The sequence below is a fragment of the Bufo gargarizans genome, chromosome 3 (assembly GCF_014858855.1).
Source record: "Bufo gargarizans isolate SCDJY-AF-19 chromosome 3, ASM1485885v1, whole genome shotgun sequence".
Taxonomy (NCBI): Eukaryota; Metazoa; Chordata; class Amphibia; order Anura; family Bufonidae; genus Bufo; species Bufo gargarizans.
The window spans coordinates 385,327,689-385,560,993 of NC_058082.1; the positions used below are offsets into that span (position 1 = coordinate 385,327,689).

The 233,305-nt window shown below is 45.1% G+C and overlaps 1 protein-coding gene across 1 annotated transcript; it reads right to left on the bottom strand.

Annotated features, from left to right (window-relative positions):
* Positions 1-772: 772 nt before the first annotated feature.
* LOC122931612 (kinesin-like protein KIF21B) lies at positions 773-207,003 on the bottom strand. Its single transcript, XM_044285686.1, has 3 exons — positions 206,956-207,003; positions 100,053-100,252; positions 773-848 (listed from the first exon to the last, which is right to left on the bottom strand). Exons 1-3 carry the CDS (start codon positions 206,992-206,994, stop codon positions 773-775), a joined length of 315 nt encoding a protein of 104 aa, XP_044141621.1. The 5' UTR covers positions 206,995-207,003.
* Between the last annotated feature and the right edge of the window lie 26,302 nt (positions 207,004-233,305).

The window sequence follows — 233,305 nt, forward strand, 5'->3', positions numbered from 1 at the left end:
CAGTGTGAACCAAAAAGATTCTCTGCTGTGTGCATGAGGCATAAGGTATGGAAATATTGTGATCATTTGCTATAATATTATTCTTAGGGCTCATGCACACAATGTTGCCTGTTTTGAGGTCTGCAAATTGTGGCCAGCCATGTAAACTCTGCATTTTGCAGAATGGAAAATCTGGGCCACAATAGAACAGTTTATCCTTGTCCATAATGCAGACAAGAATAGGACATGTTCAATATTTTTGTGGGTGCCACAGAACGAACATACGGTTGTGGACAGCACACAAGTGTGCTTTCCACATCTTTTGCGGCCTCATTGAAGTGAATGGGTCTGCATCCAACCTGAAACAAATTTGGATTGGATGCAGATAAAAATATGTTTGTGTGCTTGAGCCCTTAAAGGGAATGTCTCACCTTGCTATTTTCAAGCTCCATTCTGGCTTTCAGGGCCTCGATTTCCTTCCTAGGTGGCCATTGCTAGGAGTGACTGCACATGCACAAGAATATGTGAGCACTTTCTTCTGTGAAACCCGGCCACCAGAGCAGCCAGCCGAGCTGCCCATAGTGTTTCTGGGCACCTGCTCAACCACCGCTAATAATAGAAAGTAATAATTGAAAAATGAACTACTTGTACATGGAAGAAAGAATCCTAGACTACGAGGAACTGAATAAATATTGATTACTGAGGTGAGCTAACCCCTTTAAGGTGCTGAATCCACACTCCAGTGTAAACCTTTAAACAGTTTACTCCCACTTTTATTTTTGTTTAGTAACAATTACCTGAGCTGTACTCTGTCGTAAGATTTTCTGCGCGTCAAAGGCGATGTGTTAGAGCCCCGATTCTGCCTTGGACTGAGGGAATAAAATAAAGAATCTTACATGTCAAATTCTTAAAATAAAGACAATTATTTGATTAAGAAACCATATTTTCTAACACTTCCATTAATCAAAAAACTGACACAAAACAGTTCAGCCAGTGCACTGCAAAATCCGGTGTAGATGAGAAGCGGTTACTGATAGAGTTGTTTAGGTCAGATTTACATATGCTGTTAAAGTGTACTTTGAAAGTGTCAAAGAAATCAGGGACAGAAAATTATAAAGGTTATACTCTCTAATATTGTAGAAGGCATAGCTAATGTATTGATCTCAAAACAATGATACAAAAACTGCATAAAAAAAAAAACATGTGTAAATCCAGGTATCATTATGGAAAATACTGCTCTATTCACATTACTATTAAAATATCAATAAAACATCTCATACTCCAGGGAGGACAATGATGAATCATTTCCACAGTTGCTACAAGGGTTATAGGGAAGAAGCAAGTAATTTGATTTGAGTATGGTATCCATGCACACTGGCTGACTACCACTTATAAAAGGAATGATAGGTCTGTATGGAACTAGAAACAACATGGTTAATTTTTAGACATCTGTTCAATGAATGCAAAGACAATTCTCTATTCAATTGTCATGGTCCTTCTCCCTATTACTTAAATGTCCTTTTAACATTGATGCTCCAGTGAGTTCACCATCTCTGAATTCAGTAAAATACTCCAGAGCTTCTGAAAAGGAAGCAGCACTATAAGCCCAGGCCACCAGTCCAAGGTAGTCTGTAGAGTCAGATGGCTATTTTTTAAATAAATATAAAGCCCACACTCCTTTCAATTCCCTGCAATTTTAACTCTTTCAACCCGGGCCAGTTTTCACCAATTTTTAAAATGACAGTTTATTTGTTTGGGATGTTAGAAGGCTTAGAAGTTTAGAAGTAAATATTAATATTTTTGAGAACATTTCCAAAACCCAATTTTTTCAGGAACAGTTCAGTTATGAAGTCACTTTCTGGGGCTTACATATTAGAAACCATTTTAGAAACTACACTACTCAAGCTATTCAAAACTGATTTTACAATTTCACATTTTAAATTGTAATCTATTTTTTCTGCACCACATCAAGGGTTAACAGCTAAACAAAACTCAAAATCTATTACCCTGAATCAGGAGTTTACAGAAACACCCCATGTGTGCTCAAAAGCTGAGGTATGGACGCACAGCAGGCTTCAGAGTGGAAGGAGCACTATATGGCTTTTGGATAGTGGATTTAGCTGGAATGGTAATTAAGAGCTATGTTGCATACAGTACAGACCAAAAGTTTGGACACCCCTTCTCATTCAAAGAGTTTTCTTTATTTTCATGACTATGAAAATTGAAGATTCACACTGAAGGCATCAAAACTATGAATTAAAACATGTGGAATTATATACATAACAAAAAAGTGTGAAACAACTGAAAATATGTCATATTCTAGGTTCTTAAGTAGCCACATTTTGCTTTGATTACTGCTTTGCACACTCTTGCCATTCTCTTGATGAGTTTCAAGAGGTAGTCACCTGAAATGGTTTTGACTTCACAGGTGTGCCCTGTCAGGTTTAATAAGTGGGATTTCTTGCCTTATAAATGGGCTTGGGACCATCAGTTGCGTTGTGGAGAAGTCAGGTGGATACACAACTGATAGTCCTACTGAATAGACTGTTAGAATTTGTATTATGGTAAGAAAAAAGCAGCTAAGTACAGAAAAATGAGTGGCCATCTTTATTTTAAGAAATGAAGGTCAGTCAGTCCGAAAAATTGGGAAAACTTTGAAAGTGTCCCCAAGTGCAGTCACAAAAACAATCAAGCGCTACAAAGAAACTGGCTCACATGCGGACCACCCCAGGAAAGGAAGACCAAGAGTCACCTCTGCTGCGGAGGATAAGTTCATCCGAGTCACCAGCCTCAGAAATCGTAGGTTAACAGCAGCTCAGATTAGAGACCAGGTCAATGCCACACAGAGTTCTAGCAGCAGACACATCTCTAGAACAACTGTTAAGAGGAGACTGTGTGAATCAGGCCTTCATGGTAGAATATCTTCTAGGAAACCACTGCTAAGGACAGGCAACAAGCAGAAGAGACTTGTTTGGGCTAAAGAACACAAGGAATGGACATTAGACCAGTGGAAATCTGTGCTTTGGTCTGATGAGTCCAAATTTGAGATCTTTAGTTCCAACCGTGTCTTTGTGCGACGCAGAAAAGGTGAACAGATGGACTCTACATGCCTGGTTCCCACCGTGAAGCATGGAGGAGGAGGTGTGATGGTGTGGCTGTGCTTTGCTGGTGACACTGTTGGGGATTTATTCAAAATTGAAGGCATACTGAACCAGCATGGCTACCACAGCATCTTGCAGTGGCATGCTATTCCATCCGGTTTGCGTTTAGTTGGACCATCATTTATTTTTCAACAGGACAATGACCCCAAACACACCTCCAGGCTGTGTAAGGGCTATTTGACCATGAAGGAGAGTGATGGGGTGCTGCGCCAGATGACCTGGCCTCCACAGTCACCGGACCTGAACCCAATCGAGATGGTTTGGGGGTGAGCTGGACCACACAGAGTGAAGGCAAAAGGGCCAACAAGAGCTAAGCATCTCTGGGAACTCCTTCAAGACTGTTGGAAGACCATTTCAGGTGACTACCTCTTGAAGCTCATCAAGAGAATGCCAAGAGTGTGCAAAGCAGTAATCAAAGAAAAAGGTGACACTTTTTTGTTATGTATATAATTTCACATGTGTTAATTCATAGTTTTGATGCCTTCAGTGTGAATCTACAATTTTCATAGTCATGAAAATAAAGAAAACTCTTTGAATGAGAAGGTGTGTCCAAACTTTTGGTCTGTATTGTATGAAGACTACACCCCATCCGGAAACTACACCCCTTCAAGGAATATTTCAAAGTGTGTAGTGCACTTTGACCCATCACAGATTGATTCACAGAATTAGGAAACGGTTGGCTGTGAAAAGGAAAAATAAAACATTTTCCCAGAAAAAGTTGCTTTACACCAACACTTTCACAAAGGATAAGAGAACAAATAGCACCCCAAATTTTGCTCCCCATTTCCCACCAAATATGCCAACACCCCAAATGTGCTTAAAAAATGATGTATGGGTGCATGGCAGGGTTTAAAAGGGAAGTAGCGCCATAGGGCTTTTGGAGGACAGATTTTGCAGGATTGGCTTTTGGGAACTATGTTGCATATAAAAACACCCTGAGGTTCCCCTAGAGTGGAAACCCCCAAAAAGTGACCCTATTCTGGCAACTACACCTCTCAAGGAATATTTCAAGATGTGTAGTGAGAACTTTGTCCTCCAAGGTGATTGATGGAATTGGCTCTAAATATGAAAAACAATTTTTTTTTCCAGAAAAACTGACTTTAGGCCCACATTTTTTACTTTCACAGGGGAGAACTGGAAAAAATGCACCCCCTAATTTATTTCCCATTTTCTGCTGATTACAGCAATACCCCATATGTGCTTGTATACTGCCATATGGGTGTACCAGAGGGGTCAGAAGGAAAGAAGTACCAAATGGCTTCTGGAAGGCAGATTTTAACAGAGTAATTGACAGCGCCATCTTGCAATTGAACACACCCTGAGGTACCCCTAGAGTGCAAACCCCCAAAAAGTGACCCCCATTCCGGAAACTACACCCTTCAAGCGTTTCACAGAATTAGGAAACGCTTGGCTGCGAAAAATAAAAATTATTTATTTTTTCCAGAAAAAGTTGCTTTATACCCACACTTTTCACTTTCACAAGGGGTAATAGGACAAAATACACCCCACATTTTGTTTCCCTTTTCCCCTCGAATACGCCAACACCTGATATGTGCTCAAAAACTGATGTATGGGCGCACAGCAGGCTTCAGAGTGGAAGGAGCACCATATGTCGTTAGGAGAGAGTATTTAGCTAGAATGGTAATTGGGAGCTATGTCGCATATGAAGACACCCTGAGGTGGCCCTACAGTGGAAACCCCCAAAAAGTTACCCCATTACGGAAACTACACCCCTCAAGGAATATTTCAAAGTGTGTAGTGAGCACTTTGATGCATCAGGCATTTCACAGAATTAAGAAACGCTTGGCTGTGAAAATGAAAAATTATTATTTTTTCCAGAAAGAGTAGATTTACACCCACAGTTTTCACTTTCACAAGGGATAACAGGACAAAATGCACCCCACATTTTATTCCCCATTTCCCCCCGAATACGCAAACACCCCATATGTGCAGAAAAAATTATGTATGGGCGCATCGCAGGGCTCTAGAATCAAACAGCTAAATATGGATTTTGTTGACCTGAATTGTGTCGAATTAAATAAATTCCTGCTGTTCCCAGAAATGAAAAATCTTGACAGGTGACCCCATTTTGGAAAGTACTCCCATACAAACATTTTAAGTGATAGAAAAGGTACTTTTCAGCAAACAGGTGTCTCATGGAAGACAGAAATACTTGTGAAAGCATTTCAAAGCAAACATTTGTGGGGGGAAAAAAATACTAGCAGACCCCAATTTTTATTTCACAAGGGTTAAAGGAGAAAATGCACCCCAGGTTGTGTTCCCTATTTTCTCCCCATATGTGCTTGTAGCCTGCTGTATGGGTGCACAGAAGGCAAACTGCTAAATATGAATTTTACTGACAGGCCTGAATTGGCAGACATGGATTTTAGGTGCAATGTCGCATTAAGTAAATTCCTGAGGTCCCCAGAAATTAAAAACCCCAACAAGTGACCCCATTTCAGAAAGAGCACCCCGGCACAAACAATTTAAGTGGTGGAAAGGGTACTTTTCAGCAAACAAGTGTCTCACAGAAGACAGAAATACTTGTGAAAGCATTTCAAAGCACACTTTTGTAAAAATGAAAAATTTTGTAAAAATGTTTTTTGCGGGCCTTAATAAACAGACATGAATTTTAGCTGCCATGTCACATTAAATAAATTCCTGAGGTCCCCAGAAATGAAAAACCTTAAAAAGTGACCTATTTTCTCCCCTTTTTGAAAACACCCGATGTGTGCTTGTAGCCAGCTGTATGGGCGCACAACAGGTAAACAGCTAAATGTGAATTTGGCAGGCTTGAATTGGCAGACATGGATTTTAGGTGACATGTTGCCTTAAAAAAATTCCTGAGGTCCCCAGAAAAAAAAGAAGTGACCCTTTCTGGGAAGTGCACCTCCGTACAAACATTTTAAGAGGTGGAAAGGGCACGGTTGTGTCACAGAAAGAAATATGTAGTGGTTGTTGGAAAGTGGATATGCAGGCGAGGTGGACTAAATCAGATATATAAAGTGGAAATATTACAGGAAGCATAAAGTAAGAAATTAAATTAATACTCCAGAGATATGTGGTATATTTTAAAACACTCCTTTATGCACAGGCCAGGTTTTTCAGGGCAGGTTACGCAGTGGTAAATGGTGTCCTTCCAAATACACCTTTTTGAACACATTCTGCATCTTTTTGGGGTCCTTCCCTTTCTTGCTGTCTGGGGGACTTCAGCTGGGAAATGTTGTCCTGGTACAACACGACCACTGTGACTTACAGAAGTACTGGGGCCCTCTTCTGCTTGGTTTGGAAGAATTAGAACCTTTTTTATTTTTATGTTTTAAAATATTTATTGAGTTGAAAGTCAATATACAATTTGGAGGATCAAGTTCCTCCTGAAAGTAACATGTGATAAACATATTAACAGAAAGGTACTAGTAATTTTGGATCTCTGTTGTGGCTCTTAGTGTAGCTTAGTCTAGGAAGAATCACCATAGTGAACAAGAGCAACTACCTTAGCATGGCTAAAGGGTCATGAAAGGTTATCTCTAGAGAGTTAAGCTAATGGAGGAAGAACTGGGGAAGAATGATCTGGTGCAGGATGATCTAGTGGTGAATAATCTAAAGCGTGGTGATCTGGAGCAAGAACGGCGCAGGGCCAGAGAGTGGCTAAGTAAATAGATATATAGGTTGATAAAAAGTCCAGGTTCTAAGAGACTGAATATTCTCTGAAGACATTCCATTTAAGCCAAATATTGTTAAACTTATGGATTGAGCGCATTTCCCAAGCAGATATATCTTCCATTCTGTAAAGCTGGTCAACTTTAAGAGACCATTGCTCAACTGATGGAAGTTCCTCAGAGAGCCAATACCTAGGAACCAAAAACTTGGCTGCCATGATCATATGTTTAAAAAGCTGTAGTTCCAGGCTGTGAGTAGAAGTGTAAAGGTTTAGAAGGGCGGACTCAGAGGAAGGTCTATTTGAGGTCTGGCATATTTGATTGTATATTTGGAAGATCTGCTCCCACAATTTTTTGATGCTTGGGCATGTCCACCAGATATGGAGGAAAGTGCCCCTGTCTTTCATGCACCTCCAACAAATGTCAGAGGCGGACGTTGAGAACATGTAAGTCTTGTCTGGGGTTTTATATCTTGTGATGATCTTGTACCCATTTTCTTGAATTCTCACGTATCTTGATGAGGTTAGGATATATTCAATTTCTGAATCAGTAAAAGTGGTGTCAAGATCTTTTTCCCAGAGTCTGATAAAAGCTGGGGTAACTTTGGTGGGGGGGATTCTGAGTTTTTTGTAAATTTGCGATATAAGCTTCTGAGGGCAGCTAATTAAGCTCTCAAACCAGACCTGAGGTCTATATAGATCATTGAGATCTACATTTTGGGAGAGGTATGCTTTTAAGAAGTGTAGGGAGTTTATGTAGGGATAGTGAATCCCTGTTCTTTGTCCTAGATAGTCCAGTGTAAGAGTTTGTGAATCTAAGAGGATTTCCTGGATCTTTATGGGGGAATGTCTAGTTTTAAGGGGGAGGCTATCGTATAAAGCTTTAGGGGCCAAATTTGGGACATCTCAAGTGGGGAAGGGAGAGGGATTGACTACTGTGATTTTTTTAAACCAGTCCCAAGCAGAGAAGGTGGCTTTCACTAATGGAGTGGCTTGAGTAAGGGCCAAGTGGGTAGTCTTGGAACCCAGGAGTATAGCTCTAAATGAAGTGCCTAACATGTGTTGTTCCATGTTTACCCAGGATTTATTTAGTGCTCTCAGCCAATCCACTACTCTAGCCAGGAGGATTGCTTTGTTGTAACGTTCGGGTCTGGTAGCACGATTCCACCTAGGTTTTTGGGCCGGCTTAAGGTGTCATATGAGAGTCAGGCTTTCTTCTTGTTCCATACAAAGGATCTGAAGATGCATCTAAGTGACGTATAGAAGGATTTAGGGACAGGGATGGGCAGGACCTGTTGAAGGTAAGTTAATTTTGGAAGAACTACGAATGTTATATTTTTCCTACCAAACCATGATAGGATGGGGAAATCAAGGCTGCTTAAAACCTCTGTAATATTTTTTTTAAAGGGGTGTGTAGTTAAGAGAGAAGAGTTGGTTTGGGTCGGGGCTAATTTTCACTCCCAAATATGTTAAATAGGGCGAGGACCAATTGAACGGAGAGCTTTGTTCTAATTTTTTCCTTAGGGGGGAGTACTTAGGCTAATGATCAAAGATTTGCTATGGTTAACTCTAAAGTTAGAGAGGGAACTATAAATCTCTAGATGGTGGTAAATTCTGGGAAGGGCCCTGTCTGGGTTACTTATTATGACAAGTATATTGTCTGCGAAAGCAGCGGTTTTGTAGTCCTGATCTCCCAAAGATAAACCTTTAATCTCTTTGTCCAGTCTTATTGTCTGGAGGAGCGGTTCTAGTGTTAAGACGAACAAGAGAGGGGAAAGAGGCCACCCCTGTCTAGTTTCGTTTTTTTATTAGAAAAGGGTCTGAGATTTCGGTTTTTACCATGATGGAAGCTGAGGCATTGGTATACATTGCGTCTATTGCGGACAGGAAGGTGGTTGGAAAGTTTTGGTTGGATAACACCTGTTTCATGAAGGACCATTTCACTCTGTCAAAAGCCTTCTCAGCATCGGTGCTGAGAAGAATTAGAGGGATGTTTTTGCGCTTTGCATAATAGAGGATGTTTAGTTAGTCTATTGGCCATTAATTTGGCTAGAAGTTTGAGGTCTATATTTAGAAGTGAGATAGGCCTATAATTTTGGCATAAGGTGTGGTCCTTACCCTCTTTAGGGATGAGAGTGATAGCTTTGGTCATGATGAGAGTGATAGCTTTGATCATGTCTCCCGAGAGAGAGTGGCCTTTTAACGCGGAATTGAAGACTTTGACCAGGTGCGGGATTAGAGTGTCTAAAAATGTGGAATAGTAGGGGATTGGGAGACCGTTGGGTCCTGGGCATTATCCTTTAGGGGATTGTTGTATAGCTTCTGAAAGTTCTTTAGGGGTGAAGGGAGTAGCTAAGTTTTGTTTATCAATTTCTGATAGGCTAGGGAGATTTAGCTTATTCTGAGAGGGAGACTGTGGGTTTATCCATAGTGGGGTTTGGGTTTTCTGAGTCAATGTTATAAAGTGATTCATAGAAGCTTCTAAAGTGTTTGGCTATTTGTTCAGGGTCGCAAGTGTGATATCCTGAAGGGTCTTTAAGTTTGTGGACGTAATTGTTAAGTCTTCTCTTTTTATATATTTGCATAACAAATTTGGAGGCTTTATTGCCATGAGCAAATATTTTATGTTGGGAGTGGAGGTAAAACTTCACGGATAGAGAGTTGAGAAGCTTTTTGAGAGAGGTTCTATATGCGGTAAGTTTGGTTAGGTGGAGCTGTAATAGTGATTGTTTATGTAATTTTTCAAGATGCTTTATGTTGTTATGCAGGTCTTCAATTTGTTTAGTTTTAACTTTTTTAAGATGTCCTCTTATGAAAGCTTTCTGAGCGTCCCACAAAGTTTTGGGGGAAATTTCAGGGGTATCGTTGAGAGTGAAATAGTCTGACAGTAATTGTTGTAATCAGGATTTGGTATCTAGGAGGCCTAGAAGTTGTTCGTTTAGGCGCCAGGTCTTATGTGTATGTTTTGGCTTTGGGCTATTTAGCAATAGGTATATAGGGGAATGATCTGATAGGAGGATTATTCCGAGGTCAGCCTCAGAATAAAGGTGGAGGTGGTCTTTTGAGACAAACAGGTAGTCCAAAAGTTGATACGAGCCATGGACTGGGGAGAAGAAGGTGTAGTCAATGGTATCAGGGTACAGGGTTCGCCAAGCATCAATCAGATGTGCTCTCCCTAATTTTGAGGCAAGGGAGCTTAGTGCTCTCTGAGAGTGGCAGGATTTGTGTGAAGATGAATCTATTAGAGGATTGATGACCAGATTAAGGTCTCCTCCAAAAATAGTAATGCCTTCCTGGAATGAGTCCGCCTCATCTATACTTGTTGGACTTGTTTGCTGTTAGGAGCATAAACATTAATGTGAGTGTATGTGTGATGTCCTATTTGCCCTTTTACCATTAGGAAACTCCCTTCCGGGTCACTTTTTTGTTCTAGTAATTGAAAGGGGAATCCTCTTTGAAAACCTATGCTGACTCCTTTGGAGTTAGATGAGGGGGATCCACAATGGAACCATTGGGAGTAATAGGAGTAGTCAAGGTTTGGGAAATGGTTAATTTTCAGATGTGTTTCTTGTAGAAACAATACGTTAGCTCTGTCTTTCTTTAGAACCCAAAAAATGTGGCTTCTTTTTGAGGGAGAGTTGAAACCCTTTACATTGTAAGAGGCTATCTTCATGTCAGTCATTGGGTATATTTAGAGAAGAAAGACAAGCTAAGGTAGCTATGTATGAGGGATAAATGTTTGAAGGTGAAAAAGTGGTACTCATCGTTTTGAAAATGTGAGAAGAGAGTTCTAGATCTTCCTTTGGTGCGACCGGCCTGCTCCAGATAGTGCAAGTGTGTCCTAGGATGGCAAAAATGACTTTTCTTCTGTGCGTCAGGGGACTTGATAGGAGAAGTCCTCTGGTTTAGGAAGGAGCATGGAAAGTTCACTTCAAAAGGCAAGACGTCTCGGGGCTAATGGAGTGTTCTTCTTCTTTTGTCGCTGGGACTTTGGAGTTAGGAAAGACTCAAAGGGGGTAATTTTCAGGATATCGGGAAGGGAGTCCAGATCCTGGATGAGATCACAGTTTTCGATTTCCAATGGTGAGATCTCCAAATGGTCATAAAGTTGATCCAGGTCAGAGTGTGATCTGATGGTGAAACGGCGACCATTGTGGAAGAAAGAGAGCCCAAATGGGTCCAGCTGTAAGGTACGTTGTGAGACCTGAGCCACTCTGTTAGGGGTTTGACCACCTTGCGTTTACTCAGGGTCACGGGAGCCAGATCTTGGTATATGAAGATCTTGTTGTTAGCAAAAAGCACCTCCGAGATCTCTCGAGCTTTAGAGAGCACAGCCTCTTTCTCCTGGAAATTGAGAAATCTACAGATTATGTCCCTGGGTGGTTATGCTGGTTTTAGCCTGGGACGGAGAGCGCGGTGGGCTCTTTCTAAGGTGACCGGCAAGGGATGGTCCGAGCCTAGTAAGTCCCCGCATATATTTTGTATTACCTCATGTATTTCGGAGGTCAGGACTGACTCTGGGATCCCCTGGAACCTCGAGTTGTTTCTCCGCCCGCGGTTCTCCTGGTCTTCCAGGGCGGTGTAGATCTCATTCAGGTACGCTTGGAACTTGTGCAAGTTGGAGGAGGTAGCGTGCTGGAAATCGACTATGGCTGAGTGAGTCGACTCCAGGGCCTCTACTCTGGACCCTACTTGCCTGATGTCTTGGCAGAGGGAGGAGAGTTCATTAAGAACCGGTTCCATTGCTTTTGTTAGGGCCATCTTGAGGAATTTTCTGGAGATCGGCAAGCTTTGTTTGTTACCAGACTCTTCTGCTTCTCTGTCTCTCTCCCATGTATCCATCCCTTCCTCTCCGGCATCACTTGTGCCCGCGGGCGCCATCTTTGATTCTTTGGCCATGCCTGCAGCGGCAGCTTTTTTGATAAATTTATAAATTTTTCCACTACTTTGGAGCGATCTATGGTGGGAGGAATCACCGGGTTTTGAATTCCCGATTTTGACCATTTTTGGCCAGGTAAGCTAGCGTTAGCTGGGGTTATGATGAGCTTATGGCTTGGAGCTCAGAGACGCACAGCCATTCAGCTCAGGTGCTAGCTCCGCCCCCCGGAAGGATTAGAGCCTTGATCACTACTTCTTGAAAATGAAGAAATGTTCATGTGTGTCTGCTAGACTTATATAGCACGTACGCATTGTACATTGCCGTCTGTAGAATGTGAACGGCCAGCTTTTTGTACCACACTTTTGTTTTTCATGTGGCACTGTAAGGCTTCATAACTAGATCTGAAAGATCAACCCCGCCAATATGCCTGTTGTAGTCCAGAATGCAGTCTGGTTTGGGGACAGTGGTAGTGGTACCACGTACAGCGGCAGGGGAGCTGGTGTTACTGTGAATGGTGGTTAGTACAAGGACGTCTCTTGTTTTCATGGAGGAGAGTCCTGCTTTCACTCTTTCTCAGTGGTTGCCCTACCAGGGATCTAGGAAGGCCTCTCTGATTTTTGTGTACTGTACTGCAAGTTATAGTACATCTGGCTTTTAGGGACATGAATAGGGGTATGCTGGTATAATAGTTATCCACATAGAGGTGGTAACCCTTATCCAGCAGTGGGTGCAGTAAGTCCCACACTACTTTCCCACTAACTGCAAGGACAGGGGGGCATTCTCCGGGAGTCTTTCCCTTCATAAACCCGAAATCTATAGGTGTTGCAGCTTGGATGCGGACCCATTCACTTCAATGGGGCCGCAAAAGATGCGGACAGCACTTTGTGTGCTGTCCGCATCTGTTGCTCCGTTCCGCAAATTGCGAAACGCACACTGACGCAATCAGTGTTTTGTGGATGCGCAATTTGTGGATCACAAAACATGTGCATGAGGCCTAAGGGTCCATTCACACGTCCGCAAAATGGGTCCGCATCCGTTCTGCAATTTTTGTGAAACAGGTGCGGACCCATTCATTTTCAAGTGAGCCGGAATGTGCTGTCCGCATCGGCACTTCCGGATCTGCACTCCCGTTTTGCAAAAAAATAGAACATGTCCTATTCTATGAGAGTGCCGGCAATGTGCGGTCCACAAAATGTAGAACGCACATTGCTGGTGTCCGTGTTTTGTGGAACCTCTTTCACACGACCGTTAATTTTTCCGTTTACGGGCCGTTTGTTGTGGTTCATTTCAATGGTTCTGCCAGAAAAACGGAATGTACTCCATATGCAGTTCATTTCCGTATTTCTGTTTTTCCGTTCTGTTGAAAGGTAGAACATGTCCAATTATCTAAACTTTACAGGTAAACTTAAAGGCTATGTACACCTTCAGGGCAATTTTTTTTAAATTATTGCATTATACTTATTTTAAGCTAAAAATCATGTTTTCAATTGGTTTTTATTAAAAATATGGAATCCTGTTTTGTATACATAGCTGAGATGCTCTAGCAGCAGCCTGTGGATTTTCTGTCTTTTCCGCCATCTGAGGGGCAGACAGACTCCTTATCTCTGATCTCTGACATTATAAACACTCATTAAGGGTGCATTCACACGAACGGGCCGCAAAAAAATTATAGATCATGTCCTATTTTTGTCCGTTTGGCGGACAAGAATGAGCATTTCTATAATGGGCAGTCCGTTCCATTCCGCAAATTGTGGAAGGCACGCGGACGGCATCCATGTTTTGCGGATCTGCAAAACACGGCACGTTCGTATGCCATAAAGCTCAATCCTTATCTTACTGAATGTGGTTTAAATAACGTTTATGACCTCTCAGTAGTTTAGACATAAAGTTTATTAAATGACCCAAGTTAAATTTCTAATCACACAGTTACAAAAACAGTTAACGCTTTGAGACAGAATGGCTCAATATTTTTAATAAAGGCCGATTGACAATATGATGTTTAGCCAAATATTTATAAAAAGCTATTTTAGACAAAAATTGCCTTCAATTTCTCTAAACTTTGGAATGCCCATGTCCAACTGTTCAATGTTTCAATATTTTTTGTACAACTTGCTGTTCTCTAACAAGGAGCTTAACTGCAAAATTCACAAGTGGTGTTTGATTAATGAATCGCCCAATAAATGTCCTGGTTCAATAGGAATTGGTATTTAGACAGTCCTCCTCATCATGCTGTTCACATTTTGACATCATGAGACCAAGGCTAAGGCCTCTTTCACACTACAGTATGTTGAATTCAGTGTTTTGCGTTCCGTTTTTCACGGATCCGTTGTTCCGCTTTTTGCTTCCGTTGTGGTTCCGTTTCCGTTCCGTTGTTCCGTTCCGTTTTTCCATATGGCAAATACAGTATACAGTAATTTCACATAAAAAATTGGGCTGGGCATAACATTTTCGATAGATGGTTCCGCAAAAAACGGAACGGATACGGAAGACATACGGATGCATTTCCGTATGTGTTCCGTTTTTTTTGCGGACCCATTGACTTGAATGGAGCCACGGACCGTGATTTGCGGCCAAATATAGGACATGTTCTATCTTTTCAACGGAACGGAAAAACGGAAATACGGAAACGGAATGCATACGGAATACATTCCGGTTTTTTGCGGAACCATTGAAATGAATGGTTCCGTATACAGACCGTATACGGAACGCAAAAGACGGACCGCAAAATGGAAAAAAAAAACGGTAGTGTGAAAGAGGCCTAAACCTAACAAATGATCAACAGTACCTCGCCATTGCGAGGCTTAAAGGAGAATGTTCTCAGATGAAAGGTGCCTCTGAGCTTAGAGTGTTACAAAGTTTCATCAGCAGGTTGCAACAGAGATACAGAGAGACTGTAAAAGTCACAGAAAGGCATGGAAGTTGACATGCTTTGTCCACATCCCACACTGATGACTGTTTCATTGTGAATAATGCCCCGGAACTAGATGATGTATGCCACACAACTCCAGACACATTTAAGAGAGGTGAGAGGTGACCAAGTGTCACATCAGTCCATTCAAAAACATTTACATAAGTGTGGTTTGTGTGGTAGACAACATGCAAGGGTACCTGACCACACCACCATGCAGAGGTGACATTATCTTGCTTGGGCCTGGGAGCATGTACGCTGTAAGAGGGACCAGTGGGCCTCATTGCTGTTCACTGATGAAAGTTGATTCACACTGAGCAGAAATGATGGTGGCTAACGATGTTGGAGACGTCAAGGAGAGTGCTATGCATTAGCCACTGTTGTCACAAGACAAGCCTTTGGTGGTGGTGGTGTTAGTGCAGGCAGGTGTGTCTAGTCAATACAGAACTGCCCTACAATTTTGTGAATAGTACAGTGACAAGCCCATACTACTTGAATAACATCCTTAATCCAGTAATTGCACCTCTGCATAAACAACACAGGCCTAATTTTATCTTCATGGATGACAATGCAGCAGCTCATTGAGGTCGCATCATTAGGGAATGGCTGCTGTATACTGGAGTGGCCTGCACTTTCTCTAGACCTCAATCCCATTGAAAACCTATGGGATCAGCTGAGTCGCCGTGTAGAGGCTTGTAACTCTGTAACTCAATGACCTGAGTGCCTCCCTTCAAGAAGAGTGGCATGTCATGCCTCAGCAGAAAATACGCTGAACAGCATGAGATGTCGTTGTCAAGCTGTAATTTATTCTCAAGGCCACATGACAAGTTATTGAGACATTGACATTTTCTGTGGGGGTATACCCACCACTGTTGGCTTTTGTTTCATTAAATTGTTTGAGATGATGAACTCACCATGATTCTATGTAAATGCCCTACTTTCATGATATAATATTACTGTAGCATGAACTTTTTACCTTTTCCATAAATTTTACCTGAAAGCCAAATATCCCTAACTTTATTGTTAATTCATTGTTAATGGGGACAAAACGGACTGAACAGAATGAAATGCTCCAAAATGCATTCCGTTCCGTTTGGTTTCATTCTCATACTGGACAGCAAACCGCAGCATGCTGCGGTTTTCCTTCCATCATGTGATGTGGAGCAAGATGGCACCATCGTGACCCACAATGCCAGACAACGGGGACAGATCCATTTAACTCTAACACTATCTGACACAATAGAAAACGGATCCGTCCCCCAATGACTTTCAATGGAGTTCATGAGGGATCCGTCTTGGCTATGTTAAAGATAATGCAACCAAATCAGTTCTTAACAGATGCAGATGGTTGTATTATCAGTAACTGAAGTGTTTTTACTGAACTTTATAAAAATGCTAGTGTGAAAGTAGTCTAACCGCTTAGATGCCACAATCAATAGCAACTCCAGCACCTAAGTAGTTTAGAGGGAGGGGGCTCCGTCTTTCAGGCATCAGCACTGCTGCAAATGAAACTGCGGGGGTGACAATGTCCTAGTATGGCAACCGGTGGCCTAATGAAGGCCCTGAGGTCTGCAAGATAGTATCAGTCAGTATTTCACTGACAATATAATACTGTAGTTCATAAGTAGTGCAGTGTACTATAGAAGAGATCAAAGGATTGCATTTCAAAGTCCACATATTTGGTATCACAGTATTTGTAATGACCCGCACTATACAATATCACATAATTTATCCAGCACACTGAAAAAAGAAAAATGCCAGATTTACTGTCTTTGCCACCCAAAAAAAAAGTGCCCTCATACAATCTGTAGAAAGATAAAATGATGGGTCTTAGGATGCAGCAATGCAAAACATTTTTTTATTGTGCTACAGCGTGTCCTAAAAGAAAAATAAAAAATAAAATAAAAAGGCCCTCATATGGAAAAAAATCGATGGAAAAATAACAGTTATGGCTCTTGGAATGTGACAAAAAAATATTGCATGGTCAGTAAGGCCAAAAACAGGCCAGTTACTAATGGCTTAAATAATTTATGAAAAAGTTATGCGTACTATTTACCGAAAATGGCTTGGGTATGTGCCTTTGCATATAAACAGCAAAAGATCAAACAACTGCTTGAAACCTGGGAAAGATTGATAACTCTTACCCCACAAGATATTCAGATAAATATAAACAAAAGTTTCTAACTGATGGTGAGCGAAGAAAAACACATGCTTTTGGGTTAACTGCCTCTGAGGCATGCCTATTTTCAATTCTTTTTTTTCTGGATATCAGTGAAACTCATGCATTCAATTCTAGCCAGTAGATACCATGTTGAAGGCCATACTGAGTAAAGCAGTGTGGTTGGTTGGTCTACCACCTACAATAGTAATACAGAAAGACTGATGAATTGACCTAGTCTGTGGAAGTAGAAAAAATTGCCTGTTGCCATAGATAAGGCTGTTTTCACACTTGCGGCAGTGTGATCCGGCAATCAGTTCCATCGCCGGAACTGCCTGTCGGATCCGCCGATCTAAATGTGACTGAAAGCATTTGTGAGACGCAAGAATGGATCCGAATTCATTGACTCAGCAGTACCAGCAACAGTCCACTTTTTCCACTTCCTTGGACTATTTTGGCTTTCCAGGGATCTATTACAGTTGAAAAACATGGCAGCAGCACTGTATATTCATTTCATTCTCTTCAATGTTTCTCAACCTTTTCACACCAAGTACCCCCTAGTGACAAGAAGTTCGAGCCAAGTACCCCCAAGGAAGCAAACTGTGATAAATGTTAACCAAGTAAAAATATATTCTCACACTGCTATCATGGGCTCTGTTCCTTCATATTTGAGAGAAGGAATGGTGTAGAATACAGCAAGAATCTTCCCGTCAACATGACAGACGCCAGATTAGAACCCATGATGAAGGACTATTACGTTTTAAATTACATTCCACCCTAATAAACATACAGGAGAATATGCCACTATATACACTGCCTTGAAAAGGTGTTCATACCCTTGAACCTTTTTTTCACAATTTTGACACATCACACCCCCAACCTTAAGGTATTTTATTGGGATTGAATGTGATAGACCAACACAAAGTGGCAAGTATGTGTGAAGTGAAAAGAAAATGATACACGGTTTTCAAAATTTTTAATAAATAAGAATCTGAAAAGTGTAGCTTTGTACATCTAGAGGCTGAATTTTTCACCCATTTTTCTTTGCAAAATAGCTCAGGCTCATTCAGATTGGATTGAGAACATCTGTGAAAAGCAATTTTCAAGTCTTGCGACAGATTCTCAATGGGATTAAGGTCTGGACTGTTACTGGGCCATTCTAACACATGAATATGCTTTGATCCAAACCATTCCGTTGTAGCTCTGGCTGTATGTTTAGGGTCATTGTCCTGCTGGATGGTGAACCTCTGCAGCAGTGTCAAGTCTTTTGCAGCTTCTCAAAGGTTTTCCTCCAGGATTGCCTTGTATATAGTTCCATCCATCTTCACATAAACTCAGACCAGCTTCCCTGTCCTGCTGGAGAAAAACATCTCCACAGCATCATGCTGCCACCACTATGTTTTACAGTGGGGATGGTGTGTTCAGGGTGATGTATAGTATTAGTTTTCTGCCATACATAGGGCCAGATTTATCATTAGCTCAAGTCAAAATAATGGAGTGAAAAAGTCACACATTTCTGCGTAATCACCAAAACTGCACAAACTTTTTTTTACTTTTATTGGCTCTGTGCTATGCTCGACAGTTTTCTGAGACTGGGCGTTTTTTCTTATGTAAATGAAGCTCTAGAAAAGATTTACTATTGTGACAATTTGAAAAATCGCAAAGAATTGCACAATTTCACTCCAGTGAGGAATATGCTTATCTTATGCGACTTTTTGGGAGTAAGATTTAGATCTTACTCCAGTAATGATAAATCTGGCCCATAGTTTTTTGCATTTAGGACAAAAAGTTCAACTTTGGCCTCATCTGACCAGAGGACCTGCTTCCACATGTTTACTGTGTCCCCTACATGGCTTTTGGCAAACTGCAAATGGAATCGTTATGGCTTGCTTTAAAAAATGGCTCTCTTGTTGCCTTCTTGCCACTCTACCATAAAGGCCATATTAATAATTAGTAGACTAATAGTTGTACTATGCACAGATTCTTCTACCTGAGCATTGGATCTCCTCCAGAGCAATAATAGTTGTCCCATATGCAGCTCCTCCAGAGAGACCATGGGCTTCTTGACTGCTTCTTTAATTAGCGCTCTCCTTGCCTGGGCTGTCAGTTTTGGTGGACAGCCATGGCTTGGTAGGTTTGCAGTTGGGCCATACTCCTTCCATTTTTAGATGATGGATTGATCAGTGCTCCATGAGATGCTTACAGCTTGGGAAACTTTTTATAAATAACCTTACCCTGCTTTACAGTTATCCACAACTTTATCCCTGACCTGTCTGATGTGTTCCTTTGTTTTCATGATGCTGCTTGATCACTAATGTTCTCTAACAAACCTCTGAGGACTTTACAGAACAGCTGTAGTTATATTAGGAATAAATTACATACAGGCGGACTCTATTTACTAATGAAGTGACTTCTGAAGGCAATTGGTCACACTGGATTTTATTTAAGGGTATCGTAGTACAGGGGGCTGAATGCAAATGCACACCTCATTTTTCATAGTTTTATTTATTTAAAGAAATCTATGTATCATCTTCTTTTCACTTCACACATACTTGCTACATTGTGTTGGTCTATCATATAAAATCCCAATAAAATATATTTAAAAAGGTTGTCAGGGATTTTTTATATTGATGACCTATCCTTAGGACGCCCATGCCAATCAGCTGTACAGTGTGCATGTGACGTCTCCCTTCTCTCTTTCTGCTCCTGCTGCTGTTCCATAGATACACAGCAGCGAAAAGGAACAGAGAAGTGATATGGCATGTGCGCACTGCGCATGCCTTTTCCCCATACAGCTGATCGGCGGGGTGATCGGTGTCGGACCCCTGCCAATCTGATGTTGATGACCTATCCTGAGGATAGGTCATACATATTAAAAAGCCTAGACATCCCCTTAAAGTTGTAGCTGTGTAACGTGAGAAAAGTTGAAAAGTTCAAGGGGCATGAATATTCTTTCAAGGCACTGTACCTCTTACATCCAGTGATGTCTCCTCTGATATAGATGTTCTCTTTACTTATTTTCTCCATTCGGACCATACCGCGATGATTATTTTCAACCATGTCTTATCTCTGCAGAGTTTGTCTCACAGACATCTTAGGTTCCTACTTTTCCATCATCCTCCCCAACTTCTCAACGCCCCATCCTACCACCGAAAATACTGTGGCCGCTGTTCTCATCAATACTATACTGCAGAAACAAATAGTGCACCTGAAAATACTAGTATTACACAGATTCTGCCCCTTCAAGAATTATTGTCACACAGTGGATCTCCTCCTCCACCAAGCAAACAGTGCCACTGACAGTAATATTGCTATAAACATAGTGTCCCCCAAAAATAATTGTGCTAAGGTGATACTGTACCAGGGTGATCCCACAGTAATAGTGCTCCCAAAAGTCTCAACAATAGTAATTATTCTCTCTCAGAGTTCCTTTACCAGTAATAGAACCCCCAGCGTCCACAATAGTAAATGTCCCCCATTGTGCCCAAGAAGTAATTATGCCATCATAGTGCCCATACTATTATTCATGTTCCCCATAGTCCCCCAGTAGTAATAAAGCCCACCATAATGCCCTCAGTACTAATAATGCCTGCCTATAATGCTTCCAGTAGTACTAATTGCCTCCTTATCGTGCTACAAGCAGTATTAACGCACCTTATAGTGCCTCCAATAGTATTAAATACCCCTTATAGTGCCCCCAGTATTGCCAACTGCCTCTTTATAGTGCTGTCAGTAGAAAAAAAAAACTTACAGTACTCCCAGTAATACTAATTTCCTCCAGTACTCCCAGTAGTACTAATTGTCTCTTATAGTGCTGCCAGAAGAAAGCATGTCCCCTTATAGTGCCCCCAGTAGTATTAATAACCCTGTGTGTGTGCCAGTAGAAATAATGTCCCCTTATAATGCCCCAGTAGTACTTACTCCCTTTATTGTCACATATATGCCCTCTTATAGTTCCCCCATAGTACTAATTGTCCCCTTATAGAGCTGCCAGTAGATAAATGTCTCTTATAGTGCCCCCAATAGTTTTAATGACCCCTTATGTGTGCCAGTATAAGTGGCCCCTTATAGTGCCTCTAGTAGTACTTAATTTCCCCCCTATCGTGCCGCAGTAGTACTCATTGCCCGTTATAGTGCTGCCAGTAGAAGAAAAAATGCCCCCTAATAGTGCCCTCAGTAATATTAATGCCCCGTTGTGAGTACTAGTAGAAAAATGTCCCCTTATAATGTATCCAGTAATACAAAATGCCCCCTTATAATGCCTCCTGTAGTACTAATTGCTCCCTTATAGAGCTATCAGTAGAAAACAAATGCCCCTTATATTGCCCCCAGTAGTACTAATGACACCTTATGTGTGTCAGTAGAAAACATGTCTCCTTATGGTGCCCCCAATAGTACTAATTGCCCCCTTATGTTTGGCAGTACAGAAGTTCCCCCTTATATAGCCCCCAGTTATAATAATGATTGGAATTAGCTAATTCCCCCCCCCCCATTCCCCCTATAGTATCTTCAAAGCATGCTGCAAAATGATTACTATTTATTTGAAAGCATTATTAATTTCATGGCGCTGTAAATCAATAGGGGGTACACATACATAATATAAAAAATACAAATCTGATAAACATGAAACATTATTAGATATTTCTGAAAAACACTGCTATGAAATTTAGGTTTCACAATTGTCAATGAATTTACAGCTAGACGAAACGTTGTGAATAAGATAAAACTTAAATAGTTTATTAGATATACACTAAAATAGGGAGAGGTGTGTAAGTCCCTAAATCTACAAACAAACAAAAATTATATACTATATGTGGACACTAGACATTTGTGAGATGCGTTTAGATCCCACCAGTACATGTGGCTGTACAAAAGGTGTGGAACCACTACTGCATCAGCTAGTGACACAACATGCGTATGAATTCTGGGTAAAAAGTGGTAACCTAACGTGATGATAGCACCTGTGAAATAACTACTGTGGCGTGCTCTAATCACAGGCTAATGTGCTATATCAACAGAAAAAGGTTTACCAGGTCTAGGACTATATACTGCCAGGGGAAAGGGAAATATCCACCTTTGAATGGGTGACCCTCATTAATTGAACACCAGGCGAACAAATCCTCCCTACACGCCCCTCCATGCAGCAATCACTAGAAGTCCTAACTAATCAAGCAGGCGGCTGTCTGCCCTGAATAGATCACATGTGGATGCGCTATGTCCATACCCTACACCTAATATTGGAGCTCAACGTTTCGCCATATAGAGGCTCATCAGGAGCTAGGTCAAGTATAGGACAAACAAACACATAGGTGCCGTACGCCTCTGGTGGTGAGGCGACAGCTCCAGCGCTATGATGGCCGTAATACGGCCACCGCTCTCTACAGTTTAAATAGGGAGAAGACCCCTCCCATCGATGGGCAGATCAAGCGGCAGCTGACGAGTCACGTGAGGTGGGTGTGTCAGAGACCCGCCCCTCTCCATGCCACGATCTTGCACTGAGTGTCAACACACTCAAAGGTATTGTACAGGGAACAATCGGCGATTCTTTTAGATGCATTGTCCAGGAAAAATCGCAGATGGGATAGATCAGACTAGCGCTATATACATAGAATGTAACACATACCGGCGGCCATCCATCCATATACCAGAGTTCCTTGTAAGATACAGTTACCCCATGTGGGCTGTGGCAGCCATACACATGAACTCAGGGATAATGAATGACTACATCCATTTAGCACAGAAACCAGAGAGAAGGACAATTAGGTGTATTGGAACCGTGGTATATTCACATATAAATACCAAGGGTGTTGTACTGGGGACCAATGTATAGTTACAAAAAACAGACGTATGATATACAGTATGCTCATTCAGGCCTTCAGGACGCACAGTGCGCAGCCTGAACGTCCACTCTGCCTCCCTTTGTAACAATCTCCTATCATGGTCTCTACATCTTAAAGTCCTGTTGACCACTTCAATACCTTGGAACTTAATGGCCCCCACATTGCCAGCGTGTTCGATGGAGACATGACGTCTGATGGGAGTATCCACACCATTGCGGATGTCGTTAAGGTGCTCACCTATCCTCCACCTGAACTCCTGTACCGTTTTGCCCACATATTGCAGACCGCACAAGCACGTGGCTAAATAGATGACCTCGCTGGTCCTGCAATTGATAAAAGATAGAATTGTGAATTGTCTCTGTGTTACTGTGCTGATAAAGCCATGCCCCCGTTGGATCGCCTCACAGGCGACGCAACCACTACAGCGAAAGTTCCCCCTAGGTTTCCGATCAAGCAACGTTACTGGCTGTGGGGTTTGTAAAAAGCTATGGACCAGTCAAATTTCGGCCACAGCAGAATGTGATAGTGGGAGTAGTCCCCACCAGATGTCCCACATCTGGGTCTGATTTCAGAATACCCCAGAACTGAGTGAGAACATCTCAAACACTTTTATGTTCTTCATCAAACGTGGCAATGATATGGATTTGATTTGACTCATCCTCTCTGGCCCGTGGTTTCAATAGTGCATCCCGGTTAACCGCCAACGAATGCTGATATGCACTTTTAAGGACCTGTCGTGGGTATCCCCTCTTTTTAAAACGACCTTGGAGGTCCCTTGCTGCCACCTGATAGTCAGTGAGCCTAGCGCAATTTCTGCGTAACCTCAAATATTGCCCTTTTGGTATACCTTTTTTCAAGGCCCGAGGGTGGCAGCTATCCCATTGGAGGAGGCTGTTTGTGGCTGTAGTTTTACGAAACAGACGTGTGCAGAGATTCCCCTCCATATCCCTAAATATTGTGAGGTCCAGGAATGTAATCTGATTTTTATGAATCTCAGACGTAAAATACAGTCCCCGGTCATTCTTATTGAGGTAGGTGACAAAGTTCTTAAAGTCACCCTCACTCCCTGACCAGAGGATCAACACGTCATCGATATAACGTAACCACAACCCTATATGTCGAGTCCATTCGTTTGTTTCTACCGCAAAGACAACCTCCCATTCCCACCAGCCCAGGTAGAGATTGGCAAAGGTCGGTGCACAAGGGTTCCCCATTGCCACTCCCCTGAGCTGGTGGTATAGTCGGCGGTCAAACAGGAACACGTTACGTTCCAAAATGAACTGCAGCAGTTGTAATACAAATTCACTGTGTCGCCACAGATATGTACCTCGCTCCTGTAAGAAGGTCCCCACAGCACCACACCCTTTCACATGGGGTATGGAGCTATAGAGCGCCTCCACATCCAGGCTAGTGAGTAAGGTCTGATCGTCAATCTGAATACCTTCCAATTTATTGATCACATCTGTTGTGTCCCTCACATATGACGGAAGGTCCAATACAAACAGTCACAAGATTTTGCCTGCGTATATAATGATGCCCTCAGTAAGGCTACCAACTCCTGAAATGATAGGTCTCCCTTTCAAGGGAGTAATGCCTTTATGGATTTTAGGGAGGCTATAGAAACAGGGAACCACCGGGTGTTTAGAGAGCAGAAAATCTAATTCCGCTTGATTAATGAGATTCTCTGCCAGGGCTGACATAAGAACATTCCTCAGTTCCCTCCTAAAATAATCAGTAGGGTTGGTTTCCAACACTCTGTAGCAACTGCTATCATTCAGAATGTTGAGACACATAGCCCTGTATTGTTCCCATCCCATAATTGTGATGTTCCCCCCCTTGTCGGATGGCTTCATCACAATAGATAGATCATGCTCAAGGGATAATAGGGCATCCATCTCAGAACGAGAGAGATTGGACTTCCCAGTTCTGCATCCCTCTAGAGTGCTTAACTGATCGATGGTGACTTTAAGGAAAATGTCCATAGGCGTGTTGCCACTTAAGGGTGGATTTTTGGTAGATTGGGATTTAAGGTCAGTGAAAGGCCCTTGACCAGGGTGCCTCTCACCCTCTTCCAGCAATCCTGCTAGAATGCGTATGTCTTGCAACTCATCTGGGTTAATTCCAAGACCCACACATTGTACTTTGTCATGTGTGGCAAAGAATTTTCATCACTTCAACTTTCTTACAAAGAGAGTCAAATCCTTGACCCACTTGAAGAGGTTGAATTTATTGGTCGGGATTTGACTGGACTGAGTGCGTACGTTGTTGGCGATACCCCTAAAAAACCTCCCTGTTGGCGAGATCTTCTTCCTCTGCCACCCCTGCCCCTATATCTTCCCCTAGTTGTAAAGAACATGGGGAAAGTTGTGGTGGTCTGAGAAGGACCCTCTAGCTCTGTCTCCCCTTCGGAAGAGGAGGGCTCAGTTTCACCTTCTAACACATGAAACATTATTAACATTATGTGGTGTCTCACAGGGTGAAGTAATTGAGGGTATATATGTGTCTCCCAGGTTCTTGGCATATGCTGAAGAAAGTTATTTAGGAAAGGGTTAAAAAAAACTAAACCTGGGTCCTGATGAGCCTCACCTGGGGTCAGTCTTCGGTACTTAGGTCTTTAGGGGGGTGTCACACCAGACGCGTTTCGGGGTCTAGCTATAAGCCCCTTCCTCAGTGGTATGCTTCACCCCTTCCAATACCCCTCCTTGGATGCACACAAGATTGTCATCCGCGTCCTTGATCCGTGTTTGTTTTTTCCTATCATTTCAATGGCAAACTTGACTTTTTTTCAATTTTCATGTCCGTGGATCCTCCAAAAAACAAGGAAGACCTACGGATGAAAAAACGGTCACGGATCACGGACCTACGGACCCCGTTTTTGCGGACCTTAAAAAAAAACGGTCGTGTGCATGAGGCCTAAACCCTAGAAATGGTTGTGCGTGAAAATCCCAGTAACTGAGCAGATTGTGAAATACTCAGACCGGCCCGTCTGGCACCAACAACCATGCCACGCTCAAAATTGCTTAAATCACCTTTCTTTCTCATTCTGACATTCAGTTTGGAGTTCAGGAGATTGTCTTGACCAGGACCACAACCCTACATGCATTGAAGAAACTGCCATGTGATTGGTTGACTAGATAATCGCATTAATGAGAAATAGAACAGGTGTTCCTAATAATTCTTTTGTGTTTCCCCAGACATAAGAGGAGCAAATCTTCCTAAAAGAGTTATAGAAACTGCTTGGCAATTTTACCAGGAGAACTTGCATTAAATATGTGATTTTAGGGACTATTAGAGAGTTAAAAATGTTACTTCTACCTATCTAGGAAATAAAGGAGGGGGACCATGCATTTAGTGTTTCGGGTATGGATTTTAATAGAGGAGGGAAATTTGTATCATAAAGTCTATTTAAATCCGGTGTAATATTAACCCCCAGAAATTTTATGAAGGAGTGTGTCCATTCAAAGGGGGAGTTTTCTTTAAGTTTCTGTAAAAGCTTGAGTGGGAGAGAGATATTCATTGCTACCGATTTGGACAGATTTATCTTGAAGTTTGAGATAAAGCCGAAAGTGGTGAAGGTCTTAATAATGATCGGGAATGCTTGAGCAGGATTGGAGATCGTTAACAGCAGATCATCGGCATATGCTGCTTGTTTGATCTCTAAATTTCCACAGACCAAACCTTTTATCTCTTTAGTTTGTCTAATGAGTTGTAAAAGAGGTTTGATTGTGAGAATGAAGAGAAGCGGTGATAGTGGGCATCCCTGTCTTGTTCCATTATTTATCAGGACAGGTTTAGAGAGAGTATCATTTACTTTAATGCTGGCACTTGGGGAGACATTCATTGAGAATATGGCTTCAATAAAAGGGAGGGGGAAACCCAACTTAGAAAGGGTGTGTTTCATGAAGGGCTATGCCACTCTGTCAAACGCTTTTTCAGCGTCTGTTCCCAGAACCACAAAAGGGATCCCAGTCTTTTTTGCTAATGCAATAGAGTTTATAACTTTGTAAGTATTATCTTTAGCTTCGCGCCCAGGAATGAACCCTGTTTGGTCAGGATGAATGAGGTACTTTAATAAGGGTTTAATCCTGATAGCCAGTATCTTAGCATACAGTTTTAAATCAAAGTTTAACAGAGATATAGGTCTGTAGCTGGAGCATACGTTAGGGTCCTTTTGTGGTTTGGGAATCAGAGTGATATGTGCGTTAACAGTCTGTGGGAGAAAAGGTTTACCTGTAAGTGCTTCATTGAAGGATTTAAGTAGGTGGGGCATTAAAATCTCTTTGAATGAGAGATAATACAACATTGGGAGGCCATCGGGTCCAGGGGATTTACCTTAAGCCATTTTGTTAATAGCGTCTGATAGATCTTCGGATTTAATTGGCGAGCAAAGGCTGTTAGCTTGTTCTGATGACAAAGACGGAAGATGTATCTTGCTAAGAAACTCTTTAGTCAACTTTATTTTTATTTCTTTCAAGGTGGCAGAGTCAGATTTGTCTATATTATATAACTCTGAATAGAACTGTTGGAAGGCCTCTGCAATCTCTGTGTCATTTTTCACTAATACCTTACGTTCATTTAAAATAGCTGAAATCCTAGATTTCCTTTTATGTTGTTTAATTAGTGCTAGCATGAACTTAGTAGGCTTATTTCCATGGGCAAAAAACTTCTGTTGGAGGGCTAGATATAACTTAGCTGAATTGTTTATTTAGGAGTTCCTTAAGCTTGTCCCTAGTAGCGGAAAGTTTCAATAAATGTTGTTTATTTTGATATTTGTTATGAGAAGATTCCAATTCAGCAATTCTATTATATAGATCCGAAACCTTAGCGCGTCTTTGTCTATTTACGTGAGATGCAATTGTAATGAAGTCACCCCTAATCACTGATTTATGGGCTTCCCAAAGTATATGTGGAATATCGTCTCAGAATTCTTTATAGAGAAAAATTCCCTCAGTTTTGTTTCTATTTTTTCCTTTACTTGTTTGTCATCTAGTAATGTCTCATTCAGACTCCATATGTATGTCTTAGGAGGCGTGTCTAGGGCTTTCCAGGTAAGAAATGCTGGTGCGTGATCGGAGTGCACTATATAGCCAATGTAAGTTTTGGTGCAACCTTGGATTTGGGGCAAAGGAACCAAGATATAATCTAATCTGTGAAATGTATTTTAAGGATGAAAATAAAAATAAAAATCTTTTTCACTTGGATTGCTCGCTCTCCAAGCGTCTATGAGATTACTGTTGTACAGTGGGATGCGAAAGTTTGGGCAACCTTGTTAATCGTCATGATTTTCCTGTATAAATCGTTTGTTGTTATGATAAAAAATGTCAGTTAAATATATAGGAGACACACACAGTGATATTTGAGAAGTGAAATGAAGTTTATTGGATTTACAGAAAGTGTGCTATAATTGTTTAAACAAAATTAGGCATTGTTTGCAAATTTGGGCACTGTTGTCATTTTATTGATTCCAAAACCTTTAGAACTAATTATTGGAACTCAAATTGGCTTGGTAAGCTCAGTGACCCCTGACCTATATACACAGGTGAATCCAATTATGAGAAAGAGTATTTAAGGGGGTCAATTGTAAGTTTCCCTCCTCTTTTAATTTTCTCTGAAGAGTAGCAACATGGGGGTCTCAAAACAACTCTCAAATGACCTGAAGACAAAGATTGTTCACCATCATGGTTTAGGGGAAGGATACAGAAAGCTGTCTCAGAGATTTCCGCTGTCTGTTTCTACAGTTAGGAACATATTGAGGAAATGGAAGACCACGGGCTCAGTTCAAGTTAAGGCTCGAAGTGGCAGACCAAGAAACATCTCGGATAGACAGAAGCGACGAATGGTGAGAACAGTCAGAGTCAACCCACAGACCAGCACCAAAGACCTACAACATCATCTTGCTGCAGATGGAGTCACCGTGCATCGTTTAACCATTCGGTGCACTTTACACAAGGAGATGCTGTATGCGAGAGTGATGCAGAGGAAGCCTTTTCTCTGCCCACCGCACAAAAAGTGCCGCTTGAGGTGGGCTAAAGCACATTTGGACAAGCCAGCTTCATTTTGGAATAAGGTGCTGTGGACTGATGAAACTAAAATTGAGTTATTTGGCCATAACAAAGGGCGTTATGCATGGAGGAAAAAGATCACAGCATTCCAAGAAAAACACCTGCTACCTACAGTAAAATATGGTGGTGGTTCCATCATGCTGTGGGGCTATGTGGCCAGTGCAGGGACTGGGAATCTTGGCAAAGTTGAGGGACGCATGGATTCCACTGAGTATCAGCAGATTCTGGAGACCAATGTCCAGGAATCAGTGACAAAGATGAAGCTGCGCCGGGGCTGGATCTTTCAACAAGACAACGACCCTAAACACTGCTCAAAATCCACTAAGGCATTTATGCAGAGGAACAAGTACAACGTTCTGGAATGTCCATCTCAGTCCCCAGACCTGAATATAATTGAAAATCTGTGGTGTGACTTAAAGAGAGCTGTCCATGCTTGGAAGCCACCAAACCTGAATGAACTAAAGATGTTTTGTAAAGAGGAATGGTCCAAAATACCTTCAACCAAAATCCAGACTCTCATTGGAACCTACAGGAAGCGTTTAGCGGCTGTAATTTCTGCAAAAGGAGGATCTACTAAATATTGATTTAATTTCTTTTTTGTGGTGCCCAAATTTATGCACCTGCTTAATTTTGTTTAAACAATTATAGCACACTTTCTGTAAATCCAATAAACTTCATTTCACTTCTCAAATATCACTGTGTGTCTCCTATATGATATATTTAGCCAACATTTTTTATCGTAACAACCAACAATTTATACAGGAAAATCATGACGATTAACAAGGTTGCCCAAACTTTTGCATCCCACTGTATATTAGTTTTAGGGAGACTTTCCGATCGGATAAGTGCCTGAGGTCACAAGATGGCGCCGCCTCCGTTATGCGGTAAGCGTTAAAACCACATGCATTGCCTAGTTGCAGTGGATGCCGGTAGATTGGTATACCTTTGCAGGCAGGATCGTGGTCCTTGAAGAAGTGGAAACACAATTGTAGTGTTCGGGTGCTGCCGCACTCCGGATCCAATCGAGGCTGAGGTCTTTTCTTCTGCTAGGCCTCACTTGTAACTCCGGTCTCGAGCGGACTTTTTGCAGATGAAAGGTCTCAAAATGGAGCGGATGATGTTAACAAGCTCCAGAGGTCTGAGAAGAGATTTTAAACTAGTAACAGGGGTGGATGTAGTCAGATTTAACCAGCTCCACCAGAGCAGAGGGAAAGACATCTTCCTCGGTCTGCAGCTAGCCACGCCCCACATTTTCAATATTATTGAGGGAGTATGAACCGTTAGCTACCTACTACTGTCCGATTTCAGAAAATATAGTATGTAAACTTAAATCTTATTGCTCAGCCAATGTAGGCTTCAAGTATAATAAACATATGCTGTGAGTCTCCCATTTTTCTTTTTTGTATCACTTATTGAAAACTTTAATAAAACAAAGGTTTAAAAGGAAAACCAACAATTTTCCCCCCCAAAATTATTAAAAACAACTGTGGGGCCATGCAGGAAATGGTAGAAGGTCCTGAGACTTGCCCTTCATATTCAGTGTTTAAAGGGGTATTCCGGTTATTAGAAGTTAACCTTTATCCACAGTGGGATGACTATTAGATTGTGGGGGTCCTACCGCTGGGACCCCCACCAATTATCAGAATAAGGGCCCCGTACCTCGTGCAGCCCCCCTGAAATGAATAGATCGGCCGGTCGGACATGAATGTGGACTCTCTATTCATTTCCATGGGAATTCCACAGATAGCCAAGTGCTGTACTTAGCTATGTCCGGCTACATATCTTTTGATTGGTGGGGATCCCAGCAGTAGGAATCCCCACCAATCTAAAAGTTTTCCCCTATCCTGTAAAGATATTTATTTTTTAATCAGATATCTTTTTATTCACTTCAATGGGGCCGCAAAAGATGCAGACAGCACTGCGTGTGCTGTCCGCATCCATTGCTCCGTTCTGTGGCCCCGCAAAAAAAAAAAAAATAGAACATGTCCTATTCTTGTCCGTTTGGTGTACAAGAATAAGCATTTATACAATGGGCCGCCTGTTGTGGAAGGCACACGGGCGGCTTCCATTTTTTGCAGAACGGTTGTATGCATGAGGCCTTACAAGCATAGTTTAAACATAATCAAGTATCACTGTCTTTTTTCGTCCTTTTTGTTTTAACGTAACAAACTGAAGTGACCATCAAACAATAGCCGACTATAATACCTCAAGTACCGATTCCCCTCCCCCCCTACGAGACCATCACAATGACAGTTAGATTGTAGAAAAAACCTTACAAAAAGGATAGAAACCAAAATCCCACACGTGACTCCCTGAGCAAGAAGAGCTACAATCAGACAGCTGTTACTCCCCCAGGACAGCGGCACATCCCATCCCCCAAGCAACAATCCTAGTGACATCTTCTCTAACTCCCAACCTCAGAATCACACATTACTAGAGATGCATAACTCCCCTAGCAAGCGCCAGCCGTGGACTACAAAATACGGTTCTGTCAATCCAGGGTCCCCAGATAGCTTCAAATTTCGAGGCTGAATCCATTTAGCTGCCAATGTTTTATATGCTTGATAAAACATTCTATTGATTCCAGTATTTATAGGTGTCTGTATATGCTCAGAATCATAGATACATACTAAGCACATCTTTCAGTCAGGAGAGAAATACACCTTATTAACCACTTCAGCCCCCCTAGCTTAAACACCCTTAATGACCAGACCACTTTTTACAATTCTGCACTACACTACTTTCACCGTTTATTGCTCGGTCATGCAACTTACCACCCAAATTAATTTTACCTCCTTTTCTTATCACTAATAGAGCTTTCATTTGGTTGTATTTCATTGCTGCTGAAATTTTTAAATGTGAATTTCCGCTTTTTGAAGCATCTCTGACTTTCTGAGCACCTGTCATGTTTCCTGAGGTTCTACAATGCCCAGACAGTAGAAAAAACCCACAAATAACCCCAGTAGAAAGTAGACACCCTAAGGTATTCGCTGATGGGCATAGTGAGTTCATAGAACTTTTTATTTTTTGTCACAAGTTAGCGGAACATGATGACATTTTTTTTCTTTTTTTTTTCCTTACAAAGTCTCATATTCCACTAACTTGTGACAAAAAAGAAAAACTTCCATGAACTCACCCATGAAATACCTTGGGGTGTCTTCTTTCCAAAATGGGGTCACTTGTGGGGTAGTTATACTGCCCTGGCATTTTAGGGGCCCAAATGCATGCAAAGTAGTTTGAAATCAAAATCTGTAAATAATGGCCGGTGAAATCCAAAATGAAATCCATTCAGATGCCCGTATGGGGATGCAGAGCCCCAAGCAACCAGGCAAAGATTGGAATAAATGTGGATTTATTGAAAACACAGCAGTAAATTCCAAGCCAGAAATCATACAGAAATAACGTAGTCCAAAAAAAAAACCTCTGTGGGAAAACATCAGAGAAAAGCCAGACCAGGCTAAAGTTCATACTGAAGCATCCATGAAACCATTTACCTAAGGATGAGACAATTAAGTATCCAGGGTCCGATCCGAAGCCATAGACGATGCAACTGTAGAGCAAAGATGAGGTTTCTAAAGGTATTCACTAGATGAAGACACACAGAGTTGATGCATGGATCAAACTTAGTGAATATGAACCAGCATACTCCCAGGTTGTAGAGACAACAGTGAGCATTGATCCCAAATCCCTAATCAACTTTGAATTTGTGCACAGGTGCTTTACCTGCCAGTAGCCAAAGTAGCGCATAAGATGCACGCACACTCGGCCGTGCATTCCTTCGCGAATCACCCCTCAGGCATGCACACGGACACCCAACCGACTCATCACGGGCACGTGATCGCACCAGCATGGACGCAGGAACAGAACCCGCAGGAGAAACCGGAGGCAGGACCGGCCACAATGTTTTGTCATCATCCCAGCACGTCTGCCTCCGGGATCCCCACGGCCCTCCCCTCCGGCGCCCATGCAGACGCTCCACCGTATCAGACCGCAAGGGAACCGGAACTGCAGACTCCCTTACTGTAATGACCGGCAACACGCACAGGGAGGAAAACAGGGAAAGCCCTGCCCAAGGGAGAGGGAAAGGTGGTGACCCCTAACTCACCTTGCAGCTGGCACCTGCCTGCCCTGACGTCCCTAGACGGGTTCCTCACCCGTGCGGCGATCACGTGCCTAAACCCTGGCTTTCCCTAAAATGAGCCCTAGATAATGAACGGGCCGGTGGGATCGCTAGTCCTCACCACTGCACTAAGAGGGAAACACCAGGGAGAGGACAGACAAACACAGACAAACACCCAGGTGGACGGCAACAATTGTCCACAAAGGTCCAACAGGGATCCGGAGGGTAGCGTTCCAAGGCAACACTCAGAGAACGCAGCAACACAGCTCCAGTGGGTCAGAATAGATGTCCAGGCAGGAAGCTCTATATCTGGCAACCAGAGAAGTGTGAGAGGGGAATATAAGGAGGATTGGGAGTGCTGGACAAGGAACAGCTGAGAGAAGGAGCTACGGATCCCTGAGTGAGCCAAAAGGGTTTGTAAAGCAAACCCAGAAAGCTACAATAAAGAAACTTCCCTATCTGACATAGAGCGCGCAGCCAACCGCTGCGACCTCCTGACCCCGGGTACAACGGAGTCAGGCGTGGCTCTTGACACCCTCGTGACAGTACCCCCCTCTCTACGAGGGGCCTCCGGACACTCAGGACCAGGTCTCTCAGGATGAGAGGCATGAAAAATATGAACTAGCCTGTCGGCGTTTACCTCAGACGCAGGAACCCACATTCTTTCCTCGGGACCGTAACTTCTCCAGTGCACCAGATATTGGAGAGAGCGGCGGACCCGACGAGAATCAATAATTTTGGATATCTGAAATTCCAAACTACCATCCACGACAACAGGAGGGGGTGGCAGCGGTGACGGTTCTAGAGGTGGAACATATTTTTTGAGTAACGACTTATAAAAAGACATTATGGATTTTAAAAGTCTGAGGTAACTCCAGGCGAAAAGCCACGGGGTTGATGATGGCTACAATCTTGTAAGGACCAATAAACCTAGGACCCAGTTTCCAAGAGGGAACCTTCAACTTGATATTCCTAGTAGACAACCACACATAGTCATTCACTCCTAGGTCCGGACCTGGCGACCGTCTCTTATTAGCCATGCATTTGTATTTACCTCCCATATTTTTCAAGTTAGCTTGCACCTTCTGCCATACTGATGAAAGAGATGACGAAAACCGTTCCTCTTCGGGAACCCCAGAAGACCCCCCCTCTTTGAAAGTACAGAATTGGGGATGAAAACCATATGCACCAAGAAATGGTGACTTGCCAGTGGATTCCTGACGACGATTATTTATGGCAAACTCAGCTAATGGTAAATATAACGACCACAACTCTTGGTTTTCAGACACAAAACATCTTAGATATGTCTCCAGGTTTTGGTTGGTACGCTCAGTCTGTCCATTCGACTGAGGATGGAAAGCTGAGGAAAAGGACAAGTGAACCCCCAAACGGGAACAAAAGGCTTTCCAAAATTTAGAAATAAACTGGGTTCCCCGATCCGAAACAACATCGGAGGGGACCCCGTGAAGCTTCACGATCTCACTGACGAATACCCGAGCAAGAGTTTTAGCATTAGGTAGTGCGGGTAACGCAATAAAGTGTGCCATTTTGCTAAACCTGTCCACTGCTACCAAAATCACTGTTTTACCCGCAGACAAAGGTAAGTCAGTGATAAAATCCATAGACAGATGTGTCCATGGTCTATTGGGAATGACGAGTGGTAATAGAGACCCTGCAGGACGTGTATGTGAAACCTTTGCGCGCACACAGGTAGAAAAAGAAGACACAAAATCCAATACATCCTGACGCAACCTTGGCCACCAAAAACGACGAGACAATAGCTCTAAGGTTGCTTTACTACCCGGGTGCCCAGCAAGTGCCGAATTATGATGTTCCTTTAATAATTCGAGACGTAGGTTCAACGGTACAAACAATTTCTCTGAGGGGCAAGAGACCGGGGCATCCCCCTGGGCCTCTAACACCTTCCCCTCCAAAGCAGAGTGTACCGCAGAGACAACCACTCCTCTTTGTAGAATGGGTACCGGATCACTCACATTACCCCCTCCAGGGAAACAACGAGATAGTGCATCAGCCTTGGTATTCTTTACCCCAGGACGATAGGTAATCACAAAGTTAAACCTGGTAAAAAATAGCGACCACCTAGCCTGTCTAGGGGTGAGACGCTTAGCTGATTCGAGGTACAGCAGATTTTTGTGGTCCGTAAACACAGTGACGGGGTGGACTGCCCCCTCTAAAAAGTGACGCCACTCCTCAAACGCAAGTTTAATAGCTAACAGTTCCCTATTGCCAATATCGTAGTTCTGTTCTGCTGCAGATAGTTTTTTAGAAAAGAAAGCACAAGGACGCCATTTGCCAGGAGACGGACCCTGAGACAGTACAGCCCCCACTCCCACCTCTGATGCATCGACTTCAACAATAAAAGGCTGAGAGACATCAGGTTGGACTAGTACAGGTGCTGAGGTAAACCTCTTTTTTAGAGAGGAAAAAGCAACTTTTGCGGCGTCAGACCATTTAGAAAAATCTGTCCCCTTCCTAGTCATGTCAGTAAGGGGTTTTACGATCACCGAATAATTTTTAATGAATTTCCTATAGAAATTGGCGAAGCCCAAGAACCGTTGTAGTGCTTTGAGGTTCTCAGGAAGATCCCAATCCAAAATTGCCTGGACCTTCCTAGGATCCATACGGAAACCTGACGCAGATAAATAATAACCTAGGAATTGTATCTCCTGAACGGCAAAAACACATTTTTCAATTTTAGCATATAATTCATTCGTCCGTAGGACCTGTAGTACTTGTCTGACATGCTCCTCATGTGTTCTCAGATCAGACGAATAAATTAAGATATCATCTAGGTATATTACCACAAACCTGCCGATTAGATGACTAAAAATGTCATTAACGAAATGTTGAAAGACGGCAGGAGCATTGGTCAGGCCGAAAGGCATAACTAGATTTTCATAATGCCCCTCAGGGGTGTTAAAAGCTGTTTTCCACTCATCCCCCTCTTTAATACGAATCAGATTGTAGGCCCCCCTAAGATCGAGTTTGGAGAACCACCTAGCACCCGCAATCTGGTTAAACAGGTCAGGAATGAGAGGAAGAGGGTATGGGTCTCGGATGGTTATCCGATTTAATTCACGAAAATCTAGGCAAGGACGCAGGCCCCCATCTTTCTTTATAACAAAGAAAAACCCTGCAGCCACGGGTGAAGAAGAGGGTCTGATGTGTCCCTTAGCCAAACTCTCGGAGATATAATCCTTCATGGCTTGTCTCTCTGGACCTGAAAGATTATATAACCTGGTCTTGGGTAATTTTGCGCCAGGAATAAGGTTAACCGGGCAATCATAAGGACGATGAGGTGGTAACTTCTGACAACCCTTTTCAGAAAAAACGTCCTCAAAGTCTGAAACAAATGTAGGTAGGGTAGCTATGGAGGCGACTAAGCAATTGCTATTTAAGCAATTTTCTCTGCACGGCTCACTCCACTCCAATATCTCCCTGGCCTGCCAATCCACCACTGGATTGTGCGCTATCAACCAGGGAAGACCCAGCACTACCGGAGCGGGAAGCCCCTCCAGAAAAAAACATGAGAGCATCTCGTTATAGTGGTCCCCTACCCGAAGGTGTAAATTATGAACGATGTGGGTGAGGTTTCTCTGAGACAGAGGAGCAGAATCTATAGCAAATATGGGAATAGGTCTCTGTAGTGTACAGAGAGACAAACCCATAGTGCGGGCAAAATGGGCATCTATCAAATTTACCCCTGCTCCACTGTCTAGAAAGAAAGAAATAGTCTCTGTCTTATCACCAAAAACAATAACCGCTGGCAACACAAATTGCGATGTACGTATGGAGGAAACGTATACCCCCCGGCTGACATCCTCCACACAGCCTGGGGTTAGTAGTTTTCCGACGGTTTTTTGTTTCTGAGGAAAGAAGGACAGACATTAATGAAATGACCCCTCTCCCCACAAAAAAAAACAACCCCCATGCCTACGGCGAACCTCAGGAGGACGGACCTGACGAGTAGTTCCTCCTAGCTGCATAGGCTCGTCTAAGTCCGTACAGACTAACTGCTGCTTGGGAGGGGTTACCAATGGCTTCGGTTTTTTCAACCTGTCCCTAAGGCGTCTATCTATACGGATAGAAAGGGACATAACTGCATCAAGGGAAAAGGGGGTCTCATACAATGCAAGCGCATCCTTAACCCTTTCGGATAACCCAGAGCAGAACTGACTCCTGAGAGCCGGGTCGTTCCATTGGGTATCCGTAGCCCACCTACGGAAGTCAGAGCAATACTCCTCTACCGGCCGCTCTCCTTGTAGGAGTCTCCGTAATTTTGATTCAGCCAGTGCGACTCGGTCAGGGTCGTCATATATGAGACCCAAGGCCCCGAAAAACTCATCCACTGACCGAAGAGCCTGGGAATCAGTAGGTAAAGAGAACGCCCAGGACTGCGGGTCCCCCTGCAGCAGGGAAATAACAACACCCACCCGCTGTTCTTCATTACCAGAGGAGTAAGGACGCAGTTTAAAGTATAGTTTACAGGCCTCACGAAAAGTCAAAAACTTGTCCCTTCCCCCAGAAAATCTGTCAGGGAGAGGGACCTTGGGTTCCGCAACAACCTGGTTACCAGTAGCAACCGCTGGGCTTGCGGTCTGTTGTAATTGCTGCTGTTGCTGGAGGACCGACGCCTTCAATCCTGCCACCTCCAAAGACAGGCCATGAAATTGTTTGGACAGAGCAGCAATTGGATCCATACTGGATTCTAAGTAGGTAAAAAAATATTTTTTTTTTACCTACACAAAAATAAGGGACAGATATAATGTAATGGCCGGCAACACGCACAAGGAGGAAAACAGGGAAAGCCCTGCCCAAGGGAGAGGGAAAGGTGGTGACCCCTAACTCACCTTGCAGCTGGCACCTGCCTGCCCTGACGTCCCTAGACGGGTTCCTCACCCGTGCGGCGATCACGTGCCTAAACCCTGGCTTTCCCTAAAATGAGCCCTAGATAATGATCGCTAGTCCTCACCACTGCACTAAGAGGGAAACACCAGGGAGAGGACAGACAAACACAGACAAACACAAACACCCAGGTGGACGGCAACAATTGTCCACAAAGGTCCAACAGGGATCCGGAGGGTAGCGTTCCAAGGCAACACTCAGAGAACGCAGCAACACAGCTCCAGTGGGTCAGAATAGATGTCCAGGCAGCAAGCTCTATATCTGGCAACCAGAGAAGTGTGAGAGGGGAATATAAGGAGGATTGGGAGTGCTGGACAAGGAACAGCTGAGAGAAGGAGCTACGGATCCCTGAGTGAGCCAAAAGGGTTTGTAAAGCAAACCAACCGCTGCGACCTCCTGACCCCGGGTACAACGGAGTCAGGCGTGGCTCTTGACACCCTCGTGACACTTACATTACTCCCCCCCCCCCATCTAGGAGATAGCTCAGAAGACTCCAAACGGGGCTTCCCCGGATTATCATGGTGGAAAGTTGCTACCAATTCCTTAGCATGGACCTGGTAGGCAGGTACCCAACATATCTCCTCTGGACCAAATCCCTTCCAGTCCACTAAATACTGGAGAGATCTCTGGACAAAGCGGGAATCCAAAATCTTATTGACCTCAAATTCAGGCTCCCCTTGAACCTCCACCGGAGCTGACTCAGCTGCTGATTTAAGCATTGAAACATGAAAGGTGCTCACTCCTCGAATCGACGGAGGAAGAGCAACCTTGTAAGTCACCCGGTTAATTTTTTGTATACCTGGGTATGAATCAATGAATCTAGGCCCCAGTTTGGCAGATGGTTGACGCAACGGGATGTTTCGGGTGGAGACCCAGATGAAAATGACAGCCTAATCCCTAGACGGGAGCAGAAGAAACGCCAGAAATGGGAGATAAACTGAACTCCCCTATCTGAAACAATATCCTCCAATGCCCCGTGTAATCGGAAGACATGTTTCACAAACAGATCTGTCAGCTCTCCAGCCGATGGTAATCCAGGAAGTGGAATAAAATGAGCCATTTTACTAAAACCACCACTACCCAAATTACTGTACAGCTGGAAGATCTAGGCAGATCCTCTATGAAATCCATAGACATGTGGGTCCACGGGGTCGAAGGAATGGACAGAGGAAGCAAAGTATTAGAAGGGGTGGACTGAGACGATTTACAGCGAGCACAGACACTACATGCTTGGACATAGGCTTTGACATAAAAAAAACATCTTGGGCCACCAGACATGACGTTTACAAAGGGATATGGTTTTCTTTATCCCCTGGTGCCTGGCCAACTTAGAATTTTGCAGTTGTTGCAAAACCCTGAGTCTGAAATTTAAAGGCACAAACAGCCAACCTTTCGGTTTGTTAGGAGGGCTCTCAGCCTGTAAAGGTAAGAGCAGTGAAGACAGATCCTCCATTATCCCTGAGGTGTTCAAGGCGGCTATGAAATACCTTGCAGGAATAATGGGTTCTGGCTCAGTGTCATGTCCAGAAGGGGCTTCAGGGAAACAATGGTGAAAGAGCATCCACTTTGACATTCTTGGTTCCTGGTTTATAGGTTAAGCGGAAATTAAAGCGTGTAAAAAAACTATGCCCAGCGGGCTTGGCGAGAGTTTAATCTCTTAGCTCCTTCGATATACTCAAGGTTCTCGTGGTCGGTGTAAACTGTAATGGGATGTTCCACACCCTCTAGCCAATGTCTCCACTCTTGAAAGGCCAACTTAACCCCCAAAACCTCTCTATTACCGATATCATAGTTACGCTTGGCTGAAAAGAGCTTTCAAGAGAAAAAGGCACAAGGATGAAGCCTCTCAGGATTTCCAGAGTACTGAGACAGAACCACCCCCACACCGACCTCAGAGGCGTCAAACTCAAGGAAAAAAGGTTGAGAACTGTCTGGATGAGTGAGGATTGGAGCTTAGCAAAAGGCTTGCTTTACCGTCTCAAAGGCTTTGCCAGCCCTTTTCGTCCACTCAGAAGGGTCCATCCCCTTCTTAGTGAGGTTAGTGAGAGGCAGCACTACCGCAGAAAAGTTCTTAATAAATTTGCAATAGAAATTGGAGAAACCTAGGAAAAGCTGTAATCCCTTCAGATCTCTAGGCTGAGGCCAGTCCAGGACAGCTGAGAGTTTGGAGGGGTCCATTGCCAATCCTTGTTCAGAGACTATATACCCTAGAAAAGGCAATTCTTTCACTTCAAACAAGCATTTCTCGAGCTTGGCATACATGTGATTCTCTCTCAGCTTCTGGAAAACCTGACAAACATGATCCATAATCCTGGTGAGTCTGCAAGTCTAATAAGTAGATTAGTATATCATCTAAATAAACAACCAAAAATATACCCAAGAAATCCTGGAGGACATCATTGATGAACTCCTGGAAGAATGCAGGAGCATTACAGAGACCGAAAGGCATCACAAGATACTCATAATGCCCATCTCTAGTATTAAATGCGGTCTTACATTCATCACCCTTACAAATCCGTACTTAGTTGTACACACCCCTCAAATCGAGTTTGGTAAAAATTCGGGCCCCTGCCACCTGAGCAAACAAATCTTCAATAAGTGGAAAGGGGGGACTGATTCTTTTTTTTTAAGTTTTAAAATTTTATTTTCGCACTAGAGTAAAAGAAACCTTGCATTATGAACAAGATCGCCGACTCCAATCTGCATGGGGTGCTTGTGACGACACAAGACAAACTGATTCACCTTCCCAGCCCACCTCTGGCAATATAACCCATTTAGCCATACTTTGTTTTGCAGTGGGACTCACAAGGCAAAACCGAAAGTCATAAAAAGGTGGAGCTGAATAGCTTAGTACTAAAGGAACCTGTATTTTGTCCAGGGAGACCACCTTCTTAAAAATGTCGGGTGCGTTCGTGATTCCCAGGAGGCCAGCTCCTCAAAACGGTAAATTTGGTCAACCTTAAGCCTCCATTGCTCCACTGAGGGAATGCTAGTCTGTAACCAGTATTTGGGTATCAAGAGACGAGCCGCTAACAAAAGCTGTTTGAAGAGAAAGGTAGGGGGAGGGGTAGTGTTGTCATTGAAAAAGGAAAGCAGGGCCCCATAAGGGGAAATAACAACAGCTGAGGAACATATTTGATTGCAAATCTGAAATATCTCCTCCCACCATTTGTTGATAGGGGGGCACAACTACCAGATATGGAGGAAGGTACCTTTCTCCTCTTGACATCTCCAGCATTTGTTAGAGGTAGGCCTAGTGAAGTGTGAAAACTTAATTGGCGTGATATACCATTGTGACAGAATTATATAGCCATTCTCCTGAGCCCGAACACACCTTGATGACTTATGTGGGATTTCAAATAGTATGAGTAGAATTTGGAGAGGGAGATCCAATCCAGTTTCCTTTTCCCAAGAGCGGATGAAAGCCGGTTTGGTAATTAGGGTGGAGATCTCAATTTGTTGTAGATGAGGGAAATAGGTTTTTTGGGTGAAGTCACAGGGTTGTGGGTTTAGAAGGGTTTCATTCAAAGGTGATAAGCCTTGAGGCTCTAAAAGATGAGAGATTGGCACAGAAGAGGATCTAATTAATTTAGAGGAGGTGTTTCGAAGCCCAATGGAGGAAGAGCCAAGGATATCACTAGTTGTGATAAGGGGAGAAGGAAAGGGTACCGAGCAATGGGAGCAGTTCCACCACTTCCAAGCTTCCACAGTAGCTTGAATTATTGGAAATGGCTGCAAGTTGATTGGGGGAGGGGTGTAGTGGCCCAAACATAGAGCAGGAGCTGGCATTCCAATGATGCTTTGTTCCAAAGCTACCCAGGATTTGTTTCTTGTATTCCTCAGCCAATCAATGATTCTGGACATTAGAATGGCCTTCCCATAGAGTTCAGGGTCTGGCAGACCAATCCCGCCTGCCAAGCGCGAATGAGACAGGAAGGAGTAGGAGAGTCTAGCTTTCTTACCATTCCATACGAATGTTCTAAATCTTTGTTTTAGAGAGGCATAATAGGACTTTGGAATGGGAATTGGGAGGACTTTTGGAGGTAGGTGAGACGGGGAATGATAAGAGAAGAGAGAAGGTTTTTCCTACCAAACCATGAGAGAGTTGGGGCTGATTTAGTGATTTTATCTAGTGCTATGAATAATGAAGTTTTTAATGGGACATAGTTAATGGGTTTCTACCACTTCGTTGCACATATTTAGCTGTCAGACACTAGCGATCCGCTAGTGTCTGCTCTGGCCAACCATCCTAATATAATTGCTTTTGGGGCGGTGGTTTGGCTAAAAAAACTACTTTTATTAATATGCTAATGAGCCTCTAGGTGCTATGGGGGCGTCATTAGCACCTAGAGGCTCCGTCTACCTTCAGAAACTGCCACCGCCGAGCGCGTCCCTCCAGCCCGCCCATCTCCTCCTGAATGCGATCTTCGTATGTATTCTGCGCATGCGCAGTAAATGTCTGACCGCTTCCTTGCTCAGACATCTCCACTGCGCCTGCGCGATGACGCCATAGTGCTCCGAGGAACAGGCGCAGTGGAGATGTCTGAGCAGGGAAGCTGTCAGACATTTACTGCGCATGCGCAGAATACATAGGTGCTAATGACGCCCCCATAGCACCTAGAGGCTCATTAGCATATTAATAAAAGTAGTTTTTTTTAGCCAAACCACCGCCCCAAAAGCAATTATATTAGGATGGTTGGCCAGAGCAGACACTAGCGGATCGCTAGTGTCTGACAGCTAAATAAGTGACACGAAGTGGTAGAAACCCTTTAAGTACAAAGAGATCTGAAAATGTTGGGGCTAAGTTTCACTCCTAGATAAGTAATGGTTGAGGAAGACCAATTGAATGGGGAATTTTCCATTAAGGCGAGTTTAAGTTGCGGGGATAGACCAGTACTGATTATGATAGATTTACTCTCGTTAATCTTAAAGTCAGAAACAGCACTATAATTCTTTAAATGCTCCTGAATTATAGGAAGGGAAATTTTAGGATTAGATGTCATAATCATAACGTCATCAGCGAATGCCGCTAGTTTGTGACTCCGGCCCCCTAAATATAATCCTTTAATCTCAGTATCTGCCCGAAGCGTGGATTGGAGGGGTTCCATTGCCAGGATGAATAAAAGGGGGGGCAGAGGGCAACCTTGCCGGGTTCCATTGTGGATTTGGAAAGGAGAGGATAGGTCACCATTTACCATGACGCGGGCCGTGGCCTGGTTGTACATAGCAAATACAGCTTTAATATATGGATCAGGCAGGACGAAAAATTCTAAAACATGGTTTAAATAATTCCAATTTATGCGGTCAAACGCTTTTTCAGCGTCAGTGCTGAGGAGTACAAGAGGAGAGGATAACTTGCATAACAGAGCGCATTAATGACTCTGGCAGTGTTGTCTCTACCCTCCCTATTATGCACAAAGCCCACCTGATCCATATGCACCAAAAGAGGAAGAAGGTCTGCTAAACGGTTCGCCAGTAGTTTTGCTAAAAGCTTAAGGTCAATGTTTAGAAGATAGATAGGCCTATAGTTTGCGCACAGCTTAGAGTCCTTCCCCTCTTTAGGAATTAAAGCTATATGAGCAGTCGTTATGTCTCTGGATAGAGGGATGCCTTGCAAGTAGGGATGAGCGAACTCGAACTGTATAGTTCGGGTTCGTACCGAATTTTGGGGTGTCCGTGACACGGACCCGAACCCGGACATTTTCGTAAAAGTCCGGGTTCGGGTTCGGTGTTCGTCGCTTTCTTGGCGCTTTTGTGACGCTTTCTTGGCGCTTTTTGAAAGGCTGCAAAGCAGCCAATCAACAAGCGTCATACTACTTGCCCCAAGAGGCCAGTCACAGCCATGCCTACTATTGGCATGGCTGTGATTGGCCAGAGCACCATGTGACCCAGCCTCTATTTAAGCTGGAGTCACATAGCGCCGCCCGTCACTCTGCTCTGATTAGCGTAGGGAGAGGTTGCGGATGCGACAGTAGGGCGAGATTAGGCAGATTAACTCCTCCAAAGGACTTCACTTGATTAATCGATCGATCTGCAGCTGTGCATCATTGAGCTGCTGATACTCAAATGCTCACTCACTGTTTTTAGGCTGCCCAGACCGTTTGTCAGTCACTTTTTTATGGGGTGATCGGCGGCCATTTTGTGTCTTGTGCGGTGCTGCGACCAAGTGCATCCAAGCTGCGACCAAGTGCATTTAACCCTCAATGGTGTGGTTGTTTTTTGGCTAAAGCCTACATCAGGGTGAAGCTGTCACACCAAGTGCATTTAACCAGCAATAGTCTGTTCATTTTTTGGCCATATACTAAATCAGGGGCAAGCTGCGCCTGTCACCAAGTGCATTTAACCCTCAATGGTGTGGTTGTTTTTTGGCTAAAGCCTACATCAGGGTGAAGCTGTCACACCAAGTGCATTTAACCAGCAATAGTCTGTTCATTTTTTGGCCATATACTACATCAGGGGCAAGCTGCGCCCGTCACCAAGTGCATTTAACCCTCAGTAGTGTGGTTGGTCAAGCTGTGACACCAAGTGCATTTAACCAGCAATAGTCTGTTCATTTTTTGGCCATATACTACATCAGGGGCAAGCTGCGCCCGTCACCAAGTGCATTTAACCAGCAATAGTGTGGTTATTTTTTGGCCATATCCCAGTCTAATTCTGTCACTAAATCCATACCGGTCACCCAGCGCCTAAATACTAGGCCTCAAATTTATATCCCGCTAAATCTCTCGTTACCGCTGTCCTGTTGTGGCTGGGAAAGTTATTTAGTGTCCGTCAAAGCACATTTTTTGTTCTGGGTTGAAGTACAATTCCCAATTTAGCAATTTCATAATTTAGTGGTTCCTGCTATATCAGAGCTATTTGAAATCTATCCCTAAAAGGGTATATAATATTCAAGGTGCACATAGGGTCATTCAGAATAACTTCACACACACGCTACTGTGCATTTCCAAGTCTAATTCTGTCACTAAATCCATACCGGTCACCCAGCGCCTAAATACTAGGCCTCAAATTTATATCCCGCTAAATCTCTCGTTACCGCTGTCCTGTTGTGGCTGGGAAAGTTATTTAGTGTCCGTCAAAGCACATTTTTTGTTCTGGGTTGAAGTACAATTCCCAATTTAGCAATTTCATAATTTAGTGGTTCCTGCTATATCAGAGCTATTTGAAATCTATCCCAAAAAGGGTATATAATATTCAAGGTGCACATAGGGTCATTCAGAATAACTTCACACACACGCTACTGTGCATTTCCAAGTCTAATTCTGTCACTAAATCCATACCGGTCACCCAGCGCCTAAATACTAGGCCTCAAATTTATATCCTGCTAAATCTCTCGTTACCGCTGTCCTGTTGTGGCTGGGAAAGTTATTTAGTGTCCGTCAAAGCACATTTTTTGTTCTGGGTTGAAGTACAATTCCCAATTTAGCAATTTCATAATTTAGTGGTTCCTGCTATATCAGAGCTATTTGAAATCTATCCCAAAAAGGGTATATAATATTCAAGGTGCACATAGGGTCATTCAGAATAACTTCACACACACGCTACTGTGCATTTCCAAGTCTAATTCTGTCACTAAATCCATACCGGTCACCCAGCGCCTAAATACTAGGCCTCAAATTTATATCCCGCTAAATCTCTCGTTACCGCTGTCCTGTTGTAGCTGGGAAAGTTATTTAGTGTCCGTCAAAGCACATTTTTTGTTCTGGGTTGAAGTACAATTCCCAATTTAGCAATTTCATAATTTAGTGGTTCCTGCTATATCAGAGCTATTTGAAATCTATCCCAAAAAGGGTATATAATATTCAAGGTGCACATAGGGTCATTCAGAATAACTTCACACACACGCTACTGTGCATTTCCAAGTCTAATTCTGTCACTAAATCCATACCGGTCACCCAGCGCCTAAATACTAGGCCTCAAATTTATATCCCGCTAAATCTCTCGTTACCGCTGTCCTGTTGTGGCTGGGAAAGTTATTTAGTGTCCGTCAAAGCACATTTTTTGTTCTGGGTTGAAGTACAATTCCCAATTTAGCAATTTCATAATTTAGTGGTTCCTGCTATATCAGAGCTATTTGAAATCTATCCCTAACAGGGTATATAATATTCAAGGTGCACATAGGGTCATTCAGAATAACTTCACACACACGCTACTGTGCATTTCCAAGTCTAATTCTGTCACTAAATCCATACCGGTCACCCAGCGCCTAAATACTAGGCCTCAAATTTATATCCCGCTAAATCTCTCGTTACCGCTGTCCTGTTGTAGCTGGGAAAGTTATTTAGTGTCCGTCAAAGCACATTTTTTGTTCTGGGTTGAAGTACAATTCCCAATTTAGCAATTTCATAATTTAGTGGTTCCTGTTATATCAGAGCTATTTGAAATCTATCCCTAAAAGGGTATATAATATTCAAGGTGCACATAGGGTCATTCAGAATAACTTCACACACACGCTACTGTGCATTTCCAAGTCTAATTCTGTCACTAAATCCATACCGGTCACCCAGCGCCTAAATACTAGGCCTCAAATTTATATCCCGCTAAATCTCTCGTTACCGCTGTCCTGTTGTAGCTGGGAAAGTTATTTAGTGTCCGTCAAAGCACATTTTTTGTTCTGGGTTGAAGTACAATTCCCAATTTAGCAATTTCATAATTTAGTGGTTCCTGTTATATCAGAGCTATTTGAAATCTATCCCAAAAAGGGTATATAATATTCAAGGTGCACATAGGGTCATTCAGAATAACTTCACACACACGCTACTGTGCATTTCCAAGTCTAATTCTGTCACTAAATCCATACCGGTCACCCAGCGCCTAAATACTAGGCCTCAAATTTATATCCCGCTAAATCTCTCGTTACCGCTGTCCTGTTGTGGCTGGGAAAGTTATTTAGTGTCCGTCAAAGCACATTTTTTGTTCTGGGTTGAAGTACAATTCCCAATTTAGCAATTTCATAATTTAGTGGTTCCTGCTATATCAGAGCTATTTGAAATCTATCCCTAAAAGGGTATATAATATTCAAGGTGCACATAGGGTCATTCAGAATAACTTCACACACACGCTACTGTGCATTTCCAAGTCTAATTCTGTCACTAAATCCATACCGGTCACCCAGCGCCTAAATACTAGGCCTCAAATTTATATCCCGCTAAATCTCTCGTTACCGCTGTCCTGTTGTGGCTGGGAAAGTTATTTAGTGTCCGTCAAAGCACATTTTTTGTTCTGGGTTGAAGTACAATTCCCAATTTAGCAATTTCATAATTTAGTGGTTCCTGCTATATCAGAGCTATTTGAAATCTATCCCTAAAAGGGTATATAATATTCAAGGTGCACATAGGGTCATTCAGAATAACTTCACACACACGCTACTGTGCATTTCCAAGTCTAATTCTGTCACTAAATCCATACCGGTCACCCAGCGCCTAAATACTAGGCCTCAAATTTATATCCCGCTAAATCTCTCGTTACCGCTGTCCTGTTGTGGCTGGGAAAGTTATTTAGTGTCCGTCAAAGCACATTTTTTGTTCTGGGTTGAAGTACAATTCCCAATTTAGCAATTTCATAATTTAGTGGTTCCTGCTATATCAGAGCTATTTGAAATCTATCCCTAAAAGGGTATATAATATTCAAGGTGCACATAGGGTCATTCAGAATAACTTCACACACACGCTACTGTGCATTTCCAAGTCTAATTCTGTCACTAAATCCATACCGGTCACCCAGCGCCTAAATACTAGGCCTCAAATTTATATCCCGCTAAATCTCTCGTTACCGCTGTCCTGTTGTAGCTGGGAAAGTTATTTAGTGTCCGTCAAAGCACATTTTTTGTTCTGGGTTGAAGTACAATTCCCAATTTAGCAATTTCATAATTTAGTGGTTCCTGCTATATCAGAGCTATTTGAAATCTATCCCAAAAAGGGTATATAATATTCAAGGTGCACATAGGGTCATTCAGAATAACTTCACACACACGCTACTGTGCATTTCCAAGTCTAATTCTGTTAGTAAATCCATACCGGTCACCCAGCGCCTAAATACTAGGCCTCAAATTTATATCCCGCTGAATTTGAATACAATACATTGGGCCAAATAATATATTTGTTGTTGTGGTGAACCATAACAATGAGAAAAACATCTAGTAAGGGACGCGGACGTGGACATGGTCGTGGTGGTGTTAGTGGACCCTCTGGTGCTGGGAGAGGACGTGGCCGTTCTGCCACATCCACACGTCCTAGTGTACCAACTACCTCAGGTCCCAGTAGCCGCCAGAATTTACAGCGATATATGGTGGGGCCCAATGCCGTTCTAAGGATGGTAAGGCCTGAGCAGGTACAGGCATTAGTCAATTGGGTGGCCGACAGTGGATCCAGCACGTTCACATTATCTCCCACCCAGTCTTCTGCAGAAAGCGCACAGATGGCGCCTGAAAACCAACCCCATCAGTCTGTCACATCACCCCCATGCATACCAGGGAAACTGTCTCAGCCTCAAGTTATGCAGCAGTCTCTTATGCTGTTTGAAGACTCCGCTGGCAGGGTTTCCCAAGGGCATCCACCTAGCCCTTCCCCAGCGGTGAAAGACATAGAATGCACTGACGCACAACCACTTATGTTTCCTGATGATGAGGACATGGGAATACCACCTCAGCATGTCTCTGATGATGACGAAACACAGGTGCCAACTGCTGCGTCTTTCTGCAGTGTGCAGACTGAACAGGAGGTCAGGGATCAAGACTGGGTGGAAGACGATGCAGGGGACGATGAGGTCCTAGACCCCACATGGAATGAAGGTCGTGCCACTGACTTTCACAGTTCGGAGGAAGAGGCAGTGGTGAGACCGAGCCAACAGCGTAGCAAAAGAGGGAGCAGTGGGCAAAAGCAGAACACCCGCCGCCAAGAGACTCCGCCTGCTACTGACCGCCGCCATCTGGGACCGAGCACCCCAAAGGCAGCTTCAAGGAGTTCCCTGGCATGGCACTTCTTCAAACAATGTGCTGACGACAAGACCCGAGTGGTTTGCACGCTGTGCCATCAGAGCCTGAAGCGAGGCATTAACGTTCTGAACCTGAGCACAACCTGCATGACCAGGCACCTGCATGCAAAGCATGAACTGCAGTGGAGTAAACACCTTAAAACCAAGGAAGTCACTCAGGCTCCCCCTGCTACCTCTTCTGCTGCTGCCGCCTCGGCCTATTCTGCTGCTGCCGCCTCGGCCTCTTCCTCCGCCTCTGGAGGAACGTTGGCACCTGCCGCCCAGCAAACAGGGGATGTACCACCAACACCACCACCACCACCTCCGTCACCAAGCGTCTCAACCATGTCACACGCCAGCGTTCAGCTCTCCATCTCACAAACATTTGATAGAAAGCGTAAATTCCCACCTAGCCACCCTCGATCCCTGGCCCTGAATGCCAGCATTTCTAAACTACTGGCCTATGAAATGCTGTCATTTAGGCTGGTGGACACAGACAGCTTCAAACAGCTCATGTCGCTTGCTGTCCCACAGTATGTTGTTCCCAGCCGGCACTACTTCTCCAAGAGAGCCGTGCCTTCCCTGCACAACCAAGTATCCGATAAAATCAAGTGTGCACTGCGCAACGCCATCTGTAGCAAGGTCCACCTAACCACAGATACGTGGACCAGTAAGCACGGCCAGGGACGCTATATCTCCCTAACTGCACACTGGGTAAATGTAGTGGCAGCTGGGCCCCAGGCGGAGAGCTGTTTGGCGCACGTCCTTCCGCCGCCAAGGATCGCAGGGCAACATTCTTTGCCTCCTGTTGCCACCTCCTCCTACTCGGCTTCCTCCTCCTCTTCTTCCACCTGCTCATCCAGTCAGCCACACACCTTCACCACCAACTTCAGCACAGCCCGGGGTAAACGTCAGCAGGCCATTCTGAAACTCATATGTTTGGGGGACAGGCCCCACACCGCACAGGAGTTGTGGCGGGGTATTGAACAACAGACCGACGAGTGGTTGCTGCCGGTGAGCCTCAAGCCCGGCCTGGTGGTGTGTGATAATGGGCGAAATCTCGTTGCAGCTCTGGGACTAGCCAATTTGACGCACATCCCTTGCTTGGCGCATGTGCTGAATTTGGTGGTGCAGAAGTTCATTCACAACTACCCCGACATGTCAGAGCTGCTGCATAAAGTGCGGGCCGTCTGTTCGCGCTTCCGGCGTTCACATCCTGCTGCTGCTCGCCTGTCTGCGCTACAGCGTAACTTCGGCCTTCCCGCTCACCGCCTCATATGCGACGTGCCCACCAGGTGGAACTCCACCTTGCACATGCTGGACAGACTGTGCGAGCAGCAGCAGGCCATAGTGGAGTTTCAGCTGCAGCACGCACGGGTCAGTCGCACTACAGAACAGCACCACTTCACCACCAATGACTGGGCCTCCATGCGAGACCTGTGTGCCCTGTTGCGCTGTTTCGAGTACTCCACCAACATGGCCAGTGGCGATGACACCGTTATCAGCGTTACAATACCACTTCTATGTCTCCTTGAGAAAACACTTAGGGCGATGATGGAAGAGGAGGTGGCCCAGGAGGAGGAGGAGGAGGAGGAGGAGGAGGAAGAGGGGTCATTTTTAGCACTTTCAGGCCAGTCTCTTCGAAGTGACTCAGAGGGAGGTTTTTGGCAACAGCAGAGGCCAGGTACAAATGTGGCCAGCCAGGGCCCACTACTGGAGGACGAGGAGGACGAGGATGAGGAGGAGGTGGAGGAGGATGAGGATGAAGCATGGTCACAGCGGGGTGGCACCCAACGCAGCTCGGGTCCATCACTGGTGCGTGGCTGGGGGGAAAGGCAGGACGATGACGATACGCCTCCCACAGAGGACAGCTTGTCCTTACCCCTGGGCAGCCTGGCACACATGAGCGACTACATGCTGCAGTGCCTGCGCAACGACATCAGAGTTGCCCACATTTTAACCTGTGCGGACTACTGGGTTGCCACCCTGCTGGATCCACGCTACAAAGACAATGTGCCCACCTTACTTCCTGCACTGGAGCGTGATAGGAAGATGCGCGAGTACAAGCGCACGTTGGTAGACGCGCTACTGAGAGCATTCCCAAATGTCACAGGGGAACAAGTGGAAGCCCAAGGCCAAGGCAGAGGAGGAGCAAGAGGTCGCCAAGGCAGCTGTGTCACGGCCAGCTCCTCTGAGGGCAGGGTTAGCATGGCAGAGATGTGGAAAACTTTTATCAACACGCCACAGCTAACTGCACCACCACCTGATACGCAACGTGTTAGCAGGAGGCAACATTTCACTAACATGGTGGAACAGTACGTGTGCACACCCCTCCACGTACTGACTGATGGTTCGGCCCCATTCAACTTCTGGGTCTCTAAATTGTCCACGTGGCCAGAGCTAGCCTTTTATGCCTTGGAGGTGCTGGCCTGCCCGGCAGCCAGCGTTTTGTCTGAACGTGTATTCAGCACGGCAGGGGGCGTCATTACAGACAAACGCAGCCGCCTGTCTACAGCCAATGTGGACAAGCTGACGTTCATAAAAATGAACCAGGCATGGATCCCACAGGACCTGTCCGTCCCTTGTCCAGATTAAACATTAACTACCTCCCCATAACCATATATTATTGGACTCCAGGGCACTTCCTCATTCAATCCTATTTTTATTTTCATTTTACCATTATATTGCGAGGCTACCCAAAGTTGAATGAACCTCTCCTCTGTCTGGGTGCCAGGGCCTAAATATATGCCAATGGACTGTTGCAGTGGTGGCTGACGTGAAGCCTGATTCTCTGCTATGACATGCAGACTAATTCTCTGCTGACATGAAGCCAGATTGTCTGTTACGGGACCTCTCTCCTCTGCCTGGGTGCTGGGCCTAAATTTATGACAATGGACTGTTGCAGTGGTGGCTGACGTGAAGCCTGATTCTCTGCTATGACATGCAGACTAATTCTCTGCTGACATGAAGCCAGATTGTCTGTTACGGGACCTCTCTCCTCTGCCTGGGTGCTGGGCCTAAATTTATGACAATGGACTGTTGCAGTGGTGGCTGACGTGAAGCCTGATTCTCTGCTATGACATGCAGACTGATTCTCTGCTGACATGAAGCCAGATCCTCTGTTACGGGACCTCTCTCCTCTGCCTGGGTGCTGGGCCTAAATTTATGAAAATGGACTGTTGCAGTGGTGGGTGAAGTGAAGCCTCATTCTCTGCTATGACATGCAGACTGATTCTCTGCTGACATGAAGCCAGATTGTCTGTTACGGGACCTCTCTCCTCTGCCTGTGTGCTAGGCCTAAATATATGCCAATGGACTGTTGCAGTGGTGGCTGACGTGAAGCCTCATTCTCTGCTATGACATGCAGACTAATTCTCTGCTGACATGAAGCCAGATTGTCTGTTACGGGACCTCTCTCCTCTGCCTGTGTGCTAGGCCTACATATATGCCAATGGACTGTTGCAGTGGTGGCTGACGTGAAGCCTCATTCTCTGCTATGACATGCAGACTAATTCTCTGCTGACATGAAGCCAGATTGTCTGTTACGGGACCTCTCTCCTCTGCCTGGGTGCTGGGCCTAAATTTATAACAATGGACTGTTGCAGTGGTGGCTGACGTGAAGCCTGTTTCTCTGCTATGACATGCAGACTGATTCTCTGCTGACATGAAGCCAGATCCTCTGTTACGGGACCTCTCTCCTCTGCCTGGGTGCTGGGCCTAAATTTATGAAAATGGACTGTTGCAGTGGTGGGTGACGTGAAGCCTCATTCTCTGCTATGACATGCAGACTGATTCTCTGCTGACATGAAGCCAGATTGTCTGTTACGGGACCTCTCTCCTCTGCCTGTGTGCTAGGCCTAAATATATGCCAATGGACTGTTGCAGTGGTGGCTGACGTGAAGCCTCATTCTCTGCTATGACATGCAGACTAATTCTCTGCTGACATAAAGCCAGATTGTCTGTTACGGGACCTCTCTCCTCTGCCTGGGTGCTGGGCCTAAATTTATGACAATGGACTGTTGCAGTGGTGGCTGACGTGAAGCCTGATTCTCTGCTATGACATGCAGACTGATTCTCTGCTGACATGAAGCCAGATCCTCTGTTACGGGACCTCTCTCCTCTGCCTGGGTGCTGGGCCTAAATTTATGAAAATGGACTGTTGCAGTGGTGGGTGACGTGAAGCCTCATTCTCTGCTATGACATGCAGACTGATTCTCTGCTGACATGAAGCCAGATTGTCTGTTACGGTACCTCTCTCCTCTGCCTGTGTGCTAGGCCTAAATATATGCCAATGGACTGTTGCAGTGGTGGCTGACGTGAAGCCTCATTCTCTGCTATGACATGCAGACTAATTCTCTGCTGACATGAAGCCAGATTGTCTGTTACGGGACCTCTCTCCTCTGCCTGTGTGCTAGGCCTAAATATATGCCAATGGACTGTTGCAGTGGTGGCTGACGTGAAGCCTCATTCTCTGCTATGACATGCAGACTGATTCTCTGCTGACATGAAGCCAGATTGTCTGTTACGGGACCTCTCTCCTCTGCCTGTGTGCTAGGCCTAAATATATGCCAATGGACTGTTGCAGTGGTGGCTGACGTGAAGCCTCATTCTCTGCTATGACATGCAGACTAATTCTCTGCTGACATGAAGCCAGATTGTCTGTTACGGGACCTCTCTCCTCTGCCTGTGTGCTAGGCCTAAATATATGCCAATGGACTGTTGCAGTGGTGGCTGACGTGAAGCCTCATTCTCTGCTATGACATGCAGACTAATTCTCTGCTGACATGAAGCCAGATTGTCTGTTACGGGACCTCTCTCCTCTGCCTGTGTGCTAGGCCTACATATATGCCAATGGACTGTTGCAGTGGTGGCTGACGTGAAGCCTCATTCTCTGCTATGACATGCAGACTAATTCTCTGCTGACATGAAGCCAGATTGTCTGTTACGGGACCTCTCTCCTCTGCCTGGGTGCTGGGCCTAAATTTATGACAATGGACTGTTGCAGTGGTGGCTGACGTGAAGCCTGATTCTCTGCTATGACATGCAGACTGATTCTCTGCTGACATGAAGCCAGATCCTCTGTTACGGGACCTCTCTCCTCTGCCTGGGTGCTGGGCCTAAATTTATGAAAATGGACTGTTGCAGTGGTGGGTGACGTGAAGCCTCATTCTCTGCTATGACATGCAGACTGATTCTCTGCTGACATGAAGCCAGATCCTCTGTTACGGGACCTCTCTCCTCTGCCTGGGTGCTGGGCCTAAATTTATGAAAATGGACTGTTGCAGTGGTGGGTGACGTGAAGCCTCATTCTCTGCTATGACATGCAGACTGATTCTCTGCTGACATGAAGCCAGATTGTCTGTTACGGGACCTCTCTCCTCTGCCTGTGTGCTAGGCCTAAATATATGCCAATGGACTGTTGCAGTGGTGGCTGACGTGAAGCCTGATTCTCTGCTATGACATGCAGACTAATTCTCTGCTGACATGAAGCCAGATTGTCTGTTACGGGACCTCTCTCCTCTGCCTGGGTGCTGGGCCTAAATTTATGACAATGGACTGTTGCAGTGGTGGCTGACGTGAAGCCTCATTCTCTGCTATGACATGCAGACTAATTCTCTGCTGACATGAAGCCAGATTGTCTGTTACGGGACCTCTCTCCTCTGCCTGTGTGCTAGGCCTAAATATATGCCAATGGACTGTTGCAGTGGTGGCTGACGTGAAGCCTCATTCTCTGCTATGACATGCAGACTAATTCTCTGCTGACATGAAGCCAGATTGTCTGTTACGGGACCTCTCTCCTCTGCCTGTGTGCTAGGCCTAAATATATGCCAATGGATTGTTGCAGTGGTGGCTGACGTGAAGCCTCATTCTCTGCTATGACATGCAGACTGATTCTCTGCTGACATGAAGCCAGATTGTCTGTTACGGGACCTCTCTCCTCTGCCTGGGTGCCGGGGCCTAAATATCTGAGAATGGACTGTTCCAGTGGTGGGTGACGGGAAGCCAGATTCTCTGCTATGGAACCTCTCTCCAATTGATTTTGGTTAATTTTTATTTATTTAATTTTTATTTTAATTCATTTCCCTATCCACATTTGTTTGCAGGGGATTTACCTACATGTTGCTGCCTTTTGCAGCCCTCTAGCCCTTTCCTGGGCTGTTTTACAGCCGTTTTAGTGCCGAAAAGTTCGGGTCCCCATTGACTTCAATGGGGTTCGGGTTCGGGACGAAGTTCGGATCGGGTTCGGATCCCGAACCCGAACATTTCCGGGAAGTTCGGCCGAACTTCTCGAACCCGAACATCCAGGTGTTCGCTCAACTCTACTTGCAAGGACTGATTGCATACAGTGAGTAGACGCGGGAGAAGCTGTTTCCTAAAAGTTTTGTAATAGGAAGCGGGGAGTCCATCTGGGCCTGGACTTTTCCCCTGGGGCATTTGGGCTAAGGCTATGGACAGCTCGTCAATGGTAAATGGGATTCCAAGCGACTGTTTTTGACCTGCTGATAGAGTCGGACAGGATGTAGATTTCAAGAATATGTCAACTAGCGAAGAGTGGGATGCTGGAGAAAGGGGGGAAGGGAGGTTATATAAAGCTTCATAGAAGTCCCTAAATTGTTTGGCAATTTTAAATGAGGCGAAAACTGGGTCACCTTTTGGGGAAGACAGTTGGTGTATGTAATTTTCTGTCCTTCTGGTTTTTATTCTGTTCATAAGAAATTTGGTGGCTTTGTCCCCATGCACAAAAAATTTGTATTGACAATTGAGATAATATTTAGCTGAGTTGCTTTGTAGCAGGGCTTTTAATTCGGCTCTTGCCTTGGAGAGCTCTTGGAGTTGGATTTCAGAGAGGGATTGTTTATGGACAGATTCCAACTTGTTTATCTTGGAAAGGAGAATACTAATGTTACTCTCTCAAAGTTTTTTCAAATGCGAACCTATGCTAATGAACTCACCCCTGATAAAGGGTTTGTGCGTGTCCCAGGCGGTTTGGGGCGAGAGCTCCGGTAAGGAATTCAAGCTGAAGTATTCATCCAATAGTGCAGCTATTTTTTTTGATAGAATCAGGATTGCCGAGAATGGATTTGTTTAGTCTCCAATTAAAACTTTTGATTTTTCGTATTGGGGAGGATACCATGAGGTAGATAGGTGCATGGTTTGACAAGTGAATAGACCCAATATTGGCCTTCGGGCATAATTGGAGGTGCTCTTTTGAGATGAAAAGGTAGTCTATGCGGTGGTAAGTACAATGGACATGTGAGTAAAATGTATAATCTAGGGTATTAGGATAAAGAGTACGCCAGACATCAATTAGATGGAGGTCCCAAAAGATGTTTTTGATAAGCTTCAAAGAGCGCCTTGGGGAAGTGGGAAGTTTTATGTGAGGAGGAGTCTATTTGGGGGTTAAAGACTATATTGAGATCTCCTCCCAAAACGACTATGCCTTCCTTGAAGGAGGTAATTGTTTGGGCAATGGAAGAGAGCCATTTAGCCTGATTGGTGTTAGGAGCATACAGATTTACACTACGTGCAGAATTATTAGGCAAATTAGTATTTTGACCACATCATCCTCTTTATGCATGTTGTCTTACTCCAAGCTGTATAGGCTCGAAAGCCTACTACCAATTAAGCATATTAGGTGATGTGCATCTCTGTAATGAGAAGGGGTGTGGTCTAATGGCATCAACACCCTATATCAGGTGTGCATAATTATTAGGCAACTTCCTTTCCTTTGGCAAAATGGGTCAAAAGAAGGACTTGACAGGCTCAGAAAAGTCAAAAATAGTGAGATATCTTGCAGAGGGATGCAGCACTCTTAAAATTGCAAAGCTTCTGAAGCGTGATCATCGAACAATCAAGCGTTTCATTCAAAATAGTCAACAGGGTCGCAAGAAGCGTATGGAAAAACCAAGGCGCAAAATAACTGCCCATGAACTGAGAAAAGTCAAGCGTGCAGCTGCCAAGATGCCACTTGCCACCAGTTTGGCCATATTTCAGAGCTGCAACATCACTGGGCACTCAGAGACATGGCCAAGGTAAGAAAGGCTGAAAGACGACCACCACTGAACAAGAAACACAAGCTGAAACGTCAAGACTGGGCCAAGAAATATCTCAAGACTGATTTTTCTAAGGTTTTATGGACTGATTAAATGAGAGTGAGTCTTGATGGGCCAGATGGCTGGATTGGTAAAGGGCAGAGAGCTCCAGTCCGACTCAGACGCCAGCAAGGTGGAGGTGGAGTACTGGTTTGGGCTGGTATCATCAAAGATGAGCTTGTGGGGCCTTTTTGGGTTGAGGATGGAGTCAAGCTCAACTCCCAGTCCTACTGCCAGTTTCTGGAAGACACCTTCAAGCAGTGGTACAGGAAGAAGTCTGCAAGGTAAGAAAAACATGATTTTCATGCAGGACAATGCTCCATCACACGCGTCCAAGTACTCCACAACGTGGCTGGCAAGAAAGGGTATAAAAGAAGAAAATCTAATGACATGGCCTCCTTGTTCACCTGATCTGAACCCCATTGAGAACCTGTGGTCCATCATCAAATGTGAGATTTACAAGGAGGGAAAACAGTCCACCTCTCTGAACAGTGTCTGGGAGGCTGTGGTTGCTGCTGCATGAAATGTTGATGGTGAACAGATCAAAACACTGACAGAATCCATGGATGGCAGGCTTTTGAGTGTCCTTGCAAAGAAAGGTGGCTATATTGGTCACTGATTTGTTTTTGTTTTGTTTTTGAATGTCAGAAATGTATATTTGTGAATGTTGAGATGTTATATTGGTTTCACTGGTAAAAATAAATAATTGAAATGGGTATATATTTGTTTTTTGTTAAGTTGCCTAATAATTATGTACAGTAATAGTCACCTGCACACACAGATATCCCCCTAAAATAGCTAAAACTAAAAACAAACTAAAAACTACTTCCAAAAATATCCAGCTTTGATATTAATGAGTTTTTTGGGTTCATTGAGAACATGGTTGTTGTTCAATAATAAAATTAATCCTCAAAAATACAACTTGCCTAATAATTCTGCACTCCCTGTATAAAGGTGTATAATTTGGGACCAATATGACCTTTAACCATGATAAATCTACACTCTGGGTCCTGTATATGAGTAGCGTATTTGAAAGGGACCTTCCTCTTAAACCCAATACTTACTTCTCTAGACGAGGCAGAACCCCCCTCCACAGTGGAGCCAGAGAGGGTAATGAGAACATTCCATATTGGGGTAGTGATTAAACCTGAAATGTGTCTCCTGAAGGAGCAGCACATCTGAACCCTCTTTATGTAAAATAGTGAAAATTTTGGCTTCTTTTGGCGGGTGAGTTGAAGCCCTTTACGTTATAAGAGGCTATATGAATATCAGCCATGATCAAGGGTTATTGTAGATGAAGGAATATAGAGTGTGCTGGTCCCCCAGGAGAGAACACTTACAGTTTGAGGTATCTTCACCCGATCCAGAGGAGAAGCAGGATCCCCAGAATCCTGTATATTCCTCAAAGGAATCAAGGATGACTGTATCAGGTACCTAGAACTGAACAAAGGGACAGGGAAAACAATGAGAACAAAACAAATAACCAATAAAATAACTTGGTGTGCGAGATGACCCACTGGTGTAAAGCATGGGGGGAAAAAATTGGTCGAAGACCAGTGAACATGCCGTTCATCACAGAAAATTGCAACCCGAGAAATAGATTATAGTCATACAGGCAACTATCAGGTTTTAAAGAAAGGGAAGGCCAGAACCAGCCCAGGCTGGACTAGGAAAGCGAGAGGGTTATAAAGTCAGAAGGAACATAGAGAAGTTGTTGGGGAGATAAAGGGGAGGAAAGGCGAGTGAAGCATGTAAGACAGGAGCGATATCATAGGATGCACGACTTCAACATGACTTCAACATGGATCTACTAGCAGAACTAAGCTGTTCTAAGCATACAATAACGAAAGTCCTCCTATAAGGGAGAAGCAAATTATATGGATAGATCCAAGAAAGTCCTAGAAGAATACACCTCCCGGTATGATGATTACAGCTGAGAGTTCGAGGTTACTAATCTTGAGCTAGCCTCTTAGGTGTCAGTTGTCGACTCCTCTTCCCCGCTTTGTGAGCCTTGAGGGTGTGCTGTAAGGTAAAGGCCGCAACCGTTGGGACTTCAGGTAAGGCAAGGAGGTCCTGAAACAAGTCCCAGTTGTCAATTGGCATGGGAGGAATTTGTAGATGATAGTAGACTGCGTCCAGATCAGCATGGGTAGTAATATTAAAGCAGTGGCCTCCTTGTGAGAAGGAAAATCCAAAGGGAAAATTCCATTTGTAGAGGATCCTGTTAGCCCGAAGCCATTCCGTCAGTGGCTTGAGAGATTTGCGCTTCCTCAAGGTGGAGGGGGCAAGATCTTGATAAATGACATTTGAGCACCTTCAAATAAGATGTCTGGTCAGTTTCAGGCAGCTTCTTGGACTGCTGATTTGACTTGAAAGTTAAGGAATTTGCATATTATATCTCTTGGAGGCTCCTCTAATTTAGGCTTGGGTCGCAATGCACTATGAGCCCTTTCAATCACAATCTCTAGGGCGAACTCTGGGCCAAGGAGCAAGGAGCAGAGGGAGATAACCACAGCTGGAATAGAAGGAAAAAAGACCGGCACTCGCGATGATGATGAATGTTGCGTTTATTCAGTCACATATTATAAGCATATATATGCTTATAATATGTGACTGAATAAACGCAACATTCATCATCATCGCGAGTGCCGGTCTTTTTTCCTTCTATTGCAAGTATTGGGACGTCTACCCACTGACTCGTGCACCGCGTCCATTCCAGCAGTGCCGACCCTTCTCTACACAAGATAACCACAGCCAGAATGTCTTCAGGCAAAACGGACTCTGGGATCCCTCTTATGCGCAGATTGTTTCGGCGACCCCTATTTTCCTGATCTTCTTAAGCGTTCTGAAGTTCGTTCAGGTAGGTGCCACACTTTCGGAATGAGCGTGAAGTAGCCCTCTGATGGTCCAGTATCTGGGCCTGATTATTTTTGAGCGCTTCAACTCGATCACCCACATGTCTCATATCCTGGCGCAGGGCGGCAAATTCACTTAGCAAGGGCTCTAGGGCTTTGCTCAGGGTGTTTTTCAGAAAGTTTCTTGTAATCGGGAGAGCCCCCCTACCTTGCGGCTCCTCAGTGTCGCTTTCATCTTCCGATTTGTCCTGCTGGCTGGCTTTCTGATGCTGGGCCGGCGCCATCTTGGATTCACGAGCGACAAACGAAGCGGCCGCTATTCTAATAAATTTGTCCATGTCTCCTCCTGCAGCGTGACTTTTGTTGGTGCTCGAGTGCTCTCCTGCTTTAGGGTTCCCAATTGTTACCATTTTCAGGCGTAAAGCTTCAGATTGCTAGTGCTGAGAACGGAATGTAGCACGGAGCTCAGAATCAAGCGGCCATCTCAGACCGGCGCTGGCTCCGCCACCCGGGGTACTAATTCTTCAATGTAATTCGATTGAGGGCGCGAAAATCAATGCAGGGTCTCGATCTGCCATCTTTCTTCTCCACGAAAAATAATCCTGCCCCTGCAGAAGTGGACGGTCGGATGAAACCCTTATAGATATTCTCCTTTATATATTCTCGCTGGGCCTGGATTTCAGGTCAGTGAGATAATACAGATGCCCTCTGGGTGGCATAGTACCTGGCAACAAATCAATAGGACAATCATATGGCCTATGTGGAGGTAACATATCGGCCCCTTGTGGGCTAAACACGTTTTGGAAGTGATAATAGCATTTGGGTAACGCACTCAGCACTTCCGTGAACGCAAGTGGCAACACCGGCAAACGCACCTGGTGAAGCGGTCAGAACACCCCTTTGCAAATTTGTCCGGAACACCAGTCCGCAGCTGGATTATGAAGTCTCAACCAGGGGAGACCCAAAATCACAGGAGTGGATGGCATGTCCAGGGTTAAAAGGTTTAAGACTTCCCGGTGACCAGCCAATACCAATTATCAATTAAATTTTCGTCCGAGTAAGGTGGAGATAGGATGGTTCTTCCCTTGCCACTCAATAATAATAGGTATGATAAGACGAGGCAGCAGAGTACCTAGTGGATTCTCCTCAATCTCCATTAGGTTTTGTCGTTTCCCGATAATAGTAAAGGATATTTCTTTAGTCGGTGCCCAACTCCTCCACAATATAAACAAAGACCCTCATTCTGGTGACGAGCCCTCTTCGTAGGGGTAAGACGCGAAGACCCCAGTTCCATGGGTTGCTCAGCCAGGTTACAGGGTTGTGGAGATGGGGTGGAAGAAACTGAACGAGAAGTCCACTCCAGACGACATTCTCGAATGCAACGATCTTCATTTATTGCTTGCTGGATTGCCTCATCTAGAGATGATAGAGATTGTAGAGATAATAGCAGATCTATGACAGAGTCGGAGAGTCCCAACCGGAACTGGTGGCGAAGAGCAGCATCCCCCAGTTGGTAAAGGTGGCCCAGCAACGGAACTCGGCAGCAAATTCTTCTGGGTCATAATACAAAACCCCCATAGCATGAAAGAAGGCCTCTACTGAGTCAAATGCGGGATCCCCTGCCTGGAGGTTAAAAGCCCAGCATTGTGGGTCCTTCCTCAATAGAGACATCACTATGCTGATTCTTTGCTTGGTAGTACCCGATGATGCAGGGCGCAGTTCATTATATAAGTGGCAGGAGTCATGGAAGTTGGAAAACTCCTGCATATTACCTGAAAAACTCAGGTAAGGCTATCTTGGGTTCCACTGGGCATTTTGCTGAAGTCGGGTCGGGCAAACCCTGGAGGAGGAGTTTAAGCTCGTCCCCGAATTGTTGCCAGTTGTTCATGGATCTTATTAATATTCACAGCAAAGATTTTTATCCTGTGTTGGACCAAGAGGTTTGCTGCTCAGGTCAATTCCACTAGCTGCTGTTGGATACGATCTATGATAACTGGAAGTTGGGGCTCACTGTTCTGTGATGCTTCAGAACCCTAAGCAAACAAACAACGATTTGAACAAACGTGAATTTATTGAAAACACAGCAGTAAAGTCCAAGCCAGAAATCATACAGAAATAATGCAGTCCAAATAATAAACTCTGTGGGAAAATGTCAGAGAAAAGCCAGACCAGGCTAAAGTTCATACAAAAGAGTCTGTGAAACAAGGTACTGAAGGATGAGACGGTGAAGTATTCAGGGTCTGATCCAAGGCCATACATGGTGCAACTGTAGAGCAGAGACGAGGTTTCATAAGGCAGTCACTAGATGAAGACACACAGAGTTCATGCATTGATCAAACTTAGTGAATATGAACCAGCATACTCTCAGGTTGTAGAGCATTAATCAGCCAGGGAGATCACCTTTTAAACACCTGCTGGCCAATCACAGAGTGCTGCTTGTCAGAACCTCATAGGTCATGCGATAATCATACTCATTAGCACCGGTGCAGCAAATCCCTAATCAACTTTGAATTTGTGCACAGGTGCTTTACCTGCCAGTGGCTGACGGAGTTCATAAGATGCACGCACACTTGGCCGCCCATTCCTTTGCGAATCATCCCTCGGGCATGCACATGGACCAAACCAACTCGGCACAGGATCGCGCCAGCATGGATGCCGGAACGGAACCTGCAGGAGACACCGGAGGCAGGAACGGCCGCAACGTATTGCCATCAGCCCGGCAAGTCTGCCTTTGGGATCCCCGCGGTCCTCCCCTCCAGCGGCCACCCGGACACACCATATCTGCCCGCAATTGAACCAGAACTGCAGACTCCCTTACAAGGAGACCCTGAGAATACAATTTTCCAATGCTCCAGATTCCTTTCTTTTCTCATAGGGAAAATTCTGTCAGTTGGGAAAGTTCTGGCAAAGCGGGATTGCACCATATGGGAGATATACAGTGGGATGCGAAAGTTTAGGCAATCTTGTTAATCGTCATGATTTTCCTGTATAAATCGTTGGTTGTTACGATAAAAAATGTCAGTTAAATATATTATATAGGAGACACACACAGTGATATTTGAGAAGTGAAATTACGTTTATTGGATTTACAGAAAGTGTGCTATAATTGTTTAAACAAAATTAGGCAGGTGCATAAATTTAGAACTAAAACCTTTAGAACTAATTATTGGAACTCAAATTGGCTTGGTAAGCTCAGTGACCCCTGACCTTCATACACAGGTGAATCCAATTATGAGAAAAAGTATTTAAGGGGGTCAATTGTAAGTTTCCCTCCTCTTTTAATTTTCTCTGAAAATTAAAAAAACAACTCTCAAATGATCTGAAGACAAAGCAAAACAACTCTCAAATGACCTGAAGACAAAGATTGATCACCATCATGGTTTAGGGGAAGGATACAGAAAGCTGTCTCAGAGATTTCAGCTGTCTGTTTCCACAGTTAGGAACATATTGAGGAAATGGAAGACCACAGGCTCAGTTCAAGTTAAGGCTCGAAGTGGCAGACCAAGAAACATCTCGGATAGACAGAAGCGACAAATGGTGAAAACAGTCAGAATCAACCCACAGACCAGCACAAAAGACCTACAACATCATCTTGCTGCAGATGGAGTCACTGTGCATCGTTCAACCATTCGGCGCTCTTTATACAAGGAGATGCTGTATGCGAGAGTGATGCAGAGGAAGCCTTTTCTCCGCCCACAGCACAAAAAGTGCCGCTCGAGGTGGGCTAAAGCACATTTGGACAAACCAGCGTCATTTTGGAATAAGGTGCTGTGGACTGATGAAACTAAAATTTAGTTATTTGGCCATAACAAGGGGCATTATGCATGGAGGAAAAAGAACACAGCATTCCAAGAAAAACACCTGCTACCTACAGTAAAATATGATGGTGGTTCCATCATGTTGTGGGGCTGTGTGGCCAGTGCAGGGACGCATGGATTCCACTCAGTATTAGCAGATTCTGGAGACCAATGTCTAGGAATCAGTGACAAAGCTGAAGCTGCGCCGCGGCTGGATCTTTCAACAAGTCAACGACCCTAAACACTGCTCAAAATCCACTAAGGCATTTATGCAGAGGAACAAATACAACGTTCTGGAATAGCCATCTGAGTCCCCAGACCTGAATATAATTGAAAATCTGTGGTGTGACTTAAAGAGAGCTGTCCATGCTTGGAAGCCATCAAACCTGAATAAATTAAAGATGTTTTGTAAAGAGGAATGGTCCAAAATACCTTCAACCAGAATCCAGACTCTCATTGGAACCTACAGGAAGCGTTTAGAGGCTGTAATTTCTGCAAAAGGAGGATCTACTAAATATTGATTTAATTTATTTTTTGTGGTGCCCACATTTATGCACCTGCCTAATTCTGTTTAAACAATTATAGCACACTTTCTGTAAATCCAATAAACTTCATTTCACTTCTCAAATATCACTGTGTGTGTCTCCTATATGATATATTTAACTGACATTTTTTATCGTAACAACCAGCGATTTATACAGGAAAATCATGACGATTAACAAGGTTGCCCAAACTTTTGCATCCCACTGTATATAAAAGTCGGGAGACCGCTAAAAGTGTTTTGGCTTTGTTCCATACTTTCCTCATTAGTTCCAAAGTTGGGGCAGATTTAAATCTTGAGTCAACCTCCCTCTCCATTGCCGCTAAAGGCGGGGAGTGTCGTGACGCCCATTCCACTAGTCTGCCCCTTCTTCCTGTCCCCCCAGCCACACTACATTCCTAAAAACGTCTGTCTTGATGGTGCTGTGTCAGCGCTAGGGTCTGGTGCTTCATAATGATGTAGCCCACTACATTTCAGAACAACCCGAAACTGGAAAATGAAAAAAAGATAAGAAAAAAAAGAAAGTTCTCCCCAGCAACATGGCAGTTAGTCATCAAGGAGTCCAGTAAAGAGCTAACATATAATTGGCTTAACTGGCAAAATACTGGATGCTGCTTAAATACACCAGAGAGTTCACTGTGTCTTCAGCTCTTGCCACATAGATCTCTTTCATGTACATTCCAGTCATTGACACGCACGCTTCCACAGGGTTTTCAAACAGGTGTGTTGTGCCACCCGCCACCACTCGCAGTTTAGCGGGATATAGCATTGAATAAGGCAGTTGTAAAGCTCTCAACCGCTTTTTAACATTTAGGAAACACGCTTTTCATTTTTGGACTTCCGCAGAGAAATTCGGAAATAAGGATACTCGATTCCCGTTTATACTTAGGTCTGCACAATCTCTTGCACCTTTCAGGATGGCATCCTGATCTCTGAAGTGCAGCACTTTGATCAGGAGGGGTCTCGGTGGCGCCCCTGGAGCTGGAGGGCTGAATGGCACATGATGCGCCCTTTCAATAGCAAAAAGTGGAGACAGTTTCTCTCTTCCAGTTTTATCAGCAAGCCATTTTTCCACAAATGAAACAGCATCAGTTCCTTCAGCATGCTCGGGCACACCAATTATTCGGACAATATAACAGTTTTCAAGGTAATCGAACTTAGAAATGAGCAGTGAGACATTATGTATTACACGTGGCAGATCCCTTTTTACTGGTGGTACCTGGTCTTCCACTGTGCTCCGACGACCCTCTAACTCACCAACTCTCTCTTTGACTTGCCTCATATCTTGTCTTATGAGAGAAATATCTTCCTTCAGTCCCCCCATATGCGTATTTAGTGAGGCTAGCGCCACCTCACACTGTGCAACTGCTTTGTATACATCCTTAATAGTGGGTTCTATATCAGAGCTGGCTCCCAGATCCAGTATGGCACTGACCTCCATCTCCACAGGTGTTGAAGAGCACTCTATAGTGTGTCCTGCAGCTCCATGCGGATCAGCCGCTTGTTCAGTATCCATTGCTGGGAGACTTGAGGATGGTGCCAAGGTTCAGGCGAACTTTTCCAGCCAAGCAGCCACCTCAGACATTTTAGCTGCGTGCCCGGCACCATATTGCTTAGGCGGCGTGGCGAGACTGCACTCCTTCACCTCCTTCTCCTTAGCTTTCTGGCACGTCATAGGACCGTGAAAGGGTGCTAGACAGTGGGGGAATCGGGTCCACACAAGCTGCCTCCGAGGTGTTTGGCGATGTAGCGGGAAAACTGAGAAATTTTTGGAGATTTGGCCAGGAGCTCGACAGTGTGCGTCTGCCTACATGCCCGGTCAGGCCACTCCTCACTTCTAAGTCTGATTACCTTGAAAACCGTCTGAGACATAATAATGTCCAAAGGATGATGGTGTGGCTGAGCAGCAGCACTTGTCTGCAGCCTCTATTACCACAGCAAAACATTACCACAGTCTGTCCTGTCCAGCCTTTCTGTACTTCTGTACCCAACTGTTCAGGACCTGACTAGAGGGGACGGTCATATTGGACTTACTATTAACCAAAACACCTGACAGAACAACAGATTTGCAGGTTGGGGGACATCTGGGAAATAGTGACCAATCCTAAACTCTAATTGTGAGAGGTACATATCTTATGGGAATAAAAGGATGAGGAACAAGAAAAAAAACAATGTGGATAAATAGAATTTTAAAGAAGGCAGTAAATGACAAAAAGAATGCATTTACATCACTAAAACAGGAGGGTGGCAAGGAAGCATTGAAAAACTATAAGGAGAAAAATATAGTATGTAAAACCAGCCAAACTAGAGAGAGAGATTTGTTGCCAAAGAGAGTAAAACCAACCCTAAAATATTATTCAATTATATAAATGGCAAAAAGTATAAATATGAAGGTGTGGGCCATTTACAGTGATGAGGAGGGAGTTGCAGACAGCAACGAGGAGAAAGCAAAACTATATAAAAAAAATCTCCACTGTATTCACTGAGTATAATAAACTGTCAGATGAAATGCAGAATGTAAAAGTGCCCTGTCTGACCCAGGAAAAAGTACACCAGCATCTTAAAAAGATTAAAACTGACAAATCGTTGGGCCAGATGGCATGCACTCCCGTATCCTAATTATAAGGCTGTTACCAGCCTGCATTTGTGGGAGGGGCGTCTGGCATTTATTCGCCTCCCCTTCACTCAGCCAGGCGCCCGAGCCTCACGCATCATTTGCGTTTCCGAGCCCCCTCCTCTTCCGACCCGAATCGCTCCGCTATCCTGCCTCACGCCGCCGACTTCCGGACCGCAGCACGCCAGCCTGCCAGGTAATCGAGGCTCAGCTGGCTCCGTTCTAGCTGCGTCTCGCACCCGACCTGGTTTCCAGCCCCCTGCTGGTGCACGCTTGTTTGCCGCTCCCCCCAGCATGTTGCGCTCGCACGAGTGCGGGCGGCAGGGTTGGGGGAGCGGCATGCTAGTCAGGGAACTGCCGGTCACATGCCGGCTCAGCATGAGAGCCTATGGTGATTAAAAATAGTGTCAGAGGTTGATTGCACATGTAACCATGCTATTTTGCACACCTTTTAATTCTGGTTTTGGGATGCAGGTTGGCCTCCCGCTTTTAGGGGGGGCGCAGTTTTATTGGGGTCCCCTGCCAAATCACCTGGGGCTCTGTACGTTTAATTTTAAGCTTATCTGCCCTGCATCACAATACCAGAATTAGCGATTGGCGTGCTTTCACTTTTCGGTCTCAGGAAACAGTGGTTTTCTCGTTTCCTGGTTCGAATCTGCTTCTGTCTCCTGGTCTTTATGCATGACCGGGGTCCACTAGCCCCCCCGAGATCTCAGTGCCTCCTGGCACCCAGGTTGTCAGTGTCTCCTGGATCGCCCAGGTTGTCAGTGTTTCTTGGATCGCCCAGGTTGTCAGTGTTCCTGGATCGCCCAGGTTGTCAGTGTTCCTGGATCGCCCAGGTTGTCAGTGTTACCTGGATCGCCCAGGTTGTCAGTGTTTCCTGGATCACCCAGGTTGTCAGTGTTTCTGGATCGCCCAGGTTGTCAGTGTTCCTGGATCGCCCAGGTTGTCAATGTTCCTGGATCGCCCAGGTTGTCAATGTTCCTGGATCGCCCAGGTTGTCAGTGTTCCTGGATCGCCCAGGTTGTCAGTGTTCCTGGATCGCCCAGGTTGTCAATGTTCCTGGATCGCCCAGGTTGTCAATGTTCCTGGATCGCCCAGGTTGTCAATGTTCCTGGATCGCCCAGGTTTGTCAATGTTCCTGGATCGCCCAGGTTGTCAATGTTCCTGGATCGCCCAGGTTGTCAATGTGCCTGGATCGCCCAGGTTTGTCAATGTTCCTGGATCGCCCAGGTTGTCAATGTTCCTGGATCGCCCAGGTTGTCAATGTTCCTGGATCGCCCAGGTTGTCAATGTGCCTGGATCGCCCAGGTTGTCAATGTGCCTGGATCGCCCAGGTTTGTCAATGTTCCTGGATTGCCCAGGTTGTCAATGTTCCTGGATCGCCCAGGTTTGTCAATGTTCCTGGATCGCCCAGGTTGTCAATGTTCCTGGATCGCCCAGGTTGTCAATGTTCCTGGATCGCCCAGGTTTGTCAATGTTCCTGGATCGCCCAGGTTTGTCAATGTTCCTGGATCGCCCAGGTTTGTCAATGTTTCTGGATCGCCCAGGTTTGTCAATGTTCCTGGATCGCCCAGGTTTTGTCCCCTTTTTCTTAGGGTTTTACATCTATTCTGATGTTGGTTGTTCCTTCTTTTAGATTGGGCAGTTGTTATTTTCATTCCTCTCCTTCGTGTCATCTAGGAATTTCGAGGCAATTTCAGGTAAGTCGGCTTAGAGACGGTCACTGAGTCAGGGTTAACTGTCAGTTTGATACTCAAGTCCGTTCTTTTTATTAGTTCCTCTCAAACGATTGGGGTTTGTTTTTTGGAAATCGTCTTTTCAGATCTGTTCGCATTTCGTTAGGTAGGTGCTTCCGCTGGTCACTTTTACGCTTCAGTCTTTCACCTTCTTCCGGCCGCTGTCACCGCTTCCGTCTGTGCTTCTTGTTTCCGACAGATACAAATTCCCCTTTTTTTCCCAGGTCATCATGTCTCACATATCCGATATGGAGGACAACCTCTCCATGCCAGGATCATCCGTCTCGGGGCATTATAGCAGCACTTCATTAAGGAGTTGGACTGTGCCAAAGTTGCTTGCCGAACTCAATCGTAGGGGAATTCGGCATCCCGCGACTGCCCGCAAGGCCGAATTATACCGGCTCCTGATGACCACTCCGGGTCCGACAGCTGAGCGATCCAACAACGACTCCGTCCGGCTGGCACTAGCCCAGATCCAGTCGTCCATCGCCGGACTCGTCAGCTCAGTCACGGACATCCAGAATAGGGTCGCGGTTTTAGAAACCAGGCCAGCAGCCTCGCCGCAATATCCTGGGTCGGCAGTCATTTCTGCCATCCCTCCGGACGTTGCAGGTAGGCCTCCTACCACCCCCCAGATTGCTCCTTCCCATTTCGTTCCGGAGCACATCAAGAAGGATATCCTGGCAGGCAAGGATGTTAATTTGGCATCCATTTTGATTGCCTCCCAGGATATTTCCGAAAACCGGGTGATTAATTGCGGAGAGGTTTCCGTGATGTTGAAGGCCAAGGATGCTCGGCTAAACAGGAAATTGTCTGTTTCCGAGTTTGTCCTGGCCTTCAGCCTCTACAGGGACGTACTGTGCTCCGCTCACCCCAATCGCAGGAAAGAATTAGACACCTACTTGTACCGGATTACGGATTTGGGGCACAAGTACGGCGGCTCGGCATTTTACGACTATCACCGTTCGTTTTCTGCCAAAGCCGCCGCGGCCCTGAATCAATATCAGTTCATGTCCAACTGGGCAGACTTGGACATGGAGTTATTTTGCCGGCACTTCGCAGGTCTGAAGGCTCCCCTGTGTGCCATCTGCCAATCCATCTTTCATTCCACGGAATGGTGCCCTAATCCGGTGCAAGATCCTCAGTCAGCACCCACTCCAGGTCCCTCCGGATCCTCCAGGTCTTCCTCATCATTAGATAAACTGGGTAGGCCTATTGTGTACCTCGGCAGTAGCCATGTGTGCAATAACTTTAATGCCAAGGGCTGTGCTTTCAACGTGTGCCGAGCACTGCACATCTGCTCCCTTTGTTTTCGGGCCCACCCTCGTCCTTCTTGTCCCAGGAAGTCAGCCAGGGACTCCTGACTAGCTGACCTCAACTTGGAATTGCTGGCTGCACTCCTGCAGGGCCACCCAGATCGTTCCTTTGTCACCTTCTTATTGGACGGGTGCAGAGAGGGGTTTCACACCGGCATTATCACACGCCCCCAGGGCTGCTGGATGGGCCCCAATCTACTATCCGCCTCCGGTGACCCTGAGGCGGTGACCACCCTCATCCAGGCAGAGGTTGACAAAGGGTTCGTCATCGGTCCTTTCCTTAAGATCCCGTTCCAGTCATGGCGCATCAACCCCATCGGCCTGGTCACCAAGTTATCCTCAAATAAAAAACGTCTCATCTATGATCTGTCCGCGCCTCATATGTCCTCCATTCCCAGTCTTAATTCACTTATTCCTTCTGAGGAATATTCCATGCAGTACTCCTCAGTTGACGAGGCCATCCAGTACATTCTTCAAGCAGGTGTCGGGGCTTGGTTGGCCAAGGTAGACATTGCCGATGCTTTCAAGCTGCTTCCAATACACCCGTAGCTTTGGAAGTACTACGGCATCCAGTGGGCAGATAAATTTTACTTTGCCAACCGGCTTACTTTCGGCTCTCAGAGAAGCCCTTGGCTTTTTGAACAACTTGCTAAGGCCCTGCACTGGATTCTCAACCATCACGGTGGCTTATCCATGGTCGTTCACTACTTGGACGACTTTCTCCTCATTGAAAGGCCCAGCCAGGTCCCTTCCATTCCACAGTCACTTCTGGACATTTTTTCTCGACTCCAGGTCCCCGTGGCCACGGCCAAGACTGAGGGTCCGGCCACCACAGTCACCTTCCTAGGCATCATCCTAGATACCGTTAAAATGGAGGCTAGCCTCCCCAGCGAGAAGTTGCTCTGGATTCGCTCAGCCATCTCCCGGGCAGTTCAGTGTCACTCACTGACCAGGACGGAGCTCCAATCCTTGCTGGGGATGCTCAATTTCGCCTCCAGAATTATGCCCCAAGGCAGGACCTTCCTTTCCAGGTTGATATGTCTCCTGCCCTCCGCCCCGGAGCAAGATTCTGTCATCCATTTGGACAGCCAGGCCATTGCAGATCTTGACATGTGGAGCAGTTTTCTCTCTGACTGGAATGGCATTTCTTTGTTCGTTCCGCAGTGGGATTCCTCTTCTCCCATGGTTTTCTCTGACGCCGCTGGTTCCTCCGGGTTCGCTGCCATCTTCAGGTCACATTGGCTGGCTGCCGGATGGCCGCCAGAATTAGCCTCAGACTCTGCAGCCCTAAAATCCTCCCCCCTTTTGGAACTTTACCCCATTGTGGCGGCTGCTCAGGTCTGGGGTCACCACTGGTCCAACACTTCGGTGACGTTCATTACAGATAGTCAGACCTTGGTAGACATTGTCAACAAGGGCAGGGCCCAGTCCCCTAAGATTATGGCGTTGTTGCGCAAGCTAGTGTGGGTATCTGTCATGGAACCATGAACCAGACGTACAACAAGAGATAAGTGGAAATAAGAAGGCTTTATTGAAAATCAAGCTGTAAGGCAAAAGTCCAAATGGATGGCTAAACCGAAGCAGGGTCTTGCGAAGCCAGAGGTCAGGAACCAGAAGGGTAGTCAGACGAAGCCTGGATCGGGTACCAGCAGGGTAGTCAGATGAAGCCTGGATCAGGAACCAGCAGGGTAGTCAGACGAAGCCAGGATCAGGAACCAGAAGCAGCAGCAGTATTAGAAGCATGTGAACACAGGAGGACCAAGCAAGGAACTGAAGCCACAGACCTCCTATATATATGAGCTGGGCATCCAGCTCCTCCCAGTGGGAAGGAGAAGCCGCAGGGTGGGAGGCTACAAGAAACCCAGAAACCAAGATGGCCGCCAGCACATGTCAAATGAAGGAGAACAGCAAGAAGGTAAGACCATGACAGTACCTCCCCCTCAAGGGCCCCTCCTCCGTGGAGTAAAGAACGGTTTCTGAGGGAAGCGTGCGTGGAAGGCTCGGAGCAAGGCAGGAGCATGGACATCTGCGGAGGGAACCCAGGAACGCTCCTCTGGACCATAACCACGCCAATGAACCAAAAACTGCACCCGACCGCGGACCAGGCGTGAGTCCAGGATATTGCTCACCTCATACTCCTCACGATTGCCCACTTGGACCGGACGAGGCCGAGGAACCGAGGAAGTGAAACGATTACACACCAGTGGCTTCAACAGGGAGACATGAAACACGTTGGAGATCCGCATGCCAGGAGGAAGCGCAAGGGCATAGGCTACCGGGTTTACCCTGCGAAGCACTCGGAAGGGACCAACAAAGCGAGGCGCCAGCTTGGGAGTGGGCACTCAAAGGTTGAGGTTGCGGGTGGACAACCATACGCGGTCTCCGACCTGGTAGGAAGGAGCGGGCGCTCGTCTGCGATCAGCCTGGAGTCTCTGGCGCTGCGCAGAGACCTCAAGGGACCTCTGGATCTGTACACAAGAAGCACGTAGAACGGAAAAGTGATCCTCCACAGCCGGAATATACTGGGAAGAGAATACCTCCGGTAACACGGCAGGTTGGAACCCATAATTGGCCATGAAGGGAGACGTCCCAGAGGAAGAGTTCACCGCCGTGTTCCTGGCAAACTCAGCCCAAGGCAGGAGGTCAACCCAATTGTCTTGGTGATCGGAGACATAACAACAAAGGAATTGCTCCAAGGCCTGATTGGATCGTTCTGCGGCCCCATTGGACTGAGGGTGGTAGGCCGAGGAGAAAGAGAGATGAATCCCCCAACTGGGAGCAAAAGGCGCGCCAGAACCTGGACACAAACTGACTCCCCCGATCCGACACAATCTCCTTGGGCAAACCGTGCAACCGGAAGACCTCCCTGGCAAAAATCGTGGCCAACTCTTGTGCAGAGGGTAACTTCTTGAGAGGAACACAGTGGCACATTTTGGAAAACCGATCCACAATCATGAGAATGACCGTATGGCCTCGGGATGCAGGGAGGTCCACAATGAAATCCATCCCCAGGTGTGACCATGGACGCTCCCCAGTGGCTATGGGTTGCAAAAGGCCCAACGGAAGGTGCCGAGGGGACTTACTCTGGGCACAAACGGAGCATGCCGCTACATATGCGGCGATGTCGGAACGTAGAGAAGGCCACCAGAACAGACGTGAAACAGCCCAGGACAGCTGATTCTTTCCAGGATGCCCCGCGGCCTTGGAGTTATGGTAGGTTCGCAACAACCGAGTGTGCAACTCCTCAGGCACAAAACATCTGCCGTTGGGTCTCCCAGAGGGAGCACCAGATTGAGCCGCCAAAATCTGCTCACCCAGGGGAGAGGTCAGGCTGGTGCGAATGGCGGCCAGGATCTGATTCAGAGGTATGACCGAAGTCGGAATCGACTCCTCCCCGGACAGCTCGGAGTACTGCCGTGATAAGGCATCCGCTCTGATGTTCTTGGAACCGGGTAGGTAGGAGACCACGTAATTAAAACGTGACAAGAACAGAGCCCATCTGGCCTGACGTGGTGTCAATCTCTTGGCCTCAGAGAGGTAAGTCAGATTCTTGTGGTCCGTCAGGATGAGAACCGGAACCACCGAGCCCTCGAGCAAGTGCCTCCATTCTTTAAGGGCCTGCACGATGGCCAATAACTCCCTGTCACCAATCTGATAGTTGCACTCCGCGGAAGACAGTTTCCGGGAGTAAAACCCACAAGGAAGCAGAGGACCCTCTGGTGTTCTACGCTGAGACAGAAGGGCGCCTACTCCCGTCTCAGACGCGTCCACCTCGAGGACAAAAGGCAACCCAGGGTTGGGATGCGACAGAATCGGAGCCGACACAAAGGCGGACTTTAGAGCCTTAAAAGCTCGGATGGCCTCGAGCGGCCAGACCTGGGGATTACTGCCCTTCCTAGTCAGATCCGTGAGAGGCTTGGCTAGCATGGAAAAGTCCCTGATGAACTTCCGATAATAATTGGCGAAGCCCAAAAAGCGCTGCAGGGCACGAAGACCACTGGGCTGGGGCCACTGTAAGACAGCCGAAACCTTGTCAGGATCCATGGAGAACCCCTCAGCGGAAATGATGTAACCTAAGAAGGTTACCTGGGATCGGCGAAATTCGCATTTCTCAAGCTTACCGAACAGCTTGTTCTCTCGTAACCGTTGCAACACTCGTTTGACATCCAGAATGTGGGCCTCCATGGATTCAGAATATACCAAGATGTCATCCAAATAGACCACCACACACTGCTGCAAAAGGTCACGGAAAACATCGTTGATGAATTCCTGGAAGACTGCGGGCGCATTGCACAACCCAAAGGGCATAACCAAGGATTCATAATGACCGGTCCTGGTGTTAAACGCGGTCTTCCACTCATCGCCCGCCTTGATCCTTACCAGGTTATATGCCGCCCTCAGGTCGAGTTTGGTAAAGACCGTGGCCCCTTTGAGGCGATCGAACAGTTCGGAAATCAAGGGTATCGGGTAAGCGTTCTTGATCGTGATGCGATTGAGACCCCTGTAATCGATGCAAGGCCTCAACTCACCGCCCTTCTTTTTCACAAAGAAAAATCCAGCCCCTGCCGGGGACGAGGATTTGAGAATGTGTCCGCGTGAAAGCGCCTCCCTGACGTATTCCTCCATGGCCTCATTCTCTGCTACCGACAGTGGATAGACTTTGCCACGAGGAGGAACGGCACCAGGCTGTAACTCTATGGCACAATCGTATGGGCGGTGCGGAGGTAGGGCAACCGCACGCACCTTATCGAATACATCCCGGTACTCCTCGTATTCAGGAGGCAACAGAGAGTCCGAGGAAGTACACAGCAACTTGACAGGCCAATGGATGCAACTAGCCCCACACTGCGGTGACCACGAGAGGATCTCGGCCGATCTCCAATCGAAAGTCGGATTATGCTTCTGGAGCCAGGGGTACCCCAAGACCACCGAGTAGTGTGGAGACGAAATAACCTGGAGACAGACCGACTCTCTGTGAACGGCACCAATGGCCATCCCCACTGGAAGGGTCTCCTGAGTCACGTGTGGCGGCAGAAGGGGTCTGCCGTCTATCGCCTCAAGAGCCAGTGGGGAACCTCGAGGCTGCAGAGGAATGGAATTGGCGGCAGCGAACACACTATCAATGAACAAACCACCAGCACCAGAGTCAACCAACGCCTGGGTCGTCACCGAGCCCCCAACCCAGGAGAGGACAACAGTAATCAGTGGTTTGTCAACACGGGAAACCGGGGACGAGGAGACTCCACCCAAGATCTGCCCCCGACAGGATCTCAGGTGCGAGCGTTTCCCGGACGGTTCGGGCATGTCAACCGAAAATGCCCACCGAGACCACAGTACATGCATCGGCCCTCGCGTCTCCGGAGTACCCTCTCCCCCTCGGACAGGCGAGCAAACCCCAGCTGCATGGGTTCACCCCCAGACAAGTCATCCCCAGGAGGCGTGGGAGGAGAGGGAGGCACGGGTGGGACAGCAAACGTAGGCGCCAATCTGTTAGAAGACCTCCGCAGGCTCTCCTTAAAGGAAGGTCTCTCCCTGAGTCTGGTGTCAATCAAAATCAGGAAAGAAATAAGAGACTCGAGCTCCACTGGTAGGTCCTTAGCTGCAACCTCATCCTTCAAGGCATCCGAGAGACCATGAGAGAAAGCAGCGACCAGAGCCTCATTATTCCAGCCCACCTCTGCTGCCAGGGTACGAAACTCAATGGCGTATTCAGCTACGGATCGTGAACCCTGTCTGATGGACATAAGGAGCTTCGCAGCAGAGGCAGCACGAGCCGGCACATCGAATACCTTCCGAAGAGAAGCAACAAAACCGGAAAACTCGGCAACCACCGGATTGTTGTTCTCCCATAAAGGGCTGGCCCAGGCCAAGGCCTTGTCCGAGAGCAGCGAGATCAAGAAGCCCACCTTTGATCTCTCAGTAGGAAAGGCATGTGGCAGCAACTCGAAATAAATGCCCACCTGGTTAAGGAAACCTCGGCACTGAGTTGGCTCTCCCCCAAAGCGCTGTGGAAGGGGGGCAGAACCGGTCATACCCCGAAACACCGCAGGCGCAGCAACAGGTGTCGGGGTAGACTCTGGCGCAACAACCGAAGCGGCAGTAGGAGCGGGCCCAGGAGCGACAACCGACCCATCGGCAACGGAAGCTAAATGAGCCGTGCGTTCAAGCAGGGTTTGCAACGCCACAGCGAACCGACCCAACAGGTGATCCTGCTGATCAAGTCTGGCAACCAGCGTAGGTAGCGAGGATGGCCCTGTACCGTCAGAATTCATGGCTTGGTCCTAATGTCATGGAACCATGAACCAGACTTACAACAAGAGATAAGTGGAAATAAGAAGGCTTTATTGAAAATCAAGCTGTAAGGCAAAAGTCCAAACGGATGGCTAAACCGAAGCAGGGTCTTGCGAAGCCAGAGGTCAGGAACCAGAAGGGTAGTCAGACAAAGCCTGGATCGGGAACCAGCAGGGTAGTCAGATGAAGCCTGGATCAGGAACCAGCAGGGTAGTCAGACGAAGCCAGGATCAGGAACCAGAAGCAGCAGCAGTCTTAGAAGCATGTGAACACAGGAGGACCAAGCAAGGAACTGAAGCCACAGACCTCCTATATATATGAGCTGGGCATCCAGCTCCTCCCAGTGGGAAGGAGAAGCCGCAGGGTGGGAGGCTACAAGAAACCCAGAAACCAAGATGGCCGCCAGCACATGTCAAACGAAGGAGAACAGCAAGAAGGTAAGACCATGACAGTATCCCTCCATCACAATTTTCACATGCGCTGCGTACACATCCCAGGCGAACAGAATAGGGCTGCGGACGCGCTTTCCCGTGCTAATTTTACGGTTTTCTTCCAGGAAATGCCCGACGCGGATCGGTCAGGCACACCGGTGCCCCAATTCAGCACCCTCGTTCTGGTTTAGATTCACTCTTAGAGGAGGCCAAGGGTCTGGTTACCAAATCGTTGTAACACAACACGGCGAGAAATTATTGGGCTGGCCTAAGAGCGTTTGATAAATTCTCTCAGAGTCATCCGAGGGGTCAACACTCCGAAATCTCCCACATCATGGCTTTCCTGGCCTATTGTCACTCGCATCTCTCTCTGTCGTATGGTACCATCAGACTTTATTTAGCCGGACTTCAACATCATGCCATGCTGGCCACTCCCCATCACAGGTCCTTTTTTTCCGTCCAAGCTATTAAAGCCACCCTTTGGGGCATTCAAAAGGAGGGGAAGGGGTCCGTGAGCCATAGGCAACCAGTGTCCAGCAAATTGTTCAGGGATCTCTCCTCGACATTGGATGGTAATCCTTTTGGGCCCTCCATTAGCCTGATTCTGAAAGCGGCCATGTTTCTCACTTTTTATGGGTTCCTCCGGCCCGGAGAGGTTTTGGCCGGTCCAAATCGTACTAATCATCCTCTGAAACAACATCTGTCATGGGGCCAGGGCCATTACACACTCTCCCTACCCTCCACCAAAACAAATCAGACGGGTCCCCCCACTCAAGTCAAGTTCTACCCAACTTTGAACAAATGGTGCCCCGTTCAAGTGCTGCATCAACTGACGGCACTCACCCGAGGTTCATTACCCAATAGCCCACTCCTGCCGCATGCAGGCAAGCCACTCAGCACCTCACAGTTTATCTCCTATATCCGCACCCTCGCCCAGGGACTAGGCCATGACCCCAAGGTAATTTCAGGACACTCTTTTCTTATAGGGGCAGCCTCTGCTGCTTCTCGACATCGGGTGCCGGCACACGTCATCCGGTCCATGGGGCGGTGGCGGTCCTCCTGCTTTACCCGGTATATACCCAATCCTCAAGTCGAGATATCTCACGCCTTTCGATCACTGGCTTTGTAATTTGTAAATAAAAGTGTTGTACCTACCTGTTGTTTTTTGCCCCCTTTTTCTCACTGGTGTACCCGCGTCCGTGGCTTCCGGCACAATTCAGCCACTATGTTCAGGGCAGGTCTCTCTGCGTACGCCGACGTTGTCCTAGCCCTGACCACAAAGATAATTAAGTAATGTTATAGCCAGACCCTTATTTCTGATATTTAAGGACTCTATATTGACAGGGAGTGTTCGTCAGGATTGGTTCATAGCAAATCTGGTGCCAATATTCAAAACGAGTCCAAAAACTGAGCCCAGAAACTATAACAGTAAGTTTAAAATCTGTTGTGGATAGTATCTTGGAGTACCTCAATGAAAATAAGCAAATAACGCCATATCACCATGGCTTCATGAGGGATCAGTCATGTCAAACCAATTTAATCAGTTTCTATGAGAAAGTAAGTTCTAGACGAATCAAAGGATGTCGTATAGCTTGACCTCTCCAAAGCATTTGATACTGTACCTCATAAAAGGTTAGCATGTAAAATGAGAATGCTTTGACTGGGAGAAAATGTATGTATGCAGGTCAGTAACTGGCTCAATGATAGAAAACTGAGGCGCTTGCCGCCACTGTAACGCCAATAGGCGTCCGGGCGGCAGCGCTCTATCAGCGACGCCTATTGGCGTCATCTCGGAGCGCTCGTTCTCCGGATCGCGCAATAAACAAGTTGAACTACAGCCTGCCAGTGCTGATCATTGGCTGGCAGGCTGTAGATTTTTTAAATAACCAATCAAATAGGTATGTCAGACGCTATTTTGCGTCTGACATACAGTCATGTGAAAAAATTAGGACACCCTTTGAAAGCATGTGGTTTTTTGTAACATTTTTAATAAAAGGTTATTTCATCTCCGTTTCAACAATACAGAGAGATTAAAGTAATCCAACTAAACAAAGAAAACTGAAGAAAAGTCTTTTCAAGATCTTCTGTAAATGTCATTCTACAAAAATGCCTATTCTAACTGAGGAAAAAGATAGGACACCCTCACATGTATTCCCTCTTAAATTGGCTCAGATCTCACACAGGTATATCACACCAGGTGCACATAATTAGTAGATCGTTACTCTGCATGTTGAATGAGGCTTGCCCTATTTAAACCTCAGACATTTAGTTTGGTGTGCTCCTGACTGTTGAAGTGAGAGTGAGCACCATGGTGAGAGCAAAAGAGCTGTCAGAGGACTTCAGAAAAAAGATTGTAGCAGCCTATGAGTCTGGGAAGGGATTTAAAAAGATCTCAAAAGATTTTGAAATCAGCCATTCCACTGTCCGGAAGATAGTCTACAAGTGGAGGGCTTTCAAAACAGCTGCCAACATGCCCAGGACTGGTCGCCCCAGCAAGTTCACCCCAAGAGCAGACCGCAAGATGCTAAAAGAGGTCTCCAAAAACCCTAAAGTGTCATCTCGAGAACTACAGCAGGCTCTGGCTACTGTTGATGTAGAAGTACATGCCTCTACAATCAGAAAGAGACTGTACAAGTTTAACTTGCATGGGAGGTGTGCAAGGAGGAAACCTTTGCTTTCCAAGAGAAACATCGAGGCCAGACTGACATTTGCCAGAGATAAAGTTGACAAAGACCAGGACTTCTGGAATAATGTTCTTTGGACAGATGAGTCCAAAATTGAATTATTTGGACACAACAGCAGAGGGCATGTTTGGCGTAAACCAAACACAGCATTCCAAGAAAAGAACCTCATACCAACTGTGAAGCATGGAGGTGGAAGTGTCATGGTTTGGGGCTGCTTTGCTGCAGCAGGACCTGGTCAGCTCACCATCATAGAATCCACGATGAATTCTACTGTGTATCAGAAGGTGCTTGAAGAACATGTGAGACCATCAGTTAGAAAATTAAAGCTGAAGCGGAACTGGACCATGCAACATGACAATGACCCAAAACATACTAGTAAATCAACCAAAGATTGGCTGAAAAAGAAGAAATGGAGAGTCCTGGAATGGCCAAGTCAAAGTCCAGATTTGAATCCCATTGAGATGCTGTGGGGTGACTTGAAAAGGGCTGTACGTGCAAGAAACCCCTCAAACATCTCACAGCTGAAAAAGTTCTGCATTGAGGAGTGGGGTAAAATTTCCTCAGACCGATGTCGAAGACTGGTAGATGGCTACAAGAACCGTCTCACTGCAGTTATTTCAGCCAAAGGAGGTAACACTCGCTATTAGGGGCAAGGGTGTCCTATCTTTTTCCTCAGTTAGAATAGGCATTTTTGTAGAATGACATTTACAGAAGATCTTGAAAAGACTTTTCTTCAGTTTTCTTTGTTTAGTCGGATTACTTTAATCTCTCTGTATTGTTGAAACGGAGATTAAATAACCTTTTATTAAAAATGTTACAAAAAACCACATGCTTTCAAAGGGTGTCCTAATTTTTTCACATGACTGTACCTAGCGTCTGATATACCTGCTACTTGCTCCTCTGGTGGTCCCATCTGCTTGGATCGACCATCAGAGGACACAGGCAGCTCTGTAAGTAGCACCAAACACCACACACACACACATTACACCCCCCCCCCCGTCACTTAGTTAACCCCTTATTAACCCCTGATCACCCCATATAGACTCCCTGATCACCCCCTTGTCATTCCCCTGTCATTGATCACCCCCCTGTAAGGGTCCCTTTTCACCGCCAGTTACTTAGCTACTTGTTAGGTAGTTAGCGCCCAGTAAACCGCACCGCAGTCACTGATTAGTCGTTGATTAGCGTCATCGCTGTAGCTAATCAACACTAGCACTATATAGTATCTGTAAGTGATCAAGACTGATCGCAATCAGATCTATATCAGTACATTAGGGTCACCTTAGGCTCTACAAAAAAACACAGTTTTCACCCGATCAGGCCTAATCTTGTGCACACACTTGCGTTCAGTCCGCCCCACCGCAGTGACAATTTTTTTTCCCTGATCACTGCAAAAACACCGTAAAATTGCTGTGGCGCTATAAAGATCACTTTTGAGCTTTCTGGATCTTTATTAGCAATCGCAGCTTTACTTTGCAAGCACTCCTTTTTACTAGGCAGGTGTGCTCTTTTTCCTGGGTAGTGGAGGAATAGCCCCTAAATTTAGTTAGCCCAAAATGTCAAAGGGGTATTCCGCTGAAGAGACCTACAGGATTCTAGCCCTGATGGATGAAAGCGATGGGGACACCTCACCCGCTGAATCCAGTGGTTCAGAATATGAACCTGTAGACAGCAGTGGCACTCTAACCGCTAGTGAAGATGATGAGGTTGAGGTCCCTGCTATGGTTAGGCGTACCCGACCCCATGTCAGTGTTCTGCATACCCCGCATGATGAGCCTCATTTGCAGCAGAGTGGTGCTAGCGCTGATCTTTTTATGGTGCAGCATACACCAGCAGCGCAGAACATCCTGGACCTTCTACCAGCACTGCCATATTCCCTGGGGAAGGGCAGTTCAAGCTGGTACGGTGGCACGTGCAGTAACTCCCCCGTCGCAGCCACCACGTTCACAGGCCCGTAGAGCCCTTAGTCTCCCAGAGGTGCTGGCAAACCCAAATTGGCAATCCCCTGCTTCCGCTGCACCCGTATTGCCCCCTTTCACTGCCCAGTCTGGAGTTCGCGTGGAGACAGCTCGTTTAGGATCGGCCCTTGAGTTTTTTGAGCTGTTCTTCACCGCGGATCTCTATGATTTAGTTGTGGCAGAAACCAACCGCTACGCCACACAGTATATAATCCGGAAAGCTTCTATGTCCAGCCTTTCTGGTGGAAACCAGTCACAGTTTCCGAATTTAAAATATTTTTGGGCCTCATCCTCAGCATGGGTCTAACAAAAAAAAATGCATTGCGGTCCTATTGGTCTAAAGACCCAATACATTACATGCCCATGTTCTCTGCTGCAATGTCTAGGGCACGTTTTGAGGGCATCATGCGCTTTATGCATTTTACTGAAAATAAAACCTGTCATCCAAGAGGCCATCCTGCTTATGACCGGCTCCGCAAAATTCGGCCCCTCATAGACCGTTTGTCATCGAGGTTTGCAGATGTGTATACCCCCAAACAGAACATCTGCATAGACGAGTCCCTTGTACATTTTACCGGGCGCCTTGGCATCAAACAGTACATCCCCAGCAAGCGCGCCCAGTATGGGGTCAAACTGTATAAGCTCTGTGAAAGGGCCACAGGCTATACATATCGTTTTAGGGTCTATGAGGGAAAAGACTTAAAACTGGAGCCGGTCAGATGTCCTGACTACCTGGGGAGCAGTGGCAAGATCGTCTAGGACTTGGTGTCACCCTTACTCCACAAGGAGTACCACTTATACGTGGACAATTTTTACACAAGCGTGGCCCTTTTTCAGCACTTACATCTAGTCAGAATTCAATGTTGTGGCACCGCGCGACCTAGTCGCCCGGGGCTTCCTCCAACGGCTCGTTAATACCCGATCTGCACGGGGGGAGAGGGCTGCCTTGTGTGACCAAGAACTGCTTTCAGTGAAGTGGAGGGACAAGAGGGACGTTTACCTTCTGTCCACCATTCACGCAGACACGACAGTACAAATTGAAAGGGCAAGTGGAGTCATTGAGAAACCCCTCTGTGGCCACGACTATAACCTTCACATGGGAGGGGTGGACTTTAATGACCGGATGTTGGCTCCCTATTTAGTGTTCCGCCGCACCAGACGCTGGTATAAGGTGTCTGTCTATTTAATTCAATTGGCTGTCTATAATAGTTTTGTTCTCTACAGTAAGGCTGGAAGAACGGGATCCTTCCTAAAATTCCAGGAAGAGATCATTTCGGAACTCCTGTATCCAGGAGGGTCCGTGCCCCAAGTCCCTGATGTAGTTAGCCTGCTACATGACAGACACTTCCCGAGTGTCTATCCTGGTACCCCAACTCATCGTTCCCCAAGAAAAAAATGTTGTGTCTGTAGCAGGGCTGGAATGAAGCATGACATCACCGTTTTTTGTCCTGACTAGCCTGCCCTATGCATAGGGGAGTGTTTCCGCAAGTACCACACACAGGTACACTATTAGTGTAGGGATCGCGTGACACAGGACAGGCACACAAGGGTCTTAGGGCCCTTTCACACAGAGCTGCTACAAACCTCTCCTTTCACCTGGGACAAAGTGCATAATGTACTTTGCCACATCTCTGGGCGCTTTGCGCTTTGCACATTGTTCCCATGGGGAAGGAGAGGTTTGTCCTCTAAAGGTAAAAAAAAAAATCAAAAAAATCACAGGTAAGCAAAAAAGTTAATGTTGTGTTTCAAATGTAATATAAAGTTTATAAAAGTTGATGTTAATAAATTTATTGTGTTGCTGCCTTTTTTTTTTTTTTTTTTTGCTTCTATAGCTTCTAGGTGGACCAAGCAATCAACCAGCTGCAGCACTGATGTGCATTCTGACAGAAGCATTGCGCTGCTGTCAGATTACACAAAGTCGGTGTATGCGGCGCTGCAAGACGAGATTTCTCCTCTGCAGTAAAAAAGATACGTTTGCCGAGGCTTATGAGCTGAGGGGCGGTGTTCATATGCTTTGGCAAACATTTTTTATTAAAAATAATAATAATTCTGGCAATTATTTATTCATCCACATCGATGGATGTGAATGGAGGAATCGGGTTTGCCAGGGCATACGAGCCAAAGTGGGTTTGGATGTTGGGTGGAGCTCCTATGTCCTGGCAGATGCCTTTCCCCTCTTTTTTTTTTTTTGCACATTTTTTGGCAGAGATTTTTTTCATCCACATTAATCGTTGCGAATGAAGAAATCTGTGCCGTTCATTTTTTCTTTCACCCCGGAGGCTGAAACGGAAAAAAAAAATCTCATTACACGTATGCTCAATGTCAGGCATGGCAAGTTCATAGAAGATTTTTTTTTTGGCACAAGTTAGGCACAAATTATTTTTTTCTTATTACAAGTCTCATATTCCACTAACTTGTGACAAAAAATTAAATTTTACATGAACTCGCCATGCCCCTCACGGAATACCTTAGGGTGTCTTCTTTCCAAAATGGGGTCACTTGTGGGGTATGTGGTATTGCCGTACTCAGAAGAAGTAGGGCAATGTGTTTTGGGGTGTATTTTTACATATACAGTATGTGTGTGAGAAATATCTCTGTAAATTTTTTACAACTTTTCCCATTTTTTTTTATACAAAGTTGTCAATTTACAGAGATATTTCTCTCACCCAGCATGGGTATATGTAAAAATACACCCCAAAACACATTGCCTTACTTCTTCTGAGTACGGCAATACCACATGTGTGACACTTTTTTGCAGCCTAGGTGCACAAAGGGGCCCAAATTCCAATGAGTACCTTTAGGATTTTACAGGGCATTTTTTACGCATTTGGATTCCAAACTACTTCTCACGCTTTAGGGCCCCTAAAATGCCAGGGCGGTATAAATACCCCACAAGTGATCCCATTTTGGAAAGAAGACACCCCAAGGTATTCCGTGAGGGGCATGGCGAGTACATATAACATTTTATTTTTTGTCACAAGTTAGTGGAATATGAGGCTTTGTAAGAAGAAAAAAATGAATAATAATTCATTTTCCGCTAACTTGTGCCAAAAAAGAAAATCTTCTATGAACTCGCCATGCATCTCACGGAATACCTTGGGGTGTCTTCTTTCCATAATGGGGTCACTTGTGGGGTATTTATATTGCCCTGGCATTTTAGGGGCCCTAAAGTGTGAGAAATAGTTTGGAATCCAAATGCATAAAAAATGCCCTGTGAAATCCTAAAGGTACTCATTGGAACTTGGGCCCCTTTGTGCACCTAGGCTGCAAAAAAGTGTCACACATGTGGTATCGCCGTACTCAGAAGAAGTAGGGCAATGTGTTTTGGGGTGTATTTTTACATATACCCATACTGTGTGTGAGAAATATCTCTGTAAATGACAACTTTTTACATTTTTTTATACAAAGTTGTCAATTTACAGAGATATTTCTCTCACCCAGCATGGGTATATATAAAAATACACCCCAAAACACATTGCCCTACTTCTTATGAGTACGGCGATACCACATGTGTGACACTTTTTTGCTGCCTAGGTGCGCAAAGGGGCCGAAAGTCCAACGAGTACCTTTAGGCTTTACAGGGTTGCTCACAATTTAGCCCCGCCCAAAATGCCAGAACAGTAAACACACCCCACATATGACCCCATTTTGGAAAGTAGACACCCCAAGGTATTCACTGAGGGGCATAGTGAGTCAGTGGGAGATTTTAAGAAGTTAGCAGAAATGGAAACTTTATACATTTTTTTTTCTCAGAAAGTGTCATTTTCCGCTAACTTGTGAAAAAAAATTAAATCATACATAAACTCACCATGCCCCTCTGCGAATACCTTAAGGTGTCTTCTTTCTAAAATGTGGCTATTTGGGGGGTATTTATACTATCCTGGCATTCTAGCACCTCAAGAAACATGACAGGTGCTCAGAAAGTCAGAGCTGCTTCAAAATGCCGATATTTACATTTTTCTACCATAGTTTGTAAACGCTATAACTTTTGCGCAAACCAATAAATATATACTTATTGGATTTTCTTTATCAAAGACATGTAGCACAATAAATTCTGACACAAACTTGTATAGAAATGTAAAAATACAAATGCAATCGCACTCTGCAAACCAGCACTCTGCCCTGCCTTTATGCTGGATGTTGAATAAGGCATTGGCGTACATTTTGGCCAAAGCGTAATTAGCCACTCACCACACGTCAAGGTCGCCTTCATGAGTGGTCCCTAACACTAGTTCCTACCTGTTATGGGCCATGACAGCCACACAAAGTCCAGGGAGCACAGGTACAGCATGCACGCCAAGCACACTCTGCTTTTAACCCTGTCCGGTGCCATTACTGCTTTCATCGGATCCAGGGATGCAAGTACCAACATGCATGCTGAGCCCACTATATACTTCTCCTGGAGCTAAATGGCTACTGGTAGGTGCTATATAAGCAGACTCAGTTTTATACTGACTTTAAAACCAGCCTCCAGGGCATACTAACTGGTCAGGTGTGCATGACTGCTTGGCCCATAACAGGTAGGACCTAGTGTTAGGGACCACTCATGAAGGCGACCTTGACGTGGTGAGTGGCTTATTACGCTTTGGCCAAAATGTACAGCATCCAGCATAAAGGCAGGGCAGAGTGCTGGTTTGCATAGTGCGATTGCATTTGTGTTTTTGCGTTTGTATCTGTATTTCGCCATAGCAATGTGCATCCTCATGGGGTTGTGCGGGCTGAACCCCCCACATTTTTTTTCTTTGTAGTATATATTGGAGGCGTGGCGATCTCCAAGCAGTCATGCACATCTGACCAGTTAGTCTGCCCTGGAGGCTGGTTTTAAAGTCAGTATAAAACTGAGTCTGCTTATATAGCACTTACCAGTAGCCATTTGGCTCCAGGAGAAGTATATAGTGGGCTCAGCATGCATGTTGGTACTTGCATCCCTGGATCCGATGAAAGGTGTAATGGCACCCGACGGGGTTAAAAGCAGAGTTAGCTTGGCGTGCATGCTGTACCTGCGCTCCCTGGACTTTGTGTGCCTGTCATGGTAGGAACTAGTGTTAGGGACCACTCATGAAGGCGACCTTGACGTGGTGAGTGGCTTATTACGCTTTGGCCAAAATGTACACCAATGCCTTATTCAACATCCAGCATAAAGGCAGGGCAGAGGGCTGGTTTGCAGAGTGCGATTGCATTTGTGTTTTTGCGTTTGTATCTGTATTTCACCATAGCAATGTGCACCTGCATAAGGTTGTGCGGGCTGAACCCCCCACATTTTTTTCTTTGTATAGAAATGTAATTATATTTGAACAATTTAACCAGAGAAAATTAAAAATACACTTTTTTGGAGAAAATTTCGGTCTATTTTTATTAATATCAGAAAAACTAAAAATTTCTGCAGCAATCAAATACCACCAAAAGAAAGCTGTATTTGTGTGAAGAAAAGGAGGTAAAATTCATTTGGGTGCCAAGTTGCATGACCGAGCAATAAACCGTTAAAGTTGTGAAGTGCTGATTTGTAAAAAAGGGCCTGCTCACTAGGGGGGGGGGGGGGGGGGGAATAAAGCAGAGGTCAGTATTGGGCCGTATTATCTTCAATATATTGCACAGTAAAATATCATTTTTTGCAGATGGCACTAAACTGTGTAAAGTAATTAACACGGAAGAGGACAGTATACTGCTACAGATAGATCTGGATAGATCGGAGGCTTTAGCAGAGAAGTGTCAGATGAGGTTTAACACTAACAAACGTAAGGTTATGCAAGTCACCAGTACATACTGTAGGAAGGAAAAAGGCACTATCATAGATGGGAGATATGTGTCACCGAGGTTCCTGGCCTCAGTAGGAGACAGTAGTGCATATGTCAGCAGCAGTTGCTGATGGACACTTTTGTAGTTAAAAAAAGCTAATCCGGGATCGCTTTTACTGGGAGTAGTCATAGTGCTGGGTGGGTGACTACGCCTCATGGTCCAGGCTGGGTTTTGACTGGCTTACAAAAGTCAGCCAGCAGGGTCAGGTGGTGTGTGATTACCTAGCTGACGGTGGAGCTCTGCATAGCTGGGTGTTTTTGATCTGAGTGAAAGTCGGAGGGTCTCTGACGGAGGACAAAGCGAGATCCCCCTCCACTCCATGAGGATTACAGTACTGTGCCTTATTTATACCTGTGTGATGTTACCAGATACGGGACTGAATAGTTTTTCTTTAAGTGTCAGCTGATCACTTCCACCTGTTGACTTGTTGTGTGCCAACAATAAAAGACATTTATTACTTTAATTTTCACTGCAAAAAGGAGCTGTGTATTTAACCGAAGGCTACCATTTGGGAAATCCCTACAATTGGTGGGGAATGTGGGCAATCTCCCAGGATTGCCAGAAAGCAAATGTTTGACCTCCTGCATCTCATTCAAAAATAGCTTCAGCCAGAAGTCTGTTCCCTAGCCAAAATGGTGGAGCGAGTTGTAATGGACAGATTCATGCATGCTCTCTCTAAGCCAGTACAATGCTGGGTTGCACAAGGAAACTCGCAGACTGCAGATGACTTAATAGGCTTGGTACAGAGGTACTATGCCATGGAGCCCACCCTCGCTGCCTCAGGGTCCCTGAACTTACCCTACTGGAAGGCCCAGGTTGACTCTGAAGTTCCGAGACAGGGGCTAAACCCCCCCGGGGTGGATGTTATGAGGCACAGAGCCTACTAGAGCCAACGCCACAACCATCCTTAAGAGAGGTCATCTGCTGGAAGTGTCATGGCCTGGGACATATGACAGCCCAGTGTCCTATCAGCCCAGAACAAATGGACTTTTTTTTGTGGGGAGACAAACCTCAATGTTCGCGTGCAGTGTGATTCCAAACGTTGAGAAGGGACATCCTTTTTGTGCAATTAATGTTAATGGAAACCCCACAACGGGACTTCTGGACTCGGGGAGCCTAGTCACGCTCATAAGAGCCTGTATTCCTCATAAATTGGTTCCTGAGAAGACCTTGGGAGTTACCCGCATTCATGGTGATACGAAGGTTTACACAATAGCCCAGGTCACCTTAAAAACAGAAGAGGGTACGGTGTACCACAAGGTAGGGGTCATGCAGGGGTTAATGCTCGAGATGATTATTGGCCGAGATTGTCCTTTCTTCTGGGATTTGTGGGCCAAGGCAGTACCGCAACCATGCCTGGAGGGGGCAGACTGCCCCGTGCTCCTTGACACTGAGGTGGTCCCTGAATTTCCATTATCGGAGGAGTCAGTCCTTGAGGAGACAGTCTAGACTTAGAGGTGTCTAGGGAAAACTTTGGGACCGCTCAGTTCCGAGATGAGACTCTAGAAGGGGCCTTAAATAATGTGGGGGTAGTCAATGGTGCATCTCATGATTCAGGGGCAGATGAAAGGTACCCTCACTTTGCAATGAATGAAAATTTGTTATACCGGGTGACTGAAATCCAGGAAGAATTAGTGGAACAGCTTGTGGTTCCTAAACCATACCGACGCATGGTAATGATCCTGGCACAAAGCCATGTCTTAGGGGGACACTTAGAGGCTGATAAGACCCTTGAGATTAAGGATTATTGCCAGTCCTGCCCTACCTGCCAAGTAACCTCTCCAGTCACAAACTTCTGCAGCCCTCTAATACCATTATATAAAGATAGTTATGGAAGATATGGCACTCATATATCTGGAGGACTGCTTAAACATTTGATTTTATTTAAATCTTATATTATTGGACAAGTAATATTCATTAAAAAATGATATACAAAATTAACACAAAATGGTTAAAACATCACTAAAATGATGATTCAATATGGAAATCACTGAGGCATAAGATAACTGGTTGATCGCATAGGCCTGACAGCAATTGGAATGTCCACCACAATACAATCTGGTTATTGAATATAATAATCGTTATAGCCGGATTTTTGATTAAATGATCACCGGATATTCGATGTTAACGATCGTCGATTATACATATATTGTAGTACACTTGTATCATTTTCACTGAAAAAAGAAGCTGGTTCCAGTTCGATTAGTAGCTGGGAGTTAAAGATGTTATACTAGTCCAACACCGTATATTCGGGTGACTCACACGATCATAGTGGAAACTTTATGTGATAATGCACAGGTTAATTCACAATTCAAGTCAATCGCAATTTGAATAATTTGGGGTTCCAGCTCTTAGGTGGCGTCCCACCTATTTATGAGCTGTACTGCTCCCTTACTTCCAAAACGAAGTGCAACTTTTTTCCTCTGATCTCCGCTACTTCGGCGTCCCTCGTGCTTGAATCCTGGCTTGTTCCGATCAAAGTGAAACAGTATCGCTTCAGGAAGTTCTTTAGCAAGCACTGGACGAATCTGTTTATCAAACAGCTGATGAAAAGGAGGTATAAGTCCAAGTAGTCTCCAGCGTATGCAGAAATGGTGGTGTTATAGGGTCCAGATTCCTCCCAGACGCGTTTCGAAGTCCCATAAATTACTGACTTCTTCCTCAGTGGATAATATTAATGCATTATATTGGAAATATTCCAGTGGGCATGTCCAGACCTGTCCGGACGCACTCTGGCTGATATCAGCAGTAAGTATATAAGGCAAGCTGGACAGATTTTGATAAAGTGATCTGTTATAGTGCTATCGGTTTTGAAACTTAAGATGGATAAACGCAAATGTGCTAACGATCCAGACAATTTCTGATACATATGTGGCAAATACACTACTTATGATCAGTGCAAGAATCTGACAAAGCGAGTGAGTCTTGCAGCTTGGTATGCATTTGTGCTAGTAGTGCAGAACTTACTTGGGTAAAGATGAGCTGCAAACTATGTTGAATTAGTAGACAACATGCTTACAGCATATGAACAACTTGGATGCCGAATGTTATTGATAGTGCATTTCTTACATCCCCATTTTGACTTTTTCCCACCCAATTTGGGAGACGTAAGTGACGAACATGGAGAGCGGTTCCATAAAGATATTTCAATAGAGAACAGGTATCAAGGCTGCTGGAATCTCAACATGATGGGGGACTACTGCTAGTTTTTGCAACGAGAAAATATGACACACAAATGCAAAAGCAGATGCCTGAAGCACTTTTAACAGTACTGGGCCTTGCTCAAGTAAGACTTTTAAACTGAAAAACGAGACTTTTTGAAATGTTATTTTATTACATTTTCATACACTATTTACTTATGCAAACTTTGATGTAGATCAGGTAATTGTTGGAGTAAAACTCGTTCTGTTCAAAATTATTTAATGCTTTCCAAGAGCTTAATTCATTTAGGCATAGTTTTGCATAGCAAAATTTCGTGAGGCATTACAACTATTCTGACTTCGGATGTGTAATCTGCACACTCGATTTAGTATAGGACAAATGGTTTTTGCCCTGTGGCAGACAAAAAGTTTTTTGTTGCTGCGTGATGTTATTGAGGTACCATTCAAGAGAGTTGCGATGGATTTAGTTGGGCCTTTGGTAAAGTCCTCTAGGGGGCACCACTATATCGTAGTGGTGATGGATTATGCTACCCGATACCCTGTGGCGGTGCCCTTAAGGAAAGCTTTATCCAAAGTTATAGCCAGAGAACTGTTCCAGATGTTTTCCAGAACAGGGCTGCCCAAGGAGAACCTGACTGATCAGGGGACCCTGTTCATGTCAAAAATTATGCGGGATCTCTGTAAAGTATTGCAAGTTACCCAGTTGCGTACCTCGGTGTACCACTGTAATGACCGGCGTCACGCACAGGGAGGGAAAAGGGAAAGCCCTGCCCAAGAGAGAGGGGAAGGTGGTGACCCCTGACTCACCTTGCGGCTGGCACCTGACTGCCCTGACATCCCTAGACGGGTTCCTCACCCGTGCGCCGATCACGTGCCTAAACCATGGCTTTCCCTAAAATGAGCCCTAGGTAGTGAACGGGCCGGTGGGATCGCTAGTCCGCACCACTGACGCTAAGAGGAAAACACCAAGGAGAGGACAGACAATACAGACAAACATATAAACCCAGATGGGCGATAACAGCAGACCACAAAGGCCCAACAGGGATCCGGAGGGTAACGTTCTGGAACAACAACCAGAGAACGCAGCAACACAGCTCCAGTGGGTCAGTATAGAAGTCCAGGCAGGAAGCTCTATATCTGGCAACCAGAGAAGTTGGAGAGGGGAATATATGGAGGTTGGGAGTGCTGGACAAGGAACAGCCGAGGAGAAGGAGCTACGGATACCTGAATGAGTCAAAAAGGTTTGCAAAGCAAACCCTGAAAGCTACCATAAAGAAACAGCCCTATCTTTCTACATAGAGCGTGCAGCCAACCGCTGCGACTTCCTGACCCCGGGTATAACGGAGTCAGGCGTGGTTCTTGACACCCTCGTGACAGTACCCCCCTCTCTACGAGGGGCCTCCGGACACTCAGGACCAGGTCTCTCAGGATAAGAGGCATGAAAAGCCCGAACTAGCCTGTCGGTGTTTACCTCAGACACAGGAACCCACATTCTTTCCTCAGGACCGAAACCTCTCCAATGCACCAGATATTGAAGAGAGCGGCATACCCGACGAGAATTAACAATTTTGGATATCTGAAACTCTAGACCGTCTACAACAACAGGAGGGGGTGGCAGCGGTGACGGTTCTAGAGGTGGAACATATTTCTTGAGTAGCGACTTATGAAAGACGTTATGGATTTTAAAAGTCTGAGGTATCTCCAGGCGGAAAGCCACGGGGTTAATGATGGCTATAATTTTGAAGGGGGCCAATGAACCTAGGACCCAGTTTCCAAGAGGGAACCTTTAATTTAATATTCCTAGTAGACAACCACACATAGTCATTCACTCCTAGGTCCAGACCTGGCGACCGTCTCTTATCAGCCATGCATTTGTATTTACCTCCCATATTTTTCAAGTTAATTTGCACCTTCTGCCATACCGATGAAAGAGATTATGAAAATCGTTCCTCTTTGCGAACCCCAGAAGACCCCCCCCCCTCTTTGAAAGTACAGAATTGGGGATGAAAACCATACGCACCAAGAAATGGTGACTTGCCAGTGGATTCCTGACGACAATTATTTATGGCAAACTCAGCTAACGGTAAATATGATGACCATAACTCTTGGTTTTCAGACACAAAACATCTTAGATATGTCTCAAGGTTTTGGTTGGTACGCTCAGTCAGTCCATTCGACTGAGGATGGAAAGCTGAGTAAAATGACAAGTGTACCCCCAGACGGGAACAAAAAGCTTTCCAAAATTTAGAAATAAACTGGGTACCCCGATCCGAAACAACATCGGAAGGGACCCCGTGAAGCTTCACGATTTCACTGACGAATACCTGAGCAAGAGTCTTAGCATTAGGTAGTGCGGGTAACGCAATGAAGTGTACCATTTTGCTAAACCTGTCCACTACTACCAAAATAACTGTTTTACCCGCAGACAAAGGTAAGTCAGTGATAAAATCCATTGACAGATGTGTCCATGGCCTATTGGGAATGAAAAGTGGCAATAGAGACCCTGCAGGACGTGTACTGTATGAGAGACTTTTGCGCGCGCACAGGTAGAACAAGAAGACACAAAATCCATTACATCCTGACGCAACCTTGGCCACCAAAAACGACGAGACAATAGCTCCAAGGTTGCTTTACTACCCGGGTGCCCAGCAAGTGCCGAATTATGATGTTCCTTTAATAATTCGAAACGCAGGTTCAATGGTACAAACAATTTCTCTGAAGGGCAAGAGACCGGGGCGTCCCCCTGGGCCTCTAACACCTTCCCCTCCAGAGCAGAGTGTACCACAGAAACAACCACTCCTCTTTGTAGAATGGGTACCGGATCACTCACATTACCCCCTCCAGGGAAACAACGAGATAGTGCATCAGCCTTGGTATTTTTTGCCCCAGGACAATAGGTAATAACAAAGTTAAACCTGGTAAAAAATAGCAACCACCTAGCTTGTCTAGGAGTGAGATGCTTAGCTGATTCGAGGTACAGAAGGTTTTTGTGGTCCGTAATCACAGTGACGGGGTGGATTGCCCCCTCTAAAAAGTGACGTCATTCTTCAAACGCTAGTTTAATAGCTAATAGTTCCCTATTGCCAATATCATAGTTCTTTTCTGCTGCAGATAATTTTTTAGAAAAGAAAGCACAAGGACGCCATTTGCCAGGAGACGGACCCTGAGACAGCACCGCCCCCACTCCCACCTCTGACGCATCGACTTCAACAATAAAAGGATGAGAGACATCAGGTTGGACTAGTACAGGTGCTGAGGTAAACCTCTCTTTTAGAGAGGAAAAAGCTTTTTTAACGGCGTCAGACCATTTAGAAAAATCAGTCCCCTTCCTAGTCATGTCAGTAAGGGGTTTTACAATAACTGAATAATTTTTTATGAATTTCCTATAGAAATTTGCAAAGCCCAAGAACCGTTGCAGTGCTTTGAGGTTCTCAGGAAGATCCCAATCTAAAATTGACTGGACCTTCCTAGGATCCATACGGAAACCAGAAGCAGATAAAAAATAATCTAGGAATTGTATCTCCTGAACGGCGAAGACACACTTTTCAATTTTAGCATATAATTTATTCGTCCGTAGGACCTGCAGAACTTGTCTGACATGCACCTCATGTGTTTTCAGATCAGACGAACAAATTAAAATATCATCTAGGTATATTACCACAAACCTGCCGATTAGATGACTAAAAATGTAATTAACGAAATGCTGAAAGACGGCAGGAGCATTGGTCAGACCGAAAGGCATAACTAGATTTTCATAATGCTCCTCAGGGGTGCTAAAAGCTGTCCTCCACTCATCCCCCTCCTTGATATGAATCAGATTGTAGGCCCCCCTAAGATCAAGTTTGGAGAACCACCTAGCACCCGCAATCTGATTAAACAGGTCCGGAAAGAGAGGAAGAGGGTATGGGTCTCGGATGGTTATCCGATTTAATCCGCAAAAATCTAGGCAAGGACGCAGGCCCCCATCTTTCTTTTTTAACGAAGAAAAACCCTGCAGCCACGGGTGAAGAAGAGGGTCTGATGTGTCCTTTAGCCAAGCTCTCGGAGATATAATCTTTCATGGCTTGTCTCTCCAGACCCGAAAGATTATATAACCTGGTCTTGGGTAATTTTGCGTTGGGAATAAGGTTAACCGGGCAATCATAAGGACGGTGAGGTGGTAACTTCCTTTTCAGAAAACCCTTCCTCAAAAGCCGAAATAAATGTAGGTAGGGTAGCTATGGAGGCGACTAAGCAATTGCTATTTAAGCAATTTTCTCGGCAATGCTCACTCCTCTCCGATATCTCCCTGGCCTGCCAATCCACCACTGGATTGTGCGCTACCAACCAGGGAAGGCCCAGCACCACCGGAGAGGGAAGCCCCTCCAGAACATAACATGAAAGCATCTCGTTATGGTAGTCCCCTACCCGAAGGTGTAAATTATGGACAATGTGGGTGAGGTTTCTCTGAGACAGAGGAGCAGAATCAATAGCGAAAATGGGAATAGGTCTCTGTAGCATACAGAGAGACAAACCCATAGTGTGGGCAATAACAGCAGACCACAAAGGCCCAACAGGGATCCGGAGGGTAACGTTCTGGAACAACAACCAGAGAACGCAGCAACACAGCTCCAGTGGGTCAGTATAGAAGTCCAGGCAGGAAGCTCTATGTCTGGCAACCAGAGAAGTGGGAGAGGGGAATATAAGGAGGTTGGGAGTGCTGGACAAGGAACAGCTGAGGAGAAGGAGCTACGAATACCTGAGTGAGCCAAAAAGGTTTGCAAAGCAAACCCAGAAAGCTACCATAAAGAAACAGCCCTATCTTTCTACATAGAGCGCGCAGCCAACCGCTGCGACTTCCTGACCCCGGGTATAACGGAGTCAGGCGTGGTTCTTGACACCCTCGTGACAACCACCCACAGACAGATGGCCTGGTGGAATGCTTTAATAAAACTCTGAAGGCCATGTTGAAAAAAGTGGTCGATAAAGATGGCCGGGATTGGGATTACCTGTTGCCGTATCTACTGTTCTCTATCAGAGAGTTATCGCAAGAGTCAACAGGTATCACCTATTGTGAAAGAGCATATGCTCCAGGCACAGGAGCAAACATATACAACAGGACGGCCTGTCTTAGACAGAGTTACCACAAGTGTGAACAGGTTTCTCGACTTTTGAATCGTTGTATGGAAGGCCTGTTAGATATTGCTAAGGAGTCCTGGGAGAGTGAGGTCACGCCTTACAAAAGTGTCATTAAACATGTCACTACATTGCAGGAGTGAATAGCTCAGGTATCACCTATTGTGAAAGAGCATATACTCCAGGCACAGGAGGCGCAAGCAAACATATACAACAGGACAGCCCGTCTTAGACAGTTCAGTCCAGGGGACTGGGTTCTAGTTCTAGTCCCCACAGTAGAGAGCAAGTTCCTGGCCAAGTGGCAAGGGCCCTATGAGATAACTGAGAGGGTAGGTGAAGTGAACTACCGGGTACATCAGCTGGGTAGGAGAAAGCCCTATCAAATCTACCACATCAACCAAACCAAGGAAGGATAGGGACCCCCCTGAGAGCCCATGTCTGTTGACCCAACCAGACGCCACCATCAACAATGAAAAAATTGCCGAAACCCTGTCCCCGTCCCAAAAATACCAATGCCAGCTCCTGTTACAGCAGAATAGGGACTTGTTTACATAAACCCCAGGGTTAACCAACTTCGTGGAACATGAGATTCTAACGAAGCCTCAGGTGCGAGTAAATTTAAAACTGTACAGGATACTCGAGGCCCAAAGGGAGATAGTTTCCAAAGAGGTCCAGAGAATGTTAAAACTGGGGCTAAGTGAGAAATCGAAAAGTGGGTGGTCTAGTCCCATAGTGCTAGTCCCAAAGCCCAATGAAGAATGGCAGTTTTGTAATGACTACCGCAAATTAAACGAGTTGTCCAAAGCAGATGCTTATCCCATGCCCAGGGTGGAAGAGCTCGTTGAGAGACTATGGCCAGTTCACTACATAACGACCCTAGATATTAAAAAGGGATATTGGCAAATTCCATTGTCAAGAGAGGTTAAGAAAAAAAACGGTATTCTCTACACCAGAAAGGTTCTTACAGTACATTAGAATGTTGTTTGGGTTACAAGGGGCCTCCGCCACCTTTCAGAGAGCTATGGATCAGATCTTACGCCCACACGGGGAATATACAGCCACTTACTTGGATGATACAGTGATCTTCAGTCAAGATTGGGAGAGTCACTTCAATAGAGTTCAAACTGTCCTAGATGCGATACAAAAGGCCGGATACACTATAAATCCAAGTAAGTGTGCCATGGGGTTGGAAGAGGCTATATACTTGGGATTCATCGTAGGAAGAGGAATAATAAAACCCCAGATATCTAAAGTGGAAGCTATCCAAGAATGGCCCCCCAGTATTGTGGGATCCTACGGGAGATTTGTCCCTAAGTTTGCAGAGATAGCAGTACACATGACTGACCTTACAAAAGGGGGAAATCTGCTATGATCAAGTCGTCCCCAGAGGCTGAAGAAGCCTTTCAAATGCTTAAAGAGGATCTTTCATCTGACAAAACAATGTGAACTAAGTGTCATGATCTGTACAGCGGCACCCAGGGATCTTACTGCACTTACTATTATCTCTGGGCGCAGCTCCGTTCTCCTGTTATGCCCTCCGGTATGTTCGGTGACTTGGTTATAGTAGGTGGAGACTTAGGGGACTTGATTATAGTAGGAGGCTGTGAGCTCTGCGCTGCTATTGGCCAGCGCTACAGCCTGGGAGAAGGAGACACCCAGGAGAACAAGGGCAGTCTCCTCCTACTATAACCAAGTCCCCTAAGTCTCCACCTATTATAACCAAGTGACCGAACATACCGGAGGGCATAGTAGGAGAACAGAGAGGTGCCCAGGGATAATAGTAAGTGCAGTGAGATCCCTGGGTGCCGCTGTACATATCATGACACTTAGTTCACAATGTTTTGTCAGATAAATGGTCCTCTTTAAGTCCGCTCTCTGCAGACAGCCCATCTTGATAGCCCCTGACTTCTCCCAGGAATTTATTATTTAGGCAGATGCATCAGAGGTAGGCCTAGGGGCAGTAATGTCTCAAGTCATAAATGAGGAGGAACATCCCATGTGTTACCTCAGCAGAAAACTGTCCCCAGCAGAACAGAATTATTCGATAATGAAAAGGGAATGCTTTTAATTAAGGGGCCCTTGATTATCTCTGATACTACGTCCTGGGACGGAGTTTTAAACTGGTCTCGGATCATGCCCCTCTGAAATGGTTAAGAGAGAAGAAGGGTAAGAATGCCTGTATCACCCGCTGGTTTCTAGCCCTACAGGACTTCAGGTTTTTGGCAGAGCATAGGCCAGGCAGACTACAAGGGAATGCAGATGCCTTGTCAAGAGTACACTGCATGTTTGCTGGAGTTGCTCAGACCCCAGCTTTGGGAGGGGGGGAGGTATGTAGGAAGGCACAAGGGACCATCATAGATGGGAAATATGTGTCACCGAGTTTGGTGGCCTCCGTGAAGTAGGAGCTAGTAGTGCATGTGTCAGCAGCAGTTGCTGACGGACACTCTGGTAGTTATTATAGCTTTAAAAAGCTAATCTGGGATGGCTCTTACTGGGATTAGTCATAGTGCTGGGTGGGTGACTACTCACCACGGTCCAGGCCGGGTTTTGACTGGCTTACAAAAGTAAGCCAGCAGGGTCAGGTGGTGTGTGATTATCTAGCTGACAGTGGAGCTCTGGGTAGATGTGTGTTTTTGATATGAGTGAAAGATGGAGAGTCTCTGCCTAGAGACTGAGGACAAAGCGAGATCCCCCTCCACTCCGTGGGGATTACGGTACTGTCCCTGAATCATACCTGTGTGATGTTACCAGATACGGGACTGAATTGTTTTTCTTTAAGTGTCGGCTGGAGTAAGGCGATCACTGCCGCCTGTTGACTTGTTGTGTGCCATTAATAAAAGACATTTATTACTTTTTCACCGCAAAAAGGCTGCTGTGTATTTAACACTGACATGGAAAAGAACTTAAGGATTTTATTGAACAGCAAACTAAGCTGTAGAAAACAGTCTCAAGCAGCTGACACCAAGGCCAATAAGATTATGGGTTTCATTAAAAAGGGCGTAGATGCCAGTGATGAGAATATAGTTCTGCCACTTTACAAATCACTAGTCAGACCACACATGGAGTACTGTGTACAGTTCTGGGCTCCTGTAAACAAGAAAGACATAGCAGAGCTGGAGAGGGATCAGAGGAGTGCAACTAGAGTAATAACTGGACTGGGTGGACTACAGTACCCAGAAAGATTATCCATATTAGGGTTATAAACTGTAGGGGGAAAAAAAAAGACTAAGGGCAGATCTAATAACTATGTATAAATACATCAGGGGTCAGCAGCGATATCTGTCCCATCATCTATTAATCCCCGCGACTGTGACTGTGACAAGGGGACATCCTTTGCGTCTGGAGGAAAATAATTATTTATGGTAAGAGCAGTAAGACTATGGAACTCTCTGCCTGAGGAGGAGCCTGCATGTATTTCTGGAGTGTAATAATATTACATGTTATAGTTACTAGAGATGGGTTGCTGATCCATGGAGTTATTCTGATTGCCTGATTGGAGTCAGGAAGGATTCCCCCCTCCCCCCTAAAGTGAGGAAAATTGGCTTCTACCTCACAGATTTTTGTGTTATTTTTTATTTTTTTTGCCTTCCTCTGGCTCAACTTGCAGAATAACAGGCTGAACTAGATGGACAGATGTCTTTTTTCAGTCTTATAAACTATGTTACTATGGTTAACTTAGGAGGGATACCGACTCTCCTTCATCTGACTAGCTGTGTATGGAGACTTAATGTAATACTCCATGGGAAAATAACATGAACAAAGAGGTATCTCCTAGGAAAGGAGAACCATCTCAATAGAACTACTGTTTGGAAGGGACTTCCTATTGGTCAAAGCCTGACTTTTTAACTTTTGGACATGACAAGAATATCTAAACCAAATATCCAACCACAGTCAAGTTTTGGGGTGGTTAACGTTCATCAGTATGGACTAGGATTCTGGCTGCCTGAGAGAGATCCCTTGGGGAAGGGATACTGGCTCTCCTTAAGGAGACTTAAGTTACATTCAAGCACCTGGCCTCATTGCAGCAGTACATAGTCGTCGCTGTCATGTAATCCTTTGACCAAGTAAGCCATGAAAAACATATACTGACCCTGACCATAATTGCTGCTCCATGTGCCAATGGTGCAGTGCACCTTGCTGCACAACAAAAATTCCCAAAGGCAGCCATGTTCTTTCCCATGTGATAGTTTTTCTTGCTTTCCTGGCCTTCACAGTCCTCATAACTTAATCCTATGAATCATATCTGGGAAAAGGTAGAATGTGTTGCTCTGAGCATGTTACTAATTTGAGGCAACTGCAAAAAGCATAGACCAATATGCCTGCAAAACAATTTCAACTCCTAGTGGGATCTACACAATGACAAATTGCTGTGGTTTCGAAGGCCAAAGGGGTCCAAACAAGCTTCTAGATTGGTGTCTCTAATAAAGTGACCACTGAGTGTATGCAAACAAATTCATAAAAGGTACTGGGCTTGGAAGATGGTACTATGTATAAATTACTAATTTAGGATCCATGATGAAATATTTGTAGCTACTATTTTTTCATTTTCTCCAGCATACAGGAGAATAGTTGTATGTATCTGACAAACTCTGTAGACAGGTGAAATTAACATAAAACTGACTCAAATACTGAACTGGAAAAATGGTGTCATGGAAACAGCAAACAATTGATGTCATGCAAAAAAAGGAATCACAAAGCCTTCTTAATGTGTAGGTAAGGAACGCATTTAAATACCATTTGGTGGGTTGGTTGATGTTTTATTTTTGATCACAAGGGGTCTTTTATCAAACTGGTGTAAAGTAGAACTGTCTTAGTTGCCCATAGCAACCAATCAGTTTCCACCTTTCATTTTGGACAGCTCCTTTGGAAAATGAAACAAGGTATCTGATTAGTTGCTTCGGGCAACTAAGCCGGTTCTAATTTGCAACAGTTTGATAAATGACTCCATAGTGTTCCTCTAATTCATAATTTACACACGTCATCTATAAATAACACTTACAAGGTATTTCCATGTGCCGGGAGTGTAAAACTGTGTGAACCTCTACCCCATGGCGAAGTAGCAGAGAATCCTCCACTGTCCTCCAGGATATCAGTCAATGATGCCAAAGACTTGGTAAAGTTTTTAGAAGAGGCTTCCAGCAATGGACTTAAGGACTCTGCCGAAATAGCCTTCAGTTGCCTTGAAAGGCAAGGCTCTCCCTGGAAAGAAGAAAAACATTTTTTATATCTATTCAAAAATTCCAAGACACTGTTATTGTGGAACTGTTCACCAAAAGTTATTTGGCCAAGCATATTACACTATTTTTTGTAATTTTAAACATGAACAGAATTACTTTAAAAAAGTAATCCCATTTTCTCTCAAAATTGAAAAGGCGACAATGAATGTAAATTATGTTTTTTTTTCAATCTTTATCTCCTGACTATAAATCTATAATTCATGTAAAGATGATTTTATATTTCTGAGGTTCTGTTTATTGTATTTTTGTAGGTAGATCTATCCGTGTAATATTATTCACTATGGGGGTCATTTATTAAGCAGAAATACAGTATTTTTCAGGTACAGATTGTGGCGCCATGGCTAGTTGCACCGCAATCTGCAACTTTTCTCCACTCATATTAGGACTAAAAAAGCGGCTGTGGCGGGGAAGGGGATGGGCCGGTAGCATTTACAATTTTCTAAATCTGTTTCAGGTGCAAAAAAAGGTCTAAATGTAAGACAGGTCGGAAGCTGTCTTACATTTAGATTTGGCAGAGAATCTGCCGAAGTTATGAAGAGGCCGGCCACTCCATAACCTCGGAGGAACCATCGTGAGAATAGTGGTTTATTAAGACCAGTGTCCAAAACGTCAGTCTTAAGAAATGTGCCCCATGAGCTTTTAACTATGCTTATGTATTTCACATTATCTCACACCACACCTTACCTCACATGCTCTGGAAAAAAATCTACATGAAACAATGCATGTATTAGCTTTTAAAATCCAAAGCTTGTTCTTTATAGTATTATCACTGAGCAAATATTTTACAGTGTCCACTAAAAGCTAACCTTTAATTTAGAGATGAGCAAACCTGGCAAGATTTGGTTTGTTTAAACATAATATATGCATTTTGCAGTCCACAAAACATGGTTATGTTGCATCTGTATGTCTGTTCAGCAAAGGATAGACCATGTCCTATTTTTGGCCTCAAAATGCAGTTCATGGACCCATTGAAGTCAATGACCCTGCAAAAAACAGATGCAATACAGACGTCACTTGGAATTCAAAATACACAAATTGAGTACTGTGTACAGTTCTGGGCTCCTGTAAACAAGGCTTATATAGAATAGCTGGAGAGGGTTCAGTGAAGGGCAACTAAATTGATAACTGAAATGGGTGGACTACAGTACCCAGAAAGATTATCAAAATTAGGGCTATTCACTTTAGAAAAAAGACAACTGAGGGGAGATCTAATAACTATGTATAAATATATCTGGGGTCACTACAGAGATCTCTCTCATTATCTACTTGTCGCCAGGACTGTGACCGTGACGAGGGCACACCCTCTGTGTCTGGAGCAAAGAAGGTTTGTACACAAACATAGAAGACGATTCTTTATGGCAAGAGCAGTGAGACTATGGAACTCTCTGCCTGAGGAGGTGGTGATGGTGAATTCACTAAAAGAGTTCAAGAGGGGCCTGGAGGTATTTCTGGAGGGTAATAATATTACATGTACATGGTATAGTTACTAGAGATTGGTTTTTGATCCAGGGAGTTATTCTGATTGCCTAATTGGAGTAGGGAAGTTAGGAATTTTTTTCCCCTAAAGTGAGGAAAATTGGCTTCTACCTCACTTTCTTTTTTTTTTGCCTTCATATGGATCAACTTGCAGGACAACAGGCTGAATTAGATGGACGTAAGTATTTTTTCAGCCTTAAAACTATGTTACTATGTTACATACGTGAATGTCCTCTTATAATAGTACTTGTAAGATATGTAAGATACAATATGTAAGATGTATGGTGGGTTTTTGAAGACTAGGATCTTCATACTGTAAGGAAATTATGTCTGTATCCCAGGGGTGTATCTATCACAAGGCAAACAAGGCATTTGCCTAGGGCGGCACTTGCCAATGGGGCGGCAAAATGCCTTGTTTGCCCCTTGTCCCATCCGTCTTATACGCCGGTATACTCAAATCCGATGGTATATTCTAACCTCACGCCGTTCCCATGGTGACAGGGACGCTTGCCTGGGGGATAGAATACACAGAGCCACGCAGCTCACAGGAGTACATTTATAAACTGTAATCAGTAACTTTAACTTTAATCATCTCTGATCTCTTTACTTGGATACCTTACTCTTAGCTCCGGTAACAGCAGGCAGTGTGGGTGACGCTCACTCACTGACGTCCCGTGCCTGCTCCTCCCACTAGGCGGTGCAGGCACGTGACATCAGTGAGTGAGCGCCGCCCGCACTGCCTGCTGTTACCGGAGCTAAGAGTAAGGTATCCAAAGAGATCAGCGATAGTTAAAGTTACTGATTACAGTTTATAAATGTACTCCTGTGAGCGTCGGGGAGGGGGATCTGTGGATGGCACTGTTTAGGGGGGGGGATCATCTGTGGATGGCACTGTTTAGGGGAGGGGGATCTGTGGATGGCACTGTTTAGGGGAGGGGGATCTGTGGATGGCACTGTTTAGGGGAGGGGGATCTGTGGATGGCACTGTTTAGGGGGATCTGTGGATGGCACTGTTTAGAGGGATCTGTGGATGGCACTGTTTAGGGGGATCTGTGGATGGCACTGTTTAGGGGGATCTGTGGATGGCACTGTTTAGGGGGATCTGTGGATGGCACTGTTTAGGGGGGATCTGTGGTTGGCACATAGAAATGGGTGGGGTTTAGAGAGCAAGGGGTTTGGCCTTGACAGGAAGGAGTGGGTCAAATTTATATTAAGGGGGTGCCAGAGTTTAGCCTCGCCTAGGGCAGCACAAAACCAAGATACACCACTGCTGTATCCACACATACATGTATATATATATTCAGCCTTATATGCTTGTATTAATGTATACAGAGTTCCTCTTTAAAGGAAATATTTTATATTCTTATAACAACAAGTCTAGTAACACAAGCTAGCAGGAAGTGGCTGTCTGAAGCTCAAAACCGCATGGCTAGAAAGAGATATGCATGCTTTGCAAAAGAATGCCACATTTATGAAGAAGGTACCTGGAGAGAGAATTGCTGAATGCATGACATCATAACTGCAGAAACATATTTTCATGACTTTTTTTACTTTGGCTGTATAAAGATGAAATTGATAAATTCGTTACCTGACTGGATGAAACTTAGGGGAGGTATATGCTAATTTTGTGGTTTGAAGCTATAAATTTTCTACGATGTCAAAATAAAGCAGCAACCATTTTATACCTATCAACGTGTATTGGTCTTCAGTGGTTGTCCGGCCGGTGATTCACCCACAGACAAACCAGGGGCTCCTTTCAATTGGTAGCAGAGGATGGTTCACTGACTATCCAGGTGAGTAATAATTTCTGCCACTATTTGTGTTGGTTGGAATGTTTCTCTCCTGGATACGGTGAATATCTGATGTATACTGGATGGCAGGTTAGTTGATAGGTTAGTTTAGTGTTCATATGACTGTGGGACAGACACGAGGCAGCACTCAGTGTTCTGCGTATCCTGATAGGAGCGGCGTCTCCTATAGGCACAGTGGTTGGCAGGGGATGTTGTTCCAGGAACATACATCATATTGATGGCAGGGAATTTTCCGAATGTAGAACTAGTCTCTTCGGACGTTGGCAGGGATTTTACAAGTGGGAATTAGTCTCACTTGACGGTTTATTGAGTTACAGGATAACTCCGGATATATGTGAATGAGTTAAAGGATAACTCTGGATTTATGTGAAACAAGGAAACAAGGTACCAGGAATATATGTAAAGGAATACATATGATAAAAAGGAAACAGTGAGGGAAACGCATACATCTCAATGCAGATGTTGGTTTCTAACTCACTAGGATTGTCTGTGGAGTGAATTGTTTAAAGAACATAACTGTACTGTTATAACTTGGAAGGTGACATTGATTACTGCAGTCTATTAAGTCAATAAATGGTGTTGCCCATATTAGATATTTTACACGTGTTATAAGAATATTGTACTGGTGGAAAATCTGATTGTGCTGGCTTAATTGATCCTCAACATAACAGTACTAACATAATTACTTGCTGCTATTTCTACGCTGCTATTTCCACCTCACTGTTTGCTGCTCGAATATATATGTATAGAGTTCATTGTCAATTGCATTAAACATTATGGGTAACAGCGTGGGAAAGGATCTGGATGGTGAGCCAGAGACCAGACCCACACCGTTACATTTTGTATCAGGCACCTGTGGGATTAGTGCAACTGATCCATTTTGGGTAAATATCTGTGACCGCAGTCAGCAACTGTGTATTACGCAGATCAGCGATGTAGGTCCTCGCAATGAAGGGGACTGGGAGGAGGTTAAAAAAATGGTGGGGCTTCACCCGAAATATAACTATCCAGCCGGTGCCTGGGATGAAAATTATATGAAAACATGTTTTAAGAAATGGGAGAAAGCATTAAAAGAATATAGAAAGAGATTTCCACCAACCCATCACATATACTTAAAACAGGATAGGGGGACAGTGAGTAAAGAGGAAGAAGTTCCATGGTCAGAAATTCTGCCCTCCTTACCAGATAAACCACCGGCATATGATGTGACGGTATTAGAACCAGAAAAGGCAATACTCCCAGCTGTCTCTACGGAGGACATGCTACAAGACCCTTATGATAAGGTCCCCTGTCCAAAACAAGCAACCGCACCAGAATTATTATTATTTTCTGGTGAGAACCAAAAGAGAACCGGACTGTACCCGGATTTGGGGGATAGAGATTCCCTTTTGAGTACTGCAGTTATAGTGGCAGCAGCACTTAGGGAACAAAAAGATGTGGCTCCACAAGTCAAAGAGGCTCAGGAAAGGAGAAAGGAATATAGAAAAAGTATGAACATTTATGTACAGGAGCTGACCCAACTGAGGGATAAACTAAGGACAGACATAGCCTACATTAAACAACTTCCCCTTCAGAATGTCTTTCCCGTTATATATGATCACGAGAACCCCGATAATACTGACCTTCCTAGTGAGGAACAGATGGATGAATTGAAGGGCATTCTGGGAGGAGAATGTGGGAAAACCAGAGCTGTAACTAACAAAAAGGACCAGCTGCTGACCGAGATAGAAAAACTAAGACAGGAGTACTGGAGGGTGAAGAAGGACTGGGAAACCAGAGCTCAGGAAGAATACAGTAGGAGAACTGAAACACAGATAGGGGCAGACAGTTTAGAACATGGTAGGCCCCTGGCAACCTCCACCCCTAGAGTACCTGGAATAATGCAACCCCTGACAGACATATTTTCCAAACTCGCTCTAACACCTGAGGAAGGGGATAATAGAGGCACACAACTACAGCTCCCCATGATCACTGTAGGTGACACTGAAGTCCATATCCCTCTTCCTTTAGGATTAATGAAAGAACTGAAGGATAAGTGTCCCAATCCAAAAAAGGACCCTAGAGCAGCAGCTATGTTTCTGCAGAAGTATACTGCAGGGAGCCAATTAACAATGGAGGATATTCAGATAATACTCTCAGCCATAGACCCAGACACTGGCTCCCAAATCAATACAGACGAGATAAAGAAGGCATCAGAAAAAGAAGTTAAGGATGCAGGACAGGAAGTTGGCCCCAATGTTTGGAAAAAGTTTTGGGATAAGATAGGAGTAGAATGGATGAAAAGATACAAAGGAGATTCAGGCTTACACACAATGCTAAATACAAAACAAGAGCCGAAAGAGGATTTTTATAGTTTCTGTAAGAGACTGTTGGATCTCTACAGTAGTACAGGGATGAATGCACCTGAGTTGTTCAAGACTACATGTATGAATAATGGGGACCCAGACAACAGGAAAGACAGCAAGATATTACAAGAAGACAGGGAGATCTTATTAACATACACTGGCCAGCACAGGATGGGGGGAGTAGACAACCTAGTCTGCAATCAGATTTATGGAGGTGGTCTGAGCATGAACACCCGTCCCCACGGGGGAACAATCACTATTAGGGGTGCCCAGAACGAGTCCCGTCCTTCATTATGCATTTTGTTCCAACTGATTGGCAAGTTTTACCACAAGTAATACTGCAAATTGATGGTATTACAGTTAATTTATTGCTTGACACCGGAGCAACGACTTCAAGCGTAAACAAAATAGACTTCATTAACGACAAATGCACCGAAGGAAGTTCTATGGGTATCAATGGGACGACAGTGATACATAAGGTGACAGCACCGCTCCCGGTTTGTACTCTTACGGGGGAACTAGTGATGCACATGTCTTTTGCAGTCCTGCTAGAATGCCCCGTTTGCCTATTAGGAAGGGATCTAATGGCAGCATTACAGATTTCATTCGTTTTTGACAAAAAGGGAAGACTGACAGCGACCTCAATGAAATGTGACCTGACAAACCCAAAGAGACGTGACATGAATGGGTTCTTTTTAAACATACCAATGTCCCTGGAAAATCATCCAATCTGGGCTTAATGTAAAGACTCAGTAGGAACGATTAACTGTGAGCCCTACCGGCCCTTTTTGAAGGAGGGGGTTATGCCAACCTTTCAGAAACAATACCCATTGAGTGAGGAAAAGTTAAAAGGGTATAAGGCCGCAAATTGAGAAATACTTGCAGATGGGAATTCTTAGGAAGATTGTCAGTCCCTGGAATACACCGATAAATCCCGTAAAAAAAAATAATGGCACATGGAGATTGGTACAGGATCTAAGGAAGGTAAACAAGGCAATTATCCCACTTCCCCCCTTGGTGGCAGACCTTACAGCTGTGTTTGGGGCCATTCCTGCGGGATCCAAATACTACACTGTAGTTGACCTCAGTAATGCGTTCTTTTCCATACCAGTGGCTTGGGATGAACAAAGTATTTTTGCTTTTCAGTGGGCTGATGATGGTCAGGTGACTTGGACCCGTCTCCCACAAGGTTTTGGGGATAGTCCAGCAGCCTTTTCTATTGTATTAAAGGCTACATTGGAAGATTGGGAACCAAAGAGGGGATCCACCTTAATACAGTACACAGATGACCTTTTACTCTCCAATTCGGAGTTAGAAGCCTGCGAAATAGATTCACGGAGTTTTTTAGACCACTTGGCAAGCAAAGGACACCTGGCCTCGAAGAATAAAATCCAATATGCAAGTACCCAGGTAGAGTATCTGGGGTGCATAATAGATGCAGGAGAGAGAAAGATCTCACCCGCTAGAGTCAAGGCAGTGACCTCCCTAAGCAGGCCAGGGGACAAAGCTACAATGCTGTCCTTTCTAGGGTCAATAGTGTATTGTAGGCAGTGGATCCCTGATTGCTCCCATTGGGATTCAATCCTAAGGAAAACTACACTCACAGAAGCACCAAAGGTAGTGGAGTGGACAGAGGACAGAGTAGAAGCCTTTGAGAGATTGATTCGGTCCCTGACCCAAGCCCCAGCCTTGGCCCTGGCAGATTATGGAAAACCATTCCAATTATACTGTGTGGTATCAGGAGAAACCTATGCAGCGGTTTTGACACAGACACATGGGGGAAGAAACAGGCCAGTTTCATACCTATCGAGAAAATTACCTCCTGTAGTTCTTGGAATGCCTCACTGTCTCCAAGCATTAGCAGCCGCGGCCATGTCAGTAAAAGATGTTACTAAGATAGTCCATGGAAATGTAATGGAACTTTTCACCACTCATACAGTTTTGTCCCTCCTTCAAAACATGACCACACAACACATGACAGCTCAGAGACTGTCCGGATATGAGACCATATTACTCAGTACGGCAAACCTGGTGATAAAGACATGTCCAGACACCTCACCAGTGATAAGATTTTTGCATACACTTTTGAGACTTAAGTGTGAAGGTTCTGACGAACAAGTAGACCCAACACCTGAACACAGATGTGATGAAGTGATCTTGTCATGCACAACACCTAGGAAAGATTTAAAGGACACGCCACAGACTGACAGTATAGATGTTTTTGTGGATGGATCATGCACAAGACCAGATGACAGGACATATCAAACAGGTTACGCTGTGGTCATGCTCCCAAATCAAGTGATAGAAGCTGAACCAATTGTCACAACTACGGCACAACAAGCTGGGCTGGTAGCGCTCACAAGAGCCTGTGAAATATTCGCAGGACACAAAGTGAATATTTATACTGACAGTAGCTATGCATTTGGAACAGTGCATGATTATGCATTAATATGGAAAAATAGGGGATATATCTCAGCAGACGGGAAGCAGATAGCGAATCAGAAATATATAGATCACCTGCTACGTGCAATTCAACTACCAGAAGCTATAAGTGTGATAAAAGTGAAAGGACACTCTGCAAAAGGAGATTATCAAGCTATGGGAAACAACTTAGCAGACAGAGCAGCGAAAATGGCAGCCAAGAGAGACACGAGAAGGGAAAGTAAGTTATTATTCATGACAGATTTTGAAAGTGAAAACTGGGTGTCAGTAGTATATCAACTTTAGAAGCAGTCTACCAGTGAGGACATCAAGTATTGGAAATCTCAGGGACTGCAGATGACAGGTACAGGTATATGGACAAAAGATCGGATATTGGGGGTTCCCACTGCATCAGCACCGCTCCTAATATCCTATCTTCATGGTCCTGGACATTTGGGAAAACAATACATATCAGAACATTACAAGTCACTGTTCTGTACACACCAATTGCAGAGATTGATAGACGATCTGGTCGACTCATGCATGGCTTGTGCACAGAATAATGTTCAAGGAAAAGCACACGGAAGACATGGGAATCTACCACCCCCTACAGGCCCTCTGCAAGATTTGCAGATGGATTACACACACATGCCAAAGCAACCCGGGAATATAAGATATCTCCTTGTAATAGTCTGTAGGTTCTCCGGATGGTGTGTAGCCGTACCTACTTCAGGAGAAACAGCTGGTGTGACAGCTAGGGCATTGATAAATCAATGGATTTCAGTGTATGGAATCCCTCGGGTAATTCATTCAGATCAGGGACCTGCTTTCCAGTCCAAACTAATACAAGAACTGACGAAGATTCTGGGTTTCCAGTGGAAGCTCAATATAGTCTATCACCCACAAAGTGCAGGAGTCGTGGAAAGAATGAACCGAACCATTAAGGATAGGTTAAAAAAGGCTACTTCGGGAACATTGAAGGATTGGCTGAAATTTCTACCCGCCATTCTCTACCAAATAAGAACGACACCAAATAAACAGACAGGGTTGTCACCTTATGAAGTGTTATTCGGTAGACCCCCTAATACCCGTGAGGAACCAGATATTGACAGTAACATTTTTGCCTTGCAGGAGCAGTACGTGAAACATTTGGTAGGTATACTCTCGGAAAATCATGATAAGGTTGCTGTCACCTTTCCTCCTCTTTCCACAGACCCAACTCATCCATTCTTGCCTGGAGACAAGGTTCTGGTGAAACAACTGGCTGTCCGCCACAAGACTGGTCCAATATACCAAGGTCCATTTGAGGTTCTGAGAGTTGCTCGAACGGCTGTCCTTACCGACCAGAGTCCACAGTGGATACACGCCAGCCGGCTCAAGAAGACACCGGAAGGAGTCCTGAAGGAATTCCCCGGACAAGCATGAGTCTTTTGGACAAGATGCCTTCAAAGGAAATGACTTTGATCATACCCCCAAGCCTGCAAAGTAGATATGAGCAATGGCTAAGAGGCTATCCTAAACCACTTTGTCCAGAGGATCCAAAGACTATGCAGGACTTGTATGAGGAAGAATTTATGTTCAGGGAGTATACCAATGAACTAGAGACTGAGGACTTGAAAGATCAAAACTTTCCTGAACCGTTTAGTAAGCAGATGATTCAGAGAATGAAAATGGTGTGTGGTATAAGGAGTGATCATATGGAATGGGAATTCCATATGATCAAAGAGGGGATTGTAAGGAAATTATGTCTGTATCCACACATACATGTATATATATATATTCAGCCTTATATGCTTGTATTAATGTATACAGAGTTCCTCTTTAAAGGAAATATTTTATATTCTTATAACAACAAGTCTAGTAACACAAGCTAGCAGGAAGTGGCTGTCTGAAGCTCAAAACCGCATGGCTAGAAAGAGATATGCATGCTTTGCAAAAGAATGCCACATTTATGAAGAAGGTACCTGGAGAGAGAATTGCTGAATGCATGACATCATAACTGCAGAAACATATTTTCATGACTTTTTTTACTTTGGCTGTATAAAGATGAAATTGATAAATTCGTTACCTGACTGGATGAAACTTAGGGGAGGTATATGCTAATTTTGTGGTTTGAAGCTATAAATTTTCTACGATGTCAAAATAAAGCAGCAACCATTTTATACCTATCAACGTGTATTGGTCTTCAGTGGTTGTCCGGCCGGTGATTCACCCACAGACAAACCAGGGGCTCCTTTCACATACATTTCAGATTCACAAGCAATTGGCGGCTCTGCAGTGACTAATCATTTTTAAACAGTCCAAAAAGGTGATACATTAGGGGTAATTTGCCAAGGAATAGAAAAAGTTATTAAACCCGTTAGAGGAGGTGATCATAGGAGAAAGTTAATAAACTGGGAAGCACTGTGTTTTGTTTTTTTTTTACATAATTTTTATTCAATTTTACATATATATAATAGTACATAGTCAATACAAGTATTACATTCAGACGGTCTAGTATTAAATAAACAACATAAGAACTAATGTAGAGTAACCTAATCCCCCCCCCCCCTGAAAAGAGCCCAACTTCCTCAATTCCTACTTGCCCGCACTCTAGTAAGATCTACTAGTAGACCTACTAACCTACCTAACGACCTACTCTAGATGTCCTAATGTGCCTCTCAAACTCTCCTGGAAGCTGGAAGTACCATGTGGTTGTGCTGAAAGGTTTCACTAAGGCCTCATGCACACAAAAGTATTTTTTCACGGTCCGCAAAAACGGGGTCCGTAGGTCCGTGATCCGTGACCGTTTTTTCATCCGTGGGTCTTCCTTGATTTTTGGAGGATCCACGGACATGAAAAAAAGTCGTTTTGGTGTCCGCCTGGCCGTGCGGAGCCAAACGGATCCGTCCTGAATTACAATGCAAGTCAATGGGGATGGATCCGTTTGACGTTGACACAATATGGTGCAATTGCAAACGGATCCGTCCCCATTGACTTTCAATGTAAAGTCTGGAGTCCCTTTTATACCATCGGATCGGAGTTTTCTCCAATCCAATGGTATATTTTAACTTGAAGCGTCACCATCACGACGGAAACGCCTCTATGTTAGAATATACTGTCGGATATGAGTTAGATCGTGAAAACTCATTTTGGTGATGGGAACGCTTCTAGTTAGAATATACTACAAACTGTGTACATGACTGCCCCCTGCTGCCTGGCAGCCCCTGATCTCTTACAGGGGGCCGTGATCAGCACAATTAACTCCTCAGGTGGCGCACCTGAAGGGGTTAATTGTACTATCATATCCCCCTGTAAGAGATCAGGGGCTGCCAGGCAGCAGGGGACAGACCCCCCCCCTCCCCAGTTTGAATATCATTGGTGGCCAGTGCGGCGGCCCCCCTCCCTCCCTCTATTGTAATAATAGGTTGGTGGCACAGTGTGCAGCTCCCCGCCCCCCCTCCCTCCCTCCATTGAAATTATTAGTTGGTGGCAGTGTGCGGCCCCCCGCCCCCCCCGCGCTCCCTCCCGCTATTGTAATAATTTGTTGGTGGCAGTGTGCGCCCCCCTGGACCCCCTTCCTCCCTCTATTGTAATAATTTGTTGGTGGCACAGTGTGCGCCCCCCATCGGCCCCCCCTCCCTCTATAGCATTAACAACATTGGTGGCCAGTGTGCGGCCTCCCACCCCCACCCCCCCCCCCCCGATCATTGGTGGCAGCGGAGTTCCGATCGGAGTCCCAGTTTAATCGCTGGGGCTCCGATCGGTAACCATGGTAAACAGGAAGCTACTGCAGCCCTGGTTACTTAGCAATAGTACAATAGTAGAAGATTCATACTTACCTGCTGGCTGCTGCGATGTCTGTGTCCGGCCGGGAGCTCCACCTACTGGTAAGTGACAGCAATGCGCCACACAGACCTGTCACTTACCAGTAGGAGGAGCTCCCGGCCGGACACGAACATCGTAGCTGCCAACAGGTAAGTATGAATCTTCTACTATTGTACTATTGCTAAGTAACCATAGCAACCAGGACTGCAGTAGCGTCCTGGTTGCCATGGTTACCGATCGGAGCCCCAGCGATTAAACTGGGACTCCGATCGGAACTCCGCTGCCACCAATGATGGGGAAGGGGGGAGATGGGAGGCCGCACACTGGCCACCAATGTTGTTAATGATATAGAGGGAGGGGGGCCGATGGGGGGCGCACACTGTTCCACCAACAAATTATTACAATAGAGGGAGGAAGGGGGGGCGGGGGGGGCGCACACTGTGCCACCAACAAATTATTACAATAGAGGGAGGGCGGGGGGGCGCACACTGTGCCACCAACAAATTATTACAATAGAGGGAGGAAGGGGGGCGGGGGGGCCGCACACTGCCACCAACGAAGTATTACAATAGAGGGAGGGGGGGAGGGGGGGGCGCACACTGTGCCACCAACGAATTATTACAATAGAGGGAGGGAGGGGGGAGCGGGGGGGGGCGCACACTGTGCCACCAACGAATTATTACAATAGAGGGAGGGAGGGGGGGGGTCGCACTGGCCACCAATGATATTCAAACTGGGGAGGGGGGGTCTGCCCCCTGCTGCCTGGAAGCCCTGATCTCTTACAGGGCGATATGATAGTACAATTAACCCCTTTAGGTGCCGCACCTGAAGGGGTTTATTGTGCTGATCACAGCCCCCTGTAAAAGATCGGGTGCTGCCAGGCAGCAGGGGCAGTCTTGTACACAGTTTGTAGTGTATTCTAACTAGAAGCGTCCCCATCACCATGGGAATGCCTCTGTGTTAGAATATACTATCGGATATGAGTTTTCACAAAGTGAAAACTTAGATCTGAAAAAGCTTTTATGCAGACGGATCTTCAGATCCGTCTGTATGAAAGTAACCTACGGCCACGGATCACGGACACGGATGCCAATCTTGTGTGCATCCGTGTTCTTTCACGGACCCATTGACTTGAATGGGTCCGTGAACCGTTGTCCGTCCAAAAAATAGGACAGGTCCTATTTTTTTGACGGACAGGATACACGGATCACGGTCTCGGCTGCAAAACAGTGCATTTTCCGATTTTTCCACGGACCCATTGAAAGTCAATGGGTCCGCGAAAAAAAAAACGGAAAACGGCAAAACGGCCACGGATGCACACAACGGTCGTGTGCATGAGGCCTAAGGCTTATCATCAGCTAGGGAAGCACATATTTTTTTCTATAAACCTCCATACTGAGGATTTTTTGTTATGTTCAGCTCCTAAGCATTCCATCTGGAGACAATATTTAATCTGCTATACTATTTCCAGTGGCTTGGGTGAAGAAGCTTTCAGCCAATGGTTTAATAGACACAGTTTAGCTACCATTAAATCGACATGTAGAATCTGAAAAAGTGCCTTTCCTTCCAGGTGCCCATGAAATAATACCAATTCCGGGGACAACGGATATACTGTATATCTGCATAAGTCTGCTTGTATGATTCCGTACTATCCCCCAGTAAATGGAAGATTGTAGACATGTCCAGATACCATGCAAAAGATCCGTATTTGGCGTATGGCACTTTAGGCAACTAGTTAATCTGTCAGTTTTTAACAATAAATGCTATTTATAGAATCCATATTATGCCTTGTGTATTAATTTAAACTGGGTTTCCCTCCAAATCTCATTTGGTACTGCCCTTTTAACTCTCAGACTGATGTATCATTTCCAAAGTTAGCAATAGATCATACTGGTTGGAAGGGAACTCCCTCAAGATCTCTGAGTCTTGGCCGTAAGAAGGAAATACCTTCCTTAAAACTGGATTATAATTTTTTTATGGATGCTAGGCAACTGAAGGGTCTTAATTTAAGACAGGTCATTATTATTATTTCTAATGGTAATCTGTATGGTGGTCTTTTATTTTTGAATTATGGAACATTCTATTTACTTATCTACATCTTGTATATTTTGTTAGATGTACAGTACTTTTGAATGTTCCATAGCAGTTTTTCATGACCCAATGATTTCTCTGTTTATAAAAAGTTAAACAATCAGGTGTTTTTCCAGCATTTGCTAGTGAATCCTGATTGGTTAGTTTCATTACTGGCCGTTTTAAACATGTGTCTGGAAAGACTGTGCTTTTGATAGCTCGAAATTCATTTAAGTATGCAGTTTTAAAACTTCTTCAATAAAGATTAAGCTGTGCTGGATTTTCTTATTTTTTTTCTTACCTATTAGTAAGAGCTCCAGTTTTTGGTTCTAATATGTTATGTTTCAAAGCATATTTTATGGTATAATAGCCAGAAATAGTACACATGTACACAGCATTTATGTAGGTACATAGTAAACAAACTTCTATCCATAATAACGTTAGATAAAGTCTGTGGCGAAACCAACCTCGCCACTGGGTTTTGGAGGGGCCTGGTTGCCAGCCTCTTGCCCCAGGATTATGGCCCATACTAACTTTGAAGGAGAAGACAGACCAGCAGCACAGCTTAAATCTGTAGAACTGTTTTGGGCAGGAAAGCCATGCTGTCACCACCAGACATCTGAGAAGCTCTGATAGACGTTCTTCAGAACCTCCTCCTTTAGGTTCCTTTTGCTTTGCTTTCGTTTTCTCATCTCGTTAGCCTCTCTCAGCTGTCATGTAGTTGCACTGATTGCATCCCTTTAAATCCCTTCCCATACTGCATCACTTTGCGGTTTATACAACTTCCTGGAGTGTATGCATGCTGGATGCTACTACTGAGTCTTCTACAGATAAGTTTTGTTCATTCATTTGTGTTTTCCTGTTTGATGGATCCCATGTGACCCTGACTCCCTCCATATCAAGTGTAGGGAGCCGGTGGTCGTGTCCCCTCACTATTATAGGGTGTTCAGGTGTTATACAGTCGAGGAACGAGGATATTCCATCATCTACCATTGAGATTTTTGCATAGGCTGAGCAGTTAGGGAGAGAGCCTGGTCTGTTGCAGGGCTCTCCCTTTGGTTCCTTAGTTTTGGATCCAGTCAGTCGGATCTTCATTTTGTGTCTTCTAGTTTTCTGTACACCTTCCGTGACACATGCTTGCGGCCGGCCAAATGTGACTTCCATGGAATTCGGCAACCCCTGCTCGGATCTGGGTGATTTTTGGATATGTTGTTCACCCAGATCAGATCTATCCATGGGTGCATACATTATGGGGATGTGTGGGGTTTTGAGGTGTTTTCTGTGTGTTGGGAAAAATGTGTGTTTTCTGTCTGTGAGTGATTTGTTGATTGCAGTAATTGTATTTTGTTGATTGCGTCTCAGACAATGCCAGTGTGTTAGTTAATTGTGTCTCAGACAATGCCAGTGTGTTAGTTAATTGCATCAAAGACAATGCTCATTGTATTTTGTTGATTGCGTTACAGACAGAGAAAAGGGGGTTTTGTGTACAATTGCTGGGAAGGTTTCAATACCGTAAATGCATGTGATTGGCTAAAATATAAACTGTCACAGTCTTCTACAAGGGCCCCAGGGGTAGTGTCCCTTGCTAGGAGACCTGCATAAAAGGCTGAAAAATAACCCATTAAAGAGTTCCTGCTTTACCCCTTCATGAAGTTTTGGCTCATGTTTGGGGAATGGGATAACTACACTTTTGGGGATTGCTATATCACAATACTCCCCTGAGTATAAGCTCTTGTAAGAGCTTGTTCATGGTTCCTGCCCTCTGGATTTAGGAGAGGTTCACCCACTGGAAGCTGAAGCCCGGCCTTGGGTGGAGGACGGTGAGACCCCAACCAAGCTGCGGCGGTTCGTGGGGCCTGTGGTGGTTATAGTTGAGTGCTTGGAGCCCTCGGGAAGCACTAGGATCATCTATCGACGGAGGTACCCGGTCAGGGTGCCAGGAGATCCAGTACAATGTCAAATACAGAAATACAGTTTTAAGAGGTACAAAGGAAAGGCACCATAACAGACGTAGGACTACAGTATGAGTTACATAAGTAAGGCAGTGCCAGACAAAGACTGTTCTCTTGTGACTCAACCAGTCTAAAATTAAAAAAAGAAGGGGGGGGGGGGTTGGGGAAGAGAGCAGTCAAATCTTCCAGGTGCTAGAGTAGGCAGTCAAAAGAGACATGAAATACTGCAAACTAGGAGAATTAGCACAATTTAACCATGGATCCCATATCTTCAAGTATTGTTCCCTGGTGTCATTTAAGGTGGCATTAAGTTTTTCATATAATACAATGCGATTAACCATACTAATAACTGCTGACATTGAAAGTGAAAGCGACCTCCACCTGGACGCAATGTGAATCCTCGTGGACATCAGGATATATTGTAGGCGTTAATAAGCAGTATTGTTACATGTTGGTGGCTTGAGCCCCAGCAAGTACACAGGTGCCGACAAGGAGAGATCTCTCCTAAACACTTCAAATAATCCTCTTTTGATGTTGACCCAAAACAGTCTCGCTATGGGACAGGTCCACCAAGTATGAAGGGTGTTAGCATTATTTTGAATACCCCTCTCCAAAGCTCTATATATATTTGCAGAGCCGTTCAAACATTTGTATATTTTACTATTCCATTGGTTGGGACCAAGGAGGATAAAAATGAAAGATATGGGTGACTTGAAAGAATTTAGACAGTGGAGGTGAGAAAGTAGAAACAAAGTAGGCCCTGGACAAGATTTTAGAAGTAAGAAGTCACCAACATAGCGCAGCTTGGTATGTTTCAACCAAACAAATGATGTTGGTGATAAGCCAAGTGAAAAATCAAAAAAATCAGGAAAACAGAGAAAGGTTAAATTGCCCCGCCCCCCCCCCCCCCACCCTCTTTGGTGTTTATCAGATTACGATAGTAACCCTTCACCTAGGTATATACACACTTTTTTTTCTTTTTTTAATGTATATATTTCCTCATGCAAATTTACATAAAGCAAAATTTCGGGTAGATTCATAACTGTCCGATGTCTATCCCCTTTTGGGGGGGGGGGGGAATTCCATGCCGTCATGCCAAGAGAATGCCAAGAGTGTGCAAAACAGTAATCAAAGGAAAAGGTGGCTACTTTGAAGAACCTAGAATATTACATATTTTCAGTTGTTTCACACTCTTTTGTTATGTATATACTTCCACATGTGTTAATTCATAGTTTTGATGCCTTCAGTGTGAATCTACAATTTTCATAGTCATGAAAATAAAGAAAACTCTTTGAATGAGAAGGTGTGTTCAAACTTTTGGTCTGTACTGTATGTCCAGATGGAATGGGGTGAGATGCAGTGGTGATGTGTACCATTTCCTAGAGGTAGTACCAAGCAGCATGTCTGATGAGAGAAGGAGAAGAAAAAATAAATAAATAAAAATAAACAAATTTGGGACATTTCGAGGATCTCTTCATATATAACGAACATCATTAGAACGATATGATCGTGTTCTACAAACTCATTGACGACCTCATAATCATCTGGAGAGGTAGTAACGAAGAGGCCGAAGCATTTATCTCATACCTCAACACCAACATCTGAAATCTGACCTTCACAGCCAACATTTCTATCACTTCAATTGAATATTTAGATCTACTCCTTTTTTCCCGCAATTAAACTATCTAAACAAAAACCTTTTTATAAAAAGTAGACGGAAACAATTACCTTGATTACGGAAGTGCACACTATAGAAAATGGAAAATTTACCATACAGCCAGTTCAAACTTATAAGGAGAAACTGTTCCACCAAAGATGACTTCACCACACAAAGTCAAACCTTACGCAGCAGATTTCTGAATAAAGGATATCCAAGCAAAATCATAGAGAACGCCTACTCCAAGGCGAGTGCCCTAAGTCAAGAAGAATGGCTAGTGACCAAAGCTAAACCGAGGGAAACCGAAAACCCCAACCAATATAGAACATCATTAATCACTACCTACAACTCCAACCATGATACCCTGAAGGGAATTCTGTCAAAGCACTGGCCTATCCTAACCAATGATTCGTACCTTAAACCAAAAATACAGCAAAGACTGAAAATCACGTTTAGAAAAGTGAAATCTCTGAAAGCCGTCCCTGCGACAATTGCCTCCCCTCCCCTACCACCCACACCAGCAGTGACACATATTGTTTGAATCAGCCGGCCTCCCCAGCCTCTGACGCCAGCGGTGGGCCCCTTCACACACACCCCTGCCACGCCCCCCTTAGCCCGGCTTTAAATCAGCCTCCGGCACCAGCGGTCGGCCCCTTCACACACACCCCTGCCATACACCCCCTAGCCCCGCCTTAAATCTTTGGAAAGCATACGCTCCCTCACACTGCACGCCACACGTGCAGCGAGCACAGCAGCGCCACTACAAGCAGGACACTCTTCAGCCACAATTCCCAGGTAAGCATCTATCCTCTTGCGATCCCAGCAACCGTAACAACGCATGGTCACTGGCCAAAAATATTACCCACACGTCCCATTACCACTATATCAACATCATCTAACACCATAATCCTATACCTCTGCTGACCATACTACACACCAGCTAATAAACACAATACATGGCAACAAGCCAGCAGTAACGCCCATACACTGCAACATGCTCATAATATTGCATCCCAATATATTTTCTACTGATTACTCACAACCTGAGGCATACATCTTTAAACATACCAGCCAATAAATAACAATAAAAACCCAATACTGAATAAAACACATGACCAAAACGGTTATTTATACGAATCAAACCTCACCATTTCCTATTATTCCCACTACCCCGTTAATTTACCACAACAGCGCTGACTAGTATTCCTTCTGAAATGGACTCACGGTGCCAAGGATACAGGTACTGCAGGTTTACCCTTTTATCATAAAACTTATATATGGTACACTTCCAGTTGTAAACAAGAGACTAGCAAGGTTTAGCACTCCAGTCCAGATGATAGCATTCTATTTCAGGTTGAAATTTTCATACAATTGTTCCGTTATCCTCTGATTCATCTAGTCTTATTATGTACATAGATCGGGAGAAGTATTGTCCTCCTTCTTGTAAGGGACTCCTTGTATTGCACTCTAAACCATGTACTTTTACTCATCTGTTCTTGCGTACATCTACACTTATACACAATTACGAAACCATTCGATGCGATTATATATCTCCAACAGGGTTTTTTTTTTTACCTTTTTAGATCTATATTTAATTTTATCTACATCCTTTACCCATTTTTTAACAATTTTTTATTTTTATTTTTAATTAATAATTTTTATTATTTTTATCAGTTAATTACAGGTATCCATGTGATAGGTATACATTCAAATTTGATCAGTCAAATTACAGATACAAGTGTATAGAGTGGGTATATACCTATGCCGGTTCCAACCGGAGAGTATAGGTATTGCTTCTCATACAGTCAACAACATAACAATAACAACAAAAGTTAGACATGGATAGACATTGGCAAGCTCTAACTAATGATAAGATACAAGACATTGTGACAGGGTGTCACAATGTTTTGCAGAGAAAGTGCTGGATGGTGTGTACATTTCACCAAGTTTCCGGCACTTCATGTGTTAAAAGGCTCCAGGAAGGTTTGGTTTTCTTTGTATCCAGAAGCTTCCTGGGAAAAAGAAATCCAGTTTAGGGTCCTGGAGCCGGCCAGGGAAGAGTTGGGTGGATTCCCTGATCACCCGGAGCCAGTCCGGGTTTTTCCTGCCTGGAACACTGCTCACACAGGTGTACTAATTAAGTCAGCAGCCCTGATCCAGGAGCTCTCTCTCTGGGAGTCTGGGCAGTCTGTTTGAGAAGCTGCAAGCCTAGGAGCTCTGAGAACGGTTAGCTTCTCCACCTAACTACTGAACTGTAAGTTGCTCTGTTTTCCCCTTGAAAATGCTCTTTGTGTTTTGTGTTATGAGTTTAGCTAGGGCTGCCGAGTGAGATAGGCAGGAGCCAGACGGCTATGGTTACTTTGGTTTTTGTTTGTTGTTTTGAGCAACTTGCAAAATAAATTGCAACAGTGTGACGCACAAGCTACAAAGGTGTCGATTGTTCCTGTTTCTGCCCAAAATAACCCCGCAGGAAGGTGTAACAGTTCACAATATATAACCTGTTAATTGTGATACAGGCAAGGCTAGGTGGATTAGGGAGTCAAATCATAAAAATTCCCTATAACTTTTCCAAGGTGACCAGATTTGGAGGAAAGTGGATCTTGATCTTAATTCCCAATGGGAAATTTCTTCAAATCTGTATATTTGGTCAACTTTGTGGATCCAGTGCCCAACTGTTGGGATTTCGGAAGAGAGCCAGTGAGAAGGCAGGAGCATTCTGGCTGCTGCCAGGAGCAAGGAGAAAAGGGAGTCTTTGTGTGTGCTAATACCCTCCAACCCCAAAGTGAGCAATACTAATTCTGGGGAGCATGGGAATAAAGTTTTGCATATCTGATTGCTCACTTTAACTATCTCCGCCCACCAGGTCCTAACTAATTCACAGGACCACCAGATGTGGAAGTAAGTTCCTATTTCTTCTGTTTTCCTGAATACGAATACACCTGGCGATCTTATGTGGAGTGATCAAGATCTTTGCAGTTTCAGACAAGGAGCGCTTTAAATCCCTCTCCCAAAGGCCTATCGCAGCAGGTTTGGTGGTGGATAAGGAATTCTTAAGAGACTTATAAATTGTTGATATTACTTTAGGAGGAGTGAGCAAGCTGGATATCAAACTCTCAAACCAAACACTCTCCTTCAGAAGAGGGGTGTTTTTTGTGAGGGTGAGAGTTTCCTTCTTAATAAATTGCAGGAGTATATAGTTTTGAGTGGTTAATCCCAAATTCTTGAGAAACTCAGGATCAGGGGGGATACATCCGTCAGAATCCAGGATATCTGAGATGGGGAGCCTAGAGGCTCTCAAGGTGGAGGGGCAACTATCCCTAAGTTCTTTAGGAGCCAGGGCTAAAATGTATTTTAGAAGCAAACAGGGGGGGGGGGGGGTGGCAGTGTCAGGGCCCCACCAACAGCCAAGAACCACCCCCAAACTTTTAATGTGCTACGGATCATGGGGTTGGTTATAGAACCGAGGGTCGGAGGTGATCTATTGGCTAGCAGAAGGGCCCGAGCCAAGGTGGGTAGAAAGAGTTCTCCAAGGGGACCCAGGCTTTGTGGGTAGGGTTTCTTATCCAATCGACCGCTCTGGAGAGCTGGATGGACTTCATATATACAGTACAGACCAAAAGTTAGGACACACCTTCTCATTCAAAGAGTTTTCTTTATTTTCATGACTATGAAAATTGTAGATTCACACTGAAGGCATCAAAACTATGAATTAACACATGTGGAATTAAATACATAACAAAAAAGTGTGAAACAACTGAAAATGTAATATTCTAGGTTCTTCAAAGTAGCCACCTTTTGCGTTGATTACTGCTTTGCACACTCTTGGCATAGTCATGAAAATAAAGAAAACTCTTTGAATGAGAAGGTGTGTCCAAACTTTTGGTCTGTACTGTATGTCAGGGTCAGGTAGCCCAATGCCACCTTGGGCTCTGGGTTTAGTGAGCGTGTTGAAGGAAATGTGTGAACTTTTCCCCTGCCATATAAATCTACGGATTTGTTTATTTAGGGAGGTAAAGTATGACTTCGGGATCTCAATAGGAAGTACTTGCATCAAATAGGTTAATCTTGGGATTACTAAGGACATGAGAATGTTCTTCCTCCCAAACCAAGACAGGCATGGAAGGTCCAACGAGTCTAGCTGGGCAGTTATTGAAGTCAATAGTGGTTTATAATTTAGATTAAAAAGCTCTGTTAGGGAGGGGGTAAGTTTTACTCCTAGGTAAGTCAGTTGTTGAGCATGCCAGTTGAAAGGGGAATCTCTCTGGAGAGAGGAGATGACTGAGGGAGAGAGGTCAACATGAAGCACCTGAGACTTGGACGGGTTAACCTTAAAATTAGACAGGGAGCCAAAGTGGCTGAGCATCGAGAGAATGATATTTATAGATTTACAGGGATTGGTAGTGAGGATTAGAATACCATCTGCAAAAGCAGCAATTTTAAATTCAATACCATTCACAGAGAGGCCTCTGATGCCCCTCTCCTCCCTGAGAGCCTGTAGTAAAGTTTCCATAACTATTACAAAAAGGAGGGGGTAGAGGGGGCATCCCTGCCTCGTACCTTTCCTAATTGGGAAGGGGGAGGATAAGGTTCCATTGACTGACACGGATGCCGAGGAGCAGGAGTACATAGAGAATACCGCATTAATATAGGGCTCAGGAATTCCAAATTTAGACATGGTCAGCCTGATATAAGTCCAATCTACTCTGTCAAACGCTTTCTTGGCATCCGTGCCTATCAGAACCAGGGGGGGTGGGTTTATGGGAAGTGTAAAATAGAGCATCCAAGACCTTGCTAGTATTATCTTTTCCCTCCCGGCCCTTGACAAATCCCACTTGGTCTGGATTGACTATATAGGGTAGAAAGCCCTGCAGTCTGGTGGCTAGCATCTTAGCTATTAATTTGAGATCAACTTTGAGTAGAGAAATCGGGCAGTAACTGGAGCATACTGAAAGGTCTTTACCTTCTTTGGGGATTACTGTAATAGTGGCTCTGGTCATGTCATCTGAGAGGGAATGGTTAAGCATTGATAGATTGCATATGGGAAGTAGGAAGGGGAGAAGGGCGTTTCTAAAGGCTGAGTAAAAAGTTATGGGGAGGCCATCTGGGCCTGGGCATTTACCTTTGGGGATGGAGTTAATGACTCTCGTCAACTCTGGAATAGTGAATAGTTTTGTCAGGGAGGTACGTTGGGACAAGGACAAGGTCAAGCTCTGTAAATGGAGAGACTCCAGGAATGAGTTAATATTGGCCTCTCTCACCAGTGAGGGATCCGGGAGATCAGAGGCAGGCAGATTGTACAACGCTTTGTAAAAAAGCTTAAATTGCTCAGCAATATAATCTGCTTTGAATACTCTCGGAGATTTAATGATCTGGACATGTCTGGAATCTCTTCTATGTTTAATTCTCTGCATCATAAATTTAGAAGCTTTGTTCCCATGCGCAAAAAACTTCTGTTGAGCAGACAGAAAATATTTGGCTGAACGCTCATTCAGAAGGTTTTTAAGTTCTGTTCTGAGAGAAGAGAGTTCCACCAGCTGTCGAGCAAGCAATGGCTGTTTGTGGGCTCTTTCAAGTATGTGTATCCTTGATAGTAAGGACATGTATTTTTTCTCTGATTCCTTTTTTCGGAAGGAGCAGAGTCCAATCAGCCTGCCCCTGATATATGCCTTATGAGCATCCCACAGGGCTTGGGGAGATATGTCTGGGGTAATATTGGTTGTAAAATACTCATCCAGATATGAAGTAATCTGGGATTTATATATAGGGTTACCCAGCAAGGACTCGTTGAACCTCCAATTAGAACTCCTGTTTCCCCTACTGGACGGGTGGAAATCACAAAATACTGGGGAGTGGTCTGAGAGAGTGATATCTCCAATCTTGGCTAAGGCACAGAACTGAAGATTCTCTCTCGAGATGAAGATGTAGTCTAATCTACTATACAAATTATTTGCTGTGGAGTAAAATGAGAAATCAATTGAGTTGGGATTAATACAGCGCCAAGTGTCCAACATCCCTAAGTTGAAAAGTTTGGTCTGAAGAAATTTAAGGGCCTTAGAGGGAATAGCAGATTTTTTTGGAGCTATCAATGAGTGGGTTAAGAGCTAGGTTGAAGTCCCCTGCTAATATTAAAATCCCTTCTCTGTGCGTTTCAATTAGCTTGAAAAGAGAGGAGAGCCAGGAGATCTGGTTCGTGTTTGGTGCCTATAAATTCACAAAAGTGAAGAGAGTTAGTCCTATGAGGCCCTTAAGAATAAGGTATCTATCCTCTGGGTCCTGAGTATGGGCTTTGTACTGGAAGGCTAAGCTCCCGTTGAAGCCGATACTGACTCCTCTTAAGGCGGTGCCCCCAGCTCCACAGTGATACCAGTTAGGGAATTCGGAATAAGTAAGGTTTGGGTAGTTGCCCTGTTTAAAGTGAGTTTCCTGTAGGAAGGCAATAGAGCATTTCTCTCTATTTAGTTGGGAAACAATTTGGCTCCTTTTGGAAGGGGATCTCAGTCCCTTGACATTGTAAGAAACTATTCTGAGGCTGTTCATGGTGAGTCATAAAATTGGAGGAGGGGGGGGGGGGGTAGAGGAAACTCTCACCTTACAGATAAGTATCACTGATATTGGGGGAGGGGGAACACCGCCACGAGATAGAGGAGCACCCAGTAATTTTCCTGGAATGTGATGATGTTGCCGGGCCATTCATGTCTAAAAACCAGAACATAGTTAGAAGAAACATAACAACAAAACAGCAATAGTGTTAACTTATGTAAGTAGAGGGGTGGTATAGAGCATAACTCCTTGAGGAGTTTGTTTGGAGGGATAATGTATATACAAGACATTTCTGAAAAGTCAGAAAGTAAGAGTAGGAGATGAAGAAAGGAGGGGGGGGGGTGTTACTCAGTAACCTGTGGTATCACCCTTAGTAGAGGATGGGATCCAAATCAGGGGTAGATAGGAGAGATCTGAGGAAAATGGAAAGAGAGGAGTTTAGACGGAATAAGAGGTGTTAAAGGGATTCTGTCACCAGTTTTTGACCCCCACATTCAAAAATATGGTTATGTGCATGGTGCCCTTGTGATTCCTAATGTGGTCTTATAAGCTAAATCTGTAGGCTCATTTAGTGTAAAAAACTGTTTAATCTAACCTGTCATTCATCAGATTAAGGTGCCCAGGAGGACGCTCATGTCTCCAAGATGCCGTTTGTGCCCAGCTCCTCCTTTGCTTTCATCAGCGATGTGCCCAGCTCCTCCTTTGCTTTCATCAGCGATGTGCCCAGCTCCTCCTTTGCAGTCCTGCTCCAACGGTCTTCAATCTGCCCAAGGGGCGGCGTTTCACCTCTCTTGCGCCCAGCCAGCCTCCCCCAACTGCCGCTTTGAAGCGCCGCCCAGCTCATAAATATTCAGTTTGCTGGGCGGCTCTGAAGCGCTGCGCTTAACAGTGCCCGGCGCATGCGCCGGATCTTGTGAAGTCCGGTACAGTAAGCGCTGCCCAGCTCATCAATATTCACTTCGCTGGGCGGCGCTTACTGTCCCCGACTTCGCAAGATCCGGCACATGCGCAGGGCACTGTTCAGCGCAGCGCTTCAGAGCGGGGACCGCAGAAGCCGCCCAGCAAACTGAATATTCATGAGCTGGGCGGCGCTTCAAAGCGGCAGTTGGGGAGGCTGGCTGGGCGCAAGAGAGGTGAAACGCCGCCCCTTGGGCAGATTGAAGACCGTTGGAGCAGGACTGCAAAGGAGGAGCTGGGCACATCGCTGATGAAAGCAAAGGAGTAGCTGGGCACGAATGGCGGCGGCGGCGGGCGGCATCTTGGAGACATGAGCGTCCTCCTGGGCACCTTAATCTGATGAATGACAGGTTAGATAAAACTTTTTTTACACTAAATGAGCCTACAGATTTAGCTTATAAGACCACATTAGGAATCACAAGGGCACCATGCACATAACCATATTTTTTTAATGTGGGGGTCAAAAACTGGTGACAGAATCCCTTTAAGGGACAGTAATGAGATAAATTGAGACGTGACCCATATGGATGGGATCTTGCAAAATAAATCATCTCATTCTCCCAATGTTAATCTTCTTGGCGTTGATTTGGAGATTCCTCTTCTGCCCCTTTGTACCTTAGGGGTCTGCTGCTTCTCCCATGGTTCCAGAATTGGGAGGGATGGCAAGTCTGTTAGATTTTGAACAGGGTCCCAGTTCTGTATGTCTAGGGGTTTAATCCCCAGATGTGCATAGACTTGGTTCAGGTCTTCAAATGAGGAGATGTGTCACGGCTGAGGATGGGGGAAACCCTCAGCCGTGTGCTGCCAGATAATGTAGTGGCTGCTCGGCCAGGAGAACAGGATAGGGAGCAGGTCACCTCCTCAAGCATCCCTAACCTGACCCTAACTCCTACCTGCATGGGCCAACCTTTAAGGTAGGAGGACCCATGCGCAGGAACCTCAGAGCCCTGACTTACCCTCCGCAGATCCCTGAGCTAGGAGCTGGGTAAGACGACCAACTCCTCCTAGGCACGGAGGAGCAGGAGTCTCAATGGCCAAGCTGTTGGGAAAAGGGGAACTCATACAGCCTTACGGGTATGGCAGGCGAACTAATAGTTCCACCAACCTGCCACAGCCTTGCTGACTGGATCCCTGTGTAAACAGGAATCCAGAACTGTAAGCTGTACCAAATCACATAGGAAGGTCCCAACAGAACATAACATACAACATCACACACACAGCAAGACATAAACATAACGACAATATCTTTATGACCACAGGGGTGGCTCTCACTGGCAGGTAATATGCACAGGAGGCTGCTCCAGCCAAGCTTGACTGAAGCAACCTACTGAGCCATGCCAAACACCAAGGCTATATAGGCCAAGAAGCCACACCCCACAGTCAGACACACTCAGTGACATCACACACACACTGAGAAGGGAGTTAACCCTTCCAGCACCACAGAAGGGAAACACACATAAAGGGGAAGTGACCAAACTAAGATCACACTGTGGCTGTTGCCGCAGGCAACGATATGGGTGGCAGCCGTCCTGGGAGACAGCCCGAAGGCCGGGACACTGCCACCACATGTACAACATACCAAACATTGCCACGGGCAGCCACAGAGAAAGGAAGGTGTCCGTGCGCACCAAACATAAAACACAGTGCACACCTGACATACAAAAGTGCCTACACACACGCACACAACTCCAAGGGAACCGCACACATAGCTGTTGTCCGCGGCAACCGCACTTGAGGCAAACTACATCAAGCCTCAAGCTGCGGTTGAAACAACAACCCAAACCGCGGGCAACTGTATGTGGCTCCCAAGGAGTCACGGCCATAACCGTGGCCGTGACAAGATGTTAAGCCTTCACCCTTCATATGTAAAAGAGAGACCAAAGGGAAAGGACCACCTATATGGGATATTTCTTGATCTAAGCCATTCTGTAAGAGGCTTTAGGGAGCGCCTTTTCTTCAGGGTGGATTGGGCTAAATCCTGAAATATGAGGATATCATGATCGTCCCATTTGACTGTTCTCGCTTCCCTAGCTTTAGTGATAACTGCCTCCTTAACTTGGAAATGCAGGAACTTGCAGATGATATCTCTTGGAGGGGCTGTGGGAGCAGGCTTAGGCTTCAGGGCCCTGTGGGCTCTCTCTAGAAGCAACTCATGTGCCAAATCAGGGCCCAGGAGAGAAAGGCATATCTGGACGATAGTGTTAGGAATGTCCCCAGGGACGACTGTTTCTGGTATGCCCCTGAAACGTAGGTTGTTCCGTCTCATACGGTTTTCTTGATCCTCAATAGCCTCATATAGAGAGTGGACGTCTTGCTTTATGGCCAGGAGGTCAGAGCTCAGGGGCTCCAGCGCCGCTGCCAGTGAAGAAGTGAGGGCATCTCTGAGGTATGTGTGGGAGATGGGTAGAGAATCGGAGTCTTGATCACCTTTATGAGAAGCGCCAAGGTCCACTGACTACTTGTGTGCAGCGGCGTGGTCGGCGCCATCTTGGTTTCTCTGGCAGCATATGCAGAAGCTGCTTTTTTAATAAACTTGTCCATCTCTCCTTCATTTGTTGAAGATATGTGTTGATTGGAGGAATCGGCTGCTTTACAGCCTCCTATCTTTACCATCTTGGATCCGACAGGCTGGGAAAACAAGCTTTTACGGTGATGTAATGAACGGAGCTACTGCTGCATGCGACCGCTCAGTTAAGGCGCTAGCTCTGCCCCCCATCTATTTTTTATCTTTATCCTCCATTTAATCACTTGTTAATCAATCAATCCAAAATATTTAACCAACTAATTATTTAGGGATATATTTATATATTTTTATTTTATTCATTCATTGATCTATCTTTGAATCTAATTTTTTTATATACAAGTACAAATGCGTGTATGTGTGTATATGTGTATGTACGCACATGTGTATACACATTGTTTTAGCTATTTTCCTCCAACTACTATGCATTTTTGATTATTTACATCGCTCATACTACTGTAACAACTATGTTTTTTCAGACTTGATAAAAGGGTCTTGAGTACCCCGAAACGCGTTGTCTTTTCAATAAAAAAACCTTGTATCCAAGCTCGGGTTGTGATTTGCGCCTTATGTCCATCGGCTCGCCGCACGAATCCAGTGCAGACTAAACTTTTTTATATATTCAGGAGCAGTCAGAGACAGTGACACAATGGCACAGTTCAAACAGGGATTTGCCTGTTTTCTTTATTCTCATCCACAAGCAAAATATTTAAGGCCTTTACATTCAGGCAAAGATACAAAATAAATTCCTGCTCGGCTGATCACTTACTAAACATAAAATTACCCTTTCTATACGGGCGGCTTACTACCAGCCACACGACACAATTCAAAATAAACTCAGTGTCCTTTTGCTATAGCAGACTTCAGCAGCAATGGTGAAAGCAGTCAGTTCAACCAGTCCCCCACCCAGACATGCTCATAGTGCAAACCTTTATAGCCCAGAAATGAGCTGAGCTTCATCACCTGGCTGAGAGCTCTATATAAAACCTGCTCAGGACTGGAAGGGAATGAGGAGTCCCGCTACCAACCTGCATCCTAATTCCATTAAAATCCAGGCCCGATAACACCATTTACCGAAGTCCTCAGCAAACTCTTTTGCTAAGTGTCACGGACGGTGTACAGGAAACAAGACAATGCAACATGCGTATATGACTCACTCGATCCAAAGCTAAGGAACCAAAAGGGAGACCCCTGCACAAGAGCTGGCACTTTCCCTGGCTGCTCAGCCTATGCAAAAATCCCAAAGGTGGATGGTTGCATATCCACGTACCTCGACTATATAACACCTAAACACCCTACAATAGTGAGGGGACACGACCACCGGCTCCCTACACCAGACACGGAGGGAGTCAGGGTCACCTGGGATCCAGCAAACAGAAAATAACAGATAAATGTACAGCACTTAACTTAGTAGCAGACTGGGAAATGGGATCAACATGCACACATACCCCAGGAAGAAGTATAAGCCGCCCAGTAAAGCATTATGGGGAGGAATTTAAAGGGAAGCAATCAGTCCAACTACATGACAGCTGAGAGAGGCTAACGAGATGAGAAACTGAATACCACAACAAAGAAAACTCAAGGAGGAGGTTCTGAAAGGCCTCTGTCAGAGCTTCTCAGCTGTCTGGTTGTGACACTAAGGCAGACAATATTTCCTAGATTTCTGATATCTCACCCAAATCCTAGTTGAGATATCCACCTCCTATAGCCTAGTACATAGTATATGAAAGAAACCTAGGCAAAATATAACAATTCTCTACTACCTTTCCAGTCACTGTCTCACAATATATATATATATATATATATATATATATATATGTGAAATATATATGTGTGTGTATATATATATATATATATATATATATATGTATATATATATACACACACAGTTGCAAGAAAAAGTATGTGAACCCTTTGGAATAATATGGATTTCTGCACAAATTGGTCTAATTTGTGCAGAAATTGATCTAAGTCACATTGATCTAAGTCACAACAATAGACAATCACAGTCTGCTTAAACTAATAACACACAAAGAATTAAATGTTAACATGTTTTTATTGAACACACCATGTAAACATTCACAGTGCAGGTGGAAAAAGTGTGAACCCTTGGATTTAATAACTGGTTGAACCTCCTTTGGCAGCAATAACTTTAACCAAACGTTTCCTGTAGTTGCAGATCAGACGTGCACAATGGTCAGGAGTAATTCTTGACCATTCCTCTTTACAGAACTGTTTCAGTTCAGCAATATTCTTGGGATGTCTGGTGTGAATCGCTTTATTGAGGTCATGCCACAGCATTTCAATCGGGTTGAGGTCAGGACTCTGACTGGCCCACTCCAGAAGGCATATTTTTTTTCTGCTTAAAGGGACACTAACAGGCCCTATAAACATATTTAGTTATTCCTATGCAGTCATAGATCTATTAACGTGTATTCCAATGATATAAGAGTACCCCCTGTCCGCATTGTAAACCATGTAAAAACAACTTTATATTCATCTGTCAATCACATTTCTCTATGCCCAAGGGACGTTTTTTTCACATTTCTTTATGCCCAAGGGGCGTTTTTCTCCTACCTTCATGCCCAGCCGCACCTCAACTGTCGATTTCTAGCGCCACCCAGCTCATTATTATTCACTGCGCTGGGCGGCTCTTACATTCCCCGATCCTGTCACCCGAGAGAAGAGTTTCTTGGCCGGCGCAGACACATTAACCATCTGAATTTCTGATGACATCAGCGCTCTGAAGCGCTGGATACTAGTGCCTTGAAGGAGAGATTGGATGCAGGCACATTCAATTACAGGCTTGGGAGGGTGCCGGCGCATGAGCAGATGGTCCGATTGAGGCCGATGCCCATAAGTATCTATCGGGCATGCGCGGGAACTGACAGGATGGGGGAATGTAAGAGCCGCCCAGCGCAGTGAATAATAATGAGCTGGGCGGCGCTAGGAATCGACAGTTGAGGCGTGGCTGGGCACAAAGGTATGAGAAAAAACGCCCCTTGCGTATAAAGAAATGTGAAAAAACGCCCCTTGGGCATAAAGAAATGTGATTGACAGATGAATATAAAGTTGTTTTTAAATGGTTTACAATGCGGGCAGAGGGTAATCTTATATCATTGGAATACACGTTAATAGATCTATGACTGCGTAGGAATAACTAAAAATGTTTATAGGGCCTGTCAGTGTCCCTTTAAGCCATTTTGTTGTTGATTTACTTCTATGCTTTGGGTCGTTGTTCTGTTGCAACACCCATCTTCTGTTGAGCTTCGGCTGGTGGACAGATGGCCTTAAGTTCTCCTGCAAATGTCTTGATAAACTTGGAAATTCATTTTTACTTCAATGATAGCAATCCGTCCAGGCCCTGACGCTTCAAAGCAGCCCCAAACCATGATGCCCCCACCACCATACTTCACAGATGGGGTTTTGATGTTGGTGTGCTGTGCCTCTTTTTCTCCACACATAGTGTTGTGTGTATCTTCCAAACAACTCAACTTTGGTTTCACCTGTCCACAGAATATTTTGCCAGTACTGCTGTGGAACATCCAGGTGCTCTTGTGCAAACTGTAAACGTACATCAATGTTTTTTTTGGACAGCAGTGGCTTCCTCTGTGATATTCTACCATGAAATCCATTCTTATTTAGTGTTTTATGTATTATAGATTCGCTAACAGAGATGTTAGCATATGCCAGAGACTTTTGTAAGTCTTTAGCCGACACTCTAGGATTCTTCTTCACCTCATTGAGCAGTCTGTGCTGTGCTCATGCAGTCATCTTTACAGGACGGCCACTCCTAGGGAGAATAGCAGCAGTGCTGAACTTTCTCCATTTATAGACAATTTGTCTTACCGTGGACTGATGAACAGCAAGGCTTTTGGAGATACTTTATAACCCTTTCCAGATTTATGCAAGTTAACAATTCTTAATCGTAGGTCTTTTGAGAGCTCTTTTGTGCTAAGCATCATTTACATCAGGCAATGCTTCTTATGAAAAGCAAACCCAGAACTGGTGTGCGTTTTTTATAGGGCAGGGCAGCTGTAACCAACACCTCCAATCTCATCTCATTGATTGGACTCCAGTTGGCTGACACCTCACTCCAATTAGCTCTTGGAGATGTCATTAATCTAGGGGTTCACATACTTTTTTCACCTGCATTGTGAATGTTTACATAGTGATTTCAATAAAAACATGGCAACATTTATTTATTTGTGTATTATTAGTTTAAGCAGACTGTGATTGTGACTTAGATGAAGATCAGATCACATGTTATTTACAATTTGTGCAGTAATCCATATCATTCCAAAGGGTTCACATACTTTTTTCTTGCAACTGTATATACAGGTGAAACTCGAAAGATTAGAATATCGTGCAAGGTTAATTTATTTCAGTAATGCAACTTAAAAGGTAAAACTAACATATGAGATAGACTCATTACATGCAAAGCGAGATATTTCAAGCCTTTATTTGTTATAATTTGGATGATTATGAAACCCCAAAGTCTCAATTTTGAGGTACCCTTTTCTCAGGGGGTATGGATTAATTAGCTGACTAGAGTGTTGAGCCTAGTATATTGAACCTTTTCACAAAATTCTAATTTTAAGATGCATTAATGCAATTTCTTTTAATTTGCATTACTGAAATAAATGGCCTTTTGCACGATATTCAAATTTTTCAAGTTTCACCTGTGTGTGTGTGTGTGTGTGTATATATATATATATATATATATATATATATATATATAAAATAGGAAAGAGAAATTATCATATCATTACCTAATCATTTTCATAGACCCTGCATGTCACGGCGGGCATGCACTGAGACTCACAGATAACCCACCAACCAGGCTCTGGGCGAGAGTCAGGGGAAGGGTCACCTCCTAGCTAATCCCTGACCTCTTTCCCTGCACTGCTCAGGCCACATGCAGCCCTTGAAGGTAGGTAAGATGTGTCCTCGTGCCTGGGCTGACAAAACCCTAAATTCCCTGAAATGTGAAGAGGGGAAATAGGACACAATGATTTGTATAATCCGCTCAGAACACTGGGCTGGTGTCCTATTTAAACTAATGACCCCACACAGTGCACCTGATGAGAGGCGGATCCAGCACGGCTCCAAAACAACACTAAACTCGTGCTGCTATCCTGGCCGACCTCATCAGAGTGGGGCATGACAGTACCACCCCCTTCTACGGGTGACCTCCGGACACCCCAGACCAACCTTATCCAGATGAGACCTATGAAATGCCCTCACCAGTCGGCTGGCGTTGACATCCAACACCGGAACCCACATCCCCTCCTCAGGACCGTATCCCCTCCAGTGCACCAGGTACTGAAGGGAGCCCCGAAGAACTCTCGAGTCGAGAATCCTGGAGATCTCAAACTCCAAGTTTCCCTTGACTAGAACAGGAGGAGGAGGCAATGGCGATGGTTCCACCGGTCTCACGCATTTTTTTAGTAAAGACCTGTGGAACACATCATGTCTGCGGAAGATCCAGCTGAAACGTCACAGAATTGATCACCGCAGAATTTTAACTTGATATTCTTAGTGGACAACCACACTAGATCACCCACGCACATGTCCGGACCAGTCACACGTCTCTTGCCAGCCATTCGTTTATACCTCTCACCCATCCTCTCCAAATTCCCTTGAATCCTCCGCCAGATGGAGGATAAGGCAGAAGAGAATCTCTCCTCCTCTGGCATCCCAGAGGAACCAGACCCAGAAAAGGTACCAAACTGAGGATGGAAACTGTATGCGCCCAAAAATGGCGACTTACCCGTGGACTCCTGCCTACGGTTATTCAACGCAAATTCTGCTAAGAACAAGAATGAGGACCAGTCCTCCTGATTTTCAGCCACAAAGCACCTCAAGTAGGTCTCCAGGTTTTGATTACTACGCTCCGTCTGACCATTCGACTGCGGATAAAAGGCTGAAGAGAATGAAAGTTGAATGCCAAGCCGAGAGCAGAACGTCCTCCAAAACCTGGAGACAAACTGCGTGCCCCTATCAGAGATCACATAGTCTTAGCGTTAGGCAGACTCGTTAGTGGTATAAAGTGAGCCATTTTACTTAAACGGTCAACTACCACCAAAATCACTGTTCCCCCGGAGGAACTCGGCAGATCCGTAATAAAGTCCAAACGGCCTGCAATGCCTCATCCGACCAGACAGAGACATCGGCGCCCTTCTTGGTCATATAAGTAAGAAGTTTTAATATGGTAGAATAATTCGAAATACATTTTCTATAATAATTCGCAAACCCCAAGAACCGCATCAAAGCTTTCTGATTCTCTGGATGGTCCCACTCCAGAACCGCCCGGACCTTTTCGGGATACATACAAAAACTGGAATCAGAAAGCATGTATCCCAAGAACGGAAGCTCATGCACCACAAACAAACATTTCTCCAATTTGGCATATAACTTATTCTCCCGAAGGATCGTCAAAGCCTGTCTCACATGATCCTGATGGGTCTTCAAATCTGGAGAATAAATTAAAATGTCATCCAGGTAAACTACTACGAACCTCCCCACCAAGTGATGATAAATGTCATTGACGAATCGCTGAAATACTGCTGGCGCGTTCATTAACCCAAAAGGCATTACCAGGTTCTCAAAATGACCCTCGTGCGAATTGAAGGCCGTTTTCCACTCATCCCCTCCTTGATTCTGATCAGATTGTAGGCCCCTCTCAAATCCAACTTGGAGAACACCTTGGCTCCAACAATCTGATCAAAAAGATCAGAGATCAAAGGCAGGGGATATGGATCCCGGACTGTAATACAGTTCAATTCCCGGTATCCAAACATGGTTTCAGTGATCCATCCTTTTTCTTCACAAAGAACAAACCTACTGCCACTGGAGACTTAGATGGTCTAATATGACCCTTTGCCAAACTCTCGGCGACATACTTTCGCATGACCTCTCTTTCGGGTTGAGAGGTTGCAAAGCCGAGACTTTGGCAACTTAGCCCCGGAATGAGATTAACTGGACAATCATAGTCTTGATGAGGGGGCAATTCCTGAGCCCCACCCTCCGAAAAGACATCAGCAAAATCCGAGAGATACTGAGGTAAAGCCGTAATGGACACACCAGAGATAGATGTGCCAAGACAATTATCCATACAAAACACACTCCAACCAATGATTTGTCTCGCTTGCCAGTCTATAATTGGGTTATGTCTAGTCAACCATGGCAACCCCAAAACTATAGGAGCTGGCAAATCCTTCATGACAAAACAAGAAATAATTTCAGCATGTGAATCACCCACCCTTAAGTGAATACCATGAACAATGTGAGTAAGGCTCCTTTGAGAAAGAGGGGAAGAATCAATTGCAAAAACACATATCTCGTTCTCTAAAGTGCAAGTACTTAGTCCTAGGTTTTGAAGGAAAAGAAAGTCAATTAGGTTTACCCCAGCACCACAATCAAGGAATACATCAACAAACACATGTTTTGACTCTAGCGTCACCATAGCTGGAAGAAGAAAACGGGAACTGCAGGGAGCTTGCATACCTGTCTGCTCCACCACACCATTCATACTACCAAGTGTGAGGGAAGTTTTTTTTTCTTTTTTCTTTTTCTCTTCCACCTGTGGTTTAACATAAGGACAAGAAAAAATAGATTGTGCACTTTTCTAAAGTCTCTACTATCAGAATGGCAAGATATCTGACCTAACTGCATGGGTTCCTCCCCTACCCCAGAGTTATAAGTAATGTCACCCTGGGCAGCAGGTGAGACAAAACCACACGCAGGAGGGATCCCCTGCACGGAGGGACCCTTACACCTCTCTCTGATACATCTATCCAACCGTATAGCCAAAGACATTGCATTCTCTAGAGTATCCGGGTACTCATGAAAACCCAGGGCATCTTTCAACCTTTTAGGTAACCCCTGACAAAACTGACTACGTAACACAGGGTCGTTCCACCCCGACTCAGTAGCCCATCTGCTAAACTCTATGCAGTAACCCTCTGCAGTATGTTTACCCTGTAGTAAGTTACGCAATTTCGATTCTGCCATCGAGACCCGATCTGGGTCCTCGTAAATCAATCCCAGAGCTTTGAAAAATTCCTCCACCGACCGGAGGGCCAGAGAACCGGGAGGCAGAGAAAAAGCCCAGGATTGCGCGTCCCCTTTAAGCAAAGACATGATGATACCAACCCTCTGATTTTCATTACCTGTTGAAAGAGAACGCAGTCGAAAATACAATTTGAATGACTCTTTAAAGCGGAAAAAATCATCCGTACCCCCTGTAAATTTCTCGGGAAGAGCGACTTTAGGCTCTCCACCAATTTGACTTGTACCTGATGCCAAACCCTCTGACACTGTGTGACTGAACTACGCAGATCCGCAACCTCTAGGGATAAACCCTGCATGCGGTCAACCAGTGCATCAATTGACACCATCACAAAACCGCTGAGTAATGGCAGTCACAGTATGGCGGATTATAATGTCACGGCGGGCGTGCACTCAGACTCACAGATAACCCACCAACCAGGCTCTGGGCGAGAGTCAGGGGAAGAGTCACCTCCTAGTTAATCCCTGACCTCTTTCCCTGCACTGCTCAGCCCACATGCAGCCCTTAAAGGTAGGTAAGATGTGTCCTCGTGCCTGGGCTGACAAAACCCTAAATTCCCTGAGATGGTGAAGAGGGGAAATAGGAGCAGCCTGCTCACACAGAACCTGGATAGGAGAGATGACACAAAACAACCAAACTAGAAATCCCACTTATCTTTCTAAGCTGGAACAGATAGACAACCTTCCTTCCTAGCTCCAACACCACAATGATTAGTATAATCCGCTCAGAACACTGGGCTGGTGTGCTATTTAACATCCTCTGGACCGCCTAACGCACGGATGCGTCCTGGAGGCAGTCGATTCATTCCTCCTGGACGCATCCGTGCGTCATCTCGCGAGACGCGAGATTTCGGTCTGAGCCGGACCGCGCATGCGCATCGCGGGCCGGCAACTATTTTGTCACCAGCCTGCCAGCCAATGATCGTTGCTGGCAGGCTGGCGATTTTTAAAATCTCCATTCAGAAGCCATCTAACATATTATATTTGTAAATATAATGTGTTAAATGGCTTCCCTGCTCCTCTGCTGGTCCTTTTCGTCGGTTGGTCTCAGCAGAGGAGCAGGCATCACAGTGAGTAGCACCATACACCACACATAGCCCCAGATCAAAACCCCTGCACCCCAATTAACCCCTTGATCACCCCTTTTTGTCCCTGTCAATCACTAGTGAAAGGAAAAAAAAGTGATCAGTGTAAACTGTCACTTTTTTTTCCCCACTGGTATTGACTGTTAGGTTTTAGGGATAGTTTAGGCCCCTTGGTTAGGTAGTTTAGCGATCGTTTAGCACCCAGCCCACCACACCGCAGTCACTTATTCGCTGATTAGCGTATCGCTAATCAGCTTTTGTACTTTTATAGTATCTCTAAGTGATCAAAACTAATCACAGTCAGATCTATAATAGTATTAGTGTCACCTTAGTTCACCCTCCACCCAAAACGCTGTGTTTGCCCGATCAGGCCTGATCGTTCGCCCACACGTGCATTCACCTACTCCCGCCCCGCCGCAGTGACAAAAATATATATATTTTACAAGCGCTGCGGCGATAAAAAAATCTGTTTTGATATTTTTTATCAACCGCAGCGGCCTCCGGTACTTCGCTAGCCTCCCATTTGTAAGACAGGCTTGCTTTTTTTCTTGGGTAGTCTCAGGGAATACCCCTAAATTTAGTAGCCCAAATGTCAAACAGGGGGCATTCTTCTGAAGAGGCCTACAGGCTTCTGACCCAGTCGGATGAGGAATGGGAACCCTCATCTGATGAATCTAGCGGGTCAGAATATGAACCTGTAGAAAGCAGTCTGACTCAAAGTTAGGACGAGGAGGTTCAGGTCCCGGATTGCACCAGGCGTACCCGGCCCCGTGTCGCTAGACCACAGGTTGCGCAGGATCCGCTTCAAAGGCAGCAGAGTGGGGCTGGCGCTGTCGGATTACGTGGTGAGGCATACACCAGCAGCGCAGCCCATCCTGTACCTAGTACCAGCACTGCCGTACAACATGGTGAAGTGGCGAGCACCAGAAGGGCAGTTGAAGCTGGTACGGTGGCATGTGCAGTAGTTACCCCGTCGCAGCCACCGCACAGACAGGCCCGTAGAGCCCCTAGAATCCCTGAGGTGCTGGCAAACCCTGATTGGCAGTCCCCAACTTCAGCCGCACCTGTAGTTCCCCCATTCACCGCCCAGTCTGGAGTTCGGGTAGAGACAGCTCAGATCGGTTCGGCCCTGGGATTTTTTGGGCTGTTCTTGACTGCGGAGCTCTTGGACTTAGTTGTGGCAGAAACAAATCGGTATGCCACTCAATTTATAGCCGCCAACCCGGGAAGCTTTTATGTCCACCCTTTCCGGTGGAAACCTGTCCAAATTTCCGAAATTAAAATTTTTCGGGGCCTTCTCCTCAACATCGGTCTAACCAAAAAGCATGAATTGCGGTCATATTGGTCCACGAACCCAATTCATCACATGCCCATATTCTCTGCTGCTATGTCCAGGACACGATTTGAGACCACCCTGCGTTTCCTACACTTTAGCAACAACACCCAGAGGCCACCCAGCTTTTGACCGGCTCCAAAAAATTCGGCCCCTCATAGACCACTTCAACCAGAAATTTGCAGATTTGTATACCCCTGAGCAAAACATCTGCGTAGACGAGTCCCTAATACATTTTACCGGACGCCTTGGCTTCAAACAATACATCCAAGCAAGCGCGCCCGGTATGGGGTCAAATTGTATAAGCTCTGTGAAAGGGCCACAGGCTATACCCACAAATTTCGGATCTATGAGGGAAAAGATCAGACTGTGGAGCCGGTCGGTTGCCCTGACTACCTGGGGAGCAGTGGGAAGACAGTCTGGGACTTGGTGTCACCCTTATTTGCCAAGGGGAACCATCTTTATGTGGACAATTTCTACACAAGTGTGGCCCTCTTCAGGCATTTGTTTCTAGAACAGATTGGCTGCTGTGGCACCGCGCGAACTAGTCGCGCGGGCTTCCCCCAACGGCTCATTACCACCCGTCTTGCAAGGGGGGAGAGGGCTGCCTTATGTAACCAAGAACTGCTCGTGGTGAAATGGAGAGACAAGCGTGACGTTTACATGCTCTCCTCCATTCACGCAGACACGACAATCCAAAATGAGCGAGCAACCCGTGTCATTGAAAAGCCCCTCTCAGTCCATGACTATAACCTTCACATGGGAGGGGTGGACTTCAATGACCAGATGTTGGCTCCCTATTTACTTTCCCGACGCACCAGACGCTGGTATAAGAAGGTGTCTGTATATTTTATTCAATTGGCTCTGTACAATAGTTTTGTTCTCTACAGTAAGGCTGGGAGAACAGGATCCTTCCTCAAATTTCAGGAAGAGATCATCGAGAACCTCCTGTATCCAGGAGGTTCCGTAGCCCCATCCGCCAGTGTAGTTAGCCCTCTACACGAGCGACATTTCCCCAATGTCGTTGCTGGTACCTCAACCCAACCGTCACCCCGAAAAAGATGTCATGTCTGTAGCAGGAGTGGAATAAGGTGTGAGACCCGCTATTTCTGTCCTGACTGCCATGACCATGCCCTATGCTTAGGGGAGTGTTTCCGGAAGTACCACACACAGGTACACTTAGCATAGGGATCACATCTCACAGGACAGGCACACAGGGCTATTAGGGCCCATTCACACACAGCTGCTGCAAACCTCTCCTTTCACCTGGGACAAAGTGCATAATGCACTTCGCCACATCTTTGGGCGATTTGCGCTTTGCACATTGTCCTATAAAGGTAAAAAAAAAAAAAAAAAAACACTGCTAAGCAAAAATGTTAACGTTCTGTTCAAAAAGTTAAATAAAGCTTTTATGTTCTGTTCAAAGGTAATTATAAAGTTAATAAAATTTATTGCGTTGTTGCCTGTTTTTTTCTTTTTTGTTTTGTTTTTTTTACCTTCCAGGTGGACCAACCGATTGACTAGCTGCAGCACTGATGTGCATTACACAAAAGTCCGTGTATGCGGCGCTGCAAGACAAGATTTCTCCTCTGCAGTAAAAGATACGTTTACCGACGCATATGAGCTGAGGAGGCGGAGGTGTTCATATGCTTTGGCAAACACTTTGTATATAGAAAAAAATAAAAAATAATCCCGGCAATGATTTATTCATCCACATCGATTGATGTGAATGGAGAAATCGGGTTTGCCAGGGCATACTAGCTTAAGTGGGTATGGATGTTGGGCGGAGCTCCTATGTCCTGGCAGACACCTTTCCCCTCCTTTTTTTTTTTGGGCAGAGATTTTTTCATCCACATTGATCGATGTGAATGAAGAAATCTGTGCCGTTCATTTTTTTCTTTCAGCCCAGAGGCTGAACGGAAAAAAAAATATGTCATTACCTGTATGCTCAATATAAGGAGAATAGCAGAAACTCCTAATGCTGGCCATACATGTAAGGATTGCAGAGACCCTCAAATGCCAGGGCAGTACAAACACCCCACAAATTACCCCATTTTGGAAAGAAGACACACCAAGGTATTCGCTGAGGGGCATATTGAGTCCATAAAAGATTGAAATTTTTGTCCCAAGTTAACGGAAAGTGAGACTTTGTGAGAAAAAAAAATTAAAAATCAATTTCCGCTAACTTATGCAAAAAATTTTTATACTGCCCTGGCTTTTTAGGGGCCCTAAAGCGTGAGAAGAAGTCTGGGATCCAAATGTCTAAAAATGCCCTCCTAAAAGGAATTTGGGCCCCTTTGCGCATCTAGGCTGCAAAAAAGTGTCACACATGTGGTATCGCCGTACTCAGGAGAAGCTGGGGAATGTGTTTTGGGGTGTCATTTTACATATACCCATGCTGGGTGAGATAAATATCTTGGTCAAATGCCAACTTTGTATAAAAAAAAATGGGAAAAGTTGTCTTTCGCCAAGATATTTCTAGGTGGGCAAATGGGCCCACATTCCAAAGAGCACCTTTCGGATTTCACAGGGCATTTTTTACAGATTTTGATTTCAAACTACTTCTCACGCATATGGGCCTCTAAAATGCCAGGGCAGTATAACTACCACACAAGTGACCCCATTTTGGAAAGAAGACACCCCAAGGTATTCCGTGAGGGGCACGGCGAGTTCCTAGAATTTATTTATTTTTGTCACAAGTTAGCGGAAAATTATGATTTTTTATTTATTTTTTATTACAAAGTCTCATATTCCACTAACTTCTGACAAAAATAAATAAAATTCTAGGAACTCGCCATGCCCCTCCCGGAATACCTTGGGGTGTCTTCTTTCCAAAATGGGGTCATTTGTCGGGTAGTTATACTGCCCTGGCATTTTAGGGGCCCAAAAGCGTGCAAAGTAGTTTGCAATCAAAATCTGTAAAAAAATGGCCTGTGAAATCCGAAATGTGCTCTTTGGAATGTGGGTCCCTTTGCCCACCTAGGCGGCAAAGAAGTGTCACACATGTGGTATCGCCGTACTTAGGAGAAGTTGGGGAATGTGTTTTGGGGTGTCATTTTACATATACCCATGCTGGGTGGGAGAAATATCTTGGCAAAAGACAACTTTTCCTATTTTCTTAATACAAAGTTGGCATTTGACCAAGATATTTATCTTACCCAGCATGGGTATATGTAAAATGACACCCCAAAACACATTCCCCAACTTCTCCTGAGTACGGCGATACCACATGTGTGACACTTTTTTGCCGCCTAGGGGGCCCACATTCCAAAGAGCACCTTTCGGATTTTACCGGCCATTTTTTACACATTTTGATTGCAAACTACTTCACACGCATTTGGGCCCCTAAAATGCCAGGGCAGTATAACTACCCCACAAGTGACCCCATTTTAGAAAGAAGACACCCCAAGGTATTTCATGATGGGCATAGTGAGTTCATGGAAGTTTTTATTTTTTTGTCACAAGTTAGTGGAATATGAGACTTTGTAAGAAAAAAAATTAAATCATCATTTTCCGCTAACTTGTGACAAAAAATAAAAAGATCTATGAACTCACTATGCCCATCAGCGAATACCTTAGGGTAAAATGGCTTCTCTGCTCCTCTGCTGGTCCTTTTCGTCGGTTGGTTCTAGCAGAGGAGCAGACATCACAGTGAGTACACACAAAACACTACACTTAGCCCCAGATCACCCCCCATCACCCCAATTAACCCCTTGATCACCCCTTGATCGCCCCTGTCAATCACCTAGTGAAAGGGAAAAAAGTGATCAGTGTAAACTGTCACTTTTTTTTCACTGGTATTGACTGATAGTTTTAGAATAGTTTAGGCCCCTTAGGGTTAGGTAGTTAGCGATCGTTTAGCGCCCAGCCCACCGCACCGCAGTCACTTATTTGCTGATTAGCGTATTGCTATTCAGCATTTGTACTGTTATAGTATCTGTAAGTGATCAGAACTGATCACAGTCAGATCTATAATAGTATTAGTGTCACCTTAGCTCGCCCTCCACCCAAAACTCAGTGTTTGCCCGATCAGGCCTGATCGGTTGCGCATACGTGCGTTCACCCACGCCCGACCCGCCGCAGTGATTATAATTTGTTTATCACTGCACAATCACTTTACAAGCGCTGCAGCGATAAAAAAATCAGTTTTGATATTTTTTATCAATCGCAGTGGCCTCCGGTACTTTGCTAGCCTCCCATTTGTAAGACAGGCTTGCTTGTTTTCTTGGGTAGTCTCAGGGAATACCCCCTAAATTTAGTAGTCCAAATGGCAAATAAGGGGCATTCTTCTGAAGAGGCCTACAGGTTTCTGACCCAGTTAGATGAGGAATGTTAACCCTCATCTGACGAATCCAGCGGGTCAGAAAATGAACCTGTAGAAAGCAGTGGCAGTCTGACCCAAAGTTCGGACGAGGCGGTTGAGGTCCCTGATACCACCAGGCATACCCGGCCCTGTTTTGCTAGACCACAGGTTGCGCAGGATCCGCTTCAAGGGCAGCAGAGTGGGGCTGGCGCTGTCGGATTACGTGGTGAGGCATACACCAGCAGCGCAGCCCATCCTGGACCTAGTACCAGCACTGCCGTACAGCATGGTGAAGTGGCGATCACCAGAAGGGCAGTTGAAGCTAGTACGGTGGCACGTGCAGTAGTTCCCCCATCGCAGCCACCGCACAGACAGGCCCGTAGAGCCCTTAGAGTCCCTGAGGTGTTGGCAAACCCTGATTGGCAGCCCCTAACTTCAGCCGCACCAGTAATTCCCCCGTTCATCGCCCAGTCTGGAGTTCGGGTTGAGACAGCTCAGATCGGTTCGGCACTGTTTTTTTTTTTAAGAGGTTCTTGACTGCGGAGCTGTTGGACTTAGTTGTGGCAGAAACAAATCAATATGCCACTCAATTTATAGCCGCCAACCCGGCAAGCTTTTATGCCCAGTCTTTCCGGTGGAAACCTGTCCAAGTTTCCGAAATTAAAACTTTTCTGGGCCTTCTCCTCAACATGGGCCTAACAAAAAAGCATGAATTGCGGTCATATTGGTCCATGAAACCAATTCATTAAATGCCCATGTTCTCTGCTGCCATGTCCAGGACACGATTTGTGACCATCCTGCGTTTCCTGCACTTTAGCAACAACATCACCTCCCGTCCCAGAGGCCACCTAGATTTTGACCGGCTCCACAAAATTCAGCCCCTCATAGACCACTTTAACAACAAATTTGCAGATTTATATACCCCTGAGCAAAAGATTGGCGTAGACGAGTCCCTTATACATTTTACCGGGCTCCTTGGCTTCAAACAATACATCCCAAGCAAGCGCACCCAGTATGGGGTCAAATTGTATAAGCTTTGTGAAAGAGCCACAGGCTATACCCACAAATTTCAGATCTATGAGGGTAAAGATCAGACCATGGAGCTGGTCAGTTGCCCTGACTATCTGGGGAGCAGTGGGAAGACAGTCTGGGACTTGGTGTCACCCTTATTTGGCAAGATGTACCATCTTTATGTGGACAATTTCTACACAAGTGTGCCCCTTTTTAGGCATTTGTTCCTAGAATAGATTGGCTGCTGTGGCACCGCGCGAACTAGTCGCCAGGGCTTCCCCCAATGGCTCGTTACCACCCGTCTTGCAACAGGGGAGAGGGCTGCCTTGTGTAACCAAGAACTGCTCGCGGTGAAATGGAGAGACAAGCGTGACGTTTACCTGCTCTCCTCCATTCACACCGACACGAAAATCCAAATTGAACGAGCAACCAGTGTCATTGAAAAGCCCCTCTGTGTCCACGACTATAATTCGCTCATGGGAGGTGTGGACTTCAATTACCAGATGTTGGCTCCCTATTTACTTTCCCGCAGAACCAGACGCTGGTATAAGAAGGTGTCTGTATATTTGATTCAATTGGCTGCATATAATAGTTTTGTTCAATTGGCTGCATATAATAGTTTTGTTCTCTACAGAAAGGCTGGGAGAACAAGATCCTTCCTCAAATTTCAGGAGGAGATCATCGAGAACCGCCTGTATCCAGGAGGTTCCGTGGCCCCAACCACCAGTGTAGTGAGCCCTCTACACGAGCGACATTTCCCCAGTGTCGTTGCCGGTACCTCAAACCAACAGTCACCCTGAAAAAAATGTCGTGTCTGTAGTAGGAGTGACTGCCCTGACCACCCTGCCCTATACTTAGGGGAGTGTTTCCGGAAGTACCACACGCAGGTACACTTAGCATAGGGATTGCATCTCACAGGACAGGCACACAGGGCTATTAGGGCCCATTCACACAGAGCTGCTGCAAACCTCTCCTTTCACCTGGGACAAAGTGCATAATGTACTTCGCCACATCTCTGGGCGATTTGCACTTTGCACATTGTCCCATGGTGAAGGAGAGGTTTGTCCAATAAAGGTAAAACGAGCAAGTTTATAAGTTCCGTTCAATTATTATTATAAAGTTAATAAATTTATTGCGTTGTGGCCTGTTTTTTTTTTTTTTACCTTCCAGGTGGACCAACCGATTGACTAGCTGCAGCACTGATGTGCATTCTGACAGAACCATTAGGCTGCTGTCAGATTACACAAATGTTGGTGTATGCGGCGCTGCAAGACAAGATTTCTCCTCTGCAGTAAAAGATACGTTTGCCGAGGCATATGAGCTGAGGGGGCGGTGGTGAATTTGTATATATAAAAATAAAATAAAACTCCAGGTAATGATTTATTCATCCACATCGATTGATGTGAATGGAGAAATCGGGTTTGCCAGGGCATACAAGCTAAGTGGGTTTGGATGTTGGGCGGAGCTCCCATGTCCTGGCAGACGCCTTTGGCAGAGATTTTTTCATCCACATTGATCAATGCGAATGAAGAAATCTGTGCTGTTCATTTTTTCTTTTAGCCCAGAGGCTGAACGGAAAAAAAAATCTCATTACCTGTATGCTCAATATAAGGAGAATAGCAGAAACTCCTAATGCTGGCCATACATGTAAGGATTTCGGAGACCCTCAAATGCCAGGGCAGTACAAACACCCCACAAATTACCCCATTTTGGAAAGAAGACACCCCAAGGTATTCGCTGAGGGGCATATTAAGTCCATGAAAGATTGAAATTTTTGTCCCAAGTTAGCGGAAAGGGAGACTTTGCGAGAAAAAAACAAAACAAAAAAAATTTCCGCTAACTTGCGCCCCCCAAAAAAAATTCTATGAACTCGCCATGCCCCACATTGAATACCTTGGGGTGTCTTCTTTCCAAAATGGGGTCACATGTCGGGTATTTATACTGCCCTGGCATTTTAGGGGCCCTAAAGCGTGAGAAGAAGTCTTAAATCCAAATGTCTAAAAATGCCCTCCTGAAAGGAATTTGGGCCCCTTTGCGCATCTAGGGTGCAAAAAAGTTTTACACATGTGGTATTGCCGTACTCAGGAGAAGTTGGGCAATGTGTTTTGGGGTGTCATTGTACATATACCCATGCTGGGTGAGATAAATATCTTGGTCAAATGCCAACTTTGTATAAAAAAAATGGGAAAAGTTGTCTTTTGCTAAGATATTTATCTCACCCAGCATGGGTATATGTACAATGACACCTCAGAACACATTGCCCTACTTCTCCTGAGTACGGCAATACCACATGCGTGACACTTTTTTGCAGCCTAGGTGGGCAAAGGGGCCCACATTCCAAAGAGCACCTTTAGGATTTCACAGGACATTTTTTACACATTTTAATTTCAAACTACTTCTCACACACTAGGGCCCCTAAAATGCCAGGGCAGTATAACTACCCGACAAGTAACCCCATTTTGGAAAGAAGACACCCCAAGGTATTTCCAGATGGGCATAGTGAGTTCATGGAAGTTTTTATTTTTTGTCACAAGTTAGTGGAATATGACACTAAAAAAAAAATCATTTTCCGCTAACTTGTGACAAAAAATAAAAAGTTCTATGAACTCACTATGCCCATCAGTGAATACCTTAGGGTGTCTACTTTCCGAAATGGGGTTATTTGTGGGGGTTTTCGACTGTCTGGGCATTGTAGAACCTCAGGAAACATGACAGGTGCTCAGAAAGTCAGAACTGCTTCAAAAAGCGGAAATTCACATTTTTGTACCATAGTTTGTAAACGCTATAACTTTTTTTACCCCAAATTTTTTTTATCAGACATGTAGAACAATTAATTTAGAGAAAAATTTATATATAGATGTCGTTTTTTTTGTGAAAAATTTTACAACTGAAAGAGAAAAATGTCCTTTTTTTGTAAAAATGTTGGTAAATTTCGATTAATAACAAAATGTCAGCAGCAATGAAATACCACCAAATGAAAGCTCTATTAGTGAGAAGAAAAGGAGGTAAAATTAATTTGGGTGGTAAGTTGCATGACCGAGCAATAAACGGTCAAAGTAGTGTAGTGCAGTGCAGAATAGCAAAAAGTGGTCTGGTCATTCAGGGTGTTTAAGCTAGGGGAGCTGAGGTGGTTAAGGCATACATTTCTGGCCACTTTTATTCAGAACAAGCCAAAGGTGGGACCTGATCCTGATGGCATACCCCAGCGGTATGTCATAAAAATCTGAGAAAGAGATAACCGCTTTAACCCCTTAAGGACTCAGCCCTATTTCACCTTAAGGACTTGGCCATTTTTTGCAAATCTCACCAGTGTCACTTTAAGTGCTGATAACTTTAAAACGCTTTGATTTACCCAGGCCGTCACATATTGCACTTCATGACACTGCTAAAATTGGGTCAAAAAAGTTATTTTGTTTTGCATTAAAAAATACCATATTTACCAAAAATTTTGAGAAATTAGCAAATTTCAAAGATTCATTTTCTCTACTTCTGTAATACATAGTAATACCCCCAAAATTGTGATGACTTTACATTCCCCATATGTCGACTTCATGTTTTTAGCATTTTGGGAATGATATTTTTTTTTTTGGGGGGGGGGGGGTGGGTTACAAGGCTTAGAAGTTTAGAAGCAAATTTGTTCAGAAATCTTCAAAATCCCACTTTTTATGGACCACTTCAGGTTTGAAGTCATATTGTGAGGCTTAGATAATATAAACCTCCCATTCTAGAAACTACACTCCTCAAGGTATTAAAAACTGTATTACAAACTTTGTTAACCCTTTAGGTCTTCCACAAGACTTCATGGCAAATGGACATAGAATTTAAGAATTTCAATTTTTTGGGAAAATTTTCCCTTCATTCTATGCCCTGCCGTGCGGCTATATAGCCATTTACGACCACACATGGGGTGTTTCTGCAAACTACAGAATCAGGGCAATAAATATTTAGTTTTGTTTGGCTGTTAACCCTTGCTTTATTACCGGAAAAAAGGATTCAAATGGAAATTTTGCCCAAAAATTGGTGTTTTGGCACAGTTTTTATTTTATATTTTTAACGCTGTTCATCCAAGGGGTTTGGTCAAATGTTATTTTTATAGCGATTACTTTTACACACGCAATGATGCCCAATATGTATGGCTCTCAGACTTTGGAGACACTAAGCAGGAATCCTAAAACTGCAGCCCTCCAGATGTTGTAAAACTACAATTCCCACCATACCCTGCTGATGGCTGTAGGTTGTCTGGGCATGCTGGGAGTTATAGTTTTACAACCAGGGCTGGCCTTAGGTGTTCAGGCGCCCTGTGCGAGCTAACCTTGTGGCGCCCCCCCCCCCCCCCCCCCTCAAAAAAAAAAATGTGTAGCACAGTGTGTATGCTATATGTGTATAACAAACATTTTTTACATGAAAACTTACAGTTACTTGGCTTGGCCCTTGGGGATCTCGGACGCCACTTCCACACTTTGGCCGGGGGCTCGGTGGAGCTGATGAGGTGTTTTATCCTAATGAGAAAGATTTCATAATAAGTATTTGGAGAAGGGGCAGAGGGATAGCAGAGCAGGGAGAGGCTGGTGCTGCTACTAGGGGGTCATACCATGAGGGAGTAATAAAGCCCACCATAATGCCCCCCCCCAGTAGTAATAATTCTCCTTATAATGTGACAGTGCAAAAAATATCCCCTTGTAATGCCCCCATTTGAGATAATGTCCTCATAGTGCCCCCATAATGTGCCAGTATAAACTACCCCTATATAGTGCCCCAGTAATTGACCCCATAGTGCTCCACACCCTCCTTCCTCCTAGTGCCCCCATAACGTACCAGTATAAAATGCTCCAGTAGATGCCCTCAGTGTCCCCCATAATTTGCAAGTATAAAATACCCCTTCTTAGTGCTCCCCGTAGATGACCCCATAGTACTCCTCTCCCCCCTTCCCCATAGTAACCACCATGTGTCCCAGTATAAAATTGTACTGTACAGAGAGCCCATATAAAATACCCCTTCTTTGTGGCCTCAGTAGATGCCCCTATAGTGCCCCCAATCATGTGCCAGTATTAACAGCCCCCCCTCCTGTGCCAGTAATAATAGCCCCCTATGCAAGTAATAGCAGCCCCCCTGTGCCAGTAATAACAGCCCCCAGGAATAACAGCTCCCAGTAATAACAGCCCCTCTGTGCCAGTAATAACAGACCCCAGTAATAAGTGCCCCTCTGTGTAAGTAATAACAGCCCCCAGTAATAACAGCCCCTCTGTGCCAGTAATAACAGCCCCCAGTAATAAGAGCCCCTCTGTGCCAGTAATAACAGCCCCCCCTTTGCCAGTAATAACAGCCCCCGCCAGTAAAAGTATTGTGCATAATAAAAAAAAAAAATTATAAAAAAAACATACTTACCTCCATGTCGCGCCCGGATGATCAGGGCAAGTGTCACACTGAGTGGTGGTGTCCTTCCGTATCCCCCTCTTGTGACACACTCTGCATCTTTTTTGGGTTTGTCCCTTCTTTCCAGTATGGGGGACCACACCTGGAAAGTGTTGGCCAGGGACGATCCGGGCGCCTCCAGTTCCCGAGGTACTCCGGCCTGCTCTTTCCTGGTCCGAAAAGATCAGGGCCTTGAGGACTGCCTCATAGAACTGGAGGAATGTCCTTGTGCTGCCAGCGCTTTGGGATAGTACAAAAGAGTTGTACATGGCAACCTGCACCAAGTAGACCGCAACTTTTTTGTACCATGCCCGGGTTTAGCGCATGGCATTATATGGCCTGAGGACTTGATCAGAGAGATCAACTCCTCCCATATACCGATTGTAGTCGACGATACAATTGGGCTTGAGGACCGTTGCCGCGGTACCTCGCACAGAGATGGGGGTGGTGCTGTTACCATGGATTTGGACAGCTTAAGGACATCTCTCTTGTCCTTATACCTGACCAACAACAGGTTTCCACTGGTAAGTGCACGGGTCTCTGAAGGGGGTGGGCAGGGAGGCCGCGTTGATTTTTCCCGCACGGTCCCACAAGCGAACGTGGATCTGGCGGCAAGGGACCTGAACAAGGGAATGCTGGTATAAAAGTTATCCACGTACAAGTGGTAACCCTTATCCAGCAGTGGGTACATAAGGTCCCACACGAGTTTCCCGCTAACACCCAGAGTGGGGGGACATTCTGGGGGTTGAATACGGGAATCTCGCCCCTCATACGCATGAAATTTGGAAGTGTACCCTGAGGTACTCTCACAAATTTTGTATAGCTTCACGCCATACCTCTCCCGCTTTGTGGGAATGTATTGGCGGAAACTGAGTCTCCCCTTGAAAGCAACGAGAGACTCATCAACCGCGACCTCCCTTCCAGGTACGTAGGCCTGCTCAAATTTGGCCCCGAAGTGATCGATGACCGGCTGTATCTTATACAGACGTCATAGGCAGGATCACCTCGGGAAGGGGGGGGGGAGGAGGGGGTGAATAATGCAGACATTTCCGGATGGCCTCAAATCGGGGACGTGTCATGACCATACTGTACAGTGGGGTCTGGTATAGGACGTCCCCACTCCAGTATTGCCTGACACTGGGTTTTTGCACTAGACCCATATGCAGCACGAGGCCTCGAAATGTCCTAATCTCGGCTGCACTGACCGGCGTCCAACCACCGGGTCTAGCCAAAAATGAGCCCGGGTTTTGAGCGACGAACTGTTCCGATTAACCCCCGCGGCGCCGGAATTGCGATTTAAAGCCATGATGTACCGGTACATTATGGGTCCTTAAGGACTCAGGAAACATGCCGTACCGGTACGTCATGCGTCCCTAAGGGGTTAAAGGCTATGTACACCTTCGGAGGCAATTTTTTTTTTTTATGATTGCATGTTACTAATTTTTGGCTCAAAATAATTTCTTTCAATTGCCCTTTATTAAAATTGAGCTGGGGGCGTGGCTAACTGCCGACATGAGCGCACGCACTTAAGGTCTGCTCCGTACCCCGATCTGAATCCTTCAACATCCTGACATACTGGCTACACGAGTGGCAGGTACAGAGGAGGAAGAGAAGACCTGGGAAAGCAGTAATGGGCCCCAGTAAGGCACAATCAGCGTCTGAAAAGCTCAAAGAATATGTCCGGCAAGAGGCCTAAGCCGCGAGCGGCGGTAACGAGAGGTCAAGCAGCGCAGCAGTCAGAGGCGGAGGGATCGGAGGAGCCAGACGTAACCCTTAAGACTGTCTCTCATCAGCTCCTATCTGCAGTTTCCACCTGTCAGACATAACTTACCTGCAAGATAGAGGAAGTGAAGGTGGATTTGGGCCTGCTCAGACAAGATGTGCAACAGCTCAGGGAGCGTGTGCGCCACACAGAGGACAGGGTCTCGGCTCTACAAGATCTTACCAGGCCACTTGCAAGCAGAGTGCAGGAAGTGGAGAGGTCTGTGAGCTTATGGCAGCAAAAGTGTGATGACCTCAAGAATAGAGCCAGACACAATAACATCAGGATCCTGGGGTTACCTGAGAGGGCGGAGGGCTCCGATCCAGCTACCTTCTTGGAACTTTGGTTCAAGGCACAGTTCCCTGACGCGCCATTTTCTGACGCTTACGCAGTTGAAAGAGCACACCGGGTTCACCACTTTTATCTCTGTTAAGCGGCGACTCCGCAATATGAATCTACAGTATTCCATGGCCTATCCAGCACGTCTTCGGGTGATAGATGGAGAGAAGACGATCTTTGTGGATCCTAGAGAGGTGGAAGAATGGATCTCCAACAGGCCAAGTCGTCCAGGCCCACGCTGAGGATATCGTTATCACAATTGCTGCAAGTATTCTGTGTGGTAATGATGTGCTTACCCGATACATGAGTTCTGCTGACTTTAATATCTTGGTCCGTGACTAGAGGGGAACCCCTCAATGTATGCAGCTGTAGTGATCATGCCTGCAGGACATTTCTGTAAATGTGTTGGCATGGCTGCCATTACCCTCCCATTTATTCGACCCCTATTCCTTGTTGCTTGATCCCCTTCCTTCCCCCTTTGTCCTCCTTCTCTTCATTATTATTATTATTATCTGTAAACACATTATCCAGTGATGTCCCATTAATATGGGGTTGAGTGGATGCCTGCATAGGTTTACCATCATCATTGCACTATGCAGGTCCCCAGTAAATCAGCCACAGTACGGGATGGCAGAGATATCATCGATTACAGGCTTATTCATTTATCTGTTCTTTCACAATTATGTTGTATATTGTTTATACTGTTAAAGACATGGTACACTAAGTATGGCACTATAATGCAAGGGGTGTGCAAGAGAAGGTATGAGGTAAACAGCCTAGATTTTCATGGAGGGGGAATGCTGAATTGTCAGGAGAATAGGTCACTGAGTCAAAATGGCTGACTTTAATGTTCTGTCATGGAATGCGAGGGGACTAGGCAGTCCAAGAAAAAGAATTGCTGTATTCTCTCATATCAGACAGTACAGCCCTCACATCCTGGGTCTGCAAGAGACTTATTTGACTCCAGAAACAGGGAACAGAATTAAGAAACCATGGGTTCAATGGTCTTTAAATGCGTTGGATCTACACATTCCAGATGGGTCGCTATACTTGTTCACAAGAATATTAGGTGGGAGGTCCAGCAGTCAGTGGTGGATACTGAGGGGAAATATATTCTGGTGTATGCATTCATCAATTGTGCTCCATATGTTGTGGTTAATATATATATATAACCCCCCCCACCCCACCCCCGCCACTATAACCATATTCCAGGTGGTGATGAGTTTTGCTGCACAATATCCCAATGCTAAATTCCTATACATGGGGGGTTTTAATTTAGTGATGCATTAAGACATGGATAGGTTTCGCCCAGAGGTGAGACAGGGTGAGCACACTCAGAGCGCCACTAATATATCTAGAATTGCGGCTGAACTTGGGTGGCTGGTTATGTGGAGGCTGCAACATCCTCTTCAGAGAGACTATTCCTGCTTCACTCCTGCTAAGGGCGCACTGTCCAGAATAGATTATATTCTCGGCAATGCTGCAGTATACACAGACCTCAAAGATATTGGATATGGATTGCAGGGGCCCTCGGACCATGCCCCGGTTCTCACTCAATTTACACTATATGACGGTATTAAACAGAGCGTCAGGATAAGTGTGCACCCCTTTTTGGCTGTCTCTGATGTCCTCAAATGATAGAATTCCTGATCAGCTTCAGATGTTTCTGGAAGTGCAGGATGAGATGACAGACGAGCTACTGCTTTGGGAGAAATTAAAAGCTTATTTGAGAGGGTGCCTCAAGTCATCCATATCCTATATTAAAAGAGATTCTGCGCGCAGAAAACTAGAGTTGCATACTAGTTGCAAGGAGGCAGAGAACTCCTTCAGGTCTGATCTCACTGAGGTAAATAGGCAGGACTGGATGTTTAAAGGAAGGCTGTATATGACGCACCTCAGGGAAAAGAGCGAACGTAAATTGTTCTTTTTAAAGCAGCAATCCTTTGAATCTGGTAGTCAGGCAGGTAAATTACTGGCCCATATTGTGCGTAGTAACAGTATGTCTCCTCCGATTATTAGAATAAAGAATTCAGAGGGGGCGGTGGTGGAATCAGTTGGTGAAGATTGGGAAGATTCCAGGGATTCTATCAGGATCTTTATAGGTCAGCGGCTCATTACGCCATCCAGGAGTTGAGGCTTTATCTAGAACAGGTAACACATCCCCACCTCAGTGATAAGGATAGGAACTTATTAGAGGCTGATATCTCATTAGATGAAATTCAGATGGCAATGATGGAGCTGCCAACACTTAAAGCGCCAGGCCCTGACGGGATTCCAGTAGAAGAATACAATAAATATACTGATGTATTGGGGCCCGAGCTTCTTAAACGATACCAGACTGCACAGCAAAGAAACAGGCTACCAGACTCTATGTATGACGCTACCAAAGTGGTGATCTTGAAACCAGATAAGGATCCCCTGGAGTGTGGTTCTTACAGACCGATATCGCTCCTGAACTTAGATGATAAAATACTCACAAGATTACTAGCCTCCAGACTAAATAAGGTAATAGCCACCATAGTACACCAAGACCAGTCTGGATTCATTCCGAGAAGGTCAACATCTGACAACATCAGAAGGGCGCAGTTCATAGCGCAGTTGGAGTGGCAAGAGATAAGCATTGGGCTCTGGCATCACTGGACACAGCCAAAGCCTTTGACTTAGTGGAATGGGTATACCTAATAGTAGTGTTACAGAGCTTTGTATTTGGCCCTAAGTTTGTCAAGTGGGTAGAGGTTTTATACCACCTCCCCAAAGCTAACATACTGGTGAACGGCTCGCTTTCTGAATCCTTTTGACTCCACAGAGGCACTAGGCAGGGCTGCCACCTGTCGCCGCTTTTGTTCGCCATAGCGATAGAGCATCTTGCTTTAAGAATCAGGCAGGATCAGGTCTTTAGAGGGGTGTGCATGGGAGACAGGACAGACAAAATTGGACTATATGCGGATGATCTCCTTCTCTTTATGGATGAACCTGAAACTACACTCCCTAGAGCAATTGACATATTAGGAAAGTTCTGAGAATTCTCAGGTTTGCACATAAACTGGACGAAATCAGCACTTATGCCCTTATGGACGCACACGTGGCCCCCACAATACTTTAATCTGCCGGTTGTAGACCGCTTTAAATACCTTGGGATTGTTATTACCAGGGATCCCCAATTGGCGTACTCACTAAACATTGCACCTCTGGAATCCCTGTTTATAGTAGGGTTGGACGATATCAAAAATATTCAGACGATAACGATATTAAAAAATTTATTGCGATAACAATATATATCGCGATAAATACCCGTTTTAAAGAAAAAAAACACAAGGAGACGTATGGGGGGCCACAAGGAGACATTATACTGTATGGGGACAGCCACAAGGAGACATTATACTGTATGGGGACAGCCACAAGGAGACGTTACACTGTATGGGGGCAGCCACAAGGAGACGTTACACTGTATGGGGGCAGCCACAAGGAGACGTTACACTGCATGGGGGCAGCCACAAGGAGACGTTACACTGCATGGGGGCAGCCACAAGGAGACGTTACACTGTATGGGGGCAGCCACAAGGAGACGTTGCACTGTATGGGGGCAGCCACAAGGAGACATTAGACATTAGACATTAGACAGAGATCTAAGCTAGAGGGTGGTGCTGCCTTGCCTGATTTATTTTTATATTACCTGGCTGGGCAGTTGAAATTTCGAACTTCCTGCATTATATCGTCAGATTTGCCAAATGTAGAATATTACCTCAGGGAATATCTAAGCATGACCTCCTTGTGGCCAGTACTGGAAGGACCGCGCTTTGTACCCACGTGCTTGCTCCCCATTCATAGGTTGGCCCATCAGGTATGGAGTGCTGCTAAGATGCAATCGTTTAAGGACCTTCTGGATGACATACCATTATGGGATAACCCCATGTTTGCCCACTTGAGAGAATTGGAGGGGGCTAGTTTGTGGAAGTGGACCCAAGGTGTCAATACATTGAGTGATTTATATGTTGGGGGCAGTCTATGCTCCTTCTTGCAATTGCAGGAAAAGTTTGAATTACCTCGTAACCTTTTCTTTAGATATCTACAACTGAGACACGCGTTAACAGCACAATTTGGGGCAGGTGTCCAGAAAATGTCAAAATATCCTTTGATAGGGGTCCTACGGTCGCAGGGCCCGAAAGGCGTCATTTCTGTGCTCTATACGCATCTGGTTAATAATCGTATGCTGATGAATCCTCTTGCTGTCGAAGGGAAATGGAGAAATTCAATTCCTTCACTATCGGCTGATGATTGGAATGAAGCATTGATGTCTCCAATAAGAGTTTCTCCATCAATTAATAATCGGCTGATCCAGCTGTTTATAGTGCACAGAAGTTATCTTACGCCTATCAGGCTACATAAAATGGGTAGATTGACACATAGCAGGTGTCATAGATGCCATCAGGATGGGGCAGATTTCTGGCATCTCATGTGGGACTGCACATATTTAAAAAACTTCTGGGACACAGTAACAGAAGTGCTATCCACTATGGTGCCAACTGCAGTGCCGTTATGTCCTAAAAGTTGCGTTCTCGGCATACTGGATGAGGAGGTCTGGGGGCATCACCACAGGATTTTTCTGAGTGAAACTCTATTCTTTGCTAGGAAAGCTATTGCCCTGAGATAGATGGCTGATAGAGCACCTACAATAGGCCAGTGGAAGTAATTGGTTAATAACGCTGTTAACATGGAAAAAGTTGTTTTTATTCATAGGAAATGCCCCAAAAATTTGACAAGGTATGGGGTGAGTGGTGTGCATCCGCTTTGACATTGCATAATGATAATATGAGGACCTTGAGTCCTGAACTAGTTTCATTATTCATACTGTTTACTGATACTGACTAAGATGGGAGTTTTTTCCGGACCTATTGCAAGATTATCGTACAGTATTGTGTTATTAATGTATCATATGAAAATTAAAGGGGCAGTAACGTTTTAAAATATAATTTTTAATAGTACGACTAAAATATATGTAAAACCCCTTACGAACATAAACAGACGGACACACTTAGGACCCTGGGTACACGTGGACCACTTAGGGGCAGGATGCGGTATATGGAGTCCCTCGGGCAGACCCTTATTCGAATAGTGTGGACCCCAAGGGTCAGGAGGAACCACAACTGGTGGTAAAAGATAAATAAACGTAATTGTCCTGAGTCTCAGTATGAGGAACAGGGCAATGCCTTGTCTAGGTAAGGAAACAAGGATAAATCTTACCGGTACAGAGTCAAAAGGCACGTTTATTCACCAGACTCAGAAGGTCACCGGAAATGATGGTCTTTTCCCAGCGCGTGGATTAGGTGTCCTTTTGAAGGGGGGGTCTTTGTGAGTTAGGTCATGCGTTGTCGAGGGCCACAGGGAGGTGAGCTGTCCCTGTTGCACCCTGCTTGACCTACTATGACCCTAGTGCCCGTCCGGAACCTTACCCTGGTCTAAGGTCCCTATGAGACCCTGCCGGGGTGGTGGGGAGGACACCTAATGTAGCGGAAATATAAAAACCGTGGGTACAATAAAGAGGTATGTTCATATGTCCCTACGCGTTTCTTCAATTGAACATACTTGAGGATAGTAATATCAATCCCTTGAATCGTCAGGGGACGGGGGTTAGCACAAGTGGTAGCTGTCTTCAATTGTGCAGTGTCAATAATATACTACTGAACAAAATAGGAGGAACAGACTAGGTTAAGTCACTCATGGTACTAGGTGTATTTACACTGAGAGCAACCTCAACCGCATAGAAAAAATATAATTGTATTGGGCAGTTGGGAAGGAGGCGCAGGCTACCTCTGACCACTCAATGATATATGGCGTGGTTGGTTTCTACCTAGAGTGCGTGTGGCAAAATCCAGGTGTACAGACAGCCCTGGGTGCGTATGGCAGCCATCTGGCTGGACCGGCGTCAATCAGTTTGTGTGAGGCTGGAGATGTGGCGTATGGCCTGGTTATTAATGTATCCCATGAGTGGGATTTACCCCTGAATCATTTTCATGTAACATGCCTTTCTTGTTAAACTTCAATAAAACGAGTTAAAAAATAAATAAATAAATATATATATATATATATATATATATATATATATATATATATTGAGCTGTTCTGTCACAAAGGGTTAACTGTTTTTTCTAGTTGTGTGACTGGTACTTTCACTTTGTGCATGTTCTCTAGTAAACCTAATCTCTAAACTACTGCAGGTCATAAACACTTATTTAAGTCACATTCTTATCAGTAAGATAAGAACAGAGCTATAATGAGTGTTTATAAGGTCAGAGAGCAGAGATAAGTAGTCCATCTGCTCCTGGTTTGATGGAAAACACAGAAAATCCAAAGGCCGCTACTTGAGCTTGTCAGCTCTGTACAGAAAAAAGGACGTCATATTTTAAAGACCAATTTAACAAATTATTTTTAGCTCAAAATGAGTACAATGCAATAATAATTTCTCCCCCAAAGGTGTACATAGCTTTAAATGCTTAACTGAATGTATAGATTTTGGTTTCCACTCTCCCTTTCCCTTAAGTCACATCCCTACCTATCCCATAATGGAACTGAATGTATGTACAGTACAGACCAAAAGTTTGGACACACCTTCTCATTCAAAGAGTTTTCTTTATTTTCATGATTATGAAAATTGTAGATTCACACTGAGGGCATCAAAACTATGAATTAACACATGTGGAATTACAGGTCCTTCTCAAATAATTAGCATATTGTGATAAAAATTCATTATTTTCTGTAATGTACTGATAAACATTAGACTTTCATATATTTTAGATTCATAACACACCAACTGAAGTAGTTCAAGCCTTTTATTGTTTTAATATTGATGATTTTGGCATACAGCTCATGAAAACCCAAATTTCCTATCTAAAAAAATTAGCATATTTCATCCGACCAATAAAAGAAAAGTGTTTTTAATACAAAAAAAGTCAACCTTCAAATAATTATGTTCAGTTCTGCACTCAATACTTGGTCCGGAATCCTTTTGCAGAAATGACTGCTTCAATGCAGCGTGGCATGGAGGCAATCAGCCTGTGGCACTGCTGAGGTATTATGGAGGCCCAGAATGCTTTGATAGCGGCCTTAAGCTCATCCAGAGTGTTGGGTTTTGCGTCTCTCAACTTTCTCTTCCCAATATCCCACAGATTCTCTATGGGGTTAGGTCAGGAGAGTTGGCAGGCCAATAGAGCACAGTGATACCATGGTCAGTAAACCATTTACCAGTGGTTTTGGCACTGTGAGCAGGTGCCAGGTCGTGCTGAAAAATGAAATCTTCATCTCCATAAAGCTTTTCAACAGATGGAAGCATGAAGTGCTCCAAAATCTCCTGATAGCTAGTTGCATTGACCCTGCCCTTGATAAAACACAGTGGACCAACACCAGCAGCTGACATGGCACCCCAGACCATCACTGTCTGTGGGTACTTGACACTGGACTTCAGGCATTTTGGCATTTCCCTCTCCCCAGTCTTCCTCCAGACTCTGGCACCCTGATTTCCGAATGACATGCAAAATTTGCTTTCATCCGAAAAAAGTACTTTGGACCGCTGAGCAACAGTCCAGTGCTGCTTCTCTGTAGCCCAGGTCAGGCGCTTCTGCCGCTGTTTCTGGTTCAAAAGTGGCTTGACCTGGGGAATGCGGCACCTGTAGCCCATTTCCTGCACACGCCTGTGGATGTTTCTACTCCAGACTCAGTCCACTGCTTCCGCAGGTCCCCCAAGGTCTGGAATCGGTCCTTCTCCACAATCTTCCTCAGGGTCCATTCACCTCTTTTCGTTGTGCAGCGTTTTCTGCCACACTTTTTCCTTCCCACAGACTTCCCACTGAGGTGCCTTAATACAGCACTCTGGGAACAGCCTATTCGTTCAGAAATTTCTTTCTGTGTCTTACCCTCTTGTTTGAGGGTGTCAATGATGGCCTTCTGGACAGCGGTCAGGTCGGCAGTCTTACCCATGATTGCGGTTTTGAGTAATGAACCAGGCTGGGAGTTTTTAAAAGCCTCAGGAATCTTTTGCAGGTGTTTAGAGTTAATTAGTTGATTCAGATGATTAGGTTAATAGCTCGTTTAGAGAACCTTTTCATGATATGCTAATTTTTTGAGATAGGAATTTTGGGTTTTCATGAGCTGTATGCCAAAATCATCAATATTAAAACAATAAAAGGCTTGAACTACTTCAGTTGGTGTGTAATGAATCTAAAATATATGAAAGTCTAATGTTTATCAGTACATTACAGAAAATAATGAACTTTATCACAATATGCTAATTTTTTTAGAAGGACCTGTATATACATAACAAAAAAGTGTGAAACAAATGAAAATATGTCATATTCTAGGTTCTTCAAAGTAGTCACCTTTTGCTTTGATTACTGCTTTGCACACTCTTGGAATTCTCTTGATGAGCTTCAAGAGGTAGTCACCTGAAATGATTTTCACTTCACAGGTGTGCCCTGTCAGGTTTAATAAGTGGGATTTCTTGCCTTATAAATGGGGTTGGGACCATCAGTTGCATTGTGGAGAAGTCAGGTGGTTACACAGCTGATAGTCCTACTGAATAGACTGTTCGAATTTGTATTATAGCAAGAAAAAAGCAGCTAAGTAAAGAAAAACGAGTGGCCATAATTACTTTAAGAAATGAAGGTCAGTCAGTCAGAAAAATTGGGAAAACGTTGAAAGTGTCCCCAAGTGCAGTCACAAAAACCATCAAGCGCTACAAAGAAACTGGCTCACATGCAGACCGCCCCAGGAAAGGAAGACCAAGAGTCACCTCTGCTGCGGAGGATCAGTTCATCCGAGTCACCAGCCTCAGAAATCGCAGGTTAACAGCAGCTCAGATTAGAGACCAGGTCAATGCCACACAGAGTTCTAGCAGCAGACACATCTCTAGAACAACTGTTAAGAGGAGACTGTGTAAATCAGGCCTTCATGGTAGAATATCTGCTAGGAAACCACTTCTAAGGACAGGCAACAAGCAGAAGAGACTTGTTTGGGCTAAAGAACACAAGGAATCGACATTAGACCAGTGGAAATCTGTGCTTTGGTCTGATGAGTCCAAATTTGAGATCTTTGGTTCCAACCACCATGTATTTGTTTGACGCAGAAAAGCTGCACGGATAGACTCTACATGCTTGGTTCCCACCATGAAGCATGGAGGAGGAGGTGTGATGGTATGGGGCTGCTTTGCTGGTGACACTGTTGGGGATTTATTCAAAATTGAAGGCATACTGAACCAGCATGGCTACCACAGCATCTTGCAGGGGCATGCTATTCCATCCGGTTTGCGTTTACTTGGACCATCATTTATTTTTCAACAGGAAAATGACCTCAAACACACCTCCAGGCTGTGTAAGGGCTATTTGACCATGAAGGGGAGTGATGGGGTGCTGCGCCAGATGACCTGTCCTCCACAGTCACCAGACCTGAACCCAATCGAGATGGTTTGGGGTGAGCTGGACCGCAGAGTGAAGGCAAAAGGGCCAACAAATGCTAAGCATCTCTGGGAACTCCTTTAAGACTGTTGGAAGACCATTTCAGGTGACTACCTCTTGAAGCTCATCAAGAGAATGCCAAGAGTGTGCCAAGCAGTAATCAAAGCAAAAGGTGGCTACTTTGAAGAACCTAGAATATGACATATTTTCATTTATGGGAGAGGCTTAACTGTGATGAGTGGGTGAAGCGCTTCCCCTGACCTAGCTGGCTGTGTTGTGCCGGAAGCCAGGAGCGAGGGTAAGCCTAGTAGTGGGCATACCCTAAAAGGGAGTGTTTGAGAACAGGGGGGGTGGGTGGGTGTGACCAGAAGCGCCCTGAGGAGCTGGAGGCTGGGGCTTAAGAAGGTAATATGCCCCTCCCACAAATTCAGGCTGACTTTTCAGCCTTCCACTTATGGGAGAGGCTTAACTGTGATGAGTGGGTGAAGCGCTTCCCCTGACCTAGCTGGCTGTGTTGTGCCGGAAGCCAGGAGCGAGGGTAAGCCTAGTAGTGGGCAAAAATAAACGAGGAGAGCAGAGTAGTGACCAAAAGCCTTCAAAACCACCCAGAGAGCAAGATTACAAAATGCCTGGGAAATCTCAACATGCGGGTTCGGGATGTATCTCGTGAGGCAAGAAGAGCGCCACCTACCCAAGCATTTAACCCGTGCGCCGAGACCCTGTTTTCGAGGCTGAGGGCGCAGCTCAAGTTCAGAGCGAGTGTCCCGTGGTGGCCAGCGGGTTACGACCGAGACCTGAGGCCAGCGTTATGATGTGGGCCACAAAACTGGATTGATGACAGGGGCCCCCAACGCCAAGGAAGCAGCGGGGCCTCTGGGGAGGCCATTGCAACGGGGCCAGCAATTGACGGGGGACCATGACTGGGCACCAATCGTTGGAGGTTTTAAAACCTGACCTCCGAGGATGGTCCATGCTGATTGGCCTTCGTGGAAGGGAGCCAGAGGCCACAAAGGTCATGGGCCCAGGACAACTGTCGCACCGGCAACCCCTAACGTTTAGGGGAGGTGCTGGTGAACTCACCTGGCCCGAGGAACCCGCAAAACCCGAGATACACGGCTGCCCTAACAATCAAACTAGGAGAGTGGCCAAAAAGGAAATCCATCCAGCGCGGACGAGAGTCGCCCAAACATCTCACCGGAGACAGGCTGCGCGCCACCTACCCGCATGGCGCAGTGCTGTCTCCCCGCTAGGTACAGCTTGATGGTGTTAAATGACAGCCTGAGATTTGCGGTGACAGTGGGCTATGAACGCCAGGGTGTAGGAGACATCGTTCAAGCCACCTGCGGGTGGGACCTTGAAAAACTTTGGAACCTTGACGCCGGCTTGGTAGTTTCCTGATGGTACGGGAAAACCTCTGAGCGTTTCAGGCAAATATATTGGATCCTGACCGATTCAGGCAAATGCGAACAACCTGTGGGAAATAAGACCTGAGCGATTTCAGGGAAATAAGTGACCTGAGTGAATCAGGAAAATACATAGTAACATAATAACATAGTACATAAGGCCGAAAAAGACATTTGTCCATCCAGTTCGGCCTGACATCCTGCAAGTTGATCCAGAGGAAGGCAAAAAACCCCTGTGAGGTAGAAGCCAATTTTCCTCATTTCAGGGGAATAAAAAATTCCTTCCCGACTCCAATCAGGCAATCAGAATAACTCCCTGGATCAACGATCTCTCTAGTAGCTATAGCCTGTAAAATTAATACATACACCCTGGAAATACCGACAACCTGAAGAGACAGGAAAATACAAACCTGAGCGATTCAGGGAAATACATGACCTGAGTGATTTCAGGGAAAATACGTAAAACCTGAGCGATTCAGGGGAATACATAAAACCCAAGCGATTCAGGGAAATGAGACCTGGGGTGCGTCAGAACCCCCCCCCCCCTCCCCGGAAACCCCCCCAAAAATATATACATATTTCCCCCTTTTTTTTATATTTTTTTTTTTATGGAGGTGCGTAAAGCCGCCACCCGACTCGACCTTACCTGAAACCTGGCACCGTGGAATAACCAGACACGGAGACGCCCTGTGACACAATTGAGGAAGGATCGAAATTCCGGTGGCCTGAGGCCCTGCTTACCTGAAATAAACTAGCGTTGGTACGAGACCCGGAGAGAGGTGTGATCTGGTGGCACTGGAATGAAGCGACGGAGAACCAGGATGCAGCCTGGGCATCATGGCCAACTGCTGGATGACACTGAACTGCCAGAATCAGGGCCCGAAGTCGCGCTGCATGCAACAAGACCTGTGGGAAACAGAAATCCAGACGTGCCGGACACGAACCGGGTAACCAGGAACCAGCCGGACCCTGCTGAGAAACCCCCGAGCGTTCCAGGCAGACGCATGGAACCTCAGCGATTCAGGCAAATACATTGAATCCTGAGCTTACCTACACCTTTCGGGGAGGATGACAGGCCTGGGTGAACCAGGAGACAGGTAGGTGTGATCCTGGACGAACCAGGAGGCAGAGGTAGGTATGAGCCTGGACGAACCAGGAGACAGAGGTAGGTATGAGCCTGGACGAACCAGGAGACAGAGGTAGGTATGAGCCTGGACGAACCAGGAGACAGAGGTAGGTATGAGCCTGGACGAACCAGGAGACAGAGGTAGGTATGAGCCTGGACGAACCAGGAGACAGAGGTAGGTATGAGCCTGGACGAACCAGGAGACATAGGTAGGTATGAGCCTGGACGAACCAGGAGACAGAGGTAGGTATGAGCCTGGACGAACCAGGAGACAGAGGTAGGTATGAGCCTGGACGAACCAGGAGGCAGAGGTAGGTATGAGCCTGGACGAACCAGGAGGCAGAGGTAGGTATGAGCCTGGACGAACCAGGAGGCAGAGGTAGGTATGAGCCTGGACGAACCAGGAGGCAGAGGTAGGTATGAGCCTGGACGAACCAGGAGGCAGAGGTAGGTATGAGCCTGGACGAACCAGGAGGCAGAGGTAGGTATGAGCCTGGACGAACCAGGAGGCAGAGGTAGGTGCGTGCCTGGGCGATCCAGGAGGCAGAGGTAGGTGCGTGCCTGGGCGATCCAGGAGGCAGAGGTAGGTGCGTGCCTGGGCGATCCAGGAGGCAGAGGTAGGTGCGTGCCTGGGCGATCCAGGAGGCAGAGGTAGGTGCGTGCCTGGGCGATCCAGGAGGCAGAGGTAGGTGCGTGCCTGGGCGATCCAGGAGGCAGAGGTAGGTGCGTGCCTGGGCGATCCAGGAGGCAGAGGTAGGTGCGTGCCTGGGCGATCCAGGAGGCAGAGGTAGGTGCGTGCCTGGGCGATCCAGGAGGCAGAGGTAGGTGCGTGCCTGGGCGATCCAGGAGGCAGAGGTAGGTGCGTGCCTGGGCGATCCAGGAGGCAGAGGTAGGTGCGTGCCTGGGCGATCCAGGAGGCAGAGGTAGGTGCGTGCCTGGGCGATCCAGGAGGCAGAGGTAGGTGCGTGCCTGGGCGATCCAGGAGGCAGAGGTAGGTGCGTGCCTGGGCGATCCAGGAGGCAGAGGTAGGTGCGTGCCTGGGCGATCCAGGAGGCAGAGGTAGGTGCGTGCCTGGGCGATCCAGGAGGCAGAGGTAGGTGCGTGCCTGGGCGATCCAGGAGGCAGAGGTAGGTGCGTGCCTGGGCGATCCAGGAGGCAGAGGTAGGTGCGTGCCTGGGCGATCCAGGAGGCAGAGGTAGGTGCGTGCCTGGGCGATCCAGGAGGCAGAGGTAGGTGCGTGCCTGGGCGATCCAGGAGGCAGAGGTAGGTGCGTGCCTGGGCGATCCAGGAGGCAGAGGTAGGTGCGTGCCTGGGCGATCCAGGAGGCAGAGGTAGGTGCGTGCCTGGGCGATCCAGGAGGCAGAGGTAGGTGCGTGCCTGGGCGATCCAGGAGGCAGAGGTAGGTGCGTGCCTGGGCGATCCAGGAGGCAGAGGTAGGTGCGTGCCTGGGCGATCCAGGAGGCAGAGGTAGGTGCGTGCCTGGGCGATCCAGGAGGCAGAGGTAGGTGCGTGCCTGGGCGATCCAGGAGGCAGAGGTAGGTGCGTGCCTGGGCGATCCAGGAGGCAGAGGTAGGTGCGTGCCTGGGCGATCCAGGAGGCAGAGGTAGGTGCGTGCCTGGGCGATCCAGGAGGCAGAGGTAGGTGCGTGCCTGGGCGATCCAGGAGGCAGAGGTAGGTGCGTGCCTGGGCAATCCAGGAGGCAGAGGTAGGTGCGTGAAGTAGGTAGTAGATGAGACAGCAGTATATCACGTGAAGCATAGATATATAACATGTGGCACGGTCGCCCATAGAGTAGAAGACTGCAGTGAGCGTATGGTGACCGCTGAATGGGTATGGCGAGTAATGAAGGCCTGGACTACTTGTGGTGAGACCCCCTATTTTTTTTTTTTTTTTAACCCGTGCTAACCTGGTCCCTTCCAGCCCAGCGGAATGAGGAACCAAGGATGACTGCCTCGCTCCCGCACGGCGGGAGTGCGTATGAAATGGCTGGAGATTGGAACCTACCGATTAACTTGTAGATCTATTTAAATTTCTTTATACAGTAAAATAAAATTAAAAAAATTAGTTTCTCTTTTTTTTTATTATATAAAAATTTTTTTTTTATATATATATATATTCTATATATTTTTTTATTTTAAAAATTATTATTATTTTTATTTTTTTTTTGAGGGCATGGCCTGACGTTGCCCGGGGGCTAGATACCCCTGCTTTGGCCGTAGACCTAATAGGAACACTAAATACAATAAAATATATTCACCAGGATCCAGATTTCAGCAGTATAGACACAAGCTTCTGTGACATCATTCTACACTATGAATATATATACTATAAACAAACATCTGCTGATAGCCTGTCTATCATGAAGAAGGATCCACAGGAAAAATGACCCAACAATTAGAGCTTAATTCCCTTAACAAAAGTGTCATGGCGCATAGTGATTTTAACTTTGACAGGGTTTCTGATGTACATTTATGGGCCCAGGCCTGACGGAAGCACTCCGGCGTGCGCTCCAAGCTGGAACGCACGCCGCACACACGACCAGGCCCAGACCCGGCCGAGGGACTCCGGCGTGCGCTCCAAGCCGGAACGCACGCCGACCACGTGACCCGGCCCATGCCTTGCGGCGGATTTCCGGCGTGCGCTCCACGCTGGAACGCACGCCGGCTTGCAGTGGGGCCTGAGGTGAGGACGGGGAGGCCGTGTGGAGAGGGGGATCTGCGGGCCAGACCCTGCCCCCCCTGCTATCTCGGGAGGAAGTTGGAGGGGAACACAGGGAGGGAACCAAGGAAGGAGACAAGAAGCAATTTGGTGCAGACATGAGAATTGGCATGCGTTCCACGCTGGAACGCATGCCAACTCTGGGAGCCGGGAGTATGTGACCGCGGCTGATGGAGCCCTTGTGGCGCATTGTTTGCGCAAAATTACCTCTCCTGAAGACGTGACGGCAGCGTATGAAAACGAAACCAAACAAACCGAACCGAACCAGATGAAAGCTACTCACAACATGCACAGATGCAGCACCAGAGCAGGCGACTCCCTATCCAGAATGTGACCAGAAGCGCCCTGAGGAGCTGGAGGCTGGGGCTTAAGAAGGTAATATGCCCCTCCCACAAATTCAGGATGACTTTTCAGCCTTCCACTTGTTTCACACTTTTTTGTTATGTATATAATTCCACATGTGTTAATTCATAGTTTTGATGCCTTCAGTGTGAATCTACAATTTTCATAGTCATGAAAATAAAGAAAACTCTTTGAATGAGAAGGTGTGTCCAAACTTTTGGTCTGTACTGTATGTCTTTTTTCAACTGTGCTATGTAAGTACTGTATTTATATATTCTACATTTCAAGTATATCTAACAGGGCTGCTCAGCTGAATGTAATGATACTGTACATTTTAATTAGAGGTCTACAGCTTCATTATAGATAAAACATTCTATTAATCCAATAAAAAAATAAAAAATAGAAGTGTAAAGAAGTGTAAAAAAAACTTGAATCAATCTTCTTTCCTAATTTTACATATAAAAATAAACAATAAAAAATAAAGCAAATTTTTGGTCACCTCACCCCTTAAAAATATCGAACAGAAAGTGACCAATAAAAACTACAATTTATCCATTAAAAACATGTCCTTAAAAGTAGTAAAGTATGGAAAAAATATAAATTTGGTATGGCTATAATTGTGCCAACTCACACAAAGAAAGGTCAGTTTTTTTGTGCACAGTGAAAGTGTAACAGTAGCTGCTGTGAGCCGCTGTTCCCCTGCTTACCACCACGGTCCCAGGCACAGTGTTCAGTCCTGGGCCCTGTCTGTGTAGGTGCTGTTGTTCTGGGATCCGCTCCACAGTTTGCTCTCAGGCCTGGCCACAGCATGCTTGCTGCTTGTTTCCTGCAGCACTTCCTTAAGGGTCGTTGTGCATCACTTCCTGGGCTTTATGGGTTAGGTCATGTGACCTCTGTGACCTATCCTAGCCCTCCTGCGCATACAGACGTGGACAAAATTGTTGGTACCCTTTGGTCAATGAAAGAAAAAGTCACAATGGTCACAGAAATAACTTTAATCTGACAAAAGTAATAATAAATTAAAATTCTATAAATGTTAACCAATGAAAGTCAGACATTGTTTTTCAACCATGCTTCAACAGAATTATGTAAAAAAATAAACTCATGAAACAGGCATGGACAAAAATGATGGTACCCCTAACTTAATATTTTGTTGCGCAACCTTTTGAGGCAATCACTGCAATCAAACGCTTCCTGTAACTGTCAATGAGACATCTGCACCTCTCAGCAGGTATTTTGGCCCACTCCTCATGAGCAAACTGCTCCAGTTGTGTCCGGTTTGAAGGGTGCCTTTTCCAGACTGCATGTTTCAGCTCCTTCCAAAGATGCTCAATAGGATTGAGGTCAGGGCTCATAGAAGGCCACTTTAGAATAGTCCAATTTTTTCCTCTTAGCCATTCTTGGGTGTTTTTAGCGGTGTGTTTTGGGTCATTGTCCTGTTGCAAGACCCATGACCTGCGACTGAGACCAAGCTTTCTGACACTGGCTAGTACATTTCTCTCTAGAATTCCTTGATAGTCTTGAGATTTCATTGTACCCTGCACAGATTCAAGACACCCTGTGCCAGACGCAGCAAAGCAGCCCCAGAACATAACAGAGCCTCCTCCATGTTTCACAGTAGGGACAGTGTTCTTTTCTTGATATGCTTCATTTTTTCGTCTGTGAACATACAGCTGATGTGCCTTGGCAAAAACTTCGATTTTTGTCTCATCTGTCCACAGGACATTCTCCCAGAAGCTTTGTGGCTTGTCAACATGTAGTTTGGCATATTCCAGTCTTGCTTTTTTATGATTCGTTTTCAACAATGGTGTCCTCCTTGGTCGTCTCCCATGTAGTCCACTTTGGCTCAAACAACGACGGATGGTGCGATCTGACACTGATGTTCCTTGAGCATGAAGTTCACCTTGAATCTCTTTAGAAGTCTTTCTAGGCTCTTTTGTTACCATTCGGATTATCCGTCTCTTAGATTTGTCATCAATTTTCCTCCTGCGGCCACGTCCAGGGAGGTTGGCTACAGTCCCATGGATCTTAAACTTATGAATAATATGTGCAACTGTACTCACAGGAACATCTAGTTGCTTGGAGATGGTCTTATAGCCTTTACCTTTAACATGCTTGTCTATAATTTTCTTTCTGATCTCTTGAGACAGCTCTTTCCTTTGCTTCCTCTGGTCCATGTCGAGTGTGGTACACACCATATCACCAAACAACACAGTGATTACCTGGAGCCATATATATAGGCCCAATGGCTGATTACAAGGTTGTAGACACCTGTGATGCTAATTAGTGGACACACCTTGAATTAACATGTCCCTTTGGTCACATTATGTTCTGTGTTTTCTAGGGGTACCATCATTTTTGTCCATGCCTGTTTCATGAGTTTATTTTTTTACATAATTCTGTTGAAGCATGGTTGAAAAACAATGTCTGACTTTCATTGGTTAACATTTATAGAATTTTAATTTATTATTACTTTTGTCAGATTAAAGTTATTTCTGTGACCATTGTGACTTTTTCTTTCATTGACCAAAGGGTACCAACAATTTTGTCCACGTCTGTATATATTTGGCTTAGCCCCCTTCACAGATGCCTCAGTGTCAAGGTCCTTGTGTCCTGCTAAGGTTCCTGGGTTCATCTTGTGTTCTTGAATTCCTGGATTCTGCTACCTGTTATATCCCTACCTGCTTGCCTTGACTCTCCTGTTGCCGACCCGGATTGCCTGACCTGTACCTGTGCCGCCGGCCCTGACCTATTGCCTGTGACTATGCTTCTGCCTCATCCTTCGGTCCTGCACCTCCGGTACCTTTCTCATGTACCTCCTGGTCCACCTGGACCAGCTGCCTCATGTTGCCTATCCTCCTCAAGAGGTAGCGACCTGGTGTTTCCCTCGGTAAAGTCTATCCCCACCATCAGGGGTACTGTGAAGATCCAGGGGTTCACTTAGACAATGCCCTTAGAGGAGGTAGGACATCTGACACACTGGGTTCACGCCTGCTGGTTCGTGACAGAAAGCTATAAAAAGGAAACCCCAAAAACATGCCGGGATTTCAACATTTCATTCCACAAATAATTTTTCCTGTTTTCTAATATATCATATGGTAAATTAAAAGCTGCCAGTAAAAATACAACTAGCCCTGCAAAAAACAAATGGGGTAATTTATAAAACAAAAATATGCCTATATTAGGCGTATTTCCTGGCGCAGATTGCGGCACAAAGGTGCTTTGTGCTACAGACTTGTGACTTTACCCCACGCCAGGTGGGGCCTGTTTTAGGTGTAGAAAATAGTCTAAATGTAAGACTGCTAGGACTCTGTCTTAGGCCAATTTTACATGGGCGAGTTGTACACTCTGGACTCAGAGTGTGAGTATCAGACAGCTGCCATCCTGAACTTCCAGCACTGACTGGGTCACATAGCTTCATAGGCATCGCTACAGGGGGGCAAGGAATAACCTAGGTGTTGCCCTAGATTATTACTTGCCCCCTCCCCACGTGCCACCCTGCAGTCAGCAGCCAAGTAAATCTTCCCCCGCCCCACCTCAGCTGCTATTGGCTGGGAGGGAGAGGGCAGCGCTGCCATTGGCTGCCTATGTATTTCAGCCTAGCAGGGCCTGCACAGGCAGAAAAGAATGCAGCGTGGGGATTTAACATCAGGAAACATCGTTGCACGCCCCTCCCCCTGCCACCACGCCTAGAGGAAGAAGGCATGAGGACAGAGCACATCCGAACTGTAAGTACCTTTTCTATCTGCGATGCACCCCTGACCAGCACCCCCTGTGTTACATACACCTCTCACCAGTGCCCCCTGCGTTATATACACCCCTGACCAGTGCCCCCTGTGTTACATGCACCCCTGACTAGCGCACCCTACTTTTTAAGCACCCCTGACCAGCTCACCCTGAGTTACACATACCCTTGACTGCCCCATTCTGCGTTACACGCACCTCTGACATCCGCATTCTATGTTACAAACAGAATAAGTAGTATTAATTGCACACACCAACAACACCCACAGGGTGAAGAGTTTGGAGAAGTCAGGAGAAGTGAACATTATAGGACAACATAGCTGATTTGAAAGAAATTCTCCAATTCAGCTCACTTTCCTATTCAGTTATGTTGTCCTAGATTGTTCCCTTTTCCAAACTCTTCCGTCTTTTGTGAATAAGCCTGTGGGCGTCTGTTCATTGGTCTTCTTTAGTGACATGTTTAACATATGGGTAGGGATGAGCGAACTCGAACTGTATAGTTTGGGTTCGTACCGAATTTTGGGGTGTCCGTGACACGGACCCGAACCCGGACATTTTCGTAAAAATCCGGGTTCGGGTTCGGTGTTCGTCGCTTTTGTGACGCTTTCTTAGCGCTTTTTGAAAGGCTGCAAAGCAGCCAATCAACAAGCGTCATACTACTTGCCCCAAGAGGCCGTCACAGCCATGCCTACTATTGCCGCCCGTCACTCTGCTCTGATTAGCGTAGGGAGAGGTTGCGGCTGCGACAGTAGGGCGAGATTAGGCAGATTAACTCCTCCAAAGGACTTGATTAATCGATCGATCTGCAGCTGTGCATCATTGAGCTGCCGAAATTCAATTGCTCACTGTTTTTAGGCTGCCCAGACCGTTTGTCAGTCACTTTTTTCTGGGGTGATCAACGGCCATCTTGTGTCTTGTGGTGCGCCAGCACAAGCTGCGACCAAGTGCATTTAACCCTCAATGGTGTGGTTGTTTTTTGGCTAAAGCCTACATCAGGGTGAAGCTGTCACACCAAGTGCATTTAACCAGCAATAGTCTGTTTATTTTGTGGCCATATACTACATCAGGGGCAAGCTGCGCCTGTCACCAAGTGCATTTAACCCTCAATGGTGTGGTTGTTTTTTGGCTAAAGCCTACATCAGGGTGAAGCTGTCACACCAAGTGCATTTAACCAGCAATAGTCTGTTTATTTTTTGGCCATATACTACATCAGGGGCAAGCTGCGCCCGTCACCAAGTGCATTTAACCCTCAGTAGTGTGGTTGGTCAAGCTGTCACACCAAGTGCATTTAACCAGCAATAGTCTGTTCATTTTTTGGCCATATACTACATCAGGGGCAAGCTGCGCCTGTCACCAAGTGCATTTAACCCTCAATGGTGTGGTTGTTTTTTGGCTAAAGCCTACATCAGGGTGAAGCTGTCACACCAAGTGCATTTAACCAGCAATAGTCTGTGTATTTTTTGGCCATATACTACATCAGGGGCAAGCTGCGCCCGTCACCAAGTGCATTTAACCCTCAGTAGTGTGGTTGGTCAAGCTGTCACACCAAGTGCATTTAACCAGCAATAGTCTGTTCATTTTTTGGCCATATACTACATCATGGGCAAGCTGCGCCTGTCGCCAAGTGCATTTAACCCTCAGTAGTGTGGTTGGTCAAGCTGTCACACCAAGTGCATTTAACCAGCAATAGTGTGGTTATTTTTTGGCCATATCCCAGTCTAATTCTGTCAGTAAATCCATACCGGTCACCCAGCGCCTAAATACTAGGCCTCAAATTTATATCCCGCTAAATCTGTCGTTACCGCTGTACTGTTCTGGCTGGGCAAGTTATTTAGTGTCCGTCAAAGCACATTTTTTGTTCTGGGTTGAAATACAATTCCCAATTTAGCAATTTCCTAATTTAGTGGTTTCTGCTGTATCAGAGCTATTTGAAATCTATCCCTAAAAGGGTATATAATATTCAAGGTGCACATAGGGTCATTCAGAATAACTTCACACACACGCTACTGTGCATTTCAAAGTCTAATTCTGTCAGTAAATCTATACCGGTCACCCAGCGCATAAATACTAGGCCTCAAATTTATATTCAGCTGAATTTGAATACAATACATTGGGCCAAATAATATTTTTGTTGTTGTGGTGAACGATAACAATGAGGAAAACATCTATTAAGGGACGCGGACGTGGACATGGTCGTGGTGGTGTTAGTGGACCCTCTGGTGCTGGGAGAGGACGTGGCCATTCTGCCACATCCACACGTCCTAGTGTACTAACTACCTCTGGTCCCAGTAGCCGCCAGAATTTACAGCGATATTTGGTGGGGCCCAATGCCGTTCTAAGGATGATAAGGCCTGAGCAGGTACAGGCATTAGTCAATTGGGTGGCCGACAGTGGATCCAGCACGTTCACATTATCTCCCACCCAGTCTTCTGCAGAAAGCGCACAGATGGCGCCTGAAAACCAACCCCATCAGTCTGTCACATCACCCCCATGCATAACAGGGAAACTGTCTGAGCCTCAAGTTATGCAGCAGTCTCTTATGCTGTTTGAAGACTCTGCTGGCAGGGTTTCCCAAGGGCATCCACCTAGCCCTTCCCCAGCGGTGGAAGACATAGACTGCACTGACGCACAACCACTTATGTTTCCTGATGATGAGGACATGGGAATACCACCTCAGCATGTCTCTGATGATGACGAAACACAGGTGCCAACTGCTGCGTCTTTCTGCAGTGTGCAGACTGAACAGGAGGTCAGGGATCAAGACTGGGTGGAAGACGATGCAGGGTTCGACGAGGTCCTAGACCCCACATGGAATCAAGGTCGTGCCACTGACTTTCACAGTTCGGAGGAAGTGGTGGTGAGACTGAGCCAACAGCGTAGCAAAAGAGGGAGCAGTGGGCAAAAGCAGAACACCAGCCGCCAAGAGACTCCGCCTGCTACTAACCGCCGCCATCTGTGACCGAGCACCCCAAAGGCAGCTTCAAGGAGTTCCCTGGCATGGCACTTCTTCAAACAATGTGCTGACGACAAGACCCGAGTGGTTTGCACGCTGTGCCATCAGAGCCTGAAGCGAGGCATTAACGTTCTGAACCTTAGCACAACCTGCATGACCAGGCACCTGCATGCAAAGCATGAACTGCAGTGGAGTAAACACATTAAAAACAAGGAAGTCGCTCAGGCTCCCCCTGCTACCTCTTCTGCTGCTGCCGCCTCGGCCTTTTCTGCTGCTGCCGCCTCGGCCTCTTCTGCTGCTGCCGCCTCGGCCTCTTCCTCCGCCTCTGGAGGAACGTTGGCACCTGCCGCCCAGCAAACAGGGGATGTACCACCAACACCACCACCACCTCCGTCACCAAGCATCTCAACCATGTCACACGGCAGCGTTCAGCTCTCCATCTCACAAACATTTGAGAGAAAGCGTAAATTCCCACCTAGCCACCCTTGATCCCTGGCCCTGAATGCCAGCATTTCTAAACTACTGGCCTATGAAATGCTGTCATTTAGGCTGGTGGACACAGACAGCTTCAAACAGCTCATGTCGCTTGCTGTCCCACAGTATGTTGTTCCCAGCCGCCACTACTTCTCCAAGAGAGCCGTGCCTTCCCTGCACAACCAAGTATCCGATAAAATCAAGTGTGCACTGCGCAACGCCATCTGTAGCAAGGTCCACCTAACCACAGATACGTGGACCAGTAAGCACGGCCAGGGACGCTATATCTCCCTAACTGCACACTGGGTAAATGTAGTGGCAGCTGGGCCCTAGGTGGAGAGCTGTTTGGCGCACGTCCTTCCGCCGCCAAGGATCGCAGGGCAACATTCTTTGCCTCCTGTTGCCACCTCCTCCTTCTCGGCTTCCTCTTCCTCTTCTTCCACCTGCTCCTCCAGTCAGCCACACACCTTCACCACCAACTTCAGCACAGCCCGGGGTAAACGTCAGCAGGCCATTCTGAAACTCATATGTTTGGGGGACAGGCCCCACACCGCACAGGAGTTGTGGCGGGGTATAGAACAACAGACCGACGAGTGGTTGCTGCCGGTGAGCCTCAAGCCCGGCCTGGTGGTGTGCGATAATGGGCGAAATCTCGTTGCAGCTCTGGGACTAGCCAGTTTGACGCACATCCCTTGCCTGGCGCATGTGCTGAATTTGGTGGTGCAGAAGTTCATTCACAACTACCCCGACATGTCAGAGCTGCTGCATAAAGTGCGGGCCGCTTCCGGCGTTCACATCCTGCCGCTGCTCGCTGGTGGGCGCTACAGCGTAACTTCGGCCTTCCCGCTCACCGCCTCATATGCGACGTGCCCACCAGGTGGAACTCCACCTTGCACATGCTGGACAGACTGTGCGAGCAGCAGCAGGCCATAGTGGAGTTTCAGCTGCAGCACGCACGGATCAGTCGCACTGAGGAACAGCACCACTTCACCACCAATGACTGGGCCTCCATGCGAGACCTGTGTGCCCTGTTGCGCTGTTTCGAGTACTCCACCAACATGGCCAGTGGCGATGACGCCGTTATCAGCGTTACAATACCACTTCTATGTCTCCTTGAGAAAACACTTAGGGCGATGATGGAAGAGGAGGTGGCCCAGGAGGAGGAGGAGGAGGAAGAGGGGTCATTTTTAGCACTTTCAGGCCAGTCTCTTCGAAGTGACTCAGAGGGAGGTTTTTTGCAACAGCACAGGCCAGGTACAAATGTGGCCAGCCAGGGCCCACTACTGGAGGACGAGGAGGACGAGGATGAGGAGGAGGTGGAGGAGCATGAGGATGAAGCATGGTCACAGCGGGGTGGCACCCAACGCAGCTCGGGCCCATCACTGGTGCGTGGCTGGGGGGAAAGGCAGGACGATGACGATACGCCTCCCACAGAGGACAGCTTGTCCTTACCCCTGGGCAGCCTGGCACACATGAGCGACTACATGCTGCAGTGCCTGCGCAACGACAGCAGAGTTGCCCACATTTTAACGTGTGCGGACTACTGGGTTGCCACCCTGCTGGATCCACGCTTCAAAGACAATGTGCCCACCTTACTTCCTGCACTGGAGCGTGATAGGAAGATGCGCGAGTACAAGCGCACGTTGGTAGACGCGCTACTGAGAGCATTCCCAAATGTCACAGTGGAACAAGTGGAAGCCCAAGGCCAAGGCAGAGGAGGAGCAAGAGGTCGCCAAGGCAGCTGTGTCACGGCCAGCTCCTCTGAGGGCAGGGTTAGCATGGCAGAGATGTGGAAAACTTTTGTCAACACGCCACAGCTAACTGCACCACCACCTGATACGCAACGTGTTAGCAGGAGGCAACATTTCACTAACATGGTGGAACAGTACGTGTGCACACCCCTCTACGTACTGACTGATGGTTCGGCCCCATTCAACTTCTGGGTTTCTAAATTGTCCACGTGGCCAGAGCTAGCCTTTTATGCCTTGGAGGTGCTGGCCTTCCCGGCGGCCAGCGTTTTGTCTGAACGTGTATTCAGCACGGCAGGGGGCGTCATTACAGACAAACGCAGCCGCCTGTCTACAGCCAATGTGGACAAGCTGACGTTCATAAAAATGAACCAGGCATGGATCCCATAGCATCTGTCCGTCCCTTGTCCAGATTAGACATTAACTACCTCCCCTTAACCATATATTATTGTACTCCAGGGCACTTCCTCATTCAATCCTGTCTGGGTGCCGGGGCCTAAATATATGCCAATGGACTGTTCCAATGTTGGGTGACGTGAAGCCTGATTCTCTGCTATGACATGCAGACTAATTCTCTGCTGACATGAAGACAGATTCTCTGTTACGGGACCTCTCTCCTCTGCCTGGGTGCTGGGCCTAAATGTCTGACAATGAACTGTTGCAGTGGTGGCTGACGTGAAGCCTGATTTTCTGCTATGACATGCAGACTGATTCTCTGCGGACATGAAGCCAGATCCTCTGTTACGGGACCTCTCTCCTCTGCCTGCGTGCTGGGCCTAAATATCTGACAATGGACTGTTGCAGTGGTGCCTGACGTGAAGCCTGATTTTCTGCTATTACATGCAGACTGATTCTCTGCTGACATGAAGCCAGATCCTCTGTTACGGGACCTCTCTCCTCTGCCTGTGTGCTGGGCCTAAATATATGCCAATGGACTGTTGCAGTGGTGGCTGACGTGAAGCCTGATCCTCTGCTATGACATGCAGACTAATTCTCTGCTGACATGAAGCCAGATTGTCTGTTACGGGACCTCTCTCCTCTGCCTGGGTGCTGGGCCTAAATATATGCCAATGGACTGTTGCACTGGTGGCTGACGTGAAGCCTGATTCTCTGCTATGACATGAAGACTGATTCTCTGCTGACATGAAGCCAGATTGTCTGTTACGGGACCTCTCTCCTCTGCCTGGGTGCTGGGCCTAAATTTATGAAAATGGACTCTTACAGTGGTGGGTGACGTGAAGCCTGATTCTCTGCTATGATATGAAGACTAATTCTCTGCTGACAGGACGCCAGATTGTCTGTTACGGGACCTCTCTCCTCTGCCTGGGTGCTGGGCCTAAATATCTTACAATGGACTGTTGCATTGGTGGCTGACGTGAAGCCTGATTCTCTGCTATGACATGCAGACTAATTCTCTGCTGACATGAAGCCAGATTGTCTGTTACGGGACCTCTCTCCTCTGCCTGGGTGCTGGGCCTAAATATATGCCAATGGACTGTTGCACTGGTGGCTGACGTGAAGCCCGATTCTCTGCTATGACATGAAGACTGCTTCTCTGCTGACATGAAGCCAGATTGTCTGTTACGGGACCTCTCTCCTCTGCCTGGGTGCTGGGCCTAAATTTATGAAAATGGACTCTTACAGTGGTGGGTGATGTGAAGCCTGATTCTCTGCTATGATATGAAGACTGATTCTCTGCTGACATGAAGCCAGATTGTCTGTTACGGGACCTCTCTCCTCTGCCTGGGTGCTGGGCCTAAATTTATGACAACAGACTGTTGCAGTGGTGGCTGACGTGAAGCCTGATTCTCTGCTATGACACGAAGACTGATTCTCTGCTGACATGAAGCCAGATTGTCTGTTACGGGACCTCTCTCCTCTGCCTGGGTGCTTGGCCTAAATTAATGACAATGGACTGTTGCAGTGGTGGCTGACGTGAAGCCTGATCAACATAGAGTCAGTTTGGGTTACGTTGCAGTTTGCTAATCATGCAGTAACGCGTGTAGGTGTGATATATAGACCACCTGATCAAGTTAAAGAACTAGATGATCTACTAGTTGAAGAAATAGCTAAAATGACAATGAAAGGAGAAGTTAACATTATGGGAGATTTCAATCTTCCAGATATAAACTGGAAAACCAAAATAGCAAGTTCTACCAGGAGTACAGATATTCTAAATTCCCTACTGGGGTTACCCCTACAACAAATGGTTGAGGAGCCAACCCGGAGGGAGGCCATTTTGGATTTGATATTCACAAATGGGGATTCGGTATATGATGTCATTGTCGGCGAAACCTTGGGACCTAGTGATCACCAGTCAGTGTGGTTTAATATAAGAACTGTGAAAGAGTCCCACCACACAAAAACAAAAGTTTTAGATTTTTGAAAAAACAGACTTTTCAAAAATGAAATTAGTCATAAATGAGTCCTTATCAGACTGGAACGGATTACATGGAGTCCAGGAGAAATGGGACTACTTAAAAGGTGCATTATTGAAGGCAACAGAAAATTGCATTAGACTTGTCAGTAAAAGCAAAAAAAGGAAGAGACCACTGTGGTACTCAGCAGAAGTGGCCCAAATCATTAAAAATAAAAAGCTAGCATTTTGTAATTATAAAAAAAACCAGAGCAATGAAGATAAGGAAATCTACAAGATTAGGCAGAAAGAGGCCAAGCAAGTTATAAGAACTTCTAAAGCTCAGGCAGAAGAAAAACTAGCTCAGTCTATGAAAAAAGGGGATAAGACATTCTTCAGATATATAAATGAAAAAAGGAAATTAAAACAAGGAATAACTAAATTAAAAATAAAGGACGGAAGGTATGTAGAAGAGAATAAAGGGCTAGCCGACTGCCTTAATGAATACTTCTGTTCAGTTTTTACAAAAGAAAAAGAAGGAGAAGGACCTCCACTAGAAAGGATGACTATTAAATCGTTTGATGCATGTGTCTTTACAGAGGAAGATGTTCTAAGTTTGCTGTCTAAAGTGAAGACAAATAAGTCACAGGGGCCTGATGAGATACACCCAAAATTATTAAAAGAGCTTAGTGGTGAGATGGCAAAACCGTTAACAGATTTATTTAACCAATTATTAGTAGCAGGAGTCGTCCCGGAAGATTGGAAATTGGCAAATGTCGTGCCCATTCACAAGAAAGGTAGTAAGGAGGAATCGAGCAACTATAGACCAGTGAGTCTGACATCAATAGCAGGCAAATTAATAGAAACCCTATTAAAGAATAGGATTGTGGAACATCTAAAATCCCATGGATTGCAAGATGAAAAACAGCATGGGTTTACTTCAGGGAGATCATGTCAAACAAATCTTATAGATTTTTTTGACTGGGTGACTAAAATAATAGACGGTGGAGGTGCAGTAGACATCGCATATCTAGATTTTAGTAAGGCTTTTGACACTGTCCCACATAGAAGACTTATCAATAAACTGCAGTCATTGAGCATGGACTCCCATATTGTTGAGTGGATTAGGCAGTGGCTGAGGGACAGACAACAGAGGGTTGTAGTCAATGGAGAACATTCAAAACAAGGTCATGTTACCAGTGGGATTCCACAGGGATCTGTACTGGGACCAATTTTGTTTAATATCTTCATAAGTGATATTGCAAAAGGCCTCGATGGTAAGGTTTGTCTTTTTGCTGATGACACAAAGATATGTAACAGGGTTGATGTTCCTGGAGGGAAACGCCAAATGGAAAAGGATTTAGGAAAACTAGAAGAATGGTCAGAACTCTGGCAACTGAAATTTAATGTGGATAAGTGCAAGATAATGCACCTGGGGCGTAAAAACCCAAGGGCAGAATATAGAATATTTGACACAGTCCTGACCTCAGTATCTGAGGAAAGGGATTTAGGAGTAATTATTTCAGAAGACTTAAAGGTGGGAAGACAATGTAATAAAGCAGCACGAAATGCCAGCAGAATGCTTGGATGTATAGGGAGAGGTATAAGCAGTAGAAAGAGTGAAGTGCTTATGCCGCTGTACAGATCACTGGTGAGACCTCACTTGGAGTATTGTGCGCAGTACTGGAGGCCATATCTCCAGAAGGATATAGATACTCTAGAGAGAGTTCAGAGAAGAGCTACTAAACTGGTCCATGGATTGCAGGATAAAACTTACCAGGAAAGGTTAAAAGACCTTAATATGTATAGCTTGGAAGAAAGAAGAGACCGAGGGGATATGATAGAAACTTTTAAATACATAAAGGGAATCAACTCGGTAAAGGAGGAGAGGATATTTAAAAGAAGAAAAACTACCACAAGAGGGCACAGTTTTAAATTAGAGGGGCAAAGGTTTAAAAGTAATATAAGGAAGTATTACTTTACTGAGAGAGTAGTGGATGCATGGAATAGCCTTCCTGCAGAAGTGGTAGCGGCAAATACAGTGAAGGAGTTTAAGCATGCATGGGATAGGCATAAGGCTATCCTTCATATAAGATAGGGCCAGGGACTATTCATAGGATTCAGATATATTGGGCAGACTAGATGGGCCAAATGGTTCTTATCTGCCGACACATTCTATGTTTCTATGTTTCTAGAATGTATTAGATGACACTGACATAATGCTGTCAGTGTTATCCTGACCTCCAAGGCTGGTTTCACACGGGTGCTGCGGGAAAAGGTGCGGGTGCGTTGCGGGAACATGCACGATTTTTCCACACGAGTGCAAAACATTGTAATGCGTTTTGCACGCGCGTGAGAAAAATCAGCATGTTTGGTACCCAAACCCGAACTGTTTGGGATCGGGGTTGTGTAGATTGTATTATTTTTCCCTTATAACGTGGTTATAAGGGAAAATAATACCATTCTTAATACAGAATGCATAGTACAATAGCCCTGGAGGGGTTAAAATAATAATAATAATTTAACTCACCTTAATCCACTTGCTCGCAAAGCCGGCATCTCTTCTGTCTTCTTCTTTGCTGTGTACAGGAAAAGGACCTGTGGTGATGTCACTCTGGTCATCACATGGTACATCACATAATCTTTGACCATGGTGATGGATCATGTGATGGACCATGTGATGACCAGAGTGATGTCACCACCGATCATCTCCTAGCAACCGTGTGTTAAAATCGCACCGCATCTGCACTTGCTTGCGATTTTCAAGCAGCCCCATTAACTTCTATGGGGCCTGTGTTGCGTGATAAACGCACAATATAGAGCATGCTGCGATTTTCATGCAACGCACAAGTGATGTGTGAAAATCACCACTCATGTGCACAGCCCCATAGAAATGAATGAGTCCAGATTCAGTGCGGGTGCAATGCGTTCACCTCACGCATTGCACCCGTGCGGAAAACTCGCCCGTGTGAAAGGGTCCTAAGGGTATTATAGCATCATAAATCAATATAATGCCATGTGACCCCGTCAGTGCTGGAAGTTTAGGACAGGAGCTGTCTGATTCTCATGCTCCGAGTCTGGAGTAAACAACTCGCTTGTGTGAAAGCAGCCTTAAGCTACATGCACACGACCGTTGCAAAACACGGATGACAGCCATTGCTATAACTGCCTATTCTTGTCCACAAAACGGACAAGAATAGGACAGGTTATATTTTTTTTGCGGGGCCATGGAATGGAGCATCGGATACGGACAGAACACTAAGTGGTGTCCGTATATTTTGCGGCCCCATTGAAGTGCATGGGTCCGCATCAAAGCCGCAAAAACTGCGGCTCGGATGCAGACCAAAACAACAGCCGTGTGCATGGGGCCTTACATTTATAAGCAACGGTGGATCCGCCGAAGTTATGTAGAGGTCGACGCCTCTACATAACTGTGGTGGATCCACCGCAAATGCATGGCCTTATTAAGACTGGTGTCTAAAACGCCGGTCTTACTAAATGTACCCCAAACCCTTATATGTCAATGTAAATGAAAGGTAAAAAAAGCTATGGCTCTTGGAGCAAGTGATTTTTATTTTTTTTGCTGACCACAGCTCCCTCTCTACCTCATTTACACCCAGTGACTTGATTGCGGGATACCAGTGTTTGCTATGGCAACCGGACACATTACAAAGGTCTTTGAGTCTGCCATGTGCCTAAGGGCTCATACACACGACCCTCCGAGACATACGGTCCGTGAGCAGGCCATATGTCCCAGAGCAGCATACATTGTGCGCACGGGAGCGCGCAGCAGCATATGAGTGCAAGACAATAGTCCGGCGGGCGACCCGATGCACACAGCATCATAGTAACCTATCCCGTGTGCACGATGTATGCCACTCTGGGACATATGGCCCACTCACAGACGGTATGTCTCGGAGGGCATACGGTCATGTGCATGAGCCCTAAGACTAATACGCCTTGCCAGAGGCAGGGTCTAATAGGCAAATTGCCAGCATAAGGCTGGGTTCACATCAACATTTCGTTTTTCATTCTGATCCATCAGAAGAGCAACAACAACAAAAAAACAGATCCTGTATTTTAAACAGAACGGAACGGACACGGAAAGAAAATACATTTGCGTGCATAAGCCCTAATAGAGATGAGCGAAGTACTCAAAACTTCGATTTGGATGCTTTGCAGGATTTCAGAAAGAAATTAGTTTTGTGATTTCTTTGTGAGTAGCGGGCACAATGATGGGGAACGGTGATTGCACAGCTCCCTTTCATTGAAAACCTTAGATGCCACATTCATCGCTGATTGCAGCATCTGAGATGACCATTGAGGGCTGTCATGGGGTAATCTGTTAAAAAAAAAAAAAAGTTAAATACTCACCTTATCCATTGGATCATGAAGAGCCCATTGCGGCCATCTTGCTTGACCATCCAGCGCAAAATCTTGCGCAGTGTGTGATGACATCTTCAACAAAGATGGCAGCGGTAGACTCTTCATGTGCAAATGGATGAGGCGAGTCAGAATTTTTTCGTTTTAAGGCCATTTTAAGGAAAATAAATTCATTAACACAAAGCATGAGGAAATTCAGCTTCGCAACTGATCAAATTTTCCCTGAAATTCATATTTTAAGTAAAAAACTCCTACAGTATACCTAATTGGCGCAGCATCATTAACAACCTGAAACTTTGAAACTTAAAATGACTACATAAAATTGATATCTCTATAATCATACTGACTTGCCGATTAGAGTTAATATGTGATTCATACTTCACTACAAAGCCTCTGATTTTCAATATTTTTTATGTTTCTCCATTCCTGAGATGCAGCCATCAGCAGGCAGTGTCAGCTGTAACAGCTCATACTCTGCTGCAATGGCTGAGATTGGTGCTAGCACCAATATTGGACGTTTAACCCCTTCGATTCTGCGTCCAGTAGCCGGCCGTGGCATCCATGGGGTTAATAGAGGAAGGGGGCTCGCTGTCTCCCTATCGGGCCGCTGCGCTGCAAAGGAGGCAGCTCAATGGTTACCATGGCAACCAGATGCCTTACAATTGCATCCAGGCTTGCCCTGTGTACAGTACATTGTAATATTATAGCAGTGCACTGTACAGCAATCGGGCCCACTGGATCTTCAAGATCCAAGTGGGTCTTGATAAAATAAAAAAAAGTATAAAAATATATATTTTTTTAAAACTACAAAATGAAATAAATTGCCTTTTCCCATATCTGCTCATTTATAATTGACATACACATAATTGATATTGCCGCGTCTATACCGACCTGATCTACAAAAATATAATGTTACTAATCCCACAAGGTGAACACAGTAAAAAAAATATTTAGACCTCCACAAAAAATAAATGACAAGTGATCAAAAAGTCATATGTACCCTAAAAAGATACCAATAAAATCTTTAGCTTGTCCCACAAAAAACAAACACTCAAACAGCTACATTGGTGAAAAAATAACAAATGCTATGGGCTTTAGTATAGGATGATGCAAAATACAAAAGTAGTACAACATGAAAAACTATATAAATCTGGTATTGCCATAACCATATCAACCCACAGAATAAAATTACCATATCATATTTACCGCATGAGAAATCCCATAAAAAATAGAAGTAAAAAACACTGACAGAAATTACATTTTTGCCCACCTCACTCAACAAAAAAATGCATAAAAAATGATCCAAAAGACATATGCATCCCAAAATGATACCAATATAAACTAAAGCCCATCCTGCAAAAAACAAGACATCACACAGTTACATTGGTGAAATAATAAAAAAAAAAAAAAAATGTTATGGCCCCTAAAATTTGCAAATTGCATGTTACAAAATCCAGATGCTGCTCCTTCCCTTTTGAATGCTGCCGTGCCCCCAAACAGCGATTTACAACCCCATATATGGTATTGCAGTATTCAGGAAAAAATGCATTAAAAAACTGTGAGGTGCATTTTCTCCTGTTACCCCTTGAGAAAATGAAAAATTGGGGAAATAGCAACATTATATTGAAAATAAAAGTTCATTTTTTATTTTCACAGCCATGTTTTTCTAAATTCTATGAAACACTTGTTGGATCAAAACATAAACTTTTCTTCAGGGGTATAGTTTCCAAAATGGGCTCACTTTTTGGGGGTTTCTTTCTAGGGGTACCTCAGGGTCTCTTAAAATGTGACATGGCACCTGAAAATCATTCCAGCAAAATCTGCCCTCGAAAATTGATATTGCGCTCCTCTCCTTCTGAGCCCTGCTGTGTGCAGATACAGCACTTTATGAATACACATGGGGTGTTTCTGTCAACTGCAGAATCAGGGTAATAAATATTTGTTTGGCTGTTAACCTTTTCTGTGTTACAGAAAAAATTGATTAAAATGGAAAATCTGCACAAGAAATTTAAATTAAAAATTTCCCCTCCATTTAGCTTTAATTGTTGTTGGTGTTCCACAACAATTAAAGCAAAATGGAGGGGGCATTTTTAAAGGGTTAACAAAGTTTGTAGAATCAGTTTTGAATAACGTAAAGGGTGTCGTTTCCAAAAGGGGGTCATTTATGGGTGGTTTCTACTACGTTAGCCCCACAAAGTGACTTCATAACTGAACTGGTCCTAAAAGTGGGTTTGGGTTTTGTAAATTTTCTAAGCCTTCTAACTTCCTAAAAAATAAAAATAAATTGCATTTATAATAAGATGCAAACATACAGTAGACATATGGGGAATGTAAAGTAATAACAGTTTTATGAAGTAACACTATCTGTCTTAAAAGCAGAAAAATTCTAATCTTTAAAATAGTGAATTTTTCCACATTCTCTGCAAATTTGGGATTGTTTTTATGCATAAAGGTAAAACATATAAACTCAACTAACATGAAGTATGATGTGTCACGAGAATACAATTTCAGAATGCCTTGGATAAGTAAAAGCGTTCCAAAGTTACCAGATAAGGCTACTTTCACACTTGCGTTCGTCGGTTCGCTCGTGAGCTCCGTTTGAAGGAGCTCACGAGCGGACCCGAACGCCTCCGTCCAGCCCTGATGCAGTCTGAATGGAGCAGATCCGCTCAGACTGCATCAGTCTGGCGGCGTTCAGCCTCCTCTCCGCTCGCCTCCGCACGGCCAGGCAGACAGCTGAACGCTGCTTGCAGCGTTCAGCTGTCCGCCTGGCCGTGCGGAGGCGAGCGGATCCGTTCAGACTTACAATGTAAGTCAATGGGAACGGATCCGCTTGAAGATGACACCATATGGCTCAATCTTCAAGCGGATCCGTCCCCCATTGACTTTACATTGAAAGTCTGAACGGATCCGCTCAGGCATCTTGCGCACTTAGAAATTTTTCTAAGTTATTAATGCAGACGGATCCGTACTGAACGGAGCCTCCGTCTGCATTAATATGATCGGATCCGTTCAGAACGGATCCGATCAAGCGCAAGTGTGAAAGTAGCCTAAAAGCTGACAAATGTCAGATTTTTTAAAATGTGGCTACAGCATTTGGTCCAAACTGGCTGATGCTTTAAGAGGTTAAAGTGGCTGATTTTAGACATACAGTACAGACCAAAAGTTTGGACACACCTTCTCATTCAAAGAGTTTTCTTTATTTTCATGACTATGAAAACTGTAGATTCACACTGAAGGCATCAAAACTATGAATTAACACATGTGGAATTATATACATAACAAAAAAGTGTGAAACAACTGAAAATATGTCATATTCTAGGTTCTTCAAAGTACCTTTTGCTTTGATTACTTGGCATTCTCTTGATGAGCTTCAAGAGGTAGTCACCTGAAATGGTTTTCACTTCACAGGTGTGCCCTGTCAGGTTTAATAAGTGGGATTTCTTGCCTTATAAATGGGGTTAGGACCATCAGTTGCGTTGTGGAGAAGTCAGGTGGATACACAGCTGATAGTCTTACTGAATAGACTGTTAGAATTTGTATTATGGCAAGAAAAAAGCAGCTAAGTAAAGAAAAACGAGTGGCCATCATTACTTTAAGAAATAAAGGTCAGTCAGTCCGAAAAATTGGGAAAACTTTGAAAGTGTCCCCAAGTGCATTCACAAAAACCATCAAGCTCTACAAAGAAACTGGCTCACATGCGGACCGCCCCAGGAAAGGAAGACCAAGAGTCACCTCTGCTGCGGAGGATAAGTTCATCCGAGTCACCAGCCTCAGAAATCGCAGGTTAACAGCAGCTCAGATTAGAGACCAGGTCAATGCCACACAGAGTTCTAGCAGCAGACACATCTCTAGAACAACTGTTAAGAGGAGACTTTGTGAATCAGGCCTTCATGGTAGAATATCTGCTAGGAAACCACTGCTAAGGACAGGCAACAAGCAGAAGAGACTTGTTTGGGCTAAAGAACACAAGGAATGGACATTAGACCAGTGGAAATCTGTGCTTTGGTCTGATGAGTCCAAATTTGAGATCTTTGGTTCCAACCACCGTGTCTTTGTGCGACGCAGAAAAGGTGAACGGATGGACTCTACATGCCTGGTTCCCACCGTGAAGCATGGAGGAGGAGGTGTGATGGTGTGGGTGGCTACCACAGCATCTTGCAGTGGCATGCTTTTCCATCCGGTTTGCGTTTAGTTGGACCATCATTTATTTTTCAACAGGACAATGACCCTAAACACACCTCCAGGCTGTGTATGGGCTATTTGACCATGAAGGAGAGTGATGGGGTGCTACGCCAGATGACCTGGCCTCCAAAGTCACCAGACCTGAACCCAATCGAGATGGTTTGGGGTGAGCTGGACCGCAGAGTGAAGGCAAAAGGGCCAACAAGTGCTAAGCATCTCTGGGAACTCCTTCAAGACTGTTGGAAGACCATTTCAGGTGACTACCTCTTGAAGCTCATCAAGAGAATGCCAAGAGTGTGCAAAGCAGTAATCAAAGCAAAAGGTGGCTACTTTGAAGAACCTAGAATATGACATATTTTCAGTTGTCACTTTTTTGTTATGTATATAATTCCACATGTGTTAATTCATAGTTTTGATGCCTTCAGTGTGAATCTACAATATTCATAGTCATGAAAATAAAGAAAACTCTTTGAATGAGAAGGTGTGTCCAAACTTTTGGTCAGTACTGTATGCTAATATCAGCTGAAGCTAATAGTCATTGTCCCTTATTTATATTTGCCTCAGTTTTTTGTGAAAAATGTACTTATTTTATGCAAATGAGCATCTAGGAGCAATGAAGGTATTGCCACTACTCCTAGAGGCTCTGATCTCCCTCCTCTAGACGCACCTTCATTATGTTAATTGACAGGGCCAGGAAGGATGATGTAAACACTGCATGGTCTTGTCAATGATGAGGCCAGAGGGAAAACAAAGCATCTAGGAGTAGGGGTAACACTCACATTGCTCCTAGTGGCTCAATTCCATAAAATAAACGTTCATTTTTCACAAAAAGGGAAGCACATTGGCTTCAGCTGACATTAGCATATAAATGTAAAAACACAAAATGCAATCGCACACTGCAACCGGCACTCTGCCCTGCCTTTATTCTGGATGTTGAATAAGGCATTGGTGTACATTTTGGCCAAAGCGTAATAAGCCACTCACCGCGTCAAGGTTGCCTTCATGAGTGGTCCCTAACACTAGTTCCTACCTTTTATGGGCCATGACAGCCACATAAAGTCCAGGGAGCGCAGGTACAGCATGCATGCCAAGCACATTCTGCTTTTAACCCCGTCCGGTGCCATTACAGCTTTCATCGGATCCAGGGATGCAAGTACTCACATGCATGCTGAGCCCACTTTATACTTCTCCTGGAACCTGATGGCTACTGGTAGGTGCTGTATAAGCAGACTCAGTTTTATACTGACTTTAAAACCAGCCTCCAGGGGGCAGATTAACTGGACAGGTGTGCTTGACTGCTTGGAGATCGCCACGCCTCCAATACGTACTACAAAGAGAAAAATATGGAAAATTTCAGCCCGCACAACCCCTAGCAGGTGCAGATTGCTATGGCGAAATAGAGATATAAATGTAAAAACACAAAATGCAATCGCACACTGCAACCGGCACTCTGCCCTGCCTTTATGCTAGATGTTGAATAAGGCATTGGTGTACATTTTGGCCAAAGCGTAATAAGCCACTCACCGCGTCAAGGTTGCCTTCATGAGTGGTCCCTAACACTAGTTCCTACCTTTTATGGGCCATGACAGCCACATAAAGTCCAGGGAGCGCAGGTACAGCATGCATGCCAAGCACATTCTGCTTTTAACCCCGTCCGGTGCCATTACAGCTTTCATCGGATCCAGGGATGCAAGTACTCACATGCATGCTGAGCCCACTTTATACTTCTCCTGGAGCCTGATGGCTACTGGTAGGTGCTGTATAAGCAGACTCAGTTTTATACTGACTTTAAAACCAGCCTCCAGGGGGCAGATTAACTGGACAGGTGTGCTTGACTGCTTGGAGATCGCCACGCCTCCAATACGTACTACAAAGAGAAAAATGGCAACTCAGCCTGCAAAAAATTTGTCTTCACACAGAGAAAAATTCCACAGTAGGGGTACTTCAGGGTCTCTTCAAATACAACATGGCGCCCAAAAACATTTCAACAAAACCTGCACTCCAAAAACCATATGGCGCTCCTTCCCTTCTGACCACTGCCATGTGCCCTTAGAGCAGTTTACGACCACATATGGGGTGTTCTTTTGTATACTTCAGAATAAGAGTAATGTATATTGAGATTTAGGTATTATGCACATGGCCGTGTGCACCTTGCATCACGGATGCGAACCCATTCACTTGCATTCGATCCGCACGTGGCGGCCCAACATTCAGAGCCCGCGCATTACGGAATGCAATTTTCGGTACGCAGCACGGGTCCGGCCAGCACACGTTCATGTGCATGAGTCCTTATTTTGGTGTTAATCCTTGCTGAGTTGCAAAAAAAAAATAAAATGGATTAACAAAAAATCTGCAAAAAAAGTGACACCTTAAGAGTTACAAAGTATCAGTTTTAAATAATTTGAGGGGTGTAGTTTTAAAAATGGGGTAACTTATAGGTGGTTTCTATTACGCAAGCCCCTCAAAATCACTTTATGATTGAAATGGTGCTTATAAAAATGGTTTTGCAAATTTTCATGAAAATTGAAAAAAATTGCTTCTAAAACTCAAAGAATTCTAAAGTCCTAAAATATTAAAATGACATTTATAAAATAATGCCAACATAAAGTAGACATATGGGGAATGCTGATTGATAACTATTTTATGAGGGATGTGACGAGACCAATCTCACCACATTGCATTGGAGAAGCTTGGTTGCTTGCCTGCTTCCTTTAGACTATTGCCCCATGTTGAAACGCTTTATTTTCCCGTGCAAAGAATATGTGAAAGAATTTGGCTCCATGGTAATTGAACTGTATTTGTGTAGTCTGAGTGCCATTCACCTAATAATATGCACTCAGACCTGAGCTATCTGAGGGATATGTTAAATGTCTATGTTTTATGCAATAGCTGCACAGTTAGATATTCTTATGTCTCTGATTGTCTTTTGCTACCATGTGGCTAATGGGAGTTTTGCTTCTTCTCGTGGAGATAAATTGGATTACTTACCAATTGTCTCCAGGACAGAAGACATTGTGTAAAACTGTGTATTCTCCTGCCTGTGATAATTACATTAACCCATTGTGTAAGGGCTCTTTCACACTTGCGTTGTCCGGATCCGTCGTGTACTCCACTTGCCGGAACTACACGCCGGATCCGGAAAAACGCAAGTGACCTGAAAGCATTTGAAGACAGATCCGTCTTCAAAATGCGTTCAGTGTTACTATAGCAGCCAGGACACTACTTACCGTCCATGCGGCTCCTGGGGCGCTCCAGAATGACGTCAGAGCGCCCCATGCGCATGGATGACGTGTAGAGTTGAGCGAACACCTGGATGTTCGGGTTCGAGAAGTTCGGCCGAACATCCCGGAAATGTTCGGGTTCGGGATCCGAACCCGATCCGAACTTCGTCCCGAACCCGAACCCCATTGAAGTCAATGGGGACCCGAACTTTTCGGCACTAAAACGGCTGTAAAACAGCCCAGGAAAGGGCTAGAGGGCTGCAAAAGGCAGCAACATGTAGGTAAATCCCCTGCAAACAAATGTGGATAGGGAAATTAATTAAAATAAAAATTAAATAAATAAAAATTAACCAAAATCAATTGGAGAGAGGTTCCATAGCAGAGAATCTGGCTTCCCGTCACCCACCACTGGAACAGTCCATTCTCAGATATTTAGGCCCCGGCACCCAGGCAGAGGAGAGAGGTCCCGTAACAGACAATCTGGCTTCATGTCAGCAGAGAATCAGTCTTCATGTCATAGCAGAGAATCAGGCTTCACGTCACCCACCACTGTAAGAGTCCATTTTCATAAATTTAGGCCCAGCACCCAGGCAGAGGAGAGAGGTCCCGTAACAGACAATCTGGCTTCATGTCAGCAGAGAATCAGTCTTCATATCATAGCAGAGAATCAGGCTTCACGTCACCCACCACTGTAACAGTCCATTTTCATAAATTTAGGCCCAGCACCCAGGCAGAGGAGAGAGGTCCCGTAACAGAGGATCTGGCTTCATGTCAGCAGAGAATCAGTCTGCATGTCATAGCAGAGAATCAGGCTTCACGTCAGCCACCACTGCAACAGTCCATTGTCATAAATTTAGGCCCAGCACCCAGGCAGAGGAGAGAGGTCCCGTAACAGACAATCTGGCTTCATGTCAGCAGAGAATTAGTCTGCATGTCATAGCAGAGAATCAGGCTTCACGTCAGCCACCACTGCAACAATCCATTGGCATATATTTAGGCCTAGCACACAGGCAGAGGAGAGAGGTCCCGTAACAGACAATCTGGCTTCATGTCAGCAGAGAATCAGTCTTCATATCATAGCAGAGAATCAGGCTTCACGTCAGCCACCAATGCAACAGTCCATTGTCAGATATTTAGGCCCAGCACCCAGGCAGAGGAGAGAGGTCCCGTAACAGACAATCTGGCTTCATGTCAGCAGAGAATCAGTCTGCATGTCATAGCAGAGAATGAGGCTTCACGTCACCCACCACTGCAACAGTCCATTTTCATAAATTTAGGCCCAGCACCCAGGCAGAGGAGAGAGGTCCCGCAACAGAGGATCTGGCTTCATGTCAGCAGAGAATCAGTCTGCATGTCATAGCAGAGAATCAGGCTTCACGTCAGCCACCACTGCAACAGTCCATTGTCATAAATTCAGGCCCAGCACCCAGGCAGAGGAGAGAGGTCCCGTAACAGACAATCTGGCTTCATGTCACCAGAGAATCAGTCTGCATGTCATAGCAGAGAATGAGGCTTCACGTCAGCCACCACTGCAACAATCCATTGGCATATATTTAGGCCTAGCACACAGGCAGAGGAGAGGTTCATTCAACTTTGGGTAGCCTTGCAATATAATGGTAAAATGAAAATAAAAATAGGATTGAATGAGGAAGTGCCCTGGAGTCCAATAATATATGGTTATGGGGAGGTAGTTAATGTCTAATCTGGACAAGGGACGGACAGGTCCTGTGGGATCCATGCCTGGTTCATTTTTATGAACGTCAGCTTGTCCACTGCAGAAAGACGCAGCAGTTGGCACCTGTGTTTCGTCATCATCAGAGACATGCTGAGGTGGTATTCCCATGTCCTCATCATCAGGAAACATAAGTGGTTGTGCGTCAGTGCATTCTATGTCTTTCACCGCTGGGGAAGGGCTAGGTGGATGCCCTTGGGAAACCCTGCCAGCGGAGTCTTCAAACAGCATAAGAGACTGCTGCATAACTTGAGGCTGAGACAGTTTCCCTGGTATGCATGGGGGTGATGTGACAGACTGATGGGGTTGGTTTTCAGGCGCCATCTGTGCGCTTTCTGCAGAAGACTGGGTGGGAGATAATGTGAACGTGCTGGATCCACTGTCGGCCACCCAATTGACTAATGCCTGTACCTGCTCAGGCCTTACCATCCTTAGAACGGCATTGGGCCCCACCATATATCGCTGTAAATTCTGGCGGCTACTGGGACCTGAGGTAGTTGGTACACTAGGACGTGTGGATGTGGCAGAACGGCCACGTCCTCTCCCAGCACCAGAGGGTCCACTAACACCACCACGACCATGTCCACGTCCGCGTCCCTTACTAGATGTTTTTCTCATTGTTATGGTTCACCACAACAACAAATATATTATTTGGCCCAATGTATTGTATTCAAATTCAGCGGGATATAAATTTGAGGCCTAGTATTTAGGCGCTGGGTGACCGGTATGGATTTAGTGACAGAATTAGACTTGGAAATGCACAGAAGCGTGTGTGTGAAGTTATTCTGAATGACCCAATGTGCACCTTGAATATTATATACCCTTTTAGGGATAGATTTCAAATAGCTCTGATATAGCAGAAACCACTAAATTATGAAATTGCTAAATTGGGAATTGTACTTCAACCCAGAACAAAAAATGTGCTTTGACGGACACTAAATATCTTGCCCAGCAACAACAGTACAGCGGTAACGAGAGATTTAGCAGGATATAAATTTGAGGCCTAGTATTTAGGCGCTGGGTGACAGGTATGGGTTTAGTGACAGAATTAGACTTGAAAATACACAGTAGCGGGTGTGTGTGAAGTTATTCTGAATGACCCAATGTGCACCTTGAATATTATATACCCTTTTAGGGATAGATTTCAAATAGCTCTGATATAGCAGAAACCACTAAATTATGAAATTGCTAAATTGGGAATTGTACTTCAACCCAGAACAAAAAATGTGCTTTGACGGACATTAAATAACTTTCCCAGCTACAACAGGACAGCGGTAACGAGAGATTTAGCGGGATATAAATTTGAGGCCTAGTATTTAGGCGCTGGGTGACAGGTATGGGTTTAGTGACAGAATTAGACTTGGAAATACACAGTAGCGGGTGTGTGTGAAGTTATTCTGAATGACCCTATGTGCACCTTCAATATGATCTACCCTTTTAGGGATAGATTTCAAATAGCTCTGATATAGCAGAAACCACTAAATTATGAAATTGCTAAATTGGGAATTGTATTTCAACCCAGAAGAAAAAATGTGCTTTGACGGACACTAAATAACTTTCCCAGCTACAACAGGACAGCGGTAACGAGAGATTTAGCAGGATATAAATTTGAGGCCTAGTATTTAGGCGCTGGGTGACAGGTATGGGTTTAGTGACAGAATTAGACTTGAAAATACACAGTAGCGGGTGTGTGTGAAGTTATTCTGAATGACCCAATGTGCACCTTGAATATTATATACCCTTTTAGGGATAGATTTCAAATAGCTCTGATATAGCAGAAACCACTAAATTATGAAATTGCTAAATTGGGAATTGTACTTCAACCCAGAACAAAAAATGTGCTTTGACGGACACTAAATATCTTTCCAAGCAACAACAGTACAGCGGTAACGAGAGATTTAGCAGGATATAAATTTGAGGCCTAGTATTTAGGCGCTGGGTGACAGGTATGGGTTTAGTGACAGAATTAGACTTGGAAATACACAGTAGCGGGTGTGTGTGAAGTTATTCTGAATGACCCAATGTGCACCTTGAATATTATATACCCTTTTAGGGATAGATTTCAAATAGCTCTGATATAGCAGAAACCACTAAATTATGAAATTGCTAAATTGGGAATTGTACTTCAACCCAGAACAAAAAATGTGCTTTGACGGACACTAAATATCTTTCCAAGCAACAACAGTACAGCGGTAACGAGAGATTTAGCAGGATATAAATTTGAGGCCTAGTATTTAGGCGCTGGGTGACAGGTATGGGTTTAGTGACAGAATTAGACTTGGAAATACACAGTAGCGGGTGTGTGTGAAGTTATTCTGAATGACCCAATGTGCACCTTGAATATTATATACCCTTTTAGGGATAGATTTCAAATAGCTCTGATATAGCAGAAACCACTAAATTATGAAATTGCTAAATTGGGAATTGTACTTCAACCCAGAACAAAAAATGTGCTTTGACGGACACTAAATAACTTTCCCAGCTACAACAGGACAGCGGTAACGAGAGATTTAGCGGGATATAAATTTGAGGCCTAGTATTTAGGCGCTGGGTGACCGGTATGGATTTAGTGACAGAATTAGACTGGGATATGGCCAAAAAATAACCACACTATTGCTGGTTAAATGCACTTGGTGACGGGCGCAGCTTGCCCCTGATTGTAGTATATGGCCAAAAAATGAACAGACTATTGCTGGTTAAATGCACTTGGTGTCACAGCTTGACCAACCACACTACTGAGGGTTAAATGCACTTGGTGACGGGCGCAGCTTGCCCCTGATGTAGTATATGGCCAAAAAATAAACAGACTATTGCTGGTTAAATGCACTTGGTGTGACAGCTTCACCCTGATGTAGGCTTTAGCCAGAAAACAACCACACCATTGAGGGTTAAATGCACTTGGTGACAGGCGCAGCTTGCCCCTGATTTTGTATATGGCCAAAAAATGAACAGACTATTGCTGGTTAAATGCACTTGGTGTGACAGCTTCACCCTGATGTAGGCTTTAGCCAAAAAACAACCACACCATTGAGGGTTAAATGCACTTGGTGACAGGCGCAGCTTGCCCCTGATTTTGTATATGGCCAAAAAATGAACAGACTATTGCTGGTTAAATGCACTTGGTGTGACAGCTTCACCCTGATGTAGGCTTTAGCCAAAAAACAACCACACCATTGAGGGTTAAATGCACTTGGTGACAGGCGCAGCTTGCCCCTGATTTTGTATATGGCCAAAAAATGAACAGACTATTGCTGGTTAAATGCACTTGGTGTGACAGCTTCACCCTGATGTAGGCTTTAGCCAAAAAACAACCACACCATTGAGGGTTAAATGCACTTGGTGACAGGCGCAGCTTGCCCCTGATTTTGTATATGGCCAAAAAATGAACAGACTATTGCTGGTTAAATGCACTTGGTGTGACAGCTTCACCCTGATGTAGGCTTTAGCCAAAAAACAACCACACCATTGAGGGTTAAATGCACTTGGTCGCAGCTTGTGCTGGCGCACCACAAGACACAAAATGGCCGCCGATCACCCCAGAAAAATGTGACTGACAAACGGTCTGGGCAGCCTAAAAACAGTGAGCAATTGAGGATCAGCAGCTCAATGATCCACAGCTGCAGATCGATCAGTTAATCAAGTCCTTTGGAGGAGTTAATCTGCCTAATCTCGCCCTACTGTCGCAGCCGCAACCTCTCCCTACGCTAATCAGAGCAGAGTGACGGGCGGCGCTATGTGACTCCAGCTTAAATAGAGGCTGGGTCACATGGTGCTCTGGCCAATCACAGCCATGCCAATAGTAGGCATGGCTGTGATGGCCTCTTGGGGCAAGTAGTATGACGCTTGTTGATTGGCTGCTTTGCAGCCTTTCAAAAAGCGCCAAGAAAGCGTCACAAAAGCGCCAAGAAAGCGACGAACACCGAACCCGAACCCGGACTTTTACGAAAATGTCCGGGTTCGGGTCCGTGTCACGGACACCCCAAAATTCGGTACGAACCCGAACTATACAGTTCGAGTTCGCTCATCCCTAATGACGTGCCGTGCGATCACGTCATCCATGCGCGTGGGGCACCCTGACGTCACTCTGGAATGCCCCGGGAGCCGCACGAACGGTAAGTATACTGCTCCCCCGCTCCCCACTACACTTTACCATGGCTGCCAGGACTTTAGCTTCCCGGCAGCCATGGTAACCATTCAGAAAAAGCTAAACGTCGGATCCGGCAATGCACCGAAACGACGTTTAGCTTAAGACCGGATTAATGCCTTTCAATGGGCATTAATTCCGGATCCGGCCTTGCGGCAAGTGTTCAGGATTTTTGGCTGGAGAAAAAAGCGCAGTATGCTTCGGTATTTTGTCTGGCCAAAAAACATTCCAGTCCTGAACTGAAGACATCCTGATGCATCCTAAACGGATTTCTCTCCATTCAGAATGCATTAGGATAAAACTGATCAGGATTCTTCCGGCATAGAGCCCCGACGATGGAACTCTATGCCGGAAGAAAATAACGTAAGTGTGAAAGAGCCCTAAGGTAGATGTATCACAGGCAGATGGGACTTACAAAAATCACAGGCAGATGGGATTTACAAAACCCTGTGGGTGGTACTAATGTGTAAGAATGTGTATATAAGAACAATAAACACACAGCTCTGGCTGTCCACTGCTTTACCCTCAACACAGAGCTTGGTCTCATTCTTAAGGGGATTGTATGCTGCTCCAGTTGGACTACTAGGAGTCTATGTTTTTTCCTATTCGGCTGTATGCAGCATTCATATGGTTTCCAGTTCGGGATATTGGCGTCTTTAGTAGCTGCCTTTGCATCTGGAAAAGGAATATTGTGTAAACAGCATTTACCCCCTTTTATGCATGGGGTGCCGTTACAATTCAATCTCGCCACAAGGTATTACTATCTGTCTTAAAAGTAGAGAAAATTAAATTTATTAAACAATCTCAGAATTGGTAAAACAATTCCAAAGTTATTACCATGTCATATCTTTTCATATACAGCCAGGTCCATAAAAATTGGGACATCGACACAATTCTATCTTTTTTTTTTTGCTCTATACACCACCACAATGGATTTGAAATTAAACTAACAAGGTGTGCTTTAACTGCAGACTGTCAGCTTTAATTTGAGGGTATTTTCATCCAAATCAGGTGAACGGTGTAGGAATTACAACAGTTTGCATATGTGCCTCCCACTTGTTAAAGAACCCAAAAAAATTGGCTTCTCAGCTGTTCAATGGCAAGGTGTGTGTTATTCCCTCATTATCCCAATTACAATGAGCAGATAAAAGGTCCAGAGTTCATTTCAAGTGTGCTATTTGGAATCTGTTGCTGTCAACTCTCAAGATGAGATCCAAAGAGCTGTCACTATTAGTGAAGCAAGCTATCATTAGGCTGAAAAATAAATAAAAATAAACCATCAGAGAGATAGCAAAAACATTAGGCATGGAACATTCTTAAAAAGAAGGAACGCACCAGTGAGCTCAGCAACACCAAAAGACCCGGTAGTCCACAGTAAACATATGTGGTGGATGACCGAAGAATTCTTTCCCTGGTGAAGAAAACACCCTTCACAACAGTTGGCCAGATCAAGAACACTCTCCAGGAGGTAGGTGTATGTGTGTCAAAGTCAACAATCAAGAGAATACTTCACCAGAGTGAATACAGAGTGTTCACCACAAGATGTAAACCATAGGTGAGCGTCAAAAACAGGAAGGCTAGATTAGAGTCTAAAAAAGCCTTCACAGTTCTGGAACAACATCCTATCGACAAATGAGACCAAGATCAACCTGTACCAGAGTGATGGGAAGAGAAGAGTATAGAGAAGGAAAGGAACTTCTCATGATCCTAAGCATACCACCTCATTAGTGAAGCATCGTGGTGGTAGTGTCATGGCGTGGGCATGTATGGCTTATTGATGATGTGACTGCTGACAAAAGCAGCAGGATGAATTCTGAAGTGTTTCGGGCAATATTATCTGCTCATATTCAGCTAAATGCTTCAGAACTCATTGGGCGGCGCTTCACAGTGCAGATGGGCAATGACCCAAAGCATACTGCAAAAGCAACCAAAGAGTTTTTTAAGGGAATAAAGTGGAATGTTATGCAATGGCCAAGTCAATCACCTGACCTGAATACGATTAAGCATGCATTTCACTTGCGGAAGACAAAACTGAAGGGAAAATGCCCCAAGAACAAACAGGAACTGAAGACAGTTGCAGTAGATGCCTGGCAGATCATCACCAGGGATGAAACCCAGCTTTTGGTGATGTCTATGCGTTCCATACTTCAGGCTGTAATTGACTGCAAAGGATTTGCAACCAAGTATTAAAAAGTCAAAGTTTTATTTATGATTATTATTATGTCCCATTACTTTTGGTTCCTTAACAAGTGGGAGGCACATATGCAAACTGTTGTAATTCCTACACCGTTCACCTGATTTGGATGTAAATACACTCGAATTAAAGCTGACAGTCTGCAGTTAAAGCACATCTTGTTAGTTTAATTTCAAATCCGATGTGGTGGTGTATAGAGCCAAAAATGTTACAATTGGGTCGATGTCCCAATATTTATGTACCTGACTGTATGTCAGATTTACAAAAATAGGCCTAGGCAGGAAGGTGAAAACCAGCCTGGGATACAAGGTGTAAAGCTGCATTGTTTGTCGTTTTAAAGGTCCAAAAGCAAAAAGGGAGGACAGGACATGGAGTGACTTCCAAAAAATTATATCCAGAAACGCATACACTTGTTTTTATATGAAAGAACAATAAATGTGAATATTAACCCCTTAAAGACCTGCACCGGACATGTATGACGCAGATGTACGTGACTTAACCACTTCAGCCCCGCTAGGTGAAACCCCCTTCATGACCAGGCCACTTTTTACACTTCGGCACTACACTCCTTTCACCGTTTATCGCTCGGTCATGCAACTTACCACCCAAATAAATTTTACCTCCTTTTCTTCTCACTAATAGAGCTTTCATTTGGTGGTATTTTATTGCTGCTGACATTTTTACTTTTTTTGTTATTAATCAAAATGTAACGATTTTTTTGCAAAAAAATGACATTTTTCACTTTCAGCTGTGAAATTTTGCAAAAAAAACGACATCCAAATATAAATTTTTCGCTAAATTTATAGTTCTACATGTCTTTGATAAAAAAAAAAAATGTTTGGGCAAAAAAAAATGGTTTGGGTAAAAGTTATAGCATTTACAAACTATGGTACAAAAATGTGAATTTCCGCTTTTTGAAACGGCTCTGATTTTCTGAGCACCTGTCATGTTTCCTGAGGTTCTACAATGCCCAGACAGTAGAAAACCCCCACAAATGACCCCATTTCGGAAAGTAGACACCCTAAGGTATTCGCTGATGGGCATAGTGAGTTCATAGAACTTTTTATTTTTTGTCACAAGTTAGCGGAAAATGATGATGATTTTATTTTTTTATTTTTTTCTTGCAAAGTCTCATATTGCACTAACTTGCGACAAAAAATAAAAAATTCTAGGAACTCACCATGCCCCTCACAGAATACCTTGGGGTGTCTTCTTTCCAAAATGGGGTCACTTGTGGGGTAGTTATACTGCCCTGGCAATTTAGGGGCCCAAATGTGTGAGAAGAACTTTGCAATCAAAATGTGTAAGAAATGACCGGTGAAATCCGAATGGTACACTTTGGAATATGCGCCCCTTTGCCCACCTTGGCAGCAAAAAAGTGTCACACATGTGGTATCGCCGTACTCAGGAGAAGTTGGGGAATGTGTTTTGGGGTGTCATTTTACATATACCCATGCTGGGTGAGAGAAATATCTTGGCAAACGACAACTTTTCCCATTTTTTTATACAAAGTTGGCATTTGACCAAGATATTTTTCTCACCCAGCATGGGTATATGTAAAATGACACCCCAAAACACATTCCCCAACTTCTCCTGAGTACGGCGATACCAGATGTGTCACACTTTTTTGCTGCCAAGGTGGGCAAAGGGGCACATATTCCAAAGTGCACCTTTCGGATTTTGCAGGCCATTTTTTACACATTTTGATTGCAAAGTACTTCTCACACATATGGGCCCCTAAATTGCCAGGGCAGTATAACTACGCCACAAGTGACCCCATTTTGGAAAGAAGACACCCCAAGGTATTCCGTGAGGGGCACTGCGAGTTCCTAGAATTTTTTTTTTTTTGTCACAAGTTAGCGGAAAATGATGATGTTTTTTTTTTTTTTTTTTCTTACAAAGTCTCATATTCCACTAACTTGCGACAAAAAATAAAAAATTCTAGGAACTCACCATGCCCCTCACAGAAAACCTTGGGGTGTCTTCTTTCCAAAATGGGGTCACTTGTGGGGTAGTTATACTGCCCTGGCAATTTAGGGGCCCATATGTGTGAGAAGTACTTTGCAATCAAAATGTGTAAAAAATGGCCTGCAAAATCAGAAAGGTGCACTTTGGAATATGTGCCCCTTTGCCCACCTTGGCATCAAAAAAGTGTCACACATCTGGTATCGCCGTACTCAGGAGAAGTTGGGGAATGTGTTTTGGGGTGCCATTTTACATATACCCATGCTGGGTGAGAGAAATATGTTGGCAAAAGACAACTTTTCCCATTTTTTTATACAAAGTTTGCATTTGACCAAGATATTTATCTCACCCAGTATGGGTATATGTAAAATGACACCCCAAAACACATTCCCCAACTTCTTCTGAGTACGGCGATACCAGATGTGTCACACTTTTTTGCAGCCTAGATGCGCAAAGGTGCCCAAATTCCTTTTAGGAGGGCATTTTTAGACATTTGGATCCCAGACTTCTTCTCACGCTTTAGGGCCCCTAAAAAGCCAGGGCAGTATAAATACCCCACATGTGACCCCACTTTGGAAAGAAGACACCCCAAGGTATCCAATGAGGGGCCTGGCAAGTTCATAGAATTATTTTTTTTTTTCGCATAAGTTAGCGGAAATTGATTTTTTTTTGTTTTTTCTCACAAAGTCTCACTTTCCGCTAACTTAGGACAAAAATTTCAATCTTTCATGGACTCAATATGCCCCTCAGCAAATACCTTGGGGTGTCTTCTTTCCAAAATGGGGTCAGTTGTGGGGTGTTTGTACTGCCCTGGCATTTGAGGGTCTCCGCAATCATTACATGTATGGCCAGCATTAGGAGTTTCTGCTATTCTCCTTATATTGAGCATACAGGTAATGAGATTTTTTTTTCCGTTCAGCCTCTGGGCTGAAAGAAAAAAAATGAACGGTACAGATTTCTTCATTCGCATCGATCAATGTGGATGAAAAAATCTCTGCCCAAAAAAAAAAATGGAGGGGAAAGGCGTCTGCCAGGACATAGGAGCTCCACCCTACATCCATACCCACTTAGCTCGTATGCCCTGGCAAACCAGATTTCTCCATTCGCATCAATCGATGTGGATGAATAAATCATTGCCGGGATTTTTTTTTTATATATATATATATATATATATATATATATATATATACATACAAAGTGCTTGCCAAAGCATAGGAACGCCGCCTCCTCCTCAGCTCGTATGCCTCGGCAAACGTATCTGTCACTGCAGAGGAGAAAATCCCGTCTTGCAGCGCCGCATACACCGACTTGCGTGTAATCTGACAGCAGCGCAATGCTTCTGTCAGAATGCACATCGGTGCTGCAGCTAGTAGATCGGTTGGTCCACCTGGAAGGTAAAAAGACAAAAAAAAAAAAAAAAAAAACAGGCCACAACGCAATAATTTTATCAACTTTGGAACAGAACATGTAACTTTAACTTTTGGAACTAAACATTAACCTGTTTGCTTACCTGTTTTTTTTGTTTTTTGTTTTTTTTTTGTTTTTTTACCTTTATAGAACAAACCTCTCCTTCCCCATGGGTCAATGTGCAAAGCGCAAATCGCCCAAAGATGTGGCGAAGTGCGTTATGCACTTTGTCCCATGTGAAAGGAGACGTTTGCAGCAGCTGTGAGTGAATGGGCCCTAATAGCCCTGTGTGCCTATCCTGGTGAGATGATCCCTATGCTAAGTGTACCTGTGAGTGGTACTTCTGGAAACACTCTCCAAAGCATAGGGCAGGGTGGTCGGGACAGTCAGGACAGAAATAGCGGGTGTCACGCCTTATTCCACTCCTGCTACAGACACAACATTTTTTTCGGGGTGGCGGTCGGTTTGAGGTACCAGCAACGACACTGGGGAAGTGTCGCTCGTGTAGACGGCTAACTACACTGGTGGATGGGGCCACGGAACCTCCTGGATACAGGAGATTCGCGATGATCTCTTCCTGAAATTTGAGGAAGGATCCAGTTCTCCCAGCCTTACTGTAGAGAACAAAACTATTGTACAGAGCCAATTGAATTAAATATACAGACACCTTCTTATACCAGCATCTGGTGCGTCGGGAAACTAAATACGGAGCCAACATCTGGTCATTGAAGTCGACCCCTCCCATGTGGAGGTTATAGTCGTGGACTGAGAGGGGCTTTTCAATGACACGGGTTGCTCGCTCAATTTGGATTGTCGTGTCTGCGTGAATGGAGGAGAGCATGTAAACGTCACGCTTGTCTCTCCATTTCACCGCGAGCAGTTGTTCGTTACACAGTGCGGCCCTCTGCCCCCTTGCAAGACGGGTGGTAACGAGCCGTTGGGGGAAGCCCGCGCGACTAGTTCGCACGGTACCACAGGCGCCAATCCGTTCTAGAAATAAATGCCTAAAGAGGGCCACACTTGTGTAAAAATTGTCCACATAAAGATGGTACCCCTTGCCGAATAAGGGTGACACCAAGTCCCAAACTGTCTTCCCACTGCTCCCCAGGTAGTCAGGGCAACCGACCGGCTCCAGGGTCTGATCTTTTCCCTCATAGACCCGAAATTTGTGGGTATAGCCTGTGGCCCTTTCACAGAGCTTATACAATTTGACCCCATACCGGGCGCGCTTGCTTGGGATGTATTGTTTGAAGCCAAGGCGCCCGGTAAAATGTATTAGGGACTCGTCTATGCAGATGTTTTGCTCTGGGGTATAAATATCTGCAAATTTCAGGTTGAAATGGTCTATGAGGAGCCGAATTTTGTGGAGCCGGTCAAAAGCAGGGTGGCCTCTGGGACGGGAGGTGCTGTTATCACTAAAGTGCAGGAAACGCAGGATGGTCTCAAATCGTGTCCTGGACATAGCAGCAGAGAACATGGGCATGTGATGAATTGGGTTCGTGGACCAATATGACCGCAATTCATGTTTTTTTGTCAGGCCCATGTTGAGGAGGAGGCCCAGAAAAGTTTTAATTTCGGAAACTTGGACTGGTTTCCACCGGAAAGACTGGGCATAAGAGCTTCCCGGGTTAGCGGTTATAAATTGTGTGGCATATCTGTTTGTTTCGGCCACAGCTAAGTCTAAAAGCTCCGCAGTCAAGAACAGCTCAAAAAATCCCAGGGCCGAACCGATCTGAGCTGTCTCAACCCGAACTCCAGACTGGGCAGTGAAAGGGAAAACTACGGGTGCGGCGGAAGTTGGGGACTGCCAATCAGGGTTTGCCAGCACCTCTGGGATTCTAGGGGCTCTACGGGCACGTCTTTGCAATGGCTGCGACGGGGTCACTACTGCACGTGCCACCGTACCAGCTTCAACTGCCCTTCTGGTGCTCGCTACTTCACCAGGTTGTACGGCAGTGCTGGTACTAGGTCCAGGAAGGGCTGGGCTGCTGGTGTATGCCTCACCACGTAATCCGACAGCACCAGCCCCACTCTGCTGCTCTTGAAGTGGATCCTGCGCAACCTGCGGTCTAGCGACACGGGGCCGGGTACGCCTGCTGCTATCAGGGACCTCAGCCTCCTCGAACTTTGGGTCAGAGAGCCACTGCTTTCTACAGGTTCGTATTCTGACCCGCTGGATTCATCAGATGAGGGTTCCCACTCCTCATCCGACTGGGTCAGAAGCCTGTAGGCCTCTTCAGAAGAATACCCCCTGTTAGACATGTGGGCAACTAAATTTCGGGGTATTCCCTGAGACTACCCAAGAAAAAAAAAGCAAGCCTGTCTTACAAAGGGGAGCCTAGCGAAGTACCGGAGGCCGCTGCGGTTGATAAAAAATATCAAAACTGATTTTTTTATCGCCGCAGTGCGTGTAAAGTGAATGTGCAGTGATCAAAAAATAATAATTTTTTTGTCACTGCGGTGGGGCGGGCGTGGGCAAACGCACGTGTGGGCGACCGATCAGGCCTGATCGGGCAAACACTGCGTTTTGGGTGGAGGGCGAACTAAAGTGACACTAGTACTATTATAGATCTGACCGTGATCAGTTTTGATCACTTTCAGATACTATAAAAGTACAAATGCTGATTAGCGATACGCTAATCAGCGAATAACGGACTGCGGTGCGGTGGGCTGGGCGCTAACTGATCGCTAACTACCTAACCAAGGGACCTAAACTATACCTAAAACCTAATGGTCAATACCAGTGAAAAAAAAAAAGGTGACAGTTTGCACTGATCACTTTTTTTCCTTTTCACTAGTGATTGACAGGTTGATCAAAGGGTTAATTGGGTGCTGGGAGGTGATCTGGGGACTAAGTGTACTGTAGTGGGTACTCACAGTAATGATGTGCTCCTCTGCTCCTCTCCTGGAACCAACCGACCAAAAGAAGGAGCAGAGGAGCACAGCAGCCATATAACCCCATCATATTTACTAATATGATAGGTTATCTGGCTGCTGATTAGTTTTTTTGAAAATCATCAACCTGCCAGCCAATGATCGTGGCCGGCAGGTTGATGACGAAGTTCTTCTTTGAATTTTGCCGGCCCGCGATGCGCATGCGCGGGCCGGCATACCCGGAAATCTCGCGTCTCGCGAGAGGACGCACCGGCGCGTCCAGCCAGAACAGCACGACCGCTGCGAAGACGCAATCCTGCGTACGGCGGTCGTGAGGAGGTTAAGGACCAGCGCCGGACACATACAGCGTGGCAGGGGTCGGCAGTCACTGATAGCCGGACCCCTGCTGCATGCACCAGCATTGGTGAAATCACCAATGCCGGCGCATTAACCCTTGATGTGCTGCGATCAGCGCTGACCTCGGCACGTGCGATGTATGGAGGGAGGGAGAGAGCAGCCATCGGGTCAGCAGACCCCTAAAGGTAGGTATATTAGGAAATGTCCGCATCGACCGGCTCTATAAAAATATCACATGACCAAACCCCTCAAATGAACACTGTAAAAAAAGAAAACAAAAAAACCAAACATTTTTGTCACCTTACATCACTAAAAGTGCAACACCAAGCGATCAAAAAGGCGTATGCCCCCCAAAATAGTACCAATCTAATGTCACCTCATCCCGCAAAAAATGATAACCTACCAAAGACAATTGCCTAAAAATAAACTATGGCTCTCAGACTATGGAGACACAAAAATATTTTTTGGGGGTTTCAAAAATAATATTATTGTGTAAAAAAAAAAAATATGTTGACATAGGTATCGCCGCATCCGTAAGATCCTAAGGTATAAAAAAATCACCTAACCCCTCAGGTGAACACCGTAAAAAAAATTACACCTTACGTCACAAAAAATAAAATACTAAGCGATCAAAAAGTAACCACCCCACAATAGGACCAATCAAACCCTCATCTCATACTGAAAAAAATTAGTCCCTACATAAGATAGTCGCCCAAAAAATAAAAATAAACTACGGCTTTCAGAATGTGGAGACACTAAATATATTTTTTTTTCAAAAATGCTTTATTATGTAAAACTGAAACAAACAAAGAAAAAGTTGTCATATTTGGTATTGTCGCATCTGTAAAAACCTGCTCTATGAAAATACCACATGATCTAACCTGTCAGATGAACGTTGCAAATAAAAATAAAAAAAGGGCCAAAACAGCTATTTTTTGTTACCTTGCCTACAAAAAGTGTAATATAGAGCAACCAAAAATCATATGTACCCTAATATAGTACCAATAAAACTGCCACCTTACTTCGTAGTTTCCATGGGGTCACTTTTTTGGAGTTTCTACTCTAGGGATGCATCAGGGGGACTTCAAATGGGACATGGTGTCAGAAAACCAGTCCAGCAAAATCTGCCTTGCAAAAACCATACAGCATTTCTTTCCTTCTGCGCCCTGCCATGTGTCCGTACAGCAGTTTACGATCAAATATGGGGTGTTTCTGTATACTACGGAATCAGGGCAAAAAATATTGGGTTTTGTTTGGCTGTTAACCCTTGCTTTTTTACTGGGAAAAATGTATTAAAATGGAAAATTTGCCCAAAAATTTAATTTTGGAAATTTCATCTCCATTTGCCAATAACTTTTGTGGAACACCTAAAGGGTTAACGACGTTTGTAAAAATCTGTTTTGAATACTTTGAGGGGTGTAGTTTCTTAGATGGGGTCACTTTTATAGAGTTTATACTCTAGGGGTGCATCAGGGGGGCTTCAAATGGGGCATGGTGTCAGAAAAACCAGTCCAGCAAAATCTGCCTTCCAAAAACCGCATGACATTCCTTTCCTTCTGCGCCCTGACGTGTGCCCATACAGTAGTTTACAGCCAAATATGGGGTGTTTCTGTAAACCACAGAATCAGGACCATAAATATTGAGTTTGGTTTGGCTGTTAACCCTTGCTTTGTAACTGGAAAAAAATTATTGAAATGGAAAATCTGCCCAAAAAGTGAAATTTTGAAATTGTATCTCCATTGAATACCTTGAGGGGTGTAGTTTATAGAATGGGGTCATTTTTGGGTGGTTTCTATTATATAAGCCTCGCAAAGTGACTTCAGACCTGAACTGGTCCCTAAAAATTGGGTTTTTGAAAATTTCTGAAACATTTCAAGATTTACTTCTAAACTTGTAACATCCCCAAAAAATAAAATATCATTCCCATAATGATCCAAACATGAAGTAGACATATGTGGAATGTAAAGTAATAACTATTTTTGGAGGTATTACTATGTATTATAGAATTAGAGAAATTGAAACTTGAAAATTTGCAATTTTTTTCAAATTTTGGGTAAATTTGGTATTTTTTTATAAATAAAAATGAATTTTTTTACTTCATTTTATCAGTGTCATGAAGTACAATATGTGACGAAAAAACACTCCCAGAATGGCTTGGATAAGTCAAAGCGTTTTAAAGTTATCAGCACTTAAAGTGACACTGGTCAGATTTGCAAAAAATGGCCAAGTCCGTAAGGTGAAATTGGGCCGAGTCCTTAAGGGGTTAAACAGAACGGAAAAATGCAAATACAGAAAGGGAAGGCATTAGGAGTACCTTCCGTTTTTTTGCAGATCCATTGAAATGAATGGTTCCGAATGCGGTTCGTATACAGAACGCAAGAAAATGGAACGTTAACATGTGCAAGAGGCCTGATGCTGGGTTCAGACCTGAGTGTTCGGGATGTCACGCTCTGTATGCGCGATTGTACCGGCGTTTGCAATCGCGCATACAGAGACAAGCGAACGCCCATTGTCGCGCATTCCCGGAAGTCTATGTACGGGAACGCGCGACAAGACGCCCCAAAGAAGCTCATTACTTCTTGGGGCGTCGGGCGTTTTACAGTGCGATCGTATGCGCTGTAAAACGCCCAGGTGAGAACCATTCCCATAGGGAAGCATTGGTTTCTCCTTGTTGAGCGTTTTACAGCGTGTAGGAACGCGCTGTAAAACGCTCAGGTGTGAACCCAGCCTTAGGCAAATGAAGCTGAAGACAAAACACTTGACTTTACTGAGCTTGAACTGAACATCAGGCACTTGTGCAGTGGAGCAATATATGCTGTCTTGGCTTTAGGTGCAATGTGCATGCATCCAGAGATGCTGGAGTCCCACAACAAATTTTGGTAATTTATATTTTCTTTAACTTAACACTAAATTCCAGCTACATAAGGGCATGCTGGTAGTTTAGTCCCACCCCAAAACTACTTACGCATTCCATATATAGAAATTTAAAACAACAATAAGACATTTGTATATAGTTCTTACCTTCCATTTAAAGTCATCATGACTGCTTGAGCCTTTCATTGAGAAAGATTGAGAAGCACTGAAAAGAAAGAAAGGTGATTATTCATTATGTGATAATATATGCAGAAATGATCATTTCTATGAAAAAGCCCTGAGGTTTGGGCGATCTGCAATGTGAGAAGATTTCAGAGGGACACACAGCATTCTGTGATGATCAACTTCTCATCAATATTCCCAAATTAAGAAATGGTGCTTTGCAGAACTGCTCATATCCCCAAAAATTGTATGGAAACCAAAAGTAATGATTAGTGGATGCTGTTGCCATTAGGAGTTGAAGCGTTTTGTTGTCAATGGAATATTTTTATTTTATTTTTTTATTTGGCCTAAAGTATGTTCATTAGGCCACAACAGAGATCAATCACATGATATATATATATATATATATATATATATATATACAGTACAGACCAAAAGTTTGGACACACCTTCTCATTCAAAGAGTTTTCTTTATTTTCATGACTATGAAAATTGTAGATTCACACTGAAGGCATCAAAACTATGAATTAACACATGTGGAATTATATACATAACAAAAAAGTGTGAAACAACTGAAAATATTATATATTCTAGATTTTTCAAAGTAGCCACCTTTTGCTTTGATTACTGCTTTGCACACTCTTGGCATTCTCTTGATGAGCTTCAAGAGGTAGTCACCTGAAATGGTCTTCAAACAGTCTTGAAAGAGTTCCCAGAGATGCTTAGCACTTGTTGGCCCTTTTTCCTTCACTCTGCGGTCCAGCTCACCCCAAACCATCTCGATTGGGTTCAGGTCCAGTGACTGTGGAGGCCAGGTCATCTGGCGCAGCACCCCATCACTCTCCTTCATGGTCAAATAGCCCTTACACAGCCTGGAGGTGTGTTTGGGGTCATTGTCCTGTTGAAAAATAAATGATGGTCCAACTAAACGCAAACCGGATGGAATAGCATGCCGCTGCAAGATGCTGTGGTAGCCATGCTGGTTCAGTATGCCTTTAATTTTGAATAAATCCCCAACAGTATCACCAGCAAAGCACCCCCACATAATCACACCTCCTCCTCCATGCTTCACGGTGGGAACCAGGCATGTAGAGTCCATCCGTTCACCTTTTCAGTGTCGCAGAAAAACACGGTGGTTGGAACCAAAGATCTCAAATTTGGACTCATCAGACCAAAGCACAGATTTCCACTGGTCTAATGTCCATTCCTTGTGTTCTTTAGCCCAAACAAGTCTCTTCTGCTTGTTGCCTGTCCTTAGCAGTGGTTTCCTAGCAGATATTCTACCATGGAGGCCTGATTCACACAGTCTCCTCTTAACAGTTGTTCTAGAGATGTGTCTGCTGCTAGAACTCTGTGTGGCATTGACCAGGTCTCTAATCTGAGCTACTGTTAACCTGCGATTTCTGAGGCTGGTGACTCGGATGAACTTATCCTCCGCAGCAGAGGTCACACTTGGTCTTCCTTTCCTGGGGCGGTCCGCATGTGAGCCAGTTTCTTTGTAGCGCTTGATGGTTTTTGTGACTGCACTTGGGGACACTTTCAAAGTTTTCCCAATTTTTCGGACTGACTGACCTTAATTTCTTAAAGTTTTTCTTTACTTAGCTGCTTTTTTCTTGCCATAATACAAATTCTAACAGTCTATGCAGTAGGACTATCAGCTGTGTATCCACCTGACTTCTCCACAACGCAACTGATGGTCCCAACCCCATTTATAAGGCAAGAAATCCCACTTATTAAACCTGACAGGGCACACCTGTGAAGTAAAAACCATTTCAGGTGACTACCTCTTGAAGCTCATCAAGAGAATGCAAGAGTGGGCAAAGCAGTAATCCAAGTAAAAGGTGGCTACTTTGAAGAACCTAGAATATGACATATTTTCAGTTATTTCACACTTTTTTGTTATGTATATAATTCCACATGTGTTAATTCATAGTTTTGATGCCTTCAGTGTGAATCTACAATTTTCATAGTCATGAAAATAAAGAAAACTCTTTGAACGAGAAGGTGTGTCCAAAATTTTGGTCTGTACTGTATATATATATATATATATATATATATTTATATATACACATATACTGTATATACAGTACAGACGAAAAGTTTGGACACACCTTCTCATTCAAAGAGTTTTCTTTATTTTCATGACTATGAAAATTGTAGATTCACATGAAGGCATCAAAACTATGAATTAACACATGTGGAATTATATACATAACAAAAATGTGTGAAACAACTGAAAATATGTCATATTCTAGGTTCTTCAAACTAGACACCTTTTGCTTTGATTACTGCTTTGCACACTCTTGACATTCTCTTGATGAGCTTCAATAGGTAGTCACCTGAAATGGTCTTCAAACAGTCTTGAAGGAGTTCCCAGAGATGCTTAGCACTTGTTGGCCCTTTTGCCTTCGCTCTGCGGTCCAGCTCACCCCAAACCATCTCGATTGGGTTCAGGTCCGGTGACTGTGGAGGCCTGGTCATCTGGCACAGCACCCCATCACTCTCCTTCATGGTCAAATAGCCCTTACACAGCCTGGAGGTGTGTTTGGGGTCATTGTCCTGTTGAAAAATAAATGATGGTCCAACTAAACGCAAATCGGAGGGAATAGCATGCAGCTGCAAGATGCTATGGTAGCCATGCTGGTTCAGTATGCCTTCAATTTTGAATAATTCCCCAACAGTGTCACCAGCAATGCATATAATTCCACATGTGTTAATTCATAGTTTTGATGCCTTCAGTGTGAATCTATATATATATATATATATATATATATATATGTACAGTACTCTGCAAATGTTGCAGACAGATGCAGGAAAAATGCGGTAAGAATGCTTTCCAAACTAGACATGTTAATCTCTTCAAGACCCTGCGATATTCATTTTTTAACTCGCTGCCTTTCTGGAGCCATGACTTTTGCACTATCTAATGGCAATATTTTATATTGCATACGGTGTAGTGGGAACCTGGAAAAAAATGGCAAATGTGTTATACCAAGTTCATGGAAAGTTCATTCATTATTCTTAGGTATCAGATGTCTTAACCATTAGTAAGTAGTTAATCACAGAGGTGGCTAGAGCAAGCAACACACTACCTGTGATGTTTCTCAAGCCAGAGTGAAAGACTCTTTACCGATTTTAAAGCACTAGAAGCACTAATAATCATTTTTTTTTAATTAAGTAAAAAATATCCACATACATACATATACTGACGGTATATAAATACATTGCATTATGTCTACGTAATAAAATATACATTTTGATAATATATTTCAAAACACCCATCATGTATCTGCTCCAGTAGAATTGGACACCAGAAACCAGTCCCTGATATACTAAACTACACTACAGGAAAGGACTGAAACAGCACAATTTATTTAATCCACATTCAAACTTTTAGTATCTACTTTATTATCCAGTATATTTCTCTCTGAAGCAATTTTAGCTGAATTTGGTGAATATCTGACCCCTCTATTTCCTCCAAAACACACCATTACAAATCATAGGGCCAGATTTATCATTAGCTCAGGTCAGAATAATGGAGTGAAAAAGTCCCCCAAAAAGTCCCAAACGCTAAAACTGCGCACAAATTTTCTGCTCTGCACTATGCTCGCCAGTTTTCTGAAAGTGGGCGTGTTTTCTTATGTAAATGAATCTCTAGACAGATTTACTATCGGGACTATTTAAAATTTTCAATTCACTCCAGTGAGGACCATGCTTATCTTATGAGACTTTTTAATAGAACATGCGACTTTTTCATAAAAACTTGCGACTTTTTCGTAAAGATGTGCGACTTTTGTAAAGCTGCTTACTGACGGATAAACTGCTACCGTCAAACCACGTTTATTACAGTCTTAAAGGGCCGATCATAAATCTGACTTTAGCCATATGTGAAAGTGGAGTAAGCTGTCAGAGTCATGATAAATCTGGCCCATAGACTTTATGTCCCAATTCACTGAAATGTCTAGCCACCGTGTTTTCCCCATACTTGCTTTTCAATATATTCTCCACACTTTCTTTCTGTTTACTAGACCCCTGTGTGAACTTGTGAATTGCAGAAAAATATTCATTAATCCCAACTGATCTCGTTGCCTGCCTGACATGAGCTTTATCACACAGGCACTTCAATAAATATATCACATTCTGACTATTACATGAAAAATGCCTATTCAAAGAAATTCTAAAACCCTTGCTATGATGGCATGTACAATATATTCACCTTTAATGATGCTACTGCAATTCAAGCAAGAAAAAGACTTCAAAAACAAAGATTTTTGTTAACTCATTTTTTCTGTTTTTTTACATCTGCACGCTGTAATAATTGGTAAATGATTTACCTTTCATGTAAATGCATCTTGGATGATCCTGAAACAACTTGGTATCATGTTTCAGGATATCACAGTGTTTCAGTATTACACTATTTTTAATCAAATAAGAATGACAATCATAGGTGGAAATGAACAAAAAGTGTATATTCCTTTTTCATTTGTATTCCTTTGACAAAACTATCTTGTACAATAGGTAAGTCTCCAATCTCAGTACCAACCCTTCTAACCTTTATTCGGATAACCCCTCTGTGTCGGTTTCTCAATTATCTTCTCTTTATGTTTGCAGTATCCCTCCCCAAACTTAGAGATAATAGGCACGATAACTATCACATATTAATAATTTGTTCCTCTCAATTGGTTTGGAATAAAGGGTAGTAACCAATGCATCATTCTTCTTAATAAATTCAACATTAAAGGGGTATTCCCATCTTCAGTTTCAATACTTACCTTCGTACAGCGTGACGTCCACTTCCTGGATTCGGCTGGGCTTGAGTGACGACTTCTCCCGGCCAGGCTGCGCTTGCGCAGAAGACTGAAGTTTTTCTCCCGACCAGGCTGCGCATGCGCCATGTTGACTTATTCCTGGCCTGTATAGTACAGAGCCGGCGTGCGTGTTCGTGGCTCTGTACTATACTGGCCAGGAAGAAGCCATCATGGCCCATGCGCAGCGGCGTGTACGTTCAAGCCATTGCGCGGCCCTGCCGGGAGAGAATCTTCAGTCTTCTGCGCAAGTGCGGCCCGGCGGGATTCGACTGGAGAGGTGGCCGTAACCAGGGGAGACGAAAGACAACATCAGGTAAGAGGGGACTTATTTTCTCAAAAAGGGTGGGAATTGAGTAATAAAATGTATCTAGAAAAATGATCACTATCAAATCATTAACAGATTTAACAGTGATCATTAAGATGGGAATACCCCTTTAAGATAATTTATACAAATAGTGTCACATTCAATAGAAAACTATATGACGTCATTACAACCATTCAGATATTGTAAACATTTCAACTCCTCCTGACCCACCCAACATAGAACAAATATGTTATTCACAAAACACATATAACATATAAAACATAAAAATGCTCTGTATCCATTTGCTTATGGTGCTGTTTGGTGCAGCAATTGAAAACCCCGTTCCATCAGGAAGGAGGAGGAGTAGGCATAGTTAGAGCTGTAGAAGCAATAGCTGATGATGGTGATGATGGCAACAGTGACCATGTCCTACTAGTGGGTGTGGCGGGGATGAGGAGGATGGTTTTATTAACATTACAGGCTAGTTCGAATTAACTACGTGAGCCTTCATTTGCTGAAGGAGAGCTGTATTATCTACTTTTGTGCCTGAATGGCTATACCTTATTCTCTGCATACAGACTCAGCTGGCAATGTAGAAAAAAATCCCAATATGGCAGATGCCAGCACAGAGCCACCACCAGCAGTGGTTGCAACATTTCTGCCACCACTACCAGTAAGATTAGCATGACAGCTTTTAAACCTACACCAACAGCAGCAGTATTGTTGTAACATTCCTAGCAAGCAGACGCGCTACGCTTCAGTGCCACCAGCGTCTGGTTGCCAGGAGACAAGCCAGGTCTCCCTGTGGAGGAGCGTCGGACAAACAAAACCGGCGCTCACATGTTAGACATGCTGATGTCACATACGTCGGGTGTGTCATGTGACCTGCAAGGGTGGCCAATTTGAACAGGCAACCTGATGGCAACAGGTTACCTGTGTTTGGTTTCTATACTTTTTTTAAACTCGCTTTATTGAAGAATAACAAGCAAGAAATACTATAGATCAATCAAAGGTTAACACAGTGAGTTACACCTCACAATACATAAGAAAATTCTCCTTCAATATGGTAAATAATAGTCAAGACATATCAAGAGTACATCATGCCAGTAAACATTCATTTTAACAGTGTTACATTGTGTTATGCCTACTTTAATTAAGCACCATCCTGAATTCCTGTAAACCATGTGGTGATCTAAGCAGGGTGGCTAGACCATAGAGTGTAAGTGGGCTGCCGTGGCAGTCAGAGGAGAAGCGCACCACGTGTCACGAACTATGGATCCGATTGCTCCGGATCCCACAGTTGTGACGTAGTGGTCTGTGACGGAGTCTGCGCACACACAGAGACCTCACGTGACCGGGGTATTACCATTCGGCTAACACCCCCCACTACACGTCGGTAACTGCCACCACGTGGGTTCCCGTTCCACGAGCCGACTATCCGGGTAATTCACTATCACACAGATCAGTGGATGAACCGGATATCACTTACTGACCAACCGCAGTCAATCACCCCCAGCTACAATTCCTAAATGCAATTTAACTAACTACCTGGTAACGTCTCTTCAAAGGCAAGGTACGTTGTTCAGCAGCTTAGAATATGGAAGACTTGGCTATTTAGATTTTATAATCTTTAATAAGAGGTAAAAAGCAGTGCATACAAGTCTAATGAAAATGACTATAAATCTACAGAATAATAATAACAATATAAATAATCACGACAGTTCAAATGAAAGGGAAAAAGATGAACGAATACTTAGTTTCTCTGGAGGGTTTCAGATGGTCGTTCATATGTCCTTTTTGAATCCTTGCAAACCCCTTTTCAGTATGTATCGGGGAGACCCTCAAAGTTCTTCTGATATAGGGATATGCCGTCAATGTCCAATTAAGTGTCTGGTGATGTTTCATGGGTCTCTCTCCTCTGTCCTTGTGCACAGATTTTTATGAACTCTCCCATGGGCAGGAGACTTACTCCTGTCAGCCAATGGCAGCAGAGTGACTGTGAACCCTAGGGATTGGCCTCCAAGTGTTTTATGACCCCATCAAAGTTTAGTTCCTACAATGAGGATTATACTTAAGCTCGTATCTCCCTGATACATCGGCATATTTTTATACAGAATACATATTTGCGATCCTTATCTATTTACATACAGAATGAGACCACACACGGTAATGCTGGGACCTGTAGTTCTTCTACCACCCATAGGTCAGTTACGGAATCGCATCCTCTAGTCATATATGATACCCAATTAACCACAATACTCTGTAGAGCCTGGATCTGGTGTCAGAAAGGGCATAAATTGATTCATAAATGAAATATGAAAGTGAACTGGTTTTATGCCCAGAGCTAATTAAGGGCTATTAGCTCTCCTCAAACCAGACCTGGAAATTAATGACGTCACGTTCCAGCCAGGCTTGACAGCGAGCTGATCTTATCTTATAGGACAGGATGAGCTGGGCCTGGTATAGCCTTTATGACCTTTTATAGCTGGCCTTACAGAGTAGTGGTAATAAAAGTGTCCATCTAAATCATAGGTGACCCAGGCTTCAGGAAGAGGAGAGTTCACAGTTTTTTTTACATAGGCCAGAAGCATACAAGATGTCTACCCAGAGGAATTATGTATGTATGCCGGCACACCTCTCTCTTTTAAAAGGTTGCCTGGGGAAATGGCCACAAGCCTATTCCACAGAAACCCAGCCGTCTTCGGCCGATTCTCCCTGCCGCGACAACCCGTCGACATTTCCATGTAAACTACCTTTTCTGTGCTGCACGGTGAAGTTGTACTGCTGCAAAATCAGGCTCCATCTCAGCAGTTTCGCATTGTCTCCTGCGAGACGTGCCAACCAGCTGAGGGGATTGTGATCAGTGATCACTGTGAAATTGCGTCCATACAGGTAGTGTTGTAGCTTTTGCAGGGACCACACAATAATAGCTAAACACTCCTTCTCTATTGTAGAGTAGCTGGTCTCCCTGGCCAGTAACTTAGGTATAGTACAGGATGCTCCTGCCCGGCCTGGTTCACCTGACTCAGGACTGCACCCAGACCAAAGACCACCCAGACCAAAGGCGGAAGCATCCGTGTGGACCACAAACTTCTGAATGAAATCTGGGGCCTGAAGCACAGGAGCACTGGCTAGTGCATCCTTCAGGGCCTGGAAGCCTGGAAGCCTTGCTCGCATTCCGGCGTCCATGACACCATCCTGGGCAGCTTCTTCTTGGTCAAGTCTGTCAGAGGCTTGGCCAGGGTGCTATAGTTCGGGAAGAACTTCCTATAGTACCCGGCCGTTCCCAAGAAAGACATGACCTGCTTTTTGGTGAGAGGTGTTGGCCATCTCGTAATGGCTTTCACCTTCTCTATTTCAGGCCTCAGTGTGCCTCCTCCTACTCTGTGGCCTAAGTAAGTGACCTCATTCATGCCCAGCTGGCACTTGCTAGGCTTAACAGTTAGTCCAGCCGCAGCAAGTTTGTCCAGTACTTGCGACAGGTGCACCAGATGCTCCTTCCACGTGGGGCTATACACGGCAATGTCGTCTAAATAGGCGACAGCACATTCTTCTAGTCCTTCCAGCAAGTCATTCACAAGCCTTTGAAAGGTGGCTGGCGCATTCTTCATCCCAAACGGCATTACAGTAAATTTGTATAAGCCGAAAGGGGTGATGAAGGCCGACTTCTCCTGAGCCTCCGAGGTCAGGGGAATCTGCCAATACCCCCTGCTCAGGTCCATGATTGTCAGGTAGCTGGCTCCTGCCAACTTATCTAACAGTTCATCAATCCTGGGCATGGGGTAAGCATCCGAGGTTGTGATGGCATTCAGTTTCCGATAATCCACACAGAACCTGGTTGTCTGATCTTTCTTCGGGACCAGAACCACCGGTGAGGCCCAAGCGCTGTGGAATTTCTGAATGACCCCGAGCTGCTTCATCTCCTCGATCTCCTTCCTGAGGTCTGCCTGGACCTCCAGTGAGACACGGTAGGCGGACTGCTTTGTGGGAGCATGTGTACCTGTGTCCACATGATGGACTGCAAGGTGAGTTCTCCCGGGTTTCCCTGTAAAAGTGTCACGGTGAGCCGTCAACACTTCTAAGAGCTGAGATCTCTGCTGGGACGAGAGTGGAGGGTTAAGTCCACCTCCAACTCTCGAGTGTCAGCTAGCAGATCTAGTAGGGGGTCGGCCTCCTCCCTTTCGGGCAGGCTGCAAAGCGGCATAACATGTGGCGTTCTCTCGTGATGCTCCTTGAGCATGTTGACGTGAAACGTCTTCTGTCTCCTACCTCCCTCTCTAAGGCCCACCACATAATTTACCTTACTCAGACATTTGACAATGGGGTACTGCCCTTCCCATGCAGCTTGCAGTTTGTTCTGCCACATTGGCAGCAGGGTATAGACCTTCTGCCCCTCCTGGTAGATTCTCTCTCTCGGTTATACCACTCAGCGGTTACACCACTGCTTCTGTTTGCTTTGGGCCTGCACCATATTCTCCTGTACCAGACCTACAAGCGACTCCATTTTGTCTCGGAACCTGAGGACATAGTCTACTACAGAGACTTCAGTTCTAGCAACCTTGCCTTCCCAAGACTCTCTGATTAAGTCTAGGGGACCTCTTACTCGTCAACCATACAGGAGTTCAAAGGGCGAAAACCCGGTTGACTCCTGGGGAGATATCGTTCCCAGTCCTTCCCTTGCGCCTCCACGAACGTCTTCAGCATCTGCTTCAACGTCCCGTTGAAGCGCTCACAGAGGCCGTTTGTTTGTGGGTGGTAAAGGCTGGCTACGATATGGTTCACCTATATTTTCCAACAGAGCCCCTGCATTAGTTCAGACATGAACTGAGGTCCTTGGTCGCTGAGAAGCTCAGCTGGGAACCCCACTCTCGTGAAGATCCCCAGCAGGGTGTCTGCAACCTTGTCCGCCCTAATGGAGGATAACGCCACTGCTTCCGGGTAGCGCGTCGCGTAATATCAACCGTTTACCCGAACTGCTGGGGATGGCCAGTGGACCAATGATGTCCACGGCCACCCTCCTGAAGGGTTCATCAATTATCGGTAAGGGATTCAATTGATTCATAAATGAAATATGAAAGTGGACTGGTTTTATGCCCAGAGCTAATTAAGGGCTATTAGCTCTCCTCAAACCAGACCTGGAAATTAATGACGCCACGTTCCAGCCAGGCTTGACAGCGAGCTGATCTTATCTTATAGGACAGGACGAGCTGGGCCTGGTATAGCCTTTATGACCTTTTATAGCTGGCCTTACAGAGTAGTGGTAATAAAAGTGTCCATCTATATCATAGGTGACCCAGGCTTCAGGAAGAGGAGAGTTCACAGTTTTTTTTACATTGCATACAAGATGTCTACCCAGAGGAATTATGTATGTATGCCGGCACACCACGGTCCCCATATCTTTTGGAATTTCTGAGGGCAGCCCCTGCGGGAATAAATAATCCTCTCAAAGGGAATAATATTATTGACAAGGAGTTTCCATTGGACAACCGTAGTGGGCCTGTCCGCCATCCATCTGAGAGCAATAGCTTTCCTGGCTAGGAAAAGGGTCTCTCTGATGAAGGTGTTTGTATAGCATGAACGTGAATCATCTTCGATAATTCCAAGGAGACAAGCTTTGAGGCAAATCACCAAGTTATCCGGGATCAGGGAGGAAACAACATCTACTACCCACCTCCAGTATGGTTGAATGTAACTACAGTCCCACATTAGGTGCCATGGTGGACAGAGGTAAGGTATTCCAAGATTTACATTTATCCATAAAGTATGATACCAAGAGGCTTGTGTTCAGTGCATGTGAAATAGCTAGATTCTTTTGTGATAATGACACCTAAATATTTAAATCTATCTACTACCATCAGATTCTGATACACTGATGGCCAGTCCGAGGCCCATAAAGGCATAATGGCTGACTTTGCCCAATTTATACATAGACTAGAGAAGGCGCCAAACTGCTCAATTAGGGTTATTGCTCTAGGTAAGGTATATTCTACTGAGTCCATGTATAAAATGAGATCATCCTCATACAGACCCAGCCGATCTTCCCTGCTTCCCAGCACTATACTTTTAAATATACTATCCTGACGGATCCTCAATGCCAGATATTCAATAGCTACCGCAAACAACAGGGGAGATAGAGGGCATCCCTGCCTGGTTCCTCTGTATAGTCTGAATGTTGATGACAGGGATCCATTAATCCTAATATTCGCGGATGGGGAACTATATAGGATATTGACCCATCTGATGAACGTAGGACCAAAGCAAAAAAGCCTGAGGACATGCACTAAATATGGCCATTCTACTGAGTTAAACGCTTTGGCAGTGTCTAACGCGGCCAAAGCCCATAATTTCCGGTCCGCACAACCTAGCTGAGCGATAACCTGTGCCCTTCGTATGTTGCTAGAGGTGGATCTGGCAGGGATAAAGCCAGACTGGTTTTCATGTATAATAGATGATATAGCTCTATTCAGTCTGTTCGCTAATAATTTGGTGAGAATTTTGTAGTCTAGGTTTAACAGCGAAATAGGACGGTATGACCCACATTCCAAGGGGTCTTTATCGGGCTTTAACAGGACTACAATAGAGGCCTCATACAGCGACTCTGGAAGTGCCTCACCACTCAGGGACGCTTTGTACATGCGCAGAAGCTGCGGCGCCAGGATGTCCACATATCTAGAATACACCTCCAGTGGTATCCCATCCGGTCCGGGGGCTTTGTCTAAATTTAACCCTGAGATCGCCTCACTCACTTCCTCCAAGGTAATCTCTCCATTCAATATTTCCCTATCCGATGCAGACAACTGCAGGTAGGAAACCTCCTGGAGGTTGTCCTCCAGTGTCCGAGTAGAATACTGAGCACGAGAACAGTATAGGTCCTGATAGAATTCCCTGAACCGGTCTAGTATACCCTCAGGTTCAGATACCACTATCCCACTATTGTCTGCAATACGTAGTATTGGTGGAGACATGTTGTTCCTTCTTACTACCTGTGCCAGCACTTTGCCCACTCTGTTACCTTGTTCAAAGGTTTGCTGCTGCAGAAAAAACATATTGCGATCACTTTTCTCCTGCAAGAGGTTCATGTAATCTCTGCCTTTCAGCATCCAGTCTCTCCTGTTCTCCTCAGTAGGGTCAGAGACATATGCAAGTTCTGCATTCTTGCACTGCGTTCCCAATTCCTCCTCTTTACGATGAGTAATTTTTTTTTCATATAAGAAATGGACGACTTGAGGCACCCACGCGGGAATGCCTTCAAAGTCTCCCACAGCAGGGCCGGGTCTGTGTCAGCTAAGTAAACAGCAAGAAATGTGTGAAGCTGGTCAGGTATCCTATCATTTAGGGACATTAAAGACAGCCAGAATGGGTGTATGCATTGCTTGGGTGTGCGAGCAGCTGTATAAGGGTTAGAGATCGATGCCATTATGGGTGCATGGTCAGACGGACCCTGGGGCCCATAACGTATCTTCCGCATTGCCATAAAGGTGCCAGGGGTGCCCAGGAGGTAGTCAATCCTAGATAAAGCTCCCTTAGAGGGAGTAAAGCAAGAAAATTCTATTCTATCAGGGTACCTCTCCCTCCATATGTCAAGCCATTCCAGCTCAGACAGTAGGCCTGCCAGGGCCGTTTTATTTGATGGCCGCCCGTAAGAACTATTGGACGGGTTGCGAAATCTATCTTTTGAGTCGGCCAGGAGCAGATTAAGATCTCCCATGCCGAGAATACCGGCTGATGGAGATTGTGCCGCAAAACCCGCCACTGCCTGAAGCAGTGAGAGACCGGCCGGAGGAGGGTTGTACATATTCAGAATCACATAAGGCATTCCATTAATATGAGCATATACAAAAACATATTTCCCCTCTGGGTCAATATTCGTGTGGTGTGGTTCCCATCGAACCGCCCAGTGGATCAGTAATGAGTACCATATGCACTTTCCACCCACTGAGCCCAGGGTATCCTAACTCTCCCTCCCGTTTCTGTGGTAAGGTGTGTTTCCTGCAGCCCTAGTATATGTGGAGCATAACTACGGATATGCAAGAACACAGCCATTCGTTTTCTAGGCCCACCCAAACCTCTGACATTCCAGGACATTACTCTAAGATCCGCCATAGTGAGCACCAGTCATAGAAATAAGGATAAACACCCAGCTCCTGGGGTTCCCTATGGCGAGGATGGTGTACATTGTTCACAACACTTGTAGCTTGACTATTTGACATTTCAGTAATAGCGTATGACATTAGGCATTCTCTTAACCACCCAAACAGTGGGTGAACTATTAGAACATAAACACGTCCAGAATAAAAAGTGGCCATGTGTGACCTGCACGGTGTATATACAGTCATGTGAAAAAATTAGGACACCCTTTGAAAGCATGTGGTTTTTTGTAACATTTTTAATAAAAGGTTATTTCATCTCCGTTTCAACAATACAGAGAGATTAAAGTAATCCGACTTAACAAAGAAAACTGAAGAAAAGTCTTTTCAAGATCTTCTGTAAATGTCATTCTACAAAAATGCCTATTCTAACTGAGGAAAAAGATAGGACACCCTTGCCCCTAATAGCGAGTGTTACCTCCTTTGGCTGAAATAACTGCAGTGAGACGGTTCTTGTAGCCATCTACCAGTCTTCGACATCGGTCTGAGGAAATTTTACCCCACTCCTCAATGCAGAACTTTTTCAGCTGTGAGATGTTTGAGGGGTTTCTTGCACGTACAGCCCTTTTCAAGTCACCCCACAGCATCTCAATGGGATTCAAATCTGGACTTTGACTTGGCCATTCCAGGACTCTCCATTTCTTCTTTTTCAGCCAATCTTTGGTTGATTTACTAGTATGTTTTGGGTCATTGTCATGTTGCATGGTCCAGTTCCGCTTCAGCTTTAATTTTCTAACTGATGGTCTCACATGTTCTTCAAGCACCTTCTGATACACAGTAGAATTCATCGTGGATTCTATGATGGTGAGATGACCAGGTCCTGCTGCAGCAAAGCAGCCCCAAACCATGACACTTCCACCTCCATGCTTCACAGTTGGTATGAGGTTCTTTTCTTGGAATGCTGTGTTTGGTTTACGCCAAACATGTCCTCTGCTGTTGTGTCCAAATAATTCAATTTTGGACTCATCTGTCCAAAGAACATTATTCCAGAAGTCCTGGTCTTTGTCAACTTTATCTCTGGCAAATGTCAGTCTGGCCTCGATGTTTTTCTTGGAAAGCAAAGGTTTCCTCCTTGCACACCTCCCATGCAAGTTAAACTTGTACAGTCTCTTTCTGATTGTAGAGGCATGTACTTCTACATCAACAGTAGCCAGAGCCTGCTGTAGTTCTCGAGATGACACTTTAGGGTTTTTGGAGACCTCTTTTAGCATCTTGCGGTCTGCTCTTGGGGTGAACTTGCTGGGGCGACCAGTCCTGGGCATGTTGGCAGTTGTTTTGAAAGCCCTCCACTTGTAGACTATCTTCCGGACAGTGGAATGGCTGATTTCAAAATCTTTTGAGATCTTTTTAAATCCCTTCCCAGACTCATAGGCTGCTACAATCTTTTTTCTGAAGTCCTCTGACAGCTCTTTTGCTCTCACCATGGTGCTCACTCTCACTTCAACAGTCAGGAGCACACCAAACTAAATGTCTGAGGTTTAAATAGGGCAAGCCTCATTCAACATGCAGAGTAACGATCTACTAATTATGTGCACCTGGTGTGATATACCTGTGTGAGATCTGAGCCAATTTAAGAGGGAATACATGTGAGGGTGTCCTATCTTTTTCCTCAGTTAGAATAGGCATTTTTGTAGAATGACATTTACAGAAGATCTTGAAAAGACTTTTCTTCAGTTTTCTTTGTTTAGTTGGATTACTTTAATCTCTCTGTATTGTTGAAACGGAGATGAAATAACCTTTTATTAAAAATGTTACAAAAAACCACATGCTTTCAAAGGGTGTCCTAATTTTTTCACATGACTGTAGATGTAGACCCAGTGCAGGTGGAGTAACTGGCTCCCACCATTCACAATAATACTTGCCGGTTACACGGGTGTCTTCTAAGTAAAGCTGCACATAAATAACCTTCAGTGTCCCTGAGTCCAAATACAAATGAGGCAATACATTACCAAACCATGAACCAGGGTAACTTTGAGGAGTGGAAAAAAGGGTGTTCATAGTGCAGTCCTTGCAAGAACCTTATCTACTCCCTTACGTGTACCAATAGAGGCCTCATCTTTAAGCCGTATCATTTGGGAGGGGAACAGCGCGGTCCCCCGAATAACCAGTCCTCCGCCTCAGCAGGGTGGGCGATTTGTCGCTGTCCACGACCCTCAAACATGCTGGATACGCCATTGAGTACTTGAAGTCCAGCTCCCGAAGACGCCTTTAAATGGAGACGAAGGTAGCTTGTTTCTTCTGCAGGTCAGCGGAGAAGTCTGGATATAGAGAGATATTCGCAGAGCCCAGCGATATTGTTTGTGCGACTCTAGCCTGCGCCAAAATAAGATGTCTGTCACGCCAGTTGAGCATGCGGGCTAACAGGGGTCTTGGGGGGGGGGGGGGCACCAGGAGGAAGTGGTCTGGCTGGAACTCGGTGTGCCCTTTCAAAGGTATATGTGGATGAAAAAAACAGCATTGGGGGGGCAGAGCCTGCACTGGAGCTGTGTGGCAGCATGAAGTGAAGCTCTGCTTTTAAAATATCCCTCACAGCCTTATTTCAGCGGCACTTAAGTCCCAGCATGGTCAAGATTGGTGGCCCCAGACCCACAGAAGCTCAGGGGCATGCTAAAGCTCCGATAAATAGTGAATGCATGGAGAAATTCATTTAAAAAGCCGCTCAGATGCATGTGGCTAAAGAAATCAAGATGGCGCCCGGAACGCCGAAAGCTGCAGGAAGCGCTCCGAAATTCACAGCAGTAACTGCGAAGGTAAGGGAGGTCTCCCCTGGGGCCGATACCCTGCCTATCTCCAGGTCATTCCTGAAAGATGCCTTACTAGAGGCCCAGGAGCCCCTCAGATCAGATCTTTCCTCCATAAAAGAGGACATGCGCCATATTGGAAGGAGGGTCGAAACGCTTGAGGACAATCAGTCTGCCATTGTTTCACACCAGAGCGCTGTCTCCTCCACGCTGACCCTGCATCAGGTGCATATGAACTCACTATATGCGCTCCTTGAAGACCAAGAAAACAGGAGCAGACGCAACAACCTGCGGTTTAGGGGTATACCTGAGTCTGTGGGCCCTGCTGATATACCGGAGGCTGTCATGAATATCTACCTTCAGCCACTTGGCCCTGACTCCTCTCATGAAATCACCATTGAGAGGGCGCATAGAGCCCTACGTCCCAAACCTCAGCCTGCGGAACCTCCGAGGGACGTCATTTGTAAATTTCTGCATTACCCGGTCAAAGATGCGATTCTTAGCAAAGCGAGAAATTTTTAACAACTAGCTCTGGATAACAGCCTCATTACCATATTTCAAGACCTGGCCCAATCCACCTTGAAAAAAAGGAGAGCATTGAATCCGCTTACTGATTGGCTCCGCAGCAAAAAAATCTTATGCAAATGGCTATTTTCCTTTGGGCTATCCTTTCTGTATGAGGGTCAGCGCATATCCATCTCCTCTTTCAATGACCTGCCTAAAGCATACAATATTCTACAAATTAATCAATTAGCCATCGAGAACTGGGACTATATCCAAGGCAATAATCCACTTCCTGATCTTCAAAATGCTGATCCCTGGGAGACACCTCGTCCTGGCAAACCCCAAAGAACCAGAAGAGGTTGACACTCAACTCCAAGACACCTCCCACTCAATGAATTCTGAATGACTCTGGGACTAATCCTAGGATCCGTTTCATGTTTATCAAGGATCCCATAAGTTTTCTCACCCCCTAAGTAATGCCTTAGGAAAGTTTCTTCCCTGGTCTGGGGTATAATCCTAACTCATTCTAAATTCTGAGTTATGACATGCCTGTTAGGAATTTCTGTCTCTTACTAAGTGCCTATTTGCAAACTATCATGAGGGTATTATAATAAGTCACATTATAATGTGCACAATTTCCCCCCTATCCTGCTAGTAGATTTGCGCTAGTTTTAGTGATCTACATATTCAATCAATGTTTCAATCTGTTCTCACTGTTATTATTATGTTATTTTTGGTTTTATGACAGGTATCACAGGAAATCAACTTTATATCCCCAAAAGAGAAGGGGACGCTTCTGCAACCCCGTAACTCCGCCTTGGATGCTTAAGTACAAATAAAATTCACTTACACACCTCTTGTTAAAAACTCTCAGCGGTACACACTCAGTCATTTCATCAGTAGATGGCTGACCTGTGCATTGCTACTTTCAACGTTAAGGGTTTTAACGCCCCATCGAAACGTAGTCAAATATTCTCATTTGCTAAAAAACAAAAATGCCCAGTCCTGATGCTTCAGGAGACGCTTTATAAATTTAATAAATACCCTGACCTATCCCGTTCCATGTTCCCCCACTGGTATCATTGTGGATCAAATTCTACTGCATCCAGAGGCGTGAGCATAGGGTTCCAGAGGGGTCTGCCTTTCACGTACATGTCACACATTCAAGATGTAGATGGCAGATATATACTGTTAAAGGGTAAAATAGCTAGCCAAATATATACCTTTGCTAATGTATACACTCCGAATGTCAATCAGATTTCATGGCTGACTGAGACACTTACCCTTTTAGACTCATATAAGGAGGGTGTGGTGGTGCTTGGAGGTGATCTGAATCTAGCATTAAATCCATCCTTAGACTCATCATCTCATAAATCAGCAATATCCGCCAGAGCACTTAGACACCTTAGGAATAAACTTCAACATGGAGCTTTCTATGATATATGGCATCTATGTAACCCCTCCAGGCAGGACTACACCTTCTTTTCCCACCCCCACAACTCGTACCAAAGGCTTGATTATATATTTATGTCAAAGGAACACCTACATTTGTGTACTAATGCCTACATAGGTAATATGCTCTTATCTGACCATGCACCAGTGTTTATTACAATCCAAGCCCCTTCACTAGAACCTAAAGCTTTTTGGTAGAGACTTAACAAACAGCTGATATCCACAGAAGAGAATAAAAAACACACCCAAAAGCTTTTTGGAAGAATTTTTCTCCTTTAACCCCCTTCCTGAAACTTCCCCCCACATATTATAGGACACCCACAAGGCCTACATGAGAGGCCAATTTATCAGTATGGGGTCAAGAATGAAAAAAGAAAGGATGAAAAAAGTAGGAGACGTTCTAGCCCAGATCCACCGATTGGAAACTTTACATAAAAGTTCTTTATTGGACTCCCATCTGATGGAGCTTACAGAACAAAAAAAAACACTTTAAAGAACCTGCTCAATACTGCTTCAGCTAAGTATTATCTCCATGCACAATACTAATTTTATGCGCATGCAGATAAAGCTTCTAAATTCATGATGCAACATATTAAGCAGAGGAAATCCCATAATTTTAATCACAAGATTAGAGTCTCCGATGGGAAAGAAGTATCTACCACCCCAGAAATAGCCAAACAATTCCAAAAGTTCTATTATTCCTTATATAATATAAACAGAATAGGACAAGGAAGGTGATACCACCCTCCCCACCCCCAAAAGAATCAGTAACCTCCTTTCTTAGCTCCCTTGCCTTACCAGCCCTATCGGACTCTCAAGCTCAAATTCTACAGGCCCCCTTTACGATGGAGGAACTTATTTCGGCGAATAAACAACTCCCTAACGGAAAAAGCCCTGGACCTGATGGCTACCCTGCTTTATATTACCGCACTTTCCATAACATAGTAGGACCATATCTTCTTTCTATATTTAATACTCCCTGTCTGGTATCCCATTATCCGCAGATATGACTACAGCACATATCACTCTGATCCCAAAAGAAGGGAAAGACAGCTCCCAATGTTCTATCGCCCAATCTCCCTGTTAAATTTAGATTTGAAGTTATTAGCTAAGATGCTTGCTTCTCGCCTGTCCTCCTCCCTTCTATCCCTAATCAAAGAAGACCAAGTGGGCTTTGTCCGTGGTAGGGAGGGCAGAGATAATACCGCCAAAGTCGCTAAATTCAATTTACTTTGCAAAAAAACTTAGACAACCTCTAGTCCTCCTTAGCACGGACACAGAAAAAGCCTTTGATAGGGTTAGCTGGGATTATATGAGAGAAGTCCTTAAAACAATTAAAGACTTCATCTATCATCACATACTTTGTCCCCCTCCTTCAACATCAGGAATCGCACCAGACAGGGCTGCCCACTTTCACCCCTATTATTCGTTCTTGTAATGGAAACACTACTTCAAGCTATTAGACTGGAGAAAGAGATAATAGGCATTAAGATAGAGCAACATGAACATAAGGTGGCTGCTTTCGCAGACGACTTACTAATTATGAATACTAATCCAGCCAATGCCCTACCATTGATATATAAGATATTGGAGCAGTTCAGTTCTTACTTTAACTTCAAAATTAATATGAGCAAATCCCATATTATCAGTATAGACCTCCCAACCCCAACTAGAAATTCATTAAAGGCAAACTCCCCCTTTAATTGGGACACTCCATATATTACATATTTGGGAGTTAAGATTGGCCCTGACCTGTCCACCTTTTTTGATTAAACTTTATTCCTCTCCTTCAGTCTACCTCTGATCAACTCGTCGGATTAAAGAATCCGATGTTATCATGGTTCGGCAGAAAAAATATTGTAACTACATTAGTCCTGCCAAGATTGACATATCTGCAACAACTACCGATCCCAGTCCCAAAAATGTACTACACTAAAATAAAAAGACAAATCAGCACATTTATTTGGGCCGGGAAAAGAGCTCGACTAGCTCGCTCTGTTCTTTGCAGGCCGAAAATCAATGGGGGAATAGGTCTACCTGACCCAGAATTATATGGGAGGGATTTTATGTTATCTAGATTAGTGGACTGGTTGACACATCCAAACCAGAAGCCCTGGGTCTCCATGGAACAGAGTGACCCTGGTTTGTTTCCTTCAGGTCTCCTGGTAGGTGCAAGAAACTTTCCAGCTCAAGATAGACCCCTTAATCCAATTGTAAAATCGACGATCGGGACCTGGAACTGGTTCCAACAATTGCAACATGACATACCACTGCCCTCACCATTGGTACAAATAAAAAACATTCTAGCCTATGCTCCGTCCAACTTGAGAGAATGTCTACCCCACTCAGTTCGTAGTCCTACATTGCCTCTTAGCTCACTTTTTGAGGAAAATGGCACAGTGATGACAAATAAGAATATCTTGGATGTCTTCCTGGATTGCACGCGCTTTCCCTACTTATTGTCTTTCTTGAGCTCCTTTATCTCAAAGACTATTTCTAAGAGTGACTTGTTACGTCCCTTGACCTGGTTTGAAAGTATAATAATGGATCAATCTAAACACACTAAACCAATCTTCCAAATCTATAGGAAACTGAATACACCTGTGTCAATAGCTAAACCAGCATATGTAGGGCTGTGGGAACGAGACCTGGGTACTAGCTTCTCTCAGGTGGAGATATTGAAACTCCTCCTACTACCACATAAAACTTCTAGGTGTGTTCGCACCCAAGAAAACGGGTACAAAATATTAACAAGGTGGTATAGGACTCCAGATATTACCTGCCTTTATAATTCAAATAATGTAGATACGTGCTGGAGGTGTAAAAAAGATAGAGGGTCATTTTTCCATATATGGTGGCAGTGCCCCCCACTCCAGGATTGGTGTAAAATTTTTTTTACTATAGGTAACAAGATCTGAGGAGTGAACATCCCAATTTCCCCTCAGTTAGCATTATTAAATAGGTTTATCCCCCTCTATGCCTAAAATATCACAAACTAAATTATTCCGCATTATGTTAAGTGCAGCACGCCTATTGATACCAAAATTTTGGCTCTCTGAAGAGGTACCTTCCATCTCCCAATGGGTAGGGAAGATGGATCAACTATGCAGATTTGAAGAGATCGCGGCCTGGGAAAATCGTAAAATACATCTATACAGGGCTCTATGGAAAGAATGGTTCATATACAGAAACATGAACACACCACACACCATAAATAGGCCCTAATAAAACCCTTATTGATTAAATAATGTTGATCAGATTTTACCACATGACAGGAGGCTTCATATTTTGCATTAAACTCTCTTTACTTAATAGGAGGTAATATATTCTGAGCCGTGAGACTCCTCCTCCTCTTTCTTTACTGCTCCATCAGACAGACAGGTCAGAGTTTCTGCTCTCCCAGTTATAAGGTTTTGGGGATTACGTATTTCCATTTGAGTGTTTTTCTTTCTATCCTTGTGGTAATATTTAATGCCTACTGCTACATTTTGGGGGGTTTGTGGCTCCAGCGAAATTTTTTCTCCTCAGTTGGTCTCCCGTCCCTGTCTGGCCTTCTCACTCGGACGAGGAGGATAAGCTTTACTAGCCAATTTATTTATTTACTAGCAACCCCCCCCCCCTTCAGGATTAGGGTGAGGGGTAACGTTCACCCCATCTGCGAATATCGCGTCGCGTTTTTTTCGCCGCGCTTTTTCGGCTGCCGCTCGTGTCAGCAACGGCAATTACACTCGCGTCTCGCGAGAACTGTGGCCGCCATTTTGGATATCAGAGACTCCATTTCCACCGCGCTCGGTTTTTGCGGTAAGTCCATTACAACCATTTCCTTTTACTATTTGCTTTTGTGCTCCGTGTCAGAGCCCTCACTGTGTCTCTCCTCCTTAACAGCTCGGATCGCATAAGCCTGTCAGACGACCAGGCAGGGCTCTCAAATCTGCGGCCGTTTGTCCAGGCCTCATCACTGCAGGGTTCATTCCCTGGGCTTTGGGGTGTCGCCCCGATCTTGCTGCTGCTACAGAGGTGTCAGACATACATCCTCTATTCCTGGGTGCTGCCCAGTGTAAAAATCCCAATTTACCCTGCTGGGGTTATAGGTACTGCTGGTACCATCTCTATATACTTTATACTACCCTGTGCCAGGGTGCTGTTGGACAATGGACCAGAACGCTGCACAGCTTCGGGCCATGATTAATGAGGCAGTTGCTGCCTCGATGGAGAAGGCTTTCTCCAGGATTATGATGGCGGCCGATGGGCCAGATGACCTCGCTGAGGTCCCGCAACAGGACTATGATTCCGAGGCTTCGGGGTCATAGGTTCGTGCCGACTCTCGGCCACAAAAACGCCATTGGAAAGGAGAGAAGGGCTCTGCTAATCTGGACAGGGGCAAGGCCCCCGCCAAGCGCGACAAACCGTCTCCTCTCGCTCCCTCGCCTGAACATCACTACTCCTCGGACGAGGAGGATAAGCTTTCTCCGTCCATGAATATTCTGGACTCGTGGCAGGCCGCGGACTCCGACGTTCCGGAGGACGCCTGGGGCTCAGATGAGGGCGCGTTTTCCGGTGACCAAAAGGGCACCTTTCTCGAAACCGCCCAGCTACCCGACGACTCGGCACCACCGCTGGAGGATGAGGAAACCATCCTGGACCCCTCCGGCCAACGTCTCTTCGATCCGAGAAACATCCGTCATCCACGTTCTGGGGACTGGACGCCTCTGGATCACCTCGCAAAGTTTATGCACCTATGGCTACGCAAACCTATGGACAAAATGGTTCGCAACCGTTTACGATCCGAATGCCCTCGCCCTCTGTTACCCGACTTCGTGGCGCAAACTCCGGAGTTCGACCAGATCATGACCATCTTTATGTCTAGGGGTGGTCGGGACCCTCGCAAAGGGGTTGAGAAGGCATTCCACGGCGTACAGGATAAGCTGTTGGACTCCATTGGTCCACTTTCCCGCATTTTGTATTTGGCGGATGATGCCCTAGCGCGATCAGAGGAGTTTGACGCTAATATGGTTCGTGAATGGGCTCACGACATTAGAGAATGGGCTCAACTGTGCTTCTGCTTTGTAGGCAACGCCAACGTAGCCCTCTCTTCTGAGAGGAGGAAAGCAGCATTACTCCGTCTTGACGGAAAATTGGTGGAATTGGGCACCAAAGAACTAGGACCTCTGGCACAGGGCAAGCTATTTGGTGAGACTTTTCTGAAGGAGCTCAATAGACATGTGAATGTCTTTACCTCGCTTAACAAAGCACAGACCTCCATGAAGCGGGTCTTCCGAGCCAACTCCCAAAGGGGTGTTTTTGGAAGGGCTGGCCGCCACAGAGGCCGAGCAGCCAGCCGATTCTGGCCTTCGGGCCCCAGTTCTCAAAGGCCTCAACCGTTCTACCCAGAAACAGGCTATAGACAGCCTTTCTCCTTTACCAGAGGAGCCGACAGAGGTCGTGGATCACGTGCCCGGGGCAGGGCTCGCTTCAACTCCACCGGTAAGTCGTCACCTGTTGCAGGTACCTCTTCTCACTCATACAGCAGGTCGTATTTCCCTTTGTTTTCAGAACTGGGCGGCTATATCGTCGGACGCATGGATACTCCAGACGGTGCAGGGTTACGTCATAGACTTCGTGGGACGTCCAGACCAGTCGATCCTGCCGCATCCTTTTCTCTGCTCCGCAGAGGACTACAGGTTGATAGCAAACGAGCTACTAGACCTCCACTCCAAAGGTGCGGTGGAGCCCGCACACGATCAGGGAGGCTTTTTCAGCAATCTTTTCTTGGTGAAGAAAAAGACTGGGGATTTCAGACCAGTCTTAAACTTAAAAAAGCTCAACTCCTATGTGCGATACAGGCACTTCAAGATGGAGGGCATACACCTTCTGAGGGACCTCCTTCGAGACGGAGATTGGTTCACGAGACTGGACCTCAAAGACGCGTACTTGTCGGTACCGGTCCACTTGACCTGCCGACGTTTCCTCAGATTCCTGTGGCAAGGTCGACCGTGGCAGTTCACGTGCCTCCCTTTCGGCCTCAGTTCAGCCCCGTGGTGTTTCACCAAGTTGCTGAAGCCTGTGGTCGCACATCTTCGTGCTCAAGGGATTCGGTGCATTATATACCTGGACGACCTGCTTCTGTTTTGCGACGACAGGTCCGGACTGACTCGGCACACACGTTTTACCGTCGACTTCCTGACCTCCCTAGGGTTCGTGGTGAACTTCTTGAAGTCGGAGTTGTCCCCGACTCACACTGTCCAGTTTCTGGGATTCGAGATAGACTCCAGGTCCAGCACACTACGCTTACCAGCGACGAAGATCGCGGCTATCAAGAAGGAATTGCGCAGAGTCATCCGCTGCTTCTCCATTCCACTCCGTACTCTGGCTCGGATCGTAGGTCTACTATCCGCTTCCATTCAGGCCATTTTCCCGGGACCGCTCCACTACAGGGCGATGCAACGTCTGCAGACCTACTTTCTCCATCGGAATCCTTCCTACGATCAATCGATCCCGATAACGGAAGAGGTCAGGGAGGAATTCAGATGGTGGCTAGACAGCATGGAGGCTTGGAACGGCCGAGCCATCTTCGGGAGCTCTCCCGACGTCGTTTTGGAGTCGGACGCCAGCCTTTGGGGCTGGGGCGCGACGGGCGGAGGCAGATCAACAGGAGGCGCCTGGACCGCTCAAGAGAGTCTTCTCCACATCAACTGCCTGGAACTGTTGGCGGGGTCGTTCGCTATCCGCAGTCTGGCGAAGGACAAGTCACATTGCTGTATTCTCTTGCGGATGGACAACATCTCGGCGGTCCGCTATATCAACCGCCTGGGCGGAGCCCGTTCCCGACTACTGTCGGAGGTGACGAAGGAGATCTTCGACTTCTGCCTTCCCCGCAACATTTCACTCAGGGCGGAATACCTTCCGGGGGAGACGAATCTGACGGCAGACTGGTTCTCACATCACTGGAGGGACAGCAGCGACTGGAGATTGGATCCTCAGGTCTTTCAACGACTCTCGGTCAGGAGGGGCCCCTTCCGACTGGACCTATTCGCTTCCCGCAACAACAGGCAGACTCCGGACTACTTCAGCTGGCTACCGGATCCGGAGAGTTTAGCGGTGGACGCGTTTCTCCAACAGTGGCCAGCCAAGGGAGCGTACGCCTTTTCCCCTTTCAGCATGATCGCACGGACAATTCAATTCCTGAGGAATCAACGCATTTCTCTCCTGCTCGTCGCTCCGCTTTGGGGGAGTCAACCGTGGTTCCCGGACCTTCTGGAGCTCTCCTACATCGATCCGTTGCTTCTACCGTCTTTCCCGATGCTCCTCACGGACCAGAAAGGGAATCCGCATCCCCTGGTACTCGAGGGCCGTCTCCTTCTGGTGGCTTGGGCTCTTTCCGGGGAGCCTGGCAGACCAGCGATTTATCGCAGGCAGCTAGAGACCTCATATGGGACTCCTGGGCTCCTGGAACTAGAAGATGTTACTTATCAGCTTGGGATTCCTGGTCCTCCTGGTCCTCTTCGATCCATTTACGGCACCTGTGACCGCCATATTGAATTTTCTGTCACATTTGTTCTCTTTGGGCCGCTCCTATCGTTCTCTCAACGTGGTGCGCTCCGCTATTTCGGCGGCGCACGTTCCCTCTCTTGGTATCCCAATCGGTAGGGATCCACTTGTTTGCCGTTTACTTAGGGGTATAAGGTTGCAGAGACCTCCGGGCCCCAGATATTCTCGTCTCTGGGATGTGGCCTTGGTTCTTCAGTTTCTGAGAGATTGGCCGACTAATACCTCCCTCTCTCTAAGACAGCTGTCGGCCAAGTTGACTTTGTTACTTTGCCTCGTTTCCTTTTGTCGAGTTTCGGACGTACGGGCTTTCGACGTCGACGCCTTTTCGGTCTCTCCGGAGGGAGTTACCTTTCGGGTGTCTAGACGTACCAAGTCCAACTCTACGTCGGTCTTTTATCCCTTCTTTGCCTCAGAACCGCAACTTTGTGTCGTTTCTACCCTTACTCGGTACGTAGAGGTCACTTCCGCGCTTCGAGCTTCTGCCTCGGGACAGCTTTTGGTGTCCTACGTTCGGCCTCACGTTCCCGTCTCAACTACTACACTCGCCAGGTGGATACGGTGGCTTCTGTCTCTGGCGGGCGTGGACCCCTGTTTTGGGGCACATTCAGTTCGTGGGGCGGCTGCTTCCTCGGCCTTCTCGGCAGGCGCTTCTCTGACAGACATCCTACATTCGGCGGACTGGTCGAGAGAGTCTACCTTCAGGACATTCTACTTTCGTCCAAGCACGGGGGCGGCTATGTGTCTTGTGAATCAGCGTTAAAAATGCAAAATATGAAGCCTCCTGTCATGTGGTAAAATTGAAGATTATGCTAGCGCTAGTGTACTTATAAT

What these genes read in the sequence shown, in the direction of transcription:
- LOC122931612 (XM_044285686.1), bottom strand. Translation starts at nt 206,994, where the DNA reads ATGAAAGGCTCAAGCAGTCATGATGACTTTAAATGGAAG. An exon ending in ATGATGACTTTAAATGGAAG is followed by an intron (nt 100,253 to 206,955) that starts GTAAGAACTATA and finishes TCTTCTTTCCAG; the next exon opens with GGAGAGCCTTGCCTTTCAAG. An exon ending in CCGGCACATGGAAATACCTT is followed by an intron (nt 849 to 100,052) that starts GTAAGTGTTATT and finishes TTATTCCCTCAG; the next exon opens with TCCAAGGCAGAATCGGGGCT.